Below are 288,358 nucleotides of genomic sequence, written 5' to 3'. Positions count from 1 at the left end.
TTTTTTTAATTTACATGTGTAGGGTCATGTACATGATGCTTCTTCTGGATATCAGTGTGTGAATAGGATTTGCTTACATTACATAGAAGTCACATGTGGATTGTAAAACTCATACTTTTGAAATTCGCTACTCCTAGATTTTCTTATGTTGATCCAACCCACTTGCACACATGCTTCCAACACTTGTACACTTTTATAACATCTAATATGCATCAAGATAATGAAAAAACACTCCTACAACTATTGACATCAATTCCAACAAAAGTTGACTCAACTATTGACATCAATGCCAACACCATGCCGCTAACGATAAGTTTAAGGTTAATTCTAATATTTAAAATCCATTCACTTTTCCTAGTTGATTAAAAATATAGAGTGTTATTGAGAATGACCAATGTCAAAATTTCTTCTTTAGTTTATAGTGACTCAATTTGTAAATGATTAAAATGATGAATATGTATATGGCTCAAATGAATCTGATCATTTTAAATTTACTTAGTTTTCTTTGTTTGTTGAGAACATAAAAACTCTTATTCAAAACTATAAGGGTAGAATACAGGTTAGAAAAGTATTCCCTTCTTTCTCTGTATTGAAAGGATAAAGGAATATCATAATTATAGTATGGAAGATTTAGCATTTGGGCTAGTCATTTCCTTCTCTTTTTTTAAGGAAATACTTAAGTAAATGGAATTAAGCCCTTATGTCTACAAATTTTAGAGCCCCTTAAAGGAGTGCCCCATCCTGTTAATAATGCTCTCCTGGGCTATAATGAATAGAGTCATATGATGGATAACTTCAAGAAATACATGAGGAATAAGTTGAACAGGAACAACATAACAATATTGAATGTTGAAAAAACATACACTCGAATCAACGCACATGCAATCTTCTATTTATATCTATATTCAATTTCTAATGCATAGACTCTAGTGTATATGCCAACTTACATTCTTTTTTCTATTATATTTCTTAAAAAATGATTATAAATGTATATACAAGTTTCTATTTCTATTCATTATAGATATATGCATAATTGTTGATTGTATTATCCATCTCAATTTTTAATGTATTGGTTTTGATGTAAATGTGAATTTCAATTTCTATTCAATTTCAATGTCAAATTATATTTATTGTCAATTTCTATTCTATTTCTATTTATATTCAATACCAATTTCTATTTTCAACATGTTGATTTTAGTGTAAATGTCAAGTTCTAGATGTGTTGATCTAGAAATGATGAAATAAGTACACTAAAATCAATGCTTTGATTTCAAAGTACATGTCAATTCAATTTCAATTACTAATTAACTTATGTCGACTTTGGCGGAAATGTCAATTTCTAAATTCAATGATCTAGAAATGATAAAAATGTACAGTAAAGTCAACGTGTTCATTTCCATGTATATCAATTTCAATTTTTTATGTCAATTTTTATTTCAAATAATATTTGAGCACCTCACATCTCTATGATTTGAATGGAAAGTAGCATCCACCCATGGTATCCACCCATGGTATTGTAACTTAAGAAAACATTGAATGTACTATAAATAATGGGCTTCACCTTGTAAAAGGACACATTAGTCTACCATGATGTAGTGTAAATGATTTCCCCATTTAATAAAGAATTATCCTTTTTTCTTATGTTGTTAAGTATTCATTGTGTATCTATGGTCAATGTATTTCTAAGAATAGTTTCATGGTAGCTTTGTATGTTATTTATCCTCCTCTCTTTGCATTTGTGCATCATGGATCTTATCCATGAATATATGGATTAATGGAATCAAACCAGGTTATGTCTCCATGATAATCAAGGTTTTATAAGGGTTTCCAAGGTGAATTTATGGGCTTCCTACAATAATGTTTTTTTCTAAACTATAGTTTTAAATTATCTTCACTGTGGCCCATTTTCCATCATCAAAATTTTCTTTCCAAACACGTGCTCGATCTCATGCATGAATGTAAGTTTTTCTTCCAATAAAATCTCCTCAAGATCCCATTCACACAACACTCTCAAGTGGGTTGAGACTTCATCTATGTACTCTTTTATCAATCTAGGCACCTACAATATGTCGTTATGAAATTGTGGATGTCACATGTTCCTGAGGTTTCAAACTAGGTCTGAGTGTAGGAAGAATATGATGTCCCTCACACAACCCCCATCCTGGAACCTTTGTATAATATCCCTTAGCTTATTCCTCATGATATCCTCATCATAAAAGTTTGATTCATTCGTCTAAAAAATTTCCCTTTACAACATCTTTACATTGTGCACCCACTCATCATAGGTGAGTGCACTCTACCATAACTTCCTATAGTAAGCAAACTTGGCCCATGCCTTGATGTTCATGTAGTGACTGAGTTCAAAGATAACTAGTGCCATGACTGCAAGGACTACCAAACAAAAATTTGAGATTGAAATTGGAGATGAGGATTTGGATGGAGATTGTGCAACCCATAATGGTGGATGGGTCAATGGCCCCTTCCAGCACTAGAAGACCTAAATGTGGCTTCTTCTTTAGAAGACCCACCAATCCCATCCATTTTCTCTTTTTAGGTTTCCCTTATCATAATTTTATCGCTAACTTCGTTATCATGATCCCCAAGGTGGAAGATGATGAGGCCTTTGTGACTAATTTCCCAGGTTTCCAATTTAATATTCACTTTTTAGATTTCAATGGGGTTTATTCCATGTTTATCGAGCCCATCATGTCTACTAATTCCATATTCACATTATTAATAATCATCAATCATTGATCATGAGAAATTGCAAAGAGAAAAAATGCAAATTCTTGTGCAATAGCCATAGGATTTAATGGGTTATTTATAATTATCTCCTCATATCTCCTGTTGATCTCCATGCAGGTTGCCTATGCTTAGAATTATGGATGTTCCTGTGAACTACATGAAGAAAATATAATCGAAGAGAATTAATTATTTACCAAGAAGAACAAAACAAAATAACCACAATAATCAAACATACACATAATGCACAAAGTATGTGCCTTGGGAAAACCCCATCTCCGAGGAAAAACACACCATAATGAAATCTCATTAACCTTGGCCAAAACCATTGCCAACCCGACAAAGTGATCCTACACCGCTCACCTCCATAACATGCATTTCCCAACATTTTCTAGGCTCCATTACATGCAATACCATGGATAGAAAACCATGGGTACACAATACCACATGCCCCAAAAATAGCCATGTTTAACCTTACCAACCTTGACTCTAAAACCAAGTCAATTTATCTAACATGCCCCCCTTAAACTTGACTTGGGGTTCCTTGACTAAATCCAGCCAACCTTGTCAAGTGAGTCAACCCAACCTTGCTTACTCTAATCCTTACCCCCTTAAAAGTTTTCCCTAGGGTATTTGTTAACCCAACATCCCCCCTATCACCTAGGTCTAAGCCAAACTTTACTAGTAATTAGCTAGGGGTATACATGCCATACCAGGTCTTGCAGCCATATGCCCATTTGCATTTACATTCAAAAATTTGACTCCATTATAATAGGTTTTTTTTTTAATTACTTTTGTTGCTATCCTAAGGCATCCTTTCTCCTTTCTACGTTGGAACCGCATGTTCTTCTCTCCTCCATTACACATTGCAGCTTTATATCGATATTTCATTAAACACTTTCCTTTCGATTTGCAATGATTAAATTCCCAAAACTCAATCTGATTTTCCAAAGAAAAACGTCAATGAAACATAACATCTATAGCGACATCAAAATGGATTTGATATTTTAGACCTCTTGTATTGGACATATTGTTCGGGGCATCCTGCAACCTCACACTTCTTTCCATGGCCACTAGTTTAAATATTGTTTCTATCATCGAATCCATAGTGGATGCGGTGCTCACAACCTCCACTCACCATGACTTTAATTGCACCCTCAATATGTGCACTTAGTGGTCATTGGAAACAATCCCTGCCTCATGTGCTACATTGTTTCGCATTCAATACTCTGTGGTCCACTCCTATAGTGCATGGTTCTAGACTTGGCAATGAGATAGAGTCAGGCTCTCATTCATTGTAAACACAGATCCCATCTGCGTCCTCTCATCTAACTGCAGCAATGATGCTCTTTGATACACCGCTAGCATTGTTGCAAACCCCACAACTTCTTAACTGCCACCGCAGATCTCTTTTGGCACGTTGACTTCTTCCAAGATATGATTTGATCCATTCTTCAATGCATATTCCAAATTCTTTGACGCTTTCACCCTATATAGGATACCAGAGTCCACTCATTACATTACAGTGGTATTAATCGTTGTTTTGTTACACACCATTCACATCATGTCGGATCTCACATTCAACCGCTAACCCGACCACTAACAACACTACACAAAGCTGTGCGACCACTTCTGGTGATCTACAAGCTTCACATTTTCTCTGCTCACGGCGTGTATTTGTGGCATTACTCCACTCTCACTGACTATAGACAACACGCATCTCTCCTCAATCGGATGAGATACAAAGGCACTCATTTGATCCAAGTGATTATTATGCCTCGAGATTTAATGCAGCCTCTCTTTTCAACTTCAAATTTGAATCTCATAGTTTTATGGATTTGCAACCATCCATTATCAGCGTCCTCTCTAGACTTAGATCTGATAGATCTTACAGACACATGGTTCTTCTGGCTCAACGCAATGACGATGCAGTCCTTCAAAGTTGGAATCATGGCCACCAACTTAAACATCATGGCTTCTACCCTAGAGCGCTTCCACACCCTAATTCATTGGTCCTCCACGAAATCTTTGATGGTCACACTACACTTTGCAGCGAGCTTCCATGTTTCGCATCAGTTGGGACTTCACCGCTTTGCTACTATGATGTAAAAGGGTCTAGTAAGTCCTTTCTTGATCCTAGATCTGCATCGATACAACATATCTTTCAAGCTTTATTCATTAGATTGTAAAATTTTGGCAACAAAAGCATCCCTCTGAAGCCAACTCTTGGCTCTGATAGCAAATGAAGAAAATTTAACCAAAGAACATTAATTATTTACAGAGAGGAACAAGATAAAATAACCATAGCAATAACACATACACATAATGCACAAAGTATTTTCTTGGGAAAACTCCAACTCCTGGAAAAACCCATCATAATGAAATTTCATTATCCTTGGCCAAAAACCTAGCCAAGTGAGCCTACATTGCTCACCTCCCTAACATGCATTACAATGAAGTCTTCCTAGGATTTTATAGGCTCCATTACATGCAATACCATGGACAAAAAACCATGGGTACAAAATACCACGTGCCCCAAAACTAACCATGTTTAACTTAATCAACCTTGACTCTAACCCCGAGTCAATTTACCTAACACTATGTTGCACCAAATATGGTTATTGTTCCTATAAAAACGATTACTGTAGAGATGGTTGAAAAGAAGGGCCTTGTTACAACATCAATAGTGGAAGAAACATTGGTAAGGGAATTGCATTAATCTAGTTTGTTTTATGAAATTCTAGAAGTGGAAGATAACGGGTGTGTTAGAAAGAGTTTCTACACATATGATGGCTTTATCAGTGCTACCAATGCTTATTCTAGGTTCAATACCACTAGATCATCTATTGATGACAAACAAGATCTCACTACTTTCTTCGCTCATGTCACCCATGAGACTGGCTATTTTTGCTATATCAAATTGATCAATGACCCAGAAGGAGATTATTGCAATGAAACAAATAATCAATATCCTTATGTTCAAGGCAAATGATATTATAGTAGGGGACCAATTCAATTATCCTAGAACAAAAAATATAGTCCAATGGGAGAAGACATCAGGGTCAATGGATTAAATGAACTAGAGAGAGTAGCAGAAGAGCCTGACATCTCCTTCAAGGTTGTAGTTTGGTACTAGATGAAACGAAGTGACTCCCATGAGGCCATCACTTCTAGAAATGGATTTGGAGCCACCATCTAGGCTATGAATGGTCCCCTCAAATGTAACTATGGTATACATGGAACCATTAAAAAAAGCAATCCCAACAAGGCCTCTACCTGAAGAAGGGTCTCAGTCTCTGCCAACAAGATTCACTACAAACTATAGAGATCACAAGAAGAAGAGTCTAAGAATAAACTGATTAAGACTAGGAAGCCATATGTACATGAATCTTAGCATTTTTATGCGATGAAGAGAGAAACATGGTGTGGTGGTCATTTTCTAAACACAAAAAATTAGAGGATTCAAAATAAAATAATAAAAATATATCAAAAGGACATACTATTTAGGTTAAGAATTCCTCAGATTCTAAAGTTCTGCAATCTCAAAGGGGAAATGGAAATTCTACTCAGGGGGTACATGGTGCTTGTGGGATGGCATACTTAGATGTTACTACCATTTCAAATTCATCTAAACCATTCTCCTTAGGCTAGCCAACAACATTTGGCATTCTTCAGGCATCATACTTCCTAATACATTATTTATTTGCATGTCAGATAGGGTATCTTGGAGCTTTATATTCTGACTTTCTAGCTATGCATTTAATAGTTGAGGTGCTTAGGGTTTTGGAGGCACTTGGTTTGGTTTATAATACAAATCACTTTCAGGGTTTTACACACTACAACATTACTTAGGATTCATCTCCTATGACGCAGGATTTGTTGAGCTATCAAATGTTTTCAAAATGGGATTCATTGGTGCTAAAATTACTATTATAATATGGTATATAGTTAAAAATTTTCCATTGGAAATATGCTTTTCTGGAAAAGCCATAAACGTCTCTGTGAACCTTCATTTCACATTTACAATTACACAAGTCTTCCTATATCTTTTATGTATGTTCAAATAAAATATTTTCTCATTCTTTGAAGGCATCATACTCTTAACATTAGATACATATGTGTATTATTCTATCATTCTTAGGGGTGCCCATGGTAACCACTCTATCTTTACTGACTATCTTGAAGCATACTTTTGGTTGTCAAAAACATATTTCCTGATTCCAAGATAATGTCATGGTGGGGATATTAAATCATAGTAATGGGGATCACAAATTTGAAATGTAAGTACTTGGAGGAAGCCTTACCACATCTAATTGGATAGTGATAATTTATAAAATATAAGCCACCATATTTCTACCATAACTTGGAAGAATGGAAAACCAAACTAAATTGAAGTCCATTTTTTAGGCCATACACTGTCAATATCATAGTTCACCCACAAGCATTACAAGGTTTCTTTATTCTCAGATCTTCATTCATCATCATTATTGGTCATCCATAAACCCATGCTTATGGGCCAACCACACAAACCCCTTGCCATCAAATTCCATTTTCTAGGCCATAAATTGTTAGTATCATAGTTGGCCCACAAACTTACAAGGTATTTTTATTTGTGGAACTTCATTTATCATGGTTATGGGTCACCCACAAACCCATGATTATTTGCTGGGCCATACATTTTAAGTTTCAGAGTTGGACTACAAGAATTACAAGATCACTCTATACTTGAACCTCCATTCATCATAGCTATGGGTCAACCACACAAATCCCTTCTCTTCATTGGCTCACATTCAACAAAGTGTTCTCAAGAGGGAACTTGACACAATGGGTACCATTCCTTCTGAAGTGGGGATGTTATGTAACCAACTCACAAAAAAGATAGATCAATGACTTAAAAGTTATCCTCTTTGAGGGGGAAAACTCCTTTACATTACATAAATGAACAATTCTTGGATGGTACAAATGACAAGACCTCCCATCTATATATAGGAGTCTAAGGGGACATGATATAATGAGAACCTACATAAAAATAATAATGTAAGGTTGCAACAATAACAATAGTGGGATTCTATGGAGCACACTAATAACAATATAGGGACTACATGGGCACAACAATAACAATAAGGGGGCTACACTAACAATAAAAATAAGGGGCTACACTAACAATAAAAATAAGGGGCTACACTAGTATTATAGCGACCTAACATGCCCCTCTTCTTCAAAAAATTGTTGTCCTCAATTCTTGAGTGGCTTTGGATGCTTCTGTATAAAATTCTCATCTTCCAATGTGGAATATTTACCTGGTAAGTTCTTCCACTTGATGAGATACTCTGAAATTGATCAATTTCGTAGCTATCGGGTTTTTGTTTACATGACTACTTTAGGTTCCAATACGATTTTTCCTTCCTCGTCAAATTCTGGCAATATTGTTTGAAATCGGATATCGTCACCTATAACCTGCTTTAAGCATGAAACATGGAAAACTTGGTGCACTTGGGAGAAGCTCCAATTTGTGTGCCATAGTACCAATATCTTGCAACATCTTGTAAGGACCATATTATTTTGGTGATAATTTATTATCCTTCTTAGCTTTCTTCAGGTACATTTGTTTATATGGTTATAGCTGTAAAAATACCCAACCACCTATATCAAAACCTCTTTCACTGTGATGTTGATCTACCTATTGTTTCATTCGATTCTGTGCCAAAGTGAGGTTATCCTTTAATATTTGGAAAACTTGTTGTTGATGTTCAATGTGATATTCCACATCTTGAACCTTATAATTTTCTCTTAAATATGATGTGATGGATAGTGGATGATATCCATAAAGTGCCAAAGATGGGGTCATTTTTGCTGCAATATGGAAGGAAGTTTTATACCACCATTTAGCTAGAGATAACCTCCTGGCCCATTGCGTTTTTTTATCATATATAAAGCAAATAAGATATCCTCCAAACATTTATTTACTGTCTCATTTTCCCCATTAGATTGAGGATGATAAGATGAGCTATGAGCTAATTGAGTACCGAGACAAGAAAATAATTTCGTCCAAAACTTTCCAGTGAAAATGGGATCTTTGTCACTTACAATAATATTTGGGTTTCCATGTAGCTTTTGAATTGTTTCCATAAATGAAATAGCAATTTTACTAGATTTGAATGGATGAGATAATCCACAAAAGTGTGCATATTTGCTAAGTCTATCAATTACCACCATGATGACACTCTTTCTTCCGGATTTGGGTAACCCTATGATAAAATCCATTGAGACCTCCTCCCAACATTGACTGGGAATGGCTAAAGGTTGTAACAAACATTGGCTATTAATTGACTCAACTTTATTTTGTTGCCAAACCAAACATTCTACTAGAAACTTTCAAATATTAGATTTAAGGCCATCCCAAAAAAATCCTTCTTGACCCTATGGTAAGTTTTTAAAAAGCTTTAGTGTTGTCCTAAGGGTGAGGTGTGCAATTAGACAATAAACTTTTGTTTGATTTGAGAATTATTACAAAGATATAAGTGATATTTGTACCATAATGAACCTGTTTTCCTGCTAAATGTATTAGATGTACTGGGATATTGCTACAACTTTTGAATGCATTTCCACACTTCTTCATCATTTTCTATTCATCCCTTACTTCAGTTATCCAATCTGGTTGGATAATATAAATGACACAAAGAAATTATTCCACATCCTCATCCTTTCTTGAGAGTGCATATGCAACAACATTTTTCTTCCCCTTTTTGTAGATGATTTCAAATTCATAACCCAACATCTTTGTGACCCATTTTTATTGCCCTTCTAAAGATAATTTTTGTTCCAAAAAGTATTGAAGACTATCATGATCTATTTTTACCTTGAAGTCTATTCCCATTCGGTAAGGTCACCATTGCTTTAGTGCATGTAGTATTTCCAACATTTCCTTCTCATAAATGGGTTTATGTAGATACTTTCCTTTGATGGGATGACTTTCAAAAACATTGGGTCTTCCTTCTTTCATTGAAAAAGCACCAATTCCATTTCCTGAGGCATCACATTCCATAATAAAGGTTTTTTTGAAGTCTGGCGTAGCTAAGACTGGTGCTTGGCACATTGCCTCTTTAAGATGTTCAAAGGCCTTAGTTTCTTCTAGAGTCCAAGAAAATTCATTTTTCTTCAGTAATGTTGTTAAAGGTGTTGCTATTCTCCCAAAATTCTAAACAAACTTGTGAAAATACCCTATCAGCCTAAGAAATCCTCGAAGATTCTTATGGTTGTGGGTATTGCATTCCTTAATAGATTTAATTTTGTTAGGGTCTACCTTAACACCCTCATGAGATACAATATGACCTAGATATTCCACCTCCTATACTCCAAAGAACCATTTGGAGGTCTTTGCATATTGTTTCTCCTCCAAAAATTTGAGCACCCTGTCAACATGTTGAGCATGATCCTTCCCAGACTTGTTGTAGATTAGTATATCATCAAAATATACTAAAAGAAATATTCTAAGGAAGGGTTTGAAATGGAATTAATCGAGCTTTCAAATGTGGAAGGCGCATTCGTAAGGCCAAAAGGCATGACCAAAAATTCATAATGACCCTCAGGAGTTCTAAATGTTGTTTTCAGAATGTCTTCAGTCTTCATTCTAATTTGACAATATCTCGAACAAAGATCAAACTTGGTGAAGTAAATTTCTCCATGTAATTCATCCAACAATTCATCAATGACAGGAATGAAAAATTTATCTTTACTAGTTATCTTGTTGAGCTCCTTGTAATCCATACACATGTGTCATGATCCATCCTTATTGTGCGCCAATACTACCAGAGCAGAGAAAGAACTTTCACTAGGTTGAATTATACCAGCCTCTAGCATTTCTGCAACCATACATTCAATTTCACTCTTTTGGGAATGGGGATATATGTAAGGCCTGATGTTCGGAGGAACACTTCCTGGAGTCAAATGAATAACATGATCATGATCACGAATAGGTGGGAGGCCCTTGGGTGTCTCAAATACCTTCGAATGATTTTCCAAGACTTTTTGTAGATATGGAGAAATATATGACTTCGATGTTTGAACCTCCAGTGAGCATAATTGTGCAACTAAACCCCATTGTTCTTTCTTTAGAATATTTTCCATGCCATTAGAGCTAATTATCTTTCCTGGTTTCCCTGTGATACCCCTTAATTCAGCTTCATTTTATTCCCAAAAACAAATCAAGAAAAGTTCTTGAAAATTAAATGTTATCATATTGTTGACGATGCTGGACCCGCCAACATTCATGGGATCTCCTCGATATGAATTCCCAATTAGATCTCACATTGTTTGGTGTAGGAGTCCCATTCGATATAAAGGCCCGATTACGGAGTCCTTAAATATTTTCCTTGGCTTTAGCTGTCAGCAAGAGAGAGGGATGTAATGGTATCTTTGAAAAGCAAGAAGGTGTGCCTCATGAGCGTTTAGTTGCAAATGTGTCAAGGTTCTTCTACTTCAGAGAGCAGATAAAAGTGAGCCTATAAGTGAGAGGTAATAGTACCACCCAATAAGAGACACACATGAACCAGACGGTTTCGTCTAACATCCAAAGGAATTGTCCACAACGGATGCGACGGTCATTACAACTAAACAAATGAAGAAATATTTCTCCAATTTCTTGCGAAATAGTCAACAATGATGGAAAAAAATTACAACCATAAAAAAACATTCTCAATGAGAAAAGTACTAAAATAAGCCAATTAGTTCAACTAATTGAGCACATGTGAAAGAAAACATGAAATACAAACATCCGCAGAATAGTATTACAAACATTTATAATCCATGCATGAAGACCGTGCTTGCCTTGAGGGCTTTTGTTATTAAGTAAAATTTCTGAGACACATGTTTATAATGTACATCACTAACTATAGTAGTGGAGCATTGGAGCCATTCCTTGCTCCTCAAAGGACTTGCTAATCTCTCTAATGGCTTGCTACAGGAGCCAAGGTGAAAAGTCCTTTGCTCATACAATGAGGGAGAATATATAACCATGGGTGCCTCTTTGAATACCCTCATGACTATTTCAGTTCCTATGACTTTTTAACTTATATAACTCTTTACATTCCATGTGTATCCTTTGGAATTCCACTTTAAAATAAATTTTGAATACAATATACATGATCCAAAAAAGTTATGTGGCATACGACCACTCATGACATGACATGACATGACACTGCTGACATGGACTACTTGATGATGTGGTAATGTCAAGTCACTACCGCTGCTAAGTGTTGTATGTATTCTTGAAGGTTCTTTCTCTTCACCTCTGAATAGCTTTGTGATGCATAATCTTCAATGATCTCTAGTCTAGGATAGTGGTCACAAACTAGTGTCCCTTTGCTTTCTCTTGGTTGATCAATGTGTAAGTTCAACTACAAGAGAATATTTGAGCATGCTTCCCTCCTTCTTCTCCTTCTCCATCATATTTCCATGACATGATAGGGTACATGTTCTTGCAATTCACTCATGACAAGGTGACATCAATCCAAAACCCCCTAGTCTAAGATGATGGATTTTGATTAATCAACTAAGCCTAAACCAAGTCACAGTCTGGGAGGAGGGACTTAGTGACTACACAATGTGTAGTTGCAGTATCCATGGGAAATGATTTAGCTCTAAGACTGTGCAATGCATATCCCAGGCAGGCCTAAGGGACAAGATTGCGCAGTTCCCAGGGCAAGTGGGGGTAGGCTGAGGGAATGGACACTTGGGAAGACAACTGCGCAATTTTGGGAGTCAAGGGAGGTTGGGCTACTAAGTATCTACACAATTCAATGACTCAGGGGGGGAGCTTGAGGCTTGAGGATGCGAAGTACGTAGTTTAAGATGACCTAGGGACATGACTGCGTAATTCTGGATGTCAAGGCTGGGACTTGGGATCAAAAACTACACACTACATCAGTCTTGGGAGATAGGAACTATGCATTTCATAGTGATAAGTAGCATGGCCACAACTAAAGGATTGAGACTATGCAGCGGGCAACTCAGGAGAGGCCAGTAGAGGATAGGTTGTTGGGGTGGGAAGTTTTTTTGAAAATGGCTAGGTGTGGAACCGGTGAGATTGGTGATGGACTTTGATTATGATCACACACATAGACTATTTTGATGACATGACATTATAGATCATCCAAACATATAAGCAAAGCATTTCCCTCCCTATGACAACTTTATGACAAGATACGACAAGTGTGACACTTAAGATATACTGAGGGACAACTGTGATGACACTTGTGAGACAGTTCTTAAGAATTTTGTGAATGAGTGCGAAATTTTTTTACATAATTAGAACAACTCATATACACAAATAAATACCTTTGAATCCATCATAATAGGCTTGTAAACATTGTGTGACAGCTGAACATTCCAAAAGACGGCAGTTAACCCAACATGCAAAAGGAAACAAAGTACTACAAGAAAGCTCATGAAATAAGCTCTAATGTTTGCGATAACAATGTATAAGATGAATGAAGGCTCCAAAATTGACTGTAAGCCAAAATTTTGGAGTGTGTTGCAGTAGCTACAACACTTGGTGACAGACTGGTTGAACTCCAACTTCTCAATCTGAGTTAACTTATTTTGTGTAGAGCCTTGGTTCTTCAAGGAGTATTGATTCATTGTGCATATTACTTTGGAATTCCCACTTACCCCATGCATAGACACGGTCCCCCTTATACCTTCTTGGTTAAGCACAACATAATCACAATGTTTCAAGTTGGGAAAGGTAGTTTAGCTCGTGAGCTTAATATTTTCAAAGTACAATTTTTCATCTCTAGTGTTTCTCTACTTCCAGTAGGCCTAGATAGTACACTAGCGGATTCACACAAGAACACAAACATTTCTTCACTACCAACGAGCCTAAACAGTACCCCAACGGAGTTGCTTACTTCATTTCTCTGTGCAGGAATGCTTTCTCTTATTTTGCCTCTATTTATTTACTTTAAAGAGAACTGTGCATCGAAACTTATATATTTTGGGGCAGAAGAGCGATCGCAAATTATTGAGAGAAGAAGAGGTTCTTCCTTTAGAGAATCATATAGATACCTTTGATTTAGGTTTCCTCATTTAGATTTGCCCCTTTCTCCTCTTATACTATTTGTATAAGCATGAAGACACCAAAACATGAAGATCTAGTGTAGGTATGAGGTTTTCAAAATAGAAATGGGTTCATGGTTGGAACAAAACTCTCCTTATGGAGGGATCATATTTTCCATTGGGACTTCATTGGACAAAACATATAACCAACATAAGGAAGATGGACAGAAGGCTAGCCAAATGTTTAAGATTCACAAGACTCTTTAGAGTTCTACCACACACATATTTAGAAGCCACAAAATGTACATGCACAAAAGTTATTCACATGACATAAAACCAAAACAAAACTCAAGCAAACAAAAAAAAACAAAAGAAAATACTATGTACACAGTGTAGGGCACAAGCCCAAATATTCATTGAAAATATTTTTTTAAGCCTTGGCCATTGATAGGGAGAGAGTCAATATTCTCGCCAAGTGATTGAAGGTGATAAGTGTGTTGGCCAATATTTTCATGAACTGTGAATGGCCCAATCCACTGGGACTAAAACTTAGTTTGTTTTCCTTTGTCCTCATGGGCTTTATCCCACTTTAAGACCAAGTCACCCAAACTGAAGTCATTCTCCCCTATAGACTTCTTGTTGAACTACCTCTTGATACAACTCCGGTGAAGTGATTTTTTTATTTTACTTTCAACCTTTCTTCCTGTAGCTTACGAAGGGTGTCCATCCTACATTGCACTAATAGAAATGACTTGCCTTATAATTCTTGTGAGAGTTGGAGAATAGGAAATTAGATGTTGGGTGGGAGTATGGCTTCTTTTTCGTACACTAGGAAGTAATGGGAGGTGTTCAGGGAAGGCTTTGGCATGACTTGGTCATCCCATAAGGAATTTACCAAAGAGGAGTGCTAGTTTTCCTGCTTAGAGAATATGGTCTTTTTGATAATGAGAATTAGGTTCTTATTCATGGATTCAACAAGACCATTCTTGTCTGGATAATAATTAGCTGAATGTTTCAATACAATGTCATTTCCAATGAAAAACTGTAAAGTCTTAGCGATGATAAGTATGTTGCATTGTCGAAAACAAGTGCAGTAGGAATGTCGAACCTTGAAATGATGTTCTGCTACAAAAAGCTAATGACTTCATGATCATTCACTTGTTTGATAGAAACTTCTTTTCTCCACCACATGAAGTAATATGTGGCAGTAAGGATGTAGCAGTTTTTCTTTGATGAAGTCGAGAAAATTTCTCTAATAATATCTAAGCCCCACTATTGAAAAGGTTCTTCGACTGCAATGGGCTGCAATGGGGCGGCTAATCGACACACCTCTGACAAACCAGACACTTTCAGGTGTGAACATGAGAATCTATGAATAATGTAGGCTAGCGAAAACTGACCCGCATGAACTTATGTGCTATTATTTTTCCTACAAAGTGTTGCCTGGGTGGTCCATCGTGGAGATCACGCAATATCTTTTCTGAATCATGTGCTTCCAAACACATGAGAACAAATCCTTTGTGGTGCTTCATGAACAAAACCCCATGCACCAACTGATAGGATAATGCTTTAAGTCTGAGTGTCCTCTTCTACTATGTGGAAAAATGGGAGGGCACGGTGCTGTGCCCAAGGTATTGGCACACATCAACGTACCAAGAGTTTGTTCTAGTAGTGGGGGAGGATCACTTGACATTGTACATCTCAATTTCTTGCTTCCATTCCGAAAGATTTTCTTCTTCTTCTTTTGTGTTCACTACTTTTGCCACTAGTGGACAAAGACCATGGTCCTTGATTATGTGAACTGGCTTGACTTCTAGATCATATTCTTGCAACCCGGTCATCCAGTTCACTCTCCTTTCACCCAACTCTTGTTGAACAAGAAATGATATGACTGTTGGGTGCAAGACAAATATAATGCAATGATTCTTAAATAGATAGGGCTGAAAGTGCTTTACCACATTTTATGTTGCATAAGCTTGTTTTTCCATGGAAGGGTAGTTAATTTTTGTTCCTTGCAGACTCGTGCTCTTGAAGGAGATAGGCCGCTCGTTTTTCAATTCATCCTTTTCGGTGAGTACTGGGGAGAGAGAAATGTTAGAAGAAAAAGTTTAGAGAAATAATATTTATTGAAGTCTTGGCTATATAATGTGGGTGCTTTTGCTATAGCCTGCTTAATATAGGAAAATGCATCCTTTTCCCTTTTATCCCATTTATAAATGACATCTTTCTCCATCTCATATATCAGTTTAACAATTTGGGTGCAGCCGGAGATAAACATGCGGAGGAAATTGATTTTCCCTAAGAAGGACTAGATAGTTTTTTTATTCATTGGGAAGGAAATCTATGTGATTGTTTTGACCCTGTCTTGGTCTACCTTTATCCCATTTTTGGTAATAATGTGGCCCAAGAGATTACACTCGTACGTTGTGAAGATACTTTTCTTTGGATTCAAGGATATCCCATACTTGCGACATCACTCGTAAATTTTCTTTAAGTGGCATATGTGGTCTGACCTTTGTTTGGAAAATACTATTACATTTCCAAGATAGATCACTAGGCTTCATCCAATCAGTCCGTAGAAAGGGATGTCCATATCATCTTGAAATGTTACACCAGTTTTGTTTAACCCAAACGGAATTGGCGTGAATATGAATATGCCCCACTTCGTGCATAAGGTAGTCTTAAGGCTGTCAGGCCCTACGACAAGAACCTGGTTGTATCTGGAATAGCTGTCTAATAAAGAAAACATTTATGAACCCAATACTATTTGCAATATTTTTTCCATGGACGACACGAGGTAGTTTTCCTTGTCCGAGGCATGATTGAGATTTCAGAAATCGACAAACAAGTGATTTCAGAAATTATGTCTCTACATTGCTCTCTATTTAAGCCTTTGCCATGGTCTGCCTCTTCATCTGGTCTTGATGATGAACCACACTTGTTGGTTCCAAACGTGTAGGCCAACAAATTCTCTTATGTAATTTCTACCGAAAGACTTTTCTTAAAACAAGTGGATTTCCAGACTTCTTCCTCACTAGGACCAAATTTTACACCCACGTGTAAAATTTCTTCTTCCTAAATAAGAGGCTTAAGTGTTGGATGTAATTTTCTCAATTTTTGTTGGAATGAATGGGTCCCTTCTTTTATTGGTATGATGTGCTAGATGATTCACGTGTCATATGTTTTAATCTCATCATATGTCCACACGAAAAAATCTTGGTATTGCTTGAATAATCGGATAAAGGCTTGTCACCCTTGTGGTGTAGAGAAAATACCAAGATTGACATACTTCGGATCCTTTTCTATTCCCATGTTAATCTGCTCGTGCGAGAGTGTGGAACTATGGGTCTTAGCATTAACATGCCCCCAAAAGCGATTCTGCAGGACACACATCCTATCCAATGATACCACACCCTTTGGGATGAGATTTCCTTTACTTGCACTAGTTGCATCTTGCAATGCCTTTTCATGCTCGTCCTCATCGATCGTTGCATCTTCGAACACATCAACGTTCGCCATGAAGAATAGTTTTAGCTGGTCATCATAAAAAATGTGTAAATTAGTGATATTATTAGGGGTGGATGGATTATAAAGAATTTCAATAGAAAAATCGACTCTGAATGGTGACAACCTAGCAGCGAAATTTTATAATGCATCTACAGTTGCGTTACGCATTCTTGGACCATAAATGATATTAAAAGCTTGGAAATGTGAAATAAAATGCCATGACTCTTTTTGATAGTTTCTAAGATGAGGTGACACATAATGCATGTTATCGCGTACCTATTGCACCACAATTTTTGAGTCACCTATTTCTTCCAGGATAGTAGCGTTGAGGTCAATGACTCTTTGTAAGCCCAAGATGAGTACTTCATATTGTGCAGTGTTGTTTGTGTACTCAAATTCCAAGCCGATAGAGATCAAATGATTTCTCTATAGTGAGTCTATTAAAATGTAACCAGCTCCAAAGCCCTCTTGCGTTTTGTAACCATTGAAGTACAAAGTGCACATACCATATGTACAGGGATTAGGAACTACACTAGTACTATTATTACTACTACTGGTTGTACAAAGGTCATTTTCATGAGTTGGACTAGGAAGGAGCTCCAACTATGTATATGATGGGACTAGGGATGCATTATGGAAATTTTGAGGTCTAAAATGGGCCTCCTAAGAAAAATGTACAAACAAAATAAACTTTGTAGGAACCTACAAGATTTAATATGATAATTTCAACCATGGGGGAATATGATTCACCATTTTTGGGGTAAAAAAGTAAAAAGATTAAAATATAATAAAATAATAATTTTTTTTTTTCAACTTATCTTCTTAATATTTTACTCAAATTTTGAGTGGGATTACTCATTGGATGAAAAATTAGTTCCTTATCCAAGGAGTACCCATGTTGCATACTTTCGATGGACCCTGCTACATGAAAAATGACAAATACATGAAAAAACATGATTGCAATGATGCTTTTCATGTATTTCTCATTTTTAGTGTAGCAGGGTCCATCAAAAGTATGCAGCATGGGTACTCCTTCAATGAGGAATCAAATTATGCATCCAATGAGTGCTTCTGCTAGAAATTTGACTAAACCCATAGGGAGATAAGTTGAAAATACAAGTTGCGAAAGTATTTTTTTCTTTTTCCCCTATAAAATTTGATGATGTAATCTAATATTATTTTATTATTTCCACTGTTATTTTATCATTTCCTTAGGAGGCCCATTTTATATTTCAAAATTCCCCTAATGGTTGGACAAGATAGCACCCAAGTTGAGTTTCAAGGAAGCAATTTCAGAAAATTAGTTCTGTGAAAGCCATTGGTTCATTTTGTCTGTTCAAGGGAGTGACAATGTGTTTCATGTATCTTTCTGAATCTACCTGAAGCTGATTATTTTTTCCCTTATATGGAATCCATAAATGTGACCATTCCATAGCAAAGTATCCTTATAGCTTTTTGGACCAGTCTTTGCTCAACAACACTCCATATGGTTCCAAAATGTCCACAAACGCTACGTTGATACATTGGTTGACTCGCACATCAGATGATAAGAGAATGATCACATATTTAAGTTCACCCATTGCATGGACATGATTTATGTCCAACTGAATAATCTGTGCATCTGTTTTATCCCATTTTGCGTTGATTTTCTTAGCAACAAATAATGGAATTACATTCACTGATGCACCAAAATCAACCAAGCAATTGTGTACATTGAAATTAAAGATTTAAAAAGTTAACATAAAAAGGGGCTAGACTGTAATTGCATCCATCGCTAAAGCATAAGTACAAATTTTAGAGAACCAGAAGACTTACTGGATCCCTAGTCTGGGGGTGTGTCTTGGTTTGTGGCTTCCGAAGTGTTGGTTTTGTCCTTATTGCTCATGGAAGCAATTTTCATTTAGATTGTTTTCCCAGACTTGATCTAAGTGTTTTGCGCTGCATTGACCGATGGATTGATTTTCCTCAACATATTTTCTTTAAATTTCTGCTGCAGAAACTTGACTATAGTGGCTTCTCAGGTTGTACTAGTTGGCCTACTTCCGGGTTGGACCATCACGTGAAGGTTGATTGTTGACAATACTCTTTTGGGCTGTGAGTATGCAATTGAACATGTTTATTTCATGCCCAACAATTGGATTTTCATTAGTTGCAATAACTACTTCATGTTCTTCTATAAGCTCAATCTGCTCCTCAGCCATGACCGCATCAATGAGATGCGTAATAAGCGTGCTCATGTCCTGATTCCATTATGGGCATGTTTTCTCTTAATGATATTCTTGATGATACAAAAAATATTGATTTGTACCCAAGTTCTCAATATTCAATACAACATTGGAGCTCTGCTCAGATGTAATAGCCCTGGTGAAAATTCCATGTAATAAAAGTTAATAAAGTCAAAACAAGACCATGGGTAAGGGACATGTATTCCAAGCTAAATGTTGGGAAAAGATATCCTATTGGGCATCATTGGATGTGTGTTTTTGGCTAAGGAAATTGGAAAAGGCAAAGGCATTAAAAGGAAAAAGGAATTTTTAGCAAAGTTATCTATAAAAATAAAGGAAAATAGGAGAAAAGGAAGGTAAAAGGTCACAGGTTGCATGTGAGGAGGAAATAGAAGGAAAATAATGGAAAATGAAGAAATTAGAGGCCTCATTAATAAAAAGTCTTCTGAGGATCAGTTGGAAAATTCTTAGTCAGTGTGAAGCTCTTAGACAATGGTTAATATCTTAGTTAGGGCAAGATCTTCGCTTGGGCTTAGTCAATATTAACCTTTTTTCAGTTTAAGAATGGAGCTCTCTCATTATTCTCTCTCTCTCTCTCTCTCATACTCTTTGTCACTTAGAGTTTTCTTGGAGCACTCTAGCTTTGGATCAAGGACAGAAAAGCAAAGAAAGGGAAAGGAAGGAAAGTAAGGATCAATTAAGGAAAAGCAGGATCAAGCAGCTTCAGCAGGAATACTTTCAAGTAACCTTTTTGCATGTGTGATTTCCTAGTTGGTTTGGATATGCATGGCTTTGCATGTTGGTGTATGGTTCTCTTGTTATTAGTGGCATGGTTTTTTCAGGTTATGACAGTGGTTTTCAGCCTAGGCTTGCATTTTTCTAGATGCCATGGTATGTTTGGATGTTAATCTTGGTTTTGAGATTTGGTTTGTCAGATGGATTTAAAAATCCATGGTAGAGGTGGTATCAAGTTTCATTCCAAAAGGCCTAGGAATCTCTTGATCGATTTTGGTGGGATACATGGTAAAGCCTTAGGGAGAAGTCTCTGTTTAGGGCCTAGTGATCTGGGTTTGGATTGTGGTAAAGCCTAAGAGATTGGTCTCAGTTTAGGGCCTAGTGATTCAGGATTTGATTGTGGTGAAGCGTGACAGAAAAGGAGATGGAAAATTCCTCAAGGATAGTGATGGATTCTGGATGGCATTCCAAGCTCAATTCAGTTATGATCAGAGCACTGGTTTTGGTTTGATCACGGCTTGATGAGGATGGATGTGGTTTAACCTATGGATCCCCTTGGTTGTTCTATGAGATCCCATATTCATGCTTGGAATATGGCACATGGGTGACTGGCTGAAAGAGAGATTTGGTTTATCCATGTCTACTGTCAAGTGATATGTGGAAGTCTCAAACCTGGTCGGATTTGTCTATGATTAGTAAAATATAAGTTCTCTTACTTTTTAATTTGTTTATATGTGGATTTAATGGCATTCATATCGCTGATATTTATATGGTTTTATGCTGGTTATAAGCATGGTTATATCACAAGTTCATGTCAAGGTTATTTCATATATTTATTTGTAATTGTTAAATGGATGGATGCAAGACTTAATTGATGTTATAAAAGTTTAATGGAGAAGGTGATGATCCTTCTAGTTATGTTTCATAAGTTCTTTCAGTAATTTATGCTTTTTCTTATATCTTATACCTGTAGGTTGCATTGATGCCAAGTGCTTAGTTGAATGTCAGTCCTAGTTGGGGATGCTCAAGCCTAGTCCTAAGGTTGATTTTTGATGTGTTTATATTGTCATCACATGTTTGATGGATTCTAAAGGTTATAACAAGTTTTGGGCAGATGTTGAGATTTTGGGTTAGCAAAGTGGCTCAAATTCCAGGGATGTTGGAACATGTCTGCTGAAAAGAGTCCAAGGACGCTGGCACATAGTCCTGTGAGAGAAAAATTTCCTTCTGGACATTGTCTTCACTATAGCATGAGAGAGACCAGGAGTTAAAAGACTTAAAACATCAGTGGGACTCAGGGACAGGATGTCTGAGTGGCTCACATGTCTCCTGAGGGTGTTGTTGTTGATGTTGGTGGGTTTGTCTGATATGTTCCATCGATTCCATTTTCTTAAGGTCACCAAGGAAGTTGAATCCCTTATGGTAACCTCTCTTGTCGCATGTTTACCCTGACTAGTCAATTTCTCGGGTAGATCTGGGAGGACAGGGTGTTACAAAGTGGTATCAGAGCATGGTTACACTCTCCTTGGGTGAACATGCTTGGTATTGCATGCATTTAAGTTGCATTTGTGTCTCTTACACTTGAATTCCATGTGCTTGTTGCATTGCACCATGTTGATCATGGTTGTATTGAGGTTATCATGAGAAGCTTGATGTCAATTTTTTGGAATGTATCATCAGGAGTATATGATTGTTTACATGATTATATGCAGCTTGATTACATCCTTGTATTATTAGGTTGCATTCTTGTATGTTTGATTACATGTATCAGTCTTGTAGGTTGGTTACAAGAATTGTTCACTCATGCTCGACTATAGGCGTTCATGTGTATGTGTAGTTGATTATGAATTGCTTATACATGTTGATGGTTGCATGTGGAAATGTGTACAATGGAGTAATGGTTGTTGTCATGCATGAGGTCATAGCATGTATTGTTGATATGGCCTTGAATTAATGATTGGACCCTAGCTTTAATGATGGGTATATGGTTTGGTACTCATGAGTTATATGTCTATATGCAGTTAATGCATGTATGGTCTTGGTTATAGTTATGCATTAGTAGTACGTCAAGCACGCCTTGTGAAGTCATGGTATGCAATTTAGGTCATCAGGGTGATATTTCTATGTTATGATGCTAATGTGTTGGCTGAGATAGAGCAGGAGATGTAGATCATCATAATGAGGTTGCAACATTGGACTTTGGGGTAAGAGCAGATCACCATACATGTATTGTATGTTTTTCATGTAGGTATGTAAGTTAAGGATTGTTATATGCATTAGGGTTATATACATTAGGTTTATGTACATGTCTTTTGATGTTATGGTTACATTCATGATAGATGTTAGTTGATTAGTGTAGTTATATGCAAATGTGTTAGATAGTCAAGAATGATAGTAACCTGTAGTTGTATGCATTACTATTGTTGTTTTAAATTAGATAACCTGATGATTATCATATATGTTGTTGATGAGAATGATAGGCTAACTATATGCTAGTAACTTGATGACTAGGGTTACTACATTAAGATATTGATGTTATATGTATCATGCTAAAATGGATTGACCTGTGAAGATGGTTAGGGTTACGAAATTAGGGTATGAGTTGACCTATTGTGTTGCATTGTGTGGTACTAATCTAGACCGATCATACATATGTGATTTCTATGCATAAATGATAATTGTTTATGAGTTAGGATGTGAACATGTTAGTTAGTGATTGTTATGGATAGCATGATCTTACTTGTGTTTGAGTTGATATGTTGTGAAGTTATATCATGCTAATATGGATTGATTGTGCAGACTAGATAGCCTCCCCTAAGATACAATAAGGTATGAGCTCTCATATGTTGCATATTTGGTGCTTGACGGTTTGATTATGTCGTCTAATTAATTTATTTAACATGGTATGTTTTCAAGTCGTTTGAATGTTTGATGAATTGCATAATATGAGTATGTGTTCAAGTGATTTTGTTTTAAGGTGATTGTACTAAAAGATATGTGTTGAGAGAGTTGATATGTACTTGAAAGTAGTTGAAAGTTGTAGCATTGTGCCTAATGACTATGAGTTGACTATGGGTTACGACATGATTGTTTGTAAAAGTTGATTTCAAATTGATAGATATGATTGTCTTGATATTTGGAACATGTGGTTGACATGTGTGAGAAGTTGTAGGAAACATGCTTGGTATTAGTGTGACAAGGTAATAGTTGATGTGTTTATATAACTAATAGGTGGGTGATGTGACAATACATAGTAAGCCTCGATTGCAACCAGGTAAAAAGGTAAAATGAAGGATTTGGACAAGAATTCCTTTAGCTAGGTTTGGAAAACCCAATTCCAAACCAATGAGTGATTCACATACATAAAGTATTCTTGACCTTAATATTGTCCGACATTATGTGGATATGTGCTAGATTCATGAACATGTACTTAACATATATACTAGCTAGTCTCTAGTTAGAAGTGGATTTGTTAAGGGAATTGGAGTCCCTTGATAGATGGAATGGACGTGTTAACCTACAAGGAATTATGCTTGGAACAACAAGATAAGGTATTTGGTATATTGTTATATTTATTTATGCACTGACAATTATGTTTTTATGGTGGTATGATGTAGGGGACTGCATGGCAAAGAAATTGCCATGAAATTTTGAAGAAGGCTCTGGTTGATATTTCCTTGGGAGCCATCGAGATTGAGTCATGATATCTATGGTTAGTCTTGTGCTTTTTGTATTTTGTGATTGTTTCCCTCGATTTGCGATTTTCTGTGTGTTTAGGGCATATCTATGTCACTTTGTTGTGGTGTTGTATCATTATTGGTTTTCAAGGTTTTCTTCTTGTTTGTTTCTTGTCTTGCCTTTTATGTTTTGAGTCTTGGGAATTGGTTTGGGGAAGAGGAAGAGTTGATGGAGCTCGAAGAAAGTTGTGTGGTACCCGATAGGTGATGTCAGAATCAAATGAAGCTCAGTGCATGAGTAAGCACAGTGGAAGGTAAGACTATGACAGCTAGTTGGACTGGTTGGGTCCATTGTGGTAAGTGGATGATGACAAGACATACATGAGAAAGGTAACCATAAAAGGTAAACTAAATGAATCAAAGGTATCAGATGTCTTGGCAATGTTGGGAATGATTTTGATCAATGTTGTGCATGTTGTGCACAAATAATGAATTCTTCTAACCTAGGCCTTATAAGATCTAGCAATTTTGTTGTGATCATGATTATGCTGATGTTTATATGTACACATGTATGTATATCATTGTCTGACAGGATGATGATTTTTTTATGCTAACTATTATATATGTATGTATGTATCTATCTATATCACTGTCTGATAGGGTTTTCAGGGATTGTTCTTGTGGAGGAATGATTTCTTATGCAGGTTAATGGCATGAAGCAATTCCTAGTTCATGAGGAATCAAGTAGGAAGAGTAGCTTGACAAATATACAAGGTCAGTATCATATGGTTATGAGTTGATATTATGTGATATTATTATGTCTATGTTATGGGCAGGTTATACCAAGGGATACAGTGGTGCAATGAAATATGTGTGGTCTACGACATGCTCGGACAAGCATGGATAAGACATTGGAAGAAAGGTTGCTTGGCAAAGACAATGTGGTTTTGGATGTGTGGTACTATTCTTGTGCACATGTTGCATAGGTGATGTTATGTTCATGTAGCATTATGTGGATATCGCATATGCAGTGTTGGGTATAGATGGTGCGACGTAGATGTTGGATATGCGGTGTTATGTATAGATGATGTTATGTACATGTTGGAATACATGTGGTGTTGTGTGCATATTGTACATGGGGTGCTATGTACATATGGTATTGTGTACACATTGCACAGTGGTGCAATGTACATGTGGCATTGTGTATACGTTGTGTAGGTGGTCTCGTGCAAATGTGATGTTGTGCACACATTGTGCAAGTGGTACTGTGTAAATCTGGTACATATGGTACTGGTGTAGATGCATTTACTGCATGGTGTTGTATGATGTGTGCAGTTGTATGTGTGTGATGCACACTATGTGTATGTTCACATTGTTGAGGAGAAGACACTGGATGTTTGTCTAGTGTGGCAACCAATCTGGAGTACGTACAAAATAAATACAAAGGTAGAAGGTAATGATTGATGAAAGCATAAGTATGAACATTTTATTTCAGTTTTATTATGCATGTGATTTATGATTTTCATGTATGATGGTTGCGTTTTGAGCTAACCTGATGTGATATGTTTATACATGATGATTTGATCAAAGATGCTAGTTCGACTTGTTGTGATAGGAAGTAAATAGGATCAGTGTACCTTATTGAAGAACTACCAATGAGGTATGATTTGAGGTTATTTCAATTTGTGTGCATCGAATGGAAATGGTGTGCTTGGAATATGAATGCATGAACATACTTGTTTGGGTGGTTGAAGTCAACTGCAATAATTGGTAGCAACAACAAAAGAAATTGGAACATTCAACAATATGTTGGTAGAGTACTTCAGGAGCAGGGCCATTGTGGGATATTGGTAACCAATAGTGTCCACTGATTACCATGAGCATGCTATGACTGGTATGATGGTTGAGGAAGGTATATGGCTTGGTTTTTTGATCTTTTGATGTGAGAAAGCCTTGCCAAGGTATGGATCGCTTGAGAAAGGGGATGTCAGGGAACTTGGAAGGTGAGTGACTGCACGGAAGGGGTGTGAACAAATTTCCCGACGAAGTGTGTAGCAGAGAAAGGAAGGTCGTAGATATATTTTTTTTGGCCATGAGCATTTCCAGATGGAATCATATGCACATATGGAGTGTTCTTGGAAATAATGAGCTGGTAGCTATTCGTTGAGGGGAAAAGTGGTAGAAGATTGTAGCGTTGGACATTAGATGCAAGTTTGACTATGACAGTAGATTCTAGACTTCTTGGGAAGGAGTTGAATCCTGGTATTACTTTGGTGGTGGAGGTGTGATCCTCTGGATTCCCTTGTTGATTGATACAGGCATCGTATCCTTTTATTTGCTTGTTTAGAAAATGTGCATATGTGTATATGGGGTTATTGTAAATACCAAAATGAGATGTGCTATAAAGCTCCAGTATGTGGTATGGTTATTATAATGTCATGTTGTCATGATATTTTTCTTTTGAGATGGTATTTCATTGTAAATACTGCAACGAGATAAGTTATAAAACTCCATGGGTAGTATGTTTTATTTTCAATGGCTTTTGCTAAGGTCTTGGTGTGGTTTAACGCTGAAGATAGTTGTTCCCCACGGGGGAGGGTTCTGTAATAGCCTAGGTGAAAATTCAATGTAATAAAATTTAATAAAAGAAAAACAATACCATGAGTAAGGGACATGTATTTCGAGCTAAATGTTGGGCAAAGATATCCTAGTGGGCATCACTAGATGTGTTTTTTTGGCTAAGCAAATTGGCAAAGTCAAAGGCAAAGGCAAAGGCATTAAAAGGAAAAGACATTTTTGGCACATTTATTTATGAAAATAAAGGAAAATAGGAGGAAGGAAAGGTGGTCACAGGTTGCATGAGAGAAGGAAATTGAAGGAAAGAAATGGAAATGAACCAATTAGATGCCTCACTAATAAGAAGGCTTCTGAGGATCAGTTGGCAAGCTCTTAGTCAGCGTGAAGCTCTTAGATAGTGTGAAGCTCTTAGTCAAGGCATGCTCTTGGCTCATGCTTGGTCAATATTAACCTTTTGTCAATTCAAATTTGGAGCTCTCTCATATTTTCTCTCTCTCTCTCTCTCATATTCTTGGTCACTTAGAGTTTTCTTGGAGCATTCTAGCTTTGAATCAAGGAAGGAAAAGAAAACAAAGGGAAAGGAACGAATGCAAGGATCAAGGAAGGAAAAGTAGGATCAAGTAGCTTTGGCAGGAATACTTGCAGGTAACATTTTGCTTGTGTGATTTCCTAGTTGGTTTGGACATGCATGACTTTGCATGTTGGTGCATGGCTCTCTTGTCATCGGTGGCATGGTTTTTATGGGTTATGCCAGTTGTTTTTAGCCTAGCCTCACATTTCTCCAGATGCCATGGTATGTTGGGATGTTTATCTCGGTTCTGGCTTTGGTTTGCTAGATGGATTTTAGAATCTGGGGCGGAGGTGCTCTCAAGTTTCATTCCCAAAGGCCTAGGAATCCCTTGACCTGTTTTGGCAAGATACATGCTAAATTTTGAGGAAGAAGACTAGGTTTAGAGCCTAGTGATCTAAGTTTGGATTGCGGTAAGTCCTGAGAGACTGGTATCGGTTTAGGGCCTAGTGATCTGGGATTGGATTGCGGTAAAGCATGAGAGACAAGGAAATGGAAAATTCCTCAACGATAGTGATGGATTCCGGATGGCATTCCAAGTTTGGTTTGATTGTGATCGGAGCACCAGTTTTGGTGTGATCACAGTTTGATGAGGGTGGAGGCGATTTAACCTTTGGATCCTCTTGGTTGTTCTTGGATTAGTTGTTCTATGACATCTCACATTCATGCTTGGAATATAGCCCAGGGGTGACTGACTGAAAGAGAGATTTTGTTTAGCAATGTCTATGGCCTGATGGTACATGGAAGTCCCAAACCTAGTCAGATTTGTCTATGATTAATAAAAGCTAAGTTCCCTTACTTTTTCCCTGATTTATATGTGGATTTAATGGTTGTCATATCTATGATATTTATATGGTTTTATGTTGGTTATAAGCATGTCTATATCACTGGTTCATGGTTATATTCTAATCTGTCGATATGGTCATCACGTCTTTGATGGATTTTGAAGGTTATACCAAGTTCTCAGTAGAGGCTGGGATTATGGGGTAGAAAATGGCTCAAATCTCAGGGATGCTGACACAGGTGTGTTGAAAAGAGTCCAGGGACACTGGAAGATAGGCCTATGAGAGAGACTTTGGCTTCTGAAAGACTTTAAAAACTAGTGGGACTCAGGGACAAGATGTCTAGGTGGTTGACATCTCTCCTCAAATTTTTGTTGCTGATCTGGATGGGTCTGTCTGATATGCTCCATCGATCCCATTTTCTTAACATCACCAAGGAATTTGAGTCCCTTATAGTGACCTCTCTCTTCACATGTTTACCCTGGATGGTCGGTTGCTTGGGTAGAGCAAGGAGGAGGGGGTGTTACATTAGAATTTGTCAGTTGTTTTTTTCTACTGCTAGAAGTTGTAGTCATTTTGAATAGGTTCAATCTAGGAAGCTTGCTTATCACATTGGTCTTGCTTAACCTTTGTTTGAGCTCTTCCATCTCATTTGACAAAGTCTTTACAAGATGGGTCAAGCTTTTAAGATTAGACAGTTCTTTCTCTTTGGCTTTGCTCATGGAGGTTTGTGAGCTTTTACCCATGTCTTTGGAGCCTTTTGTTGGTTCATCGTCTGAGATGACTCCAAATACATGCAATTATTTCTCAACAGTGATAAACTCTTCAAAATTTTCCATTAACGTTTGTTTCGCAGTTCGCTTCACAAACTTTACAATGTTTGTTGACAAGGAAAAAGTGTAGTAATCTATTGTGATGGAGTCATGAGGTTTCATGTTTTCTGGAAATTTATTCAAGATGTAGTAGAACCTATGATTGAAGTCTTTTAATTTCTCCTTTTTCTCCATCTTAACAGTACCCATCTCTTTTAATAACATGGTGGGGGTCTTTGTTGGGTCCCTACAATACTAGTGATTACCCCATTACTATTGTAGTTATACCCCTTATTTATATTGTTGTGCCCCTATTACACCCATGTTGTTATTTCTGTGCCCCATAGAATCCCTCTATTGTTATTTTTGTGGCTTTATATTATTATTGTTAGGTCGGCTGGATTATATTGTGACTCCTTAGACTCCTATATATAGAAAGGAGGTTTTGTCATTTGTATCATCCAAGAATTGTTCATTTATGTAATGTAAAGGAGGTTTCCCCCTCAAAGAGGCTGAATTCTAAGGCATTGATCTATCTTTTCTATCTTTTCTTGAGCTGGTTTCATAACATTTGGTATCAGAGCTTTGGATTCTAGGGTTTCGCTGCTCCAAACAGGTCATCGTGGAATTTTTGCTATAACCTTTTTCTATGACGTTTCAGAAGTCGCAAAAAAAACCCATTTGAGAAGAAATGTGCTGAACCATGGGTCTGAATTTCAGAGCTTTTCGTACGATATTTGCGGAGATATGATCTGAGGAAGTTGGTATTTTTGCAGACTCCCGAATTACATTCAAAACAGGTGACCTGGGGAAAATCGTCATAACTTTCTCTCTGGGGATTGGATTGAAATTTCGTAAGAAGGTATAGAGAGAGGACGGACTGTAGTTTCGTGTGTGCGTGTTTCAGATCCAAAGGTTGAAACAATGACTCATGGAATGTCATACAAGTTCGCTCTATTGAACTAGTCTAAAAGCAAGTCACTGTGGGAGATTTCACATAACTCTTCCTTGGAGAATCCAATTTGGGTCAGACTTGTGGCATTGGAAAGAGGACGCAGAAGGCTACTATAGGTCACAACTTTAGAACTAGATGATCCGAAATTACAGAGATACATCAGATTCAATATCAGGCTTCTATAAAGTGAAAAAAGGTGTGTAGTTTTTTTTAAATTTTTGTGTAAGCTTGGTTTAACGGAATTCAAAGGGCATAGTAAAGCATTATTATTATCAGTAACTAATGCCCCGAGGAAAGAAAATTCAAACAACTAGTAAGGAAACTGAAAGCTCTAGCATGACTCAAGAAGAAGAGGAAGAAATGCTACATGATATATCAAAATTACAAGAACAAGTGCAACAAATGTCACGCTCACAAAAGCTAATAGAAGCTAAGATAAATGGCGTGGAATCTAAGATAAATGGTGTGGAATCTAAGATAAAGGGCATGGAATCTAAGATGGATGATTCGAAGATAGATTTGAAGAGAGATATGGCAGATTTGAAGTCAGATTTGAAGACAGACATGGCAGATTTGAAGACAGATTTGAAGACAGGCATGGCAGATTTGAAGACAGATTTGACAAATTTTCTACAAGAAATACTTACTAATGGTGAAAAGGATGTAAAGGAAACTCGTGATGTGAACAAAAGTAATGTTAATCATGATTCCATAGGCTCTAATGTTGGATCGAAGAGCCACCATATTCCAAAAATCGATATGAGGAAGTTTGATGGCAAGGATCCCGCCACATGGATATTACAGATGGAGCAGTTCTTCGATCTCAATAATGTGCAAAACACACAAAAGGTATGTATGACAACTCTATATTTGGAACCAAATCAGTTTGTATGGTATCAATGGCTTTGCTCTCGTAAACAATTTATCACTTGGGCAATTTTTACGGAAGAATTAATAGCACATTATGAAGATACAAAAAGTAACACTTTTTTTAGCCAATTGATAAGTCTCAAACAAAATGGTTCAGTAATGGAGCACATTTAGGAGTTCCAAAAATTAAACATAAGGGTAAAAGATATTCCAGAAGAGCATAGGATTGATGTGTTCATAGGGTCTTTAAAGGATAATATCCAACATGATGTTCGCCTTTGGGAACCTGATTCATTAGAGAAGGCATTTAGGTTAGCAAGAAAAATGGAAAGCAAAATTATGGCAACCAGGAAGCATACCACTCACAACTATAAAGACGGAAGTGTTTTTGCCCTTAGTCTTCCACAACCTATAAGGTTGACACCACAACAATTGGAAGAAAAAAGAGAAAAAGGGCTTTGTTACAGTTGTGATAGCAAATACACTAAAGGTCATAAGTGTGCCGAGAAGAAATTATTCTACATAGATTGTGAAGAGGAAGAAGAAAAGGAGCAAGAAAGGTCAAAAAAAGAAGATATACTCCAGGAACAAAGCCTAGATGAAGAACAAATAAATCCGACCATATCTTGTAATGCATTGGTGGGAATTACCACTCCTCAAACCATCAAGATAGAAGGACAAATCAAGAAAAAAAAGGTAATAGTGTTGATTGATTCAGGAAGCACCCACAATTTTATTCATTGTAGGGTAGCAAAAGAATTGAATTGCTTCCTATATCCAGCACCAGAGTGTCAAGTGATGATTGCAAATGGAGGAACAATAAATTGCTCTGGAAGGTGCCATAATATCAAGCTATCCATGGGAGAATATGTATTGACTAGCCCAATGCTTTCCATTCCAATGGGAGGTGCTGATGTTGTACTAGGAGTCCAATGGCTACAATCCTTGGGTACAATAGCTTTTAATTTTCAAGAACTTTTCATCAAATTTTCTACGGAAGGAAAGGAAGTTGAATTAAGGGGTATTGCAGGGAAACCAGGAAAGATAATCAGCTCTAATGGTATGAAAAAGCTTCTAAAAAAGGAGCAAAGAGGTGTAATTGCACAATTATGTTCGCTAGATGTTTCCACATCGGAATCATCTATTTCTCCAGATCTCCAAAAAGTCCTGGACAATCATTCCAAGGTATTTGAGACTCCCAAAGGTCTCCCACCTATGCGTGATCATGATCATGCTATTCATCTGATTCCAAGAAGTGTTCCTCCAAACATCAGGCCGTACAGATATCCCTATGTCCAAAAAAGTGAAATTGAACGTATGGTTGCAGAAATGCTAGAGGCTGGTATAATTCAACCATGTCAAAGTTCTTTCTCTGCTCCAGTAGTATTGGTGCACAAGAAGGATGGATCATGGTGCATGTGTCCAGATTATAGGGAGCTCAACAAGCTCACTATTAAAGATAAGTTCCCCATTCCTGTCATTGATGAATTACTGGATGAATTGCATGGATCAATTTACTTCACCAAGTTGGATCTTCGTTCAAGATATCATCAAATCAGAATGAAGATTGAAGACATTCCGAAAACGGCATTTAGAACTCATGAGGGTCATTATGAATTTTTGGTCATGCCTTTTGGCCTTACCAATGCACCTTCAACATTTCAAGGTTTGATGAATTCAATTTTCAAACCATTCCTTAGAAAATTTGTGTTAGTATTTTTTGATGATATACTAATCTACAGCAAGTCTTGGAAGGATCATGTTGAACATGTTGACAAGGTGCTACAACTATTGGAGGAGAAACAATTATATGCAAAAAGATCCAAATGTTTCTTTGGAGTCCAGGAGGTGGAATATTTGGGTCATATTGTATCTCATGAAGGAGTTAAGGTAGACCCTAGCAAAATTAAAGCCATTAAGGAATGGAAAATCCCCACATCCATAAAGCATCTGCGAGGATTTCTTGGGTTGACAGGGTATTATCGCAAGTTTGTTAAGAATTATGGGAGAATAGCAGCACCTCTAACAACATTATTGAAGAAAGATGCATTTTCATGGACTCCGGAAGCAACAAAGGCCTTTGAACATCTTAAAGAGGCAATGTGCCAAGCACCAGTCTTAGCTACACCGGACTTCACAAAAACCTTTATTGTGGAATGTGATGCTTCAGGAAATGGAATTGGTGTTGTTTCAATGCAAGATGAAAGACCCATTGCTTTTGAAAGTCATCCAATCAAGGGAAAGTTTTTAAGCAAAGCTATTTATGAGAAGGAAATGTTGGCAATACTCCATGCACTTAAGAAATGGCGACCCTACCTAATGGGAAGACACTTCAAGGTAAAAACAGATCATGATAGCCTTAAATACTTTTTAGAACAAAGATTATCCTCTGAAGAGCAACAAAAGTGGGTCACAAAGATGTTGGGTTATGACTTTGAAATCATCTACAAAAAAGGGAAGCAAAATGTGGTGGCAGATGCACTCTCAAGAAAGGATGAGGATGTGGAAGCATTGTTGTGCGCCATTTCTATTATCCAACCAGATTGGATAAACGAAGCAAGGGAGGAATGGAAGAATGATGAAGAAGTGTGGGCACTTATTCGAAAGCTACAACAAGATTCCAGTACGTCTGATACATTTAGCTGGCAAAATGATTCATTATGGTACAAAGATCGCTTATACCTCTGTAAGAATTCCCAGCTAAAACAAAAGATTCTTATGGAATTGCACACTTCTCCCTTAGGAGGGCACTCAGGATTTTTAAAAACTTACCACAGGGTTAAGAAGGAATTTTTTTGGGATGGCCTTAAATCAGATATTCAAAAGTTTGTGGAGGAATGTTTGGTTTGCCAACAAAATAAAGTTGAAACAATTAAGACACCGGGTCTATTACAACCTTTATCCATTCCAAGCCAACGTTGGGAGGAGGTTTCAATGGATTTTATCACAGGTTTACCCAAGTCTGAGGGAAAGAGTGTCATCATGGTGGTAGTTGACAGACTTACCAAGTATGCACACTTTTGTGCATTATCACATCCATTTAAAGCCAGTACAGTTTCTACTGCATTTATGGAAACAATTCAAAAGCTACATGGAAACCCAAAGATTATTGTAAGTGACAGAGATCCCATTTTCACTGGAAATTTTTGGACAGAATTATTTTCTTGTCTTGGTACTCAGTTAGCTCATAGCTCATCTTATCATCCTCAATCTGATGGGAAAACTGAGATAGTAAACAAATGTTTGGAAGGATATCTTCGTTGCTTTGTATCTGATAAACAGACACAATGGGTCAAATGGTTGCCTCTGGCTGAATGGTGGTATAACACTTCCTTCCATACAGCAACAAAAATGACCCCATTTATGGCACTTTATGGGTATCAACCACCATCCATCACATCATATTTAAGAGAAAATTCTAAGGTTCAGGCAGTGGAACATCACATCGAACATCAACAACAAGTCCTCCAACTCTTAAAGGATAACCTCGTGTTGGCACAAAATAGAATGAAACAACAGGCAGATCAACATCGCAGTGAAAGAAGTTTTGATGTAGGTGATTGGGTATTCCTACGGCTACAACCATATAAGCAAATGTCCCTAAAGCAAGCTAAGAAGGATAATAAATTATCACCAAAGTATTATGGTCCGTACAAGGTGTTGCAAAAGATTGGTACTATGGCATACAAATTGGAGCTTCCTGCAGCTTCTCGATTGCACCCAGTTTTCCATGTTTCATTTTTAAAGAAGGTTATAGGTGACAAGCTCCCAGTTCAAACAATATTGCCAGAACTTGACGAGGAAGGAAAAATTATATTGGAACCGAAGCAGTCACAGAAACAAGAACTCGACAGCTACGAAATCAATCAATTTCAGAGTATCTTATCAAGTGGAAGAACTTATCCGCTGAAGATTCCACATGGGAGGATGAGAATTTTATGCAGAAGTATCTAGAACTACTCAAGCGTTGAGGACAACACTTTTTTGAAGGAGAGGGGCATGTTGGGTCCCTATAATACTATTGATTACCCCATTACTATTGTAGTTATACCCCTTATTTATATTGTTGTGCCCCTATTACCCCCATGTTGTTATTTATGTGCCCCATAGAATCCCTCTATTGTTATTTTTGTGGCTTTATGTTATTATTGTTAGGTCAGGTTGATTACATTGTGACTCCTTAGACTCCTATATATAGAAAGGAGGTTTTGTCATTTGTATCATCCAAGAATTGTTCATTTATGTAATGTAAAGGAGGTTTCCCCCTCGAAGATGCTGAATTCTAAGGCGTTGATCTATATTTTCTATCTTTTCTTGAGTTGGTTTCATAACAGTCTTATCATCAACAAAGTTTTCAAGGAAGATTTTCTTGAACCCCCTCCAATTGTGGATGGAATTTTGGGGAAGGTTGTGATTGTATATAGCTACTCTACCATCCAAGGTACATTAAAAAATTCTACATGCAACATTATCATGACATATCTAAAGTTTCTGTAGATGTAGGTAAAAGTTGTCTAAATGGTATGCAACCTTCAACTATTTTATCAGGATCATACTTCGTCAAGAGCTTCTTTGAATGCTTTGGAATCTTCTGTAAAACGTTGAAAGTGAAAGTTGGCCCTGAGTCATCCAATATAGATCTTGGTCCACCATTTCTTCTTCTTCTATCTCCTCCTCTTATTTTTCAAAGTATGATGGCTCTTCTTCCTCTTCCTCTTCTCCACCAAACCTGAAAAAATTTGTGTCTGAGCGTACATTGTTATCTTCATCACCACCATGAAAGAGTGGAGGATCTTTTGCGTTCTCCACAGAGTCTGATAATTCTTCAAGGGTGGCAAGGAAGAGTAGAAAGAACTATCCCTATGGGGATTTACCTTGTTCTTCTTCAGATAATATGGAAGATTGAGTACTCTTGCGATCAATCCAACAACTTTCACAAACTAATGGGTTATGGGATGGATGGCTCGAATATGATCATATGGGATTTCACAATTCCATTCAGGCTTGGGATGAGAAGAGTCACCAACTTCATAAATACGAGTAGGGGAGGTGCAATGAACTTTTTTGCCTTGACCATAGAATGACAGATTGGGTTCAATGGGGTTATCAGCCATAAAATACAGGTTACCCTCCTTCTAGCATGAGAAATGTTGACAGTGTTGGACTCGCCAACATTCAGGGGATCTCCCCAATATGAAGTCCTAATTATACTTCACACTTTTTCATGTACGAGTCCCATCAGGTTTAAATGCATGGTACCCAAATCCTTAAAGATTTGCCTTAGCTCTAGCTGTCAGCAAGAGAGAGGGATGTAATGGTATCTTTGGAAAGATAGAAGTTGTTCTTGGTGAGTGTTCAGTTGGAGTTGTGTCAAGGTTCTTCTACTGCAGAGAGGGGAAAAAAGTGAGCCTCTAAGTGGGAGGTAATATTACCACCCAAGAAGAGATATTCATGAACTAGAAGGTTCTGTCTAACATCCAATGGAATAGTACATAGTGAATGCGGTGGTCATTACAACCAAACAAATGAAGAAATATCTGTCTAATATCTCATGGAATAGCCCACAAGGACGGGACAACAATTACAACCATAACAACACATTCTCAATGAGATAAGTAATAAAATAACTAAAATAGTTCAACTATCTTAGCACATGTGAAAGAAAACATGAAATACAAACATCTGCAGAATAGTCTTACAAACATTCATAATCCATGGATGAAGAACATTATGGCCTTGAAGGTTTTTGGTATTAAGTAAAAGTTTCGAGACACATGTTTACAATGTACACCACTATCGCTAGTAGTGGAGCATTAGAGAAACTCGTTGCTCCACAAAGAACACTCTTATCTTTCTAATGCCTTTGGACTTCCACTTAATAATAAATTTTGAATATAATATACATGATCCACAATAGCGATGTGGCATATGACCACTCATCACATGACATGACATCACACTGATGACATGGACTGCTTGATGATGTGGAAATTTCAAGTCACCATTTCTGCTAAGTGTTGGATGTCTTCTTGAAGGTTCTTTCTCTTCACCTCTGCATGGCTTGGTGATGCAGAATCTTCAATGATCTGCGGTTTTCTATAGTGCTCACAAACTAGTGTTGCTTCACTTTCTCTTGGTCGATCAACTTGTAAGTTCAACTACAAGAGATTCTTTAAGAATTATTTCATCCTTCCTCTCCTTCCCCATCATATTTCCATGACATGATAGGGTACATGTTCTTGCAACTCACTCTTGACGAGACGGCATTAATCCGAAGAAGCCTTATTCTAATATGATGCATTCTGATCCAGCAACTGAGCCTGGAAAAGTTGGCAGGATGGAAGGAGGGACTTAGTTACTACAAAGTGTCCAGTTCCAGTAGCTAGGGGAAAATCTTGAGCTCTCAGATTGTGCAGTGTGTAGCCAAGGCAGGCATGAGGGAAAAGACTACGCATTTCCCATGGCCAGTGGGAATAGGTTAAGGGAATGGAAACTGGGGAAGAAAATGACACAGTTCTGATAGTCAAGGGAGGTTGGGCTACTGCGTAGTTGAACAATTCAAGGACTCAGGGGATGAGCTTGGGGCTTGAGGATGTGAAGTGTGCAGTTTAAGCCGGGCCGGGAACATGAATAGGAAATTCCAGATGTCAAGGTGGGGACTTGGGCTCAGATATTATGCATTGCAACAACCTTTGGAGATAGGAATTGTGCATTTCATAGTGCCAAGAAGTAAGGTCACAACTAGAGGACTAGTAATGCATAGTGCACAACTTAGGAGAGGCCTAAAGAGCTTAGGTTGAGTGGTCGAGAAGTTTTTTCGAGAATGGCTGTGTGGAATCGGTGAGATCGGTGATGGACATTGACTTTGATCACACATTTATAATATTTTGATGAAACAACAACTTAGATCATTCAAACATATGAACAAATAATTTCCCTCTGTGTGACAACTTTATGACAAGATACGACAAGTGCGACACTTAAGATATACTTAGGGACAACTGTGATGACACTTGTGTGATAATGCTTATAACTTTGTGAATAAGTGTGTTATATGTTTACATAGTTAGAAAAACTCATATACACAAATATAAACCTTTGAAACCATCACAATAGGCTTTTAAATATTACGCGACAAACGAACATGCCAAAAGATGACAATTAACCCAACATGCATAAGGGAATAAAACACGACAAGAAATCTCATGAGATAAGCTCTAATGTTTGATACAAGAATGTACAAGACCAAGGAAGGCTCCGAAATTGAGTGTAAGAAATTTTTTTGGAGGGTGTTGTAGTAGCTACAACCCATACCCAAAGATTTCAACCATTATACTCCTAGTACAACATCAGCACCACCCATTGCAATGGAAAGCATTGAACTATTCAATACATATTCCCCCATGGTTAGTTTGATATTATGGAACTTTCTAGAGAAATTTGTAGTTCCTCCATTTACAACCATCACTTCACACTCTGGTGCTAGATATAGGAAGAAATTCAATTCCTTGGTTATCTTACAATGAATAAAATTATGGGTACTACCTGAATCAATCAACATTATTACCTTTTTCTCCTTGATATGTCCTTCTATCTTGAGAGTTTGATGAGTGGTAATTCCTACCAATGCATTACAAGATATGGTTAGATTCATTTCTTCATTCTCTGGGGTTGTTCCCTGGTGTATATCATCTTCTTTTGATGTTTCTTGTTCCTTTTATTTCTCCTCTTCACAATCTATGTAAAATAATTTATTCTCATCACACTTTTGACCTTTAGTGTATTTTATATCACAACTATAACAAAGTCATTTTGCTCTTTTTCCTTCCAATTTTTGTGGTGTCAACATTGTAGGTTGTGGAAGGATAGGAGTGGAAAAACTTATAGATTTGTAGTTGTGAGTGGTAGAATTCCTTGTTGCCATAATTTTGCTTTCAACTTTTCTTTCCACCATGAATGCCTTCGCCAATGAATTAGGTTCGCAAAGGAGAACCTCATGTTGGAAATTATCGTTTAAACTCCCTATGAAGAAATCATTCCTATGCCCCTCCTGAATATCATTTATCCTTATATTCAATTTTTGGAAGTCATGAATGTGCTCTGGCGTTGAACCCTTTTGTTTGAGATTTATTAATTAGCTAAAGAAGGTGTTGCTCTTTGTATCCTCATAATGTGCTATCATGTATTCCATAAAAAATGACCAAGTGATAAGGGGTTTAAGATAATGTTGATGGTGCTAGACCTGACAACATGTCAAGGGGATCTCCTCGGTAAGAATTCCCAATTAGACCTCAGACCGTTTGGTGTAGGAGTCCCAGCAGTGGGTCATAAGGAAATGCCTTGACTGCGATGTCGCACAGATGCAAGTAAGATAACTCTGTCAATAGAAAGGGTGTGACCGCTACAGTGAGTCAAGGAAGGTGCATGAGAGGTTCTAACACAGGTGGGTTGAGATGAGGGTGAGGGTGAGTTCTAGGTTGAAAGGCATCAGTCCCAACTCGACTAGGAACACACAACACACAACACACAGGGCGTACACATCTTCCAGTGGAGCAGTGCACACAGATGCGACAACCACAACATACAAGGTAAGATAACACATACAACACTCACAGATCAGTCCAAATGAGTGCAATGGTTGTTACAACGAGCTTCATATGAAAGTTATGTTTGATGTCTGGTAGAGCAGTTGACACAAACAAGACTGAATTAACAACACATTTCCATCAATATATTATGCATTACAACAAATGAAATAGTTCATATGTAGAACATAGGTTAAAGAAACATGCATTACAGGTGTTAAAGATCAGTCTTACAATAGATACAATCTCACACATGTTGACTCTTATTATATAAATAATTGTAAGTTCCAATCATACAATACATCCATGTAAACCCGCTAGCCCCAACAGTGGAATGTTACAGCCACATCCGCCTGCTCCTCCAAAGAGATGGACTAGCCCCATGTAGTGGAGAAGCTAAGACGTGTGACAATACTGCCCAAGCTCTTTCCAAGATAGTCTTATCAAAAGCTTGGCTAACCAAAAGCTCTTAAAATGAGTTATGAGGGACTATTTATAGCAAAGGATGCACTGACCCTTGACATTCCCCTTTGTGACAGTTCAACTACCCTCATGACTCTTCACCTACTCTATGGCTATTACATCCAACTATTGACACTTAACTTACACTTGACATGACTCAACATTACAATGCACATGTACTCATGTGAGACAACATGGATTGAGCAAGCCATGCAAGACATCACTGACACTTGGTCTACTGTGGTGAGACCAACTCTTTGACATGCTTGTGATGGTGAAGGTGATGAGCTGATGCCAAGCTTGGTCATTTGTGATTGTGTGCATGCACCTCATGTTGACATCTTGTTGAGGCGAATTCTTGCCTTTGTTGCAACTGGTGCATTGGTTTGGCCCCTTCATCCAACCCGTATGCTAACATGCACATGGCCTTCTTGGGTGTGGCTGAACTAGCAACACACTGATGCATAGTGTCTGTGTTGATTTTCAAGTGTGTGTTGGTTGTCATGTGCATCAACTTTCCAAAGTACATGTTCAACTCTAGTTGGACTTGCTTCTTGCCCTTGCCTTGGTGAGTGTGTTGAATGTTTTAGATCGCATGTGTGCACACAATGACATGCATTCTGCTGAATGCCTTCCATGAAAGAACCAAAACCGCTCACCATGTCTACTCTGTGTTAGTTGCTCAGATAGATCTTTAACTTGTATGGGTGTAGTTTCATCAATGAGTGCATGTTGTGCTCGTTGTTGTTCCTATTCCTGTTGCAAGTCATTCGCTTGTCTGTGTAGCTTCACGTTCTTCCTTGAGTTGTTGCTTCAGCACATGCAACTCCTTCTTTGTTCCATTCTCTGTCTCAGTAGAATCTTCATGTCGCATCATCACCTCATAGCTTGGGTCTCCAATGTTGCTTTCATCATCAATGGATCTATTTGAGCTTGCAAATTTGTTCCACCTCTGTGTTTTCAACAACCCTCGTCTTGCACTCGTTGCATCTGGTATGCTGCCTTCAGCTGTTGTTCATGATGCTACTCGCTATGATGTTGTTGCTTTCATATCTTGATGCCCTTGTCTATTAACAACTTGATGTCTTCGTGAGCAGGCAAGCTCATAGACACTTGATCGACTGCATCCCCAAGTGTGCTCTGAATGGTGTCTTCGACTCTGATCTCCTGGAACCATTTTACCTGTGCTACTGAGAGGCATATGAAAACATGTGATACCTGCAAGCATGGCAACACTCATGGCAAGAAACCTGTCAGTCAAAAACCGAAATGAACTTAAACATTAGCTTGCAACATACCTTTTTGCTCATCATGAAGGTTGTGCAATTTCGACCGGGAGATTAGGAGACTGACTACCAAGACTGCTTAAGGCCAATTCTAGGATATCATGAGGTTGATTGGATGCTTGAACTGCACAATGCATAGTCTAGCCTGACTGCTAACTACTGTAATTGCACAATATGTAATTTCACTTGGCAATGACTACAGGCTCACTAACTGCATTGTGTAATTTTCTAGGCCAACAGTCACTGTCCCTCAGGATTGTGTAATGTAGGTCTGGGGAATAGCTGCTGGGAAGAAAAGTGCATTTATGGAGAGGAAGGTAGAACCTTCCCTCTTAGGATTACACAATGTTGTCTTGGTGGGGCTCTTGGTGAGACAGAGTCCAGGCCAGGGCTGGCCAAACGCGTCGATGGGAAATTGAATGCGAATGTGAATGTGAATGCATGCTGATACTAAGTGCAAGCATAAGTGAATGACCATTCATGCAAATGTTGAATAACAGATTCAGAAAATGGAATAACGTGCATGTGGGTGAGGCAAGTCGCAGAATCAGTGACCATTCATGAAAAACAATTTCATGCATGCCACAGCTGTGACATAGCAACGAAAATTGAAACAGTGCCAGGATAGGCCAATATACATGTAAATGATAGCAAGCATTCAAATAAATCAAGCAAACAGTACTCATACAAGAAAAAACACAAAAAGTGATAGAAATGCAACACAAGGCATGGGAAGCGGGCTTACCCAAAAGAGCTGACCTGAATGTGCCGACTACTCCTAGATGTGATGTGGGATGTCAGAGCTGTAAGGTTGATGTGAGGAATGAGCTCTGTGGCATTTGGTTGATGAGTTTTGATAACATCGAGGTTGTGACATGCATGCCACAAATCTAGGGAAAGCGACACTTAGTGGGAGGTTTATGAAATAATCCTTGCATGTAACCTCCAACTGCTAAAAATAGATCCTTGAAATAAGGGATGCCTTTGCATGCTGCCTCGGGAGAAGCAACCCATGCATGCAAATTTTTTTTTCTCGATCCTGGAGGGAACTAGTCAACTTAGTTGCACATGCAAGAGGTTGTTTGACTGCTTGAAGGAAATGTGCATTTCTGGCTGGGAGTTGGGCTGGCTGCCCAAGAGATTTGCACAATTTCTGGGTAGAGCTATTGACTGCAACCTAGATTTGCACAAATTCTGGGCTGAGTAGCCCCACTGGGGAAATTTAAACAAATTCTGCTCGGAGTGTTGGTTGGAAGAATTGCGCAATTATAGAGCCTAGCAGGCTGCCAGACAGAATTGTGCAATTTCTGGAGGGAAGGCTGGTTGCCCTCTAGAAATGCACAATTTTCTAAGGGAAGCTGCTCAGCTTGTAATTGGACCAAGTCCAGGTGAACAACCTGTCATGGAAATTCATCAAGCTATGATCGACAGGCTACCTTTGTGCATGAAAAACACTGAAGCTTGTGAACTTGATGAAAGGTTGGTAGGGAGGCTCCAAAAAAGGCTAAGGAAAAATTTTGGAGGGTGGTTGTAGCCGCTACAACACTTGGCGACACATTGGTAGAACTCCAACTCTCTGAATGGACATTGTTAATGAAAATCAAGTCTAACACCTCTAGAAGTATTATTCAGTTCTCAGCTCATCTTGGTTTCATGCTAGCTTGATTGTAAGATGTAGCATCTATGAAGCTCTTGGTCGATTGACACGCATTCCAAGCCAAGGAAACACAGTTGTTTCGATTGGGGTTGAGGGGTATATTGATGCATAAGAAACATAGTCATCAGAGTCTTAGTTTCATCTCTAGTGTTGCTCCACTGCCAGTAGACCTGGATAGTACCTCGATGGAGTCACATAGGAACACAAGCATGGCTTCATTGCCAGCGAGCTTGGTCAGTACCCCGACGGAGTTACTTGCATCACCTCTCTGTGCAGGAAGCCTTTCTCTTCTGTCTCCTTATTCACTTTTCATTTTAATTTTTTTTTACTTTTCATTTTTCAATTGTGCATGGAATTTATTCATTTAAGAGGCAGAAGAGGGATCCCGACTTATTGAGAGCAGAAGAGGTTGTTCTAGCAGAGAAGTAGTTTATGTATCTTTGACATCACTGCTAAGGTTTTCCCCCTCACCTTACTCTACTTGACTGAGTTGTAAGGGTTAACCCAAAAACAATCGACTAGAGAAGGTAGCACTAGTTAGTGTGCAAGCATTATGTCTTCACCAAGGTTCACTTCAAACAGTAGGTATTTTCCTTTGACGTATCATGGATTGAAAGTAACAAGTTCTTCATACAGAGGCAAGATGATAGATAACCAAGTAGAGATAGTTGTACAGGCCCTCTTGTACTTCACCTAGCTCGTTTCAAGAGTCATACATGGTTTCATGTAAAACTAACCTACGAACAAAACAACCAACTACAAACATCAAAGCAAAGAAAAAGCAGAAGCAAAAGTGAAAGAAAAGTAAGTAAGCAAACAAGAAAGCATAAAAATAGTTGAACAAAGCGAATAAGCAAACAAGCATACAAGAAAACTGATTGAAAGCAAACACTACTCCTACTCCTACACTAACGGTGAATGGACCTGGTCATGTGAAATGATATTTCCAATGCAGCCACCGGTGCATTGGTAGACCCATGTTGGTGAGGGCTTGGTCCGTGAGCAACCCATTTATGTGAACTAGTAAGAAAGAAAGATATAACAATGAAGACAACCACACTTCGTGTCTGACAGTGCCCACAGGACATAAGTGAGTACAAGTGCATGATGTGTAGTCTGTTGAATTATCATGGTGTTGTGTGATACTGTGTGCAACTTGGAAGCATAAGCACACTCTTGACTGAGACATGCAAGAAAACAAAAGAAACAAAGATAACTTGTGCTGGGCACATGTTCTTGCAATATAAGATTCCTCCAATGAATGAGCAATGGGATTGTGCAGTTCAAGTGGAGGAGATGTGATCTGTGTGTGAGATGGATCTTCAATGCATATAGATTAATGATGAGGAGCCTTGAGTGATTGAACAATTTCCTGACCGGAAGTGAGACTAACACCAAGAGAGCGAGGACCTGACATAACCATCATCTTGGGCTGAAGTGCCTCGAAAGTCTTAGGTGTTTCAACTTCATCATCAGGTAGATCATCATAAACCGATGGCTTCAAAAGATCAACTGTGATAGATTCATGATCGTGATAAAAAATGGAAACAAATGGATCATGATTGCCACGATCAAAAAAATCAATGATTTCTTCAACATCCACATGATCAAATAAATCAAATAGAGGGGTAGATGAAAAGTGAAAAAACTCTTCCTCTATGTTTCCAGAAAATATGGATGAAAGATCAAGTGGATTTTCAATGAATAGCTTATTGTATCCACCGTTGAATGATGGACTAACATCCAGTGAGTCCTGTGAGTGATCAACAATGGCTGCATCCGCGGATGAAGACATGCTTGCAAAATCATGGATGGCAGGTTCACCAAAGAGGTTAGGAAAGAATGGAGGGGGCTCGGACGGAAGGGAGTCATCCTTCACCGATTGTTGATGTTCAAGCTCCCACTCATACTCTTCATGAATGAAAATGCATGTTGGTTTTGCAACACCAACTCTGTCAATGGGTTGTTCCTCAATCACAACAAGTGAAGAGTCTGAAATGGATGAACACAAGACAACATCATCTAGAGGAACACCTGAGTGTGAAGATGAAGGTCATAGAAAAGAAATCATATGAGAAATCAAAGGACTCACAACCAAATCAACACGAAAATTGAGTGAAGTGATGTTGGGAGAATGTGAAAACTGAGTAGGTGTGTGAGCATGATCCTCAACGTCATTGGGCAGTGGTGGAGCTATTTAATGAGAGGGATGTGGACATTCAGTCGAGACAGTGACCACATCCACATGAGATTGCACAATTCCATCAATGAAATTTTTTTGGCAAGGCTTGATTTCAAACTTTCTCTTAGGACAAACAGATTTCTTAAGGAAATATTCAAACCAGTCCCAAATATAAGCAAATTTCATCTAGCTCCTTAGAGTTTGAAACTATAAGTCATGGAAGTGTTGCCAAAAATAAATAACTGATTCATGTGGATTCCTCTGTTTCCATAACAATTTTCGGTCATGAGTTTTTAGTCATGATGTTTTGGATCAAAATGATGGAACTTGTCTTCAACAAGATCACAGAAGTGCTCACATGAGTGCACAGTGTCAGCCGATTGACCAAGCAACCAATGAAATGGAGATTCACGAAGTGTGTATGCAAGCACCAAGCTACCCTATTCATGAGAAAAATCATCTTCCTCATGAAGCATGGAAAGAAAGACATGTAAGTACTCAGGCCATGCCACTTCGCCTTCACCATCATACGTGAAAGTGGACAAGAGATCGAAAAACTCCCCCGTGATGGAGAGATCTTTACGATTCGAAAAACAACATGAGGGAAGAAGAGTGCAAGACTCCATGAAAAATATGTAAAGGTTCAAAACTGGATGAGAGGACACAACTTGTCATTATGCCCTCCTTCTAGCACCATAAATGTTGATGGTGTTGGACCCACCAAAATGTCAAAGGGATCTCCCTAGTAAGAAGTCCCAATTAGACCTTAGACCATTTGGTGTAGGAGTCCCAGCAGTAGATCGTAAGGTAATGCCTTTATCCTGATGTCGCACAGAGGCATGTAAGATAACTCTGTTAGTAGCAAGGGTGTGACAGCTGCAGTGAGTCAAGGAAGGTGCACGAGAGGTTCTAACACAGGTGAGTTGAGATGAGGGTGAGGGTGAGTTCCAGGTTGAAAGGGATTAATCCCAACTTCACTAGGAACACACAACACATAGGACATACACATCTTCCAGCGGAGTAGTCCCCACAGATGTGGTCGTCACAACATACAAGGTAATATAACATGTACATCACTCACGGATCATTCTGAATGAGTGCAATGGTTGTTACATAGAGATTCATATGAAAGTTCTGTCTGATGTCCAATAGAGCAGTCGACATGGAAAAGACAACATTAACAACATATACAACACATTTCCATTAATAGATTATGCATTACAACAAATGAAACAGTTCAGATGTAGAACACAAGCTAAAGCAACATGCATTAGAGGTGTTAAAGATCAGTCTTACAACAGATACAATACATGTGTGAAAACATGTTGTTTCTTATTATATAAAGAAGTGTAAGTTCCAATCATACAATACATCCATGTAAACGTGCTCACCCCAACAGTGGAACGTTACAGCCACATCCGCCTTCTCCTCCAAAGAGATGGAATAGCTTTGTGTAGTGGAGAAGCCAAGGCATGTTAGACTATTGTCCAAGCTCTTTCCAAGATAGTCTTATTAGAAGCTTGGCTGACTAAAATCCCTTACAATGAGTTATGAGGGACGATTTATAACAAAGGGTGGGGTGACCTTTGACATTTTTCTTTGTGACAATTTGACTACCCTCATGAATCTTCACCTACTCTATGACTATTACATCCAACTATTGACACTTGACTTACACTTGACATGACTCAACATTACAATGCACATGTACTCATGTGAGACAAAATGGCTTGAGAAATCCATGCAGGACATCACTGACACTCACTCCAACGTGATGATACCAACTCTTTGACATGCTTGTGATGGTGAAGGTGATGAGCTGATGCCAAGCTTGGTCATTTGTGATCATGTGTAAGCACCTCATGGTGACATCTTGCTGAAGCGAACTCTTGCCTCCGTTACAACCGGTGCATTGGTTCGTCCCTTCATCCAATCTATCTGCTAACATGCGCATGGTCTTCTTGGGTGCAACTGAACCAGCAACACACTGATGCGTAGTGTTCGTGTTGATCTTCAAGTGTGTGTTGGTGGTCATGCACATCAAATTGCTGAAGTACATGTTCAACTTCACTTGGACTTTCTTCTTGTCTTCGCCTTGGTGAGTGTGCTGGATGGGTTGGATCACATGTGTGTGCACAATGACATGCATGCTACTGAATCCCTTGCATGCGATCAACAAATCTTCTCACCATGTCTGCGCAATGTTAGTTGTTGGGATGGATCTTTAACTTATATGGGTGCAATTTCATCCATGAGTGCATGTTGTGCCCGCTTCTGTTCCTATTGCTGTTGCTACTCATTTGCTTGTTTGTGTAACTTCATGTTCTTTCTTGATTTGCTTCTTCAGCACATGCAACTCCTTCTTTGTTCCATTCTCTATCTCCCTGTGATCTTCATGTCATGCCGTCACCTCATAGTCTGAGTCTCCAAAGTTTCTTTCATCATCAATGGATCTTCTTGAGCTTGAAACTTTGTTCTGCCTCCATATTGTCAATAACCCTCCTCTTGCATTCGTTGCATCCAGTATACTACCTTCAGCTAGTGTTCATGATGCTACTTGCTATTGTGTTATTGTTTTCATATCTTGATGCCCTTGTCTATGAACAACTTGATGTCTTCATGAGTAGGCAAGCTCATAGAAACTTGATCGACTGTATCCCCAAGTATGCTCTGAACGCTACCTTCGACTCTGCTCTCCTAGAACCATTGTACTTGTGCTATTGAGAGGAAAATGAAAACCTATGATACCTAGAGACATGGCAACACTCATGGAAAGCAATCTGTCAGTCGAAAATCAAAATGAATTTGATCATTGACTTGCAACATACCAATTTGACTGATCATGAAGGCTGCGCAATTTCATCCAAGAGGTCGGGAGACTGACTGCCAAAACCGCACAAGGCACAGTCTAGGCTGTCCTGAGGTTGACTAGTTGCTCGAACTGCGCAACGCACAGTCCAGCCTGACTACTGACTATTGGAATTTAGTAATGTGCAATTTCATTTGGCAATGACTGCAAGCTCAATGACTACAATGAGAAATTTTTTAGGCCAACAGTCACTGTCCCTCAAGATTGCACAAGGCAAGCCTTGGGAACAATTGTTGGGAAAAACTACACATTTTTTGAGAGGAAGGTAGATTCTTCCCTTTCAGGAATGTGTAATGTTGTCTTAGTGAGGTAGAGTCTGGGTCAGGGCTGGCTAGACTCACCGATGGGAAACTAAACGCGAATGTGAATGCAAATGCATGTTGTTACTGAGTGTAAGCATAAGTGAATTATCATGCACGCAAATGGTGAATGACAAATTTAGAAAATGGAACAACATGCATGTGGGTGAGGCAAGTTACCAAATCGACGATCGTTTGTGGAAAATAGTTTCATACATGCGACATGAATGAGATAGCAATGAAAACTAAAATGGTGCTAGGACAATCTAGTATACATGTAAAAGACAGTAAGTGTTCAAAGAAATCAAGAAAACAATACTCGTACAAGAGAAAACACAAAAAGCGACAGAAATGCAACCAAAGGCATGGGAAGTGGGCTTACCCCAAAACAACGGAGTTGAATGTTATGAATGTTCCTAGATGTGATGTGGGATGTCAGAGCTGCAAGGTTGATGTGAGGAATGAGCTCTGTGGCATCTGGTTAATGAGTTTTGATAACATCGAGGTTCTGATGCGCATGCCACAAATCTAGGGAAAGCGACACTTGGTGGGAGGTTTTTGAAATGATCCTTGCATGTAACCTCCAACTGCTAAAAATAGATCCCTGAAACAAGGGATGCCTTTGCATGCTGCCTTGGGAGAAGCAACCCATGCATGCAAGTCTATTTTTCTCGATCCCGGAGGGAACCGATCAACTCAGCTGCACATGCAAGAGGCTATTCAACTGCTTGAAGGAAATACCTATTTCTGGCTAGGGGCTGGGCTAACTGCCCAAGAGATTTGCACAATTTCTAGGCAGAGCGCCTGACTGCTGCCCAAATTTGTGAAAATTTTGGACTGAGTAGCCGTGCTTAGGAAATTTGAGCAATTTCTCCTGGGAGTGTTGGCTAGCAGAATTGGACAGTTCTGGAGCCCAACAGGCTGCCAGACATAATTACGCAATTTCTGGAGGGAAGGCTGGTTTCCCTCTAGAAATGTGCATTTTTCTAGGGGAAACTGCTCACCTTGCAACTGGACCAAGGCTGGGTGAATAGCCTGTGAAGGAAATGCATCAAGCTGTGATCGATAGGCTGCCTTTGTGTATGAAAAACACTGAAGCTTGTGAACTTGATGAAGTAAGGCAAGCTAAAGTGAAAGGTTGGTCGGGCTAAGGAAAAATTTTGGAGGGTGGTTATAGCCGCTACAACAGATAACAAAGTCATTTGTACCATACAAATTGATTTTATTCTAAATATATATATTAAATGTGTACCTTTTGTGTGTTCGACACATGATGTAGATCAAAGAATTGCTCCATCTGTAGTATCCATGTCACCAAATACTTGACATCAAAATTCCTCATATCGATCTTTGGAATGTGGTTAGTCTTCAACACACTATGTGAGTCTCTAAAATCCAAATTTGTGTTCCTTTCATCCTCATCATTGTTGGAAATAATACTGAGAGGGGGGGTGAATCAGTATTATTAAGTCAAATATTCCTTTTTCAAAATAAAATGCTATACGCTACTTCGATGAACCAAACCAGCATATATACGCAACTATGCAGAAGAAAACCCGCGTATATAATGCAAACTTTTAATTTACTTTATCTTTCTGATGTTGATTGTTAATCTATGATTCAGAAGCAAATAACCAGTAACCAGAAACAGTAAAACAGAGTAGAAAGACAATCGCACACAAGAACACAAGATATAAGGTGGAAACCCAATGTGGGTGAAAACCACCTGCTGCAAATCGTCTCTATCTTTTCTTTAATTAGAAACTTCTTTTTACAAATGTATTGGTGCAGTCCTTTATCAATACGCAGGCTGCAACCTACAGAGAGCTACAACCCTCTCTCATTTTCCAGCTTCTTCTGGAAGGGAGCTACAACCCCCTTAGTGTTGTGGAGAAAAATGCCTATGCAGGACGATCCTATCCACCTAAGGTGTGACAGTGCCTTAGCAACAAACAGAGACAGCTATTCTGGTTTCTTCCTTTATGAAATGCGAAAGAAGAGAGATCAATAGACTTACCGGTGTCTTCTGTTTGTCCCTCAATCCAGATCCTCTTCTCTTTGGGTGTTCACAGCTACTTGCCTCCTCTCTCGCCCAGCTTCAACAGATTCCTGCGAGATCACAAAAGAACAGCTACTTGCGACAAGAGAACAGCTACTTGCGACAAGAGAAGAACACAACACAAAGACAGATATTCATATTCATAAATGATTCAGGATTAGAAATAAATCAAATACACTAATGCAATCATACATCAAAGATACATCAGTATATAGGAGAGAACCAAGATAGCTTTATTGATAAATAACAAGGTTCAGGAAGAGATACAACCCAGAGGGCTCCAATCCAGCATCTCCTTCCCAGCAGAATGGAATTCCTATCTTCACCTCCCTTCAAAGCATTAAGCACCGAATGATTCCAGTCTCAAACCAACAACAATTCTTTGCAATAACAAAATTCCAGCCTCTGGATCTCATGGAGGAGAGATCCATATATAGATGTTTGGAGAGAGGATGAGTCAACTTAAGATCTGACTAGTGTCCTCTCCCTCTGTTAGTTCTTGAGTCCACTTGGAGGTTCTTGCTTCCACTTGGAGATTTGGAACCTCTTACTCATCACCAGTCGAATTCCCTGAGGCAAGTGTCATTTTGGAAGCTTCCTGGGTTTTGACACCTGGAGGAAAGAGCCTCCCACATGTCCAATCTCGCTCAGCGTAGGTAGCCAGTGTTGGAGTTGACATTCAGCGCAGGTAGCCAGTGTAGCCATTGACATTCAGCGCAGATGGTCAGTGGAGCAGTTGACATGATCCTGAATGGACTTGTTTTTGAGTAGTTTCAGGTGGAGAACTTCTGTGAATTGCTATGGTTTGTTAGCCTTGTTCCTCTAGGGGTAGGAACAACATGTTTAGGGACTTTGGATCGCTAAGATTATGGACATTTCATGCTCAATGTTGTAAGGCACAAAAATGTCTATAACAGTTGCCCCCTAAAGTATGAGGCCATTTATCGGGTGAAATGCTTTATCCAGGAGGGTCCGAAGTTCATCCAATTGCTGGGAGGAGACCTGTAATAAGATACAATACAATACATTATTTTTCATACTGCTTTCATGATCTAGCTAAGGCGGGCATTCCCATGCTCACCTTTATAAATTCATTTTCTGTACATAGAACAGACAATCGTCTGAAGGTACACTGATAATTTTGATGAAATTATCATCCTTTGAGTAGGATGATCATCTGCTGCAATGATGTACATGTCAAATGTCTTTATCTTTCCTGAATGTATATCGCAGCCCAGATGGATGAAACTAGATCCGGGGTCTTCAAACTCGTTCGATCTTCACTCTAAGTACAAGTCGATCCATGTGAGAATTGTTCTGAAGTCGAACATGGAAAGACATCGCTTGATTACCGGTCAATGATGTAAACCGTTAACAAGCGCGAGAGGAATCACCGATAATGATAATGACCCTCAAGGTACTGCAGTACAATTCACGTGGTGTGAATAAAGGACTTGGCGTCGAACACCACGCAAAATATTCTGGTCGAAGGTCATTGATGTATACCTGTCGCCGGAAGTGAGAAACTTGCCATTGAGGCATGCAAGCTTCAAAGTACTGAAGGGGTTGTTCCTAGATCAACTTCTTGGATAATGAGCTGATGTCGACAAGAAGCGATCCGTCAAAGGAGGGCCTTAATGAATCCCACATCAGTGACACGGAACGGAGCTAATGATTTTGATGGAGGTGAAAACGATCTGTGACATATGATTCAGGGTGGCGGTCATGAATGGATGAAGGATAATGTATGGCAGTGGATGGGACCCGGTTGACTCTTTCTGAACGACTTCTCTTGAACATATGGTGACACTGATGCGATGGATCGGTAGCATTACCCCAATTATGGATGGTATGGCGAGACCATGGTGATGTGACCGGTGAATGAAACAACCCAACCCGATTGTGGTACGGATGAAAAGTGTCATGTTCAAGAGCGACCTGCTACCATCAAAGTTTTCTTTAGTTTCTCCCAATTTTTCCCCAGTCATTGCTGACCAGTACCTCTTTATTTTTGTCAAGCTTGAGGAGGATAACATATGCTTGTTCTATAACCTGCCCTTCGGGCAAGCCCATCGCTATGTTTTAACGAGCCTAGCGATAGTGAAACTTGTTCTCGCCTAAAGACAAGTTTGTCGCTATTCAACGATTTTAACGAGTCTAACGACAAAGACGACTCGGTCCCTTTTCATTTTTAGAGAGTCTGAAAAGGTACGTAAAGTTAACTCCAAAATTCCTTTTTCGTCATCTAATCCCTTAAGTCCGAAAAAGTATAAAACAATACAGAAGGGATGAGTTTTCGATAGTTTTAACGAGCCGAACAAAACAAGCGCTCGATCTTTTTGTGCAATAATCCCTCAGGTCCAAAAAAATTAAAATCTAGAGGAGGGATAGCACTTCCGGTCGCTTTAACGAGCTGGAAGGCCAAAACTCGGCAATCTTTTCATATTTTACGAGTCAGTTGAAAAGAGCTTAAAGAAGACTCGTCTTTTGAGGAACGAGTGATAAACAGGGTTAGTAGCTGATTCCAGGTACAGGTTGGAATTTTCCAATCATGGCAGTGTCACAAGGATGGCTAGGTGAAATCACTCTTCGCAGCTGTTCCTCAAAATGGGTAAACAATCATATGGAGGTGAATGATCGGCCAAATGAAAAGTGGAGGTGACGGTGCAAACACGACCAAGGCTTTAATGGCTGATGAGGTTTACATTCACAGTGGTTATTTATCGGGTGGTGCTTATGTTTATTTTTTAACGAGCATGAAGTCCGCGTTAAAACTGCTCAAACTTATGTCTATTTTTTAACGAGCATGAACTATACGCTAAAACTGCTCGGATCTTGCGTTTATTTTTTAACGAGCATGAACTTTGTGCTAAAACTGCTCGATCTTATGTTTATTTTTTAACGAGCATGAACTATGCGCTAAAACTGCTCAATATACCAGTCATATGATAAGGGTGTCTCATCAAGATTCTATTTTTTAAGGAGCTTCATCTCACTAAGCTTTGCTCTGGATCCTTTCGTTATGCAAGTTCGGAAACGACTAATCCTACGAGTTTAAAGGGTTAGACCTACAGGTTTAAAGGGAGGACCTAAAAATTTAAAAAATAAATAGCCACCCCTTGCTTGCATTCCAAAAGGTTTGCATGCCCCCAGGCATAAAGTACGATTTCAAAGTTACCTCTACTTCTTTTCCGTCAAAACATTTGTTTTAACGAGAGAGGCTTACCTCTTTCAGGTTACCCAAAGATTGTCTCATTACTCTTTCAAACAAAACACTTCTTCGGCAATGTCTACCGAAATAGACAAAGGTGAGTGACGATGCCCGTCACCTCACATAACTTTGACAAAAGAATCTTATTCTAGAACAACCCCTCTTCCTAGATGGACGGGGTACGGACTAGTAATATTCTCCCGTGGAAACCTACCCTATACCCAAAGTTCTCTGCCGAAGCAGACCAGGACGCATGCCCCCTGGGTTCCAGTCATATCCTCCCGGATTACTCGCGCTCATCAGGAGGACGGACCGTGGGTTGAGACACTTCTTGCGTGAATAGACCATTTAGGGATGGTTCATGACTATTTGCGATGCGTGATCCGGGGAATGAAAGTTGGTCCACGAGCTTGACCATTTTTCCTTCATGCGGAAAACACATTACTCTAAAGAGTGATGAGACGATGGCTCCCATGCAATATATATAGTCTTGTCCAAGGAGTAGGTTATAATCCAAGGGTCCTTGAACGACCATCATGTTCATTTGAACGGTCTTCCCTTTCAATGTTATGGGTACATTGGGGAGGATCCCTAAAGGTCGACTGGTTCCTTTATCAAAGCCTGATAGATTTCTCATTTCAGGCAAAAGCGCTGGCAAACCAAGCGCTTTCCAAGCAATAGAGGAAAGGATACTCACAGATGCCCCCTCATCAATGATAGTGCCAGCCATTACCATTCTGTATATTTGGACGATAATTCTGAATGGTATGCTAGCTGGCAAGTGGGGTCTGCCTAGTTGGTTCCAGTCGAATGAGACAACTAGGTTGCTTGGCGGTGGGACCGAATATACGGCCGTATATCGCTCTGACGAACTTCCTTCCTGCGATAAAGGAATGGTGGCATTGCCCCCTTGTTCATCAGAGTCAGTGCTGATGAAGAGAATTTGGACGGTGTCATCTTTATTCTCCTCTGTGATGGTGTCATTCGAAGATAGAGCCTCTGAAGGCAAAACCGGGTCAACTGCCGTTTCAACCTTTAGACTTTCGTCAGGTATGGATTCAGACGGTTCATCTTCAATGACAGGTGCTTCGGCTGACCATCTGAGCGGGCCAGCCGGGTTCTCAACTAGCGAAGGACTTGGCAGGAGTCTTTGATATCCAGGAGGAAGTTGCGCTCGTAAAATCGGGCAATCTTCCAGAACTCTTTTTGCCTCGTCTAAGAAGGGACAATGGTGGATGGCGTGATCGCCTTCACACAGTTTGCAGGGAAATCTAGCTTTCCCTCTCTGTCCTGTGGCTTCACTTCCACTAGTTGACGGTGAGCAGTCAACATGGCTATCAGAGGTCGATGCTACCGAATTGTGCAAACGGGGAGACCAGTCCCTTAGTATCCGAGGGATACAGGGACAATCTCTGTGGAAGTGGTCTCCCTTGCATATGACGCATGGCGATTTAGGCCTTGCCAATGCTGTGTGTGGATTTTTGTCAGACGACACTTGCTTGCCCCCAGTCGCCTTTGGCTCCTTCTTCTTCTTCTCTTTCTTCTTCTTCTTCTCTTTCTTCTTCTTCTCCTTCTTCTCCTTAGGAACCCAGTTTTTTGTTTTCCCAGTTCCATCAAGCGAAGAGGAAGGAGGGGAGGAAGATGAAGTAGAAGGCTGGTGGGAAACTCTGGTCTGGTCTAACTGTTGACTTGACTGTTCAGGAATGGTGGTGTTCTAAATGACATTGGTTGAAAAGAGCCAGACTGGTAGGCCAATTGTCAGTCCTGGAAGTGACAATGTGGCCATGTGGGGCGCACCAACATCTCCCCAAGAGGAGAAGGGACTAGGATTTCCACCAAGGGGAATTCCTTGGTTGGTGTGCTCCATCTTTTCAACCTAAAGATCAACGCGGGAATAAAGGGTGATTGTTCCGTTTAAAATAAATTGTTAACGACGCTTTAGACACAACTTGCTTTTTCACTTTTAAAGAGTCGAGAAAAAGCTAAAGATGACTCTAGTCTCCTTCGATGTTTTAACGAGCCTGAAGTGACAAATGCTCGGATGGACTTTTTCTGTTATAGAGTCTGAAAAAGGCCAAAAGAAACTGCTCTGGAGTTCTAGGCAGAGGGTGTGCCAAGCTTTTCGCAAAACAACAGAATACTTTTTAGGGTACGGGCGGTCGATCTTCTTGAATGCTGTGTTCAGTGCATTGCGATCAGTAGGGCGGCCGACACAGCTTCCTAAGGATAAAGGATATATGCCTATAGGGGTCTCCCAATATATACGCGACGGTACGTGGGAGCACAACCCGTACTAGCGCTATCGTCCCTCAGGAGGAATCACCCACCTTCCATGAGATCGACAGTCACTAGGCTTAACGACGCCGGAACACGTCTCTAGCCTAGACCTCTATGTTGTGCGTTATGTTGCAAAGCGTTGTTAAGTTCATTCAATTTATTTTAGGTTGATCTTTTTAGAAGTTTGCCTTTCAAGGTTCACCACGAGATGTATGATACAAATTCCTAAATGCAGTCTAAAGATGATAAGCAAGCTTTATATCTTTTCAACTTTGAAAATCCTAGCTACTAAGGGAGAAGAAAGACACCATCTTTTCTCAAAGAGCAATCAGCACACTCTAATGCACTGTTCCTAAATCAGACATGCAAACTATCAAAATGCAAATGCACACTGCAGGTGTTTGTTTTCCACTTTCTTAGTATTGATGCCTACAAAGAAAGCTTTTTGTACAACTTTGAATTTTCTTTTAAATGACAGATACAAACAAGTTTACTTTTTCGAAATCAACAAGGGTAGAAGAGATTACAACACTTTGTGACTTTTGAAATGAGCACTTGTTTCGACACTTAAAAGAGACAAACTCAAACCAATAAGCAAAAGTAAATGTATAATCAACTATAAACAACCAATGAACTCTCTCCTAAGATTACAATCAACAGATCTGAATCAAGGGCTACAGGATGATTATTTCACTCATGCAAAGGAAAACTGTAAATGATGCCACAAACACATAAAAACACTCACAGTCTTTTTGTACAAAAAGAGGCGGAATTTAAGCTGAGAAAAGGAGTTATATGAGTGGTACCTATGCTGGTTACAGGCTGCAAAAAACAGAGATCAAAACAGGGCAACAGAGAGCAGAGAACCCCAGCTACACAAGGCAAGACTGGTTCAGCGCAACCTCAACACTGTGGTTTTGACATTCAGTGTAGGTAGCCTTCACGGGACCTGCGTTGAAATTCACAGCAGTTGTGCTGAACGAGAAACTCGCGTTTCTCACTAGGTTCTGGGTCACAGATTGCTCAATAATCAACGGTTTCAGGCCAAATCAGAAACACAAGCAAGGTATAATCAAAGGGATGCTTTGAGAGGGTACTAAGATCTATCACAAAGGATCATCAAATCATTTGTGAGTCCATTGTTCAGATCATAGACAAAATCCAGTGAAGGATCAAGGCATCAACTGTCTACTTTGCAACTGAGAATAGCAGAAGCAGTTCGATTGTTGCTGTTGAGTCTATGAGGTAAACAATAATAGAAACACAAATAAAATGACTAAAACAAATCTCCCCATTGGAGTCGCCAATTTGTTGCGGGGAAAAATGCCTATGCAGGACGATCCTATCCACCTAAGGTGTGACAGTGCCTTAGCAACAAACAGAGACAGCTATTCTAGTTTCTTCCTTTATGAAATGTGAAAGAAGAGAGATCAATAGACTTACCGGTGTCTTCCGTTTGTCCCTCAATCCAGATCCTCTTCTCTTTGGGTGTTCACAGCTACTTGCCTCCTCGCTCACCCAGCTTCAACAGATTCCTGTGAGATCACAAGAGAACAGCTACTTGCGACAAGAGAAGAACACAACACAAAGATATATATTCATATTCATAAATGATTCAGGATTAGAAATAAATCAAATACACTAATGCAATCATACATCAAAGATACATCAGTATATAGGAGAGAACCAAGATAGCTTTATTGATAAATAACAAGGTTCAGGAAGAGATACAACCCAGAGGGCTCCAATCCAGCATCTCCTTCCCAGCAGAATGGAATTCCTATCTTCACCTCCCTTCAAAGCATTAAGCACCCAATGATTCCAGTCTCAAACCAACAACAATTCTTTGCAATAACAAAATTCCAGCCTCTGGATCTCATGGAGGAGAGATCCATATATAGATGTTTGGAGAGAGGATGAGTCAGCTTGAGATCTGACTAGTGTCCTCTCCCTCTGTTAGTTCTTGAGTCCACTTGGAGGTTCTTGCTTCCACTTGGAGATTTGGAACCTCTTACTCATCACCAGTCGAATTCCCTGAGGCAAGTGTCATTTTGGAAGCTTCCTGGGTTTTGACACCTAGAGGAAAGAGCCTACCACATGTCCAATCTCGCTCAGCGCAGGTAGCCAGTGTTGGAGTTGACATTCAGCACAGGTAGCCAGTGTAGCCATTGACATTCAACGCAGATAGTCAGTGGAGCAGTTGACATGATCCTGAATTGACTTGTTTTTGAGCAGTTTCAGGTGGAGAACTTCTGTGAATTGCTGTGGTTTGTTAGCCTTGTTCCTCTAGGGGTAGGAACAACATGTTTAGGGACTTTGGATCCCTAAGATTATGGACATTTCATGCTCAATGCTATAAGGCACAAAAATGTCTATAACACTTAGCTCCTGCACTAGCCAAGATACTAGTACGTAGGCTTATACCTACAGAAGGCTGCAACCTTCTCTTTGCTTTCAGGGACCTCGTTTCATTAATTTTCAGACTGGATCCACAGATAGCATCAATCAAACATCAAAAATTTCTGCATCAGCCAAACTTCTTTTCACCAGTCAAAACTGAATCAAATAAATACTTCTCTGACCGTTGTACCCAGAACACAGTAACTATAATCAAACACCAATTCTGAACCCAGAATACTACAGTAATAAAACAGAAGCAGCTAAAACATAAATCAAGATATGTACGCTACTTCACTATTCAACAACTTGTGTGTATACGCTTCTGTACCACAACCAACCTGCGTATACGCTTCTTTCATTCACAGAAAAAGCGTGTATATGCACATGCATTTCACTGAACCTGTGTACAGATCTATAAAGGATAATTTATTCTTTTAAAACATTCAGTCATCAGTTAACCCGCATTATCAGATTTATAGATCAAGAGAGTGCCACATATAATAGATCAAAAGCATAAAGAGATACCAATGTTCAAGCCTTGAGATTTTGATCCATCAATAGTCCTTATACTTCTTGCGCTCAGGTTCCTCAGATCTAGATTTGCACCATAACCCAATCACCAGTATTCTAGAACTAGAACAATATCAGATATTCAATAAATCAGATGGTGTCTTGCCACATGATCTCCTTCCTCTTTTATAGTTTTAGGCCTTCCACAATACCGCAGTCCAAAACCATAAACAATGCCAAGGGCCCAATACCTGGGGTCAACACTTCTGACGAGATACTATGGTCAAAAACCATAGGTTCAAATTCCAAGGACTAATGACCACGCACCAAAAAAATAAGTTTCCCACCATGTACGTGCTTTTATGTGCGTGAAACTGCGTGTATACGCATACGCGACTTTTGAACGTCTAACCCACGTGTATACGCGTCTTGGGCAAGGTGAACCTGCGTATAGAAGATTTCCTTCATCCTGAGAGCCTGAACTAAGATCTGTCACCAAAGTGAGTTGCCATCAAGGACAACACATGTACGATAGCGCCACACCTGTGCCATAATGCCAACAATCTCCCCCTTTGGACTTAATGGCAACCCAAGATCCTCATTCTCCCCCTTTGTCATCGAGGGCAAAGGGTTGTGCTCCCCCTGAGTACATGCTGATATCTCTGCTCTACTGTGTTGAACATGTTCCCCCTGAGTACATGCTGATATCTCTGCTCTACTGTGTTGAACATGCTCCCCCTGACTGTAGGCAAGATCTGCAAAAGATGTTATGTAAAAAGAATTATGACTTACATATCATAAATGACCTTCCTATCACCAAAGGACTTGATACATACATCCATCACCCAACCAAGTGGGGATCATCAGAAATTTACATATGATAACCAATTACATTGCATCAATCATCCCAGGCATAGTGGGAAAACCAAAATAGGCCGTTACATGACCTTGATAAAGAGAAGATATACATGACATAGATATGAAATATCAATACTATGCAAATCACCAATAACTACTATTAGTAGCATCTAACAATAACAACAACCATGTTCTCCTTCTATTCTCCTTTCTGCAGCTGATCCACCTGAACCAAATAGCTTGAGTACTTGAACCAAGAGCTTCTAAGGTAATGCCAACAATGAATTATTAGAAGATTATCTGCTCCCCCTGAACCTGTGCCAGATCAACACTGACAGACCCATATCAGACTGTCTGCAACCAGAGTCTGTCCCTGCTGATTTCCTTCAGAAACTTCATATACGCGACTGCACCTGTATAAATCGGCATATGTACGCGGATTCCCCTCATCCAACTCGCGTACACCAATTTTTCTTTGAAACAGACAAGCTTCAACAACAGGATGAAGCATCAACTACTCCTAGCTTTTGTCTGAGGTATTCAAAAGTTTCCCTGGGCAGTGGTTTGCTGAGTATATCAGCAACTTGTTCCTTAGAAGGAACATACTCCAACTTGACCTTTTGCTGAAGCACTTGTTCCCGAAGAAAGTGATATTTGATAGGTATGTGCTTGGTCTTTGAATGCATGACAGGATTCTTTGAAATACTTATTGCACTCGTATTATCACATAAGATAGAGACAAGTGGAGTATAAGTGATTTGAAAATCCTACAAGGTTTGCATCATCCAAAGAAGTTGAGTGCAACCAGATGCAATAGCCACATATTCCGCTTCAGCTGTAGATAAAGCAATCGAACTCTGTTTCTTGCTGAACCAAGATACTAATCTGAAACCCATAAAGAATGCACCACCACTTGTGCTCTTCCTGTCATCCACGCTTCCGGCCCAATCTGCATCTATGTAAGCATGAAGTGTGAGATCTATTTCTCTAGGATACCATAAGCCATAGTTTTGAGTTCCTTGAAGGTACTTGAATATTCTCTTGACTGCCTGAAGATGAGTTTCCTTTGGATTTGCCTAAAATCTTCCAACTATTCCCACTATAAGCATGATGTCTGGTCGGGTACCTGTCAAATAAAGAAGACTTCCAATCATAGATCTATAGGTTGGTTGATGTACTGCTACTGATTCATCATTTGCACTGAGACTGCATCCTGTAACCCTAGGGGTACATACTGGTTTCAAATCTTCCATGCCATACTTCTTCAGAATCTGCTTGAGGTACTTGGTTTGAGACAAGAAGATACCGCCCTCATTTTGTTGGATTTGCAATCCAATAAAGTACGTCAGTTCTCCAAGCAAAGACATTTCGAATTCTTTCTGCATCACCAAGGCAAAGCTTTGACTCATAGCTTCTTAATTGTTGCCAAAGATAATATCATCTACATACACAACAAGTATTAACAATTTGTCATTTTCAATTTTTATATAAAGATTGCTATCTGCTGATCCTTTTGAAAAACCTTGTTGATGAAGGTATTTGTCCAAGCGGTAGTACCAAGCCCTTGGAGCCTGTTTAAGACCATAGAGAGCCTTTTTCAGTCTTCATACAAGATTTGGATCATTCCCAAGAATGAAACCATTTGTTTGTTCAATGTATACTTCTTCTTCTAAATCTCCATTCAGAAAGGCTGATTTTACGTCCATTTGAAATACTTTGAACTTCTGAAAGCTTGAGAGAGAAAGGAACATTCGGATTGCCTCAAGTCTTGAAACAGGAGCAAAAGTTTCTTCAAAGTCTATTCCCTCTTGTTGAGCATACCCTTTACAAACAAGTCTGGCCTTGTTTCTAATTACTTCCCCATTTTCATTCAACTTATTTTTGAACACCCATTTTGTCCCTATGACATTCTTATCTTTTGGTCTAGGGACCAACTCCCAAGTGTTTTTCTTTTCAACCTGCTCAAGTTCTTCATCCATAGCCTTGACCCAACATTCATCTTTGCATGCCTCTCTTACATTTTGTGGTTCAATGGAGGAGAGTAATGCCAAATAGCTTGAAGCTTCTGCAATTTTTCTTCTTGTTTGTATGCCTGCTTCTTTCTGCCCCAGAATCTGAGATTCTGGATGATTCTTCCGAACTTACCTGGATGGAGTCTTCTCTTCTATCGTTATATGTTCCTCTGATGCCTCTTGAGGTTCTTCTTCATCATTTGTCTGATTTGGAGAGTAGTCTTCATCCTCTTTGGTATTTTCATGATTTACTTGCCTAGGGATGTATCCTTTTTCATCAACCACTACATCAATGCTGTCAACAATTCTTCCAAGTCTTTTATTGTAACACTTATATGCTTTGCTATAGGAAGAATAACCAAGGAGAATGCCTTCATCTGCTCTAGGTTCACATTTTCCAAGCTATTCATCAGTATTGTTAATATAGCATTTGCTTCCAAAAATTTTGAAATGCTTTACCAAAGGAGTCTCACCATGCCAAAGCTCATGAGGAGTTTGAGTGCTGTTCACTCGGACATTTGTTTTGTTGAGAATAACAACCACAACATATGCAGCTTCACCCCAGAAGGTTGCGGGAGTTCCAGACTCATCAACGATAGCACGAGCCATTTGTTGGATTGTTCTGTTCATCCTTTCCGCCACTCCATTTTGCTGAGGAGTCCTAGCTATAGAGAATTCCCTTCTTATTCAATGTTCTTCACAAAAATCAAAAAATTCATTTGAGGTAAATTCCCCACCTCTGTCGGACCTGAGGCACTTAATTTTGTAATCTGATTCATTTTCAGCCAAGGCTTTGAAGGATTTGAATTTTTCGAATGCTTCGTCTTTGTGCTTCATAAGTCCTAACCAAACAAACTTGGAGAAGTCGTCAATGAATAATATAAGGTATTCTTCCCCTCGAGGTGACCTTGTCCTAAATGGACCACATACATCTATATGGACTAGCTCAAGAGGCCTGCTAGCTGATCCTTCCTTTTCGGGAAAGTTAGTTCTGGTTTGCTTACCAAACTGACATGATTTGCATATGGTGTTTTCTGGAATTTTGATACTTGGAAGACCACGAACTGCTTGGTATTTGCATGCTTTCCTTATTTGTGAAAAGCTTAGATGCCCCAACCTCCGGTGCCATAACCAGTGTTCATCATCCTTGCTCAAGTAGCATTGTTGTTGTCCTTCTTCAAGTATGTATAGATTATTTGGAGTTCTTCTACCTTCGATCATTGTTTTTCCCGTATCAAGATCACGAACACTACATCCATTTGATCGAAATACTACCTCGGTTCCTTGATCGCACATCTGACTAACACTCAGTAGATTATGCTTCAAGCCATCAACATACAAAACATTTCAAGCTTTGACCGTTTCTTTCAACTGAGCAGTGCCTTTTCCTTTTATGGCTGCAGGGGTATCGTTTCCAAAAGAAACCTTCTTTCCCTTTTCTAATGCAGTATATGATTCAAGTTTTTCTTTATCCCCTGTCATATGCTTCGAGCATCCGCTGTCGATATACCATAGATTTTCTTGTCCTTCTGCATAAAAGGCTATCCCACATCTTTCTGGTTGTGGTTCGTTCATCCTCCATGTTCTGGCACTTGAGGTTTGTTCCTTCTGAGTTGTCTTCCAAAACCTGCTCCTGCATTCAGAATCTTCATGACCAAAGTTATTACAAATAGAACATTCAACTTCATTTTCAAGGGCTGAAAAGTTGTTATAAGTCCTTTTCGTGATCCCAGTCATATTCTTTTATTTTTGAGCTTCTCTAGTCATGATTGTCTTATAGGCAACACATTGGGCTGCTTTGTGACCAAAGTTATGGCAAGAGAAGCATTGGCCATTGAAGAAACTCCTCCAATTATCAAATCTATCATCCAACCGATTGTAGTTTCTATTGACATCCATTCTTGAGGCAAATTGGGAAGATTTTACCTGAGGCTGATTGTATCTTCTATTTGTCCTTAAGGTAGTTTGTCCCCGATTTTCTTGATAGTCTTTGTTCATTCTTGAGGTAAACTGTCCCTAATATACCTGATGATTTCTATTACGCCTCTGGTCTCTCCTCCTTGCTGCATCAAGATAAATTTTGGATGTGGATGCTTGAGATGTTTCTTCATTATATCCCAGACCTGTCTTGATTAGTGGAGAATGTTGTACATTGATAATCTCATCCAGAGTTTCAGATCCTTTAACAAATTTAAGATTAATAGCTTTTGTTTTCTCAATCTCCTTTCTAAGACCAACAATTTCGCATTCCAATTTTTCAAGATGTTTTTCCCTTTCAGCCAGTTGACATTGCAGAGAATCAATAATCGCATTTTTCTCTTCTAAGCAAATTTTGAGATTAGATATCTCTTTATAAAAACCTTCTACATCTATAGCATCCATGTAGTCATCATCTTCAAAAGCCATTAAAAGTTTATACTTATTACCTCGTTCATCTTCGTCACTATTTGAAAGTCCATCACTATCTTCATGAGTGTAATAGCTTTTCTTATTTGCATTCTATTTCTTGTTCCATCTAACAGGTTCCTTCCCTTTGTCAATCTTATCCTTGTGAGGACATTTGGCAGCATAGTGACCGACTCTTCCACAAGCAAAGCATTTGAAAGGTAACTTACCTTAGAACCGTCCAGTACCCCGTTGAAGATTTCTGACAAAATTTGATTCTTCTTCTTCTTCTGACACGTGTCCTAACTCATAGACTCGCCTTAGCCTGAAGCCTTGAAGGCAGCTTCTCTCCTGTTTGATGGACCTCCTTTCGTCATTTCATAAGCAGTTAGAATTCCGTGCAGCTGTGACATTTTAAGGCTTTGTAGATTCTCTTTTTCTTCTATTGCAGAAACTTTAGATTCAAACCTAGGGGACAAAGATCTTAGAACCTTTTCAACCACAACAGCCTCTTTTATTTCTTCACCCAAATTTTTCATACAATTAACAATCTCATCTACACGAAGAAAATAGTTAGCCACACTTTCATCATTATACATCCTGAGATTTCCATACTGAATCCTGAGGGTTTGAAGTTTTGCTTGTTTTACCTGATCATCTCCTTCATAGCTCAGAACAATCTTGTCCCATATCTCTTTTGTGGATTTAAATTGCATTACCTTGACAAATTTTGATTGAGATAGGCATCCTAGTAGAGTATTGACCGCCTTTGCATTTGTTTCATATTTCTTCTTTTCAACCGGATCTGTAGGAGTTGCTGATGGAAAAGTATACCCTGTATCTATGATATCCCAGAATTTTGTACCAAGAGATTGAAGATAGGCAGTAACTCTTACCTTCCAATAAACGAAGTTTGTCCCATCAAAAATCGGTGGCCTGATTGATGCTTCCCTCTCATAGTTGCTCATGATGAATGATCTTCCTTCAAGCGATAAAGCTTATTTTGAAGGACCTGCTCTGATACCAATTGTTGGAAATAATACTAAGAGGGGGGGGTGAATCAGTATTATTAAGTAAAATATTCCTTTTTCAAAATAAAATGCTATACGCTACTTCGATGAATCAAACCCGCTTATATACGTAACTATGCAGAATAAAACCCGTGTATATAATGCAAACTTTTTATTTACTTTATCTTTCTGATGTTGATTGTTAATCTGTGATTTAGAAGCAAATAACCAGTAACCAGAAACAGTAAAACAAAGTAGAAAGATAATCGCACACAAGAACACAAGATATAAGGTGGAAACCCAATGTGGGTGAAAACCACCTGCTCCAAATCGTCTCTATCTTTTCTTTAATTAGAAACTTCTTTTTACAAATGTACTGGTGCAGTCCTTTATCAGTACGCAGGCTGCAACCTGCAGAGAGCTATAACCCTCTCTCATTTTCCATCTTCTTCTGGAAGGGAGCTACAACCCCCTTAGCTCTTGCACTAGCCAAGATACTAGTACACAGGCTTCTACCTATAGAAGGCTGCAACCTTCTCTTTGCTTTCAGGGACCTTGTTTCATTAATTTTTAGACTGGATCCATAGATAGCATCAGTCAAACATCAAGAATTTCTGCATCAGCCAAACTTCTTTTCACCAATCAAAACTGAATCAAATAAATACTTCTCTGACCGCTGTACCCAGAACACAGTAACTGTAATCAAACACCAATTCTGAACCCAGAATACTGCAACAATAAAACAAAAGCAGCTAAAACATAAATCAAGATATGTACGCTACTTCACTATTCAGCAACCTCCGTGTATACGCTTCTGTACCACAACCAACCTGCGTATACGATTCTTTCATTCACAGAAAAAGCGTGTATACGCACCTGCATTTCACTGAACCTGTGTACATATCTATAAAGGATAATTTATTCTTTTAAAACATTCAGTCATCAGTTAACCCAGATTATCAGATTTATAGATCAAGAGAGCGCCACATATAACAGATCAAAATCATACAGAGATACCAATCTTCAAGCCTTGAGATTTTGATCCATCAATAGTCCTTATCCTTCTTGCGCTCAGGTTGCTCAGATCTAGATCTGCACCATAACCCAATCACCAGTATTCCAGATATAGAATAATATCAGATATTCAATAAATCAGATGGTGTTTTGCCACATGATCTCCTTCCTCTTTTATAGTTTTAGGCCTTCCACAATACCACGGTCCAAAACCATAATAAACAATACCAAGGGCCAAATACCTGGGGTCAACACTTCTGACGAGATACCATGGTCCAAAACCATAAGTTCAAATTCCAAGGACTAACGACCACGGACCAAAAAAATAAGCTTCCCACCATGTACGCGCTTTTATGTGCGTGAAAGTGCGTGTATACGCATACGCGACTTTTGAACGTCTAACCCGCGTGTATACGTGTCTTCGGAAAGGTGAACCTGCGTATAGAAGATTTCCTTCATCCTGAGAGCCTGAATTGAGATCTGTCACCAAAGTGAGTTGCCATCAAGGACAACACCTGTACCATAGCGCCACACCTGTGCCATAATGCCAACAATCTGATTTTCATGGAGTACCTTGTCACCACTAAGAAGAATTTCTTGTAGCAATTTTGTCAAACCTTCCTTCAAACCTTCGAGTTCCCTTTCCAAATCCACTTTTAAACCCTCCTTCAAACATTCCATCTTGATATTAACCATCACTTCCATGTTGGATTTCAAACCATCCATCTTAGCTTCGAGTTCATTTTTGGTTACTCTTTGTGAGAGTGAAATTTGTTGCACTTGATCTCGCAATTTTGATATATCATGTTGCATTTTTTCCTCTTCTTCATGTGTCATAGAAGAGCTTTCTAGTTGCTTACTAGGTGTGTCCATTTTTTTGTTTCAAGGAATTTTGAAATCAAACAATGATATATATGCTACTTTATGCCCTTTGAATCACTTCAAGCTAGTTTTCCAAGCAAAAGTTATGCAAAATTTAAAAAATACACACATTTTTCTTGCTTTTTAGGAACTCGATATTGAAGCTATTGTATATCTGTAATTTTGGATCTCCAAGGTCTAAAATTTCATCGTATGGTATCCATCTGAGTCTTATTTCTAATCCCATAATTCAGAATGAGATTGGATTGTTCAAGAAAGAGTTATTATTTATCTCTCACAATGACCTGCTTATAGATTAGTTCAATAGAGTGAATTTGTACAAATTTCCATGTGTCACTCTTTCTTCCTTCAGCTATAAAAATGATACAGAAGAAACTAGAGTCCGTTAACTTTCATTCATGTTTTACAGAATTCAAATCCTATGCTCGGAGAGAATGTTATGACGATTTTCCCAAGATCATCTGTTTGAGATAGAATTATGGATCCTGCAAAAACCTTGAATTCCTCAGCCAATATATCTGAAAATATAGTAAACCAAGACCTGAACTCGGTATGTTACATTCACCAACATTTCCTCTCTATATGGTCCAAATTTCAATTTCTGAAGCCTTTCAAAAAAAATGTTATAGTGAAAATACCAAGATGACTTGTTTGAAGCAGAGAAACCCTAGAATCCAAAGCTCTGATACCAAATGTTATGTAACCAACTCACAAAAAATATAGATCAATGACTTAAAAATTATACTCTTCGTGGGAAAAAACTCCTTTGCATTACATAAATGAACAATTCTTAGATGATACAAACGACAAGACCTCCTTTTTGTATATAGGAGTCTGAGAGGTCACGATATAATCAGAGTCTACATAGCAATAATAATGTAAGGGAACAACAATAACAATAGTGGGCTTCTAAGGGGTACAATAATAACAATATGGGGACTACATGGGCACAACAATAAAAATAAGAGAGCTACATTAACAAAAAAAATAAGGGGCTAGATTAGTATTATAGGAAACTAGAGGGGAAGATTGATTCGAATAGAAAGTAAGATCCACCCATGGTTTTGTAATTAAAAAGGACACCGAAAATATTGTAAATAATATGCCTCACATTGTAAAAGGACAAACTGGTCCACCCAATACGTAGTATAAATGATTGTGCCATTTAATATAAAAATATGTTTTTTTTTATATAGTGTTAAGTGTTCACTATATGTATTTATGTTCAATATTTTTCTAAAAATAGTTTTAGAGAATATCTATATGTTCTTTCTCCTGCTCTATCTACTGGTTAATGGATCTTATCCCTTAAGATATAGATCACCCACATTGTAAGTAGATGGTATTATATAACTTAACGTTATATTTTTTCATCATTTAAGATGCATAACAATAGCTAGGTTGTTTTCCTATCCACGATGTGTATGAATATATCTATTTCTCTTTAAATATACTATGTAATTAATAGATTTAATTCCAAAAATAACATAATTTAGCGCCTTTGAAATTTGACGTTATATTTTTGAGTTTCCATAATAATATTTTATGGAAATTTTAATTCAGATTTTGTATTCGCAAGTGGTTGTATATTTATAATAATGTATTATTTAGAGTTTTCAATGTTAAATGTTATCTTGTTTTAGCTTATAGTTTATTTTTTTTAATATGGCATTATATTTTTAACATAAATACAACTATGTTTTAAATTTTTGGTGTTATTTTTTAGTTGAATTGTGTGAAGAGACTCTCTACAATTCAGTATGAGATAGATGTCTAGGTGTTAAATATTAGATATGTAGGTGTTACATGTGTTAGATGTTAGATGTGTAAGAGTTAAATATGGGAATATCTTTTAAATGCCTTACTATAGGTATGCATATGTTATAGTATGTAAACATTGTGACTTATCAAATTTCAAAAAAAAATAAAATGAAATGAAATAGTAAATTTACACGAGGTTTTTGGGCTCCAAGTTTTCAGAAGCCATGGTTTTTCCGATGGTATTCTTCTATATTAGTGAAATTACATAAAAATAAAACTTACATAAAATTATAACAAATAAAATTAATAATTAATAATTTTCATAAAATTGACATAAAACAGTAAAATTATGGATATAGATTTTTGACTCTAGGTTTTCACAACCTATGATTTTTCCCATGATATTCTTTTCTAATGATCAAATTACATTAATAAATAAATAGATAAATAAAAATAAAATAATAATTAGTAATTAGTAATTAAAATAAAATTGAGATAAAATAGTAAATTTACAGATGAAGTTTTTTGGGCTCCTGGATTTCACAAACCATGGTTTTTTCAGTTGTATTATTCTTTAATGTAACCTATTTAAAGGTATTCTTCACTAATGTGATACATTCATTGCAAAAAAAACTATTAGTTATGTCAAAATAAATCCTAAATTCCACAAAAAATATCATAACCCTAGGCAATTTTCATATCCAATTTGGAAAATCAAACCACTTACTAAAGACATACTACATAAAGACTTTATAGCTCGGAGGATGCATGTATTGCAGGTAAAAGTTGGGTAAAACATCCTTGCTCACTTTGCTACATAGCCTTCAAAGATTCGATTTTTCCTTGTTTTTTTTGTGATTCATTTTACTTTATATGTTTGAAATTTTACTCTTGGGTGTGAAGAGAAACAAAAGCACACAAAAAAAAATATGGTGTATGCAATCCTACATCTTGTTTATATTTTTTTGTCCATATTCAAATTTATCGGAGTTTCCCAATCTTAGTAGTGTAATTTTTTGTTTTAACCATCGCATGCAAATTCATTGGAATATGTCACTTAGGTGTTCATAACAACTTGGTTTAGATACAATTTTTATTGATTTTTATATAAGAGATTGAATGATAACATTAAAAATAAAATCAAACCAAAGATAGTTAATATCCTCTAGTCCTGCAAAGACATAGGTATATATAATAGAGGAGCTTATTAGGTTTTATGGTTTAACAACAATTCTTCAAGTAAAGTATCTTGACTAGCAATCTTGTATGTATCAAAGTGGCTTAGATCTATCTTAACTTCAGATCTATGAAATGTTAAGAGGGACAAAATCTCTTGAGGTGCAAACATTTTCTCAAATTTTTCACTCAAAAAAGGGGTTTAAAAAATGATACATTTGATCCCTCTCAATGCTTGATAGATTCAGAATTAAAATGGATCTAGGATAATAATATATAGTGTTATTTATTTTTTTACTTAACAATATTTACTTTTAATTTTTTTGATATTATATAGATAAAATTTGTTTTAATTTTATCAAAATTTCAATAGAATTTGTATTTTTTTCTCTTTATCATAATATAATCCAATCCACATAATTTGAATTATATATTTTATGTTTATTTAGGTTGTTTTCGATACAAAATTTGAGCAAATTTCAAAGGTATAGTTGCACAAAATAAAGGTAAAGTTGCACATAATTAAATACATAGCCATATGACCATTATTATATTGTAGGGAGCAAACTTATCTAGATTAAAATTCACATAAATTATACAAAGTGAATGATGCTCGTCACATTTAGATTTTTCTAGATAAATAGCTACTATAGATTAGCCTTTTTAATATGTAAACCACCTTCATATTTATTTCTTGACTTTAACAAATGGTAGTGCTTAAGTTATGGAATGATGATATATTTGGAATGTCCAAATTCTACTTATAACTCGAAAATTATGAAACAGTCATCTATTATTTCTTCATATAAAATATCATTTTTACATAATAGAAATGAATTTTAAAAATATTATTTACCATTCTTATAAATTATAGACTTTCTCTTGTATAATGACTATGACGATCTTAATTGATTTTTCATTCTCTCTATTAATGCTAATTGTGCTATTCTCCATTATTATTGCTGAATTCATTGCTACCTTTCAAGTCCATATTAGAAACCCCATGTAAAACAAGGGAAGCTGCGAGGTAGCAAGTCCCTGCATCAAGTTGAACTTTAGGTCTTTTCCAAATGCAGCACAGCCAAGAGAAGTTGCATCACATGCCTTAAACGTCTGCTGGAGTTGGTGTTGTTGGCGCTGTGACTATTAATGTGCTAATGTAATCTTCAAGCTCAAGGTTCAGGTTCCCATGAAGTCTGGTAAGCAGGGACTAATCCTAAGATGGTTGTGTGGGCATACTTCCAAAGCTAATGTAATCTTCAAGCTCAAGGTTCAGGTTCTCATGAAGTCTGGTAAGCAGGGACTAATCCTAAGATGGTTCTATGGTTTGATGATTTGATGAGACTAACTAAGCCAAGGTGTGTTGGCATACTTCCAAGGCTTCTGTCTCCTCAAGCTCAAGCTCTTCGTGAGTTTGTTTGTTTGATGGGCAGACTGAACAATGTACTCTGTTCAGATTCTCAGATGCATGATGAAATGTTTGTGTTGCCTCTCATTCTCAGAGTTCAGTGCCATTCTGTTTCTGGGTTGCCATACATATATACAGTAAAGTATAAACCATAGACTAAAAGGATATACTGCACAAGTATGAATTTGAAATCCACAGTCAATGAAAGCCAAAATGGAGTAATACCTACCTTGCAACTTCTCCAAATGCCCATTATTGCATGATCACACTGATGAAAGGAATGCACGAGACCATGGAAAATTTAAGAAGTACCCCTGTAGTCCATGCTTCAGGTAGGTAGGCATAAATGGTACACCAGAGAACTGATGACTATATTGGGGCAAAGAATTTGTGTTTACATAAAGCGTAATCGATGCTTAATGCTAGCATATTATCAATTCAAGACACCAGTAACATGAAAATTGCCTTGAAGCTTACATTTAACCTTGAAAATAAGCATTTCTCCCATTATTGCATGATCACACTGATGAAAAGAATGCACGAGACCATGGAAAATTTAAGAAGTACCCCTGTAGTCCATGCTTCAGGTGGGTAGGCATAAATGGTACACCAGAGAACTGATGACTATATTGGGGCAAAGAATTTGTGTTTACATAAAGCATAATCGATGCTTAATGCTAGCATATTATTAATTCAAGGCACCAGTAACATGAAAACTGCCTTGAAGCTTACATTTAACCTTGAAAATAAGCATTTCTTATGATAGAATGTAACATGTGAAGAATACAAGACAAGCACGAATGCTAACAATTAGGACATTAGACCGGCATCCCAGCAGAGATGATAGAACTCCTAAGATGGTTCTATGGTTTGATGATTTGATGAGACTAACTAAGCCAAGGTGTGTTGGCATACTTCTAAGGCTTCTATCTCCTCAAGCTCAAGCTCTTCGTGAGTTTGTTTGTTTGATGGACAGACTGAACAATGTACTCTGTTCAGATTCTCGGATGCATGATGAAATGTTTGTGTTGCCTCTCATTCTCAGAGTTCAGTGCCATTCTGTTTCTGGGTTGCCATACATATGTACAGTAAAGTATAAACCATAGACTAAAAGGATAGACTGCACAAGTATGAATTTGAAATCCACAGTCAATGAAAGCCAAAATGGAGTAATACCTACCTTGCAACTTCTCCAAATGCCCATTATTGCATGATCACACTGATGAAAGGAATGCACGAGACCATGGAAAATTTAAGAAGTACCCATGTAGTCCATGCTTCAGGTAGGTAGGCATAAATGGTACACCAGAGAACTGATGACTATATTGGGCCAAAGAATTTGTGTTTACATAAAGCGTAATCGATGCTTAATGCTAGCATATTATCAATTCAAGACACCAGTAACATGAAAACTGCCTTGAAGCTTACATTTAACCTTGAAAATAAGCATTTCTCCCATTATTGCATGATCACACTGATGAAAGGAATGCACGAGACCATGGAAAATTTAAGAAGTACCCCTGTAGTCCATGCTTCAGGTAGGTAGGCATAAATGGTACACCAGAGAACTAATGACTATATTGGGGCAAAGAATTTGTGTTTACATAAAGCGTAATCGATGCTTAATGCTAGCATATTATCAATTCAAGACACCAGTAACATGAAAACTGCCTTGAAGCTTACATTTAACCTTGAAAATAAGCATTTCTTATGACAGAATGTAACATGTGAAGAATGCAAGACAAGCACGAATGCTAACAATTAGGAATTTAGACCGGCATCCCAGCAGAGACGATAGAAATCCTAAGATGGTTCTATGGTTTGATGATTTGATAAGACTAACTAAGCCAAGGTGTGTTGGCATACTTCTAAGGCTTCTGTCTCCTCAAGCTCAAGCTCTTCGTGAGTTTGTTTGTTTGATGGGCAGACTGAACAATGTACTCTGTTCAGATTCTCGGATGCATGATGAAATATTTGTGTTGCCTCTCATTCTCAAAGTTTAGTGCCATTCTATTTCTGGGTTGCCATACATATATACAGTAAAGTATAAACCATAGACTAAAAGGATAGACTGCACAAGTATGAATTTGAAATCCACAGTCAATGAAAGCCAAAATGGAGTAATACCTACCTTGCAACTTCTCCAAATGCCCATTATTGCATGATCACACTGATGAAAGGAATGCACGAGACCATGGAAAATTTAAGAAGTACCCCTGTAGTCCATGCTTCAGGTAGGTAGGCATAAATGGTACACCAGAGAACTGATGACTATATTGGGGCAAAGAATTTGTGTTTACATAAAGCGTAATCGATGCTTAATGCTAGCATATTATCAATTCAAGACACCAGTAACATGAAAACTGCCTTGAAGCTTACATTTAACCTTGAAAATAAGCATTTCTTATGACAGACTGTAACATGTGAAGAATACAAGACAAGCACGAATGCTAACAATTAGGACATTAGACCGGCATCCCAGCAGAGATGATAGAAGCATAAAAAATGCGAGTTGCACCACCATGGCAGATCCAAATGCATATTTGAAGCATCCGTCGTAGACCTGTAACAGAGAAGGAAGCGGGGAATTAAGACAACGCGTAAAATAATGCAAAAATAGGTCTGAGATTCAGAATTTTGACTGTTGTAACTCAAATATACTCTATAATCATGCCAAGTACTTGTTGTAGATTCATATGCTCTTCGTTCGAGATGTTATTGTTTTTTTGGTTTCTTTTTTCTTTGTGTTTCGACTTTTACGATGTCAATAATTAGAAGAGCCATGAGAACAAGTGCTAAGAGAAACAATGCCGTGAGTTGAGTAAGTTGGCTTATGCTAATGGATTCCATGTTATGTGAAGCGAGGAGATGTATGTCAATATCTAGGTGCAGAAGGTGGTTTTGTTTTGTAAGCAAGAAATTAGGCATTGCTTTTGCCAATTTATAAAAGAGTTCAACGTGTTTGCAAGCTGGTTTTAAGTGTGAATGGAACAAGGTTTTTGATAATATTTTATTGTACAATCAAATAAGGAAAGGCGTGCTAGATTGCGAGAGTTGAATGCGGGGTAGATTCCTGACATGTGCAGAAGTAAGTACATATACGGATTGATTTGGAATGGAGCTGGAATACTTGAAGATCGGATTGGAGGGTATATAATCCAATATGAGGAGCATTTATTGGATCAGGCCAGTAGTTAATGATCGGCATAAAAGAAAAAACTTACGTTAAGTGAGCAATCGGTGCAATTAAGTGATCGAACTGACATGGGGGCAAATGGCATATGAAATGATGTATGTGACGGCAGAAGTAAATGCGAAATTAGGTGATGTATCTGACATCAGGGGCAGATCTCAAATGAAATCTTGGTGGTAGATTGGGTCCAAGCTATTCTAATAAACAATTGGCTAAAGAGGACAAGTAATGAGTGTATGAAAGACATGTTAAGCCAACAGGTGTAACTAAAGCCCTTTCTTATAAAGCACACTACGTAATACTAGATATATTCTATTTTATTGTGCCTCCATGTATAAGACTCTAATGCAGATGACTGGACTACTTACTTATGCAGGTAGCATGGTTTCTAATATACAGAAGGTCACCTTTGCAGCTACAATCATAGCTGCCCCATGTATTTTTGCAACTGCTCTCTGAGCAGTGGCAAGCTAAGAGACAGATTGATATGTGCTTCACATAAGCATCAGTAAGAGCACTAACATGTGCTATCACATTGGCTTGTATACAGAAGGTCAAGCCTATTTACTTCCCAAATGGACTCAGTTATCGAATAAACCTGTTCACGAGTTACCAAAGTTTCACCATCTGCTATTTTACCTACTGCCCACGGGTAGATATTAAACCTGTTCCCATAACAACCTGCTTTTACCGAAGAAGCTATGGGCTGCTCACGGGTATCTTTTAGACTCAGAAACATAAGCCTAAACGCAATGTTGGGTCATGATTTTCTTGTATAATTGCTGACACAAAGTGGAAAGGTTAGAGAACGAAGTGCAAGCAAAAAATCTGCCAGAAGATGGTATATCTATATATAAAAGCATGAGTACCTGAATGTTGTGGCCATTACAAATTGAGAACCGTGTGCAAAAATTTAAACAGCAGTTGTAGAGGCCTTCACTCCCCACTTACCCACAAAGTGCAAGAACAACAATCTAGAATAAGATACCCACAAAGTGCAAGAACAACAACGTGAACCGTGTGAAAAAATTTAAACAACAGTTGTAGAGGCCTTCACTCCCCACTTACCCACAAAGTGCAAGAACAACAACCTGCCAGAAGATCGTAGAAGTCAGTACGGTCGTTCATTTCGTTTCTGTGAGACATTAGAAAAATATGAATTACATTGCAGAAATTGGAACAGCAGTTGTAGAGGGCTTCAATCCCCACTTACCCACAAAGTGCAAAAACAACAATATAGCAGAAGATACCCACAAAGTTCAAGAACAACAATCTGGCAGAAGATGGTAGAAGTCATTACTGGTCGTTTTTTTCTGTGAGACATTAGAAAAATATGAATTACATTTGCAGAAATTCAAACAGCAGTTGTAGAGGGCGTCACTCCCTACTTACCCAAAAAGTGCAACAACAACAATCTGCCACAAGATACCCACAAAGTGGAAGAACAACAATCAGCCAGAAGATGGTAGAAGTCATTACGGATCGATCAGTTCTGTGAGACAATAGACAAATATCAATTACATTTGCAGATATTAAAACAACAGTTGTACAGTGTTTCACTCCCAATTACCAGCAGGTTATCCTGTTGATTCTTAGCTTGATGCAGCTACACTACTGGGCTCTGTACCTGCATATAGTGTAGTGGCTTGGCTAATTTCAATTTTGACACCAAAAAAGCAACTAAAACCAATATTTCAAAATTAGCAGGAGTACCTGAATGTTGTGGCCATTACAAATTGAGAACCGTGTGCAAAAATTTAAACAGCAGTTGTAGAGGGCTTCAATCCCCACTTACCCACAAAGTGCAAGAACAACAATCTAGCAGAAGATACCCACAAAGTTCAAGGACAACAATGTGGCAGAAGATGGTAGAAGTCATTACTGGTCGTTTTTTTCTGTGAGACATTAGAAAAATATGAGTTACATTTGCAGAAATTCAAACAGCAGTAGTAGAGGGCTTCACTCCCTACTTACCCAAAAAGTGCAACAACAACAATCTGCCACAAGATACCCTTAATAATCCCTTCATTCCAAATTCAGATCTTTCAGAAAACATATAGAAATATTTCTTCTTCTTCAATAAATGTCAAGGCTCAAGTACCAGTTTCGGTAACGTATATAGGGGGGTTGCTATATCGGTGTTTTGTATAGTTTATTATGTCCTTTAGTCCCGCTGGATAAGACCTGTAAGTGGAGACTCCTTCCTGCAAACATATGAACATAGTATCAATATGTTCTTTTATCAGGGTATCCTCATATCACACAATAAATTGAATTGAATTGAATTTCTATGATCGTTGAAATAATTCAATAAACTTTTATGAAGATAGGCTCACCACTGATCCAATGTAGACTCCGTCAACTTCATCTGAAACTCAGACAACAGGCAATGATAAATGTCAAAATAGTAAACAAGAAAGAGTGTAAGACTGTAGAACAGATCAATGAAATAGGGATCAAACACGAGCTCCTCCAAATAAACTTGAGCTGTTTCATTATAAAAACTACACAAATAAAAACTATGGCCTGCAATATTACATGATATATTAGCCTGAGAATCCAATACGAAATCCGTATGGGGAGGATTTGGTGGATGCGGATTGTTGACTGTGAAGTATGTTGAGTAGTAGTTATAACCAAGAAAGTCGAAGGAGCCTTTCAGTTCTCTCGCCTCTTGACTGGTAAACCGAGGCAAACGTGCGCCAACTAACTTTCTCATGGAGTCTGGGTACTTTCCAGAAGTCAATGGCTCCAATAACCTTTTTTGCAATAAAAAACAATTTCATTATTTTAATTAAAATCACTGAACTATCTAGATTAACGAAAATATAAATTAGTTCTAAGCGACAGTTGGCACTGTTCCAACTAATTTTCTCATGGATTCAGACTCGTTTTCTGAATCCAATGGATCGAAAGGAATTTTTGCAGTCAAAAGCAATGTCATTTTTTCCAGTAAAATTGATGAAACAGTTCACGTAACACCGTGAATTCAAAAGTGTTTTTACAACTAAAAACAATTGCATACCAATAATAGAAAGCTTAAGCGAGACAATAGACAAATATCAATTACATTTGCAGATATTCAAACAGCAGTTGTACAGTGTTTCACTCCCAATTACCAGCAGGTTATCCTGTTGACTCTTAGCTTGATGCAGCTACACTACTGGGCTCTGTACCTGCATATAGTGTAGTGGCTTGGCTAATTTCAATTTTGACACCAAAAAAGCAACTAAAACCAATATTTCAAAATTAGCAGGAGTACCTAAATGTTGTGGCCATTACAAATTGAGAACTGTGTGCAAAAATTTAAACAACAGTTGTAGAGGCCTTCACTCCCCACTTACCCACAAAGTGCAAGAACAACAATCTGGCATAAGATACCCACAAAGTGCAAGAACAACAACCTACCAGGAGATGGTAGAAGGCATTATGGTCATTCATTTCGTTTCTGTGAGACATTAGGAAAATATGAATTACATTGCAGAAATTCAAACAACAGTTGTAGAGGGCTTCAATCCCCACTTACCCACAAAGTGCAAAAACAACAATATAGCAAAAGATACCCACAAAGTTCAAGAACAACAATCTGGCAGAAGACTTACCCACAAAGTGCAAAAACAACAATATAGCAGAAGATACCCACAAAGTTCAAGAACAACAATCTGGCAGAAGATGGTAGAAGTCATTACTGGTCGTTTTTTTCTGTGAGACATTAGAAAAATATGAATTACATTTGCAGAAATTCAAACAGCAGTGGTAGAGGGCTTCACTCCCTACTTACCCAAAAAGTGCAACAACAACAATCTGCCACAAGATACCCACAAAGTGGAAGAACAACAATCAGCGAAAAGATGGTAGAAGTCATTATGGATCGATCGCTTCTGTCAGACATTAGACAAATATCAATTACATTTGCAGATTCTTAGCTTGATGCAGCTACACTACTGGGCTCTGTACCTGCATATAGTGTAGTGGCTTGGCTAATTTCAATTTTGACACCAAAAAAGCAACTAAAACCAATATTTCAAAATTAGCAGGAGTGAAAACATGAAGGAAAGAAGGTTGAACAAAATTATTACTGTCTAGAATACAAGTTCTAATTCAAATTGGATCAGTTTCAGTGAGATGGAGGGTTAAACTTTATAGGAATGGCAGACTTTCTTCTTTTTCCAAAAAGCTATAAGACTCACAGCAATGGTTGGGCCGGAACCCTACAGAAGACAGTGAGTTGGTAATTGATGGAAAGTTGTTCTAATTCCAATGAGGAAATTGTAGTTTGAAAGAAGCCAGTAAATAGTGTCATTTAAGACTTATGAAGATACTGCTTGTTTAAGCTTTGCTGCCTGTTGTAACAACTGCTTGAAAACCACTTAAATTCTTTCTATCTAAGCGGGGGGTGAAGGAGACATGCCATTAAATTGTTTAACCATTATTATAGGCAAGCAGAAGTTTTACCAACCTGTTGAAAGATCAGACTCAACATTTTCATTAACATGGGCCTCAACTTGTGGTATAAAACATAAGCCCAAAGAGGTAAAATCAAGTGTGTGCCCAAACTGTTGCCTGTGAAAGTGGTGCATATAAAGGTAGATCTATGCCTTAAACAGGTGTAAATGACTAAACACACTTACTGTAATAGGTATAGATATAAAGTACATAAGCTTAGCTGATTACATAGGTTAAGCTTAGTTAGCTTCATTACCTTGGATTCATAGAACCAGGCTACCAGTAACACGGACAAGATATAAGTGTTTTTCAGCTGTAAGAGAGCTTTGATGTTGCATTAAAACACTTTCGAAAAGGTAATGTGGCTATCTAAGCTATGAAAAGGGCCATTGGTTCATATGCTCTTGCTTCTCCTGCTTTTTTGTCGAATCAATTAATTAACTACTAAGTCATTCAAGCAAATGGTTTGTTTACATATCCCTTATGGTTTCAGCCACAAGAATCAAAACGAACAGATGCAAGTGTAACAAGGGTACTTTATTGGCAGAAGATGGTAGAAGTCATTACTGGTCGTTTTTTTCTGTGAGACATTAGAAAAATATGAGTTACATTTGCAGAAATTCAAACAGCAGTAGTAGAGGGCTTCACTCCCTACTTACCCAAAAAGTGCAACAACAACAATCTGCCACAAGATACCCTTAATAATCCCTTCATTCCAAATCCAGATCTTTCAGAAAACTATTGGTGTTTTGTATAGTTTATTATGTCCTTTAGTCCCGCTGGATAAGGCCTGTAAGTGGAGACTCCTTCCTGCAAACATATGAACATAGTATCAATATGTTCTTTTATCAGGGTATCCTCATATCACACAATAAATTGAATTGAATTGAATTTCTATCATCGTTGAAATAATTCAATAAACTTTTATGAAGATAGGCTCACCACTGATCCAATGTAGACTCCGTCAACTTCATCTGAAACTCAGACAACAGGCAATGATAAATGTCAAAATAGTAAACAAGAAAGAGTGTAAGACTGTAGAATAGATCAATGAAATAGGGATCAAACACGAGCTCCTCCAAATAAACTTGAGCTGTTTCATTATAAAAACTACACAAATAAAAACTATGGCCTGCAATATTACATGATATATTAGCCTGAGAATCCAATACGAAATCCGTATGGGGAGGATTTGGTGGATGCGGATTGTTGACTGTGAAGTATGTTGAGTAGTAGTTATAACCAAGAAAGTCGAAGGAGCCTTACAGTTCTCTCGCCTCTTGACTAGTAAACTGTGAATTCAAAAGTGTTTTTACAACTAAAAACAATTGCATACCAATAATAGAAAGCTTAAGCGAGACAATAGACAAATATCAATTACATTTGCAGATATTCAAACAGCAGCTGTACAGTGTTTCACTCCCAATTACCAGCAGGTTATCCTGTTGACTCTTAGCTTGATGCAGCTACACTATTGGGCTCTGTACCTGCATATAGTGTAGTGGCTTGGCTAATTTCAATTTTGACACCAAAAAAGCAACTAAAACCAATATTTCAAAATTAGCAGGAGTACCTGAATGTTGTGGCCATTACAAATTGAGAACCGTGTGCAAAAATTTAAACAGCAGTTGTAGAGGCCTTCACTCCCCACTTACCCACAAAGTGCAAGAACAACAATCTGGCATAAGATACCCAAAAAGTGCAAGAACAACAACTTGCCAAGAGATGGTAGAAGTCATTACGGTCGTTCATTTTGTTTCTGTGAGACATTAGAAAAATATGAATTACATTGCAGAAATTCCAATAGCAGTTGTAGAGGGCTTCAATCCCCACTTACCCACAAAGTGTAAAAACAACAATATAGCAGAAGATACCCATAAAGTTCAAGAACAACAATCTGGCAGAATACTTACCCACAAAGTGCAAAAACAACAATATAGCAGAAGATACCCACAAAGTTCAAGAACAACAATCTGGCAGAAGATGGTAGAAGTCATTACTGGTCATTTTTTTCTGTGAGACATTAGAAAAATATGAATTACATTTGCAGAAATTCAAACAGAAGTGGTAGAGGGCTTCACTACCTACTTACCCAAAAAGTGCAACAACAACAATCTGCCACAAGATACCCACAAAGTGGAAGAATAACAATCAGCGAAAAGATGGTAGAAGTCACTATGGATCGATCGCTTCTGTCAGACATTAGACAAATATCAATTACATTTGCAGATTCTTAGCTTGATGCAGCTACACTACTTGGCTCTGTACCTGCATATAGTGTAGTGGCTTGGCTAAGTTCAATTTTGACACCAAAAAAGCAACTAAAACCAATATTTCAAAATTAGCAGGAGTGAAAACATGAAGGAAAGAAGGTTGAACAAAATTATTACTGTCTAGAATACAAGTTCTAATTCAAATTGGATCAGTTTCAGTGAGATGGAGGGTTAAACTTTAGAGGAATGGCAAACTTTCTTCTTTTTCCAAAAAGCTATAAGACTCATAGCAATGGTTGGGCTGGAACCCTACAGAAGACAGTGAGTTGGTAATTGATGGAAAGTTGTTCTAATTCCAATGAGGAAATTGTAGTTTGAAAGAAGCCAGTAAATAGTGTCATTTAAGACTTATGAAGATACTGCTTGTTTAAGCTTTGCTGCCTATTGTAACAATTTCTTGAAAACCACTTAAATTCTTTCTATCTAAGCGGGGGGTGAAGGAGACATGCCATTAAATTGTTTAACCATTATTATAGGAAAGCAGAAGTTTTACCAACCTGTTGAAAGATCAGACTCAACATTTTCATTAACATGGGCCTCAACTTGTGGTGCAAAACATAAGCCCAAAGAGGTAAAATCAAGTGTGTGCCCAAACTGTTGCCTGTGAAAGTGGTGCATATAAAAATAGATCTGTGCCTTAAATAGGTGTAAATGACTAAACACACTTACTGTAATAGGTATAGATATAAAGTACATAAGCTTAGCTGATTACATAGGTTAAGCTTAGTTAGCTTCATTACCTTGGATTCATAGAACCAGGCTACCAGTAACACGGACAAGATATAAGTGTTTTTCAGCTGTAAGAGAGCTTTGATGTTGCATTAAAACACTTTCGAAAAGGTAATGTGGCTATCTAAGCTATGAAAAGGGCCATTGGTTCATATGCTCTTGCTTCTCCTGCTTTTTTGTCGAATCAATTAATTAACTACTAAGTCATTCAAGCAAATGGTTTGTTTACATATCCCTTATGGTTTCAGCCACATGAATCAAAACGAACAGATGCAAGTGTAACAAGGGTACTTTACCATGACCTTCACAGCATGATATCTCAACAATGCAACAATAAAGGGATTGCTACCATTCACCTCCTTTGTCTTTTGATAGTGCAAACAAAGTTGCTGCCAGTAAAACATCTTTACAAGATAGCCTAATTATTACAGGAACAAGAACATTAGTTGTAACCCTTAAATGTGCATCTGAAAGTGACTATAGTGACTATATACATCAACTGTGTCTATGAAGCCATCTAGGAGATGAGGCACTCCTAGCGTGTGCTTCTGATTCGAGAGAAATACACCATGAAAACTGAAAAAGTCAAATCCTACAGAGGATAAAATATGTCAATCTGTACGGACAATGACATCCGAACTATCCAACAGAAAGCTGCTGTGTACATGGAAATCTCATAAACTGTATGTAACGTCAGCAACGTCTTCTAGGTATTTTTCATACATTAGTCCTGTTAAGGATGGACAAAGTTCGAGCAACAAACTGTCTTTTAGAATGCACTTGTACTGAACATTTGCCTCTGTTTGGATAATGCAATTCAATTGTAAACTGCGTCGATATGTGGTTAGTTGTCTGCATGTGGAACAATTAAGTTGATCCATGAAAACTGTTCCAAATGTATCGGCGGGCAGAGAGCAATTGTTGCAGATTGTAACAAAGGGTTCTGCATGTATGTTTGCTATCGTCAACATTCCTTTAACCTGGTCCATGTTTCAGTACAGGTCTAGTGTTAGATATTGTAATAAAAATGCTAAGAGGACGTTAAATGAACGAGCATAATTTAGGAGAACAGGAAATAAAGATTTATAATATATATTTTGTGCACTATGAAAGAACCTTTGTTGTTGACGCAGGTAGTTTACTGAGGTCTGCAAGTACTCTGTTCAAAGTGACGGCTGTAATGAAGGTGGATCTGCAAGTGCGTAATGATCCATGTTCTTTGCCTCGGACAAGATTTCGAAACAACATCATTGGTGCTTCTTGTTTCGAAATTTGTTGTTGTATGGATTTGAAAATTGGTTGAAATGTACTGAAAAGATGAACCTGCGTTGCAAAATGTACTAGTGTTAAATGTAATTGCTTTTAAGTAAATGGTTACTTAAAATGTATAGATGATTTAAATGTTAAAAAGAATAAATGGTTGAATTTGTATATACCGTGGCTTTGTCTTTTTGAGATGGGCCGTCCTTGATAGTTAGGACATATTGACCAGCTATTTCTTTCGCAGCTGTTACAAGGCCGGCTACTGTGCCGGTTGCGAATGCAGCTGTCGTGCTGGTGAGCTGGTTAATAGTCGTCGTGGGTACAAATCTGTATTCCGTACAGATAGGTGGGATTGCTTCCAAGATGCTCTTCTCATGCAAAACAAGTATGCACGGACAGTCTCCATGGTCGTAAACTGTCTTGGGAGAGACCTTGAAATCTGTGATACAAATTGCCTGGCCGACTACAAGTTTAGCTTCAGTAGCAGCAATCAGGTTATGTGGCACATTTAGCGTGATTGTCATATTCCCTCTGCTATCCACTAGGTCAGCACGTAACAATTGAATTCCGTGGACTTGGTCGACCAGTGTTTTGTATATTACAAGAATCTGGCCGTGAAAGATTGTTCCCATTTTCAGGCCTTTCAACTCCTGTATTGTGATTGTTGTGCATAGTTGATGCTTAGCTGCTATTTCAGATGTACTTTCCTGTTTCTGCCTGTAGAACAATATTAAAGAATCTGAATTAACATTATGTTTGTACTACAAAACTTGTAAGAATAGATTTGAAGGTTATTTAGTTACTTTTTAGCAGTTTCTGAGACGTTACAAGTCTCTGAGAGAGAGCATGCCTCTGGAGCAGGTACTTCTTCGTGCTGTCTTTTCATATTAATTATCTGTTTATCAGTCTCTGAGACGTTGCAAGTCTCTGAGAGAGAGCAAGCCTCTGGAGGAGTTACTTCTTCGTGCTGTCTTTTCTTATTAGTTATCTGTACAACACGAGTACAAGCTATTAGGTCTACAAGCAAAATGTGTTCCATGTAATAATAAATCTGTACTCTATTAGGTCTACAAGCAAAATGTGTTCCATGTAATAATAAATCTGTGCATAACGTTATTCTATGTGTCGTTACATACCTAGATGAGTTCGCGCAGAGTGTTGCAAGGGAGCTACAAGAAATAGACTTTTAGTATGGCCATTGGAGATTGATATTGCTCGCATAACACAACATTTGTTTGAATATGAAGTTTGTTTGAATATGAAGTTTAGCAAATTGTAGAGAAACTTGTGTATCAATGCTACTTTGATTTTGCTACACGCTAAAATTGGTTTGTACTAAGGGTCGTTAGAGCTGTAGTAGCGCATAGAATATGCTGTGATCAGACCAATAAGCCCATGTTACATTTATTTCACACTGTTTCATAGGCAAAGTTGTCCAGATATGGTCTATTACTGTTTTTCGGTGCGGAGATAGTTTGCTTGTTATTTCATGTAATTTTTCCATTTCCATAAATTGTACAAAGAGTTTGCTACGAGCTGTTTTCAGTATATGTAGTTTGCAATTTTGCTTCCTTAATTATTTGCATTATCATGGATACTTGTTCAAATGGTGCTGCATAAATGTTCATTAAACAAATTGGTCGTTGAAAGTACATGTCAATTAGGGTAAGCTCTGTTTTGTTTTTGCAAAATGTCTTTGTTGCTCTAATAGGTATTTTTTTGTTTATGCAAGTAAGAATTCCATGTGTAGAATGTGCAGCAGCAAAATTGAATGATAAGAATTCTTTGACTACTGGTGGAGTGTACAAATGAGTTTCTTGAAAACATAGAATCATATTGTCCATTAAGTCATTGTGATGAATCACGTCACTAAGATGTGCACGTAGACTACGTGTGTTTAGGCTTGCAATCAATAAAACATCCTTGTTAACAGATTTCTTCTTTGCGAATTCTAGTTCCCATGCACCAATTGTTTCTATCCGTGCCATCTCATTGATTATTTTGTTTTTGACATGGAAGTTTTGTTGTGTCAATTTGTTAATTAAGTATAGTGAGTCAATAGTTCTAACACGTGATAATGCAGTGTAGACTAGACCATGTTTTGTGACACCAGTTGGGTCAAATGCAAGTTGATCCAATGTCAACCCTTGTGTTCGGTGTATTGTTCGGGCACAGGCTAATTGGATTGGAAATTGTTTTCGAATTGTAATTTGTAATTTGTTACGAGACATTGCTAGAGATTTTGCAATTCGAAAGATTGGTGTCCAATTTGGCAATATATTTATGTCGTATAGTTGTTTGAATTTGCTTCTTTGTTGTTTCCCAATTTCTGGGTCTGAAAATTCTATCCAGACAATGTCAGGCCTGTTGTTATTAGATGAATAGGATTTGAAAATCCCTTCAGCACCATTAACCAATCCATCGTTTGTATTGTAATTTCCTGCATATAGTTCAACTAACATGTTCTGTTTAACTGTAATTGTTGATGGCAATGGGATTGTTTTATCAAAAGCAAAATAACTCGACCCAGGAAGCTCGTAGTTGTCAATTGCAACGAGCATTATTTGTTCCCCCTTTGTTAGGGAAAGCATTTTCGCATTGTGAATATGGACATCTTTGTTGCGATAGAAAATGTATGGGAAAACTGGGCTTGAAGGTGGGATCCTATAGCAGTTATTGTTTACATAAGCAATATCTTCATCTGTTTGCATGTTTAATCTCATCCTATTTAGTACATCAATGAACAATGGGTCTTTTTGGCGCATGGCTGTGTGCAGTTGATAACATTTTATTTTCTCTGGCCAGAAGTCGTATGGAATTGTGTTTTTGTTGATTTTTGGGTTTTCAAAGATCAGAGAGTCTCTGACTGGGTTTGCCTGGTAAAGATCGCCAAAGAATATCGTGTCAACATTACCAAAGTATGAAGTTGGTGTGTGTAAGATTTGTCGTAGGCGCTTATCAATTTTATATAGTGTTGTTGCACCAACGAGCGATGCCTCATCTATGAGGAGTACACACAATTGTTGGAAATGCTTTGATAATGTGTCCAATTTTTCATTGTTTAGTGAGGGGCAATCTGCTTTGTTAAAGGGCAAATAGAATGCAGAATGCAATGTCACACCACCAGCATTAAAGGTAGCTTTGCCCGTGTATGCAGTGATTATTCCTATTAGTTGTGATGGGTTATAAGGCAATGCCACATTGTGTATGCGTACTAAGGATTGGAAGATTGCCTTGGTTGTGTGTGTCTTGCCTGTTCCTGCACCTCCTGTTAATAACAGGTAGATCAGCTCATCTGGTCTGTACAATTTCCTTGTTATAACATCAGTAACTATGCTTGCTTGTTCTGTGTTTAATTGTCGCATTAATTCATAGTACTCTACGTCTTCAAGTATACGTGGTTGTTTGACGATTTCATATGGCCTTGTAGATGGTAGAGCAAACTTCTTGCTATCTTGCAAATGTTCCAAGTCATTTTGGAAGTCGTAGTTTTCATATTTGTCATCTATCGATTTGTTAAATGTTATAGTTTCTGTTTCATTTGATTTCAAACTATCTATGTCAAATATTTCTTCAGTTTCTGTTTCTACTGTGTGCATTGCGTCATCTATGTCACCCCATGTAGTTGTTGTAGAAAATTTGAACTTCTGTTCATTTTTCTTGACTATTTCTTCGACCGCAAGATATGCAGCTTGCCAACTTGTGTGATGTTGCTTAATTGCAGTTTCACTTCCTCGATAGGGATAGTATAACATTAATTGCTCTCTACAGTGATTTTCAATGTCCTTGTATTTGTTATATCTAACAGATCGAATGACATATGGTCTACTTGATTTTCTGCGTTCTTGTCCTTTCTTTGTATAGCTAGATGCAAATTCTGCTAAGCATACATGTTCAATAGCGATAGGTCGGAGAGCATAGTAGTCAGTAATTGATGGGCACATTATGTCTTCTGAGTCATCTGCTTCCTTTTGCAGGTCTTTTTGTCTTTTAAGAACAAATGCACGATCATCGACAGGAGATGTGTTAATAAATACACACTTCCGTGAACTAGAGTTTAGTGGGAGTGATAACACAATATGCACTGCTTGTTGTGCAGACATTTGTTGCAAGTTGACCAAAGCTTTCCCTAAAGAACTAATGGTATTTAGGATATCAGATTTTGTTTTCACATGATTGTCGCGTATGTTTTTAAATGTTCTTGTGAGTGTTTTATCTTCTTTTGTCATATAGGAACTGCAATACATTGCAGCTGCATATGAGTCAAGTACAAATTGGGAATCAGTGTTTGCAATCCAAATTCCTGGAATATGTTTTGCGAAGTTGTTTGTCCAGGTGTCAACTGGTTTCCTTTGCAATAAGAGTGTTGTTCGATTTAGTGTACACTGGATAGCATGTATGTATTCATTGTGTACTAGTCCAAGGTTGGCTAAAAAGCTATCAAATGTATCATTTTCACTGTATCTTGTGTTGTTTATTGCTTCGAAGATTAGCTTTGCATGTGCTTTTGTTTTATCACTATCGAATTCAAGAGGCTCAAGTATTTTTGTTACTTTCATCGATGGTATTGGGAAATTAAATCTGCAATTAGAATTTTCACGCTTCCTACAACTTTTTGTGTGACAATGGTGTTGTAGAACTCTAAGTTCACTTGCAAGTAAGAGTGAATTAGTTGACAAGTAATTGTCAACGAATTGTTCGACTTCAATATTTGTATTTTGACCGTAGATTGGTGCAGATTTTATCCAAAGTAAGCCATGTTCATGTTCACTGCCCCGGTTTTGGAATTCAGTTACATAGAAGTGGTCAGTGAGCTCTCCATAATACTTGTGATCATGAGATATCAATTGATGTAATGCATCCCTCCTAGATCTATAGTAACGTACACAAGTAACAGGGTCGTTTCTTATTAATGAGCTAGGTTCATTTTCATCAAGTTCACCTGTATTTGGTCTTCTAGTGTTTTGTTTTATGTCTCTCAATGCATGCATTAAAGGATCCCAAAGATGCTCCGCACTACTAAAGGAAACAAAGAAAGTGGGCGGCCCTAGTTGTCGTATCATTGCATAGAGTTTGTTCCGTATTTTCTGGTGGTAGTCAGGTGAGGTACGAATTGTTTTTAGGTCCATGTACCCAATGTCAGAATTTAAAATACGATCTAGGTTTGGTTTTGACTTAACGTCTTTTGCAACTAGTTTTCTACCTTTCAACTGCCCTTTTCTAATTCTAATCCACATTGTATTCAACACTTGATTTATGATAATGCGAATTGCTTTATAGAACAGGTTTGTAGTATGATAAGCAAAATCGTGGTTTTTATGCAGCACTTCCCAGTGGCAAATCTTTTGATATGTAAAGTTTTTGGAGATGTCAGTTGAGCGTTTGTTGCCATAGAAAAGCGATGGGAAAATCATTTCTTCTGAGTACTTATCTTTGAAGATTCCTAATGGCATGTATCCGGCAGCAAGTGCAGTGCTAATTTGTTTATTTACAAGGTCATGGACAGTGTGTGCATCAATGAATCCATGGACCAATGTTTTTGTCGTTGGTTCATCGTTGTCTTGGTTATCGTGTTCGCTATCTTCAGTGTCACTTGAACTTTGATATGCCTCTTGGTTTTGTAGGAATGCCTCTTTCCAATTGTCATTTATGGTAGCGTTCTCGAGCTTGTAAAGCATCCTTTTGCATAATTGTTTTAATGCTTTCATCACTTTGTGAACTCGAATTCGACCAAATGCATAAGCACTTTTGAATCTTAAACTCTTTTTTAGAACAAGGGCAACCGTGTCAGTGTCTTTTATAGTTCGAGGCAATGTAGATTGAATTCTGGAAATGTTAGTGGGGACATTGATGACTCCTCCAGTTAAGCCTAGTTGCGACTTCTTATGTCGATGGCCCATTTCTTTTATTTGCAAGAAGGGCAATCTTAATGCAACTAGTCTTTCTTCTAGTTCAGTGAGTTCTGTGAGTGTTCTAGTGCCATTGTTTCTTCTTATCTGTTCAGGAACTACATATTTAGCAATTGTTTCATGTTCAATTGCTTTTTTGCAATGTTTACAAATGTAGCAATTTTCAACACCAGATTTAACATTCTCGAAACTAGTTGATAGTTTCCTAATCTTATTTTGTTTTGCTTGACATTCTTGTTTCACAAAGCAGATGTCTCTTTTGAAAAAAGTTGTTTCACATGATGAACAATTGAAAATAGGTGTGTCAGTTACTTGTCTTTGATATATTTGATCAAACTCTGATAATTCTGTTAATTTGTTCATTGATCTTGATTGAATCGATAGGTTGGATTTTCCTGATTTCTTTGATTGTGTTGAACGATCCTTTGATGTTGTTGCAAATCGATTGTAGTCCATGTTTTCTATGACTATTTCTTGTTTCATTGTTGTTGTGTTGAATGCAAGTCTTATTTTCTGCGTTTTCGATTTTGTCCGGATAATGCCTTTAAGCAAACGCAAAGATAAGCTTTTTGTCTCTTTGCCTAATGGACAAGGGATTACAATTTCTGTTTGTGCGTTGTTTCTAATATGTTTTTTCAAGTTTCTAAGTGATCGAAATCTCAGTGTCTCAGATTTTACTTGGTTCGTTGATTGCGCTGATAGATCCTTTGATCTTGTTGCAGATGGATTGTAGTCCATGTTTTCTATGACTATTTCTTGTTTCATTATTGTTGTGTTGAATGCAAGTCTTATTTTCTGTGTTTTCAATTTTTTCCGAATAATGCCTTTAAGCAAACGCAAAGATAGACTTTTTGACTGTTTGTCTAATGGACAAGAAGTTACAATTTCTGTTTGTCTGTTGCTTCTAATATGTTCTTTCAAGTTTCTAAGTGATCGAAATCTCAGTGTGTCACTAACATCTTTTGTGTGCGGTGTGTCACAAACATCTTCTGTGTTGTCTAGAACTACTTGTTGTTCCATTGTACTTCTGTTATATTGAATGCCTATGTTTTGCCTTTTCAAATTTTTCTGAGCAATGTCCTTAAGCACATGCAAAGATAAACTTCTCTTGTGCTTGTTTAAATGACAGCCACTAATAGCTTCTATGTTTTCTAGAACAACTTGTTGTTTCATTGTAACTTTGTTATACTCAATGCCTATTTTTTGTCTTTTCAGATTGTTTGGAGCAATGTCCTTAAGCACATGAGAAGATACACTTCTCTTGTGCTTGTTTAAGTGACAAGGTGGTTTTAATTTAGCTTCAATTGATTGACATTTTGTCTCAGGTTGTGGTTCAGTATTGTTCTTTGAGGTATCAGTTTGTTGTTGGAAGGTACAACCAATTGTAGGTTGCCTATGAACCAAAGGCTCGAAGTGCCCATTCAGAGGATCCTCGTCATGGAACAATATGTCACAAGTATTTGTTGTAACACTTGAATTGAAGTGCAAATACACTCTCATCTTTGTTTTGGACCAAACCCTAATTGGAATTTTCAACCAGTTTGACAGCCAATGGATGCAGAAAATATCTCCCCATAGACCTCTAGATGCTAGGGGTATATTGTTTGAGGCAGATCTAGCCATTTTGTCTAAATAGATTTCACGGTTGCTAATGTTATGCATTTCTTTAAGTGAGGCTTCATGCAGTTCATGTTCATAAGACAAAATTGCCTCACTATCTTGTTTTTTGAGACAGTCTCTAAAATATTCTATTGTTCCTTTCCTTAGCTCCACTGATGTGTATCGGAAATCTAGCAAAAGTTCTAAACTATCGAATAAACAGTCTCCAATTAGATATGAGAAATTGTCCACACGAAATAAGTGATGCTTTTGCAATACTAATTGCAACTTGTGTTTATCAGACATAGAAGACATGATGACGACTAAGTGTTCGATGCAATATTATGTTTACTGATGCAATGCAGTTACAACCAGAGAATCATAATAGCAAGTTGAACAATGAAAATGATTATAGAACACGAAGTGATTGTGTGCACCTTTGGGACTGCAAATGTCTACTAAGCTGCGCAGACTGCTTATGTCAGGTAGCATCCAATGCACAGTTTTGATACTGAAGTTCAAAATATGACTGCCAAGATAAAAAAGAACCCGCAGAACCTGTTGTACGTTAGGATCAGTCATTGTAAATCCATTGATGCAATGCAATTACAACCACAGAATCATAATAGCAAGTTGAACAATGAAAATGAATATAGAACACGAAGTGATTGTGTGCACCTTTGGGACTGCAAATGTCTACTAAGCTGCGCAGGCTGCTTATGTCGGGTAGCATCCAATGCACAGTTTTGATACTGAAGTTCAAAATATGACTGCCAAGATAAAAAAGAACCTGCAGACCCTGCTGTACGTTAGGATCAGTCACTGTAAATCCATTGATCAATCTATATCAACCCAATGACCAGTCGAAGAGAGCTTCAAATTAATAAGTGGAATCAAGAAATTAGATACTTGCTAGCTTCTGCAATCCAAATGCCCATTATTGGATAATCAAACTAATGAAAGGAATGCACTAGAGCATGGAAAATTTAAAAAGTATCCCTGTAGTCCATGCTTCATGGAGGTACGCATAAATCGTACACCACACAACTGATCACTATATTGGGGCAGAGAATTTGATCTGTGTACCATACTAAAAGATGACGGGTATAACAAGGAATTTCAATAGCAATGCAATCAAGGCAGTTTACATAAAGCATAATCGATGCTGAATGCTAGCATGTCATCAATTCAAGACACCAGTAACATGAAAACTGCCTTGAAGCTTACATTTGACCTTGAAAATAATCATTTCTTATGACAGACTGACAGACTGTAACATGTGAAGAATATAATACAAGCACGACACCTGACAGTTAAGTCTCATGACAGAGGCTGCAAAAGATACCCTCAAATATACACCTGTTGCAGTGGGGGGATTATTTATTTTAACTTACGGGAGTTGGCTTCTACGTGAAAGGTATTGGTTCAAGGGACCTGTGGAAAATATTAAGGTGTAAGGAATAAAATTGTTGTTTCTTCTTGTCTTGCATTTATTTTTTTGTAAAACGAAGCTGGCTAAAGCACTTGCTTCATTGTAATGCACGAAGCTGGCTGAAGCACTTGCTTCATTGTAATGCTACGATGATAAAATGTTTTTATATCGTAGAACGTATTGTAATTTATATTTATGAATTGACAAACATGTTGCCGACTACATTGGCATTGTATTGGGCAGTCTTGCATTCATCTTCCCTATATTTAATTATTGCTATCCAAATTAAAGATTTCCTACAAAAGATATTCTTGGATAAGAAACTTGGAACTTGAATTTGATTGAAAATTGAATATGATTGTCGAAGCTCTGGAAAAGATGAAAATTTTGATGGATTTTAAATATGTACTTTAATTCAAATGAAATTCAACACAATTATTAAGTAGGTGAAGATGAAAATCAATTACAGTTATTTATTCTTTTATGCATGGACGACAATACAATATTCTACTACCTTTAGATTTGTAGTTTACATTAGTTCACTGGTCTTAGAAATAAATATTCAGTCAATGTCATTTTATGATGCTAGTATTGTTGGCTGTTAAAATTATGTCCTTGGGCTATGTTATAGCTTCAATTTCCAAATAAGATCATGCCCCCCAACCCATAGCTTTGTATAGAAGTAAGTAGACTTTAGCTGAATTTTGTTCAAATATTCCTAGTGTTAGCCTATAAAAAGGCACTTGTGGGCCTTTGGAAGGAAGGTCATAACACTGTCCAGGGTTATTACAAGATGTAGTTACATCAGAGTATATTTATCTGAAGATTGGATCAGAGCCTGAACAAAGTCAGTAGAAGGAGCTTCTACAATTTATAAAATCTTACTCAGTTCTTCCTTAAAGGTAAATGGCTTGCTTGTAAAATTGGAACTGGCTGAAAACCCCAAATTGGGGAGGGTCCGTGGATCTTAGAAATGGATAATGTAGGTTGTTGAATGATCTAACTGGTTTCCTTAGATTCAGAGGCATTGTGCCTTTAGCAGATCGTTCAGCTGAAGGTCATGCAAACTTCTAGAACCAGGGTTGGATGTAGGCAAGAGAATTGGATCTTGAAGGACAATTGGCAAAGTAATGGGACTCATTGATGAGTTGGTTGTCTATTTGTTCTATAAAAATTAGGCTGTCTATTTTATCGTCTCAAAATCCTACAAGGTTTATACAATGTGCACCCAACATAAACGCCTACCAATAGTAGTTTCAGCAGCAGGGAAGGCACAACCAGGAGCACCAGTAGTGGAAAAGGCAGCAGAGACAAAGGCTATTATATTCTATTTCAGCAGCAGTGCAGGCGAAGACAGACAGTTAAGTCTCATGACAGAGCCTACAAAAGAACCAAGTTAGCAGCATTATAAAACTACATATGAAGGTCTAAAGTGTATGCCTCTCTTCTAGACCAATGCATTTATTCATTTTCAATAGGAGTGTTTTGTAAACTTCTCTTTTGGAGACCAGGATCAAAGTCATGAGTGCCTTGATTGCAAAACTTCAAGCAGATAATAGATTAAAAGATGAGTGCAGAGATGAGATTGCAAAAGAGCTGGATGGGAAAACACAGCAACTGGAGGACCTGAGAAGTAGTCTAGCACATGTGGATGCTTATTCATTGCATTTGACCTTGAAAATAAGCATTTATTTTGGTCAACAAAATAGCATGAAAACTATATGCTGTTTCCTTCTCTTGTAAATTGAATATGTTATGTTAGCAAACTTATATTCATTCACAGATTCCAAAATAATAGAATGCCAATCCATTTTCTTATTGTCGTATTCATACCTATCATACTAGCAAACAATATTCAGTTCTATAGATGACTAAATTGCTTATTTTTCCAGTGGAAATTGAAGGTTTTGTAGTAAACAATAAGGTTTTGTGGTAAACAATAGATAACTGCAGCCAAAATTCTATGACTAATCAGATCCATATTTATATATCGACATGTCAGTAATCACATGATCAGAGAGCGATACTGCTCTGTTTCAATATAATGAGTACCACGGTATTCCTTTAATTCATGATGCTAGTAAAGCAGAGTTATATAAGTAAGCTCCTTGTGAATATTATAGATACAATACAAGGTAGTTAGTTGTGGAAAGTAAATAGAACGTGAGTGAGTTAGCTCAGCTTCCCTTACTACCTCCCCTAGCTCGACATGGTGATTAAGAGTGATGAGGAAGGTAAACGGATGGCTATAAAGGCTTCATACATCTACTTACAGAAGGTCTCATACGTATAGAAGGCCATTGTCAGGAAAAAAACTAATGATACATATGTAGGAACATGAGGTTTCATCCACAAAGAGGTGACACTGGCCTCATACATTTGCTTATGGATCTGGGATATTACATATGGACATTGTCATCTCTTCTGCGGAAGAAACACAACATTCCCTTTACCTTTTCATGAAAAGGGATTCATACAAGTTTCAAGGACAGGCCCATTGGGTCTATAGTTGAGATTTTCCTATCATATTAAAAAACCCAGTCTAGGATCTGACTAGATAAAGTAGAACGAACTTATCAATAGTCTGCTTAACTATTGGAAACATATGGGGAAGGCAGTTTTTTTATCATGGCCAATTCAGATGATTAGTAAAAGAGTTTTAGACTTAAGCTTATTCAATCACATTAATAGTTAACAGCAAGAATATCAAAGAAGATAAACTAAGAAATCAATTACTTGCCCACATAAACTCAATTTTATGTGAATCTAAATAACTGCAAATGTGCAGGGCTGTAAGCATGGGTGCCCCCTCATTATTAGAAAAAAAAGCAAGAAAAACTAATGATATATGTAGGTACAGGAGGTTTCAAACACAGAGAAATGACACTCCCTCGTACATCTAGTTATTGATCTCAGGTATTATATAAGGTCATTCTCAGAAAAAAACTAATAATACATAAAAGCCTAATACATCTACTTACAGAAGGCCTCATACATATAGAAGGCCATTGTCAGGAAAAAAAACTAATGATACATATGTAGGAACATGAGGTTTCATCCACAAACAGGTGACATTGGCCTCATACATTTGCTTATGGATCTGAGATATTACATAAGGACATTGTCATCTCTTCTGCGGAAGAAACACAACATGCCCTTTACCTTTTCATGAAAAGGGATTCATACAAGTTTCAACGTCATGCCCTTTGGGTCTATAGTTGAGATTTTCCTATCATATTAAAAAACCCAGTCTAGGATCTGACTAGATAAAGTAGAACAAACTTATCAATAGTCTGCTTAACTATTGGAAACATATGGGGAAGGCAGTTTTTTTATCATGGCCAATTCAAATCACTAGTAAAAGAGTTTCAGACTTAAGCTTATTCAATCACATTAATAGTTAACAACAAGAATATCAAAGAAGATAAACTAACAAATCAATTACTTGCCCACATAAACTCAATTTTATGTGAATCTAAATAACCGCAAATGTGCAGGGCTGTAAGCATAATATGAAAAGATCAAGCAGCATAACTGTGAGTCATGGTGTACTATCATATAAGTAGTTTAGGAGCTGTAGCTCAATTCTTTTCAGACAAGAGGAAACTTAAGGTCAGGTTGGAAAAGAAAATACTACCAATATTGAAAACCGTCTCAATTTCCATTTTAGAATATGTTTATTCCTACCCTACTACAGCTTTTCATGGGTCTACCTCCATCCATCCTTGACCATTCGCCAAGAAGATAGGTGTTCTCGTGCCCGATATGCGACCTGACCATCCTCGAATATGCCTCCAGAGGACACAACTAGATGTGATACAATTATGAACAGATGTTTATTAAACGATATGATGACGTGTTTGAATAAGTGAAAAAGGAAGTAGGAGAACACGGGTATGGAGCAAACGGTGACAGTTCTTCTTGATCTTAATGGACTTGGGAGTAATCGAAATCATAGTAGTGTCAATATAAGGGTAAGGATTCACTTCAAGTGTGTTAGTAGATTGCATCACTTGAGGTTACTGCTTAATCATGATGTATAAGCTTGTTCTAATAAGATCATACATATCAAGGTTATACAATAGCGATATGTCAGTAATCACATGATCAGAGAACGAAAGGCACTTGTCAGCCTTTGGAAGGAAGGTCATAACACTGTCCAGGGTTATTACAAGATGTAGTTAAATCAGAGTATATTTATTTGAAGATTGGATCAGAACCTGAACAAAGTCAGTAGAAGGAGCTTCTACAATTTATAAAATCTTACTCAGTTCTTCCTTAAAGGTAAATGGCTTGCTTGTAAAATTGGAACTGGCCAAAAACCCCAAATTGGGGAGGGTCCGTGGATCTTAGAAATGGATAATGTAGGTTGTTGAATGATCTAATTGGTTTCCTTAGATTCAGAGGCATTGTGCCTTTAGCAGATGGTTCAGCTGAAGGCCATGCAAACTTCTAGAACCAGGGTTGGATGTAGGCAAGAGAATTGGATCTTGAAGGACAAGTGGCAAAGTAATGGGACTCATTGATGAGTTGTTTGTCTATTTGTTCTATAAAAATTAGGCTGTCTATATTATCGTCTCAAAATCATACAAGGTTCATACAATGTGCACCCAACATAAACGCCTACCAATAGTAGTTTCAGCAGCAGGGAAGGCACAACCAGGAGCACCAGTAGCCGAAAAGGCAGCAGAGACAAAGACTATTATATTCTTTTTCAGCAGCAGTGGAGGCAAAGACAGACAGTTAAGTCTCATGACAGAGGCTGCAAAAGAACCAAGTTAGCGGCATTATAAAACTACATATGAAGGTCTAAAGTGTATGCCTGTCTTCTAGACCAATGCATTTATTCATTTCCAATAGGAGGGTTTTGTAAACTTCTCTTTTGGAGACCAGGATCAAAGTCATGAGTGCCTTGATTGCAAAACTTCAAGCAGATAATAGATTAAAAGATGAGTGCAGAGATGAGATTGCAAAAGAGCTGGATGGGAAAACACAGCAACTGGAGGACCTGAGAAGTACTAATCAGTTCCATATTTATATATCGATATGTCAGTAATCACATGATCAGAGAGCGATACTGCTCTGTTTCAATATAATGAGTACCACGGTATTCCTTTAATTCATGATGCTAGTAAAGCAGAGTTATATAAGTAAGCTCCTTGTGAATATTATAGATACAATACAAGGTAGTTAGTTATGGAAAGTAAATAGATCGTGAGTGAGTTAGCTCAGCTTCCCTTACTACCTCCCCTAGCCCGACATGGTGATTAAGAGTGATGAGGAAGGTAAACGGATGGCTATAAAGGCCTCATACATCTACTTACAGAAGGCCTCATACATATAGAAGGCCATTGTCAGGGAAAAAAACTAATGATACATATGTAGGAACATGAGGTTTCATCCACAAAGAGGTGACACTGGCCTCATACATTTGCTTATGGATCTGAGATATTACATAAGGACATTGTCATCTCTTCTGTGGAAGAAACACAGCATGCCCTTTACCTTTTCATGAAAAGGGATTCATACAAGTTTCAAGGACAGGCCCATTGGGTCTATAGTTGAGATTTTCCTATCATATTAAAAAACCCAGTCTAGGATCTGACTAGATAAAGTAGAACGAACTTATCAATTCTATGTGAATCTAAATAACTGCAAATGTGCAGGGCTGTAAGCATGGGTGCCCCCTCATTATTAGAAAAAAAAGCAAGGAAAACTAATGATATATGTAGGTACAGGAGGTTTCAAACACAGAGAAATGACACTGCCTCGTACATCTAGTTATTGATCTCAGGTATTATATAAGGCTATTCTCAGAAAAAAACTAATAATACATAAAGGCCTCATACATCTACTTACAGAAGGCCTCATACATATAGAAGGCCATTGTCAGCAAAAAAAAACTAATGATACATATGTAGGAACATGAGGTTTCATCCACAAAGAGGTGACACTGGCCTCATACATTTGCTTATGAATCTGAGATATTACATAAGAACATTGTCATGTCTTCTGCGGAAGAAACACAACATGCCCTTTACCTTTTCATGAAAAGGGATTCATACAAGTTTCAATGACAGGCCCATTGGGTCTATAGTTGAGATTTTCCTATCATATTAAAAAACCCAGTCTAGGATCTAACTAGATAAAGTAGAATGAACTTATCAATAGTCTGCTTAACTATTGGAAACATATGGGGAAGGCAGTTTTTTTATCATGTCCAATTCAAATCATTAGTAAAAGAGTTTCAGACTTAAGCTTATTCAATCACATTAATAGTTAACAGCAAGAATATCAAAGAAGATAAACTAAGAAATCAATTACTTGCCGACATAAACTCAATTTTATGTGAATCTAAATAACTGCAAATGTGCAGGGCTGTAAGGTGTATAAGATGTAGGTGAGGCGAGGCTTGGCTACAGGGGAGGGATTTGCATAGGAGGAAGTTGTAGGAGCACAGGAGGAGGGTGCTGAGAGATAGGCTAAGGAGGATGGATAGGGCATAGAGCTTGAGCCAGAGATTCGCGATATTAAGGCTGAGCGTTCCACCCTCAAATTTTGATTGAGGTAGTTACAGCTATGATCAGGGATGAAAGTGTGTCTAAGGGACTAGCTGCGATGCAGATCACTTTTCTAAATTTGTCTGGGTTGTATTTTGATCTGTAATTTGATCTGTTACGTGAGCTTTTTTTAATCAACAAAATGTTAGAGAATTTTAAATGGGCATGCATTTTTTTGTACTTGTTGTTAGTGTCTCTTAGTGAATAATTATGATTACCGTATTTATTTTTTATTCTTTAAAACCATAACAACTCCATTTCTCTGCTCATGTCACAATTCTATGTTTGATTTTGAACTACCAAAGTTTCTTTTTATAACTTAAGAGGAGGTCTTATGGAATTGCCATGAATCCGTTTCTTTTTCTATGTTTGATTTTGAACTACCAAAGTTTCTTTTTATAACTTAAGAGGAGGTCACAGAAGGCCTCATACATATAGAAGGCCATTGTCAGGAAAAAAAACTAATGATACATATGTAGGAACATGAGGTTTCATCCACAAAGAGGTGACACTGGCCTCATACATTTGCTTATGGATCTGAGATATTACATAAGGACATTGTCATCTCTTCTTCGAAAGAAACACAGCATGCCCTTCACCTTTTCATGAAAAGGGATTCATACAAGTTTCAAGGACAGGCCCATTGGGTCTATAGTTGAGATTTTCCTATCATATTAAAAAACCCAGTCTAGGATCCCACTAGATAAAGTAGAACGAACTTATCAATAGTCTGCTTAACTATTGGAAACATATGGGGAAGGCAGTTTTTTTATCATGGCCAATTCAGATGATTAGTAAAAGAGTTTCAGACTTAAGCTTATTCAATCAGATTAATAGTTAACAGCAAGAATATCAAAGAAGATAAACTAAGAAATCAATTACTTGCCCACATAAACTCAATTCTATGTGAATCTAAATAACTGCAAATGTGCAGGGCTGTAAGCATGGGTGCCCCCTCATTATTAGAAAAAAAAGCAAGGAAAACTAATGATATATGTAGGTACAGGAGGTTTCAAACACAGAGAAATGACACTCCCTCGTACATCTAGTCTGCTTAACTATTGGAAACATATGGGGAAGGCAGTTTTTTTATCATGGCCAATTCAAATCATTAGTAAAAGAGTTTCAGACTTAAGCTTATTCAATCACATTAATAGTTAACAACAAGAATATCAAAGAACATAAACTAAGAAATCAATCACTTGCCCACATAAACTCAATTTTATGTGAATCTAAATAACTGCAAATGTGCAGGGCTGTAAGCATAATATGAAAAGATCAAGCAGCATAACCGTGAGTCATGGTGTACTATCATATAAGTAGTTTAGGAGCTGTAGCTCAATTCTTTTCAGACAAGAGGAAACTTAAGGTCAGGTTGGAAAAGAAAATACTACCAATATTGAAAACCGTCTCGATTTCCATTTTAGAATATGTTTATTCCTACCCTACTACAGCTTTTCACGGGTCTACCTCCATCCATCCTTGACCATTCACCAAGAAGATAGGTGTTCTCATGCCCAATATGCGACCTGACCATCCCCGAATATGCCTCCAGAGGACACAACTAGATGTGATACAATTATGAACAAATGTTTATTAAAGGATACGATGACGTGTATGAATAAGTGAAAAAGGAAGTAAGAGAACACAGGTATGAAGCAAACGGTGACAGTTATTCTTGATCTTAATGGACTTGGGAGATCCTCTAGATGTATACAACTCATATTACAACTGGGCTATACCTGTAACACTAATAAGAGGTTACTGTAAGCTCCTAGTCTATCCGAGTGAAATCTCCTGTAATTCAGAGCTTATGGAGAAATGCTAAAAGTAGATTAAAAGTTGCTAAACTTGATTAACGAAATTGAAAACAACAGAAAGAAGATATCCGAAATGGAAACGAGGAGGTATACAGAAATCCAGCAACATGAAATGAAGATATGTGAACTTGTTGGTAAGGTCCAAGACATAGAAGCTGAGTTGAAACTCATACCTGAAATAGATCAATGTAGTGGACCGCAAGCAAAATAAGAAGCGGAAGCAAGGTAACAACGAAATCATTTCTAACCTTATTATATAAGAACAAAAGTAACTTACACGTAGCGGCCGCTGCATGCATAATGTGGAATGGAATGAAATGTGTACACAATACACATACAAATGGCCTGGATTACATTAACCCCCATCAAATCAGCTTAGGTGATGGCCCAACAAATGGCCTGGATTACCTTAACCCCCATCAAATCAGCTTAGGTGATGGCCCAACAGATGTTGAAGATAACTTTAGTACACATAGGAGGGGTTCGGACACGTAAATCTAGAGGAACTGATTATAACGCTTTAGCATTAATATAAAAATTAAAAATTAGAATACTAAGCTTCATTAACTTGCCATATAACCTATTGGACTTAGGATCTTACCAGCCATTCCGCGCATCTGTCTCTACCTGCTGGCTGGCTAGAGCTGCTCAGGAACCTCCTTAGCATCGTTGTTCTCTTTTCACTGATGTGATTGTGATTATCTCCAGGCTCTGTCAATATGTCTGAGATGCTCAGAAAATGCAGCCGAGATCTGGAGTGCCTGCCCGACTACACTGATGTCCGGGAGTGGAAACGCTTCCAGGTTGAAGAAATGCATCAGTTTCATCATCCTCTGCTATTAGATAAAACCCTAGCAGCAGTAGAAGAAGAGTACGTTCCTAGCGACTAGCTTCAGACTCGGGGATTGATCTGATTTATCTGCTGGAGGTTGCAGACGATGAGCTCGGAATTCCCCTGAGCCCCGTTCTGGACTTGAAGGATGAAGTCTGCCAATCCCCCAGCAAAACATCCGAGTGTTTGCTCAACAACCCGGATCTTGAATCCTTTGGTGAAAATTGGCACTTTGAGGACAGTTGCAGAGGTCGAAGGATTTTCATGTACGAATTGCCCAAGAAATTCAACACAGATGTCTTCAAACTGTGCGAGTTTGGGCTTGCAAAATGGCTCAACATATGTCTGAGATGCTCAGAAAACGCAACCGAGATCTGGAGTGCCGCCTACGACAAGTCTAGAGGCCATGAAGGCCGAGAAACCCTAGCTTCAGGCTCGGGGATTGATCTGATTTATCTGCTGGAGGCTTCAGACGATGAGCTCGGAATTCCCCCCGAGGCCATGGACTTTGATCTACCAAATGAGTTGAATGCCTCTCAGACGAAATCATAAACCACTTTGCTCCTCGGTTGCGATTGTATATAAACCCCCCCTAACCCCCACCCCCTGGAAGCACTGTAGGGCCTTTCTTTTCCTTCTCTCTTCCAAGCAGCCTTGAGTGACATATAAGTTTGATAGTAAGGGATGGTTCTTTCATTGATATTAAGTTTATGAGGTTGCTCATACATCATCGTTGGTTTCACCGACGAACGTAGTGGGCGTTAGACAGTTCTTCGGTTGGTTCCACCAACTAACCAACAAACACGGGCTCCATCCCGGAATCGACCGTAAAATATAGATCCGCTGTACTCTGAATCGTGAATTAGAAAACACGGGTCCGAATCCCTTCGCCTGACAACCATTAGCGTCGAATGACCACAGTGACGGTTCACCCTAAGGCTGGCCCCCTCCGCTTTCATAAATAAGCAATATATAGGGTCCAGGGCGACCGATCCCTGAGCCCCATTCTGGCCTTGAAGGATGAAGTCTGCCAATCCCCCAACGAAACATCCTAGTGTTTGTTCAACAATAGATGCGACAGAGAGCTGGTTAGGGCTTCGCACTTAACTGGCTAGGGCCTCGCTCTTCACTGGCTAGGACCTGGCTCTTTTTTTTCTCTGAACCGAAGGTAAGCACTCTCAACTGATAAGGACCTAGCTTCTAGCCTTGTTCGTTTTGATGATCGTCATCGTGATCCAGTTCCCCTATAGATCCAGTTGGTTCAGTGAATGAAGCAGTTGCTTCTGTCGATCCAGCACCAAGTTCAGTGAATGAAGCAGTTGCTTCTGTCGATCCAGCACCAAGTTCAGTGAATGAAGCAGTTGGTTCTGTCGATCCAGCACCAAAGATGAGAAAACCAGAATCCAAGTTCCCAGCACCAAAGATGAGAAAACCAGAATCCAAGTTCCTAGCCGGAGTGGAAGCATAGCCCGTTGATCCCACAGAGACAAAGGTGGGTACAGAGGCAGAGTAGGCAAGAACATAGGCGGTGGTTCATGACACCTCCCGCCATGCATGGACACCTGCAGCACCTACTGCACAACACCCGTTAACATGCTCAAATAGCCTAACCTGCAAACCTTAGCCTACCCTGCAAACAATTGTGCCGATAATACAAATTAATGTTAACATTAACATGAGACCGTTGACGGTCAGTGATAATGAACAGGACCTAAAAAGCAATTTAGGCTATGCTCCAGCCTCTTCCGCCTCGGGAAGAGGCCAAATAAGATGGCAAAGCTTCAGCTCCAAATAAGACTTTGGTTATCTCGGCACATCCCGGCACAACACGTTTGAAAACTTTGTAATAATCACCGAATAACAGCGGACTAAAACTGGAAACTAATGCTAAAGCAAGGCTGTTCGATTACTATAGTCCCTACCCATTGTGAGATGGCAAGGACTAATAACACTAACTCCACAAAAGGAAGTAAATTTGAAAATAAATCTGACTATAATATTTAATACTTTGTTATATCAAGTAGATATAAATGCTAATTATAGCAACTTATCATAGCCATAAAAATATATTGCATGGACCCATGAAAGATAATGATATTTGGTTAGAGATGAATCCATAAAGGATATGCGGATGCTTTCACCTAATTATTTTACATTTTTTAAATTTAAAAGGATATAAATGGTATTACCATTTTATATGAATATCAAGTAACTGTATTTAATTGATATCATGAGTTGCATATTTATATTGGAGACCACTATAGGTATACAATATAATGTGATAATCTGAGTTATAATGTATTTTTATAAATCAAAATTTCAATATATAACCCATTGTATATATATAATTTGGAATGAAAGAACAAAAAATTTCGCAGTATCAGGTTTTGTCTCAAGAGAATTAAAGTTAGCTGAACCTGTGATTAATAACGAATAATAACAATATCAAAGAAATTAAATTTAATTCTAAACTAGTTAAAATAATTCTTGAATTAATATATAACTCATTATATAATATAAAAAAATTAAAGCTATTAATATTCATTTATATTTATAATTAAATTTTCTCAAATGAATAAATAATCATTTATATCAATTGACATTTATATTTTTTTTATCAAATTGTTTTTGATTAATAAAATTCATAATTCCAATACAACACAACAATATGTTCTCATTTTCATCAAATTGGTTTGTGTAGCAAAACTCGAAAATCCAATATAATGAAACATTACTAATAATGTATTCACTCCCACATACATTCTTAGTCATAAGTATTTTATTAAAATACTTATATGAGATAGCCATATTTAAGGCTAAGTCACATGGCTTGGGTTTGAATTCAGCTTCGACAATGATTAGGTTTGGTTGAAGTTCAAGTTTTTTAATAAGGTTCGGATGAGGTTTAATATTAACTTCGTCTCCACATATATATATAAAGTTTTTATTTAATATAGGATAAAATAGTAAGATATCAACATCAATAAACATTGAAAATGCTATTAAGAATATGAAAATTACAAAGATAGATTGCAAGCTTGAGTTGTGACATAAAGTTATGATTTTTTATCTATAAATATGGTCAATGGATATGAAATTCAACGAAATTCATCCAACCTTAATTTTATTTTAAGGTTTTCTAAAATTTAAATCTCAAGATTAAAGTTCCATTGGTAACATCAATTTAAGATATAATTTGTTTTCTTATTTTTAAATAGTATATACAATTAAAATAATTTTTAAATAATATGTACAAATAAAATAATATACAAATTTATAAGACAAACATTTCTTTTTGTTATAATTATTAAATAAAATTTAAAAAATAATATTAAATATCTATTTATAAACAATTTATATATATACAAAATTCAAATTCCTAGAGCTAAATAATCAATATAATTATTCACCATTTAATCGAATTCGTAATTTTGAGATATATTCGTCCATCTTGAATAGATTGTATATACATCTATTAATCTTGAAATAAGAAGAAAAATTACAATATATAAATCTTATAATTCCAAAATTTAAATTGTAATTTATGTAAACCTTCCATCACACTGAGCATGTATAGTGTTTATGATTCTTTTAATTAAAAAATAATAAAAGACATATGTAAAAAGATACATGTGTAACTCCAAATTGACATGGTAGAAATTACTCATCTACCCCATGATGGGACTAGCCCATAATTTATGTTTTAATACTAATAATAATAATACACCAACGCTTTAATCAACAAATGTGTGATTAGCAAATAATTTGGGATCAATACATAAGAAATTGATTATTTCGGATATTTGTTTGTTGGCATTTATGTCGGAATTTAATGGAGGTCTGCTGGTTGTACCCACCTTGGTTTCTTCCTTCTTGCTCTTTGATGTTACCAAAACCCTCATTTCTTTGTCATTTGGTCATTTCTTGTTTTCGCTCTGCAAAAATGCAATGAGGGTTTGTGCCTGCAATGACGGTTTGTATGCGACTCTATTAAGCTCGGTAATGGCACTTTGTTCGCTCTTGGTTGTGGATTCTTTTGCCTGGTTATTACTTTCCTCCATGGACGCTACTGTCTCTATTATTCTCTTGACTTTCTCTATGTAATTTACTGTGGTTGCATTCCCGGTTAATTTGTTGTTGACTTCCTGTGGTTTTCAAGTCGCGTTCACAATGGATCCCTATGCTCGGCTTTGACAGGTTATGGCAAGGTAAGTCTTCTCCTTCCTTGCTATAGCTATCTGCTTAGTTTTACTATGATGCTAAGGGTGGCCACTCCTTGTGAGCAGGGCTCCCTCTTGTGTCTGTGACCCAGTTTCGAGCTCGTTCTACCGGTGCTATCTATCCTTCAGGTAAATGAAGTTAACACCCTTTCCTTCACTATTTGTTATGGGTTCTCACACTTGTTTCTGGAACGCAATCACTAACTTTTCTCTGTTGTCTCTGTTGTAGGTTGGGGTTTGGCTCCAGGTTGAGTCGTGGCTCGGGTTCTATCTGTGAAACTGGTAGGGTCGTTCTCTGCTATAGATTTTTTTCGTTTATAGTCTTTCTTCTCCAAGTCCTTCGCTGGTTTAGTTTGCCAGTAGGTTAGAAGAATGAGAGGGTTGGCTCCTCTGTCTATTGTTTCGCGTCCAATGACCTTCGGCTACAACTTGTAATTATTTTTTTTCTTCGACAGTACTATAGTTATATAGGGTTTCAAACCCTAGCTTCATTGTTTGTTATTGTCTGAAGTGGTGGTCATTTCTAGCGTGTTGTTGCTAGTCTTACACTCTTGATAATTTATTTGTTTCTGTATGCCAACATTAAATTGTATATAATGGAAAAGAAAGTATTGGTTACATATGGGTTACCTCTGTCGTGAAGGAATTCTACAGGGTTTGCATTCTGTTTTCTCTCTTCTTTAGTGGTTACTTGTGCCGTGTATCTGGAACTTATATTGTTTGCTGGGATTAGGAACTTTGTTCTCTTGTTAATGCTATGCTCCTTATTCTCGTCGTTCGAAAATTAAGAACTCTGTCTCTGCCTGTTAGAAAAGGATTGCTAGGAAATAAAGGAACACATTTCTTTGTTTAATTGTCATACACAGTAATTAATAGGAAAAGAAATTGAAATGAAGGATTGCTTGCTACAGATGGACTCAGATACTCAGGGTTTTGATAATCATTTGCTGCTGTATTCTATTACTGTTCTCGTCAATCGAACTTTTCCAAAATGTATTACATTGGTTTTTGTATTATTTTGCGTACAGTTACCTAAACTGTTCACAATTATTCTTCAGTTGTTTTTTTTTTAGTTACATAATCGATAACTTATTTTGCGTCTTCTTGTGCTGTAAGATATAAAATTTACATATATTTTCTAAATGAAGAAAAAAACTATAAGATGAATTAGTAATTAAAATAAAAAAGAGACAGTGTCAGTAATGACCCTAAACTAACTATACTGTTCCTAGGTTTCCGCTAACTAATAACGAAATTAAAAGAAGACAAGTCCCTACACTCTATTTTAATCAATCAAACATAAAGAAAACCAAATGATGATAAATCTCTCCACCTTAGCTGAGACCAACACCCAATCATGGTGTCCTTAGCTAGATTCTCTTGCATCAGGGCTCCCAGGGTAAGAAAGATTCATGACTCCCGTCCATGAGTTTCTTGACTGAATAGACTGCCTGTTGTATCTGCCTGGCGTTAAGCCCTGAACTGTCCTCAATGGGACGGTTCTTCCACTTGATCGAATATTGTAGATATTCTTTCTGGCGAGTTCACCTGGCCACCTCAATCTCAAGGGTTGTGCGTAAGGCATTTGTCTCATCCAAGTCTCACTCCCCTCTTGTGTGTCCCGTGTAGGCCTTGCTGTATTGTCTTCCTCCGGACAGGCAGTATATGGAAACAGGTCTGCCACATTGAAGATGGGCGAGATGCCTATTCCGGGTGGCAGCTGTAATTCATAAGCATTTGCTAAAAAATTTCGCAGAATTTTACAAGGGCCAATCTTCTTGTATTTCAATTTGTTGTATGCACCTCTAGGAAAATGTTCCTTGTGCAAATGTGCGAGGACTTCATCCCCCACATTAAATTGTACCCCTCACCATTCCAAATCTATCTACTACTTATACTTTTGACTGCTGTCCTGCAACTTCATTTTCACTTTCTTGTGTAGATCATTCATTGCTTTGGCAAAGTCTTCTCGATCCACACTTCGTCTTTCCTGCTATCCTAGATCTCATAACTCATGCATTCCATGAGGATGCATGCCATATAAAATCTGAAAAGGATTGTAACCCGTGTTGCGATTAGGTGAGTCATTGTAAGCAAACTCCGCCTGGGCAAGTACACGATCCCACATTCGTGAATTCTCCCCAATCAAACTTCGTAGTAGGTTTACTAAGCTCCTGTTTACCACCTCTGTTTTCTCGTCGATCTGCGGGTGATATGCAAAGCTGAAACTTAACTGCGTATCCATCTTCTTCCACAAGGTGCACCAGGAGTGCCCTGTAAATTTCACATCCCTATCAGAAAGAATGGAATTAGGTACGTCGTGTAGCCTAATGATCTCTGTGAAAAGAAAGTGGGCCACGTGAGTGGCATCGCTGGTTTTTCTACAAGGGATGAAATGTGCCATCTTTGAAAACTGGCCTACTACTACCATCACCGAATCATAACCCCGCTGCGTCCTCGGTAGACCCAAGATGAAGTCCAAATTGACTGAGTCCCATTGTCTACTCGGAATGGGCAATGGTGTGTAGAGTCCCATATTCTGACTCTCTCCTTTTGCCAACTGACACACTTTACATCTGATCTCTGCACATCCCTTCGCATTCTTGGCCAATAATAAAAATTGTTGAGCTGCTCTAATGTTTTGTCTATGCCGAAATGCCTGGCTAGACCTCCACTGTGCTTCTCCTGAATGATATTCTCTATCATTGAACAATCGGGAATGCATAATTGTCCCCCTTTAAACAATAGCTTCTCCTGCAAGTTATAGTCCAACCATGGACTATTATTTCTCAGCGAAGGATTCTGACAGGCTTCATAGGCCTCTTTAAAATCCGTGTCGGTCTAATACAAGTCTTTCAAATGCTCAAATCCCAGCACTTGTATCGTACTCTCCTGCAAGAGCAAGGCTCTTCTACTCAACGCATCTACCACCTTATTGACCTACCCGCTAATGTGTTTCAACACAAAGGTGAAACTCTGCAAATATTCAACCCACTTAGCATGTTTGTGGTTCAGCTTATGTTGTTGCATCACGTATTGTAGTTCAGAATTATTTGAACATAAAACAAACTCATTCCCTAGCAGATAGTGTTTCCAATGCTTCAGTGCTTGGACGACAACATAGAATTCCTTGTCGTAGGATGAATACTTCTACCTTCTCTCGTTCAACTTCTCGTTGAAAAATGCAACAAGTTTGTCTTCTTGGTTAAGTACAACTCCAATGGCCGTACCGCTTGCATCACAGCAAACCTGAAAAAGCTTTTTAAAATCTCGTAATCTCAGGATCAGTCTTTTTGTGATCTTCTTCTTCAGTAGCTTAAAACTCCTCTCTACTCCCTTGGTCCACCGAAAAGGCTGACTTGCCTTTCTTATAGTGTCCAACATAGGTGCACAGATCTCACTGAAATTCCTTATAAATTTATGATAAAAACTCGCCAGCCCATGAAAACTACGTACCTCAAGTAGACTTTTTGGGGATGGCAAGTTAACAATTGCTGCAATCTTCTCTGGGTCCATCTCCAACTCATTTTCTGCAATCAGAAAACCTAAATAATCCAGTTCCTTTTGCAGAAAAAGTGCATTTTTTAGATTTATCAGTAGCTTATTCTACTGTAATTTTTCCAGCATACTTCGAACATCTCGAAAGTGTTCCTCCCTTGTCTTGCTAAAAATTAATATATCATCAAGATACACTATTATAAACTTTCCAGTCAACTCTTTCAGCATTTCGTTCATCAGCCGCATAAAGGTACTGGGTGCATTACTCAGTTCGAATGGCATTACCAGCCACTCATACAACCCTTCATTGGTCTTGAAGGTCGTCTTCCACTCATCCCCTTCCCTGATTCGAATCTGATGGTAACCACTCTTTAAATCAATCTTCGAGAAGTACGTTGCCCCTCTCAGGTATTCCATCATATCATCCATCCGTGGCAATCAAAATTTGTACCTGATGGTAATCTTGTTGATGGCCCTTGAATCTGTGCACATTCGCCATTCTCCTCCTTTCTTGGGAGCAAGAATTGTTGGAACTGCGCAGGGGCTCAAACTCTCCCTTATCAACCCTTTATCTAGCAATTCCTGCACCTATTTTCTGATTTCCTTGTTATCTTTGGGGCTCATCTGGTATGCTGCCTTATTTGGTATACTTGCTCCAGGTATAAAGTTAATATGGTGACTTATACTTCTCTTGGGAGGCAATTTAGCTGGTAAGTCGTCCACTACAATATCGCTGAATTCCTATAGCATTTTCTGAATTTTTGCAGGAAAATCTAACACCTCTGTGTGTAACAGAACCGTTATTTCCCTTCTTAAAACAGCATAGTTCACTTCATTATCTTCAATATGCTTCAAAAACTATTTTCCACCCATTAATAGCACTTTCATCTCGCTTGTTTCTGATGTCTCCTCCTCCTTGATGGGCACAAGTGTGTGCTTGATCCCATCTTTGACAAACTTGTAGCGATTTGTCTTCCCATCACACACTACTTTCCAGTCATACTGTCATGGCCTGTAGTATGTGACATATATCCATTGATATAATATCACAAATAACCCTGTCTTTATACCTGTCAATATGTAACTCAACTTCGCACTATTCGTCCACCAACAACTGATGGCCTTACTGTAGCCATGATACCTTGTAAGGAGTGGGGTGCCTCAACTGCTTCAAACCCAGCTTCTCTACCATCTCTGTCGCAACCAGATTATCTATGCTCCCACTGTCAATAATCAACTTGCAGCATTTTCTATGCGGATTACAAACTGTCTGGAATAATGCTTTTCTTTGAGTTTGTTCAGTTGTTTCTTTGGCTGCTTTCAACAATACTTTATTTAGCACTAAGGCTTCCCCTGTTTCGAGCACATTCTCTCCTTCTTGAGGTGGTGCCTCTGCTTCCTCTGGCTGTGCAACAAATGCTTCCCTTTGACCAGCTTGTTCCACTTCAGGACATTCAAAAGATTTGTGCCCCCACTTGTGGCACCTATAGCATTGATATTTAGCTCCTCTACCTTGGCCATCCCTCTTCCTCACTGATATGGCCTGCCACCTCTAGTGTTGTCTCCTTTTTCTGTTGCCCCAGAAGTTTTGGAATTGTTGCCCTCTTCACTATGCTGGCAGTTCATCCTCTGCCATAAGACTGTCCTCTTCCTTTGTCGGTTCCCCATCCTCTCCTAGAATTCTGTTTTTTGGTGATCTTCTCCTTTGCCTTCATGGCACTCTGGTAAGCTTTCTCTATATTTTTTGGGGAAAGAATGCTGATTTTATCCAATATTTCCAATCTCAGACCATTTACATACCTTGCTGTTTTTTCCAGGGTATCCTCTGTGTAACCAGCTCTTAAATTTACTTGGTATAATTCTTCAGTATACTCTCTCATTGTCATCCCTCTTTTCTTCAAATTCTACACTTACTGATGTAGTGCAATCTAGTAGTCTTTGGGCAGAAATCTGCCTTTCAACTTGGCCACCATTCTTGGCCTTTTCTTTATTGGAAACTTGTTCATTCTTCTTCTTTCTGCTTGGACACTGTCCCACCACAGGGCTGCATGTCCCTTCAGCTTTGTTGTAGTGAACTTAACTCTCTGATCTTCACTGACCTCTTCAAACTCAAAATATTTGTCCAATTCGCTAATCCAGTCCAATAGAACCTCTGTGGATAAGCTGCCATCATAATTTGGAATTTCTGGTTTAGGCTTGCTACTAGCCAATAGGACCAACCTCAACAATCTCATTTCCAACCCTTCTTCATCTGATCCATCTGTTGTAACTATGGCTTCTTCTTCACTATCATCTCCTACCTCTGGATCCATTCTCCTTCCTGCTTCAACTGCCTCCAAATGAGTAGTAAGGATCCTGATTTCCTCTCACAATCCTTCCTCCACTGCTCTCTGAACACCTCTTCCATGACCTCATCTTCCAACCTCCATTTCTCAGGAAAACTCTAAATCCTTCTCTGATACCACTATGATGGGACCAGCCTGTAACTTATGTTTTAATACTAATAATAATAATACACCAACGCTTTAATCAACAAATGTGTGATTAGCAAATAATTTGGGATCAATACATATGATTAGGATCTAAGCAAATGATTATTCCAAATATTTGTTCATTGGCATTTATGTCAGAATTTAATGGATGTCTATTGGTTGTACCCGCCTCGATTTCTGCCTTCCCACTCTTTGATGTTACCAAAACCCTCGTTTCTTTGTCATTTGGTCATTTCTTGTTTTCACTCTGCAAAAATGCAATGAGGGTTTGTGCTTGCAATGAGGGTTTGTATGCAACTGTATTAAGCTCGGTAATGGTGCTTTGTCCACTCCTAGTTGTGGATTCTTCTGCCTGGTTATTACTTTCCTCCGTGGATGCTACTATCTCTGTTATTCTCTTGACTTTCTCTGTGTAATTTACTGTGGTTGCATTCCTGGTTAATTTGCTGTTGACTTCCCGTGGTTTTCAGGTCGCGTTCACAATGGACCCCTGTGCTCGGCTTCGACAGATTCTGGCAAGGTAAGTCTTCTCCTTCCTTGCTATAGCTATCTGCTCAATTTTACTGTGATGCTAAGGGTGGCCGCTCCTTGTGAGCAGGGCTCCCTCTTGTGTCTGCGACCCAGTTTCGAGCTCGTTCTGTCAGTGCTATCTATCCTTCAGGTAAATGAAGTTAACACCCTTTCCTTCACTGTTTGTTACTGGTTCTCACACTTGTTTCTAGAACACAATCACTAACGTTTCTTGTTGTCTCTGTTGCAAGTTAGGGTTTGGCTCCAGGTTGAGTCATGGCTCAGGTTCTATCTGTGAAACCGGTAGGGTCGTTCTTTGCTATAGATTTTTTTCGTTTATAGTCTTTCTTCTCTGGGTCCTTTGGTGGTTTAGTCTGCCAACAGGTTAGAAGAATGAGAGGGTTGGCTCCTCTGTCTGTTGTTTCACGTCCAATGACCTTCCACTGTAACTTGTAATTATTTTTTTCCTTCAGCACTATTGTAGCTATACAGGGCTTCAAACCTTAGCTTTGTTGTTTGTTATTGTCTGAAGTGGTGGTCATTTCTAGCGTGCTGTTGCTGGTCTTATGCTCTTGACACTTTATTTCTTTATATATGCCAACATTAAATTGTATATAATGGAAAATAAAGTATTGGTTACATATGGGTTACCTCTGCCGTAAAGGAATTCTACATGGTTTGCATTCAGTTTGCTCTCTTCCTTAGTGGTTGCTTGTGCCATGTATCTAGAACTTATATTGTTTACTAGGATTAGTAACTTTGTTCTCCTATTAATGTTATGCTCCTTATTCCTGTTGTTCAAAAATTAAGAACTTTGTCTCTTCCTATTAGAAAACGATTGCTAGGAAATAAAGGAACACATTTCTTTGTTGAATTGTCATACATAGTAATTAACAGGAAAAGAAATTGAATGAAGGATTGATTGCTACAGATGGAATCAGATACTCAGGGTTTTGATAATCTTTTGCTGCTATATTCTATTACTGTTCTCGTCAATTGAACTTTTCCAAAATGTATTACATTGGTTTTTGTATTGTTTTGCCTATAGTTACCTGAATTGTTCACAATTATTCTTCAGTTTTTTTTTTTTTTTTTTTCACTTACATAATCGATAACTTATTTCAGGTCTTCTTGTGTTGTAAGATATACAATTTACATATATTTTCTAAATGAAGAAAACAACTGTAAGATGAATTAGTAATAAAAAAAACAGACAGTGTCGGTAATGACCCTAAACTAACTGTACTATTCCTAGGTTTCCCCTAACTAATAATGAAATTAAAAGAAAACAAGTCCCTACACTCTGTTTTGATCAATCAAACATAAAGAAAACCAAATGATGATAAATCTCTCCACCTTAGCTGAGACCAACACCTAGTCATGGTGCCCTTAGCTAGATGCTCCTGCATCACCTCATATTGGTGCTATAAAATATACAACTTAAATTGAGGTATGTGTATTGTATATATTTTTATCTTGAAAAATATCAAAACATATGTACAAATTTTATTTCAAAGTTTTTAAAATTTATAAATTTTTTATTGATGTTAATGTTTTTAAAGTTTTTAGTGTATTATTATTAATATTTAATATTTTGTTAGTGTAAATATTATAGTATTTTTTTAGTGAATATATATTATAAAATGATTAACATTATATATATAATAAATAATTGGATGATAATTAGATATATTTATAATAGGTTAGGAAATAATGTCAAATGTTTAAATTTAAAGTAAAATAGAATATGTGTTTTTTTAAATTTTAGGAATCTAATTAATAAAAAATAATTGTATACTAATTTTATGTCTAATTTATTCTTTTAAATTAAATTACTTTATTCGTTTAAATTAAATTAGGTATTTTTTTAAATTTTAGGAATCTAATTAATAAAAAAAAATTATATACTAATTTTATGTCTAATTTATTGACTTAAATTAAATTACTTTATTCGTTTAAATTAAATTACATTACATTATTGGTAAAAGAAAAATCATATTCATAATTTTTCATATAAAAAATGAGATTACTTAAAAAAAACATAATTTTAATAATAAAATTAATATTTAATATTATATATGTATATATATATGATTAGATGGAAATCAAAGTATAATATGTATATATGTAATTAGATGATTTTTTAAGTTTATTATATAAATCTTAGACATTGAGGTTATTTAGTGCAATAAATTAATGAGAACATTTAGACCAATATTTAGTGGTTTCGAATTGTCTATCAAATAATCATTTATAATTTCATCTAAGGTAAAAGGAGTTGGCATATGAAAATAAATATAAATTTAAAATAACTAAAATAATTTTTAGTAACAATATTTGTGATCATTCTTGTATGTATGGTGAATAAATATGATATGCCATGTAGAATATCAATAACTAAGGAATACCAATAGTTAGTGTAATGAATAGATGAACAATTAGTCACAAACTCTATGTATTTTTGTTTAATTATTAAATAATAATAATTCTTTGTAAATATATTCGAAGTTATTGTTCATGAAATAAAAAATAAGTTTGATTTCATCATTTTATTGATTTATCTTCTTAAAGAATTTAATTATCCATTGTTCCACTATCCTCCTCATCATTTGGTACGAAATACTTTGATAAAGGTCTCATCCACCCTTGAATTATAATCCTCCCGCCCGCACTTAAATTTAGCGTCTATATATTTTATCGTTAGCTTTTATTGTCTCATTTCTCCACTGGAATAGTTATTGTTTTGAGTTTCAATTTATTTTGCTCCCTTGTCCACCTAATCCTTTCACCTCAAGTCGCCTAGTATACTTTTGGCTCCCACACACACTCAAAGACTTTTGTTGTTACATAAGTTTTGCCACCAATTTTCTTGAGCATTCATAGCGAGGCCATGACTCTTCCTTTTAGGAATAAGAGTTTCTCTTCCATTTTATTCATTTATCCCTACACCACCATTATGATAGATGGTGTCACTATTAAAGGATATAATCCCACTTAACTACCAATGTGTTTGGTACTCCAACACAAAGCCACTACTAAGACCTTAGATACCAACCATGAATTCCCCCTACCTCGTGTTGGACCCACCTCTCCATTTGAACTGCGTCTTGGATTTGAACACACATTTATTTTGAACCTCAACTCTCCCAACCCCATGAAACTCTTAATGAGTTAGAATTATTCCCCCCTTACTCATGAACTTTTATTTACCCATAAGTGCTAGGTTAAAAATTCAATTTCCACCCTGATTCTTGATCATGGTAGTCAAAATAATATCATGTCCCATGATTTGGTTAGTAAATTTAGTGTCCCACCACCCATCCCTCCCTTTATTACCTCAATTGAACTAAAAATGAAAGACCTCATTGGTATACAATCATTGTGCTATTACCTTTTTTATTAGCTCTTTTTGTAATATTGTATTGGTATACAATCATTGTGCTATTACCTTTTTTATTAGCTCTTTTTGTAATATTGTTAAATGTGATGTGAAATACTTGGATTGCTTAGATTTACTATTGAAAATCCCTTAATAAATCAAATAAACACATTCTATAATTCACATCACAATACTTATAAACACTTTAAAACAATACTTATAAACACTTTAAAAATGATAGATTGTACTCTCTTACCACTTTTGTAGTTCACTTCCCATTCGTCTCTAACAAATCTATAATTCATCAAGTAAGTCTAAGGCAATTCCTTTTTGTTTATGTGGATAGTATATTAAACCCGATAGATTCATTTCCCACTTCATTCATTTTGAAACCATTACTCAAGGAGCATTTATACGTTTTAAAACATCTTGATGAGAATTTTTATTTTTTTTTTCCTATCCAACATTTCATTGATTTAATTCTTGGTATATGTTGAAGTAGATCACTAAATTAAATCATTTATTCCTCCTCTTAAATGTCTCGCCTTCCTTTATTATCTTTAGGAAAGAAGTACAAGAGTGACACCTTGTCACGACTTATTGTGCTCTCAATAAGATTGTTGTAAAAAATAACTGTTGCCAAATTATTTCATTTATATCCAACTTTGGGTAGAGGAGGGTTGTGTTGGCGCATGTGATCTTGGGCATGATTTTAATTATCTTCATGATGACATTTTTTTATTTCAGTCTGATACTCATGTATTCCAACTTATTTCTATATAATATTTGACGTTTCCCTATTTTGGTTCATAGCAAGTACAAAAGGATATTTTTCTATTAAATTAAATAAATTGGGTAACTCCATTAGTTGTATGATTACATCTGTCACTTTTATCTTTCCCAAGTAAGGTAGGAATACATTACAGAAGAGAAATAGAGTGGAAGAGCCAAGTTTGTGCTATGAACTTTTCATTTCATATATTTTGTTATTAAAAAATTGTTTCTTTATTGTAAAGCCAAATTTTCATGTAACAATATAAACATGTGCATGTGCTTTTTAAGGATGAGATATGAATCCGTCCTACCACATAGTTGTATTCATCTTGCTTGGAGGATCTCCTCATTGGTAAATTATAGACTTTTAATTCTCAAGAGTTCTTCTCCTAAGAGTACATGTCCTTTAACTTGGATCTCTTTATTAGTCGTCATATTGAATGAGGGTTAACAAGTATGATCTTCAACACACATATGGATGATATTCATGGGTGACGCTTCTATGTTTTCTTGATATGGTTCATTTTTTGTTGATCTTGATGATGCATGGATAGCTTTTATTAATGAATACTTTTTTTAGTTAAGGGTTATACTTGAAGCATAAATAAATGAAGGCTACATGTATTTAGACCCCGCAATATTTCATTGGTGGCCTCGCTTCATAATATTGATCCTTGCATGTTTATATTACTGAAATATGGCTCTTCTAGAAAAATTCCCTAAAATGGGATATGTAAGTTATGTATTAAGTGAAATGAAACCCACTGGTTAGCGATACGAAAGAGAGTCTGAACTAGGAGAGTCTGGCTCTACAGAACACTCTACATTATTCATGTAAATTACACAATATATAGTAATCACATATTTAGGGAAGTTAGAACCATAACCTAAAAAATAGAAACTAATTCCTATCCTGAGGTCTCATGAACCAACTTACTATTCTAAGATATTCTCCATTATCTCTAACACTCCCCCTTAATGGAGAAGGGGTTCACAAATATGCTTAACATCTCCCTAAACATTTCAAACTTGATTTTTCCAAGAGGCTTAGTGAAAATGTCTGCAACATTATCACATGTATTACGATATACCAAATGGATTTCTTTTTATTGCACTTTCTCCTTGACAAAGTGGAACTGTGTATCAATGTGTTTATTACTTTTGTAAAACACCGGATTATTAGCAGGTTTGATTGAACTCTGATTTTTGCACTTGATCGTTGTTGCCTCTTTATGTTATTCCCCAACATCCTAGAGAAGTCTCCATAACTAAACTGCCTCACATGTTGTTGCACACATAGCTTGATACTCTCCTTTTGCTGAAGACAAGAAAACTGTGTTCTATTTCTTACTGCTCCATATAATCACCCTGGATCCAATGCTGAATGCATATCCTGTTATGGATCTGCGATCATCTACATTTCCAGCCCAATTTGAATATGTAAATTCTATCAATCTAACATCAGAGGAATCAGTGTAAATAATACCATGATCTACATTAACTTGTAGATACCTCAAAACATTTTTTGCTTCATTCCAATGACTTTCAAGTGGCTTGGACATATATTGGCTTAGCACACTGACTACATAAGCCAAATTTGGTCTAGTAGTGGTCAGGTAGATTAGGCTCCCAACCAACTGTCTGTAAAGTGTCGCATCTGCCTCTTTAGAGCCATCCTCACTCTGCAGTTTGATGTTCTATTGTAATGGTACTGCTGCAAGCTTACACTGATCCATCCTAAATCTTTCTAATAGTCCTTTGACATACTTTCCCTGGGACAAAAATGTTTTTCCTGAATCTCTCCAGATCTCAAGACCCAAACAATATCTTAATTCACCAATGTGTTTCATTTCAAACACCTGTGACATCTGTTGCTTGATTTGTTTGATCAGATATGTAGCATCACTTGTAATATTCAAATCGTCTACATACAAAGAAATCAACACTATGCGCCCTTGCTCATCATGCATGGTATAAAGATTAGGGTCATTTTTCCTTCCATTGTAGCCAAATTGTAGAAAAAATGAACCAATATTTTCATACCAAGACCTAGGTGCTTGCTTTAGTCCATAAAGTTCTTTCTTTAACCTACAGACTAAATGTTCTTTCCCTTTCTGGACAAACCCTTCAGGTTGCTCTAAATAAACCTCTTCTCTCAATTCTCCATTTAAAAATGCAGACTTTACATCTAGTCGGTGAATCATCCAATGTTTCTTAGTAGCTAAAGCAATCAACATTTTGATGGTATTAAGTTTAGCTACAAGGGCAAAGGTTTCTTCATAATCAATGCCTTCTTTTTGTGAATACCCCTTTGCTTCCAATCTAGCTTTTAATTTGTCTATAGTTCCATCTGCATTAATCTTTGGTTTATACAACCATTTAGAACCTATGGTTTGTTTGCCTCTAGGAAGTTCAACCAGTTCCTAAGTGTTGTTTCTGATTATAGATTCATATTTCTCTTCCATCGTTGTTTTACATTCACTACATTCATTTTCTTCCTTATAACTAGAAGGTTCAACAATATTCATCACATTAGTTATAAAGGCATTTTCCATATATCTTGCAGGTAACTGCTCTTTCCTACCTGATCTCCTAAGTGGTGGGGTAGCCTCAAACCTTGTCTAATCATCATTCTCTGTTTCTTCCCACTGCTACTACTGCTAGTGCTGCTATTGTATCTGCTGCTGTTGTTCATCTTCTACCTTTGTCTACTGCTGATCCTGATTGCTTCTTGTTTCTTCACTTTCTTCTTCCACCAAGTACATAATTTCCCATTCCTTATTGTGCTTATCAGATTCTTCACGATTTTTCTCATGGAATATGACATCTCTACTAACAAAACTTTTGTGAGTAGAGGGATTAAATAATCTATAAGCTTTGTATTGTGAACAATACCCTATAAAGGTACATATGCTAGCTTTTGAATCTAGTTTTCTTTTGTCTTCCTTTGGAATATAGGCAAATTCTTTAGACCCAAATACTCTTAAATGTTTTACTATAGGCTTAAATCTGCATAGTGCTTCATAAGGAGTTTTAAAGTCAAGACTCTTTGTAGGACTCAGATTTTTCAGATAAACTACAATATTCAATGCTTTAGCCCAAAAACCATTCGACAGATTCTTACCTTTCAACATGCTTCTGGCGCATTCCACCAATGTTCTGTTCCTTCTTTCTGTTACTCCATTCTGCTGAGGAGTATGGGGTACCGTAAATTATTGTAATATTCCATGATATTTACAATACTTGATAAGCTTATCCTTCCTGTATTCTCCCCCTTGATCATAGCTGAGAATTTTTATCTGCTTCCCTATTTGATTTTCAATCATATTCTTGAACTACTTAAAGTATTCAAATGCGTGACTCTTCTTACTTAAAAAATATACCCAAGAAAACTTTGTGCAGTCATCAATAAACAGTAAAAAATATAGTGCACCTCCTAATGACTTTGTTTTCATGGGTCCACAAATATCTGTGTGCACTAATTCAAGTATATCTCTCTGTTTCTTCTCTATTCGAACAAGGAATTCTTCTCTATGCATCTTTACTAATGTACAGGCATCACCATCATTATGCACTTGTTTTAACATAGGAAGATCTCTTACCATTTCCCTTTTCTGAAGTAACAACAAATCACTGTAGTTGATATGACCAAATATTTGATGCCATAACTCTTCTGTAGTCAAACCCGTTGTTGTTAAAGCTCAAACTGGTGCTGGTCTTACATCCAATTTGTACAAACCTCCTGTACAAATTCCTGTAGCAATTGTCTTCATGCCATCTAGCAGATCTTTAATATAGAAATTAGATTTTAAAAATTCAACTTTAAGATCTTGATCTGTAATTATGGATACAGAAATCAAATTCTTTGTTATACCGGGCACATACATAACATTACAAATTTTTCTTACATTACCATTAGGTAAAATGACAGAAAATTTCCTGCATCCTTCGATCTGATGACTTCTATCATCACCTAGGTAGATTTGTGCTCCATCGTTGATTTCTTTAAAATCTTCAAACCATTGCTTGTTCCTTGTCATATGTGTTGATGCTCCCGAATCTACATACTAGATGTCTGCATCAACATTCTCCTCACGATCTGCTAGGAACAATCTAAAATTTTGTTCATGATTATCATTCGCAAAATGACCTGCATGTCTTTTCTGCTTCTGTTATTCTTCATGATATTTCTTCTTCCTCCACTATCTAGCCATATGACCCAATTTTCTGCAATAAAAACACTTAATTACATAATTGTTTCTATTCAGATTCATACCTTGGGTTGGATTTGGTCTTTTCTGTGAGCTCCCTCCTTTTTGTTGTTGTGGATTTCCTTTTCCTTTGTAGAAGTTATGTTTCACCATCAATGCAAAATCGACACTCTAGGGCTTTAGACTCGATCTTCTTTCTTCTTCTTGCACCAGTATTCCTGTCAGTTCTTCAAACTTTGGGATTTTCTCTCTTGATCTTATCCCAATGATGAACATTTGGTAGTCATTGGCCACACCATTCATGATCATTATTACAAGATCTGTATCTTCAACTATATGATCAATGTCTGCCAATTTGTTCTTTAGATCTTTGATCCTTGCTATGAAGGCAAAAATTGTTTCATTCTCCTCCATATTTAGGGATAAGATCTTTCTCTTCAGGAACAGAAGACGATTTGTATTCTTGATCTCATACAGATCCTTCAAAATTTCCCAAATTTCGCTTGTTGATTTACATTCTATGATATGTGGTATGATGTAGTCTTTCACTGACATCTTCAATAATGTCCTTACTTTACCCTCACGCTTCTCCCAATCTGGGACCGTTGCTAATCTAGCTGTTGGCTTCTGCTCATCCCCATTTGCAATTGTCCAAGCACTCTTCACTTCTAGTAGAGTCTGCATCTTGAATTTCCAATTCACATAATTGGAGCCATCGAGCTTGTTATTCTCATTCAATCATTCTTCAAACATCTCATTATTCATCTTGGCAATTAAAACAAATTTGACAGGTAAAAATAAATGTTAGATTTACCCTAGATATGTGTCAAAGATAGAGATCGTTGATCTCCAATGTTGTTTTAATTTCAATGGCCTCCTTCTGGTCTACTCTTGGCAGACCTCAGCCTCCACGCAGGCTTCTCTCCACCTCTATGCAACCTTCTCTTGGCAGCCACTACCAAAACATAGCCCCTCCTTTTTGTTATGTTGTTTGTTGTTTCCCTGACCTTGTAGCCTTCACTCGGCTTCTCTCACCACAGTCATTGCACTTATCCGCCATGGATTTGCAGAGATCTTTGCGCATGTACACTGGATATCTGCATCAATCAACAAAATGAAAATGCACAGAAGGGCTACAGTGTGATCTTCACAGTTTTCCCTCAAAGATACGTGACAATTTCACATTAGGCGCAACTGGCTGGTTCCTCACTCAGCGAATAAGTTTTCTCAACCCTGTCGCTCTGATACCATGATAAAAATGCAATGTTATTAAATGAAATGAAACCCATTGGTTAGCTCTACGAAAGAGAGTCTGAACCAGGAGAGTCTGGCTCTGCAGAATGCTCTACATTGTTCATGTACATTACACAATATATAGTAATCATAGATTTAGGGAAGTTAGAACCATAACCTAAAAAATAGAAACTAATTCCTATCCTGAGGTCTTGTGGACCAACTCACTATTCTAAGATATTCTCCATTATCTCTAACATATTCCTATAAAGATGCTTGGTTAAATGGGAAATGGATTTTTTGGAGTGCTCAACTTAATAAAAATATTATATAACTCCCAAAGGTTTTGGGTTATAAGACATATAGGTTGGTTTCATGAAAATAGATTAAAGAAGGCATATCCATTTAACCTTGAATAAGTTATAAAACAATTATTTGAATTGTTAGTTTGTTGCTTAAGCTAGAATTAATTACCATTCTAGATTTCATTGCAGATGAAGATGAACTTGCACAATGTAACTCTTAGGGTGGCATCCACATAACATATTATAATTTTTCTTGAGGAGGAATTTTTGATGTATTTTTAGTAATATAGGTACACTTTCCAAGAATTTTTTGTACCTAAAATAGTAAAGGAAGATACAATTAAGGTATAATTTCGGTATGGTTTGAATAATACTTACATCTGTCATGGTGATAGCATGATGAAGAAGGGAAATATATGAACTAAAGCTGCATTTTTCTCCCAAAAAATAAAATGGAACTAGCATAATGGGTTATTTCACACCCTATATTAATTATGAATACCTGAGGAAATAGTATAGCAAAGGATGATTTCATCCCAGGTATATAAGAACGTAAGTCCAAGATAAATGATTTTTTTAAGAAATCATATAAAATTAAGGTAAATTTGGGAAATTATTTGGAAGGAGGTATTGATACTAGATGGTGAGATGAAATATAGGTTAGAATGAAAGAACCAATGAAGTAATAAAAATAGTACTAGTTTTAAGATTTTATGTCCCTTAGAGTAGAATTTGTTATGATTCTTTATGAGTGATTATGAATATGAGAAGCAATGAAACACATTAGAAAAATGTGTTCTTATTGTTGATATTTTCATTCATTTCAATCATTCTCTAGAAGTGGCTGCAATAATTGTTTTGATGACCTACACAAACTCTTTCCATACACATTGTATGTGTTAATAAGTTGTATACCCTAGATCATATGGAACAATACAAGATATGATTTTCTCTCTAGAATTCTTTCTAGTGCTAGGAACATTGATGACGTGTGGCCTTTAGGCCAGGGATGTCCCAAAATCAACTCTATTGCAAGGATATTGTTCTTTACATATAATCAACAAGCAAATGGTTAGAAATAAAAACACACAAAAAAATGAAGAAAGCAACTATATCTAAGCAAGATCAGGAGTTGCAATGTTAGAACAAAGGAAACAACAAAATGGAGGTTTGGAAGTATTGAAACCTATTCCTAACGGATTGGGAAATTCGTGTAAATATTATAAGTAGTAAAATAAAGATACATTGGAAGATGAAGAGACATTAAAAGATGAATCACAATAATCTCCCTCTCCTTGTATATATTTATTAATTCTCTTAATGAAATTCATCAATTCATGGATTTACCAATGCTTGGCCTGACATGCTATCAGAGCATAGGTCCCAAATTAGCCTCTCTTTTTAGTGTAACTCCTACCATTCTCTGTTATATATTTTCCTTCTTATCATTTTATTAATTACTACTACACATTATCCCTTTGCCCCTAATTTATATGCATTTGGATAGAGCATTAGATTATCTTTGTGTTACACCTCTACACTAAATTGAACCAAATCTACTGCATATCACATAGTGTGTTGAAGGTTGTACCCCACGTTGTATTGTGCATTGGATTGTTGTGTTGGTTGCATCGAAAACTTTAGGGGCTAATATTTGCAAGTGGGCTAATTTTCCATTGTTCTTCCAAAAAACAAATTTGCGAATTGCCATTTTTTTCTAAAAATTATTCACACAAATTTTATAGGATTAAATTATTTTACCTTAAAAATTGCCAAAACTGTATGAAGACTATATATAAAACTATTATAGATTTTCATGTTTTTACAAAGATATCGATAAATTTTTTATAATTTGCAATTTGGGGTCTAGTAAGATTCGCCAAGGCTTCTAAACTTTAGGATGAATTTTCATTCTTAAAATGTTACTTGGTTACTGTGAATAGTTCATTTGCATGGAAGCTATGCAAATCATTATTGGTTGGTTGCTGTGAATGGTGCATTTGCATGGAAGATATGCAAATCATTATTGGTGATGAGTAACTTATACAAATATTATATTCTATGACCATGGTGTGATTTGGATGTTTGATGCATTTGGATGAACATTAAAACATTGGTGTTATCTTTAAGTTTGATGCATTTAGAGGAGCATTAAAACTTTGGCCATTGTTCGTCATCTGTTTTTCATTTCTTAACGCCATTGGTGGGAGCCTTGAAGACATGCTCATCAACCATATTACCATGCAATGCAATAGATGAAGCATATTTTCAAAACATTATTGAAATCTAACCATAACTTTTGACTAAATATGGTATGCGATGCAAGTGGTTTATGCTATAAGTTGAAGCTCTTATGGCACATTTTTATTCATAAAGTGCATATGATAATTCATATTCATAAAGTTTGTATGGTTATTAACGTTCATAAAGTACATTGGGTCATTCATATTCATAAAATGTGTATGGTTTGAATGGAGTGATAATATATTATATGGAATGGTATGAAAGTGAATATGGTATAATGGAATATAAATTCTGTTGGTTATTTCCATATGTGTGGTGGGAATAATATTATAGTGATGAGCCATTTATTGTATGTTGAATATATTGATACGGTTTTGGATTATATAAGCATTGAGTTGAGTATATATACCTTTGGATTACATGCACATTAACTTGGTTGAAAGTAAGGATGTTTTTTTTTAATTAAAAATAGATATTTCTTTTTTATGCATTCATTTATCTTTATAGTTGGAGTAGTTTTCGTTGGAAAAGAGAGCTACCATGAATGATCCAACAAGATAAATCATACCTTGATTTTTAATGAGTTGTGGAAAATAGTATGTGAAGGAGAAGGGAGCGATCCTCTTGAGAAGCTATTAGGCCCCTATACTACTAGTGTAACCCCTTATTGTTATTAGTACAACCCCCTTATTATTGTTGTACCCATGTAGTCCCCATATTGTTACTATTGTGCCCCATAGAAGCCCATTATTGTTATTATTGTGCCCTTACATTATTATTATTATGTCGGCTCTAATTATATTATGACTCCTTAGACTCCTATATATAGAAAGGAGGTCTTGTCATTTGTATCATCGAAGAATTACTCATTTGTGTAATGTAAAAGAGGTTTCCCCCTAAAAGTGGCTGAATTCTAAGGCATTGATCTCTCTTTTCTATCTTTTTGTGAGCTGGTTTCATAATATTTGGTATCAAAGCTTTGGATTCTAGGGTTTCGCTACTCCAAAGAGGTCATCGTGGCATTTTTGCTATGACTTTTTTCTGCGACGTTTCAGAAGCTAAAAAAAAAAAAAACCCTTTTGCGACGAAATTGCACTGAACCTTGGGTCCGAATTTTAGAGCTTTTCGCACTATATTTGTGGAGATATGATCTAAGTAAGTTGGTCTTTTTGCAAACTCCTGAATTACATTCCAAACAGGTGACCTGGGGAAAATTGTCATAACTTTCTCTCTGAGCATCGGATTGAAATTTCGTAAGAAGGTATAGAAAGAGGACGGACTGTAGTTTCTTGCATATATTTTTCAGAGCCAAAGGTCGAAACAGTGACTCATGGCACGTCGTACAATTTTCCTTACTGAAATAGTTTATAATCAGGTCGCTGTGGGAGATTTGGCATAAATCTTCCCTGGAGAATCCAATTTCAATTAGGCTGGTGGCATTAGAAAGGGGATGCAGAGGGCTACCGCAGGTCACGATTTCAGAACTAGAAGATCCGAAATTACAGAGTTATGGTCGTTTCAAGATCAAGCTCCTAAAATAAAGAAAAAGCGAGATGAGAAAGTTTGATGGCAAGGATCCGGTAAATTGGATACTACATATGGAGAAATATTTTGATCTACATGGTGTACCACTGTTACAAAAGGTATGTATTGCATCTTTATATTTAGAACCGGATCAATTTTTATGGTATAAAGGGCTTTGTTCTCGTAAACCACTTGTTACGTGGTCAATTTTCACGGAGGAAATGATAGTACATTAAGAGGATACAAAGAGAAACACCTTGTTTAACCAATTGATAAATCTCAAACAAAAATGTTCAATGGAGGAACACATTGAGGACTTTCAAAAATTGAATATAAGGGTAAATGATATTCCAGAGAAGCAAAGGATTGATGTCTTCATAGGTACTTTAAAGGATAACATTCAACATCAGCTTCGTCTTTGGGAACCTGATTCATTGGAGAAGGCATTCAAGTGGGCAAGAAAAATTAAAAGCGAAATTATGGAAACAAGGAATCCAACCACTCATGACTATAATTACGGAATTTTTTCTTCTCCTAGCCTTCCACAACCTACAAGGGTGACACCACAACAATTGGAAGAAAAAAGAAAAAAAGGGCTTTGTTACAATTGTGATAGCAAATGCACTAAAGGTCATAAGTGTGTTGAGAAGAAATTATTTTACATAGATTATGAAGAGGAGGAAGAAAATGATCGAGGAACATCAAAATAAGAGTATATACTCCAGGAACCAACCCCAGAGAAAGAAGAAATGAATCTGACCATATCTTGTAAAGCATTGGCAAGAATTACCACCCCTGGAACTCTCAATATAGAAGGACATATCAAGAAGAAAAATGTTCAAGAAGTGAAAGATCACATCAAGCATCAAGAAATGAATCTGACCATATCTTGTAAAGCATTGGAAGAAATTACCACTCCTCAAATCCTAAAGCTAGAACGACATATCAAGAAGAAAAAAGTTCAAGCAGTGAAATATCACATCAAGCATCAACAACAAGTTCTCCAACTTTTAAAGGATAATGCCACTTTGGTGCAAAATCGAATGAAACAACTAGTAGATCAACATCGCAGTGAAAAGTGTTTTGATGTAGGTGATTGGGTATTTTTACAGCTACATCTCAAGCAAGCTATTTATGAGAAGGAAATGTTGGCAATACTACATGCACTTAAGAAATGCCGACCTTACCCAATGGGAAGACACTTCAAGGTAAAAATGGATCATGATAGTCTTAAATAATTTTTACAGCAAATATTATCTATAGAAGAACAGAAAAATGGGTCACAAATATATTGGGTTATGAGTTTGACATCATCTATAGAAATGCACTCTTAAGAAAGGATGAGGATGTGGAAGCATTGTTTTGTGCTATTTCTGTTATCCAACTATATTGGATAAATGAAGCAAGGGATCAATGGAAGAAGTACGAAGAAGTGTGGCCACTCATTCAAAAGTTGCAGAAAAATACAAACAATATTGGCAAAACTTGAAGAGGAAGGAAAAATCATATTGGAACCTGGAGTAGTCACAGAAACAAGAGCCCGACAAGTATAAATCGATCAATTTTAGAGTATGTCATCAAGTGGAGGAACTTACCCACTGAAGGTTCCACATGGGAGGACAAGAATATTCTACAGAAGCATCAAGAACTACTCAAGTGTTGAGGACAACACTTTTTGAAGGAGAGGGGCATGTTAGGCCCCTATACTACTAGTGTAACACCTTATTGTTATTAGTACAACCCCCTTATTATATTGTTGTAGCCATGTAATCCCCATACTGTTACTAGTGTGCCCCATAAAAGCCCACTATTGTTATTATTGTGCCCTTACATCATTATTATTATGTCGGCTCTAATTATATTATGACTCCTTAGACTCCTATATATAGAAAGGAGGTCTGGTCATTTGTATCATCGAAAAATTGCTCATTTGTGTAATGTAAAGGAGGTTGCCCCCTCGAAGAGGCTAAATTCTATGGCATTGATCTCTCTTTTCTATCTTTTTGTGAGCTGGTTTATAACAGAAGCCCACTTCAGAAAAAGAGCTTGCTATATGGGAGAAAAAACAACAAGGATTATGCCTTGATTGTAGCATTAGTTAATGAATATGTGAGTCATCATATTACATGATTTATAGATCCTTATGGTGCTTTAAAGAAGCTGAAATAATTAAATGACTCACATTTTGAGCTTGAAGTAGTCCAACTAATGATCAACTTGTTCAATTTAGAATTGAAAGATGATGATCCCCTTTCCATAGCCTCTGAAATAATATCCATTATGCATGATATAGAAGCCACTAGTGTTAAAATGGATTTTCCTCTCAAAATGTTTTTCAAGGCATTTTGTCCTACTTATTCCCATTATCTTGAGTCATTACAAGTTAGTGGAAAACTTAAGGAGATTTCCTTCGACTCTCTTGTGGAGAAGTTTGCTGAAAGATAGAAGGCTTTTGGGAGGAAGAAGACAGTTGCTCAGTCTCCTAAAGAAGTTGTGTTCTTTTCAAAAAAAGATAAGAATCACACTTAGGGTTCTTCTAGAGGAAGACATGGTCGAAGGGGACGAGGAAGGAAGAGTAATAGAGGGAGGGGGGTCATACATTTCCAAGGAAAAAGAATTGATATTCATTATATATGGTGTAATATAAATGGACATGATTCCTCCACATGTGAGTTCTCACGGGGCAATATTAGAAAGGAAAGGGATGAATAGAAAGGAACATCATCAGATAAAGGGAAAGGTACATCACCTGAATCTACTGATTATGTTGTGGCACATTGTAACATTGCGGTAACTGAAGACTTATTTAATGATTCACTTACTTCATGGAAATATGCATGGTTTCTTGATTTAGGAGAAACTTGCCACATGAATTTTAGAAAATATTTCTTTGAAGAATTCACTAACAATGTTGATGGGGCATTCTACTTTGCAAACAAGTCAAAATTCGAGCCATCAAGGCTTGGTACCATCAGGCTCAAGCTTCCTCGTCTTCCTAACTTTCTTGTACATGATGTTCTCTAGGTCCTGAAGTCAAGGAGAAATTTTCTATCCTTGTTTCACATCCACTAGTAATGACACTCTATTCATATATTTGATAGCAAGGTTGAGGTCAAGTTCAAAGAAAAATTTAACTGCAAATTTTTATGGGATCACTCTACTTCCTTCATTGAACTTATAATAGAAACTCAAACTAGGCCATAGACTAGGCTCTTGTAGATGTAGGGAATCCTTTTCAAATGCCCCTGGGGAAGCTGCCCCCCCTGTAACTATTGTGTTTCCCTTTTCCCTTCATATTCCTCCTTCTCCTATTCTTATACCATTTTATGTTCTTCCCATAGCATGCTTTGTCTTTCCTATAGCATGCTTTGTTTTTCTTGTAGCTTCTCTTTTCCTTTTTGTTGGAGTGTGGTAGGTGCCTTGGGTTGTTTAGAGGAGGTTGATCTAGTGATAGGCCTCCTTACATATGCTATGGGAGTCTTTGATATGGCTGCAGGAGAGGTGGCCTCCTCAAATTTCCTTTCAGTGGGTTCTAGCTCCTATTTTCTTACTTGGGGATTCCTCAATTGTAATAGGGGTCTATGTGGGAGTTTGGGGCCTCGCCTTTTTAATCCTGGTGCTTTTCCTGATTTTGAAGTAGAGGGGAGTTTTCCTTTTCCTTTTCCTTTTAGGTTTTATTAGTGTGCTCAAGGTAGCTAAGGTGGAAGCTACCACTTTTTCAGTGAGCCCTGTAGATAAACTTGTTTTCTCTAGGGATACATATTCTTCTCTAGATGTCATGGTTTTCTCAAGGCTTGGTTTTTCTTGCTACTACTCCTCCTCTTCTTCATCTTTATCTTTCTCTACTTCTTCTTACCCTTGTTCTTCCTTTGTTTTGTTTGCCTTTGTGTCTTCTTCCTCTTCTTCCTCTGCCTCTTCTTTCCCTTCTCTTACTATAGCACTAGAGGCTGGGATCTCACCAAGTGTGAGGGTTTGAGTGTCAATGAAGGCTTCTTTGTCCATATCCCTAAATTTAGACAAGAGGAAAAGGATCTTTAGTTTATTCAAATCAACTTCCACTATCAGTTTGATGAGGCCATGGTGGCCTAGATGTTGGTTCTTTCCCTCTCTCACCTTTTGGCTCATGTCCTTGATGGACTGTAAGAGGAAATAAGGAACACTAATTCTTGGTCTAGGGGAAATTCTACATGAAACCTTAGTTCATGGAGAAATTTCAGATGGTAGTCATAGACTACACTCAATCACAGGAGATGAATTTGAGGATATGGTAGGTCATCTCATCCCGGGTATAGGGTAGGTTTTCCCTTCTGACTCCATTTTTATCTTCAATTGGTTTCTCATCAGCAGTTAAGAAGTTATTTTTGGAAATGCCACTACTTCTCTTATATTCTCTCCTCCATTGGATCCCTTGAGGAAGGCTTGTCACCTTGCTAATTAGCTCAAGAATGATGGAAATGGGTAATCCCCTTACCACAGTGGTGGCACTAACTCTTGTCTAAGATTTTAGGGCCATGGCAAATGAATATGTAATGTCATCATCATATCCTTTCAGTAGCTCAAAGAAACCTAACCACTGATGCCTTCTGAAAATGTCTAATACATGAGGGTGAAGGTGAATTCTTTTAGTGTCTGTAGACTCCCTTCTGTTGTACCCTCCTTCAATATTTTCCTCTTTTTTCAACTAAGTGTAGGATTCTTGCTTCCTATAATAGCTCTGATGTGTATTTCAATGGGAACTAAGGGTTGGAATCTCTAGATGATGACCATTATGTATATTCCCTCTAATCTATAAGCAAAAAAAATTATTTTAATCCATAATATGACTAATATTACTTGTAGAATTTAGGGTGCACCAACATGTAAATTATGGACAGATGAATGACAGGGTCCACTTACTTTTCACCACATGGCCTGCGATAAGGATAATTGGAGACCAAATTGACCCTTGGAATCATTCTGCCACCCTTGGAGGCTTCATGTAGCTTCTTGTATCTTCTTGTAGTTGCCTCCTATAGAAATGACAGAGTAGGGTCCAACTTTTTTCGATGGCTTCCCGGGCTTCTCCTTACCTTTACTATTTTTGAAATGAGTGTAGATGCAAAAGAATTTTAAAAGCCTCAGTACATTATATGCTACTTTTGTCCAAGGCTCAGAGTGTTTTGATGACTTGGTAGAGGTATGAGTTTTCATCATTTGGACCGCTGTCCCACTTGGAGTGATCATTCCCTCATCCCTCATAATCAACAACCACTCTCTATTATCTAATCTTGACTGATGTGACACTCCCACATTGCATGATGACTCAAAAATCACTTTTTGTTCACTAACATAGGGTGGCCAAGTTAACCAGCCGACTCCTAATAAAAAATACCTTACCTCGACATTCATACATTTTTCATTATTTCACACATAGGGAGGAGCTGAGAGGGTGTCATACCTGTGCCTACCTCATGTTTGATTGATGCATTCTGGAGTGTTGGACTTTTGTACTGCTACCCTGGGATTTGCGTTGCTATCTTTTTCTAATTCTACATATATTTTCTTTTCTCCTATGTGTTTGACTGTTGTTGTTGCCATGTGTCTAGGTCCTTTGTTGATATCCCACATTAGGGGAATTTTGAGGTATAAATGGGCTTCCTAAGGAAATTATAAAATAATAGTGGAAATAATAAAATAAGATTAGATTACATCATCAAATTTTAGAGGGAAAAAATAAAAAACTATTTTTTCAACTCATATTTTCAACTTATCTCCCTGATTCCTCATCCAAGGAGTACCCATGTTGCATACTTTAGATGGACCCTACTATACAAAAAAAGAGAAATAAATGAAAAATGCGACTGCAATAATTGTTTTTAATGTATTTCTCATTTTTTGTGTAGTATGTTCCATCAAAATTATGCAACCTGGGTACTCCTTGGATGAAGAATTAAATTTTGCATCCAACGAGCAGTCTGGCTCGAAAATTGAGTAAAACCTTAGGGAGATAGGTTGAAAATACGAGTTGAAAAAGTAGTTTTATTATTTTATTATTTTTTAATATTTTTACGTTTTTACTCCAAAAATGGTGAATCACTCCCCATGGTTGACATCATCATTTTGAATCCTATTGGTTCTTATAAAGTTTAATTTGGTCGTACATTTTTCTTAAGAGGCCCATTTTCGACCTCAAAATTCCCCTAATGAGGTGATGTTGTTGTTGCTATATTGTCCTTCTTGGAGTGGAAGAGTGCCTCATAAGATGGTATCATCCCCTCAATTTTATGGGAAGGAAAAAAACTAGGCTTCTTGCTTTTCTCTAATGGTTGCTACAAAAAAATCTTGTAGCAACCCTTTTCTTCTCTTCCAAGGTCTTTTAACTTTATGGGAGTGATGATAAAACTGTATAGGGCTTGGAGGATGATGCTAGAGCCTTGATTGAGTAGTGTAGGGTTGTGGAAATGGAGGGAATGTATTATGAGTTTTTCTCATAAATTTTCAAGATAAGACAAAGTTTAGGGTTAGTTTTGAAACATATTGACTTTTTTGTGGAGAGGGATGTATGGAGGATGGATGAGTGGTGGATAAATGTGGAAGGACCTCATTTAACCTTGGACAGGTCATGCTTGGTAATTTTCTCATTCCAAACCCTATCTTGTAGATTTTTGGGACATTCCTGTAGTGCTACACAATCTTCCGGTAGCATTTATAGTCTTCTTGTAGCAATGTAGAGAGGGTCTAAAATTGGATTTTTGAGCCATTAGGATGGTGGAGAGTAGTGAGGAAATCAATTGAATGGAGGATATGGAGTGGATGGAGGGAGAAGTGGGTGGAAACGTGATTATGTTGTCCCTGTAGCCCTGAAATTCACCACTGTCCTCAAAACCTGTAAAATGACAAAAAATACTAACAAACATGTTTTGGCTCCTTGCCATGAAATTTCCCTTTTCTTTTTCTCTATTTTTTTTTAAGGGACACATGGGCTACCTCAGGAGAGGTTTTCAACCTGTATGCCTGCCGTGAGTGGCTCAATGGAGGTTTTCACCTAAGGATCTGTATTTATTTTTATTTTTTTAACTCTTGGGCTACCTCAGGGAGGTTTTCAAACTAAGAGTTGGCCTCAAATGCCTCATAGAGGTTTTCATCCATGCATTTTATTTTTATTTTCTTTTTTTCATCTTTTTTTCACAAAAAAAACAATATCTATGAATTTCGTGACTTGGAAGTTATGACACTTCCAAACACATTCACCTTTTTGTTGATGGTGCTGATGAATTATTCCTTGGACATAGGCTTTCTCTATACCTTCAATCTGTATCCATTGACAAGCAAGTGAATATCTTCCTCATAAATAATCCTGATTTGAAAAACTCCATTGTCATGGCATTTCTTTATTAGGTATGAGCCTATCCATCTTTTCATCACTTTTCCTTTGAAGTCCTTGAACATAGGATAATATAGCCTTTACCAATCCCCTTCTTGAAATACTTTGTCCTTGATATTCCTATCATGCAAGACCTTCATCTACAATTGGATAACAACGGTGTGTAGGATGGCCTGCATTCTGAATTCATCAAATCCATTTAACTAGAGCAGCCTCTCCTGCTATGATTTGGTGACATATAAATCCAATTGGGTTGTCAATCTCAAAGTGTTGTACTCAAACTCAATAGAGAGCAATGCCTTCTTTCCCTAAACCAAATCATAATGGGTAAAACCAATAGTTGTTTTCCAAGTTCTGTTATAGGCCCAAGTGGCCTCCACTAATCTATCTACCTAATCATTTTTGTTGCTACTGAGAACCTTGGTGAGGATTCCCTCTAATTCCCTATTTGTGATCTCTACTTATCCATTGGCCTGAGGATGATAGGCAGTAGATTTTTTGTTCTTGATATGATGATGCCTTAACAAATTCTCGATTAGATGTGATGTGAATTTATCTCCTTCATCGATGACTATCTCTCTAGGGTACCCAAACTTGTAGAAAACATTCTCCCTTAAGAATTCAACCACTTTCTCCTATGTTTCTACCTTGACAGCTTTTGTCTCGGCCCACTTTGTCAAATAATCAGTGCACACAATGATGTACTTTTCTGCCCTAGTGGTGGATTAATTGGCCCAATGAATTCCATGCCCCAATTTTCAAATGGCTCCAAATCCACCTGAGGTTTTAAGGTAATTTTATCCTTGGGGGTAGGTTTCCCCATCCTTTGGCATTGATCACATCTACTGGTGTATCTTCTTGCATATTTGTGGAGAGTGGCACAATAGTAGCAAGCTTGTAGAGCCTTGAAAGTTTTCCTTTTGGTAGCAAAGTGACATCCATAAGTCTCATCATGATAGGCTAAGAGGATGTCAAATAATTCCTCTTCCCTGACATACCTCCTCAACATTTGATCTAGCCCTAGCTTGAAGAGATTTCCCCCAATCCAAGTGAAAGGGGCACTCTTCCTTACAATTATGCTCTTCTCTCTGGATGACAGATTTGGAGGCAATTTTGCAGAAAATAGGTAGTTGGATATGTCAGCAAACCATGGATAGAGAACTAAGATAAAATATAAGTTCTCATCTAGAATTTGATAATCAACCATCCCTTCATCCCCTACAGGCAAAGCAAGTCTAGACAAAAAAAACTGCAACTACATTTTCATTACCTTGCTTATAAATGATAGTTAAATCAAACTGCTATAACACTAGCAACTGTCAAATGATTCTAAAATTCACATCAGGATTGTTCATTAAGTACTTGATAGCTACATGGTCAATATGCACAAAACTTTGATATTCAGTGATGTAGTAGCTGAATTTGTTCAAAGAGTGTACAATGACTAGGAGTTCTTTCTCAGTTACAATGTAGTTCAATTCAACCTTAGACATATTTTTACTAATGAAGTAAACGGCATAAGGGAAATTATCATCTATTTGGGCTAATTATTCTCCTACAACTTTTTCGGATGCATCAACATGGATATGAAAAGGAACAACCCAATTTGGCTCTCTAGGTATGGGTGTAGTGGTTAATTTGTCTTTCAAGACCTCTAGGGCATCTTCACAGCTATCTAACTAGAAAAATTATGAATCTTTGGCCAGCAATACAAACAATGGTGAGGCTACTTTGCTGAAGCCTTTGATAAACCTCCTATAATATCCAGCTAAGCCCAAGAAGCTCCTAACATCCCTATGATTTGGAGTAGTGACCCTGTTTATGATGGAACTTTTGTTTGGGTCGACTTGTATTCCCTCCTGAGATATTGAATGGCCAAGGAAAGTCCCTGCATTCATAGAAAATCCACACTTATCAAGACTAAGTGAGGGGTTCATTTCAATGCAAATCCTTAGGAATTTCCCCATGTTATAGAGAGCCTCTAGGAAGTCACACCCATAGGGAGTGAAATCATCCATGTAGATCTCTACAGAGTCATGGACCAGCTCATCAAAGATGCATAGAATTGCCCTTTGAAAAGTGGCAAGGGAATTATATAATGTGGAACGAAGGAAACTATAAGAAATCGTACCCCAAGGACAAGTGAATGTAGTTTTGTCTTGGTCCTATGGGTTGATGTGGATATCATTGTAATCACTGAATCCCTCCAGGAAAGGGAAGAGCTTATGCCCTGCAAGACCATTTAAAACTTTATCAATGAAAGGTAAATGGAAATGGTATTTCTTAGTGGCTTTGTTTAGCTCTTTCAAATCCACACAAATCCTCCACTTCCCATTCTTCTTTGGGACCAAAACTAGAGGGGACACCCACTCATTATCTGAGATGGGGTATATGAAACTTGCATCCAACGACTTTTGTAGCTCTTACTTTACTATTTCCTTGATGGTTGGGTTCATTCTCCTCTGAGGTTGGAACATAGATTTTCATCCCTCCTTGATGCAGATGTGATGAGCCCACCCTGATGGATGCACCACTTTCATTTATTTATAGCTCCAAGCAAAGGAATCTAAGTGCTCTCTTAGCATGTTGCACAACTTCTCCTCTTGGTGGGCTAAGAGAGGGGCTAATATTCAACATTCTAGATGGACCAAATTATACCATTTTGACATGTGTAGGACTTGGGTGCACTAGGCATAACGCAGTCCAAGTATTACCCTCGGATTCCTTCACAAGCTCATTAAGAGGCATGTTGTTGTGGGGTTGGTTCTAGAGGATTTGGTTAATGAGGTCATCTTCATCAAGTTGGCCCCCTTCTATAATAGCTTCTAGGGTATAGATTGGATGGGATGTTGTATGATACACTTCATCTTCCTCCTCCTCTTCCAACCACAGGGGTAAATCATGCTCAATGGATGACTGAGCAGGAGGGTACAATACTAACTATTTGGACAAATGCCCATTCTTAATGGTCATGTTCCCATATCTGCAACTTATGTAAGCATCAACAATGGCTATCCATGGTCTTCCAAGGATCAGAGGATAACCATTGAATCTGGTATTGGGGAGTCGTTAGAGACCATTACATCCTTAGCAACTCCCTCAAGAGTCACTGTGGACCTATATGCAAGTTGCAACACTATGGTGGTATTTCTCAAGGATCCTTGGAGGTTTATATTGAGCATGGTTTCTTTACTCATCACACTTATGGTATCCCCATGATCAATCAAGGTGTGAGGGACAATTATGCCATCAATGTGCACATGTACCACAAGACTTGTAGGATCTAAATATTTTGGGAAAATCACTCTCCCTAGCATTAGATCGGATAATTAACCAATAAAATTGATGGTAGGGGTGTCTTTCTTTTTCCTCCGAGGATGTTTGAAGAATTTCTATTTTATAAGCTTAGTTTAGATGGTAACATCCTTGATAGCTTGGATGAGGGGAATTTTAACGCATAGGTTCTCCGATTTTCCAAGAAGTTCAGTCTCTTATGGGTGTGCTGGTTAGGATGGAATAATCTTTCAGGAAAAGGAGGTGGATTTACTTGAGGGTTACTCTCTTCATTTTCCTATTCAAGCATCTTAGGTGAAGATGGAGGTTGGTTATCTAGGAGCACTCTTCTAGACCTGAGGTTGATTTCTTGAATCTCCACAGCATAGGCAGGGTAAGATGTCTCTCCACAATAGATCTATTGTGTCTTCTTGTTATTCATTATCAGATTGGGTTGATCAGGCATCTAAGGTCGCTTGGTTGGATAAGGATGAGTGATTTGTGGTTGAGATGGAGGTGGAGGCAGTAAAGCAGGAGGTTGATTGGGTTGACGCCTCCACCCTTGTGATGGGTTATTCCATCGAGGATGTGGAGAAGCATATGGCTGAAATGTTTGATTGACAGGTTGGAGAGGATACAGAGGTGCATAGGGCCAAGGGGACGGTGTCGACCATGATGGATGAGTGGAAGAGTACCAAGGTTGAAAGGGTGCATTCTGGTAGGGATGGTAATAAGAGTAAGATGCACCTTACATGCCCTGCTAGTATGGCTGAGGGTCTTGAGGCCTCCTTTGCTTAATGAAATAGAGTTGTTCAACGCCAACTTCTACCCCTTGGTATACAACCTTCAATCCAAGCAAAGAAGTACACTTATCTGTTGCATGGTTTTCCTCACAGATTGAGGAAACCTCTATAATGTTTAATGGACATTCATTTTTGTGGTGCCTTCTAGTGCATTTAGGGAAAAATATAGCTAAGGCCCTCTATTCTTCCTCTTGTCTCCTATTGATCTACATGGTGTCCATTTGTAGAGAAAAGGTATGTAACATTTCACTTTTAAAGTCCTCCAATATGTTCCCAATTTCATTCTTGATGGATGTTGTGGAGGGAGAGGAACTTATGAAAGCTTGGCTAGCCCTAGAATGGTTTTTGAATATTCTTTTGATGTTTTTATAGGGTAGATGATAGGTGTCTCCCCAAGATATCATGTTGATGGTTTCCAGTATGTCCTCCCTCATTCCTCTGAGAATGACTAACTTGAGTGATTTAGGATCAAGTGTGCATCTGACCCTCCTATAATTAAGCTAGAAACTTTCCTCATAGTCTTTCAGGGGTTGATCAGGTCTAAGAGTCATTCTAAATATTTACTCTTTGGTGCATTTTGACCTACAACAGTCCCTGTACTTATTGTTAAATGATTTCTCCATTTGAGCCCAGGTAGTGATGCTATCCCTAAGTAGACCCATAAACCAGCGCAACACTGCATCCTTAAGGGTAGATGGGAACAACCTAAGGTTTTGGTCATCAGAGGTAAAGTCATTAGTTTTATAGGAAACAACAAACTCGAACATGAAAGTATCAGGGTCCTAAGAACTCAATCCATGGAAGAGAGGAAGGGAAGAAGGGCTTATATTCTTCATCCTAGCATCTCCATTAGTTTCTGTGACAGAAAAAACCTCCTCATTCCTATTTTTAGCCATGGTGTGGGTATGTGTAATGGATTCTTCTTATTCTTCCCTAATAGGTTCTCCAGAGATATTAGGTTGTCCACCTAAGGGGTCTTCTAACTCCCCTATAGTTAGAGAGGGAAGTTGACAGTCATCGAAGAAGAGTGAAGGTTGATTGTTTGATGGTGTGGGGATATTTGACAAGAAATTTCGTAGAGCGTCTTTACTCCTATGAGGCATGAAAGTTTTTTTTTTTCATTTTTATGTGATTTTTTCAAAATTGAATGAAAAACAAAAAGAAACACAGAAATAACATCTACCTAGACACCTCCCCAACAACGTCACCAAAAGTTGGTGACCCTTGGTATTGTACCAAGAGTATTCAACTTCCATAGGATCTTCAAATTTAATTATTAACCTGGGGTTTCATACAAACTTCAAGGTGATAGTGCTGTATACATAGTAGATGAATTCTACTCATGCCACCCTCAGCTAGGTCACTTGATCATTAGGGTTCTAAGGTCATTCCTCTATTGAACTTAAGGGAGATTAACTACTGAAAGCAGAATGTAAAAGCTAGCCCTAGTGCAAAGAAAGTAAATGATTTTCAACTCTAACTTGTAAATGTTGTAAACTTGTAAATTCTATGAAAGAACACAAGAATTATGCTAAGCTACAAAAAAAAAAAAAAAAAACTACTCTAATTTGCAATCAATCATCTAGTTATCGGGTTTTTTTGAAAGTAGAAGATCATTCTACCAATTCACAACTCAGGCATGCATGAATTATTTAACTAATTCACACTTGGAGATTCAGTAAGGTCCTGACTGCCAAAATCGGAATTAAAGAACTAATGTTATTCACTCTTGCATGAAAGAAAAAGGAATGAAGGGAATGGCCTAGGTGGTAGTTCTAGTCATGGAATGTAGGATGAGGGGTCAACCTACTCCTAAACTAAGTTATGCTATCATTTTAGGTCAAAACAGGCTCCTATAGGTGTGTTATAGGATGTTTCTACAGGGTCCTTGTAGTGCTACAGGAAGTCTTAAAATTCTAGAGGAAGTTTGACGAAATGGTTTGGAGGGTATGGGTGATGGGATGAAGTGATGGAAAGTTGAATGAAGGTTGTGGGGAATGTAGGGAAGGTAACCAACACCCCTAGGCAAGACCAACACTTCAGGAAGGCCAGATTTGGGCTAAGAGAGCTGCTCATGGTGACTAAAAATAGAGATCACGAACATGGGTTGGCATGCATTATAAGAGGGTGGAGAAGTCCTAGATGGAGTTGGTGAACAAATCCCATGCCTGAAGATCCAACAATATTGCAACATCACATGCACATGTTCCTCTTTTCATTTGAAATTTTTTAAAATTAAGGGTGGATAAGATGAATTCAAATTAGAAGCTATATAAAAAATGCTAAGAACTTTATCTATGTAATGAACTACCTTCTAAGATACATCAATCATATGTGAAGCAAGATACCAAATGTAAACCTTTCCAAGAAATCATAAACAAGAAATCACACGTTGTTTTTGGGCTATGATGGTGGGGTCCTCTAATCATGCTCCCATGAGAGAGATGAGATAGGGATCAAAGTCACAGAAAATTTTAGAGATTATAATCTACTTAACTGTAACAACTAATCAACATTCTAAGCTAAAAGAAATATAAATAAAATATACTAAACTGCAGCAACTAATGAACATTCTAGGCTAAAAGAAATATGAATAAACTTTACTGAACTGTAGCAAGAAATGAACATTCCAAGCTAGGAGAAATATAAGTACACAAGAGGGACCTAGGGTGCTAGGGTTGGGCCTAAACCCAAGAGCGTCAGCCCTCTAAACTAACTCAGTGATGGATCAAGCTAAGACTTCTCATTATCATTCCATAAATTTCAAATACATCATCAAATAATAGTCACAAATGTTTTAGCTCAATGGCCTCTTAGCTACAATAAAATTTTGAATCCTAATGAGTTCCTTAGCATGTTTATTTATAAAAAAGGGTAGACACCAACATCTCCCTAGAAAATAGGTATGTTTGTCTCCCTAAATCGAGAATAGGTGGATCTAGATCTCCCTTAAACTACACTGAATTGGCTACCAAGGATCTCAACTTGCTTGGCTGCTAATGACCTCGAGTTGATGAGAGATATAGTGGTGATCTTTTTTTGATTTGAGGAGTTAAGAAGGTGGAAAACCTCCTATATTCTGTCTTTTATGTTTACTCCAAGCTAATACAATTGAATTATCTCAAAATTGATCTAATTCCTATAGTTAACACACATTAGGCCACACGACATAGAAACATGTATTTTACTCCTTGCACTAAGAATAATATAACAAAATTTGTAGATAAATGTGAGAAAAGTACAATTTAATAATCTGGAGGATGGCATTGTGACGCTTATGATATACCTATTGATGAGCCTCATTAGGTACACCTCCATCCAGTATTTTATGCCATTCTAGATTTGGACATTTGAACTATGACAACCTTCATTTACTGAAGAAAAGTGGTGTTACTAGTTTTCCATCCATTCTTGGGAAACCTAAAAAATGTGAGGCTTGTATCTTAAGAAATCACAACAAACAAAATTTTCATGATTCTCATTCTAGAGCACATAGAAAGATTGAACTCATATGTTCTTATTTGTGTGGCACTATGTCTGTTCCTTCTGCAAATGGTAATAAATACATGATGAAATTTATTGATGACTACACCAGAATGTGTTGGGTATATCTATTGAAGAACAAATATGAAGCTTTTGAAATGTTCAAGAACATTCATGCATGGATTGAAAATGATACAAAATATCATATTGGCTTTATTCATACTCATAATGGAAAATAATATACTTCAAATGAATTTGAAAACTATTTTCGCCGGCATGGGATCAAATTTTGAACAGTCGTGCCTTATAATCCTCAATATAACCATGTAGCTAAGGTAATGAATAGGGAAATCTGAAATACGGTACGTTCGATGATGTTTTTCAAGATTGTTAAGTTGATATTTTGGGTTGATGCAGCTCTATGTGCTATATATATAAAGAATAGGCGTCCATATCTCGCTCTCAAAAACAAGACTACCTATGAAATGTGGTATGGCCACATTCCTTTGGTGAGGCATCTTAAGGTTTTTGGTTCCACTTGTTATGCCTTTATTCCTATGGAAAAAAGAAACAAACTTGGTGCAAGGATTCATAAATGTATCTTCTTGGGGTACTCAGATACCTCCAAGACATTCTCTCTCTATGATGAAGTAAATTAGAAGTTTATAATATCTACATATGTGATCTTTTTTAAATCTTTCAAGGCTGACAATGTTGTTGAGCAATAGCTTGATCACTTGGACATATTTGGGCATATAAAGTATTTTCAAGAATTTTATGGTGAAATTACACATATTTAAGGGGATAGCCCTATATTGGATCAATCTGTGGAATCTCATTTTGAAGCACTCTCTCTCCCTCATGAAGCTCCATCCACTAATTAAGAAGACACTTTGAGTGATGTGATTGAGAGAATTGGAAGGATAAATATTGATTCAACACCATATGAGTCAACGAAGCATCCTAAGACATATCAGAAAGGTCCTCCAAAATGGCTCACAAAGAGACTTTCAAGTGTTCGTCTTGATGAAGTTGGAAAGGCAGGGATAAAAATATCTACTAGACAGAATGGAGGTGATGTAGACAATTTTGATTCACCTATTGATATGGATGTTTCTTATGATTGTGAATTAAATTTGTCTACATATTTCGAAATAACTTAATTCAAATAATCTTCTTCTCATGGTGAATGGAAAGAAGCAATGTAGAAAGAATATGATGCTTTGATAAGGAATGGCACATGGAAGTTGGTTGATCCTCCATGGGGAACCAAATCAATAGGATGCAAGTGGGTCTTTACGAAAAAGTATAAAGTAGATGGATCACTTGACAAACATAAATCTAGGATCATGGAAAAAGGTTTTTCATAGAAGGAATGGATTTCTTATTAGGAGAATTCCCCCCCATAGTAAAATGGGCTACCATCAAGACTCTCTTTTCCCTGGCAGCTCAAACCGGTTGGAAAGTCCATCAAATGGATGTAAAAACTAAATTCTTGAATGGAGATATGAAAGATTTTTTTTTTATGTCCCAAACAGAAGGATTTGTTGTGAAGGGTCAGGAACAAAAAGTATGAAAGCTTTTCAAATCCTTGTATGGCCTCAAACAAGCACCATGAGCATGGTATGAGAAATTGACTGAACATATTTTGAAACTCAATTTCAAACACTATGATCTTTATGGTCCAAGTTTGTTTTTCAAGTAAGTTGGAAAAAAGTTGTATATCTTGTGTTGTATCTAGATGATCTCCTAATGACAACAAACAATGAGAATTACATTGCATCCATAAGGAAAGAGCTGAGGAAAGGTTTTGAAATGTCAGATTTGGGATATGTTCACTACTATCTTGATATTGAATTAACCTAACATTTGAAGTTTACTTTCCTCTCTCAAAAGAAGTACATTGGAGATTTGTTGAACAATTTTGACATGATTGATTGTAATCCTTTGACTACTCCAATGCAAAGAAAATTTTAAGGATGGAAGTTTATCTTAAAGTTTAGAAACCTTGGCGAATATTACTAATCCCTAATATGCAAATTGTAAATTTTTTGGTGATATTTTTGTAAAAATATAGATTTCCAATGATTTTATATTAGTCAATATAATATTTTGGTGTTTTTTAAGGTGAAATAATGGTGTACTATATAACTTGGGAGAATCATGTTAGAAAAAAATTGAGATTGGAAAATCATTTTTTTAAGCATGGAAAATTAGCTCACTCATGAATATTAACCCGTAAAATTTCCCCTCCTCTAATGGAAAAAAGTTTAAAGCTCAAATCCACTAAAGGAAAATAATTTGAGGATGCAACAAAGTACAAAAAACTCATAGGAAGCATGAACTACCTAACTACTACCAGACCAGACATTTCATTTGTTGTTGGAATCCTCTCCAAGTTTATGCAAAAGCCTTGTGAGGGTCATTTGTCTTCTACAAAAAGAGTTGTAAATTAATTCAAGGGAACTCAAAATTTCAGAATCAAGTGTTCATAGGTGGATGACGTCATCTTGATTGCATAATCTGGTTCAAATTTTGATGGAGATAAATAAAATGGAGTATCTACTTCAGGTTATGTTATGAGTCTTGGATTAGGAGTTGTCTCCTAGAGGTCACACAAATAGTCAATTCTAGCAGTTTCCACAACTGAGGCAAAATATGTGGTAGCAGATGAAGCAACAAAAGAAATTGTGTGTCTCAAGAAAATTCTGGAAGATTTGTAGGAGAAACAAGTGCATTCAACTCCTCTTTTGATTGAAAACACTTCTAAAATAAAGTTGGTCAAGAACCCAAAGTTCCATGATCGAACCAAGCACATCAATACAAAGTATCATCTAATTCGACATCATGTTGAGGACAAGATTATCCACCTTCAACATTGTTCCACAAATGAGAAAATTGTAGACATTTTCACCAAAGCACTTAGAAGAGAAAAAATTGAAAGAATCAGAATGATGCTTGGACTCACCAACATCTCTTCAAATTAAGGAGGGAAATGTTGACAAACAATCCTAAGGTATTGGGAAATTAGTGTAAATATTACAAATAGTAAAATAAAGAGAGATTGGAGGATGAAGATACATTGGAAGATGAATCCCAATAATCTCCCTCTCATTGTATATATTTACATATTATCTTAATGAAATTCATCAATTCATTGAGTTACAAGTGCTTGACCTAACACAAAGTAAGAAATATCTTTATTTATTGCTAAAAAGAGTTATAATATTATTCCAAACATATTAAAGGAAGTTTATAGGGTCATGGACCCTATGACTCTCCTAAAGGAAGGTTCATTTTCTCCCTCTCTTTGTAAGAATGATCTCTCCTCAAGAAGTACCTTGAGAGCTCTATAATGGTGAGTTCTAGGAACATAAACCAATGCCAATTATGAGACAATTTAATTGCATAACCTTTCTTTGAACTTCCTTCTCCTAATTCTCACAAATGTAGTGATATTTATAGGCCCAATCTCATATATTTCCTTCCCTTGGAAAATTGATGGGATTTGATCTTTGAGTGAGCTTGTAGGAGCCAAGTTGTTACAGGGAAAAGTGTCTATTTAGAACTGCTCTATCCCACTAAGGTGTGACAGCTACCTTAGAAACAAACAGAGAAAAGCTACTTTTGTATTTCCTTTATGAATTATAGATAGAGAGGAATAGAAAGAACCAACCTGTGTCTTGCGCTAATCCTTTGATTTGATCCCTCTCTTCTTTGATAGTCTCCAGCTACCTGCTCACTAGCACGCCCAGCTTCACAAAGTACCTGTAAGATCACAGAAGCATAGCACTATACAAAGACATGGATCTATATTCATAAACAACTTAGGATCAGATTTAAATTGACCATACAAATGTAACAAGCATCAATGATACAAAAGCATGGAGGAGAACTCAAATAGCTTTTATTGATAAACAAGAAAAGATCCAGGAGGAGTTACAACCAGTGGTTCCGACCCAGCATCAACGTCCTAGCAAAGAAGCCCCTCTTCACCTAAAACAAAGCATAGATCACCCAACAATCTGATGTTTGTCTCTAGAAACCAACAGCAATTCCTTACAATATGCAAAATTCTAGCCTCTGGATCTCTGGGATGAGGGATCCATATATAGATATCTGTAAGGAGGATGAGTCAGCTTGTGATTTGATTAGTGTCTTCTCTCTGTCAGTTCTTGCTTCCACTTGGAGACTGAGGGCCTCTTACTCATCCTTGGTCGAATTCAGTGAGGCAAGTGTCACAGGAGAAGATTCTGGAAGCTTCCATTGCCTCTCCACCTCGCGGAATGACACTGCCATTTGTCATTTCTCTCCCATCGCACCCCACAGAAGGGAGTTTTGAAATGCAACGCACCCTCACAGTGCATTTGGGTGAGATGAAACGCACCTAGCCAGTGGAGCAGCTACAATGATCCTATTTTGACTAATTTTGAGTATTTTTTCATGGAGAACTTCTAGGAGAAGCTGTAATCTGTTGACCTTGTTCCTTTAGGGGTTAGATCAACACTTTTAGGGACTTAGGAGCCCTTGGTTTATGGACATTTCATGCTTGGAGTTGTAGGACACAAAAATGTCTATAACAGTTGCCCCTTAAAGTATGAGGCCGTTAACCTTTTGGTGTCGGGTGAAATGCTTTATTATGAGGATCCGAAGTTCTTTCAATGCTGGGAGGAGACCTGTAATAAGATACAATACAATACATTATCTTCATAATGTTTTCATGATCTAGCTGAGGCGGGCATTCCCATGCTCAGCTTCATAAATTCATTTTCATGTACATAGGACAGACAATCGTCTGAGTGTAGACTGATGATTCTGATAGAGCCATCATCCTTTTGGTAGGATGATTATCTGTGCTGGAATGCTGTACATTTAATGTCTTTATTTCCCTGAATATATATCGCAGCCCGGATGGATGAAACTAGATCCGGGGTTTTCAATCTCGTCCAATCTTCACTCAAAGTACAAGTTGATCCATGTGAGAAATGTTCTAAAGTCGAACATGGAAAGACATCGCTTGATTACCAGTCAATGACGTAAACTGTTAACAAGTGCGAGAGGAATAACCGATAATGATAGTGACCCTCAAGGTACTGCAGTACAATTCACGTGGTGTGAATAAAGGACTTGGCGTCGAACACCACGCAAAATCTTTCGGTCGAAGGCCATTGATGTAAACCTGTCGCCGGAAGTGAGAAACTTGCCATTGAGGCATGCAAGCTTCAAAGTACTGAATGGGGTGTTACTAGATCAACTTCTTGGATAATGAGTTGATGTCGACAAGAAGTGATCCGTCACAGGAAAGCCTTAATGAATCCCACATCAATGACATAGAATGGAGCAAATGATTTTGATGGAGGTGAAAACAATCTGGTGATATAAGGTTCAGGGTGGCGATCATGAAAGAATGGAGTATAATGTATGGTAGTGGGTGAGACACAAGTGACTTCTCTGGATGACTTCTCTTGAACATATCGGCAACACTAATGTGATGGATTGGTAGCATTAACCCCAAATGTGGATGCATGGCGTGACCATGGTGATGTGACTGGTGAATGAAACAACCTAACCCGACTTGGACACGGAGTGGAAGTGTCATGTTCAAGAGTGACTTACTACTGACAAAATTTCTTTGAGTTTTCTTCCCAATTTTTCCCCAGTCATTGCTGACCAGTACCTCTTTATTTTTGACAAGCTTGAGGAGGATAACATATGCTTGTTCTATAATTTTCCCTTCAGGAAAATCCATCGCTATGTTTTGACGAGCCTAGCGATAGTGAAACTCGTTATCGTCTAAAGACAAGTTTGTCGCTATTAATCTTTTTAACGAGTTTAACGACAAAGATAACTCGGTCCTTTTCAATTTAAGAGAGTCTGAAAAGGAACGTAAAGGTAACTCCAAAATTCCTTTTTCGTCATCTAATCCCTTAAGTCCGAAAAAGTATAAAACAATACAGAAGGGATGAATTTTCGATAGTTTTAATGAGCCGAACAAAACAAGCGCTCGATCTTTTTGTGTAATAATCCCTCAGGTCCAAAAAGATTAAAATCTAGAGGAGGGATAGCACTTCCTATCCCTTTAACGAGCTGGAGAGGCCAATGGCTCGGCAATATTTTCATATTTTACGAGTCAGTTGAAAAGAGCTTAAAGGACACTCGTCTTTTGAGGAACGAGTGATAAAACGGGTAGCAGCTGATTCCAGGTAAGGTTTGGAATTTTCCAATCACGGCAGTGTCACAAGGATGGCTAGTGAAATCACTCTTCGCAGCTGTTCCTCAAAATGGGTAAACAATCAAATGGAGGTGAATGATCGGCCAATGAAAAGTGGAGGTGACGGTGCAAACACGACCAAGTCTTTAATGGCTGAAGTACTACTTTCACGATGGTTATTTACCGGGGAATAGTTCATTTTTTAATGAGCTTAAACGCAGGTGGAAACATTTGCTCATGTCTTATGTTTATTTTTTAACAAGCTTGAACTATGTTCTAAAACTGCTCGATTAATCCAGTCGTGTGATAAGAATGTCTCATATAAAAACGACAACTTTTAGAGTTTTGCCCCACATCCTTTCTTTATGCAAGTTAGGAAACGACCAATCCAAAAAACAGATAAATGATCGCTCTTTGCTTTCACTCCAAAAGGTTTGTATGCCCCCAGGTATAAAACAGAGTTTCAAGGTTACCCCTTCTTTATTCCGTTAAAACATTTGTTTTACCGAGAGAGGCCTACCTCTTACAGGTTACCAAAGATTGTTCTATTTACGGTGTAAACAAAACACTTCTTTGGCGATGTCTATCGAGATAAACAAAGGTGAGCGGCGGTGTTCGCCACCTCACATAACTTTGACAAGAGAATCTTGTTCTAGAGTAACCCCTCTTCCAATCACGAACGGGGGTATAGACTAGTCATATTCTCCCGCGGAAACCTACCCTATACCCGAAGTTTTCCTGCCGAAGCAGACCAGGGTGCATGCCCCCTGGGTTTCATTCATATCCCTCCGAATCACTCGCGCTCATCGGGAGGACGGACTGGAGATTGAGACATTTCTTGCGTGAAAAGACCATTCAGGGATGGTATATGACTATTTGCTCTATATGATCTGGGAAATGAAAGCTGGTCCACGAGCTTGACCACTCTTCCTTCGTGCGGAAAACACATTACTCTAAAGAGTGAGGAGACAATTGCTCCCATGTAATAAATATAGTCTCGTCCAAGGAGTATATTGTCATCCAGGGGTCCTTGAACTACCATGATGTTCATGTGAACGGTTTTCCTTCTCAATGTTATGGGCACATCGGGGAGGATCCCTAACGGTCGACTGGTTCCTTTATCAAAGCCTGTCAGATTTCTCATCTCAGGCAAAAGCGATGGCGAACCAAGCGCTTTCCAAGTAGTTGAGGAAAGGATACTCACAGAAGCCCCCTCATCTATGATGGTACCAGCCATAACCATTCTATATATTTGAACAATAATTCAGAATGGTACACTAGCTGGTAAACGGGGTCTGCCTAGTTGATTCCAGTCGAAGGAGACAACTAGGTTGCTTGGAGGTGGGACCGAATAGACAGTCGGGTACGACTCTGACGAACTTCCTTCTTGCGGTAAAGGAACGGGTAAATTGTCCCCATGTTCGTTGGAGTTTGTGCTTATGAAAAGAATTTGGACGGTGTCATCCTTGTTCTCTTCAGTGATTGTATCATCTGAAGATGGAACCTCTGAAGGCAAGACCGGGTCAACTGCCGCCTCAACCTTTTGATTTTCGTCTGGTATGGATTCAGATGGTTCATCTTCAATGACAGATGCTTCGGCCGACCACCTGAGTGGGTCAGCCGAATTTTCAACTAGTGACGGACTCGGCAAGAGTTTTTTATCTCCAGGAGGAAGTCGTAACGGTGAAACCGGACGATCATCCAAAACTCTTTTAGCTTCGTCTAAGAAGGGACAACGGTGAATGGCATGATCACCTTCGCACATTTTACAAGGAAATCTATATTTTCCTTTTTGTCTTGGGGCTTCACTTTCACTAGTTGACGGTGTGTTTTCAACATGATCATGAGAGGTTGACGACACTGGGTTGTGCAAACGAGGAGACCAGTCCCTTAATATCCGAGGGATGCAAGCACAATCTCTGTGAAAGTGGTCTCCTTTGCAAATGACACATGGCGATTTAGGCTTGGTCGGTGCAGTGTGTGGATTTTTGTCAGACGACACTCGTTTGCCCCCATTCACTTTTGGCTCCTTCTTCTTCTTCTCTTTCTTCTTGTTTTCCTTCTTCTCCTTAGGAACTTGACTTTTGGCTTTACCAGCCCCATCAGGCGAAGAGGAAGGAGGAGAGGAAGAATTAGAGGAAGTAGAAGGTTGGTGGGTAACTCTGGACTCGTCTAATTGCTGATTCGATTATTCAGGAATAGTGGTGTTCTGAATGATATAGGTTGAGAAGAGCCATACAGGAAAACCAATTGTTAGTCCTGGAAGCGACAATGTGGCCATATGGGGTGCACCAACATCTCCCCAAGAAGAGAAGGGATTAGGATTTCCTCCAAGGGGAATTCCTTGGTTGGTGGACTCCATTTTCTCAACCCAATATCAACGTAGGAAAGGGGTAATGAATATTCCGTTTAAAATAAATTTTTAGACGCTTTGACACAACTTGTTTTTTCAGTTTTTAAGAGTCGAGAAAAAACAAAAGATGACTCTAGTCGCCTTCGATTTTTAATGAGCCTGAAGTGACAAGTGCTCAGATGGACCTTTTCCGTTAAGGAGTCTGAAAAGGAATGAAAGGGACTACTCTGGAAGTCTAGATAGAGGGAGTACCAAACCAATCGCAAAACTGCAGAATACTTTTTACGGTACGGCAGACAATCTTCCCGAATGCTGTGTTCAGTGCATTGCGATCGATAGGGCGGCAGACACAGCTTCCTATGGATAAAGGATTTAAGCCTATAGGGGTCTCCCAAAATATACTCGACGGTACGTGGGAGCACAAGTCTGTACTGGCACTTATCGTCTCAAAGTGGAGGAATCGCCCAACCATTAGTGAGGACAACAGTTACCAGGCTTTACGATGCCGGAATACGTCTCTAGCCTAGACCTCTAAATGTTGTGCGTTAAGTTCCAAAGCGTTGTTAGATTCATTGAATTTATTTTAAGTTGATCTTGTTTATGAAGTTTTCCTTTCGGGTTCACCACGAGATGTAGATGTAATTCCTAAAATGCAATCTAAAGATGATAAACAAACTTTTATCTCTTTTGTGCAATGAAAATCCTAGCTACTAGGGAAAAGAAAGACAGAATCTTTTCACAAAGAGCAAAGAGCACACTGTAAATGCACTTTCCTAAATCAAGCCAAACAGACTGTCTATATGCAAATGCACATGCATGTATTTGTTTTCGACTTTCTTAGTATTGATGCTAAAAAGAAAGCTGATGTACAAATCTGAATTTATTTTCAAGCGACAAATATAAACAAGCTCTCTTTCGAAATCAAAAATAGAGATGATTACGACACCTTACGATTTTGAAATGAACACTCGTTCTTGACACTAGAAAATTACAAATTCAGACCAAAGGCAATAGTAACAGGATAATCGACCATCAACAGCAATCAAACTTTCTCCTATGATTGAAATCGACACTTGCGACAGATTCAAATCAAAGGACGACAGTACGACTATGCTACTTTTGCAAAGGAAAATTGTAAACGACTCAACAAACACACAAAAGCATCTAGAGTTCTTTTGTACAAAGGAGGCGGAATAACAACAATGAAAAGGGGTTTCAAATAGACATATACTGATCATAGGCAGCAAAATTCAGGGATAGAACTGGAAAGAATGAAGCACAGGAACCACAGCTGCACAGAGCTAGTCTGATCAGCGCACCTGTAACACAGAGAATCTGAAATACAGGGCAGGTGTTCCCTTCGGGAAGTGCGCTGAAATTCAGAATCTCTGAACAGTACCTGCGTTGGGCCAGAAACGAGACTCTGTCCGGGTTCTGGGTCACAGTTTGCAGTTCAGTCCTTGGTTTTTGGCCGAGTAAAAAGCAATCAGTAATGCAACAATCAGGGGTAGATCTAAGGAGGATCTAAGAGCTATCACAAGGGCAATCAGATAGTTTGTGAATCAGCTGTTTAAATCATAAACAGATCCAGTGAATGGATTGAAGCAGCAGTTATCTACTTTGCATTTGTTATGGCAAATGCAGTTCGAATGCTACTTATAAGTTTATGAAACAAACAACAAAGAATGATAAACAAAAAAACTAATTATTTCCCCAGCGGAGTCGCCATTTTGTTACAGGGAAAAGTGTCTATTTAGAACTGCTCTATCCCACTAAGGTGTGACAACTACCTTAGAAACAAACAAAGAAAAGATACTTTTTGTTTCCTTTATGAATTATAGATAGAGAGGAATAGAAAGAACCAACCTGTGTCTTGCGCTAATCCTTTGATTCGATCCCTCTCTTCTTTGATAATCTCCAGCTACCTGCTCACTAGCACGCCCAGCTTCACAAAGTACCTGTAAGATCACAGAAGCATAGCACTATACAGATACATGGATCTATATTCATAAACAACTTAGGATCATATTTAAATTGACCATACAAATGTAACAAGCATCAATGATACAAAAGCATGGAGGAGAACTCAAATAGCTTTTATTGATAAACAAGAAAAGATCCAGGAGGAGTTACAACCAGTGGTTCCGACCCAGCATCAACCTCCTAGCAAAGAAGCCCCTCTTCACCTAAAACAAAGCATAGATCACCCAACAATCTGATGTTTGTCTCTAGAAACCAACAGCAATTCCTTACAATATACAAAATTCCAGCCTCTGGATCTCTGGGATGAGGGATCCATATATAGATATTTGTAAGGAGGATGAGTCAGCTTGTGATTTTATTAGTGTCTTCTCTCTGTCAATTCTTGCTTCCACTTGGAGACTGAGGGCCTCTTACTCATCCTTGGTCGAATTCAGTGAGGCAAGTGTCACATGAGAAGATTCTGGAAGCTTCCATTGCCTCTCCACCTCGCGGAATGACACTACCATTTGTCATTTCTCGCCCATCACACCCCACAGAAGGGAGCTTTGAAATTCAACGCACCCTCACAGTGCATTTGGGTGAGATGCAATGCACCTAGCCAGTGTAGCAGTTGCAATGATCCTTTTTGACCAATTTTGAGTAGTTTTTCATGGAGAACTTCTGGGAGAAGCTGTAATCTGTTGACCTTGTTCCTTTAGGGGTTAGAACAACACTTTTAGGGACTTAGGAGCCCTTGGTTAATGGACATTTCATGCTTGGAGTTGTAGGGCACAAAATTGTCTATAACACAAGTGGAGTCCTTTAGAGGCTCCTTAACTCCAATTAAATGGTGTAGTGGCTTGATGTTCAGCTCCCTGAACTTATTCTTTCACCTAGTGGTTATCCATTTAAGTTGATTTGGCCCACAAACTACTAATATGTCACTTATATGGATCCGTGTGGCTTTCAAATAAAAAAACACGGTGATCCATGCAAAATTTCTTGGGTGACTCGGTACAGTTTAATGTTTTAAACATCAACGTTAGAAAATTTTAGTTTTTTCTTGATTTTTGGTGTTTTACAACAATCACTAATTCATTTTCACAATCCATTCTTTAGTGTTTATTTCCATATATGGTGTCTTTGGGTGCATGATGTTTTAATGATGACAGTTTCCCCTGGATGGGTGAGGTTACGAGCAAAGTTATAGCTGGAATACATCATTTTATTTTCTTCTTGACGATGATCCTTGCAACTTCTTGGGAGAGAGATCCTTATTGGAGAAAGAAGAGGGGGTCCTAAAGTTAATATAACGGAATCCACTATTGATGGAAAATATTTATAGTATACATAAAAGGCGAGCATGTCCCATGCTCATGACCATGACTTTGACATTGATGGTTACATTGGTACACAAGAAGAATATTGTTAAGAATGTTGAGAACATACTTGTTGATTCTGAAGTAGATGACTACTTTTCCCTTATGAGAACCTATGATATAACGAAGTACGAATCATGCACATGTCCCCATGTACCAGGCATGATTAGTGATGTTGATACTATTGGCGGTGGTTCCATCTTAGTAGATGGGTCTTCGGAAAAAATGGAGAAACTACAATTACTGCAGATTGTGCCACTTCTCCCATTGAAACAATGTTCCCATTTAATGATGGGGGTGTCAATAAATTCAATGGGAAATGAAGACTCACATTATTGCATCCAAGGTTCATATTGATGGGAATCAGGTCCTACGACTGAGACGTCAACTACTAAGTTCCACTTTATAGGATCAATATCATGAAGAAAGGCCACCAAAATGATAGTGGGCAATCTAGATACATGTGACTATTGATGGAGTAAATTTGTTGAATTCACTCTACCATATTCTCAAGCCTCACTATGGAAGATGAGATAATGGGACAAACCTACCCAATCCTTAATGCCCTGTGATGATACAAGTTAAATAGGATTTACAAGATTCCATTTTTCATTTTTTGATTTTTATGATGATGATGACGATGTAAAAGATGATATAAAATAAAGTAAGGAAAGTAGTATTTATAGGAATTATGTCTAAGATTTATAAAAGAAATGCAGAAATAAAGATAAATACATTAAAAATTTGTGTAAATATATCAAAATTCATACATAAGTAACAAAAAACTAATCAATGATTTCACAACTTTGAGGGTATTAAAATGGTTACAGAGCCTTGTTAATGTTGGTGTTGTACACCTAAGTCAACAAGGAGGAAGTGACCCAGACCAAGTCTCTTTATTAGCCCAAATCAATTGGAGTAGTCACCCGTGATGCATTTATAGGATCCATTGGCCTTGGATCTTTTCTTCTTATAAAGCAGTGAATCCAAGGAACACTAATCCTATTCTAACTAAAGCTATACTATACTAATATAAATTAATCCTACACTAAATTATGGTTAAAATAGAATTAAAGTTAATAGTCAATTTGAATCAAACAACTTAAATCTAATATGAGTATGTAAATAAAAGGCTAAATGTTTCACTGTCAAAATTAAGTAATATAATGCAATAACCTCTTCTACAAAATCAAGATATGATAAAAAATATACAAAATTATGTTACACAAAATAAAGTAGGCTAGAACATGATGTAACTAGCTCAGAAGAGAGATACTTTATCAAAAAAAATTGAGAATGGTTTTTATAAAATAGAATTAAATTATGTTCCTAAATGAAACTACAAATTAAATCAAAATTATTTCTCAATGTAAATAGTAACATAACAAGTAATTGCAAATATATAGATTCCTTATCTTGGGAGAAAAACACAATCAACTATGTTTACTTTCATATTTTACATTGAGAATAAATGCAAAGGCTAACTAATATAAAATTATAATTCTTCTTGGCCAAGGCACATGAAATGGAAAATTGTAAATGATCTCTTTTAAATTCATATACTTTAACAATTTCCTTTATGTAAATAATCAATAAAACATCTATCTAAAGTAATGATATGAATAAGACAATGATATACAACAACAAAAATACTATGAATTTGTAAATAAGAACTGGCATTTTTTGTTGTAACAACCCTCGTGAAAATTCCATGTAATAAAAGTTAATAAAGAAAAAATAATAGCTATGGCTAAGGGACACTTATTCCAAGTTGAATGTTGAGCAAAACATCCCAGTGTGGGTGTTCATTTGGTTTATTATAGCTAAGGAAATTGGTAAAGGAAATGGCAAATGATTTGGAAAGGCATTAGACATTAATTGGCATTTTATTTACGAAAATGAATGTGAAAGATCACAAGTTGCATGTGAGAAGGAAAACGAAGGAAAATAATGGAAAATTGAAGAAAATAAAGGCATCATTAATAAAAAGGCTTTTGAGGTTTAGTTTGTAACATTTTGTCAATTTAGTTTCAAAGCTTTCTCTCTATTCTCTCTCTCACACACTCTTAGACACTTAGAGTTTTCTTGGAGCACTTCATCTTTGGATCAAGGAAAGAAAAAAAGGAATGAGAAAAGCAAGGATCAGGTAAGGAAGAGCATAATCAAGTAGCTACAACAAAATTATTGGCAGGTATCAATTTACATGTATGATTTCCTTGCTAGGTTTGGCATGCATTGTTATGCATGTGTGTTATCCTTTTTTATTTTTATTTTAGAGCACTTAGATAATCCCTTGTTGGGTTTTGGAAATAACCTTAAGGTTTTTACTTGACCTCATCGAAAACCATTGTTATTACCAACTCCCTTTCATATCTTCTCATACCATTTGAATGGATAGCCGAAAAGCACATTCTCTAATGCTCTGTTTAAGTGTGGCCACTTTTCTAATTCAATATGGTTTCATGGTAAGTTCAGCAACAAAAAATCAAGAGAATTAACATACTATCGCAGTAGTGAACTTCAAGTCGAATGACGTGCAACAGTTTTCCAAATTTTAACTGTTTTCCATATACTTCTCAAATAATTCCTTTATAAGTCACTAACCATTCCCATTGCTGACTTGTTTTTGTATCTACTTCAGTCCATCTCAATGTGTAGCCACAACATATTCTCTATTATCATGCCTACCTAATTCTCTCTTGCTTTATGCTTTCCAACTTTTCATTTTAAACACCAAACAATAGAGATGGACCCTTGGTTTTAATACTTACCTAAATGAGATGGACCCTATGAGGTTGTATGTATGAAACCATAGTTACACAACACATACCCCAATGGAACCACAGTTCATACAACACCCCACATAAAGCACTACACATAGCAGACTCACACAATAAGAAGCATCAGTGAAAGCCAATCTAATCATTGACAGATAGTCTCGATTGCCAATCATTGTTGAAAGTCAATAGACAATCATTGGCATACTCGTTAGACTACTTCCATGCTTTTATTTTTTTAATCAATTTTTGTTGAGTTGTTAAGGTAAATTTGAAATAAAGGTCAAGTTATAGGTGGTTGGTGGTTTATTGGATTGTGTGAATAATCAATGTCTTCAACCATGTAGAGGTTTCTTCACCATGTAAACTATTACAATGGTCTGTTGCAATTGTTAATATAAATCGATGACATATACAAGAAATTATAATACAGATTATGTAACAACCCTGGTGAAAATTCCATGTAACAAAAGTTAATAAAGGAAAAATAATAACCACGGTGGATGGGACACTTATTCCAAGCTGAACGTTGGGAAAAACATCCTAGTGGGTGTTCATTTGGTTTATTATGGCTAAGGAAATTGGAAAAGGGAATGGATAAGCCTTTGGAAAGGCAAAATGGAATTTTTGGCACATTTATTTATCAAAATAATGGAAATTAGGAGAAAAGGAAGGTGAAAGGTCACAGGTATCATGTGAGGAGTAAATTGAAGGAAAATAATAGAAAATGAAGAAAATAGAGGCCTAATTGATAAAGGGGCTTCAGAGGATCAGTTTGTAACCTTTTTTCAGTCAGTTTGGAGCTCTCTCATTATTCTCTCTCTCACACACACTCTTGTGCACTTAGAGTTTTATTGGAGAATTTTGGCATTGGATCAAGAAAGGAAAAGAAGGTAAGAGGAAGAAGAGATCAAGTAAGGAAGAGCATGATCGAGAAGCTACAACATTATTCTTTGTAGTTATCTATTTGCATGTGTATTTTTCATGCTAGATTTGGCATGCATGGTATTTCATGTGGTTCTTTTGTTGTTATGGCATCGGTTTTTCTAGGCGTAACAGTGTTTTCTGCCTAGTCTTTCTATTTCCACATAGCCATGGTGTGATGGGGTTCTCATGTTTTGGTCGAGTTATATTTCCAGATGGATTCAAAGTTGAGTGAGGTGGCCCTCCAAATGATAGAGCACATGACCTAGTCATCCTTGAACCAGACTATGAATCATCGTAAATCGACTAACTTAGTAACCCCTGAGCGAGATTGTGGGTTGTGGTAAATCAAAAATTGTGTTGCCTCGGTGGGTCTAGGAATCCTTGCCAGTGAATGGTAGGATATACGGCAAAGCCAAGAGGTGGATTTCTCTCCGTTGGGCATAATAATCCTGCATTGAAATATGTGGTAAATCCTAGAGAGCGGGTCTCGGTTTAAGGCCTAACAATTTGGTGTGGATTGTGATAAAGCCTGAGAGACTAGGAGACATGAAAATTCCTCATGATGTAGGTGGAGAAATCAGTGGCATCAATGTTTGTTTAGCCTAGTGATCAGGTGGAGATCATGGTAAACCATGTTATTACATATTCATTGTGTTGGCCTAGTGATCTGGGATGGATTATGGTAATGCTTGGTTTCTATTGATGAGGGTGAGGTGGTTTAGCCTCGGGACATTCCGATCGGTTATTTTGGTTTGAGTCCCACATTCATGCTTGGAATATGGCACAAGGGTGAATGGTTGAAGAGATATTTGGCTCAAGCATTGGGTGGAACTTGGTGGTCTCATCCCAGGTTTTGGCTTTGGTCCATCAATATGAGTTCATTTCTCCTTGTACTTCTATGAGTATTATACTTGTTTATATGCAGATCATATGGTTGTGATTTCATTAGTATTTTTATTGCTATTATGCTGGTTATGTATGTGTTTTATCGTAGTTTCTATGTATGGCTCTCATCATATTTTTACTTGTAAATGAATGGACAATGTATCTATGAATTAATAGATGATGCGCAAATGATATGAGGGAATAATGGTTCTTAGAAATTCTCATATAAGTATGAGATTCCTATGCTTAAATATGTTGTTTGCACCTGTAGATTACATATTTGTGATATGTTTGATGAAATTCCTTTTATGGCTAGTAGGGGTTGAGTTAAGAGGTCGTTCAAGTGTTTACTTTTATATCATTGTTTCCCTGTTATTTTACTAATAAGAAGGTGTCATTCAATTTTGGGCAGTGACTTGGGCTTTGGGCCTAAAAATGTGGCTCAAATCCATGGGACGTTGGCACAACACAAAGAAAGTAGTCCCTAGGCGTTGGAATGCCTGTCATGAAAGTGTCCAAAGCCTCTTGGAGGTTGGCAAGTCTATAGCTTGAGAGTGTCCAGAGGTCCAGAGGTCTAACACTTCATTGTGACCTAGGGGCTAGCTACACGAGTAGTTGGAATGGTTCCTAGAAGTCACGTAGCTAATGTGGAAGGATTGTATGTTGTGTTTCCGCTGATTCCACTTCCTTAAGGTCACCTAGGAGGTTGAATCCAATCATAGTAGCCTCTCGTCACATGTTTACCCTGGTTGGCTGGTTACTTGAGTAGATGTGGGAGGAGGGTGTTACAGATTAGAATTTTCGCCACCAAGAGATGCAAACCCTATATTGTTGAGGAGGCAATGAGAAATACTAAAATAGTCTATAGCTAATGTGAGCGCAATTCAAAATGCTTATTTGCAATTTCAATGATGATTTTCATAGAGAAAACATTGGAGATATTTAACATCATCCACTGCATTGTACTAGAGTTTCCTGTCAAAGTCACAGATTTTACCCCAAAAATTATGAACAATTGGGAGCGGATGTGTGGCTCATTTTCACATCTAATATGTGATGATGTCTCAAACTTGTGAGGTTGTGATGCAAATTTAGATTTTGAAAGATAACAACCATATTGTTCATGAATTATTATTATTCTATTTAGTTTATCTCTTCTACTAGTATTTTGTCAAAATCTATCAAATATTTTCTATTGGAACTTGAAAGACTATCTTTGAATATTAAGAGACGATTTGTGCTGGAAATGTTATAAAATATGTCGATTTACCATAATGTAAGTGATTTTTCTCTATCTTCTAGCTTTGAGTTACAATTTGTTTACTAGTTTTTATCTTCAACAATTTTTTATATGTCACGATTCTTCTTGAATCTATGCCTTCTGACGTTTCCTTTGCAACATCTGTTGCAATTGCTAATAATAATCCTAATACATATAATTTAAAATAAGAAAACATGATAAGATATTAGATACACATTTTTGAAATCATTATCACTTGGGCAATGGGGATTGTATTACAAATGTCAATTTATCTATCCTTACCATGTTAACAACTTTTTAAAATTGAATAATATTTTTGTTTTATCAAAAGTTCTAGTTGTGAAAACATACTTGTGATAATGTATGAGTAAAATTATCATTAACTACAATTTTCTCTTTGTTGCTAACAATGCAATGGAGCGTAATTTCTTTGCTTTATAAGTACAAACTATCAAGTCTCTGTGTGATTGGTTGAAATACTAAGTTTTTCCGCTATGTGTATTTGATATTATTAATTAAACTTGGATATAGATTTATTGATTTTAAAAAAGGAGTTGTCTATAATGCGACTTTTTGAAGATTCCGGTGACGGAATCCGGGGGAAGAATTGAGGTCAAATCTTGATTTCTTGCAGTTAAAATGGTTTTTTAACTGCATATTTGGATTCAGCACCCTGAAAAACCCCTGGGAGGCTTTCATTGTGCAGAAACTAGCTATCAAACTTGAGATTCCAATAATTCCTGCCGGATTTCGACCGGAAAAATCCGCCGGAGAGGCTTTCAAAAAGTCGCGTTATAGACAACTGCTTTAAAAAATAAAAGTAGATATATTTTTATAAATTACATGAATTTATATTAGTTACGTCATAAGGTGTTTCTCTCTTAAAAGAATTCCCCTATCTACCACCATGTACTGTTTTACACGGTTGATCAACCATGTGCTGTTTTACACGGTTGATCTAAATTGTTAGACGATGAAATTCTTTTTCCCGTTGGATTATCATAGGCGGTGGCAGTGCTGTGTTGGAGGTTATGTTGCATTGGACGTTGGTTACAACGAACACTAAGTTCGAATTTTATTAGCTAGACGTTGGATTATCATAGGCGATGGGAATGCTGCGTTGGAGGTTACGCTGTATCGGAGGTTCGTTAGAGTAATGTTGGTTAAATCAAATAAGTTTGTTAGCTACACATTGGATTATCATAGTTGATAGGAATGTTGGACGTTACGCTGCATCGGAGGTTGATTACAGTAGTGTTAGTTACAGAAAACACTACGTTGGAAGTTCGTTAGCGATGCGTTCCTTACCGTAACGGCCTATGAGGCTCTAAATATTGAGAGACGCTAAAAAGGCGGTAAGAAATGTCGTATATGGCCTGATTAGGGTTCAGGAGTCTCCCCATCATAACAAAAAAGAGATGTCTTCTTGTTCCCATGGTTCTTATTTTTCCTTGCCCCTTCTTTTCTAAGGTCGGTGATGTAGGTGCTTCTACTACACCTGTCTTCTGGTCTGTTACCCATTTTTTTGGTGGGAATGCCTTTGTTCGAACATGTGGGTGGGTGCGTATTGAACCGAAAGAGAACAGTAGAGAGCGGATTGACCAGAAAGCGTACAGAAAGTGGACTCGGTAATGCATATTGCAAGCAGACTGTGCCTTCCTGGTGTACTGGGCAGGTATTGTTGGGCACTGAATCATCTGTCCTGTGCAGAGTCGACGGGCGGGTAGTTCCATAGTTTGTGCGAAAGATGCCTGAATTTTAATTGCATTATTATGCTGAAGTAAGAAGAAGAAATAGATTTTCCGCTCAATGCTCCAAGTCAATTGTGACGCCTGTTATCGGGGTTCTATCGAAGTTGATGACCAAATTTGGGCTCACGAGTTTGGGAATGCTGTATTGTTTCCCACGTCTTCATTTCCATATTGGGCCTCAGATCCATGCATTGAAGTCGGGTGTTAGGAGGAAATATGGGGCCCGATAATCTGTCTTTGACTCGACGCCCATTTGCTCCGCTAGTGTGGTATTCCTTTTTTATTTTCTGGTGGTCACATTGATTCCTCTGTTCGAAAACCCAACACTCTTAGTTGTAAACACCCAGTTTCAAATAGTTTCAGCGGAGTTGCGGACTTGCCATTTTGAAGAGATGATAAACACCCAGTTTCAATTAGTTTCAGCGGAGTTGCGGACTTGCCATTTTGAAGAGATGAGAAAGCGAGAATATTTTAACGCTGACTTGTCTTGTAGTAATAGTGTAATTTCAGCGATAATTATATATAAATGAGTGTTTTATATGGTTAAACATTTGGCGAATTCAATTTCAACGGTTCTTAATTTTAAAGATGTTATGCATGAACGCGCAAGGGAATTTATATTTTAAAGTAGGAAAATATACAATCGTTTTTAAAGATGGTATATACGAGGGCAACTACGATGCTATAGGGAAACTAGGATGAAAAAACAATCGGGAAACTAGGATGAAAAAACAATAACGGACACTATAAAATTGCATTACTCACTATTGTATGGACTTAGCAATAGCAATAACCCATATGGATTATTATGCATTTTTTTATCAAATATCAAAAAAATAAATAAAATAAAAAAATAGTTTTCCTTTAGGAAACGAGGTAGCTTACATGGTTCAAGGTGAAACCATGAAGGGAAAATCAATCGTCCTTGGAAACTCAAATGTTTAAGACATCTCTAATCTTGAGACTATGTAAATAACCAATAAAAAAAATTAACATTTATCTTATTTAAGATATTGGTTGTAAAGGTTAAACTGGAATTTTTATAATATTTTTAATCAATCAAAAAATTAACATTTACCTTATTTGAGATATGGGTTGTAAAGGTTAAACTAACATTTACTTTATTTGAGATTACCTTATTTGAGATAATGGTTGTAAAGGTTAAAATATCTATATTTTTTATATTTAGATTTAACTAGTTAAAAAGTCTCAATTGAATAATTGGTTGAGAAATGTTTTATTTAGATAATTAATTTTAAATTTGTAACTTTTATTTTTTCTTCAGTATTAATAACTTATATAAATTTATTATTATTATTATTAAATATTGGTTAACTAAAAAAACATATATAAAATTGTATAAATAAGAATTATATATACAATAAATATTTTTTTATACAATTTGATTTTTTTTTTCATTTATAATTTAATATTTCATTTATAAAAAAGAAATGATAAAATCATTGTAACATATTTTCAAATTTATGGAAATGTTCGTACACACTTATAGACATCAAAACATTTTCCTCATGGTCCATCTCACATTGCCAAATTTTTTAAAAATAATCATAAAAGATTATTCATTAATTTTAAATTTTTATTATTATTAAAAGAATTCATATATAAATTAATACATTAAAAGAAAATATACATGCAACAAGATTTTTTACAATGGAGATTCACCCTCATTTTTACCATGGATATTCTTAACCTATAAATAGGATTTGTTACAATGACACAATAACATGGCTTATCAATACCACATATGTCATAACTATTTTTAAAATAAATCTCAACCCTTTATCTCAACTACTACTAAAAATAGTGCAAAACTAGTGCAACCAGATAGGCATCAGTCCTTAGTAAGCATCAAAACACTTACATAATCATACTAAAAAAACATACATGCAACAAGTTTTTGTTACCATGGATATTCTTAACCTACAAATAGGCTTTGTTATTAATACTAAGGGGCAATATTATGGATTATCACCAACAAAACTTTGACCAATTGAACTAACCCTTATTATTATTCTTATTATGAAAAATATTTACTATGTAAGTTAAACACATATAAACATTTTTAAAAATCATGTAATTTTATCCAAAAAAAAAGTTAACTCATTTCATAGGACACTTGTTTATAAGATTTTTTTTTAATTAATTCATTTGGTTAAAAGGGCAAAAAAAGGAATAGATACTTTTAAAATAAACCTCATCCCTTGATTTGTGTATATTATTAAAAATATTATAGGTCAAATCTCTACAATTCAAATCATAATTATTGATAATTAAATTAAAATTTTGACAACCCTAATTCAAAATAGACATGCCTATGACATAAATATTATGTGGATATTCTATAAATGCTAAATAGCTTTAAATACCTACAATCTATCTATTACTTTTGATAGTTCAATTTAAATTCTAAAAATCATATATAATTTATGAAATGCATATTTATAATTCATTTGATTTTAATAATTTTTATTAAAAAAAGTTAAATTCTAATGTAAATGAAACAAGAGGATTATGGAATGCATATCTATAATTAGTTTGATTTTAATATTTTTTATTAAAAAAAGTTAAATTCTAATGTAATTGAAACAAGAGAAAACGATTAGATTGATATTAAATCTTATGAGTATCATAGCAATGTAAAGTACAACAAAATGTAAAATAAAAAATAAAAGAAATTGCTCTCCTCTAGATTTGGTAGCTAAACAACTTTGCAATATACTTTATATGTTATAAATATATTACTGAGTAGTGTACATAGTTTATCTTTCCAAACACATTGTTATTGGTTTGAATAACTATTTAAACTATTTCTCAATGCTTTAAGAAAAAAATTAATTTTGATTTATGATTGCCATAAAGTTCCCTTTAAAAAGAACTCCCTCCTCTCTCATTTTAGGTGTATATTTGTGTGTGCCCTTGATTGACTGCCTACTTCATCTCAAGGTACCTTTTATAGCTCGTTGAATTATTAGATTTCACATTCTTTTGATTACCCAGAATTCAACTCCTATCAATATTGATTTCAAGATTGGTGGACAGAAATTTGATGTAGTTGTTGGCGATATCACAATTTTAGCTAATCGAAGTAACTTTTCACGCTACCATTTAGAGAATAATTCTAGTGATAGTAGTTCGAAAATAATGGTTAGACCTTCCCCTTTTACAACATGCATGTAGATACCGAATCAGGTCTAGTGATGGTAGTTCCTCTCATGAAAGACGAAGAATAGTGATGGTACATGAAAGACGAAGAATAGTGATGGTAGTTCCTCTCAAGAGAGAAGAAGAAAATAATGCTTGGGCCTTCGGCCTTTTACAACATGCATGTAAATGCTCTAGTTATGGTAGTTCCTCTCAAGAGAGACAAAGCAAAGCAAATATTGCTTTGCCCTTCTTGCCTTTTACACCATGCAAGTAAATATTCTAAAAGGATTATGCATTATTTGAATATTTACTTTTGTGAACTAGGAAAAAGAAAAGAGCAATCGTATTCTTGCATATATAAGTAGTAGGATAAAGTGTTAGTAATTTTTTTTGTATTTAACAAGAAGACAAGAATTTTTTTTATATGATGAAAAACTTTGAAAAACCTTAAAATGTATGGAAAGATAACTTAGATACCGTAGTAGACTAATTTATAACCAGAAATAATGAGTATTTATCAGTTCAAAGAAAGTCGAGATTTTTTCTTAGTAACTATGGAAATTGTAGAATTGGGCCATTTCCTCCTCTCTAGGAGAAGAAGGGCTATTAAATTTCTAGGGTGTGATAAAGTTTAAGTATCGCTAAATGATAAACATGAATGAAGCTTGAAATATATTTCACCCACCTTCAATAAGAATGAATACATGATAAAGATCCCACACAAAAAGGGAAAGGCTATGATAAACATGAATGAAGCTTGAAATATATTTCACCCACCTTCAATAAGGATGCAACACATGATAAAGATCCCACACAAAAATGGAAAAGGCTATGATAGGTTTTCACACGAAAAATTTCAAAGGTGTGATAAAATGTAACTCTTTGAAGTTTAAAGTGTGAAAAATTTCATAAATGTAATAAAATGCAACTCTCTAAAGTTTAAAAGGTGTGATAAGATGTAAAAATTTCAAAGGTGTGATAAAATGTAACTCTCTAAAGTTTAAAGTGTGAAAAATTTCAAAAGTGTGATAAAATGTAACTCTTTGAAGTTTAAAAGATTCGACAAAAGGTGTTATCTATTACAAAAAATGATCTAGTTCTAAAACATAATGTTTTAACCAAATACAAAACCATAAAAAGTGGATGAACATATTCTCCTAAGGTATGTTGCATCGAAACAATTTTTAGATGGTGAGATATTGTATTGCTTTGAATTCATTATTGTGATATTTTGGAGGTGAGATATTGTATTTCTTTGAATTCATCATTCCTTCCTTGCAATATTACTTAGGTAGTAATTTTCTAACTTTTGTATCCATAGGTGAAATATATTATTTTTTGAAAGGGTAAAAAAATACCACTTGCACATGCATATCACATTGCTCTAATGTTTCTTTTTCATATCATGAGGGTGCATGAAATGTTTAATTTACATAGACCCATTTTGTTTTTAGCATGACCGATTTAACTTTAAATATGTTTATGACAAGTGAGATGGAAAGATGGACATTCTTCTCCTATCTTAGGAAAGTTGGAATCGCTAATGAGAAAAATCCATAATAATTGAATAATTTAGATTGCAGATCAGATGGAGGGTGAGATCTAGATACAAATCTCATATAAGTTAAGAACCTTATTGAAAAGTTGAATGACCCATGGCCATATTTTGCGCCCCGGTGGAAGAGGCATGTCAAGTTAAAATCGCTAATGAGAAAAATCCATAATAATTGAATAATTCAGACTGCAGATCAAATAGAGGGTGAGATCTAGATATAAACCTCATAAAAGTTAAGAACCTTATTGAAAAGTTGAACGACCCATGCCCATATTTTGCACCCAGGTGGAAGAGGCATGTCACTTTAAGAGTATTAACAAACTTAATGTGTGTAATGCTAATAAAAATATAAAATGGAAAATAAATAAGGCTTTCATGTCTTTTGTTTTTATCCCTCTCTCAGTGTTAAATCAATATGCAGTTAAGATGGATCTATGATATTAACAGGAAATTGTTCTCTGCTTGGGTTGTAACATGGATGGAAAATTAATATTCATCTTTTTGACTTATGCTTTATTCCAAATCAGCTAACCTTTTGAAAAAATATTGTGTCTTTACCCAGGAAGGATGTAGTTAATTTCTTGACCATGGCTGGCATCCCTTGGAAACTTACCACTAGGATATAATTCTTAGAGTAGAGACATACACAGAGGATAGTACCACCTTGTGCCAGATTGTACCTTTAAAAGGAAAATTGTTGTACATTTTTGTCTTCACAGAGTAATGGTGAACAGGACATTCAAAAACATATAGGCAAAATGATTTTAGCAAAATTTCCCAACAACAAGCATAATCGTGGCAATGAAATTCTTTAGCATTGAATATTAATGACACCAAGGTTGTTTACTTTTGTATCCTCCTTAGGTTGAAGATGTTTCGACTATATGTAGAACTTGAGCAGTGCATGATATTACAATCTGATCTTGAGAGAAAGGAATAGAGGAAATCAAGGGTTGTCTATGTCAAGTGCATTTTGAGAGAAGTCCAACTCAATGTGAATTAGGCATGTAGAATAATGTGAATAGTAAATAATGTGATTTTGTTATAATCTTTATGCTTCTTAATGTGAATGGTAAATCTTCGGTACTCTACCCTACTTCCAAAGTGTTCATTCTACATATCCACAATTGTTTAAACTAACATTCTCCTTATGATTGGATTTATTCCTCTGAGGAGGGTGGTATACATTCTTTTGGATCATGTTTTCTCCCTTAATTATAAGTGAATAAAATTATTAGATTTATAGGACAAGGTACCATTAATCATGTGAGCCAATGATCTTGGACGTCTTCTGATTGAATTCTTTAAAACTTATTGCCATTTGATCTTCCAAAATGTGTAGATAGTTTTGTTGGTTGGAACAATTCTACAAGTTATAATAATAGAGATTTTGTTCTGTAGAATGCTTTCCACCTTGCATTATTTTTGTGGATATGGGTAACCAATATGCTCTTCCAGTAAAGAATAAATTATTGTGTTTGGAGTCAGCGGGTTTACTATGGTAATGATCATAACATTTTGCAGTATTCTATTTGTTGGCCTATGGTTTAGTGGTTGAGACAGCGCATCACCATGTTAATGACCCAAAGTATACCTTAGAGATCAGAGCTCTGAATAATAAGTTGGTTGAATTTTATGAGATTTATATGCAATATTAATTCAATAATTAATAAAAAAAATAGTCTTACCCACCCTAAATCAAGTTCAGTTTATACAACTTTAGAATTTTATTTCTGCTACATATCTGTAGTTTATTTAGATCGTGATTGTTCCTCATACAACTTTAGAATTTTATTTCTTTTACATATCTACAGCTTATTTAGATCGTGATTATTCCTGTGATTGTTCCTCACTTTATGCCTTACCACATTTCCTTTGCAAAATTTGGTGCAAATGCTAGTATAAATCTATTTTAACCACATATTTAAGATGAGCTAGGAGTCAAATTTCTTCATGTAAATCTTTTTCAAAGAACAAAAATTATATCCTTCTCATCCCTTAATAGATCCCAATGAATTTGTAAAATTGAATATATATATATATATATATATATATATATATAGATAAACCAAAATCAATCAAAACCAAATTGTTCACATTAAAATAATTTTCGTGTATCAATATATTTTTAAATATATGTCAGCATTACTTCTTTCTACATAATAAAATATTTTATTGATCTTTCATATTAAAATACTTTATTATGACCCACATTGAATTTTTTATTATTATAAATATTTCAATGTAAGATATTAAATTTAGATTAAGAATTGAATGAATTACACATCTCCTCTTGTTATTCTTATTAAGAAGTACTTAATACTTTTAAATTTTAAATTATTTATTTTATTTGGACATTGAATTTTTATTATATACAAAATTAAAATATTTTCTTTCTATAAATTGATATATATGAAATTGATACATAACGTAATTAACATAGATTTTTGAAAAATACAATGTTTAAACATTTTATTCACACTTTTTGTTTTACTTCTAATTACTTTATGTGTTTTTAAATTTCATATTAAATTAAACTAATATAATTAGACTTCACTAAAATAATTAAAAAGATTATAAAATAAACTACTTCACTAAGTTTTATAATACTTATAATTATTAGTGAAATATGCAATTTCATATTTCGTGTAACCATAGTGAAATTAAGATATTTTATAGTATTTTTAATTAAAATTAATTAAACATTTGTTTTTCTATTTAAAACATAATTTTTTATTTTAAAAAAATATATATCAAATCAATATTAAACACATTGAACACATACTAAATCACATATTGCCATCATAATACGCTGTAAAATGCCTTTTAACCTATAAAATAAACCACTCAACACAAAATATCAGTTAAGAAACCAAAAAGCTATAAATTTAGTTACCTAGATACTTTGATGCATACCTTTCGATTTCATTGTTTGACAGTCTTCCCAGACTCATCATCAGTGAGTATGATATTCTCTTGAGACTCAAAAGTATTGATTATTGTAACCTTGGACTTCTTTTGAGTTGTTTAATTTAATTAATTTTATATATATCTAATAAATTTTATGTATATAGTATTGATGATTTTCACATTGGGTTTTTTGAGTTGATGTTGAATTTAATTATATATATTGAAAATAAATAAAAATTTAATGATATATGTAAAGTAAATAAGTTATCTATATATTTAATTTAATTTAACGAATAGATAAATTTAATAGTTTGATTTGTATTGATGATTGTCACCTTGCACTTCTTTTGAGTTATTGTTTCATTTAACTAATTTTATATATATAATAAATTTTATGTATATAATATTGATGATTTCATCTTGGGTTTTTTTTTAATTATGTTTAATTTGACTAGAAAGTGCACTAGATGTTGCAAAGGAAACGCCATAAGGTATAAATTGGGGATGAATCGTGACATATAAAAATCCATTATGCATGTGCATACTTTGTCATTACTTCATCTTTTTGGATCTGACAACCCAAATCATTGCATATTTTGGGAGCTCTAGAGGTGATATCAACCTCTTTCCCATTTGCAAACTACTACACCATTGGATATGCCTCCCTACATTAGTGGTTTGCTGATTGATAAGCCATAACATTCAAATGTTGAAGACAAAAACTTATTTCAAATATTTTTAAAATAAAATTTATTTTTCAATTTTGTAATTCCATGAACATACCAACCAACACTAATAAATTTATTCTATCTTTCATCATCTTAATGAAGAATCTAAAAAGTTCTCTAATAATATATAGAAATAAAGTCTCAAGTAAAGTAGGTTATTTAAAACATTTGAATTTTACAATGAACAATCAACCACTACACAGCTAATAAAATATTAGTAAAAATATATTCGATCTTTCATCCTCTCAGTAAACCTAAAAAGTTCTCTAATAGTATATATTAATAAAGTCTCAAAATAACCTAAAAAGTTCTCTAATAATATATAGAAATAAAGACTCAAATAAAGTAGGTTATTTAAGACATTTCTAATTCAATTATGTGTCCATCGCATACATTACAACCAAGTTTCTATTTCATTATTGTAGTGGAATAAAACTAACTTCCTTATGAGTGGTGCTTTTAAAAACCTATAAAGTAACTGGGTACAATACTATGTTTGTATATAACTATTAAATTTACGAGAATGAAAATGTTTCTACTTTATTGAGCACCTCGTGGATTATTTATCATCAATTCAAATAGATTTGTATTCAATACTTATCATATTATTAGGTGTGAGGAGACGTGCAAAGGAAATGCTGTAAGGAAATGACATAGGAACTAGTAATATAGAAGACGAGAGTACTTTATAAGGAGATGGGAGATAGGGGCATCCTACCTACCTAAGTAAATGTCTAAACCAAATGTGGTGTGATCCTTTGCAATGGTGTGGCCAATTAAGAGAGGTGGGGAATTGTACCAAACCTAACCATTTCACGTTCACCATTGTTCTCTCCACATGTGCTAATTTGGTAGATCAATAACATGGCAAGGAGTCCACCATGACATAATTTCTATTGGATTGTAGTGTAATGCCATTATGGGGAGTGCTCTTGTAAATATGTATACTAAATGTGGATACATAGAGAATGCACAAGTATTTCACATATTTATCATCAATTCAAATAGATTTGTATTCAATACTTATCATATTATTCGGTGTGAGGAGATGTGCAAAGGAAACACTGTAAGGAAATGACATAGGAACTAGTATTATAGAAGACGAGAGTACTTTATAAGGAGATGGGAGATAGGGGCATCCTACCTACCTAAGTAAATGTCTAAACCAAATGTGGTGTGATCCTTTGCAATGGTGTGGCCAATTAAGCGAGGCGGGGAATTGTACCAAACCTAACCATTTCACATTCACCATTGTTCTCTCCACATGTGCTAATTTGGTAGATCAATAACATGGCAAGGAGTCCACCATGACATAATTTCTAGTGGATTGCAGTGTAATGCCATTGTGGGGAGTGTTGTTGTAAATATGTATACTAAATGTGGATACATAGAGAATGCACAAGTATTTCACAAAGTTCCTGAACGAAATGTAGTATCTTGGAATGTTATGATATTAGGGTATGTAGAGGATGGGAACGTAGATGAGGCCATGAAATTTTATCGCCAAATTTCAATTTCTCCACTTATAAACCCAAACGTATAGCGAAACAAAAGCAAGAGTGTGAACAACCAATTTCTAAACAAAGGAGGATGCCTTGTGTTGCTTCTTACATTGGTGAATGCGATCCAATTTCTAAACAAAGGAGGATGCCCTGTGTTGCTTCTTGCATTGGTAGCCCTGTGTTGCTTCTTGCATTAGTGATGGTATTGTGTTGGTGATGGGAGGTGGGAGGTGATGGGAGATGACACATTGGTGATGGTGGATTATTATAAATACAATCTTATTTTTTTTTTTTTTACAAGAATGGTTATGGGATTTTATTAACTGGGTGGCTAACAGCCTCAAATTCGGTTACAAGAGGAAGAGAAAAGTTCTGCATGACTGTCCAACAGAAGGAAAGATTCTCCTACTCTTTTCAGCTTCCTTTTTTTACAATTGAAATAGTGAGCTTTGGCTGCTAATTTCCCAAGCTGAAAGATACAAACAAACTGCTGTAATAAAAGGCAATAAAACATGGCTCTTTAAGGGATTGGGTCCCAACAGATTTCCTTGTCTCTGAGAATTGTGCCGGTGTCTAAGAGAACAGCCTTGTTTGCCTCAATATCCGCTTCTTTGTTGTTGATTCTTAAGACATGAAAGTAATTCAACTTTAGGGACTTGGTCTTGCTTTTGATCCTTGCAATAATCCTTGCAAGTTGCAGATCAGCTGGTTTGGAATTGTTCACCACTGTACTTATGATAACCTGGGAGTCTCCAAAGACGTTTGCCTCCTCAAATCCTAGCTCTTTGAGGAGTTTGACACCTTGAAAGAGGGCCATCGCCTCAGCTTGTATACTTGAGGAATGGCCTAATCCCCAAGCAAATCTGTGTGGAGGAGAACCTTCTGGATTGATGATAAACCCTCCCGCGCCAGCAATTCCTGGGTTCCTTTTTGCTGCCCCATCGAAGAAGAGAGAGGGAAGAGGTTGGTTGGACAGCCAGTGCTGGAAGTCTTCTTCGTTTTTCCTGATTTTCCATTCTTTGATGGATGGAGGAGAGCTGCTCAATTTTTGGAATTTGAAGTTGAGGGGAGATCCTAAATCTTTGTCCTGCTGATTTAGATTTAGATCATCCCCTTTGTCTGCCAGCCACTCAGCTAGTTGGCTTTTCACTAAGTTGACAACTAATCTGTAGTCTTGTTCGTTGCTCTAGAAATTCTTCTATTTCTTTCCAGGCAAGCTTACCAACTGATAAATTTAGGAAGAGCACTCCACGTTGCTCTGATTGTTTTGTTTTTTGGGGGTGAACCTGGATATCTGGTCATCCAACCTGCAAACAGATCCAAAATCGAGGTGGGGAAATCGAACTTGTAGTTCCAGGCCTCAAGAAGCTCCTGCCAAATGGAGGTTGCATACTTGCACTTGATAATGAGATGGAGGGCGGTTTCTGAGTTTTCTTTGCACATCATGCATCTAGAGGGGCCATGGATGCCTCTTTTCTGGAGCCTGTCTTCTGTGAGGATTTTTTGATGGCAGAGGAGCCAACAGAAGTGATCAATTTTTGGAATTGAAGGGATTTTCCAAATACCAACCCAGGGGGCAGGATTGGGGGGCACATGGGGACATTCCAAACACTTGATATACCCCTGAGCTACTGTGTAGCCTACACGCATTGAGCCCCAACCTCTCACGTCCTGCCTGCGCCCGTGTGTGGGAGCCAACCCATGCAAATTCGAGTAGAGCGTGCCCAGATCAGAAGTCAGTGTGGGAGGAACAGGAAGCTGCTTCCAACTCACCCAGGCATCATCTTTCCAGGTTGACACGTCCCACAGAGTGTTAATATTATGCTCAGATGTCCAACGCATCAGTTCTGACGTGCCTCTCAGCTCAGCCAGCGGAGGTCTGCCTAGGATACTGTCCATCCACAATTGGATTCGTTTGCCATTGCCTGGGATCCAATATGCATAGTTTCTTATCAGTGGGCCTATTCTGTTAATGAATAAACTGAGAGGAGTTCTGAATTCATTTTTTGGCTGTTCCAGGCATCTGAGCCTCGTGCCTCTAAAATATTTTCTCCACAGAGCAACCTGAACCCAACCTGGATTAGGTGCTATGATTTTCCATATTATTTTGGCTCCCATGGCTAGATTTTGAGCTCTGAGGTCTTTGAAATTTAATCCTCCCTCATAAATAGGTTTGGTGACTATTTCCCAATTGACTAGGGAAATCCTCTTCTCGTTATGCTTGCCTCCTTTCCAGAAGAAGTGTCTGATTAGCTCCTCCATATTTTTGATGATTCCCACAGGTGCTAGGAGGACTGAGAATTTGAATAATGGAAAACTGCTCAGCACTGCTTTAATGAGCACTGATTTTCCGGCGATATTGAGCCAAGAAGCTCCCCAAGCTTGCATTTTGGTTTTGAATTTGTCTAGCTGTGGGTGCCAGTCCTTGCTCAGGGCCCTCCTGTGGAAAATTGGCAGCCCAAGATACTTAAATGAAGACCAGGAGACAGAGGCTGCAAATCCTAGGCATCTTGCTATTGCATTTGCTATTGAAACAGGGGTATTCCAACAGTAAATGTTACATTTGCCCTTGTTTAAAATGCTGCCTGAGACCTTACTGTAATCATCCAGAACTTCTTTAAATTGAATAGCTGAGCGAAGAGTAGCAGCCCCCAGCAGTATTGTATCATCCGCAAAGAGGGCATGACTGATATTTTTTTCCCCTCTTGCAATGCACAGGCCAACGATTTCATGATCTTGTTGCTTTTTATCTAAGTTGAAACTGAGGACAGAGGCCTGAAGGACGAATAGGAGGGGTGAGAGGGGACATCCCTGCCTCAGTCCTCTAGAGGCTTTGAAAAATTCTGCCGCCCTACCATTCACCAGGGTGGCTATCCAAGGTTCTGAGATGCAAGCTCTGACCCAATTGATGAAATTTTGTCCGAACCCCAGTTTATGAAGCACATCAAACAAAAATTCATGCCTAACACGATCAAATGCATTTGCAAGATCTAATTTAATAGCCATACCTTTTTCTTTTTGATGAAGGCTGGAGTGGATTGCCTCTTGAACCAGCACGAAGTTATCTACCAGCTATCTACCCTGGATGAATCCTCCTTGACTGTCGAGGATGATTTTGGGTAGAATTATTTTCAACCTGTTAGCTATCACTTTAGTTATGACTTTGTACCCAATATTGCATAAGGAAATTGGGCAGAATCTGCTGAAAGAGTTTGCTCCTTTCTCTTTGGGAATGAGGGCAAGAAAGGCTGAATTTGTACCTCCTCCAATCTTCTCACACTATTGGGACTTTTGAATCATTTTGAGGAGCTCCTTTTCAACGATCTGCCAACAAGTTTGAAGAAATCTGGTCGTGAAACCATCGGGTCCCGGGGCTTTGTTGGGATCCATTGTGAAAAGGGCCTACTTGACTTCCTTGTGTGTGATTTTGCTTTCAATAATCTGACTCATTTTGGTGGTGATGAGGTTAGGGACAACGTCTAACAGGCTGTCATTATACTCAGTTGATAGCTCCTCCTTGTACAGCTTCCCAAAGTGCTCAGAGGCTGCCTTTTTTATGCATGTAAAATCCTTCAAGACATTGTTTTCTTCTTTAATTTCCGTGATGGAGTTTCTCCCTTTCCTGGCTTGGGCTTGTTTATGGAAAAAGGAGGAGTTTCTATCGCCTGATTTAAGCCAGAGACTTCTGGACTTGAGCCTCCAATATTCCTCTTCTGCCAGGCAGGCCTTGTGGAAGCTTTGCTGGAGCCTGGCCTCCTTTTCCAACTCTTCTTTTGTAATTTTTGTTGCTTCAAGATGGAGGTGCTGATTTTCTAGCTCGATTTGGATTTTTTTCCTTTGCACAGCAGGGTTGGGCAGGGTCTTGGCCCAATTTTTTAACATGGCTTTGACTCTTCTGAGTTTTTCCTCCCACACGAAGAAGGCGGATCCCTTGACTGGGTCTTTCCAACAATCTCTGACCCTGTCCATAAAATCTGCCTCTTTAATCCATAAAGAACTGAACCTGAATGGAATAGGCCCCAGGTCTTTGGGGGTCAACAGTTCCAAGCTAATAGGCTTGTGATCTGATATGCTACTGTGAAGGATGCGCGATCTAGCCTCTAATCCAAGGAGCAGGAAAGAACTTTGCACCAGAAATCTGTCCAGTCTTGCGGCTATGTGTCCCGGACCAACCCTCTTGTTTGACCACGTGTACTTGCCACTAGTTGGCTTGATGTCTATCAGGTCGCAAACTTGCATGAGATCTTCCAGTGCTTCCCTTGCCGGATCCCTGACAATACTGCCTCCTCTTTTTTCTGACAAGATAAGGGTGAGGTTGAGGTCTCCGACTATGATTATGTTCTCCAAATTTTCTAGATCTGCCAAATTTTTTATGGCATCCCAACATAATTTTTTTTCACCTGCATTGTTAGGAGCATATACATTGACCAGACTAATAACTTCTTTAGATTCTAAATGTTGTAATTTTAACAAAATCCAATGAGTGTTTAGGGACTCAAAGATTAGAGAGAACTTATTTGGATTCCAGAGCGACCCAAGCCCTCCCGATGCTCCACGGGCAGAGGTTGCATGTGCTCTCTCATTCTTCCAGAATTTTCTGCTTGCTTGGAGGAAGGCTGAGTCCTCCAGTTTAGTCTCCTAGATGAGAAGGATATCCGAGGCTTTTAGTCTTATTCGACTATTCATTGCTTCTTCCTTACCTTTGGAGCCCATTCCCCTACAGTTCTAGGAGACTATCTTCATCATTTACTTTTTCTATGGAGAGCTCCTTTGGAGCTCTGGGTTTGAATCCTCTTCGTCTTCGGGGTTTTTGCTAGGAGTTTCTCTAGCGTTGGTTGGCTGCCCTGAAGCTTGTCTTTGTAAGTTTCTTGATTCCTTTTTTCCTTTGTTGACATTCGTCCTCTTGTAGATCTTCTGGGGGTAGACTGTGAATCCCCTATTTCCCCTTCTTCCTCCGATTCCTCGGACTCTTGGGTTTCCTCCTCTTCTTCTAACATCTTCCCTTTGGATCTCTCTAGTACGCTTATGGATTTAGGCGGTGAGACTTCTTTCGGGGTTTCTGTCTCTTGTGTGTTCATGATTTCAGATCCCAGGATCTCAAATTTATTCCCTTGGCTTTCCGTGAGTGGATGTTGTGCAGGGCCCATTTGGGGGGCTCTGGCATTAACATTTGCATTCTTCCTGAATGAAGGTTTGGGTCTTTTGGCCTGGTTCCATTCTTCCTTCCCTTTTTCCTCTACCCCTTTGGATAGGAAATCCCTCGCGAAGTGTTTGTAGACTTGACACTTCCGACATTTGAACGACAGCTGTTCATAGTCCAACTTCTGAACATGCATCCAAGGACCTACCCTTATTTTGATGGCTTTTGGTAATCCAACCTCCAGATCTACCTCCACGCAAATTCTGGCGCAATCGTACTGATCTTTGATGTTAGCCTTGTCTATGAATTTCCCAAGAGTGTTTCCGATATGTTTCAGGGATTCCCAATTCCAGCAGTGAACCGGTAGATTGGGGAGCCTTACCCACACCGGGACCGCAGAGGGCACATCCACCACTGGATCGAAATCTGGCATCCATTTATTTAAATACAGCCCTTGAGGGCCCATGAAGTAGGGGCCATTTCTGAAAATCAGATCCTTGTCTTCTTTTTCTGAGAATTCGAATAAGAAGTATCCCCTTCCGAGGAAGTAAGATGTAACCTTGTTTTTGATCAGTGGAGCCTAGTTTCTAGCAACCCAGTTCTCTGTTGATTTCGGGGAGGGCCAGAGACCTGTAAACTGACCAACCAGAGCGCAATCCGCCAGAGATAAAGCTACTTGAATCGGACCTTCAGGAGGAAGAGCGATCTCGGGGATGTCTTCTAGCCTTTTCACGAACTTGGCGGCTTCCACAGCTTTCTTCTTGGGCAGAGAGGCCAACAAGGATCTGAAAGCCTCAACAGCAGAAGACGGAGAAGGGGAGGAAAGCCCCTGGTGGGGATCCGGTTCCTCCATGGAGAGCAGCAGGACAAACTCTAGCCAGCCACAGCCAGAAGCTAGAGCCTTCGAACAAACCCTAGCCGACCGCAGTCAAAGGCAAGAGCCCTCGGCGGACCCACCCGCAGGGATCAGAGAAGCGCAGGAGTGGGCGCGCGCGCAGTCTTCTAGATCTGTCGCGTGCGGATCTCGCAGTTTTCAAGGCCGAGTGAGCGTACGTAGAGCTCAGACTCAATCAAATTTTTTAACCTGATTATTAAAAGATGATACAATCTTATTTTTTTAATACAAGGTCTTTTAAAATAAAATATATAATGAAAATAACTATTTTTAAAACAAAATTTATTTTTCAATTTTGTAATTCCATGAACATACCAACCAACACTAATAAATATATTCTATCTTTCATCATCTTAATGAAGAATCTAAAAAGTTCTCTAATAATATATAGAAATAAAGTCTCAAGTAAAGTAGGTTATTTAAAACATTTGAATTTTACAATGAACAATCAACCACTACACAACTAATAAAATATTAGTAAAAATATATTCGATCTAATAAAATATTAGTAAAAATATATTCGATCTTTCATCCTCTCAGTAAACCTAAAAGGTTCTCTAATAGTATATATTAATAAAGTCTCAAAATAACCTAAAAAGTTCTCTAATAATATATAGAAATAAAGTCTCAAATAAAGTAGGTTATTTAAGACATTTCTCCACTAATGCACATTTTTTTTAATTCAATTATGTGTCCATCACATACATTACAACCAAGTTTCTATTTCATTAGTGTAGTGGAATAAAACTAACTTCATTATGAGTGGTGCTTTTAAAAACCTATAAAGTAACTGGGTACAATACTATGTTTGTATATAATTATTAAATTTACGAGAATGAATATGTTTCTACTTTATTGAGCACCTCGTGGATTATTTATCATCAATTCAAATAGATTTGTATTCAATACTTATCATATTATTAGGTGTGAGGAGACGTGCAAAGGAAACGCTGTAAGGAAATGACATAGGAACTAGTATTATAGAAGACGAGAGTACTTTATAAGGAGATGGGAGATAGGGGCATCCTACCTACCTAAGTAAATGTCTAAACCAAATGTGGTGTGATCCTTTGCAATGGTGTGGCCAATTAAGTGAGGCGGGGAATTGTACCAAACCTAACCATTTCACGTTCACCATTGTTCTCTCCACATGTGCTAATTTGGTAGATCAATAACATGGCAAGGAGTCCACCATGACATAATTTCTAGTGGATTGCAGTGTAATGCCATTGTGTGGAGTGCTCTTGTAAATATGTATACTAAATGTGGATACATAGAGAATGCACAAGTATTTCACATATTTATCATCAATTCAAATAGATTTGTATTCAATACTTATCATATTATTAGGTGTGAGGAGACGTGCAAAGGAAACGCTGTAAGGAAATGCCATAGGAACTAGTATTACAGAAGACGAGAGTACTTTATAAGGAGATGGGAGATAAGGGCATCCTACCTACCTAAGTAAATGTCTAAACCAAATGTGGTGTGATCCTTTGCAATGGTGTGGCCAATTAAGCGAGGCGGGGAATTGTACAAAACCTAACCATTTCACATTCACCATTGTTCTCTCCACACGTGCTAATTTTGTAGATCAATAACATGGCAAGGAGTCCACCATGACATAATTTATAGTGGATTGTAGTGTAATGCCATTGTGGGGAGTGCTCTTGTAAATATGTATACTAAATGTGGATACATAGAGAATGCACAAGTATTTCACATATTTATCATCAATTCAAATAGATTTGTATTCAATACTTATCATATTATTAGGTGTGAGGAGACATGCAAAGAAAACGCTGTAAGGAAATGACATAGGAACTAGTATTATAGAAGACGAGAGTACTTTATAAGGATATGGGAGATAGGGGCATCCTACCTACCTAGGTAAATGTCTAAACCAAATGTGGTGTGATCCATTGCAATGGTGTGGCCAATTAAGCGAGGCGGGGAATTGTACCAAACCTAACCATTTCACATTCACCATTGTTCTCTCCACATGTGCTAATTTGGTAGATCAATAACATGGCAAGGAGTCCACCATGACATAATTTCTAGTGGATTGTAGTGTAATGCCATTGTGGGGAGTTCTCTTGTAAATATGTATACTAAATGTGGATACATAGAGAATGCACAAGTATTTCACAAAGTTCCTGAACGAAATGTAGTATCTTGGAATGTTACGATATTAGGGTATGTAGAGGATGGGAATGTAGATGAGGCCATGAAATTTTTTCTTCAAATGGTTTCATGGACTGCAATACTTGATGGATATGCGCATAAGGGGTATCTTGATAAGGCTATGGAAATATTTTTGCAGATGCCTAAAAAAATCCCACATTCATAGAATTCATTGATTTCAAGGTATGCTCAACATGGACATTTTAGAGAAGACCATAAGCTCTTTGATGAAATTCTTGAACGAAAGTTGATATCACAGAATTCAATGATTGCAGAATATACACATGGAATTCAATGATTGCAGAATATACACATGGGGAATTTTGATGAAGCTTTGAGGCTCTTACAATTTATGCAATTACGAGGAGTGAAGCCAAACCCCATCACCTATGAAGCAATGATAACTAGTAAAAACACGTTATAGGTTAGCTAAAGGTGATATCATGGAATTCAATGATTGCAGAATATAAACAAGGGGCATTTTGATGAAGCTCTGAGGCTCTTACCATCTATGCAATTATCAGGAGTGAAGCCAAACTCCATCACCTTCATGAGTATTTTATCAACTTGTTTACATTTTCCGCTTTCACAACATGGTGAAAAGGTTATGAATATATTATTAAGAATGGAATTACCAATATGCATCATAGTTTACCCAACAACATTTATTAGAAGACACCTATTCTGTACGCTAGGGTTTTTTAAGAAAATGAAGTGTGGTTCTTAGTATAATGCAATACCAACACTGCAAATAGCTTACCAGGTATCTTTCTTCAAGAGTGTTCAAGAGACACGTATCTTTCTTCAAGAGTGTTATCTTTCTTCAAGAGTGTTCAAGAGACACACAGGAGAGATTTGGTTGTCACTATAAAAATATCTTTCTATAACTTTAGGCAATGCTTTTACCATAAAAGATTTGATTATGATATCTTTCTTAAGAGTCTTCAAGAGACACACAACAGATATTTGGTTGTCACTATAAAATTATATTTCTATAACTTTAGGCAATGCTTTTACCATAAAAGATTTAATTATGTAAGTTTCCACATTGTGAGAGAGAATTGCAACATCTAGAAATGAAAATATTTTACACATCCTTGCAATCCTATTCTAGTGGATCAGAACAAAATTCATTCCAATGGATGAAAAGAAGCCACTCAAAAAACATATTTTGCTATTTGTAATGATATGAATTTGTAAATCCAAGGCCATTGCAACTCTCTAAATAATTATTTTCCATTTGTAAACATAAGAATTTATAAATCTAAGACATGATTGGAACTTTGAAAGTAAAAAACTATTTTGCAAACTAAATTATAAAATTAACAACTAATTAATAACTAATTAACTACCTAACTCATTCAATTAACAATAAAGTGCAAAATTCACGAGAAAAGAAAAACCTATGAAGCAATGATAACTAGTGTTTATAGGTTAGTTATTTTTATTTTATAGAAATCCATGAGGGATAGAAATCCACGAGGGAAAGTGAGTAACCGTAAATATACAAGGAGAATATAAATGAAATCTCCGTATAAAATTAAAAATTTAAAGCTATTATGCATGTGAGAGATAGTGGATGCATGTGCGTTAAAATATTTCATCGTTGCCTTTGTGTGAGCGTGACAATACATATCCCTAAGTCATATGACAAGATTTCAGCAACATCTTATCTCTTCCATGTAAAGTAAGCAAGAAACTTTTCAGCTTGAATGAACCCGCTCAATGATAATTGGTATGATCAACCGTAAGTCTTTTCCTAGTTTTCCATGGCTCATTTCAAACTCGGCCGTCGGAATAACTTCGACAGTCATTTTTTCCATATATTTGGTGATCTCAATTTCACAAGGGCCCTCTTGAACTAGCTATAATCTCACATGAGAGTCCTGTAAAGTGCATTTTTGTTTATCAGTCCCAGCACTTCCCCAGAAGTCCATGTGAAACCAGAAATACAGTGTCATCGGCGATATAATTTGAAAAAGAACCGACCATGGCAAAACACCATCTACCAAGCAGATGGAAATTGGAAAACTGTTTAAAAACAGCTTAGTGATGAAAATCCTGGTAGAAGACACTGAAACAAACATGATTATATATTGAAAGTATATGAAAAGTATATAAAACAGAAAAGCAATACCCATAACGGTAAGACGGTATCAGTAGAAGTGGAAGCGGTAGATGCTCCTCTGGGTTATAAACTTCTACTGGGATGGAGTTGGGTAAACGAGATGAAGGTCGCCATGTATTCAGTCTTTCCAGTGCTCAAGTTCCCTCATCAAGGAAAAGCAGTCCATCAAGAACTACTCTCTGCTGAAGCTATTCAACCTGTATTTGAATTCACAAATAATACAAAGGTCAAAATGACACCCTACCAAGCAAAGAAACAACATACGAATATTAAATATATAGTAGTCTGAAAATGATTAATTTTTTTGTTTCATCTCGATCTTTATCAATGTCAGATGGTGGCATATCCGCTAATCCCTTTGAAATCTTGAAGCCTGGAGTACCGAAATTCGGTGTTGCTGTTGCTGTGTCATTTACTGTAGTGTAGTCGAGCACAGAGTCGATTCCAGCACCTCGAATTGCTGTAACGAATTGAGCAAAGAAACAACATACGAATATAAAATATATAGTAGTCTGAAAATGATTAATTTTTTTGTTTCATCTCGATCTTTATCAATGTCAGACGGTGGCATATCCATTAATCCCTCTGAAATCTTGAAGCCTGGAGTACTGAAATTCGGTGTTGCAGTTGTTGTGTCGTTTACTGTAATGTAGTCGAGCGCAGAGTCGATTCCAGCACCTCGAATTGCTGTAACTGCCCCGCCTCAGCCAAAACTGGAAAAATAATGAAGAACCAGGCTTATAGCCATATTTAAATGGCAGCAAGGTGAAGATGGTCCGTTAGTAAAGGGACAGGTATCATAGTTCCAAACCGCATCGTAATCGTCGGAGGCGGTTAGTGCCTGATTCTTGCCGGAGTTTCCATGGCTTGTGATGATCCAACGACGTAAAGGTTTTTAATCGTCTAACATAAAGATCGATGGCTCACAACCGGACACGATGACACTTGAGGGAATTGATCTCAGAGGGAAACGCCTTAAGGCATAATTATATATATGTAAAACAAATAAAAAATTAATGATATATGTAAAGTAAATCAATTATCTATATGTTTAGTTTAATTTAATTTAATGAATAGATAAATTTAATAGTTTGATTTGAAAATGGAAGGTTTTCATTTGAAGACATTGTTAACCAGTATATGGTTTCGCCCATTCATCTAGCAATGTTTATGAATAGTTGCACTAAATTCCAGAGTGACCATACTAATCCCAAATCTACTCAATAACATGCCACGGATCTACCAGTTATCTTGGTATTTAAAAAAAGACAACTTTAAACAAACAAGCAAACAAACCAGCAAAAGACAACTTACTAACTTACGGGTTTTCATTGTGATCAGGATTCCAAACGACGGGCGAAGAGGAAGTTTCTCCGCGTGGGTTCACGGGTGTATCCGTACGCAGACAAGTGATCTGTTGCTACTACGTGTTTTTTCAAACCTTATAATTATATGAACACCTTACAATTTTAAAAGTTAAAACTGATCGTTCACTTCATTGAAATGTGCAGTTTGCAACGATGCATCAGGTTTCATGGGGGTGCACGTGCAAAAATGAATGTTTAAGTAAGGGGCAGCATGCACAAGAGTTTTGCTATGAATTTTATATTGCTGATATTATTAATAATAACAAGGCATGTCCGCGATTACCCATTTTTGGAACCAAGCTTATTCTACGTCTTCATCCCGATTATAGGCTTTCAAAATGATCTCGCCATTAAATAGATTTAATTAAGATTTCGCTGGTGCAGGGTTGCACGAGGGACAAGGCGCTGAAACTGTTAATTTTATCTATTGGTATTAATTCACAAAATGGTTGGGATAATCTAATCACTTTTCTCTCTAAGTGTTACAATTCAGTTTCATTTAGTCCAGTTTAAATTGAGTTTTATTATTGATGTTTTCGATGTAATTTTATTTAACTTATTCGTAATATGGAGAAAAGCAGTAGCTCTGCTCCATTTTTTGTTCTCTTCAATTTTTTATATGGTATCAAGCTTAGCTTGCTTAAAAATCCTTAAAAATAACAGAAAAGAAGATAAATTAATTTGCATAAGACTCCCTTAGAGAGCAACAATGCTAGTGAAGTGAGAGAAACAAAGAGAATTAGATTCTCCAACATGTTTTCCATATACAAATCAATACTGGGTGGCACTTTTTCACCTAAAATTACTATAACCAATATTTATATTTTGTCGTAGCTAATTTAGTATTAAAATGATAAGAAATTATGTAAATTAAAAAATTGAGACTCAATCATCCTGAAATAGTTTTTTCCACATACATAAGTTGCATAATCTAAATTTAATATAGTTGTAAATTTAAATTGTAAAAAATATTTCTAAATTGAATGAATAGCATTCACAATATCTTTAGATATTCAATTAGAATAAGGATTCCCAGCCGTACAACAAAAATCAGAATAAGGGAAAATTTTAAGGATGGAAATTGATATTAAAGTTTAGAAACCTTGGTGAATCTTACAAGTCCCTAATATGTATACTATAAAATATTTACTGATATATTTTTAAAGATATCCAAATTTCTAATGAATTTATATAAACTTTATAAAATTTTGGCAATTTTTAGGATAACATAATTTTATACTATAAAATTTAGGCAAATCACTCGTAGAAAACTGTGAAAATTGGCATTTTTTTTTTTTTGGAAAAACTATGGAAAATTAGCTCACCTGCGAATATTAACCCCTCAAATTTTCATTAAAATTCAGAATAAAAATGTCGAGCCATATACCAACAAATTTTAATAATTATTTTAAAAACTCACCTTAAACACAGCTGATTAAATGTGAATTTAATGCCACCCATTACGTTTTTTATAACAACTATTTTGAGATAAACAACTTGTTTTATTGCAAGATTCAGTTGTGAAAAATAAATCTATGTTAGATTTCTATTTAAAATAGATGTATACTGGTTTTCAATTCAAGGTGATCAGGATTCCATCCTAGGAGTGAAGCATATCATTCCACAAAGATGGGGGGAGAGAAAGTTTCGCTGCGTGGGTTCACGGGTGCGTCCGTACGAAGACAAGTTTCTGTGGGGATTGCCTGTTTTTTCATACGTTATAATTATATGAACACCTTACCAATTTAAAATTGATCGTTCACTTCATCGAAACATGCAGTTGCGCATGCAAAATGATTGTTTATGTAAGGGGCAGCGTGGAGAACAGTTTTGTTTTGAATCATTTTATATTGCCCATATGATTAATAACAAGGGAGCCATTGCCGTAGCAGTAGTCCATGCGGGGGTCTGTCACAATAACACAATACAAATGCTTTCTGCAACATGCCTACACACTCAATATAATTATCATATGTCCAATTATTAACCTTATTCATCAAAATTAGATTACCAACAATACTTCCTATGTAGAAATTCTAGTAATTCATGCTCATAAGTTCACTCTATTACTGAGCATATTAAGAGATCATAGAACTATTTGGTTTGAACCAAGTGCCCATCACTTATTCTGTAGCTTGTGCCAGAAAAAGGTTTTCGTAGATCAATGCAGTTATGTCCAAAAGGAGTCTTGAATAAAGAAAACAAAGTGCCTAACATGCACATGTACTCACTGCAGCATACACGCTCAATATAATCACCATATGTGCAAAAATACTCTGCCACTATTATCAAGAGTTACTATTATTAATAATGTTTGCAATGCAAAACGTATCCCAGATCAGCGAAAAATGTGCCAGAAAAAGGTTTTTGTAGATCAATGTAGTTATGTCCAAAAGGGGTCTTAAATAAAGAAAACAAAGTGCCTTAGAAATATTGTTTCAGGTGTACGCTTAGAAAAAATGTCCTTTATAGTACTTTATAAGAAGAAAGAACCTTCAAAATCAAATTGAATTAGACCACATAACTGGAAATTAAGCCAACATGATGGCGTTGCAAACCTCCACTGAGGTACCATGCTTTCTCCTTGACAGATGGAGCCTAGCTTTCTGACTGGGCAAGCAGCTCCACTTATATCTTGAATGCATGGAGAACAACTGACCTCTGACGAAGACCCATTCTGTTTCGCTAAACTAAACCGAACAACAAAGCTTCAACCTGCCTTCGTCGAACAAACTTGCTACCTTCCCTGAAAGATCTTGCTGCCTGCATGGCGTTGCAAATTCAATGTGTAATTTGTTACAAAAATTCAGATTAGGGCTTGAAAATAAAAAAATTTAGTCCAACTCACATTAGGGCTCAAATTTCCTTAGGGAACCATGAATAGGGTGCTTTAGGAAAACCAAACAGACTCAAATAAATATGCGTCGAAAGTGACCGAAATCAATCCATGAAAATGCTGCATAATATGTATTAGATATGCCTCAGAAAGAACTTAAAAAATGAAACTTCCTCATAAGTTCTCCCACAGAAATATTAATATTGCCACGAAACTAGAATGCCATAGATACTTGGATTAGGCTCAAAATCACAACAGAGACAAGCCGTAAAATATGTCCAATTATTAACCTTATTCATCAAAATTAGATTACCAACAATACTTCCTATGTAGAAATTCTAGTAATTCATGCTCATAAGTTCACTCTATTACTAAGCATATTAAGAGATCATAGAACTGTTTGGTTTGAACCAAGTGCCCATCACTTATTCTGTAGCTTGTGCCAGAAAAAGGGTTTCGTAGATCAATGTATTTATGTCCAAAAGGAGTCTTGAATAAATAAAACAAAGTGCCTAACATGCACCTATAGTCACTGCAGCATACACACTCAATATAATCACCATATGTGCAACAATACTCTGCCACTATTATCAACAATGTTTGCAATGCAAACATACCATATCAAGAGTTACTATTATTAATAATGTTTGCAATGCAAACATACCATATCAAGATTGTCCTTATAAACCTTGTTCGTCAAAATAAGATTACCAACAATACTTCCTATGTAGAAATTCTAGTAATTCATGCTCATAAGTTCACTCTATTAGTGAGCATATTAAGAGATCATAGAACTGTTTGCTTTAGATTTATCAAAGAAGAAACTTGAACCAAGTCTCAAACGTATGCCAGATCAGCCAAAAATGTGCCAGAAAAAGGTTTTCGTAGATCAATGTAGTTATGTCCAAAAGGGGTCTTAAATAAAGAAAACAAAGTGCCTTAGAAATATTGTTTCAGGTGTACCCTTAGAAAAAATGTCCTTTATAGTACTTTCCAAGAAGAAAGAACCTTCAAAATCAAATTGAATTAGAACACATAACTGGAAATTAAGCCAACATGATGGCGTTGCAAACCTCCACTGTTTTGCTAAACTAAACTGAACAACAAAGCTTCAACCTGCCTTCATCGAACAAACTTGCTACCTTCCCTGAAAGATCTTGCTGCCTGCATGGCGTTGCAAATTCAATGTGTAATTCGTTACAAAAATTCAGATTAGGGCTTGAAAATAAAAAAATTTAGTCCAACTCACATTAGGGCTCAAATTTCCTTAGGGAACCATGAATAGGGTGCTTTAGGACAACCAAACAGACTCAAATAAATATGCGTCAAAAGTGACCGAAATCAATCCATGAAAATGTTGCATAATATGTATTAGATATGCCTCAGAAACAACTTAAAAAATGAAACTGCCTCATAAATTCTCCCATAGAAATATTAATATTGCCATGAAACTAGAATGCCATAGATACTTGGATTAGGCTCAAAATCACAACAGAGACAAGCCGTAAAATAATGCAAAAATAGGCCTGAGATTCAGAATTTTGACAATCTCTCCTCAAAAATGTGAGCTGTAACTCAAATATACTCCATAATCATTGCACAAAACCATACCCAGAAGAAGGAAAAGAATTGAACCCAAAAGCCACTTATTTCTATTCCCTGGCATGGATGCTGTAGAGGCAGAAGCAGTAGATGGATAGTCTAATAGCCAAGTACTTGTTGTAGATTCGTATGCTCCTCTAGATAGTCTAATAGCCGAGTACTTGCCGTAGATTCCTATGCTCCTCGTTCGAGATGTTATTGTTAGTGGTTGTTTCTTGGTTTCTTTTTTCTTTGTGCTTCTACTTTTAGGATGTCCATAATCAGAAGAGTCATGAGAACAAGTGCTAAGAGAAACAATGCTGCCAGTTGAGTAAGTTGGCTTATGCTAATGGATTCCATGTTATGTGAAGCAGAGAGATGTATGTCAATATGTAGGTGCAGAAGGAAGTTATGTTTTGCAGGCGAGAAATTAGGCATTGCTTTTGCCAATTTATAAAAGAGTTCAACGTGTTTGCAAGCTGGTTTTAAGTGTGAATGGAACTGAGTTTTTGGGAATATTTTACTGCAAGCAAGAGGTAATCATTTGAAAAGATTGAAAGACAGTGGGTAATGGATGTTTGTATAGGCTTGTTCAACCTCGTGGAACGAGTGTTTTTGGAACCTATGCGCTAAAAGAGATGCAACCGAAAAGTCCTGTACAACCAAATAGGGAAACCCGTGCAAGATCGCAACACTTCAATGCGGGATAAATTTCTGACAGGTGCAGAAATAAATACATATACGGACTGATTTGAAATGGAGTTGAAATACTTCAAGATCAGATCAGAGAGGATATAATCCAATATGAAGAGCATTTATTGGAGCAAACCGGTGTTTAATGATCGCCATAAAACAAAAAACTTACCATTTCAATGTTGCAAGATGCATAATGTTTACCACTGACAATCTATAAAGAGAAAGAGAGGAAGTAATGAGGATATATATATATATATAAACAAAGTCTAATGCTACAGTGCATGCAGTACTAATTACTGTAAAGTACTGTAGTGACAATGGATAAAGACAAGTGTTACAGGCTATGAAACTCCACAAATATTTTTGACAAAAATTATAAAGATACATACCCATAGTTCCATAGTTCCACTCTGCATAAGCATAGGGTGCTATTCGAAGATGAGCATAAAGGCCTGTTTCTTGTACTGTCTTCAAAAACCTCACCAGGTCAAATTTTTGTTCTGAATTATACTGCAAATAAATTGTATGCTACAATAAGTTCATCAACAATTCAGAGTTCAATTTGAAGTCATACAGACATTTCAAGATTGTTAAAATATTTTAAATGCTTATTACCTGACGTTGCTCTGGTATCTTATGTGCTAAGAGAGATGCGATCGAGAAGTCCTGTACTTCCAGTTTTTTTGCGTCTAGTCTTTTCAATTTGATTTCTGGTATGGCATGCAACTAAACAGGGAAACCCCTGCAAGATTGCAACACTTCAATGAGAGATAAATTTTTGACAAGGGCAGGAATAAATACATATACTGTCCGATTTGAAATGGAACTGAAATACTTCACCTAGAGCTGTCAAATCGATGATGATGTGTGGAATTTGATATGCAATTGGTGCAGTTAAGTGAGCAATCGGTGCAATTAAGTGATCTATCTGACATCGGAGGCAAATGGCATATAAAATGATGTATGTGACAGCAAAAGCAAATCGGAAATTAAGTGATGTATCTGACATCAGAGGCAAATCTCAAATAAAATCTTGGTGTTAGATTGCAAGTGAGGTTTTGGCAGTTGAGTGCGATAGGCTCCAACTTCTCGTTGCACAGAAGAAAGGATATGACAGTCAGCGATATGACAATCTATAAAGGGAAAGAGAGGAAGTAATGAGAATATATATAAAGTTTAATACTACAGTGCATGCAGTACTAATTACTATAAAGTAAAGTATTGTAGTGACAATAGATAAAGACAAGGGTTATAGGTTGTGAAAGTCCAGAAATATTCTTGACAAAAATTATAAAGATACATACCCATAACTCCACTCTGCACAAGCATAGGGTTCTATTCGAAGATGAGGATAAAGGGCTGCCACTTCTACTGTCTTCAAAAACCTCAGCAAGTCAAATTTTCCTTCAAAATTATACTGCAATTAAATTGTGTGCCACAATAAATTCATCAACAATTCAGAGTTTAATTTGGAGTCATACATACATTTCAAGATTGTTAAAATATTTTAAAAGCTTATTACCTGACGTTGCTCTGGGAGCTTATGTGCTAAGAGAGATGCAATCGAGAAGTCCTGTACTTCCAGTTTTTTTGTATCTAGTCTTTTCAATATGACTCCTGGTATGGTGTGCAACCAAACAGGGAAACTGTTGCAAGATCGCAATACTTCAACGAGAGATAAATTTTTGACAAATGCAGAAATAAATACACATACTGTCCGATTTGAAACGGAGCTTGAAGTGCAGAAATAAATACACATACTGTCCGATTTGAAATGGAACTGAAATGATAAAGACAAGGGTTATAGGCTGTGAAAGTCCAGAAATATTCTTGACAAAAATTATAAAGATACATACCCATAACCCCACTCTGCAGAAGCATAGGGTTCTATTCAAAGATGAGGATAAAGGGCTGCCACTTCTACTGTCTTCAAAAATCTCAGCAAATCAAATTTTCCTTCAAAATTATACTGCGATTAAATTGTGTGCCACAATAAATTCATCAACAATTTAGAGTTTAATTTGGAGTCATACATACATTTCAAGATTGTTAAAATATTTTAAAATCTTATTACCTGACGTTGCTCTGGGAGCTTATGTGCTAAGAGAGATGCAATCGAGAAGTCCTGTACTTCCAGTTTTTTTGTATCTAGTCTTTTCAATATGACTCCTAGTATGATGTGTAACCAAATAGGGAAACTGTTGCAAGATCACAATACTTCAACAAGAGATAAACTTTTGACAAATGCAGAAATAAATACACATACTGTCCGATTTGAAACGGAGCTTGAAGTGCAGAAATAAATACACATACTGTCCGATTTGAAATGGAACTGAAATACTTCAAGTTCAGATCGGAGAGGCCTAATTTCCACCTGCATAATAACCAAACGTTAGTAACTTGTAATGTTGCGCTGTCATAAACAACTTATACTGTCACTACTGCCAACAAATTGTTGCAATTTCATTGCTTCTGTTTCTATCAAATAGTCAATAATCAATATGATATGAACTATCACAAGTAAAAGTCCCAAAACTGAGATCAATAAACAACAGTTTTTCTCTGCCACAACAACACAATACAACAGTGTTTCTGTTTGCTTTAGATTTAGAAAAGAAGAAACTTGAACCAAGTCTCGAACGTATGCCAGATAACCCAAAAATGTGCCACAAAAGGACTCTCCGATTTGAAATGGAACTGAAATACTTCAAGTTCAGATATGGAATTGATGTACGGGACAATATCCATCATATATTTGAAGAATATTTAAATACGTGAGGCATCTGCACAGTCACCTTGTTAGGAAAGAGTTTAGACAAAAGCTTCATTGCCTGTGGAGTGTCTTTGTTTTGTTCATGTAACCTCCCAATGTTATCCTGCATGTTTCCTACCTATTATTGCATCCTTTATTTCCAGAGATTTGGCATTGGTCAAGAACCGGACTACTAGTTACGAATCAAGGGTGAACATTAAGGTATGGTTACATCATATTAGAGATAGTTTGAGACATCTAGAGGTCTGAATTGTGTCAAATTGTTGGATAAATATTAATCATGGACTCGCCATTAATATATTATTTTTCTGGCCCAAAAAGGATGTTGATGTTGAAATGTTATGGATAACATTTTAACATAAAAGATTGTACATATTTGATGGGCCTCTCTAAAGAGGCAATAGAGTAAAATTTGGTGCAGATTGTAACAAACAATGTTTCAACTAGGAAGATGAATTGTTCCCATATAATTTTTAAACTCCTTGTCCATTGTGTCAACGTCTTAGTGAATTTTACTGAGAGGTAAAGGTGAATGCAATTTGTTTCTGTCATCTTTGAATGATGATGATGAATGCTGGCCTGAACATAAATGGGATACTATTACCACTGGAAATGTGCCCTTCAGACCACTCTGAGAAGTGAGTGCAAGAAACACACAAAAAATGACATGTTAATTCATTGGGTTGCATTATGAAGAAGAGGAGTAAAATAGGGAAAGATTCATAAATATGAAACTCAGCCCTTACTCAATATGAACAGAGTGTAAATGTGTAATTGCAATTGTGAGGGAAAGGAATTATTGTTTGGCCATCCAACTAGATTTTAATATCTGAATCAGTTACATTGTTGATGCAAATGCAGATCTGACAGTTCTCTGTTCTATGAACCATGATTGGTCATGAAGATCAAGGGACTGACAAATTGCCTCATTTTCTTGAACAACACTAAGATATTGAAAGAGAGGAAGTAATGAGAATATATATAAAGTCTAATAATAGAGTGCATGCAGTACTAATTACTGTAGTGACAATAGATAAAGACAAAGTTTACAGGCCATGAAACTTGACAAATATTTTTGATAAGTTACCCCACTTTGTTAGGGCTTACAAAATAATGAATTAAACCTGACTGCCTTCAATACAGATATCATCAACAATTCAGAGTTCAGTTCGAAGTCAAACATACATTTCAGATATCATCAACAATTCAGAGTTCAGTTCGAAGTCAAACATACATTTCAAGATTGTTAAAATATTTTAAATGGTTATTACCTGATGTTGCTCTGGCTCATGCCCATTGCAAGAGACATATGTCTGAATAACATCTATTGCCCCATCTTTAGACTTGGCAATAAGATTGGACCACATCTGTTTAATAACATGCAAAAAATTTAAGCAAATTGTACAGTTAACAATAAACAGAAACATAGGTAAAATAATACCAAATGCAATACAAACCTCTGCGGTGCTTTGAGGGCAATGTACGGAGCCAAAAATTAATAACGTACATTGTCCATTGATTAGCAAAGCTCTCTCATCATAGCTAGTTATCAGTAGATTTTGTATAGCACTATGCCATAATTCCATCTTCAAACAGCATAAATTCATTTTAAAGTTCATATAGTTTGGTGGTAAACTATACTGTAAAGTAAAGTACTGTAGTGACAATAGATAAAGACAAAGTTTACAGGCCATGAAACTTGACAAATATTTTTGATAAGTTACCCCACTTTGTTAGGGCTTACAAAATAATGAATTAAACCTGACTGCCTTCAATACAGATATCATCAACAATTCAGAGTTCAGTTCGAAGTCAAACATATATTTCAAGATTGTTAAAATATTTTAAATGGTTATTACCTGATGTTGCTCTGGCTCATGCCCATTGCAAGAGACATATGTCTGAATAACATCTATTGCCCCGTCTTTAGACTTGGCAATAAGATTGGACCACATCTGTTTAATAACATGCAAAAAATTTAAGCAAATTGTATAGTTAACAATAAATAGAAACATAGGTAAAATAATACCAAATGCAATACAAACCTTTGCGGTGCCTCGAGGGCAATGTACGGAGCCAGAAATTAATAACGTACGCTGTCCATTGATTAGCAAAGCTCTCTCATCATAGCTAGTTATCAGTAGATTTTGTATAGCACTATGCCATAATTCCATCTTCAAACAACATAAATTCATTTTAAAGTTCATATAGTTTGGTGGTATCTATAAAGTTTACCTGGTATGCTAACATATTGCTTCTGAGTAGTTTGCAGTACTTAATTTAATAGAGGAAAGTGCCATAGTACAACAAATTAAATAAATTATTAATACTTAATAGATCTATACAGAAAAATAAATTATTAATACTTAATAGATCTATCCTAGGTTTGGATTATTTAGCTTTAGCTATTAAAGCAGATATTAATACTTGATGTAGTTAGCTAGCTATTAAAACAACTATTAATACTTGATATATTTAGCTACTAAACCAGCTATTGATACTTGGGACATCTATGCATCTTGATTTTGTAGTATTTAGCTTTTTAAAATGTACAACATAATTTTGGTTTGGGATAACTTAGGTTAATACAGTGCAAAAGTACAACAACCTCATTATGACTAAAATTTGAAGCGACAACAGAAATTTAAAATCTTCTCTTCTCGATTTGAAGTAGCAATGAAATTTAAAATATTGAAAGTACATTTTCTTGGTAAATGAGTGGAAATTGCAAGTTAAATAGTTCTATTACAGTAAGACCATAATATGAAGAAACATATTCATATCACTTTTGCATTTGCTGTGTACGTGAAGGCTGCCATGTTCCTGGATTTTGTAATCTGTATAACAAATAGTTAGTTATAATAAAATGATAACATTGTGAATTGAAGAGAGGACATATTTGAGACAAAAGATGTTAAGGCATATGTTGATGTACCTTCCATTTGTTAGCCGACATGTAATAGTTCACTATCTTCATTGAGTGTGAACTTGCTGTGAATTTTGAAGTCACGTAACATGTATACAGTGGTAGCTTTCCATTCCAAATATGCCTCATATGACATTGGTTTTAAATCAGGAAGTAAGTCATGTAATAAGGGCTGCCTGATAATGCAATGGACAAAGTTATTTGTAATGGATTCTATTACAACATTTATACAATGCTTGTAGATGAAAGGGCAATTATCATTGCATTGTGAACAGTAGATTGTCCCATTGGTTATCAGTATGGATGAATTGATTGGAGAGTTACAAATAGCACAAACAGGTTCGAAAGGAGTTGAATATGGATTTGCTGCCATCAAAATACCTTCGACCTGTTTATAAAATATTCAAATGTTAATCTACATTATTACATGGGAAATACAAAGCTAGTAAAAAGACCATTATTGTTATACTTACAACATAGGTAGATGTAGTTAGTTTTCTGAGATTGTTTACTGCATCTGTGTTAAGTTCAGTCATGAACATTGAATTTGATGCTCTGAATATTGTTTCTTTTGTGTTTACCTTTTTTGTTAAAATTTTGAAAAGGATGAGGGGGAAGTCTCCTTTTTGCAGTTGTTTTTCTATTGAAAGGAAAAATTTCTCATACGTGTCAAACAATTGCAACTGCAAGAGACATATTGTTATCTATTGAAAAATAGATAAAAGTAATATGCAAATACATTGTTCGTATGTGTTGAAAAATTGCAAGTGCAAGAGACAAATTACAATAACTATATATTGAAGTGATGCATGTTATCTATTGGAAATTAGGAATAAGTAACATGCAAATACATACAATTTCATTGTCATTTTCAAAATCTCCATCTTTGATATGGAGTATGTAATGCAATCCAACCCGTTTGGCAAGTGTAACGGTTGCAGTGATTGTGCCAATTGGGTACATTTCTTTTTTGTTTGCAAATTTCCTAATGGTTGTATTGGGAATGAAGCAATATTCTTTGCAAACTTCAGGTACAGTTTCTATGATACTTGATTCATTAAGTAAAATTATTTTGTCACAGTCACCGCGATCATAAACAGTTTTAGGCAATATCCTGAAATTTGTAATTGAGATGCTGTTGCCTTGCAAAATTTTCTGTTCATGTCGCTCCACTAAATGTGCAGGTACAGTTAACGTTATAGTCATCATTCCTTGAGAATTTGTCAAATCAGCTCGTAATATTTGATGTGATTTGTTTGCTTTATCAAGGAATGCGCTATAGACAACCATTATGTCTCCAACAAAAAGCTGCCCAATTCTACGACTATTGAGATCTTCAATTGATACTTTAATTGGCAGTATCTGTTTTTGCCTATAAAAATTGCTTAGTTAGATACTGCTATAAACATTTCTACAATGCTATGTTTCTCCTAAAAACTGAAGAAGTATAAATAGATTACAATGTTGTGTTTCATATGCATACCTTTTTGATGTATCATTTTGTACATTTGTTGAATCAAGTTTTGTTGTGATTGTTTCACTTGGACTAAAAAAAGTAAATGCACATTTCAATATGATGTGGATATTATCACATGTATTTTGTGATAAGCAATCAATAAAAAAATTATGATATCTAACCTGTACATGTCTTCTTGCTGCATTGTGTGGGGGGACTTACTACTAGTGCTTTCTCCACTCGTCCAACATTTTCTAATTTATATACATTTAAATATACATATGTAAAAATAGAATGCATATATAATAAACATTAATATTCTAAATAGAAAATAGCATATTTGTATAGTTTTCATAGACATACCTTTTCAAAACAAGCAGTTGGCTTGCCTTTTCTATTTGAGTTATGCCCTCTATTTCTTCAATTGTTTCTTTTCCTTTTTCAAGATTTATGCCATGTTATAGAACAGTAGCATATAGAAGTAAAAAGTGAACAAGAACATAAAAACCATAGAATCATACATATGTAAAAATAGAATGCATATATAGTAAACATTAATATTCTAAATACAAATTAGCATATTTGTATAGTTGTCATAGACATACCTTTGCAAAACAAGCGGTTGGCTTGCCCTTTCTAATTGGGTTATGCACTCTATTTCTTCAATTGTTTCTTTTCCTTTTTCAAGATTTATGCTATGTTATAGAATAGTAAGATATATTTAGTGCAAATTAAAAGAACATATAAAAGTAAAAAGTGAACAAGAACATAAAATCCATAGGAAAGGAAAGGCAAGAAGAATATACTTTGTTTGTTTATGTTCCATGTTGTTGTTCTTTTTTCTTGGTCGTTTTGTTCAATTGAAAAGGGTTTTACTGGTACAATCTGCATTCATAAATAGATGAGGTCATATCTGTAAATTTATGATAGGATGCTTGTGTTGCTTAATTGAAAAGGGTTTCATTGGCATAATTTGCATTGATGAATATATGAGGTCATATATGTAAATGTACAATAGAATGCATAATATGTATGGTGTTATTATTTGGTTTAGTACAAAAAGAATATGCTAATATGCTTTAGTAAAATAGAAGTGGTAAAAACAATGAGGTATTGCAAAAATATCAAAATTTGCAATTTTGTAAAGTGTTTCATGTGTATATCATAGCTGAAGGACAAGAGATATTGTATCATGATCAGACCAATATGTATCTAATATGAAAATTCTATATTTTATATTAGCTAGATTTGCCCAAACATGGTCAATGAATGATTTATGCATGCTATTAGTTTTGTCAATAAGGAAATGAAGATTGTAGTTTTCCATGTAGCTTTCTAGCTGCTTTGTTTTTTGATTGCAATGCACCATATCAATATTGAAGTCCCCCAATATAATTATGATATTGTTTAGATCTAAGTGGCATAAAGCTTTTGCAATGACATTCAAAATATTGTTTACATTTGCATGTGGCGATGCATATATATTGAGCACTGCAATTTGTAATCCGTGAACTTTTATTTTTGCGAGCAATGCCTCTACAAGTTGCTCTTCAAAATGGGTATGTTCAAGGATAATGATATTTTTCTTTATCAATATCATTACTCCATGCTTAATGCAACTTGAGATGCAATTGAAATTTCTAAAATACTCATTTTGCATACACAATGACATATGTGTTTATTGTAAGCATAAGATATCAGATTGCATTGCGTCATAATCATGGCATAAGTTAGTAAGATGTGCATGAAAATTACGAGTGTTCAATCAAAGAATAAAGATGGATCGCAATGATTATATTGATGAAGAGTCATATTCTAATAGACATTTTGCAGTGGTTTGAAAATGTTGCATTTCACAATTTACTTTTTGCTTAACCTTAAAATTATTGCCTTTAAGAGCATTAAGCAAATACAATGATTCTATGTTTTTGACACGTGATAGTTCTGTGTATACTAGGCCATGCACATGTACTCCAGTAGGGTCGAATGCAAGCGTATCCAAGGTTAAGCCTTGTGATCTATGTGTTGTGCATGCACATGCAAGTTGAATTGGAAATTGTTTCTGTATTTTCAACTGAGCCATCTTTGATGTGATAGGCATTGCTTTTGATATTCGCAGTATTGGTGTCCAATTATGTGCTATGTCTGAAGTATACAAATGAGCTAGTTTTCTAGATTGTTGATGACCAATATTAGGGTCATGGAACTTAATCCATAGAACATCGACCTTATCTGTATGGGTATATGATTTAACTATTCCATCTACACCATTTACTAGCCCATCTGGTGCATCATAATTGCAAGCATACATTTCAATTAACATGTTCAACTTTATCAGAAGTTGCGAAGGCAAAATAGATGTATGTTGATGTGTTGGGAAATTGTCGTTATTCTCCTCATTTTCATCAATTGCATTAATTAAAATTTCATTGCCAGGCATGAGCATTAACATTTTCTTGTTATGCATTGCAACATCTTTGTTTTTGTAAAATAAATAGGGAAATGTTGGATCATTTGGTACAGGGCGCATGCAACTTGTATTCATATATGTTATATCATCAGATGTTTGAAAATTTGTTCGCATTCTATTTAAAACTGATATGAATCTCTCATTTGTTTGTCGCATAGTCATATGAAATTGGAAGCACTTGACATTATCCTTCCAGAAATCATGTGTTATTGTTTGATTGTTGATTCTTGGTTGTTCAAAAATAAGAGAGTCTTGAATAGGTTGTGCTTGATAGAAATCACCACAAAATATGATGTCAATGTTTCCAAAGTATTTGGTTTGGACATGTTTTATGTTTCTGAATCTATTGTCAATAGAATATAAGAACTGACTACAAATCATCGAGACCTCATCTATGAAAGCTAGCTGCAATTCTTGATATAGCTTTGATAAGTTGTCCAATACTTCTATGCTAAGTGGAAACAATTGAGACTTGTTAAAAGGCATTAGCAATGCAGAATGGATTTTTGTTCCACCTACATTATATGCAACTTTTCCTGTATATGCTAATATTAGACCTTTTGGTTTCACAGGATTAGTTGTGTTTTGTGAATCATAAATTCGTATAAGCATTTGGAAAATTGCTTTTGCTGTGAGTGTTTTACCTACGCCTGCTCCACCTATAATAAAAAGGTAAATTGCTTCCTTGGGGTTTTTTTTTTTTTAATTGCAATGTCTTTTATAATTGCTTGTTTCTCTTTGTTCAACATTCTTCTAAGTTTGTAATACTCATTGTTCTCCATTAAAAATGGATGAGCAGTTATTTGAAATCCAAGATTGATTTTTTTCTTCATTTCAAACTGTTTTGGAAATTGCAAGTCCGATTGCAAATCATATTCCTCATAATGGGAACTGTTCTCTTGGTTTCACATATTCATTTGGTTAGTATTCAAAGAACTAATTTGCTCATTTTTTGCAGTCTCTAAATCACCCCATGTTGGATTGATGTTATATGTAAATTTAGCTTCATTGGCTTGAACTGTTTTTTCATGTAATGTATATGCAGAGAGCCATGTAGGCAATTCTTGTTTCAATGTATTTTCACAATTTTCAAATGGCATATATAATAATAATTTCTCTCTACAAAAGTTTTCAATATCATTGTATTTGTTATATTTGACAAATCGTATAACATTTGGTTTTTTCCTTTTAGATATGTGTGTGCCATCTTTCTTGTAATTTGATACAAATTCTGCAAGGCAGATTTTGCTAATGGAACTTGGGCATCCAATGTAGTAGTCAATAATGGAATGGCACATGACATCCTCTGAATCATTAGGTTCTTGTTTCAAAAGAATAGGTGGTTTAAGCATAAATGTGCGTTCATCAACTAGAGATGTGTTTATGAATATACATTCCCTTGAACTACAACTCAATGGCAATGAAAGTGCTATATGCACTGCTTGTTGAGCTGACATTTGTTGGAGATTGAGTAATGTATTTCTAAGTTTATGAATCATTTGCATAGCATCAATTTCTTTTTTCTCATGCTCTTTGCGTATTCTTCTAAATGCATTTGTCATAGACTTGTCAATTTTGGTCATATATGAACTACAATATGATGCTGTGGCATATGCATTTAGCACAAATTGTGCATCTGTTTTTTCATTCCATAGAGTAGGCATAGCCTTTGCAAAACTATTATTCCAAATGTGAGAAGGTTTTCGTTTCAGGAAAATTGTTGGTTGCTTTATTGTATGTTGTAATAGTTGTATGTACTCACTTTCTATTAGTCCTATTTCTAGGAGGAAATTGTCATGGGTTATTGAATCATTGTAGTTTGTTTGCTCCAAGAATGCCAAAAGTGATATTGATTTCTCTACAATTTTTTTATTTTGTGCATTGGTTGGCTCAATGATCATTGTTGATTTCATTGGTGGCATGGGGAAATTGTATCTACAGTTTGAATTTTTTCGCTTCTTACAGCTTCTTGTATGGTGATGTTTATGCAATTTAGCAACATCTGGCTCCAAATGATTTGTATCACAAGTTATGTAATTGTCAAGAAACTTCTCAATTTTTGAATTGCTTTGTTTTCCATATATTGGAGCATTCTCTATCCATAACAGTCCATGTTCATGTTCAGTTCCTCTATTTTGAAATTCTGTTACGAAATAGTAATCAGATATTTTTCCAAAGAATGTAGTATCTTGACATATCATTCGCTTTACAGCATTAATTCTATGTCTATAGTACTGGCTACATGTGACTGGATATTTTCTTATAAGGTAGTCAATGTCATCATCTTCTAATATATCAATAGCATTTTTACTTGCTTTATTTCTAAACAATGTGACCAGTGTATCTACTAATGGTTTCCATCGATGTTCTGCACTTGTAAATGTCACAAAGCCAATTGTCGTATCATTGCAAATATTTTTTTCTTAATTTGTTCCAAATGATCAGAAGATATGCGGATGTTTCTGAAATCTATGTATCCAATATCAGATTTCAATAACTTTTCCAAATTTTCTCGATACTTGACATCTTTTGCTAATATTTTTCTCCCTTTTAGTTGTCCTTTTCTTATTTGTACCCATATGCAAGAAAGCACTTTATCAATGATTATTCGCATTGTCTTGAAAAACAAATTTGTTGTATGATATGAGAATTCACCACTTTCTTGTAACAATTCCCATTGTACAATTTTTTGGTAGCTAAACCTATTTATGATGTCATCATCACGCGCATCGCCATAGAATAATGCTGGAAAGTTCATTTCTTCTGCATATTTGTCCTTGAAAATCCCCAGCGGTCATTGTCCTTCAGCAGGTGCTAGTTCGATAATCTTGTCTTGCAAATCGTAGATGCGTTGTGACTCTATTAATCCATTCACCAATGTTTCAGTAGGTGCTTCGTTATTTGCATCACTATTTGTATCACTTTCATTGTCGCTGCTTGAATTTTGTACGATGTATTCATTATTCTCTTGTAAAACATGGGCCCAATTCTCATTTATACAAATGTTCTCAGCTTTATAAAGACTTCTAGAACATAGTTCATTCAATGCTTTCATGACAATAATTGGACGTACTTTACTTGTTTGGTATGAATTTTTGTATTGCAACTGTCTTTTTAATGCAACTGCAATTGTCATTGTATCACTTAGATATTGCGGCAATGCGTTTTGCACAACGTCCATATGAACTGGTACATTGATAATTGATCCTGTTAAGCCAATTTGTGATCGCCTATATCCCCATTGTCTGATTTGTGTAAATGCAATTCTCAGTGACACAAGTATTTCTTCTAGATTTGAATGTGTATTTATAGTTGGCAATGGAATGTTACATCTTATTTGTTCAGGTGTTGCAAATTGTGGAAGCTTTCCATTCTAGAGTGCTTTTTTGCAGGCAGCACATATGTTTTCATTGCTGAAGGTCCTATTGTTCAATGTCAAATTCATATGCTTTTCTTCCAACTCTATAGTGAAGAATCTGATATTTTTTGCAAAATGCAATCTGGTACAAACTGCACATGTATTCCTAGGCATGTCTTTGACTTTTTTCATATAAATACATCTGGCCATCTTAGATGTCATTAAATAGATTGGTGTGGATTTGCTTTCTTTTTATGGTTAGAAATGTTGGAGTATGTAGGGTTTATGGTGCCAATTATTTCTAATGACAGTGTATGCATGGATGTATAGAGGGCCATTTTGGCCCCTCTTATGGACAATATTATAATGAACACTTGTTCATTTTTTCTCATGTTCACTATTGGAGCCATTTCCTGTGGCCTTGTGTTTTTGTCTGCAGGGGATGAATGTTGACCATTTCCTGCGTATTGCTATTTTAGTGGCTCTAAATATTTTTTCTTTTACACTTTTGGTCTATGCTCTCAGTAACAAATGACCAATTTAATTGAAAATTTGAGTTGAATTTTCATCAAGGAGGTAGTCCATTCAGGCTTTTACACTTGTTGTGTTTTGTTAGGTCTGTTAGTTTTAATTTTTTCTAGTAGATTTGGGTTTTTAGATGCTATGTATATTTTCTGTGGTAATTTTGCATTCAAATATTTTGATTTCTTTTACTGGTACTTCTAGTATTGGTTAATTTTTTCAATGATTTTACTATATTGTAAATAATGAAGTTGATTGACTTGTTTCAGATTTTTTCTCAACAAAAATCAGGGTATTTTTTTGTGTGTACTATTTGAAAAGATGCAAGATTTTTCCAAAGGGAAAAACTGTAATTTTCATTCATTTGTAATGGTTCAAAGTTACTTTCTGTAGAAATATTTCTGTTGATCTCTGGCCATCTTAGATGCCATTAAATAGATTGGTGTGGATCTGCTTTCTTTTTATGGTTAGAAATGTTGGGGTATGTAGGGTTTATGGTGCCAATTATTTCCAATGACAATGTATGCATGGATGTATAGAGGGCCATTTTGGCCCCTCTTATGGACAATATTATAATGAACACTTGTTCATTTTTTCTCATGTTCACTATTGGATCCATTACCTGTGGCCCTGCGTTTTTGTCTGCAGGGGATGAATGTTGACCATTTCCTACGTATTGCTATTTCAGTGGCTCTGAATCTTTGTTCTTTTACACTTTTGGTCTATGCTCTCAATAACAAATGACCAATTTAATTGAAAATTTGAGTTGAATTTTCATCAAGGAGGTAGCCCATTCAGGCTTTTACACATGTTGTGTTTTGTTAGGTCTCTTAGTTTTAATTTTTTCTAGTAGATTTGGGTTTTTAGATGCTATGTATATTTTTTGTGGTAAATTTGCATTCAAATATTTTGATTTCTTTTATTGGTACTTCTGGTATTGGTTAATTTTTTCAGTGATTTTACTATATTGTAAATAATGAAGTTGATTGACTTGTTTCAGATTTCTTTCTCAACAAAAATCAGGGTTTTTTTGTGTGTACTATTTGGAAAGATGCAAGATTTTTCCAAAGGAAAAAACTGTAATTTTCATTCATTTGTAATGGTTCAAAGTTACTTTCTGTAGACACATTTCTGTTGTGTTTTCTTGATGTTTATGATTATCAGTTCAATGATCTTTTTGCATAGCTTCCAGAGAGGATTTTTATACAATGTTCAGCCAAAAAAGACAAGGAGTGAATAAACTCCTTTCATAATGTTGTGTGCAACTAGATAGCATATGGAGAGTTCAAAATGTATAGTAGAAAATGAAAGGGCTGCAAGTAGTCAATTATATTCCTTCCCGTGCAAGAAAATCCCTAAAATGTTATATGTTTTAATTATAGGTATTATGTGCATTATCTGTTGTTTCATCATGAAGTATTGCTATAAACTCATGAAATGTAAGCTAAAAATGTTGTCAATGTTTCACTTGTGTAAACCATTTGGTGTGTAGATGCATAACAGAAAATCCCATTTGCATTCTCAAGTAAGATTTCTACATTACAATAGACTATAGATGTTCCTTCTAAAATGGATTTTAGTTACAATTTCGCACACAATATGAAATAAAACAACCTAGGTTGTAAGCGAAAATGTTTCTGTGACAAGAAAAAGATACAATCCATCCAAAATCGACATCATAATGTGGTTACAACCAAAAACATATGACACCCCTATTCTTTATGGCCCTGAGAATCTTGAGTGCCAAAACTCCCCGAGTTACCTTCTTGAGTGAGGTAGGTTGGCCTACCTAAAAAGGGTTGATTAGGAAATGGTTGATTGCTGTCATATGATTGAGTCCAATTTGCAGCTTCCAACCATGGAGGTATTGAGTACCTATACCTCACATTTGCACTACTAACCCCTACATTAAGTGGAGGTGTGTAATGAGCATACATAGAATTGACACCTCCTCTGGTAGGAATAAGGCAAGTGGGTAAACCATTATTTTGATAGTGAGGCACTTGAATGTTTATGAGATCTTGGAATAATGGTGTATTATTAGTAATGGAGTCCAATGAGTTTGAAATAATCATGGTTTCATCAGCTATGCCTGCATCATTGTCAACCATATTGATCATCCCTTGTTCCTTTCAAAGCATTTGTTTTGTCTTTCTTGATTCCTTTTCCTGTCTTGCCATTTATTTTTGTTGATCCTTAACTTGCCTAGCTTTATCTCTTTCAAGCCTTTCATCTGCTCGACGTTGCACTACAACAATCCTTGTCGCCTTCTTCTCCTTGACCAGATCCTTCTTTTTCTGTTTTAATTCAAGTGCATTTCAAATTTATTTTTTTCAAACTCAACTAACAGGTTTATATAGTCCTCTGAGGTGAGTAACTGTGAGCTTCGGCCCAAATGAAGACTACCCGATGTACTTTGATTTTTTTCATTAATACTCTCTCTACTATTAGCTTTAGGAACCATCCAAGTATCTTCTCCACCCCTCCCACCTGCATGTCATTGCTTGGTACTTCCATTTTAGTATCTGATGGAACTGATTGAAGTATATCATTATCTTCATTTGATGCCTCATTATGTGCTTCATCTTCTTCCATTGATCCGTTGTCCACAAAAAATGAACAATTTCACTATTCAATTCTATTGGTTATGAGGGCACGTTCATGCTTTGTTCATTGGTTGTTGAGACACTATGTGCATTCATATTAATCATTTCTTCTGCTAGCCATGTAGTGGGGTTACTTGGCTTGGCAATGTCAATTGGTCATTGTCAACTGCATGTTCAACAATGTCATTAACAATATAAACATCATGAGTTTCATCTCCTTGAGTTGGTGGAATGATCTCCATGTTACTACGAATTTGTTCATGGTTATACTGTGTTTCACATACAGTTTCATCATATTCATCATATAAGTGTCCTTGAGAGAGAGAAATCATATTACTAGCTACAGCCGTGACATCTTGGTCATCTACTTCTTGCACTTCAACACATGTTTGGGCATTCCCTTCTTCTTGAACGTCCACATCAAACACCTGGCTACAACCAATATCATGCATAAGAGCATCATAATTCAGTGGCCAGATTCTTGTCCTCCTAAAGCCACCCTTGATATTTGATGGTGCCAGAGCCCTTTTAAAAGATTTACTTGCAAGCTCTACTAGCTCAAACCTTTTCACCTCAACCCCTAGATTCTTTGCCATCCATGCAACACGCTCCAACCTGAAATAGTTCTTGAAAGGGCCAAACACAATAACATCAAGGGGGTGCAGTTTGTGAGTGGTATGAGCGGGCAATCTCAATAGGTCAATGCCTAAATTATTTGCTTCCTCAATTGTTTGTACAGCCATGTGGCTCCCATGGACATCTAATATCAACAGGTGTCTTTTATTAGGTGAGACGCCACCTAGTACAGATGGAGCAAAGTGAAAAGACCAACTTAAAAACAGTTCTTTACTCATCCATGCATGGGGATGTGCAGCCATGCATGCACCTGTTCATAGTTTTGTATGTTTTTCAGTTGAATTTTACCTTTGAATAGATAGAATCTTGGGATTTAAGTACTAATTGCATTTACAAAACATAAAATAGTTATCCAATCCCTACCCTTAGGCAAAATATTTGGCACATTTCAGCGCCCTCTCTTGGAAATTACCCGCATGCCACAATTTCTCCTTGCCTGTAAACCTGTTTCATCATAGTTACATATATGGTCTGCTCCATAAGAATGTTTATCGTAAGCACTAGAAAGTGTGTCATAGAACTTCTGCACAACTGCAAGGCGCAAATTTAATGCTCTGTCTCTGTGAAGGCCCTCAACAGTATGCAATACAAGTTCTGGGTGCCTTTTTTTAAACCCAAACCACCATGATTTACTAGGAAACCCATCTTTGAATGGGTTTGGTCTCCCTTGACAGATTTGAGAAACTATGGATTTGAGTTGTATCAACTCTAGCCCATGTCCCAATTGGGCCATCTCTTTACACCACTCAACCACCTCAGCCTCCTCCTCCTCAGTCATAACTATAAGGGGCCCTCTACGTTTTGTATGAGTCAGTCCATTTATCCAATAGTGTATTGATGAGGGAGGAATACCATGTTTTTTTGCAGATGCCCAAACTGAGTATCCATTAAACTCTATGTCGTTAATTGAAACTAACATTTATTCTTTCTTCCATTCTCTTATAGCACTGATACTTTTAGTTGACATTGTCCCTTGCATTTTTATTGATGGTGGTCCTGTGGCTGATGCTATGATAACATCAACTTCAGTCGCATGGTCATCCTCAACAACTTTCCTTGGGGCATTGTTGACATTGACATCACCTGTCCTGTCCTCATCAGATAATGTGCATCGCAGCTACGCACCCCTTGTCACTCTCCTACCACTTCTCCTAGTACGAGAAACATAACTACCTATTGCCATAGATGCAACAGCCTGTAAAATTATTGCATTCCTTTAGATAAGAATATTTGTAAATTATGCTTTCGTGCAAGGCAAAAATACTTTTGCTTTATTACAGGAAATTATCAACATGTATGTTAGTATCCTTGAAAAATCAAATATACAAAATCATTTTGTTGTATGTCTTCAAACTTATCAGTGATTGTTGTTTTGATAACTTGTATTTACACTTAAAATACCATGATTGTATTGGTTGGTTTTGTTATGCATTTCCCAATAATGCCTCTTGTTCGGTTTGACTACTTAAAATATTGTTTTGTTGTTTTGATAACTTGTCTTTACAGTTAAGATACCATGAGAAGATCTGGTAGTTACTATTGTTTGAATTAATTTGTTTAGACTCTTGTTTGTTATCGCAATTGAATTCATTCACGGTCCCTATTGTCTCACCAAGTGGACTTGCATAATGCCTTCTAGGTCAGTTCTAGGTCTGTTCTTCGGTAATGAGTGTGAAGTTAGATATAAATATAGGTTGATGTTTGGTAGAGGGTGCATGCATGTGTCACCTTCAGTGAACTAGAGTGTTACTTTTGTAGGTCTTCAGATCAGCCTCCCATTCAGTTAAACATCTAGTTAAGTTCTAAGTTCAATTCAGTTCTAGTTCCTCCCACTACAACCTATCCCTCTTAACATTCATTATCTAATTTTTTTTCTGTAAGGATGCACTTCTCCAGAAATGGATCTCTGGCTATCAAGGAGTTATCATTGGCCAAACCAAGCATGGTATTTAATTCAACCAAGGCTCCAACTTGAGACCTCCTCAAGCTCTCTTGATCACAACTTGGCACCACAACAAATTTTTTCCTCATGTCACTTACAGTTGAAGTTTCTAATCATGTAAACATTCATTTCAACTACAACTCTTATTTTTATCTTGTCTACATACATAAGAGAGGCCATGCATTTTTCTTAAATTGGGAAAGCATATTATCAATTTGTAAAGTTTTGAGTAATTATTGGCCTCATATATCAAATTAGATAAAGTGAATATGAGTAATGAGGGCGCAGTTGGATAGAAATATAGGTTGTTGTTTGGTAGAGGGTGCATGCATGTATCACCTTTAGTGAACTAGAAAGTGTTTCTTTTGTAGGTCTTCAAATCAGCCTCCCATTCAGTTAAACATCTAGTTAATTTCTAAGTTGAACTCAGTTCTAGTTCCTCCCACTAGTTCTAGTTCTAGCTCATCAAAACTCGCATCATAAGATCCTTGTTGAATAACATGTAAAATATGGACATGTATTCAACCCATTCAATCTAGTTGATAAATTTTCATTACATGGCTAACTAGCCTTAGTTCTTGTTGCCATTTCTTCTTTTCAATTTTGATCATCCTTTTCTTGTTCAAGAACACATTTAGACTTTAGCATAATAGGAAAGAAAGCTACCTATAGCAGGTGGTTCTGGGGTATAGAAAGTGATTGGTCAACGAGTTTACTAATTATCAACTTTTTTGGTTCTATGTTTGCTTTTATTCAATTATTCAAAAATCTTCCTCGCCACAAGTAGCTTTTGCCACATTTGGAATAGTTTGAGGCTAGTTGTGCCTTCTTTGTGGTCCTTCATTCTGATAGGTTTCCCCTTGTGTACAATAACCTTCCAATAGGGCCCTTCCATTGCTTCTTGTTCATTTGTTTATGTTATTTTCTTCCTTTTACATTGTTTTGTTTGCTTTCTAATGATATTTCAAGAATTATCTAAACCCCCATTTCCTTTTCTTCTTTCAAATTTTTATTCACTTTATTTTGCAGGTCTTGTTTATGCTACCATTAGTCTTGATGATATTTATTGGTGGCCTCATACAAGGTTTTCGATTCCAACACCCAAAGTTGTATTGCAATAGTTGACCAGTAATTAAGCATCTCATCTGAAGCTTCTGATCTATTTTACAGGCAACACAAGGACAATAAATCTATGCTCATCTTCCAATTGGGCCATAGTTTTTGTTTCTTATAATAAAATTTCACTAAGATTTTGTTAAAAATGATTCTCACAAAGAAATTGCCTTGTGAAATTATGGGTAAACAAATTTCAATTGAGTTGATCATCATGTTTCTACATATTTTTTCATGTTGTCTTATGATAAGTTGCTATTTTAGCCTTCATGTCACTAGAGAAATGTCCAAGCAACCAAACTTCTGTTGCAATACCTAAGGTGCTACCATTAAAAGTTGGGGGCTTTTCAAGTTATGGTGATTTTCAACTTCCTCTCTATATGTAAATGAGGTGAACCACATGCTCATCTTTTCTTAATGGATCTTGCATGTACATTTTTGTGCTTACATTGACTCCAAGAAGGATGATAGCTCTTAGTCCAATCTTCACATTGATGTCCGTAAATATTTTTCTGGCATACTTAGATTTTGCTGCATTTTGTTTGAATCCCTATGATCATTATTTGTCAGACTCTCATTTTGTCTTAATCCCTTCAATATGTTATGTTACCTATGTAGTTATTCAGGGTTTCTTTCTCCAAATCCCCATTTAACATGTTCCTCTTTTTTCACTCAACTTTTTATTGTTGCATGTTGCTTCTGTAATTTAAACACGAGATTCTTGATGTGCTCAAGGCATCAAGCAACACCCTGTTTCTCTTCATCTACTGACTAGAGTTGTTCCCTTTATTAATGGGTCTCATCTACTAGTTCTTTGTTCTTATCTACCAACTTTAAACTATTAATATAGTCCCATTAACTTTCTATAGTGTTAGTCTTTAATATTTATCTATCCTTTAACATAAGCATTATGGACATAGGAGAGAACTCAAAATAATCTAGTTTGGTGTGTTAATTCATAAATCATATAAAAAATGCTAACTTTCAAATGTTAATTTCATAGAGATGCATGGCATTTCTAACTTCATTTATGCTATGTACTCTGATATTTGGAGTGGTATCCTATAAACGCATTTTTTTTACATTTAGTAGAGATAGAAATGTATTTGAAACTTTGTCTTTAGGTTTGTTTGTTCATTGTGGATAAGATATCTAAATTGTTCAGATATGAATGAGAAGCCTTTACCTGGGTAATGGGTCCAAACATCTCAACGACATTAAAGGCTTTCTTTGTCCAAATCCCCATTCAACATGTTCCTCTCTTTTCACTCAACTTTTTATTGTTGCATGTTGCTTCTGTATTTAAACATGAGATTCTTGATGTGCTAAAGGCACCAAGCGACACCCTGTTTCTCTTCATGTACTGACTAGAGTTGTTTTCTTCATTAATTTGTCTCATGTACTAGTTCTTTTTAATTTACCAACTTGATACTATTAATATCGTCCCATTAGCTTTCTATAGTGTTAGTCTTTATCCATCCCTTAAAATAAGCATTATGGACCTAAGAGATAATACCCTAGGCTGTGTGTTGATTTTCATGAAACTGAAACTGTAAGAACTGAAATTGTAAGAACTATGAGAAATGAAAATAGAATTGTAAGAAAAATGTGTTGTAATTGATATAACTAACCTGGATATACTAGCAACTGTTCTGTGAGTTTGAAAGCATAACATGCAACTTCAAAAGTGTTTGAACTTCTTTTATAGTTTTTGGCACTTGAATTTAATTGGTGGTAAGGATGGACATGGATTGCAACAGCTTCATTTTGAATGTGTGATCTGGATTTAATTTGATGTGATCCAATGGTTGGGAATTTTTTATTTGTTGATCCATGTCCTTTGATTTGTTTTAATGAGAAATAGAATGGGTTGGGTGTCATTTATTGAAGTTATTGGGTTGGGTGTCATTTATTGAACAAAGTGGGTTTAAATGTTATTGGGTTGAATGTCATTTATTGAACATAGGGGGTTTAAATGTTGAACAACACAACAGTTATGGCTCACATACATTCACTTTTATTATGTCCAGGTATGGATATTTATTTGGGATGCAAAGCTTCAGTTTTGATGAGTGGGGGTTGAAGTGACTGCTACTTTGTACTTCTAAAATAGCCCATTTTGGATGCATTTATGGTTTTATCTGTTTTGTAGTTGGGTCAATATGGTTTGCACTCTTAAGTATTAAGACACTATTTATGGACAGTTGTGGGCCCAATGAATGTTTTGGGAAATTTTGGACATAAACTAATACTTATTTGCACTTAATGTTATTTATCTTTGTTTAAATATTGGTTTCAAAAGTCTCAATTTGTGGTGGTTTGGTGGGACCAGTACTATATGAATTACCGGTCCCTGCACAACATTAGTCATCTCTCCCCTATTACTGGTCCCTACACAACATTAGACATCTCTCCCCTAACAGTGAGATCATTTATGAGAAGTTAGTGGGGTGAAAAAAAAAAGTCATTTATGAAGAGTTAGTGGGGTGAAAAAAAAGAGTTTTTACATATTTTACAATCTGAAGTTGATTTTTCTATTTACTTGATATTTAAAGTAAAATAAAAATGTTTTAATAAAATTTAGTAATATGATTTAAAAATATACATTTACTTTGAAATATACACTAAATGCAAAGGAAAGTAGAAATTGAAATATGAAAAGTTTAAAATATTTAAATGTAATATTTTTTTTACATGGTACTAAGATGGAGCAACTATTATTAGGATGAAGCATTTTATTTATGGTGAATAAATGCAAACTAGATGATTACTTAAAATTGTTTCTTCACAACAAGCGTATGGAAATGGAAATTTGGTCAAATGGGAGAATGTGAATCAGATGACTATTCAAAATTGTGTATCTTTACACCAAGCGTATGGAAATGGGAATTTGGAAAAATAGAAGTTTATATAAGTGCATGAAAAAAAAAACAAAATTAGAAGAAAAAGAGTTAAAATTGGAAAATAAGAAATCAGAAAGAGAGCGATATCTAATTATAGAGAGTCAAGTTATGCAACTTTTAAACTCTAAATATTTATATAACAAATTGTTAATTATTTGAAATCTTTATTAATATACCCCATTCTATGATTCTTCTTTTAAATACAAATTTTGGTGATGAGTAGTGTGCATTCTTTTTTTAAATTCTAAATATTTAGATAACAAATTGTTCATTATTTGAAATCTGTATTAATATACCACATTTTATGATTTTTCTTTTAAGTACAAATTTTGCTGATGAGTCAGCATGCATTCATGGGTAGCAGCAGCTAATGGTGACTATTCAATTATTAGTTTATGATAAGATTTCCTACTGTGAAAAGAAAAAGAAAACTTCACATAAAGTAATGTGGATTTGATGGATTTGGAATTAGTAGATGTTTAATTTAAATTTAAAGAGGGATAGTTTATATAATATTTTACATTTTATAAATTTAGATCGATTTACCAAGTTAACAACATACATTTTGTTAAGATTCTATACAAACATTCTAATGATCATTTATTTATTTATTTTGTCCCTTTAAAAATTCTAAAATGTGCATGAAAAAAACCTAAATTTTACCCTAAACAAAAAAATCTATTACGCCAATATTGATTTGTTGAAGATGGACTTCCATAATGTCAAATTTGAAAAAAACACCATTATGGTGACTTTAATCAACAAATTTTACTCAACTTTGAAACTACTAAATAATGAGAAAATGCATACTAGATTGCTTAACCCGTGCAGATTTAGAAAATGTTATAGAGTTCTTACACCAGAATTTTTCTCATTGGAAAAGTTTTTCTACCGGGAATGTTATGGAGCTCTTAGTCCAAACCCTCCATGTGAGGAAACAAAGTCTTTGTAACCATAAGTAAGTGTCCCTTCTAAAAAATAATAATTGTAATAATTAAAGCCAGCCAAAGAATGCGAATGACCGGGGACGATGCCGAAGGAGGGGTTAGTTACCCCTTACTCTCTTTCCAGGGTTACGAGCGTAGGATCAGACCTAGTAGTTCAACGGTGGATCATTCAACATGTGTATCTGCCAGACTGGTTCTGAATTCAAGAGAAGCGGGTGACAGCTTGACATCGGAGAGAATTCTCAACACACTCCAATTATCACATTATGACCATAATCGTAGTTGGAGCAAGGCTAGTGGAACCATATTGTAAATAAAATATCAATGCCCCATAGTGACACATACAAAGTTAAGTCTCGGAACAGTACTGTTGTTTAATACTAAAAAAGACTTGTAGGGACGGGACCAATGCAAACATATATGACTAAGGTATAAAGAACAATGAACCCAATCACTTTAAAATAATAATATTCATGAAATGTAAAAGTAACCAGTGGCTGAATGTAAAATTGTAACATTGGTTCTTCACAATTAATGGGTGATACTGTTGTGCATGTAATAATAATAGTTTTAGTGGGAAAAAGAAAAAATTGTTAAGGGATGTTACGGGTCGAAGAGGTGATGCTAATGGAATTTACTACGGCTTTCTTACTGTCATTTTATTGGTGTGTATATTTTATTATTATTATTATATATTTGTAGAGTTGTTTTTAGTAAGATTTTTTAGAAGTTTATTTGTTTAGTTTTTTTGGTTTAATTTTTCTAAAATCAACTAAGAATCTGTTGAAAGTACTAACTTGATGGTAACCCCTGCACAATCGAAGTGCTCTATGAGATTTTGAGGGTGTTGAATCTATATATACAGTCAAAAAACCAGTTTAAATAACACAAATCAAGATTTTATCTCAATTTTTCCATTAGATTCAAACATCTGAAAGTCCAAAAATTTACACTAAAAACAACTCTCATATCTATTCATCAAAAGATTTTAAGACACTCCTCATAATCATCACTGTGCATTTGATGCGTCTTCATTGTCCTTAAATACAATCCATGACAGATAGTTACACAATAATATTCATTAGATTATTAAATGTCATCGCTGCTTCGGTATATTCTTGACTCCCTAGTCATATAATATATTCATGTCAACCAATATTTCCCGGGCTAGTCACTATTTAATGCCTCAAAGACAGTACCAGGTACCTGATGCCATGCCAAGCATTCTACGAAATAGGAAATCCAGCTTTCCCTTTTCTGGTTTTGGCGACTCCACCTGGGCAACCAATAAATCCTATGCTATTGGGCCATTAATGCATAGGATTTATTGGTTGCCAGTACTTTATGGCTACCATGATCATGCATGTTGCTTTATGAGCATTCGTTTTCCGATCGCCCCATATTACCAAGCAGGCGAAAGCCAGAGGGACCCAGAGCATGTCTTTTCACCATATCTAGTACATAGTCTCATTAAGTACTTGACTGGTGATCTTTTTCGATCCAACAAACCGGGTATTAAGTACATGATTTGAATTTTAAATTTCCCTGCCATATATTTAAATTTGAATTTGCCCATCTGCCTGCTCCCTCCGTGTTATTTTGATTTCTTCCTGATTAAACCCTAAATCTCAGTGCTGGAGGAGCCGTGAGGGCACCATGGCAGAAGAAGCCTAGAGGACACCAAGTGGTTCAACATATTGTCGAAAGAGGTCGGCGTCCCTCTGGTGGCATTTTCGCTCAATGGCAGTAACAGGCACGATGAGTATGAGATTTTTGACCACCTCAGAAGGTTCGGGTGGATCGTGCCCGCATACACCATGGCTCCCGACTCGCAGCACGTCACCCTTCTGTGCATGGTGGTTCACGAATATTTCAACGAGAGTCTCGCAGAATGACTGGTTTGTGACATAGAGGTGTTGCAGGAACTTGACGCGCTTCCTCCAAAACTAGTGAAAGAAGTGACGACCTCTTTGGCAGAAAGCCACCCTAAATTCAAAGATGACAAAGACATTGGCGTCGCAAACTTTAAGTCATCAGATCTGTTTCATGAGATCCTGTACTCTCATGGAAGGTATTTGTTGCACATAAACCTAATCGTATTTGCTGAAAATCCTACCCAGATTATTATCTTTCATTTAATTCGTAGGTGCCAGTGTGAGGTTTTTCGAAATCTAAATTTTGTAAGCTTTGGGGTGTACACAATCCTTATCGAATTAAAATGGTATCATGGACATCTGTAGATAATTTTTAATCTTTTTGACAATTTTATGGCCTTCCTCCTTTATTCATAAAATAATGCATAGAGTTGAGGGAATGCATGTGCCACACAATACACAAATACAAATTGATAGATGTATATAAAAATATTTTTGTATAAATTTATCAATTGAAAAATACAATAACCTTTCACTTTGGTGTGATTCCACCTTGACAAATCACTATGACATTTGAAATAGTTTTGGTTTGATTCGATTCAATGCATGAAGCCCTATAATCTATAATTTCCATAGTTTCAAACTTTGGACTTCAAAGTCTCTACACATTTGGAAGGGCGTTGGATAAATATTCCAACAAGTTTGCGCTTCTAAAACGAGTATTGTCTCCCATTGAATATGACTTTGTAACTTGGTGAAATTCCTTCGTAGAAAATTTACATTTCCCGGATTTGTTTAAGCTATCATAGCTTTTTTAAAATTTCTATTTTTAAAGTTAAAATTTGATATATAAACAATTTTATACATACGAATTTAAATAGGTCAAATGATTCAGAATCTTTTCCTTATATGGAAAAGAGATAAAATAAATAATTGCACACTCTTTCAAACATTTTTTTCAATGTATGATTTGATAATGACTTTAAACTTATAATTATTATTATTATTATTAATATTTATTCAATTTCTCATATAAATTTAAATTAATTTATTTATTGTTAAATAAATATACAATTTTATAATATACTAATTTATATTTTTCAACAACATCATACAAATTGTTATTATTATAATTTAATTATTATATTAAAAAAATTACGTTACTAAAATTATTAAAATTATATTATTGTTAATTTAATTATTATATATTAAAAAAATTACATTATTGTCAATTTATTATTATATATTAAAAGAATTACATTATTTTCAATTTAATTATTATATATAAAAATAATTTTTATAATTATTATTGAAACTATTTATAAATATTAATTATAATTTAATATTATTTTTTATTTTATATATATAAAGATGGAAGTTGAACAAATAGAATTTTGAGAAGACCTATAAGAGGGTTTAAAAATTTCGGCCTAGCAAGAGGAAGTCAAAACATACCTACCACCTCCTCAACAATAGTGGACTCTATCATATCGCTCACATTCTCCTACTTTAATTTCATGTTTTCTCTCCACATACACATATCACATGCATGGGCCATCCTCCTATTGTCTGGTTGATATGACGACACCCACAACCCCCTTGCTTTGATGCCCTCCTCAACCCTTACGAATATCTAAGCTTACCACATCTCGACCCCACCATAACTTGGTAAACCTCCATTGAGCTACCCGCTATCTCTCCTTGTGCTATTTATTTTCCCTCAGACCTAATTGCCCTCCCGTATTTTACATTAGTCACTGACTATAACCTCCCCCTCCATGTACTCACTTTTTGTGCAAACATTTCACGTGTGAAATGTTGCGGGGGTGTATCTCATTCCATTGAAGGGTCATCTCACTAGTTGACAAGGAAGGAACGAGCTAAGTAAAAAAAGGAATATGTAAAATGCAACATAGATTTAGTGTTGGGTGACGGATTTATGTTGAACGACATCTCAAAAATGGAGGAGATCACTTTGGTTGGTCATTTTGCAAGTAAGAGAATGGTGATGGTTGGTATGAGAAATTGGACGTTGAAGAATATTTCCCCTATACTTGGTTATTCACCACACTTTTTAATTTTGGCCAAGGGTTGTATGGGGTGGCTTTTGGATTCAAAGGATGATGACAAGAAGATCCTTCAACGTCGATGGCATTGGCCCTCATAGGCCCTATTTCTGAAAAGATGGTTGGCCAACTTTGATGCTCGCTTGGATCCTCAATGGACAAATGCCAAAATTCCTGGTTAGATCACAAACCAAATGATTCTATATATGTTGAGGTATATGGCTAGAAAGAAATGGCACCATCTTTGAAGACCAAGGCTAGTCATCCATCACAATGGATTTTAACACTCTAGCACTACAAGACTCCTTGCCTCGGAAATTGAATGCCCAACATAATTGATTTCAGCCTGATATAATCATTTTGAAGGATAAGTCGTGCGCTTATTTTGATGGTGTTTCCCAATAGATTCCCTCCATTGGCAAAATATGTGGTCATTTATATCTCTTAGACTCACACTATTCCTCCTCCTATCGTATTAGTTTGGATACAAACAATTTTGCTTAGTTATTTTCTTTAAAAATTCTCCTACAATTAAGTGAACATTTGTGTATTTCTGACATCAATATATATGGGGTTTCTATGGCAAGTCCAAATTGAGAAATCACACCCTTCTCTGACGGTAAATTTTCACAAAATCAATTTAATATCATAAAATCTGTGAGGGTAAATTTTCACAATCAATTTCTCAATTTATTATAGCATATTCTGTGAGAACAAAACCAAATTAACATCAAACTAGAAAAACAGCAATGAAATGTTTATGCATAGTATAAATCGTACCGGCCAGTAAACTTCAAATTAAAGATCCAGAAAAAGAAACTTGCAACAAAGAAGGAAACAGTAAATTAGGTAGAAAAACAAATTTCAAGGGGAAAAAACAAATTAGTTATCCTTTAGGATAACAGAAAATAAGAATAAATATGTTATTGTGCTGTTATGAATTTTCATTTGTTCTCTATTAAATTGGCAGTATGTTAAGAAATTCACTTCCATAAGATACCGACGCCTTAGAATATCCAAGTAAGCATCAATGTTGACCTATAGTCTAAAAGAGACGTCCCCAATCCTCTGAAAACCTCTGAAACTCTTTTCAAAGCCTTGCTAATTACATGTATAATCCAGATACACATATAGTTAATTATAAAAACAAAACCTATATTTTAATGACTTTGAAATCCAATCGTGATTTCCATCACTGCAAAATATACCGTTCAATTTTCATCAACATTTCTTAATCAACTCGTTCTCCTACGTACATCAAAATCAATACAATAGATTATATTAAACTACATGCAGCAAGGGAATGATTTATGTCACCTCGGGATAATGTCGATTTAATGCACTCACATTGATTTTCTCTGGTCATGCGATGATGATGCATTCGAACCAAATCAATATATGAAAATGAAAAAAAAAAACGAAAAACAAAATTGGGTGCACCGCAAAAATACAGAAACGTAACCATAGTTGTACGAACCAGAACAAAAAAGAAGCATGAAGAAAAGAAATGATGCACCCAAGCCAGAACGTGAAAATAACAAAAGAAAAAGCATGAAAATAACAGAATGGAATCAAACAAAAAGAAATGATGCACCCAAAGCAGGAACGTGAAATGAAAGAAGAAAATGAATGCGAACATGAAAATGAAAAGAAGAAAATGAATGCGAGATCGGTGCCAATGGTAAACTAATCAATCGAAGCCTGCTTTTAAATTCATCTAGCTGAATGACCGTTGAACCATAGGAGAGGTTTCTTTTTGCTTTCTTGTAAATTGAAATGGATGGTTGCTTTTTGCTTTCGTGAAAATTGAAATGGATGGTTGCTTTTTGCTTTCTTGGAAATTGAAATGGAGCGGTTCGTTTTAAGATGCCTCTCACAGTGTTAGGTGCGCTTCACTCGAATGCTGTGCTGGTTTTGTTTTATTCACAGCGACATAACCGTTTTCCTCCGCATAATCATCATCGTATTTTGAATGAATGATCAGTATCATCATTGCCAATACGTGCTTACCCTGTTTGAATTTAATTATAATGATATTAGGAGGAATCAAAATTGAATTTGTGTAGTGTTTTATTTTTATGAATTTAAGTTTGGAAAAGTGATTTTAATTTCAACGAACCATATTATTTTCAAAATATTTATAAATATGGTATAATTTTGAAAAGGTTTTGTTTTTAATAATTTATTATATTTAAGTTCGAAAAAGATTATTAGATTTTAAATTTTTTGAGGTTGAAACATCATTATAATTTCTATATTAAATTAAGGCGAATGTGAATGGATGTTTTTGGAATAAAATTATTTGTATTTTCATTTACTTTTATTTATGTTTTAATGTACTATACTTTTTATAATATTAAATAGTTTATTTTCACAAAATTTTATTATTAGGTTGGTTTATCCACCATTTTAGGTTTTATTTAACTAAAGTTTTCTATGAAGCTTTGAAACTTTATCTTTCTAAATTTTCTTTGAATCCACTCTCTTTGTAATCTTATTTTATTTGTTGCTTCCATTTTTTCCTTTGCAAAAAACCAAAACAACCAGCGATGGTTTATGTGTAAATTATAATGGGGTAAAAAACTTACTAATGTGGTTAGTTGTAAATATGTTATTTTATGATAGTTTTCAAGAGCAAAGAATAGACATCAAGTGAACTTAAGGAAATGAGGCCGTATTTCTTTCTTTATGTTTTTATGTTTTATCTCTCTAACTATTTATAACCTCTTAGTTCAGAATGTTTTTTTTGCACTTGATAGGGTTATAATGTTGGGGTTGAATATATGTTTATCATTTGAGCTCATTGGATGTTGGTCATTCAAACACTCACTATATAATTCATACCACCATCATTATTGTAACACATACTTAATGGTAACTACATCTAATTAAGAACTTGAATGCAAATCTCTTAACAACCTATGTATATTTTACACATTTGCAAGCTGGTTATAAAGATAATTCACCATTTTGTGTTGTCTAAAATATAGGCGTGTTAATGATTTTATTTTCCATAAAGTAATTTGTTAACCTTGCCAAAATTTTCCAATTTGTATGGTTTTAATTCTGTTTGGATATGAACCTACACATGATGAACCTTTTAAACATCACAAAACCTAAAATTAGGATTACAAAACTGAGAACTATGATTTTGTTCATTCATTTTCTAAGTCATTAAACCCTCATGTAACATACCCAATCCCTTATAATTGCTACATAAAAAGAATTTTTACCAATACAACTGTCTTAGGACCATATATAAGAATTTTTCCCTTGATGAATGTATTAATTATTGTGTAACTAACAACTTTCGTTTATTTATTCCATGATAAAATCAACTAAGGTAATATAACTACTGAGTTATTACACCAGCGTGACATGTACATATATCCATGGGGTTTTTCTTTATTAATGGTTATGTCCTATGTTGATCGAATATATATATATATATATATATATATATATATATATATATATATATATATATTGTGTGTGTGTGTGTGTGTGCCAGGAAATTTTTGTAAGTGCCACTATAATTACTTACCATCACCTTTAATTACCTATACATATATATTTAACTAGTAACCATTCTAGGCACATATTGACATCAATATTCTTGGGTTACCATACACATTGATATGTAATATATGTTTAATGTTATGATGACATATTGTGAACATTGTATGAAGGATTCTAACTCCATACCATAATAAATTGTTGTTGTGTCGAACCTTTAGTAGTTATAATGTAATGTTATGGCTTAAATTATAACCCTCTTTCGATTTTAAAATTAAAATTATCGAATAAATGCCAGTTGTATGCTGGGACAGGTGTGCCCACCCACATCGTTGGATTGCACCACCTAATCAGATGGTGGGCAGGTTACTTAGGATAGCTAGGGAAACTTCCCAACCTCTCCTCGACTTCGGTGCTCATTCTATTCGATTCTTCGTCGAAGGGTTTTGTCTACAACCTCCAGGATAGGGTTCTATCCTTCATGGCCTTTCTTGTTGTCTGCTACTATTTATCAGCTGGTAATCTCCAAAAGTTCTTATTGGTGGTATTAATCTTCTTCGCTTCCATCACCGTCTCTGCGAGACTTTCGAATGGAGTTACCATGGTCTCAGTTTTCGACGTGTCTTCATGTCAACAAGTAACTATAGACTATTATATTGTTTATGTTTCCATACTTGCTAGTTCTCGACAACCAAGCTTAGAATGGATTTGCATTGTTGCGGGTGTACACCTGAGTATTCCTTTTTCAATGAAATGGCTAGCAGACTCAGGCAAGCCAAGACAAGATTTTGCCTAAAATTTTATTTTAGATAATTTAAGGAGTTCTTATTCATTTGTTTCTTACAATTTCCCTTTTGATTTAATAGGTAATCTAGTTTTTGCTTGGTTGACAGCTTCCTTCGTTTCAATTCCGAGAGTTTGCCATACTCACTGCAACAGATGCAGGGAAGAGAATATCCTTGTTATATGTTTTTTTACTTCTTTGTTAGATTATATGAGTACCTTGGTTAACAATAACCTCATGAAATATGTAGGAGTCATCATTAAGCTCGGTTGGATATCGATTATAACATATTAGAGTCATCTTCTCAATGCCTTCCACTTATCAGGTACCCTCATGCACTGGATTTTATTAGTTGCTACAAATTCCAATCCTTTTTTGTTTTTGTCTTGCTAAGCTACAATTTTGTTATGCTACTCCCCTCTCTAGATGCAGAGTCTCAAAAAAGAGTTGGGGGTTTCTTCCACACTTCAAGCAGTTAATGGGCCCTTATCTCTACAGTTAAGGTCACATTACAATTGCTATCTCATTCTTTAGGTTATAATTCTTTTTTTTCTTCTCACTGCTATAGGTACTTTTAAAATCTCGGTACAGGGTTTAACATTGTACTCTACATCATATTCAGTGTAGCCAATTTCTTGCTCGTCTTACAATAAATTGCTTGTTATTCAGGTGCACCAAATTACCCTGAGTGACCTAGGTATTCTTTCATATTGATCTGCTCGAATTTATGGAATTTTAATTTTGTATTAAACGCGGAGACCCTAATGTTTTATTTATAATTTAGTCAAAATTATGAGCTTGGATTGTTTCATTTCCATCATGCATGATTATTTTTTATTTTGCAGACATTGAGTTTTATGCAGAATTGAGAATCCTTCATATTCCCTATAGCAGTTTACATTATATTTATAATTATTTAAAAAATAGTGCATCTACTAGGAAAGTCTCAAACTAGGAATTCATGTAACCTTTCTTCTAAAATGTGTAGACCTACCCTTTTCTTTGACCATGTTAATTTCATTATATTTCTTAAATCCAATTACCATAGTTAGAGATATTATCTACTACAATCTCTTTGAATGTGCCTCAAATATATTCACCCTCCCAGTGAAACAACTACCAATTGTCTCTCATCTTCATCCAAAATGGGATTAAATTCCTCAAAAATGATTTGATATTATTATCCGAATGCCCCCTCCCCCCTCCCATTACCAATAACCCTTTCTCATTTTCATCCAAAATGAGATCAAATTCCTCAACAATGATTCAATATTCTTATCAAAGTTCCTCCAATGAGACTTTCAAAGAGTCCCAACATGCCCTTTTTTCCCTATTATAGTATGGAGATTAGAATTTAGTTATTTGGACCATATAATCTATTCCCTCAACAACAAAACCCATAATCATCTAGTGATTCGCTTTAATCACATGTCCTTTCCGAAACATTGTAAGCTCCCCTGCAAGACCTTCGAATATTTTGACATTATTTTCTAGAAAAAGCATTGGATTCTTTAACCATAACTTGTACAATTTCATTGCCACTTAGATATAGATCAATTGGAAATAGGGTGCACTATTAAGGAACTCCTTACCACCTCATTGGTTCAAACCTCAATAAATCTTATGTCATTCTTATCGAGTAGCATGGGTACACCTAATGGTTATAACATTGGTTATTAGAATTAACCCCATTTCATGCAAGTACCATTTTGAACTAATTTTCGATTCCGCCTATCCCAAAAAATAATGCACAATTTGGTTATGAGGAAGATATTGTGTTTTTTTCATCATTTATTAATAATTTTGCAGTTCCATTTTTTTATTACAGCCTAAACCCAGGATTTCATGATAGAATTTCCAAACTTGAATTTTTTTGGGATCCTCATCATAAGCTCATAAAATTTGTAGATTTATTTCCCATTGCATTTTCACTATTTTTCTCTTGTTTTCTAGTCTACTTAATGAATTTTCACTCTTGATTCACTCTACAACCCTATACCTTGAATAAAACATCCATGTCCCTCTTGATCATTAGAAATTTGAGTTGGCCCATATTTATGGGGTCCCTTAGAGACTTTTCTAAGAGATCCTTCAATTGTGTTTATGAGGGATTATTATGAACCATCCTTGCAACCATCAAGGTTCTCATCAGTGTTCAACCTTATTGAATATTTTTCTTGCTATAATTTATTTGTCCCATGAGTTTGGACTTGGTTCTATACATATATTAGAGTGCCTTACATTAGCATTTCTCCTTCTTCCATTTTGAGAAGGGGTTGGAGGTTCTGTTTTTGTTGTGTACACCCTTAAGCTTTTCTAAACCAAAAATAGTGAATCTATTAGTAGTGCCATGATTTGATAAGTTTCCCATTTTCCTTTTTTGTTACTACCAATTTTTCTTTTACCACCATTTTTCTTGAGAGTGAAGATCTTATTTTTCACTATCTCTTCACCTAGGAGAGTTTCTCAAACATCAAGAAGTAGTCCTAGGTAAAATTTCCATTCATATGAAAAAAATTGCACTGAAACAATAATTGTTCGTAGTCCATTTGTTTAGGTGAATCTAGACATAAATTGGAGTTTGAACACATCGAGGAGGCCCTTATACAAGTTAATTACTATATATAAGCTATCAAATGCATATTTTTCACCTTATTGAATGTTGTGTATGTATCTACCTAAATATTTACTCATCATCTCGAAAGTTTTCAAGTTTGGTAGATTGAGAAGTGAGAAGGGATGCTAGACCCACATAGAGGTACTAATTGGAACCTCCCATTTTGGGTTGAAACCTAACGGTCGAAAATTCAAATAAATGTCACAAAAGCTTCAAATCAAGGGTCTATTTTAAAAAACAAAATCATTTTCTTAGAACTAGAAGTGAAATGCATAATAGAATTTTTGATAGAAATAAAAGAAGGCATTAGCATTCAAATTGTGCGTCCAACTCTTATTGATCCAATCCTCTAAATTTCTAGTATTGGGTAATATCCTTGTAAATCACACAACCAATGCATGGTACAAATAATGAAAATCCCTCCTCTTCAAGTTATTAGAGCGGATTATAAAATTGTGCATTTCTTCCATTCAATTGACAAAGCTTCTCTTAAAGTTTGTTAGGTCATTTTTAGATTTCTCAATGACTACAATGGTCATTTTTTTAAAATATATTAAGTTAGCCTCAAAGAACTAATTTAACCAAGAATTAGAACCACAAGAAAGCATGGGCAAAGCCAAAATTCATTTTGATTAGAAAAAAACAAGAAAAACTCACCACTTACACTATACTTTTATTTCTACTCGGTGTGATTTAATACAAATAAACTTTACTATCAAAGAAATTAGTTTCCATCTAATTCTATTTAGTTAAGAAATAATGGTAAAACTAATTTCAATAAGTGAAACAATTATAAATCCATCATTTGTGCACTTCACCATTAGAGTATTTAGGAATTTTGATAAGTAGTACACACATTTCTTACAAGCTAGAAATCATTATTCAAGGCTTAATTCAAATTCCATTTCCATAGAAATGGGGTGATAAGCTTTCCAACACTTTATCAACATAATCTTTCAAATTTTATTATAATATGATCACATTTCATAGAGATGAAAAAAATACATTTCATCATTTTATTTTCCTTTTATTTTGTATTTAACTTCATCAAATATCTAAAAACTTTGTATCCAATTGTCCAATATCTTGTGAAATCAATTTTCACTAACTTTATAAGTCCCTTATTTGATTATTTTCATTTTTTTTTGTTCAATGATGGTTGGTAATTTCTAATGAAATGTCTTTTTCCACTATGACATTTTTAACAACTATTTTTCTTAACTAGAAATTCAGTGGAGCTATTACCAAGACATGTGAAAACACTACATCCCACACTATGGAGACACTTACCCCTTGAGTTGCATCACAATGATTTTAAATTTAAAGGAAAGTGAGTTTCGGATGTTAAGGAACTTTCCCACAATTTTTGCATGCATCCTCTTTACCACTAGTACTTGCACTTTCTATAATCTCTTTAAAGAATAATGGGTTTAGGGAGTGCTTAAATTTTGCTAAACTAGATACAAATATTCTACTTCTCACTAATATTCATCATGGAATACAGATGCATTTTGATTCACCATCACATTTAATTTATTTGTAAATATTTAATTATTCACATCCACACAACATGCTCCATAGAACAAGCATACATATTGTTGAAAAGCTCCAACAAATCCAATTTTTGACATTGAAACTAAAGCCACGAAGTATTAAAAAAATCTAAATTAAAAAATAAGCGAATAAATTGTTCATAAAATATTCGATGTTATGTATTAATTATGTGGTTTTCTTTGCAACAATGTGCTCTTTGACATCTCTATATTGCTTGCACTAGCATTCCATTTAATTATTATTATTTTTTAATTGGGAGAATTTTAATGTATTGTAGAATTAGTTTCAATAGAAATAATAGGATTTGTTTGAGCTTTCCAACAATGTTTACTTTCTCATAAGTCACCCTCTCTCCTAATCCTTAGGAACTATTATGTGGACATATGCCAACAATAAACATGATGACAAATAATGTTTGTGGCTTGGAATACTTTCTAAGTATAAAATCTATTCTCTAATGTTTTATCCCACAATAGTTGTAAATTTTGGTTTAGGGTAGCATATACATCCCAACTTACCATGATCATTATGCCAATGTAGGTGCCAACAATGCTACCAACACTCCTACTAAGATATTAATTTGTTGTAAGATGAATTTGTATTGTTTTCTTGAACCCCCTAATCTTCACTCTAGGGTGGAGATGTCATGTGGATAGTGTGGATATTAAAAAATTCTCTCCCCTCTCCAACTATATTATAAACATTATTTTAGTTCTAAAGTAGTTTTCAAGCATTGTAATCAATTTTTCACAAAATCCTCTCTAACAATCTTATTTCATTTTGTTAATGAGTAGAAGGGAAAATGGAAATAAGATACAAAAGGCCAAATTAATGTAAAATAAATAGATATCAAGAAAGCATTGTGCAAAACATAAAATATTTAACTATCATGTGACTAACAAGTGAAAAACATAATGAAGGAGTTTTAGAGATATAGGTTGAACAGAAAAAGTGGTTGAAAATGGACTATTTTATTTCATGCACAAAACATTAAAATAAAGTACAAACAATATCAACATCATACAAGAAAAGAGTGTCAAAAGAAGACAATAAAAGTCATTTTTAAGATGCATATTCCAAAATAAACCCAATATATCAAAAAGAATGAGTTACATATGAAGAAGCCAAGTTCAATACATTACAACTCTAATACAATGCTAATATAAGCTATCATTTTAAAGAGTCCACCAGGAAATAAAGTATAAAATATTTGCTTCAATGTTCAATCTTTCTAAATTATAAGGTTGTGAAAAGCATTTGCACACACACACACACACACACACAGATATATATATATATATATATATATATATATATATATATATATATATATATATATATATATATATATATATATAGATATATATATATATATATATATATATACATATACATATACATATACATATACATATACATATACATATACATATACATATATCGATCGAGAGAGAGAGAGAGATCATGTATGGAAGGAAGAATGAGAATATGTCAAAGGCCAAATTGACATAAAGTAAATAGATAAAAGGATAACATTTTGTAAACATAAAATGTTTAATTCTCATGTGACTAACAAGTGAATAATAGAAAGTTGAAATTGTAAGAGAAATATGTCAAAATGGAAAAGTTGTTGAAAATGGTGTTTTATTTTATGTGCAAAACATGAAAATAAGGTACAAGAATGTTAAGAACATATAAGAAAAGAGAAAGACAAAAGAAGAAAAAAACATTCATTTTTAAATTGCATATATGTCAAAAGAAACACAACATATAAAAAAGAATGACAAATTAAATATAAATGCCTCAAGGTAAATTCATTACAACATTAATACATTGATAAGGCCTCCATATCTTGTGAATGTGAGACTTAAAAAGGTTGTGGGATTAATGGTGAAAAAAATATTCTCTTTGTATGTCATAAGTTCAAATAAAAAAATGGAGCGGGCATGTACTTTTTAATACACTAAGAAATCAAATCAACGTGCAAAGGGGGGGTCCCTTGTTAGAAATATAAGTTTCTCGTACATCAATTTGGTGTCTCAATAGGTCAATCACCTTAAATAGTTCTAACGAGGTCCACAAGGCTTACACCTAAACTTCTTTTCTCCTCAATCTTTAATGGATCTCAATTAAAATGGCTATATGATAGTAATAAGAGTGTCTTATTAAAAAACATATATAAAACATTTTACTATATATATATATAATTTTAGTAATTTTATACATAACGAATTGCTTCCCCATTTATATCTTATAGTTTTGCATTTATTCATATTTATATTCCTTTTTATTTTTAGGGTGCTTTCCTATCGGTTTACTGATCTCATTGTACTTTTATTTTGTTGCGGATTTGCAAGGTAGACTACCTTATTTCTGAATTTTATCCTTCTACTTCATCATTAATTTTCTCAATAATGTCTACTTATTTTCACCATCTCTTCCACATCATTAAATCCCATGGCACTAACTATGTATAAAGGGCTATGCTCTCAATCAAGGATTTTGGTATATTGTCAACCAAGACACATCAAATTGATTTTTTCTAGGTAATGTTCTTGTATGTAATTCTATGTAATTATATAGACATGATAAAATGTCATCCTTGAGAGATGCTACAACCACATATTTGCTTGGGTTTAAAGAAAAAATTCTTCTTACCATAGGTGAAAAGAAACAAAGGGTACTAAAACCCACATCAGTGATGTGATTATAGGACCTCTAAGGATATCCACATTGAGATGTAACCCTATTAATTTTTAAACTCTTTCTACATTAATTTTGGCAAGGAGTTTTGCATTTTTACAAGGAAAAACTTCTTGTTTTCTTAGTTTTATTCTTCTACTTCCTCTCTCTAGTTTTATTAAGAATTTGTACTTAGTTTGACAATCTCTTTCACATTAGGCATTCTCATGGTACCATCAATATTTAAATGGTTTACACTTAATCAAGAATTTTTATATATTCTTAGTGAAGAAACGTTAAATTGATTTTCCATGAGAAACATTTTTCCTAGGTACTTCCACACAAATATGTACACATAATACAATGCCATCCTCAAAGGAGGCTACAACCTCAAAGGTAACAGTTCTTCTTTACATAGGTCAAAAGAGACAGGGTACTGCAACCTGTGCTAGTGCTTTATTCCAAACTTTCTCCAAAGCTACCACAAACAAGAAAAAATTAAATAGAAACAATCATCTCTAAAATAAAAGAGCTACAACTAAAATTATTTTCCACTCCTCCCTATCAAAGTGTAAAAATTTCATTGTCAAGCTTGATTAGACTCCATGGATTTTCCAACTAAGGGCTAACAAATCAAGTACTCTATATAATTAGATTTACCAAGTCTAAAACCAAGTCCAGTATTTTACCCAATTCATGGCTTCTATATTTATCATGATTTTTTGGATTTGTGTACCAATAGAGTTTTAAAAGGCTAGAAACAACACTACAATGCCTAAAGGGAAAATTCCATTTAATTCTCTATATTGGGCTCACTCGAGCCAAAGCTCCCCCAAGCAAGGGCATGCCTAATTTTTAATGATCAAAATGTTCATTGTCAAGGATGATCACCTGTGACCTAATAACAAACCATGTGCTTATGAGTCCTTCCTATGTAGGTGGGTGACAAAAATATTTTCCCAAAGAAGTTTTCCATTTTTGTCTAAATTTTAGTGATTTAAGAGTTTACTGTCCAAGTTATCCAAACTCCATGGACATTTCAACTCAGGCTTAACAAAAGGAGTACCCTATATAATTAGCACTACTAAGTCCCAAACCAACTCCAACATTTCACCCAATTATTGATGTCTATGTTTGTGAGAATTTCTAGATATATGTATCAAGAGTTTTTAAGAGAGTAAAAAAATTGTAATGACTAAAGGGGAAATCCCCTTTAAGCCTCTCTATGGGAGTCACCGGAGCCAGAGCTTCCCCAAGCAAGGGTATGTCTAGCTTTTAGTCATCAAAATGTTCATTGTCAAGTCTAATCAAACTCCATGGATCTATTAGCCTAGGCCTAATAACAAATTATGTGCTTCTCAATCCTTCCTATTTAGGTGGGTGACAATAACCATCTCCCAACCAAAATTTCCATAATTTTTAATGACCTAAGAGTTCATTACCTCGATGGATTTTCTAACAAACCAATTACTCTACAGATTTAGCTTTACTAAGTCCCAAACCAAGCCCAACATTTTACCCAATTCACGGCTTCTATGGTTATCATGCTTTTAGGATGTCTGTCCCAATACAATTTTAAAAAATTAAAAGAAAAAAATCTAATGACTAAAGGGAAAATCCCTTTAAGGCCTCTCTATGGGAGTCGGGGAGCTAGAACTTGGGAAGCAGGGGCATGAATGAGTATGATATCTTCGACATAGGGGAATGTAGTTAAAGCTAAAATTTGGTGCCAAATCCATTATGTCTCCATTCACACAAGGTACTTCACTTTATCTAATATATAACTAACAATGAAGAAGCACACTAATTTGGTTGTTAATTTGGATGGGGACCTAGAAATCCCCAAGCAAGGGCATGAACCATTATGATCTCTCCCACATACGGGAATGTAATAAGTATGTTGAAAGCCAAATTTTAGTTCCAATTCAATTATCTCCCCATTCACACAAGGTACTTCATTTGAACTAATATATAACTAACAATGAAAAAAAACACTAATTTGGTTAGTAATTTATAGGGTTACAATAAGAAGGTATTGAAGGATGATTATTTTCCCATATAAGTAAAAATCACATCATGCACAAGTAATCTAAAGACTATTTTTTCAAACTTGTTTGGAATGGTGCATAGTACGAGCTCAATAACGTAATATAACATAAAAATCTACACTCATTAGAAGATGGCCTATATTCAATATATAGAGGATGGAAAATTTTGTTTCCAAAATATATTTCTATTAAGAAGGATGTCTAGATAAATACTAACTTCATCAAATCCATAATGACTTCATTTTTAATCACTACTTTTACATCAAATAAATGGGCAACTATAACCTCTCAACATTGTTACAACAATAATATACAAACTATGTGTCTGTGGGCCTGAATAAATTGGTGGGTGTCAACCTTGTTTTCCTATCCATCAATTGATAACTAGAGTGATTTTTCTCTACAAATAAAATAACTATCTAGAAAAATTAATGGCAAAATTAAGCACAATAATTTGAATTGAATTGAGTGGAACTTGAAAAAGTATTCATGTTTTCACAAAAGAGTGTGGCTCCTAAAGCAAAATATAAAATTGTATCAAAAGCTTAGAAGAGAACAATCATAGAATTGAATGAGAAGCTTAGAAGAAACCAATCAATATATAGACAATGATATAGATATAATATATAAGCTAAGAAGGAAACAAATTCTTCATAAAACTATTCAAACTAAAAGCTTTTGAAAAGTTTCTTATTTTAAAACAAAACAAAAAAAAATATAAAATATATTAACCTTATTTATATTTAATATGTTTAAAAATTGTTTATGATATAAAATAAAATTTATTTATTATCATAAAAAATATAATTAATTTAAAATGGCATAAAATATTTTATAAATTTTAATTATTCATATTCCAAAATTTATCTATAACTTTAATTATAATATTACTTAAATATCATTAATTATATTTTACATTAGGCAATCCTAAATAACAACTTATTTAGTGTTACACAATCAAGAAACTAAATTTTAAATCAAAACAAATTTTTATTTTTTTTTTAAATTCTAATTAAGAAATTTATGCTTAGCGAAAACTATATGACCCATAGAACTATTAAAAATGGAAATGACAGAACATCTCTAAATGTGGAACTCTTCTACAAAATTTAAAGCTAAGGAGCGGAAACTCAACTCTATCAGATTCAAAAATTCATTCTCTATATCTTCATTTTTATGGTTTTCTATCTCTATTTCGAAACCTAAATGAAGAGGCAACAATATTAACTTCAATATTGTTGTTTTCTTACTTCAGTTTTTAGATTCAAATAAATAACTTAGAATGTGGTGATCTCTTATTTGTTTTCTTCTTTATTTATGTGGTGGTCTTTATGATGTATATTTTTCTTAGTTTCAATTTTTGCCTCATACATTTTAATAATTTGATTTTACCAATATAAAATTATTTTAAGTTTTATATTTTGTATATTTTTATAATAAAATAATTATAAACCATGTTTTATATTTAAAATAATTATACATTTCTACCTCACATTACAGTTTAGAAATCACATATTAATATAATCATATGCAAACTAACAATGCTTTAATTTCGACAGGATAGTAGACGATGAAGCCCATTTCCACTAGTCGGTGTAAAATTATTTCTAAACCTGCCTTGGAAACTCCATTACCTTCTACAAGAGGCCAAGTCACATCAATTCTAAAACTGTCTTGGAAACTCCATCACCTTCTACAGGAGGCCAAAATTGCCTGGAAACTCCATTACCTTCTCTGAGAGGCCAATTCACATTAGAGGAAAGTTTGTAGAAATTTCAGAATGAGAACTGTGTAATAGATAAGATAACTGTGGAAATCAGATCTTTTATCAGAGAAAATGTTAATCAAACCCGGTTCCAAAATGGCGGTCTCATCACATAATGAGAGAAAACCGCTAAAGCCAAACAATACATCAAAAACCTTCAACTAGATTTGGTTGTTGCAGCAGGAAAACAATTTGCCTCTGGATCGACACAAAGCCGTTCTTTCTTCCATACGTCAGTGTCAGGTACAATGAAAGGTACCCTATCCATGGTTCAACTTGTCGATTCCGAAGAGGTAAACTGTAGGTTAGAGACACCAGTTTTTACAGATATACCTACAAACCCTACCCTGCTCCCATTCTACAAAGATTCAAAGGCACTCCAACATGAGTAGTGAATGGAGGCCGTGTTAGCTGAAACTTTGACCAAAACCCTTCCGCCTTTCCTCTCTGCATAATGGTTTACACGCCTCCAAATTTATTAGAATCTGATATTCTGAATCGACTGGTATGTGGCGTTCAAGCTAAACTGAAGGAGGTAGGACCTTTCGACCTGCATGCCCATTTTTCTTTGCCGGGCAGAACTTGATATATCTCGCGGCATAAACCAGTTATCGCTTATGCCATTAAATTCAGTTGAATACGCGTATTATCATCTCACAATATGCAATTACCGCCGCGAGTTAACCGCCTTGGATATGCGGTTATCATCAATAGGTATGCCATTATCACTATGTACGCGAATTATCAGCTGATTCAACAAAATATTCCACTGGTTATCACCAGTCGTTACGCGAGTTATCGTGTGAAAAGTGAATTATCACCGGTGGATTCGCCAGTAATCGTTCGATACGCGAAGTATAACCGCAGAATATTCGCATCACTAAGCTGATATGCCACTAATCCCACAAGATAGGCGCGTTATTCAGTGATACACCAGTTATCCCCACCAGATAGGCGCGTTATTCAGTGATACGCGGTTATCAGTGTATGATATGCGGATCATTACACTGATATCCGACTTGTTTTTACCGTTTATGCGAGTATTTCAGCCGGATATATTAGTATTCGCGGCGGAATATGCAGATTAATTCTCGTTATGCGAGCTCTCACAGGAGTTACGCGAATTATCATCGTGTGGTACGCGACTTATAATCTGATACGCGAATTATCATCGGATATGCGAGTTATCAGCCGATCTGCGACTTATCATCATCGAATATGCGAATTATCAGTGTTTAAGCGGGTTATCACAGCAAGATCTGCAGTCATTACGCTGATAGGCAAGTTATCTCTGTTGTTTATGCGAGTGATCGGATCTAAGACTAATCACCTGTAGCGAGCTACCCCGCTGGATATGCGGATGCGAAGTCTTAGCCATTTATGCGACTGATCCGCTCCCCTGGTATTGTATGTACCGATTCGCTTGGTCGCGTCCCTAGTTTGCCAGGTAGGTACGAGAGGATTTTCTTCATTCAGAATTGGTCCGTTCGGATTTTCTTCATGGTTGAAGTCATATAGGAGTTGAGTGGCCCTCATTCTTTCTCTTCCTGAGCGAGAGGTCGAATCTTCCAATAAGAAAAGTTCACGGTCGATTGGACGAAGCCGCTACGGCGTGCAGAAAGAGATCAATCCCACTTTCATTATTTCCCACTTTTTTGGTGCATTTGTTGCCCCGGGGCGAGAGACCTCCAATTCCTCACCCAAAGCCTTGGACATTTACCTCGTTACTCCATGGCTCCCGGCAACCCTTATCTGTATTGAAGATTCACGAAACATAACATACGTGGCTGTTTGGGCCCACTGAGATTATGTACTAGATACGGTGAAAAGACATGCTCGGGAGTTGGGTGGGTCTATTGCAGAGTCCTCTAGGTCCCTCTGGCTTTGGCTCAGAAATATGGGGCGATTGGAAAACGAATGCTCATGAAGCAACATGCAGGCTCATGGTAGCCGAAAGGCACTGACAACCAATAAATCCTATGCATTAATGGAATAGGATTTATTGGTTGCCCTCCACCTGCGGGATGTACCTATGCATGCATGGGTCCATTTCATATGGAGGATGTACCTATGCATGCATGGGTCCATTTCATATTCTTGGATGGGGGAGAATGATGAGAGGGCATGATTAATGACATGGGATGGTTTGGTTTAGTTTCAAATTCAAAGTTTGAATGTTACCCATCACCGTCTCCCACCTCCTATTTCCTTAAAATACCTTTGTTAGCCATAGAGAATGCCTGAAGAACCATGCGGCCAGCATCAGGGGCGACGTAAACGATTCATGCCCAACATTGACAAAAGCAATTTGGAATCCCTCAAGTGTGCTCCCAATGACTGCCACCGTAATTTCCACAGGGGAGCACCAGCAACGGAGGAGTTGACCCCTCGGTGATTCCTGCTATTACTGCTGCTACGGTAGCAACCGCAATGGCTCCTCTAAGAGGCCCGCTGGCGGGATTCACCTCCCGGTGCCTCCTCCCCATGTGCTGCTGGCGTTGCCCTCCAGTCCATCCGATATCCTGCGCTCCCATCTGCGGATGATCATGGCGATCCGTGACGTTGGCCGTGAGGACCACAATCACATGATGAGCGGTGTTAGTGTTCATGCCATGTACATGGTTGGTCACTCAAACCTAGATGAAGTAAAATGCTGAGGCACATCAAGATATACTGCAACTATTCTACCCATGGTCGGAGTAACTTCTACGACGGGAGTTGTGAATCATATGTGTGGATACACAGTCCCACTCATTCTGTTAAATACTTAATGTCACCCATGGCATCCAAACAACAATACATCAGCGTTAATGACCTTAGAGAGTGCGTGGAGATGAATATTTGCGTGGATGGCGACAATGGAAGTTTCTCTGTAGTCAAGATATCAAAAAAAAATGAGATTGGTCGTCTGGAGAAAGGACAGGTGGATTTCTACCTTATGTACAAAGATGCAGAATTACAGACTAAATGTTCAAGGAATTCCTCAACAATTTGGGCGACCATGAGAGGTTTATGAAGGATTTGAACCGTACCATCAAACTGAACCATCTCGATGATTTCCGTAATATTGTCCACCGTGAGGCAACAGATATGGTTGCCCAAATTTAATTTCGTTTGTTATCAGCAAGAAAACATGGAGATGTGAGGATGGAACGCATAACTGGTGCGTTATGGAAACTGTAAAACCAATAGTTATAGAAGGGACTGGAGAAAAGAGACATGAAGGAGTAGATAAGATTGAGTGAACTAGCTGATCTATATATGCAGTGCAACATGATTTCTAAACACTACTTTGTTTGTTTAAAGTACTTCCATTTGTTTTCCCGAGCTCGCAGTTGCTTTAGAGATCATGGCACATTAGCATTTGCAACTTTATCCCTGTTGTTCATTTTGCAGATCTGATATGTCATGTGCATACCTTCAGTTTTCCAGAAGGGAATAATAAATCTTTAGTTTTCCAAGATGCAAAAATAAATCACACAATGGCACAACGTATCGTTGTTAGGATTTTAGTAGCAAATGTTACTCATTGTTTGGACAAGACTGTAGAACATACTGGGGTTTTCTCGATCTATCTTAGAAAATTATCAGTTTTTTTTTTAAAAAGAGGTTAAGTTACGAATTCTTTTTATAGGAGGTTAAGTAATAGGTTTATGGTGTTAATTTCACAGCATCAATTAATTGTTAACCGAAAGAGCACACAAGTTAGTATATTTGGAAACCTCTGGTCATTGTGTAGCCATATAATAAGCCCGATCGACACTAGCAAGAGTTGAGTTTGTTTCCTAGGCCATTGTCTCCGGAGAAATCGATTCCCAGTTATGTAAATAAGTCATGGTTGTTTAATTTCCATTTTGAGTTTAATGCTGGATAACTAGTATTAAAAAAAAAATCTATTTAAATTTATAAAAGTTGTTTTGAATCTAAAATATATACTTTTGCAAATATAATTAATTTTTTAAACTGTTACTCTATCTAAAATTATCAAAATTTCCATAATTTTTACAATCAACGCCAAAAAAAAATAAAAAAATTTATTAATATAAAATTTAATATATATTTTTAAAGAAACAAATTTACAATAATAAACTTATTACAATTGTAAACCTATTCATTATCTTGAAAATTATCATTTTTTAATGGATGCTAAGTAAATTTTTATTTTATTTTATTTTATTTTTTTAAGCTGATATGTTTTAATGTTAAGTTTTACTCAAATAAAAATCAGAAAGAAAAAAGCCTCACTGGGGTAGGCGAGTTGGTAATCACAATGCGGTGAAGTTCGTTAGAAAAGTGGGCTCTGTATTGAAGGTCACGAGTTCAAATCCCTCGGACTAACCCTGGAGCTGTATAGAGGGGTGGGCACATCTCCCATTGGTTACATGGAGTTAGAATTTACCCCATCTAACGCGAGGTAGCAGTTAGAATTGACCCCATGTAACCCTCGGACTAACCCTGGAGCTGTATAGAGGGGTGGGCACAGCTCCCATTGGTCACATGGGGTTAGAATTTACCCCATGTAACGCGAGGTAGCAGTTAGAATTGACCCCACGTAATGCGAGTCGTGAGGGTGCCCCTGTTACATGGGGTTAGAATTTACCCCATGTAACACGAGGTAGCAGTTAGAATTGACCCCATGTAATGTTACATGGGGTTAGAATTTACCCCATGTAACACGAGGTAGCAGTTAGAATTGACCCCATGTAATGCGAGTCGCGAGGGTGCCCCTGTTGCCGATTCCACTGTAATAATAATAATAATAAAAATGAGAAAGAAAAAAAAAGGTATTTGTAAAATTTGAAATGGAAATTGTTTCCATATTTTTTTAAATCGTTTCTATCCTCTTAGAGTTTGAATTTACAAATGGTACCTACAAATACTCCATGGGTACACTTGTAGATCTTCTTACTTCATACTCCACTCTTTGTATTTACTAGTTGCTATGCTTTCTTGCATTTATCAAGGTAAGCATTTATGAATATTAGCTTCATGTCCTCTTCATGCCTAATTAATGTGAAGACACAAAGGCACTATGGATGAAAGTTGATTCAATATTGTTATGATTCTTTATTATCAGAAATTCAATTCTAAATTAGATCTCCATCCTCTTGGGGTTGGTACTTAAAAATGGTACCAACAAATCCTCCATGGCTCCATTTGCAGATCTTCTTACTTCATACTCCACTTGCTTGTATTTACTAGTTGTTCTACTTTCTTGCATTTATGGATATTACCTTCATGTTTTCTTCATGCCTAATTAATATGAAGACACAGAGACACTACCCATAAAAACGATTCAATGCAATTATGATTCCTTATTATCATAAATTCAATTCTAAATAATAAATAATACTCATTAATTTTTTTTAACAAAAAATAATGTGATTTATGTGTTCGTTTATAGTAGTGTCACACATCGTAATGAACATATGAATAATTATGAGGGCTTTAATTCTTATAGAAATTATAGCAAAAGATTCTTGAAATTTATATTTGTGTTTATGGAGATTGTTTTATTGAAGGTTTTAAATAGTTCTTAATGTTTTGCTTCTATTGGAGATTGTAATGTTATTCATAAAATAATATTGTATTTTGGATCCTTAAAAAAACTCATTGCAATTCCTTTAATGATTGGGTTATTTACCTTGTATAAAAGAAAAAAAATTCAATGTATTTGAAGAGTAGTGTCAATGATATGAAAGAATAAATGTTCTTATTAAATTCCCTCCATATGATTCATATGTAAAGTGTAAACAAATATTCCTATTAAATTTTATGCCTATGACTTTTATATAGATTGTAATATTGATGAATTAATACTATCAATTCAATTGTACTTTTTGTCACTAAATCTTGCACCATGCAGCAAGAAGAAAGGAAATCTCTCTAGAGATAGCCTTTGGGTTGATTGTAGACTAGTTCCTTTATTGATGAATCAATACTATCAATTCAATTGTACTTGTTGTCACTAAATCTTGCACCATGTAGCAAGAGGCAAGGAAATCTCCCTAGAGATAGCCTTTGGGTTGATTGTAGACAAGTTCCTGTGACATCTTAACTAGAGGAGTGCTTGTAAGTTTATATGTGAGGGGGTTGCAGCACTCCAATTGTCATGTAAAAAGTAATAGGAAGGGGCTTGGTTCATTCCTCCAAAGGTATCAGTTATGTATTTTAGGTATTTCCTCACACACACGGTTCCCAGAAGTATCACATAGAATAATGGAGGATGATTACTTCAAAGGGGATTACAAATTAATAGGCTTTGTTAAGTAAATGAGAGAGGATTAGGAGAAAGAATAACACATCATATAGAGCCCAAGACATCCTGGATTCTATGTTGAAAACATAGAGCCACAAGCAATGGGAAATTCTACGCTTGTTTGAGTTACAAGCAGAATTAACGAACTGGAGAGAAGATGGGTGCTATGATTCTTATAGAGCAGTTTAAAGATATACTTCAGTCCTTCATACAAGAATTATGCAATAAAAAATCACTACACATGGATTTGTATGGAAGCATGAAATCATTTCTAGCAACTATTGTAGCACACATGCAGAGAAGAATATGAACATAATGGAATAACAGAAGGAAAAGAATACTCTCATGCTAAGAAGGACGAATCACCACCATTTATGTGATATTCTAAAGATCTAGCTATGTAAATTAATACAATCTAAGATAACAATCGTTCACTTATAGAGTTATGAGCCAAAATACGGTATCACAGAGTTCAACCCTCGAGGAGATAAATTTCAGAACCCTTGTTATAGATTACTTCCCTATATTTATAATAAAATGGGGAGATCTTGAGTTACAATCAAAATATCTCATAGTACAGAGCCCCAACTACCATACTAGACTAGCTGTGTTAGTCTATGTAAGGCTCTGCTACCTAAAGATTACAATAAGGATCCCATCCCCTCTTCAAAATAGAAAACAATAAAAAGTGAAAATAAACAGGAGGAAGAATGGAGGAAGGGGTCCTTTTTCATCCCTGTGAAAGCTTCAGATAAGGCCCTCTCTATGTCATAGTGTTCTTCCCATGTTGTTTGGGATGTTCGTTTCCCTTCTCCCTTGAATGCTTGAAGGAGTTACTCTGTCGAGAAGTGATGGAGTGTTTCTCGGCAGTGTTGCATTGTGTAGAGGAGCGAGACTCTATGCCGACGCATGGAGTCTCTGTACAGGCCTCCCATACTAACATTTATGCACTTCCCCCTTGCTTCATTCAATACTGAGGCTGCCAACCCATACATCCTTTAAAATTGTTGTACAACACTATTAGAGAACCACAACCGCAGGTCTTTAATGTTTAAAACAAATGAACGGGCAGGCACCTTTGATTTTCTCTTAGGCCCCTTTTATTACAACCTACCTCTGTAGTTTTTCGCATGTGATTAGGAGCTGGAAACAAGGGCCCATGTATTTTTGCGCTAAAGCTCTCAGTGGCTATGCTGGGGGGTCATTTTCTTTATATCGATTTCTCTCACATATCGGCGCTTCAACTTTGTTTTACCCTACGCTTATGATTTTTCCTTAGTGCAGGCCTACAATCCAGACGTGAGGTCCCTATAGACCTTGCCATAATCTTGAATCGCACCTGGGGGGAGTGCTCGCATATCGCAATCGTCTGCTGGAGAAGAAGGCCCCTTACCCATTTCTTTGGAGTGGGTCGATAGTCTGGACCCAAGGTCCTTATAGACCCTCCCATAATACTTTATTGCGTTTGGGAGGGAAGTGTCGCATATCCCAATCGCTTAGCACCAATGTCTTAAGCCTTTACCCCTTAACTATTGCGATCACCAATTTGCGAGGTGAGGTTGTCACTGCCACGTGTCACCCTGTGAGTGGTGATGTGTGGCACCCAGAAATGGTCCCATGTCACCCTTGAAAATACTAAAACCGGGTGACACAAGTCCTCCGTGTAATATCCCTCCCCTTAATAATAAATAATAAAAATAATAAATAATACAAAATAAATAATAATAATATAAATAATAAATAATAAATCATAAATCATAAATGTTAAATAATAAATGATATTTACAAATATACAAGAAAATAAATAAAAATAATAAAAAACAAAAATATACTAAAGCTCTAAATATGAATAAATAGAAATAAAACAAAGAAAACAATAAAAAAATCAGTAAAGCTAACAAAAAGAAGAAAATAAAATAAGAAAGCTAAAAATCAAAAGAAAAGTAAAAAAATAAAACAAGAAAGCTAAAAGTCAAAGTTGCATGTAGACACATGGAGTGTGTGCATGTGGTTCCCATCCAATGTTTGTTCTATTTAATAGATGGTGAGGAAGATGAGAGGCATTACTTGAATTTTGAAAGAAAATTTATTCATCACCAATATTAGTTCTGCAGATTCATGATTTTTTTAAATCTGTTTAAGCAATTCTATCTTGAGATTCTTATGGCTATTAAATAATTACTAAGGAAATTTAAGAAATCAAATCATCAAAGAAATATTCCACACCATAATAAGAAGAGACATCGCCACCTGACCCAGCACAGGTTCGGATGACTGGGAAGGTTATCCCTCCCCAAAACACAAAATAAAATCCTTTTATTAATAAGATGGCCCACCTGCAAGCGCACCTGCGAAGGAAACACCATATCAAAACCCTTAAATTACAATATATTTAATCATAATGATTTCCTGGATAAGACATAAAATTGCCGCCATGTGTACGAAAACTGGTTGTATATCGCTTTCGTTCTTCTAGCCAAGGGTATGCCTCCATCATGGCAGCCAGCTAGGAATGGATACAAATATTATACCCAAATAGGTTATAAACCTGTATTTGAATACAAAAGTATACATCCAACATAGAATCTACGATCATGATCTAATTGTCTTAAGGTTTGCCAATGAAATCTTTCGAATGTAAAGGTTGACATGCATGTTGAATATTGACATACATATCAACAAGCTTCAGAGTCATATTCAAACGACATTCTGGATAGTGAGAAGGCAACACTGATTTTCTCAAAAATATGCAAATAAAACCATAGACAATAGGTACAGTTTCCGCTTAGAGTCCCCATGATGGGAGGTAAGGACTAAAATGCCGTCAATCAGGGGACTCAATGCAGCAAGAACAACACCTAGCGTATTCGAGTGTATTCGGGATTCGCTCGGTTTCCCATCTGCAAGCAATCGCATTTCTCCTAATTTCATGATCTGTCGTAGCTGGTTAGCATATTCATAATCATAATTAACAGTTGTCAACATACAATGTTGTTAAACAATTGCTAAAAGAGTTTTAAAACACTCTATAAATGGTTCTTATAACTAGGAAGACGTTTCTAGTAGATTTCATAAACTTGGCATAAATTTATATAATAACCATTTGTCATTCGTAATTAATTATATTAAAATATTAAAAATTCATTTATATTCAAATTTTATTTTTGTTGGAATAAAAAGGGATATTTAAAAAAATATATGTATATGGGTCTTATCACGGGTGTTATACCACCAATAGTATGGAGCAATGGTCGTCGTATGACCTGTTACACACCATTACAAGGTGATATAATTAGATTTTTTATATATAAATAAAAAAAACTACCTTCTTATGTTGATTCCTGTGATAATAAACAATGAAACCTTCATACGCATTACGATTATCCAAGGTGTTGGGTTCCATCTTTGTCAGATAAAACATCATCACTTTAAAATTTTGCTGATTTTTATAGTGTGTAGATCTTTATGAAGTGGCAAAACAAAATTATCTCTGTACGGTAAATTGGAATTAAATCAACTGGAAAATAGGTTAAATGATCTGCCATATACCATTTAATTAATCATGCATGAAACGTCTCATGGATTTTCTTTCTTGATTGTTTAATTGCTGCATTACCCTCTTATCATCCATTGCTTGTTAGCATATTGGGCTGAGGTATTGTGCTTTATCATAGACGTCAAACATTAAATGGTCTGTTGTGATGTAGAGGTATGCACATTTGTATTTTGAATTAGTTTCCTCAGTCTATATAGATCCGTTGCTTTTATTTCCACATAATTTTTTAGCGAAAAAAAAACAGTCTTTTCATTTTCACTCTGCTCAGTTGGTCTATCGCTAAAATTAGTTTTGTAAGCAATGTCTAATTTAAGTGGTGAAGCTGAAGTATTAGCATGTCAATTTGAATATTTTGGTTTGAAGATCTCTGCTTTTCTCCGAAAAAGAAGTGTTCCCATTTGAATATTGCAGTTTCAGATCCCTTAATAATAAAAATTTAGTTTCCGAACTTCATGTCTTTATCTACCATACAGTGTTAAGATATGGTTTCTCTGTCACTAGATTGTAACTGCAGTCAAGCATGCGTCATTAAATTGCAGCCTCGTTGGACGGCGATTGTTCGCCTTGTTGGACGGCGATTGTTCTTCCGCTTTCAGATTTGTACACAAAAAAAAAATAAAAAAAATCTCAGGATTCCATTAACATTACATAATTTAGGCAAAACTATGATGAATTATTTTTTGTGGGTTAATTTCAAGGTTTTACTTGAATTTTAATAATTTATTCATTACGATTTTTCATCCGAACGAATACAAAAAAAAAAAAAAATGATCTCTTTTATTATATTCTAGCTATATACGGAAAGTTTGTGTGCTTAGCATTTCAATCCATTCAAATGCAACATGAAATGATGAGTTATTTAATAGACCGCAGAAAGCATCCGAAATATTTATGCACGAGATGAAGATTCAAAATTTTTGCATTTAAAACTGTAAGTTGTGGTAATTTGTAAGAATTTCGTACCAAAAATGGATTTGAATACAGAAGCTTGGTTAAAAAGGGGCACAAGAACTTTTTAAGTTACGTTCAAACAAAAAAAAACCTGTAAAAGTTCGAGGGAAAATTTATTAGATATTCTTTCAATTAATTTTGAAAAAATTAATTATTTTTATTTTTATGTGAAAGAAAACAAGAAGAATGGTTAGATGCCTGCAAAACAAAGTTCTCCCTTCCAGCAACGATTTCGAACGGGCTAAAGAAGCATGTTTATATGAACCGGTTGCATGATATCAATTATATATAATATTATATGGTAATTTTGGATGACCTTTGTCCGGGAAGAAAGGTGGACTGTCGGCATAGATCACAGCGCTGTTTTATTTGCATATTTTTGAGAAAATCAGTGTTGCCTTCTCACTATCCAGAATGTCGTTTGGATATGAATCTGAAGCTTGTTGATATGTATGTCAATATTCAACATGCATGTCAACCTTTACATTCGAAAGATTTCATTGGCAAACCTTAAGACAATTAGATCATGATCGTAGATTCTATGTTGGATGTATACTTTTGTATTCAAATACAGGTTTATAACCTATTTGGGTATAATATCTATATCCATTCCTAGCTGGCTGCCATGATGGAGGCATACCCTTGGCTAGAAGAACGAAAGCGATTTACAACCAGTTTTCGTACACATGCCGACAATTTTATGTCTTATCCAGGAAATCATTATGATTAAATATATTGTAATTTAAGGGTTTTGATATGGTGTTGCCTTCGCAGGTGTGCTTGCAGGTGGGCCATCTTATTAATAAAAGGATTTTATTTTGTGTTTTGGGGAGGGATAACCTTCCCAGTCATCTGATCCTGTGCTGGGTCAGGTGGCGATGTCTCTTCTTATTATGGTGTGGAATATTTCTTTGATGATTTGATTTCTTAAATTTCCTTAGTAATTATTTAATAGCCATAAGAATCTCAAGATACAATTGCTTAAATAGATATAAAAAAATCATGAATCTGCAGAATTAATATTGGTGATGAATAAATTTTCTTTCAAAATTCAAGTACCTTCTTAGCACAATAATGCCACCAATTTTCTTAAGCTTTAGTCATTCGAATTTGGATTATACATTGAGACAATTCTCTAAGATTTATTCTCACATCATTATGACCTTCTAACTCATGTTTTCCATGGTTTTATACTACAAAATTGTGATTGTTGGTAATTTATGGTTTAAGTATTGTGATTATTGATCATTTATGATAAAGACATATCTTATTAAACTCATAACTCTGATAATAAGGACAAATTGTTAACCTTATTAGACTTTGATAATAATTATTATTGAGTATATTGGTTCTTATTTTATGATGAATCTTGAATTACAGTAGTGTTTTTATTTCTCTTACAAGGTCTCTCGATCAACCTTCTTTTCTTTTATAGTTCATCAAATTCAAAATGTGATATTAAATTATAGAAGTAAGACCTGATATTAAACTAAGCGTAAGTTAAAGTTAGTGCACTCATTAGTTCCTCATTGGTGTTCTCATACATCATTATATACAACTGATTATTTGGTATGGATACCCGTCCTTTCCTTTGGGGTTCTCTGCTCTCATTACCTGGTAAAACCACTATCTCATTTTCTTGAGTGTTTGTGCTTGCATAGCTCTCTCCATCACAACCATATAACAAAGAAAAAATCTAAATGAGTCACATAATTAAAGATATAGTTTTATTATGACTCATTGATTGATAATCTACCCATAATTGACGATGTATAATTCTCTGAATGATTGCACTATTGAAATGGTATTCTGGCATGTTTTTTTGTAACAAATCTTAATGCTAGTGTAGCTACTCACCACCGGTTCATTTTAAAACATAGTTTACATAGCACTTGAAGTATTTGGATAATTGAAGTTGAAATTTGTCACCAATTAAAGTTCTCTAAAATAGTGAAATCTGTTCCAATTCACAATGGATAAACTCTGATATCTTTTTACCTTTAGAGGATCATTGTTCACTAGCATTTGTTCATTCTTTTTGTTCAATCTGATCTAAAAAACACAGAGATAACATTCCTTGAATGTTGATCATACTATTCACTAATTATTTGGGTTGGATTGTTGTTCTCATTGTACTTTAGAAATAGCAATTGCTTGGCATTTCTCTGGTCTATTATTGCAATCGCACAACTCTCTCAATATGATCTTCTAATAAGTTTAATTTTGCACTGCCATTACCATTCAGATTACATGTATCTGCTCATTTACTACTATATTCTTAATGGCAAATCGTACATACTTGGATTTCAGTTTAGATGTATAATGTTACATGAGGTTTCGTGATTCAATTTTAATTGCATATAGTGGATAAATATGTCTAAAGAGAAATGCAAAGGAGACTTGCTAATGATAGTTCATGTGATTATGGTCGACTTGGATCAGATGTTTAAGGTGGTAGAGAAGAAGTATCACAAAAGAGGTAAGAAATCAGTAAGAAGAAACAACTTATTTTAGAACACAATGGAAGATTTTGGTATAATCATGACTTGGTAGCTATCTTAATGAATTTATTTGTTAGGTATTAACCAAGATGGAAATAATAACAACATTTCCAAGGGATATCAGTGCTATAGGAGAAGAGGAGAAGAAACCACAATGATTGGAGGTGAGAAATTCAAGTCAATTTAATGAAGTGAAGAAACTTCCATTTTGAAGCTAGTAGACATGGAATAGTAGGAAATCAAGACAGGGAGAAAAAGAAAAATATATCTATGAATATCGGGTAGGAGGAAATGAAGGGATGTTCTATCAAGAAGAAAGTGCTTTTAAAGGTAGGGATGAGTAGAGCTAGAAACATGATTGGTAATGGTCATAATGATGATCTACATATTTTAAAAATGTGAAGGTGAAGTTGCATGATGACCAAATGATAATAAACGAGGAAGATATAGGAAGGAATATTGCTAGAAATTTTATACAAATACCTTGAGAAGGATTGTGTACATAGTGACAAAAGAAGTGAAAGTCAATTAATAGAGATTGTACTTGACTCATTATTTCATGAGTAGGGCTTCCCATAGCGTTAAAAGAGGTTGTTTCTACATAACACCTCACATTTAAGTTTCTCATGGACAATGATGGTAGTAGTGTTTCCAGATGTTTCAAAATTTAAAATAATGATACTATTTAATAAGAAAGAGTCTTTTGCCCAACTTGAGCAAACTGAATTTATGATAAAGCAATCAAGTGGTATTGAGATACGAACTTTACGAACTCAACGAGATAAGAAAATATTTTATGGATGAAGTGCTAATTGTTAAATAAGTCAACATGGGTCAACAAATCCTCATGCAAGAAAATTTGTAAAGTTAAATCATGATGAAATAGTATTTATATGCAATTGCATATAGTGGGATTGGAATCAGTAAGCCAAAGGGTAAATGGATGTAAAATCAAGGGATTTTAATTCTGAGATAGATGATTTAAATAATGATGGTATCACTAGTAATATCTTAAACAATGAAATTCACCAGAATTTCCTTGGGGAAGGAAGAATATATGACAAGAGATTAAGACTCAAGATGATGATGCTCATGATTATGATCAACTACCTAGTAGAAAGAAGTCGAAATGATTGACAACTTGATGAAAACATATTGACGATATCATGATAGGAAGATAATGGTGTATATATGGTTCTTATAGTGATAATGTATCCATATGATAATAGCGATATGCATAGGTATTATGATATTATGTCAAGGAATATTGACATATTCATTTACCACGTGATGATAGGTATTTAATGTTCAATACTCATGATGGATATGGTATGCATAACGTGGCATAGGAATTATGACGCTATAATATGAGGATTATTGACATGTGGTTCATTTATGTGAAGTCATGACATGTCTTAGATATAATTATGTTGATGGTATAACTGAAGCATATGATAGTTCTATACAAATCTATGACATGCATGAGCATGCAATTCCTTATTATTCATAATATTGTGATTAACAAAGATGAACGTTCTCATGATGACATGCAAGACTTGGCATGTGGATTATTTCCTATGATACTATGATGGTATGGTTAATGCATTGGATGCATGTTGAGATGTGATGATTCACAGGACTCCACAAATGGGCCGAGAGGGCCGGTTTATTTGATGATCTCGTGTGAGCCCATACGCACGAGGGAGAATAAGTAACACCATATGGGTTGGGGACAAAACTCAATCAACACTACATATGCCAGTGGTTCCTTTGTCTTGTGTATAGCTCTTGATGGATAGCTCTTGAAGAGCTATAGGACCATCTTGAGGAGGCCAAGTGCCTGATGTTCTAGGCTAGGTGCCTGTTATTGGATTGGGATGCCGAAGTCTGGAAGGGATGTAAAGGACTTCGATGCCTGGGGCTGTGCGCCTTAGTAGTTGTGGAGGGAGTGGGCCAGCCTTGCAAGATGCCCGGGGTCATTGAGTACCGGACCGGATGCCTGCCTTGGGGCAGATGAGGTTTGAGTCAGGCGCGAGCCTTGGGGCCAGCCTTGGACTAGGATACAGACTGGGTCAGGCTTAGCCTGATGCCAAAAGTGGGAAAAAGGACAGAGATTCCTTGAGATTTCCCGGGGTGTTGGGGACTTTCGATGCCTGCTGGTTATACTAGTTCAGCAGAGGGTGTTGGCAACATGAAGTAAATAAAATAATAAAAATAATACATAATTCAACATAACTTCGGGACAAAGTTCCTTAAAGTGGGAGAGTATGTAATATCCCTCCCCTTAATAATAAATAATAAATAATAAATAATAAATAATAAATAATAAATAATAAATAATAAAAATAATAAATAATACAAAATAAATAATAATAATATAAATAATAAATAATAAATCATAAATGTTAAATAATAAATGATATTTAAAAATATACAAGAAAATAAATAAAAATAATAAAAAATAAAAATAGTAATAACTATACTAAAGCTCTAAATATGAATAAATATAAATAAAACAAAGAAAACAATAAAAAAATCAGTTATTTATTATGGGTTCACTTATGTATTATTTTGGTTAGACTTAGTGGGGGTATTTATCCCCTGGAATTTCTCATTTCGATTGTGTAGCATTGATGACCATTGAATGCTTAAGTTCACAATACTTTGTTGGCCATTAGATAGTCCCAATCATGAACTGTGAAATATTTGTACATATAAGCTTTGGAACCCTGCCTGCAATGTTCTTACTTCTGTGTACAAAGTAGTTGATGACATTTGAATTCACTTATATTAACATTGTACCTAACTAATGCACTCTTGTTTTACTTTGTTGAGTGACTTCCATATTTAGGAAGGATTAATATGTCATATTTCTATAATTACTTCTCGAAATGATTTGTGAAGTTTACTGTAGAAAATTTATATGTAGGTGGAAACTGTATACATGTCCTGGATATTAATTTTAATCTTTGTTTTTCTTTTGCACACTCATATTGTACATAAATATTTAGGAGAGAGATCATAATGTTTTTTCTTTTTTCATTGAGCCTTATACTCAAACCTTTGAATTACCATGTGTTCCAAACTTAAACATGAATGAAACAACTTATAGATACAATCATAAACACAGAGATGTACCAGAAAAACACTTCATTTCATTAATAGAAAAATATTGAAGTGTGCTTACAAACAGAATGGAAATAAGATAGCTTGGGCGATGGTAGCTTATCTCTCAGAAGAGATGTGGGAGCTACATGCCTCTGAACTATGTTACAATGAGGCTCAAGGGCCTATTTACTATTGGAAAACATGAAAAAACCCTAAACAACCAAAACCCTAACCCCAGGAGATGCAACACCAAGATTTTGTGGGCCCCATTGGGGTTAGTTGGGCAGTGAACTTCTCGGGGTCATAACTTGGTCATATTATCTCCCTTTGACGTGTACAATACCTTGTTGGAAAGGTCTATCTGAGTACTACAGGTTTCTCTATATACCCCTACCTATAGGTATAGGCCTGCTGTGGACCCCAAAAAAATGTTGTTTATGGGGTCAAAACTATTCCAGAAGTTCAGGATCTGAAAAACTACTAAAAATAGTAAATGCTAAAATGAACAAGGAAATTGATGAAACTGACTAGGGGGTCTAGGTGGAATAGGCAGGTGTTCACCAATATCCACCTGGATCATTCCTCTCGCCTTAGGAATAAATGGTCCCCATTACATGTAGAGCCTCCATGAGGTGAGGAAATTTATGTTCAACCTGGTCCCTGGTGAACCACTTGCCTTGATGAAGGAGTTGGCCTACTTTGACAACTCGATATAGTTGTATCCTTTGTTGGTGAGTGTTCTTGATCTACGTGTCCATGATTTGATCACTTTTGGCCTATTCCATGTAGTTTAGGTCGAGCTCTGTTGGTGTGAGTTGTTATGCAATGTCAGATGTGTCCAACAATGGTGGAAAGTATGGCCAAAGGCGATCTACATTGAACACTGGGTGTAGACCAAGAAACGGTGGGATGCTGAACTTGAAGGCATTGTTACCGATGGCCTTGGTGATGGTGTATGACCCATATCAGAGCAAGAGAAGCTTGCAGTGGGGTCCAACAAGGCGCTCCTTCTGCAAATGTAGCCAAACATTGTCGCCTACCTAGAACTTGTGGGACACTCGATGTTGATCATGGTGTTACTTGTACTTAGCATCGAATCGATCCAATATATCATGGAACTGTTGGCAGATGTGTTGAATGTGCTCAATGAAGTTGTTAGCCATTTCAAATTTGGATTGAACGTGATTCGAATCTACCCAAGGGGATGCAAATGGTATGGCCACATCAATGGGGCATATGTTGGAAATAATACTGAGAGGGGGGGGGTGAATCAGTATTATCACATCAATAAAACTTTTACATTTCCATATTCAGATTCATATATGCTACTTCCACAACTTCTTATGATTCAGTTAGTTGATCCTTAATGAGTGCATTAGAACATTATCAACCATATTAACAGTAAACAGGTGCAGTAAAATAGAGCAGATCATCACACATAAGCCACACACATGAACACCATGATATAAGGTGGAAACCCAATGTGGGAGAAAACCACCTGCTACAATATGTCTCTATCTTCTTTTAATAAGAAACTCCTTTTACAATGATTTTGTACTGGTGCAGTCCTTTACCAGTACACAGGCTACAACTTGCAGAGAGCTACTACTCTCTCTCTTGTTTTCCAGTCTCTCCTGGAAGGGAGCTACAACCCCCTACTTCTTTTCTTTCAAGGACCACTTTTCATTAATTTTCAAACTGGATCCAAGAACATCAAAAACCCATCAACTACACTTGCATCATCAATCAGTGCTTTCACCAAAGCCAACCTGTATACAGATCTGCAAATATTTCCTTATAACTTTGCAGTATACCCAGATCATAACATGTGTACAATAAAACATGCATCAATAATTCATTCTTTCAAATATTTAGTTAACCCAGATCATTAGATTTAAAGATCAAGTGTGTGCCACATATCACAGATCAAAATCATATAGAGATACCACTATTCCAGCCTTAAGATTTTGACCCATCAATAGAACTTATCCTTCTTCTTACGCTCAGGTTCCTTCTTCATTCAGATCTAGATCTGCACCATAACCCAATCACAATATTCTAGATCTAGCACTTTATCAGATATTCAATAATTCAGAAGATGCTTTGCCAAATGATCTCCTTCCTCTTTTATAGCCTTAGTCCTTTCTCAATACCACGGTCCAAAACCATAGGATAAAAAAACTGTTGGACTAATACCATGAACCAACCATGAAAGTGCGTGAGATCAACACTTTTGGATGCAATACCACGGGCCAAAACCATAGGATCAAAAACTGTCGGACTAATACCATGAACCAACCATGAAAGTGCATGAGATCAACACTTCTGACGAGGTACCATGGTCCAAAACCATAGGTTCAAATACCAAGGACTAACTACCATGGACCAAAGGTAAGTTCTCCAACATATACACGCTTTTCCTTGCATGAACAACCCAATACTTGGGATCAACACTTCTGACGAGGTACCATGGTCCAAAACCATAGGTTCAAATACCAAGGACTAACTACCATGGACCAAAGGTAAGTTCTCCAACATATACGTGCCTTTTCCTTGCATGAACAACCCAATACTTGGGATCAACACTTCTGACGAGGTACCATGGTCCAAAACCATAGGTTCAAATACCAAGGACTAACTACCATGGACCAAAGGTAAGTTCTCCAACATATACGCGCTTTTCCTTGCATGAAAGTGCATGAACTTTTTCTCTACATGAAATAAACTTTTCTCTGCATAAAAGTGCGTGAACTTTTCTCTACATGAAATAAACTTTTCTCTGCATAAAAGTGCGTGAACTTTTCTCTACATGAAATAAACTTTTCTCTGCATAAAAGTGCGTGAACTTTTCTCTACATGAAATAAACTTTTCTCTGCATATAAGTGCGTGAACTTTTCTCTACATGAAGGAAACTTTTATCTTCATGAAAGAAACTTTTATCTTCATGAAAGTGCGTGAACTTTGCTGCACTATAATTTATCATCTGAGATGAGTGGGTTGCCATCAAGTACAACATATGTATCATAATGCCAACAATCTCCCCCTTTGGACTTGATGGCAACAACAACCAATCACTCTCCCCCTTTGACATCAAGGACAAAGGGTGAACCAAGATATTCTCTTTCCTAGAAAGGTATTCCGCTGTTCATACTCCCCCTGAGTACCTGTTGAAATCTCTGAATGAGCTCCCCCTTTGTATATGCCAACGTGTACCAATCTGTTCATGCTACATGCTGAAAGCTCTACTCTTTCTGAATTGTGTTGTTCATGCTCCCCCTGACTGTAGGAACGATCTGCAAAAGATGTTCTCCAAGAACATGACTCTATACATCATACGTGACCTTCCTAGCACCAAATACTCATACATACATCCATCTCCCAACCAAGTGGGGATATGCCAGAAAATGACAACCAAGTACATTACATCATTCATCCCAGGCATAGTGGGGAAACCAACATAGGCTGTTACATGACCTTGATATGACTGAAATATTTCATCAAATGACTACAATAGATAGAGACACACTATTACATCATGAGTCTTGATATGACCTTTACATCAAATGATATACATGACATTTATAACAGAGACCAAACACCTAAATAAGATCATGATAAACATCAGCAACGACACTGAATGATCTGCTTCATAGCATCTGTCACCAGCAACTTGTATTAGTGCATGAATCATCAAGGTATGTCCGTATCAACTCATCCTTTTGAACATAATTTTGTATATACAGAATCATTCTATCATATGTGAGAAACACCATAGCCATCCAGATCTGCATGGACCAAGTATCATCAATTGGGAATATCAATCAACATATGTACGAAACAACCTATCATCATAAAGGTAAGAACTCATCATCATCAAGTCTCCAACAATGCAACTTTGAATAATCATCCATGTATCCAGCCAACAATCCTTATCCATATATGTGCCAAGAACAATAGGAATCCTGCATCATAACTGTAATATATGATCTTTATGCATATGACGACAACAGCATATGAGTGACTCATCATCAAGTAAAGAAGATGTGAATTCAAGTTAAGTACTTCTCATTATCCTTATGAAGATCACCATGTAAGCACCATTAGAGGATCAACCACAAATCTGATCTAAATAACAACTATGTAACCCCAAGAATCATCTAAACAACTCATAATCATATCATAGCAAGATGAATCATTTATCCACATAAGCATCATCACCAAGGACTATTAACCATAATGCCAACAATGCATTAAAAGCATATGCTCCCCCTAAACCTGTGCCATCTTGTTTACTGTCAGATCTGATCATTCATATCATCATCATTATCAAGTTAGAAACAAAACACTTTTAACCATCAAGTCATTTCCACACATCATCAGCAAATTGTAACCATTATCAAACAGCGTAAATAATAAACCGAACCATGACTGATCCTTTCCATGAACCTGTCCCTACTGCCTTTCCTCAAACAATCATATACGCGACTATGCCATAACCAACTCGCGTATATACGTGACTTCTCTTTAAGAAACTTGTGTATGAGATTTAGGACACTGAAGTTTTACACTTCCAGCTCCCTCTAATTCTGTTATGTCTGTATGTTGTGCTGTGCCACCTCTTTCTGACTGTACTTCTTTCTTCTTCCACATCTTCAAGTGTGATGATGATGTTTTCTCCTTTTGGTATGGTGCCCATACTTTGTTCCTGCATTCCTTAGCTATATGTCCAAGCTTGTTACATGCATAACATCTTACATGTTTCATATTCCTCCTGTAGCAATCAGCAGCGTTGTGACCAAACAAATTGCAGGAAAAACAATATCCATTGAAGTACCTGGAATGTGATGATATTTCGGTGTGATGATCTTGAACCATCCTTCTTCTGCATCTAGCTACAACATGTCCAAGATTATGACATTCATAACATTAAATATTATTCATCTGCGTAAATGGCCGACCATAGTTAGGAGTAAGATATTTTCTTTGAGGAGTCTCTTTCCTTGATTGTTGATGGGGTTGACCTTTCATCTCCTTGTTGATCATTTTAGATTTCTCTTTAGAGTTCCTTGCCTCACCTTGTGAACTAGATTCACCTTCAACAGATTCATGAAAACCAAGACCAGTCTTGATAGGAGGAGACCTTTGACTACTAAGAATATCATCCAAGGCTACAGTACTATCTTGAAAACATAAGAGCTTATCCTTTTCTTCTAATTTACTTTTCAAGATATTTACCTCAACCTGAAGTTGTTCTTCTTTTTCTAGATATTGCTTCTTCATGTCTTCTTCAGCTTTCCTTTCTTCTTCCAATTGATGCTTTAGCTTGAGAATCTCCTTTTCTTGTTCTTCATTCAGATCCTGTTGCATTTGACGAATTCTGAAGGCACATTCTAGCTAAGATTTTAAGCCGATAACTTCGTTTCCCTGTTTTTCAATATCTTGGACTAGATCTTTATTCTGCTTCTTTGATTCTTCAAGATCTTCCTTTAGAGAGCGGATCGTGGCTTCAAGACTTTCATAGTAACTGGATCTATCTCTGAGTTTCTTGATGGTTGTGTTCTTTTCATTGACTTCATTTCTTAGAGATGTTGCTTCAACCTGTAACTTTTGATATTTCTCCTTGAATAACTCTCGTTGAGCCTTTTGTCTAGTAACAGCTTCTTTGAGGGCACCACTCTTTATGTTCAGAAGTCTTTCTTGTTCACTAATTTTGTTTGTCAGCCTGTTAAATTATGCTTCTATTTGATATCCTTCTTCCTCACCCATAAGAGCACATTCAGTTGTTTTGTTATCACTTCCATCTTTTCCAAATGGATAGATAGCTGGAACATCAGAGGATAGCAAATTCATACCTGATAGTTCATCTTCATTCTGAAATGATTCCGAATCTGAAGAGCTTCTTATACCTAATCCCCAATCGATTCTCCCACTGTCATAGTTCTTCTGAGATGTCTTCTTCTTCTTATGAGCTTTCTTCTTAAGCTTCTTTCCCATTGTTCCACGGATCTCCTTCAAGCGATCAAGCTTCTACAAAAGGACCTGCTCCGATACCAATTGTTGGAAATAATACTGAGAGGGGGGGGGGTGAATCAGTATTATCACATCAATAAAACTTTTACATTTCCATATTCAGATTCATATATGCTACTTCCACAACTTCTTATGATTCAGTTAGTTGATCCTAGTGCATTAGAACATGATCAACCATATTAACAGTATACAGGTGCAGTAAAATAGAGCAGATCATCACACATAAGCCACACACATGAACACCATGATATAAGGTGGAAACCCAATGTGGGAGAAAACCAGCTGCTGCAATATGTCTCTATCTTCTTTTAATAAGAAACTCCTTTTACAATGATTTTGTACTGGTGCAGTCCTTTACCAGTACGCAGGCTACAACCTGCAGAGAGCTACAACTCTCTCTCTCATTTTCCAGTCTCTCCTGGAAGGGAGCTACAACCCCTTACTTCTTTTCTTTCAAGGACCACTTTTCATTAATTTTCAGACTGGATCCAAGAACATCAAAAACCCATCAACTACACTTGCATCATCAATCAGTGCTTTAACCAAAGCCAACCTGTATACAGATCTGCAAATATTTCCTTATAACTTTGCAGTATACCCAGATCATAACATGTGTACAGATCTGCAAATATACAGATCTGCAAATATTTCCTTATAACTTTGCAGTATACCCAGATCATAACATGTGTACAATAAAACATGCATCAATAATTCATTCTTTCAAATATTTAGTTAACCCAGATCATTAGATTTATAGATCAAGTGTGTGCCACATATCACAGATCAAAATCATATAGAGATACCACTATTCCAGCCTTAAGATTTTGACCCATCAATAGAACTTATCCTTCTTACGCTCAGGTTCCTTCTTCATTCAGATCCAGATCTGCACCATAACCCAATCACAATATTCCAGATCTAGCACTTTATCAGATATTCAATAATTTAGAAGATGCTTTGCCAAATGATCTCCTTCTTCTTTTATAGCCTTAGTCCTTTCTCAATACCACAGTCCAAAACCATAGGATCAAAAAACTGTTGGACTAATACCATGAACCAACCATGAAAGTGCGTGAGATCAACACTTTTGGATGCAATACCACGGGCCAAAACCATAGGATCAAAAACTGTCAGACTAATACCATGAACCAACCATGAAAGTGCGTGAGATCAACACTTCTGACGAGGTACCATGGTCCAAAACCATAGGTTCAAATACCAAGGACTAACTACCATGGACCAAAGGTAAGTTCTCCAACATATACGCACTTTTCCTTGCATGAACAACCCAATACTTGGGATCAACACTTCTGACGAGGTACCATGGTCCAAAACCATAGGTTCAAATACCAAGGAATAACTACCATGGACCAAAGGTAAGTTCTCCAACATATATGCGCCTTTTCCTTGCATGAACAACCCAATACTTGGGATCAACACTTCTGACGAGGTACCATGGTCCAAAACCATATGTTGAAATACCAAGGACTAACTACCATGGACCAAAGGTAAGTTCTCCAACATATACGCGCTTTTCCTTGCATGAAAGTGCGTGAACTTTTTCTCTACATGAAATAAACTTTTCTCTGCATAAAAGTGCATGAACTTTTCTCTACATGAAATAAACTTTTCTCTGCATAAAAGTGCGTGAACTTTTGTCTACATGAAATAAACTTTTCTCTGTGTAAAAGTGCGTGAACTTTTCTCTACATGAAATAAACTTTTCTCTGCATATAAGTGTGTGAACTTTTCTCTACATGAAGGAAACTTTTATCTTCATGAAAGAAACTTTTATCTTCATGAAAGTGCATGAACTTTGCTGCACTATAATTTATCATCTAAGATGAGTGGGTTGCCATCAAGTACAACATATGTATCATAATGCCAACAACATAATGGTTGAAATCCCAACCCTTCCTGAAATGGGTTGTGGCCTATTAATTTGTGGAGAGCTCTATTGTAGCTGTGTTGGACATAGGAGAGGATTTCATCCCATGGGCATGTTGCTTCGAGTTGTACATGCGTAGAATGTGTATGATCATCATGTTCACAACCTCTGTTTGACCAACAGTTTGGAGACGGAAAGCCATGGACTTAGTAAGTTTTGTATCCAGCATCAACCAGAGACTTGACCAAAATGCATTCAGGAATCTACTATCCTGATCTGAGACAACAGATTGTGGGATCTCAAACTATGCCCATACTCACTTGAAGAAGTGTTTAGCAGTGGCTTTTGCTATGATACTCTTCTTGTAGGCCACCATGATGGCCACCTTATAGAATCTATCGACGACCACGAAAATGCAATCGTTGTTGTACTTAGTAGAAGGAAGGCCCAACATGTAATCCATGGAGACATATTTCTAAGGATGGCTAGGAGTAGGTAGACGAGTATATAGGCCTTGCTTCTAGATGGTTGGTTTGGTAATGACACATGCAATGTAGGATCTAATGTGATTCCCAACATCGTGACGAAGTTTCAACCAATAAAAATACTTCTGCAATACTAACATTGTTTTCTCTACTGTGAAATGTCTAGTGATACGACTATAGTGTGCCTCCCAAATCATCTTGGCACGCACACTTGAAGGAACATAGATGTGTCCCAGGTGGAATAACAATGCATCTTGAAGGTGAAAATTTGGAACTTGCTTTCCTTCTAGGAGTGTCTGGTATATGCTGTCAAATTTTGGATCGCTCTTGTGAAGATGTGGCCACCCTAATGTCTCATACCCACAGGGGTCGAGTAAAGTGATCACGACCATGACTGGTGGTCGTCTGAGGAAATTAGTGACATTATTCATTCTCCCCTTCTTATACTTAATGTTTAAATGGACTTGTTAGCCCTGAGTTGCGCTACAACTATTTTAACGGAAATGACCCCTGTTTTAGCTCCGATGGCCCACGTCTCCTCCTGCCTTGCTTTGGGAATAAGACGGACTTCAAAATTATACACCCGCACTCATAAAATTGGCGGTTCCACTCTCGGTTAATCTCCTTTCCGTTGTGCACTCTCTCATGTATTCTTCCTCAGATCGATCTCCATTGTCCATTACATTCGCCAATCCATTGGCTATCGCACATCCCCATCGGTGTGTCGCAATGATTAACAATTAGATCTTAACCGTTGATCTAAACTTGATCTGATGGTTGTCGCTTAGCCGATCAGATCAACTGCATGATGATCCTCAACCGTCGATCTTCCTCCATCATATCTGATAGTTCATGACAATTTCGGGTGAGCAACAAGAGAGAGGGATACCTACCCAAAAAAGCAGTTTCCTCTCTCTCCTCCACTGCTACGTGGCACGTGATGGATGAAATAGGGTGGGATCTGACCTTTACTGCTTATCGCCCACCCAAAATAGACCATTTCCACCTAGGAAAACCACTCCCGGGCATTATCCTTCAAGCACCTCCTCCACCCGATAGCCGTTCAATCTGCTCATCTGAGATTTGATAGCTCAGACTTATTCCGCTCCTGCCACGACTTCCAGCCTCCGGTGATTAATCTCCTCTGTCCATTCCTCCCGATCCAATGGCCCTCATTCACGATCATCTTAGTTCATCCTCCGTCGCCTGACTGACATCTCGACCGTCAATTCACACCATCCAACAACCCAAATTCCCCCACACCCCACTTCCCATCAGTCACCCAGGGAGGAAATTATTGGCTCTATCAGTGTTTTGACAGTCGGACAGTTGAACCGAAATAACAGAATGCATGGCCGGAAGGGGAAAAAAGCCACAACATGATGCAGTTGAACCAACAAAAGTGATCATGGAGCATCGTTGGCACGAGCGAGCCACCTGATAGCATGACGAATTTACCAGAATTTGGTTACTATGTTTGTTAGAAGAAGAGACCTCTGAGCTCATGTTTGTCTAGTTATGGCATCAAGTAGTTGAGAAGACAGAGTGGATAGATTAAGACACCTCGAGCCTCAGAGAGTTCAAGAGCATTTAAAAAGACTATAAATGGTTGAAAGTTCAAAGTATTAAAGGTTCAACTTTTGGAGACCGTGGATACTCTATTTCTCCCAACCTCTCATCTTCATTCCAGTAATACAAGCTTCTTTTGTCGTTACATGTTCAATCGCCATCTTCTCCTCTATTCTAAGCTTGCACTTGAATAGGTTACTCATGTTTTCTTCAATGTCGAATGCTAGATAACTGTCATCTTATCTTTGCATTAATAAATTAGATTTGTAAGCTTCATTTACTTTCTGTAGCTAGCCATTCATATGTGTTTATGTATGTATCTACTGGTATAGTCAAGGTTCTCCATCTATTCATTGAATCTATAAACTATTGAGCATTAGTAATCGAAAGCCTTGTCAAGTTTAGGGTGTTCATGCATGTTTTGAGTGAAAACAAAGTTGAAACAATCATCTGACTTGATCCAAACCCTAATCCATTCCAATAGTTCAGAGAATGATATTCAAGATTTATATGTTACGAGGCATCTCCAAGCTACAACCTAAGAGAGTTTCCTGGAGTTCTAACATAATTGGCGCCACTGTCAGGGGGAGGAGATTGAAGCTCAGCTTCCCTGGGAGATGACACAAATCCAGCTTTGATGATAGAAAAAGTCTGGACACTATTTGGGTTGTAGTCATCTATCTGGCGACTCTACTAGAGAACAAACCTCTTGGTGACTCCACTCCATAGTTCTGGCTCAATTTGTGAGGCATACTTGAGGAAATCCTCAGAAGCCACCAACTGACCCAGTACCTGACCCTGAAAATATCATCAAAGAAAGAAAGGCATTGCATAAAGGAGCATCGGGTTCAGATAGCTCTAAACAATATTCTATATCTCTTCAAGAAAATCTTGTAATATAACAAATACATGTTGAGAGTATAGCATCTAATACTAGTAGTAAAGAAAAAATCTCAGAGATTAATAGAGCTCCTTATTCTTTAGGTTCTCCTTCCATTCTAAGCCCGAAGGAAGCCTCTCCTCCTATCCATCATACTCCTTTAGTCCTATCAGTCACTCCTCAACCCTCTGTCATTCAGACTTCCAGTACCCTTATAGCCACCACAGCTATGGCAGGTCCACAAGCACCTACCAAAATGGAAACAATCATGGCTGCTAGGTATGGACCTCTAGTACTACCCACTCCTTTGAATGCCATGCCTATTGGAGAATATTAGAAGTATAGGCCTAAGTTCACTGGGACTGAAGGTGTTACAGCTGAGGAACATATTGAATCATTTTATAGCTATGCTGATAACCTGGACATTAGTGAAGATGATGTATGGATGAGAGTCTTTGTCCAAAGTCTAGATGGAGAGACTATAAAATGTTTCAGAGAACTGATCCCATGGTCTATAGCAGATATTGAGGCTTTAGATGATGTATTCCTAAAGCATTGGGGGGATAATAAGGATCTACTTTACTACCACACCGAGTTTGGGAACTTAAAGAGGAAAAATGGTGAGTTGTTGTTTGATTTTAAAAAGAGGTTTAACTGCATGTACAACAAGATACCAGCTGAAGTAAAACCCACCACTACCTCTGCTTAACTCACCTATGCCAGTGCCTTTGATTCTGACTTCTGTCTACTGTTGAGGGAGAGACGATGTGCTACCTTGGCTGATATGCAGGATGCAACATTGGAAGTAGAATCAAACATCATGGCTGTAGAGAAGCTCAAGGGGAATGTTGATAGAAGGAGATAGAGGGGCGAACCTTCATCATCTGCAGATCCCAATATAGATAAAATTACCAAGATGATAGAGTCATTAGCCTCTAAAATATCTAAATTAAAGGTTGAGTAGCACCCTGGGAAAGGAAGAGTTCCTAATACCTTTGCTCCTAGAAATCCAAATCCATATAGAAGAGCTAATGAGTAGTTGCAGATTTTTCAAAGAGGAAAAGATGCCAATGAATACCAAAGGGTGAAGACCCCTTTCGAGCATGTAGTCATGGAAGAAGAGAAGTTTGAAGAAGATGATGAGATCCATTGTCTGGAAGACAAAGGCAGTGCTTCCTTTTTTACCTCAGCTGCCTATGAAAAGTCATTATTCAATGACTAGATCAGCCAAGAGTGGGATGGTGGAGCTGTTATGCAAACTGATGATCAACAAAAACATGATCTGAGGTCGAAGATGAATAATGCCAAGGAAACTCCTGTTCAGAGAGCTTTCATCCCTGCAATACAACAAGCTAATAAGCATAAACAACCAACAGCTGATCCCATCATCCTCAAAGCTCCAGCTCACGAGGTAAGAGGCCTTGACAAGTCTCCTTCTCCTTTCAGCTTTGAATCAGAAATTTAGAAGCTAAGAATCCCAATACCTCTGATTGAAATAGTGAATAATGAGTCTTTCAAGAGATCTATCCTCGAGGCCCTTGAGCCTAAAGCCATCCAAGCCTCCACTTACTATGTAAATCTGCAAGATGACAAACGAGTTGTTGTTCTCAGCCCAATGATTGAAAATTGTGATGACAACTCCCCATCATTCTATGTCTCTTTGACTATTCATGACATAATCCTTAACAATTGCCTTCTGGACATAGGAGCCAGCCAGAATCTAATGCCCAAGGGTGTCATGGATGAGTTGTGTCTTGACATTACCAAGTCTTATCATGACCTATTTTCTTTTGACTCTAGAAAAGTTAAATGTTTGGGATTAATCAAAGACCTAGCCATCACCTTGTCTTAGCTGCCCATGAAAAGCATGATGATGGATATTGTGGTAGCATATGTACCCCCAAGTTTGGCATGTTGCTCTCCAGAGGTTGGATCAAGAGATTAGGTGGAACATTACAAAATGATTTGTCCTATGCTACTGTCCCTGTTTTTGGAGGTGAGAGTAGGAGATTATAAAGAGAAGCTTAGTTGGCTTATATCATTAGTGATGAAAGGAATCCCACTAATCATCCCATCTATGCTGTTGACACTGATTTTGGAGCCTGTATTCTTCAGATTGAAGAATCCCAGTTGGCCTCCATGCAGCTTAAGAAATCGGTTTACTAGATCACAGAGGATGAAGGCCCACAAATTTGGGACATGTTCTTTGATGGAGCTTGCTCTAAGGAAGCTGTAGGGGCAGGTGTAGTCCTTGTGTCCCCCACACAAGAATTCATTCATTTATCTTTCAAGTTAACTTTTCAAGTCACAAATAACATACTAGAGTATGAAGCCTTGATATTGGGCATCAAAGGTCTGAAGGTGTTTGGAGATGCAGACCTTATCATTCAGCAGGTCAACAAAACTTTCCACGCAAAGCATGCAAGGCTGAAAGCATATAGAGATGAGGTATGGAATCTCAAGGGTTCTTTTAATAGTTTCAGCATTTCTTACATCCCTAGAATGAAGAACCAGCTTACTGATTCCCTTGCTGTGTTTGCTAGCACATTTATTCCTCCTTTGCCTCCTAAATTGACTTATGAAGTTCAGGTGAAATATATACCATCTCTGCCTGACAATGTCAAATAATGGAAAGTTTTGGATGATGATGACGAAATTAATAGGTTTTTACAAGTCATTGATGAATTTTCTGAAATGCACATTGACCAAGAAAATGAAAGCAGGAGAATACAACCAGTCCAAGCTAAAGGACAAGATTGATCTGGATAGCATTGTTTAGCTACCTAGTAACCATATACCCAAAGGATTGGTGCCCCTAGAGAAGTTGTTTGATCATAATGATGTACCTTATAATCCTGCCAAAAAAGAAAATGAGTCTGCAGTTTATAAACGTAATGTAGGGAGTCCAACCCATCCAAAGTACATAAATCTATCCACTAGCTTGTCTTTTGCCCAAAGTTTCAAGTATTGTACCTTGATGAAACAATTTGCTGATATTTTTTCTTGGGAGTACAGTGATCTTAAGACCTATGACACCAACATCATTCAGCATAAAATTCCGTTGGAGAAGAACACCATCCCTTTTAAGCAGAAATTAAGACCTCTCAGCCCTCTCTTATTGCCTTTGATTGCAAAGGAAATCGAGAAGCTATTGTATGCCAAGATCATAGTTCCCCTAAGGTATTCAAAGTGGATAGCTAACCTTGTGGTAGTAAGAAAGCAAAATGGAGAAATCAGGCTTTGTGTTGACTTCAAGAATCTGAAAAAATTCTCTTAAAAAGACAACTACCCCCTACCTAAGATGGAACACTTACTGCAAAAAGTTTGAGGGGCTAGAGTCATGTATTTCTTAGATGGATTTTCAGGTTACAATCAGATTGATGTACATCCAGAAGATCAGGAAAAGACTGCCTTCACTACTCCTTTGGGCACTTTCATGTACTCCAAGATGCCTTTTGGACTGATGAATGTTAGGGCTACTTTTCAAAGGGCCATGGACATAGCCTTTGTGGGAGAGAAGGACAAGTTTTTCCTTATTTACCTTGATGACATAACAGTGTTTTCCAATAGTCACAAGGACCATTTCCAGCATTTGAAGAGGGTGTTTCTAAAATGCTGACGGTTTGGAATTTCTATGAACCCAAAGAAGTCACAATTTTCTCTAGAAGAAGGCAAACTTCCGAGACATATTGTTTCTGCTGAAGTTGTGAAGTTTGATCCAACAAGAGTTCAAGGAATTCAGACATTGTCCATCCCAAGGTAAAAAAGGGACATTCAATCTTTCCTGGGAAATATTAACTTTTTCAGGAGGTTTATTCCAAACTTTGCAGAGCTAGTGAAACACATCACTTCCATGTTGAAGAAAGGATCATAAATAAAATGGATAGATGGTGCAAGAAGATCTTTTGAAGCCATCAAACAAGCTACATGGAATCTCCCACTCTAGTCAGTCTAGATTATACTAGGGAGTTTTATATCTTCTCTTTTGCCTCTTATGATACACTTGCAGTAGTTCTATTGCAGAAAAATGATGAAGGTGTAGAGAACCCTGTGGCCTTCTTCAAAAAAACTCTGAGCGACGCTAAACTAAGGTATGACCTTATTGAAAAACAAGCTTATGCTCTCATAAAATCTTTAAATCTATTTAGAATTTATATTCAGCATTCCAAAGTGGTTGCGTATGTACCTTCAGCCTCAGTAAAAGATGTCCTAACTTAGCTAGATATTGATGGAAAGAGAGCTAAATGGATTGCAAAATTCATAGAGTTCAACATAGAGGGGAAGCCCACCAAGCTTGTCAAAGCCCAGGGCTTGGCTAAGCTTATGGCTAAGGAAAATTGCAGTTTGTTAGACATCAATTGCATGGGTTCACATTCAGGTGGTGAGCGGAAAGAGGAAGTAGCAGAAGAGCAAGAGCAGAAATAGTCTTTGGCAGAAAATCTAGCCACATGTGAATGGTATTCCAGTGTAGTTCATTTTTTACAGAAGCTCAAAGTCCCTCCACGGTTTAGCTCAAGTCAAGCCCAGGCCATTAAGCTTAGATCAACCAAATTCTACATTAATAAAAACCTGCTTTATTGGAAATACCCATCAGGGATCCTCTTGAGATGTTTAGACAAAGGACAACCTGTGGAAGTCACGCGCCAGTTCCATTCTAGCATTTGTGCAGGGAATCATTATTGGAAAACCACAGCCCACAAGATCCTGAGAGCTGGGTATTATTGGCCTACTCTATTTTTTGATGTGTTTTCTTTTTTGAAGTCTTGTGACAAATGTCAGAGGTTTTCAGGAAGACAACAGCTAAAATTTCTGCCCCTGAAGCTAGTACACGCCAATGGTCCCTTCCAGAAGTGGGGCTTGGACTTCATAGGAGAGATCAATCCACATTCCAGTGGCCATCACAAATGGATCTTGGTAGCCATTGATTATTTCACCAAACGAATTGAGGCTATACCCACTAAAATGCTAATCATCAGTTTATCATAAAGTTCTTGAATGAGAATATTTTCACTAGATTTGGTTGCCCAACCAAACTAGTCACTGATAATGCAACAGCTTTCAGGGGAGAAGAATTGGTGGACAATTGTGAATCCATGGGCATTCAATTGGTGCATTCTACCTCATATTATCCTCAAGGCAATGGCATGGCAGAATCATCTAACAAGAGTCTTGTAAGGATAATCAAAAAACTGTTGGAGGACAACAAGAAGAACTGGGATTCCAGGTTGAAGTTTGCATTGTGCGCTAACAGAGTTACCAACAAGAAGTCCATAGGAAATTCTCCATTTAAGCTAGTTTATGGCGCTGATGTTGTTCTTCCTATCCAGATGATTCTCCCGGCGGCCAAATTCTTGCAAGAAGAATAGGATGAAGATAACTACATGGCGAGGAGAATGAGTAACTTGGTTGAATTATAGCAGATCAAAGAACAACTAGTTGAGAAGTCAAGAATTCATTAGAAGAAGATCAAAGAAACCTTTGATAGAAAGGAAAAAATGGACAATTTTCAGGTTGGTGACTAGGTTCTCAAATGGGATGCATTGAAGGAAAATAAGGGCAACTATGCTAAATTTGATGCCTTATGGACCGGACCGCTTATCATTGATCAATTTCAGATGAACAATAATTTCATTCTGCACAATTTGGAAGGGGAAGGTGTTTTTGATGGCCCAGTCAATAGGCGGTTTTTGAAACTTTACTTCCTATAAGGCTTTAAGGCCTTAAAATTGTAATAGGTTTTTTCAGTTTTTTTCTATGCAAACAAAATCCATGCCAATGGAACACTAGGAGATAAGTTTGTTTTGGTTGTTACTGAAAAGGCAGTAGTCTGCAGTTCTTGAAACCTCACAGGGAGGCTTTCATCCCTAGAAGGAGCCAGTGTTAGCCTTGAGGTGTGCTACGGCTATTTTAATGAAAATGACCCTTGTTTTGGATCCGATGGCCCACGTCTCCTCTTGCACTACTTTGGCCATAAGCTGGACTTCAAAATTATACACCCACGCTCATAAAATCAGCGGGTCCGCTCTCGGTTCATCTCCTTTCCATTGTGCACTCTCTCATCTATTCTTCCTCGGATCGATCTCCGCCATCCATTACATTCACCGATCCAATGGCTATCGCGCATCCCCATCAGTGTATCGCAACGATTAACGATCAAATCTTGACCGTTGATTTGAATTCGATCCGACAATTGTCGCTTAGCTGATCAAATCAACTGCACGATGATCCTCAACTATTGATCTTCCTCCATCATATCTGACGATTCATGACGATTTCAGGTGAGAAACAAGTGAGAGGGATACCCGCCCAAAAAAGTGGTTTCCTCTCTCTCCTCCATTGCTACGTGGTGTGTGATGGATAGAATCAAGAGGGCTTTGACCTTTACTACTTACCGCCCGATGACTGCTTGAAATAAACCATTTCTACCTAAGAAAACAGCTCCCAGGTGTTATCCTTTGAGCACCTCCTCTGCCCGATATCCATTCGACCTGCTCATCTGAGATCCGACGACTCCGACTTATTCAGATCCTGCCACAACTTCCAGCCTCTAACGATTGATCTCCTTCATCCATTCCTCCCGATCCAACGACACTCATTCACGATCATCTCAGTTCATCCTCTACGGCCTGACCGACATCCCAATCGTCGATCCACACCATCCAATGGCCCAAATGCCCCCACGCCCCACTTCCCATCAGTCACCCGAGGAGGAAATTGTTGGCTCTGTCAGTGTTTTGACAATTGGACAGTTGAACCGAAATAACAGAACGCATGGCCAGAAGGGGAAAAAAGCCACAGCACGATGCAGCTGAACCAACAAAAGTGATCATGGAGCATCATTGGCACAAGCGAGATACCTGACAGCATGGAAAATTTACCAGAATTTGGTTACTATTTTTGTTAGAAGAAGAAACCTCTAAGCTCATGTTTGTTTAGTTATGGCATCAAGTAGTTAAGAAGATAGAGTGGATAGATTAAGACACCTCGAGCCTCAAATAGTTCAAGAGCATTGTAAAAAGCCTATAAATGGCTGAAAGTTCGAAGTATTAAAGGTTCAACTTTTGGAGACCATGTATACTCTATTTCTCCAAGCGTCTCATCTTCATTCCAGTAATACAAGCTTCTTTTGATGTTACATGTTCAAACACCATCTTCTCCCCTATTCTAAGATTGCACTTGAATAGGTTATTCATGTTTTCTTCTGTGTCGAATGCCAGATAACTTTCATCTTATCTCTGTGTTGATAAATTAGATTTGTAAGCTTCATTCACTTTTTGTAGCTAGCCATTCATATGTGTTTATGTATGTATCTGCTGGTACAGTCAGGATTCTCCATCTATTCATTGAATCTATAAACTATTGAGCATTAGTGGTTGAAATCCTTGTCAAGCTAAGGATGCTCATGCATGTATTGAGTGAAAACAGAGTTGAAACAATCATCTGACTTGATCCAAACCCCAACCCATTCTAATAGTTCAGAGAACGATATTGAAGATTTATATGTTACCAAGCATCTCCGAGCTACAACCTAGGAGAGTTTCTTGGAGTGTTAACAGGACCTATTGCAAATATGTGGACAATTTTTTTATGGAAATCATTATGCAACTTCCCTTGTGGCTGTATGAACTATAGAGGTCGGTGGTCTATGTGGATGATCATTTCCTTCCCTAGAATGTAATGCTTCCATTGACGGCAGGCCTGCACAATGGAATATATTTCTTTTTTGTAAGTGGGGTACTTTTGGACTGTGTCTGAAAGTGTCTCACTATGGTAAGCCACTGGATGCCCATGCTGAGTAAGAACTGAACCAATAGCATAGTTGGAGGCATCTGTCTCAATCTCAAATGGTTGTTGCAGGTCTGGTAATGTGATCACTGGTGCAAAACGAAGGTGATTCTTTAACTTAGAGAACACTTGTTGTTGGGTTTCCGACCAAAAGAAATTTTCTTTCACTCTGCCCTTCTTGACTTGACTTAAAGGCTAAGTGATATGAGATAACCCCAACACGAACCTACAATACAAATTGGCAAGACCCAAAAAGCTACAAAGCTCTGATAGAGTGGTTGGGGTTGGACAATCCCAAATGACTTGTATCTTGGATGGGTCCACATGTACACCTTGTTCATCAATGATGTAACCTAGATATTGAACCTGGGTCAAGCCAAAGGTGCATGTCTCTAAGTTAGCACACAAATTGTGTTAGCACAGGGTTTTAAGGACCTGTCGAATATGGTGGAGGTTCTCTTCCCAACTTTGGCTGAAGGTCAAGACGTCATCTAAATACACCACCATGAATGCATTGGTGAAGGGTTGCAAGTTTTCATCGATGAGTCTCATGAAGGTTTCAGGGATGTTCGTCAATCTGAATGGCATGACCAACCATTCGAAAAGCCCTTCATTGGATTTGAAGGCAGTCTTCCACACATCAGAGGGGTTGATAGGAACCTGGTGATAAGTTGACTTCAACTCAATCTTGCTAAAATATTTGGGCCCCTTGATATGCTCCAGAAGGTCATCAATCCATGGTATTGGGTACCTATTCTAGACAATGATCTTGTTCAATTCCTGATAATCAATACAGATCATGTAGGTCCCATCCTTCTTCTCTACCAATACAATCAGGCTCCCACAAGGTGATGAGATTGGCCTGATGTGCCCTTTCTACAATAGTTCCTGAATCTCCCTCTTGATCTCATCATTCACCATAATAGAGTGTCGATATATCGGTCAATTGGGCAATGGCTCACTCGGGGTTAGGTCGATGGAGTTCTTGACCTGCCAGTGCAGAGGTACCCGTGTGGGTGAGGCAAAAATATCCTTGTACTCCTCCACGACCTTGTCTATCTATTGTTCTTGTGCATAGGAGCCCTGCATGGAAGCCGTGGCCACAAACTTCTTCTTGACCTGGGGGTGAATCATAATCAAAACAAATTTCCTGGTCTAAGAAATGATCTTATTTCATTGCTTTGCAGTGATCAAAAATACGATGGTAGGCGGGGCTACGTCTAGTATCTTGTACAACTTATTAGCCAAAGTAATAATCATAGAGCGAGGTCTAGACTCATATACAATATGATGCTTCCATAAGTATGGTCATCCTAACAATACATCACAAACTTCAAGAGGAGAATTGTCAGAGGGTACCTCATCTGTGAAGGGCTTGATGCTGTAGGAAAGGCGACACTGCTAGTTGACGCGAAGATCTCATCCTTGGTGAAGCCACCCGATGGTGTATGGATGTGGTTGTGTTGTAGTATTTAGACCCATCCACTTCACGAACTCTGCTGAAATGAGGTTCTTTTGGTTCTCGCTGTCGACAATGAATTGCAGCGGAGAACCCTTCACCCACATTTGTGAGTGGAAGAGGCGTTCCCCCTCCTCTTGATATTCAAGCTTAATCCTCTGGATCTTGGTGGTGGCCACGGTAGCACTAGGCTCCAAATCAATGATCTGCTTCCCTTTTTCAGTTCCCTTATTGAGTTCTTATTTAGAGTCGGAACCTACGTCTGATTCAAAAGCCTTTGCTCAACCACTAGTGACTACTTGCCCTAACACTCACTTGTATTGTGATCAGAGCTCTTATGGAACTCACACCATTTTCTCATGTCCTTCCTCATATTTGGGGTGTTGTTATTTGCGTGTGGCTTCAACAAGTTGTCCTGGGTAGCCCAGCCTTGGTTTGGTCCTTTGTTCTATGGTTTGGGGGTGCCTTTTCCTTGCTTTGGATTCGTAGATCCAAAGTCCCGCTTCTTTTGTTTAAACTTCTGCTCAATCTTGACAATGCATTGATATGTCATGTTTAGCAAGGAAATGTCGAGGAACTCCATCTCGTCCTGGATGTACTTATGTAGACATCCGCGGTACTTGAGCACCAAATGTCGCTCAATATCCTTGATACCCAAATTCATGCGAAGGGTATGGAAATTATTTGTGAACTCTGGAACATCTTGGTCCCTTCCCTGCCGTAGTGTGGTCCACTTTATGTATTTGTCTTCATAGCTCCCGACAGGGTAATATTATTCCTTCATGGCATCTCGAAAAGAATTCCAAGTGGGTGCGGCTAAAAACAACAATGGTTCACTCTCGTCCTTTTGTACATAGTACGTTTCCCACCAATCCTTGACATGTGGGGCAATTCTAAGAAGTGCAAAAGTAATCTTTTCCTAATTGGAAAATTCATGAACTAAAAATATCCTTCCAATAGATTTAACCATTTATCTATGGCATCTGAATCTATCATGCCTTCAAGTATGGGAATATCGAAGTTAACTTGTACCTTAAAAGGAGTGGCGCCTCCAGAGTGGCTACTGGATGAAGATGCATCGCCTATGGGTAGCCATCGAAGGATCTGAGAAAATTTATCCATCGTTGGGTCCCTCTGTCTCTCGAGGGCTTCCTCGAGCAACATTTTGAAAGGATTTTCTGCCCTCTCGTCTTTGTTTTCTTCCTCCATGAGAGGTCGTCGAGTTTTGTGACGCTGGTCTTTGAATGGTTCAACCAGATCAAGCCCTAACTCCTTATATCTTGACCTCGTTGGGGACATGCAAAAAAAATAGAGAAAGAGAAGACTGCTTGGATACCACTGATCCAAACTCAAACAAGAATGCAACAACTTACAGATATAATCATAAACACAGAGATGTAGCAAAAAAACACTTCATCTCATTAATAGAAAAATATTGAACTATGCTTACAAATAGAATGGAAATAAGATAACTCGGGCGATGGTAGCTTATCTCTCAGAAGAGACGTGGTGGCTACATGCCTCTGAACTATGTTACAATGAGGCTTAAGGGCCTATTTATTATTGAAAAACATGCGAAAACTCTAAACAACCAAAACCCTAACCCTAGGAGATGTAACACCAAGAGTTTGTGGGCCCCATTGGGGTTAATTGGGCAACCAACTTCTCGTGGTCATAATTTGGTCATATTATCTCCGTTTGGCGCATACGATACCTTGTTGGAAATTTCTCTTTGAGTACTACATGTTTCGTCGCATGCCCCTACCTATGGCTATGGGCCTGCCGTAGACTCCAAAAAATACCATTTAGGGGGTCAAAACTGCTCCGGAAGTTCAAGACCCGAAAAACTGCTAAAAATAGTAAACGCTGAAATGAAAAAGGAAACATATGAAGCTAACTGGGGGGTCTAGGTTGAATAGGCAGGTGGCCACCAATATCCACTTGGATCACTGTGATAGTGATGTTTATCTCCTGGGTTCCAAGTTTCTACATCAAATTCTCTCCAAGTGAATTGAGTAGAGATTGCAGCAACCATGGATTCACACAGTAGCCTCACTATAATGTTCTCCTATGCCCTACTAACTCTACTTACATATTTTCTTTACATAACTAAACATACATGATATATATATGCTTTCATTCCTTTTCAAGTTTTCTACATAGTCACACAAGCATGGAAGTCACTTTTTCATATATGTAGAAGCCATGTTTTGTATGTGCAAAAGTCATATTTTGTATACGTGTGACTATGTGTTTCACTATACAGAAGATGATTTCTACATATATGAAATATGAATTCCACATATGTGTGACTATGTGTTCCCTTATGATGCCCAAGTGAGTGTGTGGTGTTTGAGTGCAGATGCAAATGCAAGAATAAGAATGAGTTTGTTTTTAATCACATATAAAACAAAGAATAAAAAATGGTTAATTTTAATCCTGTGAATGCATTTCTACATATGTGTGACTTTTGTATATGCACACTTCCATATTTATGTGCATAAAATGTACGAAATATGACTTCTTTATATGTGCAACTTCCATATATGTGTGCATATATGGAAGATGACTTTTGCATATGTGCAACACATATATGGAATCCATCTTCCATATATATGTGCATATATATGGAATATGGCTTCGACATATGTGCATATATGTGGAAGACCGCTTCAATACATATGTACGTATAACCATCTTCCATATATGTGCAACACATAGCCACACATATGTGTAAGTAATTTTTTGTATATGCAACTTTCATATATGTCTGTTGCGTATATAAAGAAGCAATATTACGTATATGGAAATATATGTGCATATATATGGAAGCCATCTTCTATATATGCACATGTACGAAAGCACATATATGCACATATACAAAAGATGTCTTTTGTATATATGTTGTAGATATACGGAAGCCATCTTCTGAATATGCACATATATCCGAAAGCCATCTTCTGTATATGAAAATATATACAAAAGATTACTTCTATATATGCACATATATACAAAATTTATGCTTATATGTGCATATATATGGAATATGGCTTCCATATATGCACAACACACATATACAGAAGGAAGATGGCTTCCATATATGCACAACACACATATACAGAAGGAAGATGGCTTCCATATATGCAGAACACACATATATATAGAATATGGTTTTCATATATGTGTGTTGGGCATATACCAAATCCATCTTCAATTTCAAAATTTTAGTTGGTTATATTTTTTTATATTTATAAAAGAAAAAGCATTTTATTTTAAAAAAAAATTATAATTAATAAATTTTTTATTTGGTTCAAATTATGAATTTAATAGTTTTTGTAAATATAAATTGCATGGACAAAATAAAATAGTCCAAATTTTAACATTTTTTTTCACGATGGAAAAAATTATCATAACTGAGTTATCAAATCCTTCCTTAGTTGTTATTCATCACTGTGATTCAAGGAAAGCCACCCTACCTAGAGTTATCCAGGTGCAAGCTTCCACTCCTCTAGATACCTTTGGGTCTTGGGTCATTAGCCAAGCACAAATAGTTTTAGACATACTCTAATTTTTAAAACTTGTTTTTATGTAAGTTATAATACTAGCATAACCACATTAGTAAATATAGTCAAAAAATGACAATAAATGTTAATGGTATAGATCTAATATTAATCATAATATTGATATTGATATTGATAAATATATACTAATAAAAATAATAAAAAATAACTATTATAATACAAATATTATTTTTATTATTAATTAATAAATATTCATAATAATTTATAAATTCATTTAATAATAATTATAATAATAAGAAGCTAATTAATTAATTAATAATAGTAATTAACCATTATTTTATTTAATAATAATTACTCAATTAATTATTATGAATTTATATAAAAATATAAATATTTTTTTTAATAATTTAGATTAATTATGGTTAAAAATAATAATAATAACACTAACTAATAATATTAATATTAATAGATTTATAATCAAATTAAATTAAATATATAATAATTAAATACTAGATAATTATTTAATATTAAATATTATTTAGATAATTATTATTTAATAAAAATAATAATTTAATATTAAATAATAATTATTTTTTTATTAATTAACTAATAAAAAAATAAAAAGAAGAAGAATATCGTTCATTAATACCGATGCTGTTTATTGGACCTCAAGAAAAGAAAAAGAAACTAATTGTGATTGTTCAAAATCTTGCTTCTATGATCAAATATAAAGAAAAGAAACTCCAAAATCACTATAATTAAGCTCGCTTAATAAGTAATTAATTAATAATAATAATTAATTAATTCATTTTTATTTAATAATAATTACTTAATTAATTATTATTATTTTATATAAAAAATATAAATATTTTTTTAATAATTCATAATATTTATTTTAATAATAACAGTAATCCTAACTAATAATATTAAAAAAATTATAAATTAATTAAATAATTATATAAGAATCATATAATTATTTAATAAAAATAATTATTTAATATTAAATGATAATTATTATTTTTATTAATTATTTAATAAAAATAATTAAATAATATTAAATATTACTAAATAATTTAATATTAAATTATTAGATAATTAATTTTATTAACTATTAAATAATATTTAATATTGAATAATTTAAATAACATTAACACTTGTCTTTATATAAATTATAATATTAAAATCTTTATAAAATTATAAATAGATTAGATTTTAAATTTTATTTATAATATTTTCTTATTAACAATAATATTATATTTTAAACCACTAAAAATAAATTGAAAATTTATATAATATTAACATAATATATAAAATTAAACCCGTAAACAAATAAAATTAAACATTAATACCAATCAAATAAGGTGGATTTATAATTTTCACCTTCATACTAGCATAAGAACCTTGTTTAATAATCACTTGAATTTTGAACCACAATCCAATGTGTGACGCAGAAGATTACACGAGGCCACCACCAAATAATATATATTTGGCATCCCTATTCGTTTGCATTACAGCTCTCCCGGTGAGGTAAGTGAAAGGTATATTGGATATCCAAACCCTGGACAAGGAAGCTCTGTTAGAGATTTGGGATAGAAGTTGTTTCTAGTGTGATTTTTTGGAGTTTCTAGTGCCAGAATTTAACAGAAAATTTTTTGGTGAAATATTGATTTGTCTTATTTAAATTAATTTTTTTTATTGTATATATGGATTCAGCACTCTGAAAAATCTCTCTAGGGAGTTTCTATTGTGCAAGTTTACCCATCAAACTTGTGATTTCAATGAATTCTTGCCAGATTTAAAGGAATTAGACCAGAAAAAATCACGAAAAAAAACTTCCAAAAAATCACACTAAAAAAAATTCCTTCGAAATAAAACAATGGAAAACGAAGAGGTCCTCCATTGTTCGAACTAAACATGGAAGGTTGAATAGTAAAACCCTTTCTCCTAAAATGTTCCTTTCATCTTTAAATCCCAAACATCATATCTAGAGCTGGCCACGATGTTCCTCTCTCCGACATTTATATATTTATTAAAGAACATATAGATATAATTATAAAATAATTTTATATATTTATCTATAATTTAATATTAAAGAGATTATAATATATGGTATTAAATTAAATAAAATAATAAAAATTAATTTAAATTTTATTTAAGAAATCAATTCAGATCTATTTTAATTCTAGATTTACCAAACACTCAAAGAGATCAAATCTCTTTTCATTTTAAAAGAGTTTTGTATCTCAAGAAATTTGATCCCTCTTGGCGCTTCGTAGATAAGGAGTTAAGATGGTGCTATTTTGGTTTAATTATTAATTATAATTATTTATAATTATAAATATAATACAATTATTAATTTTAGGTTTTTAATTTCATTATTTTTTTATTATTATAAAAAAGTAAATTAATAAAAAGTGGGTTGGGTGAGAGGAAATCTTGGATAAATTATAATATTATAGTATTATATGTTACTCAATATTTATTATCACCCGTGCCCAATAAAAAGTGGCTACAAGTGGGGGAAATACTAATTAAAATATGATATTATTAAATTTTACTCAATATTTCCCCTCACCCCTACTAATTTTATATTTGAGTTTGTTTATTTTTAAACTTCAACTATTAAGAAAATTTACAATAAAAAGTGGACTAGTTGAGAGGAAAGATTGGGTAAAATGTAATATTATAATATTATATTTTACCCAATATAACTTAGTAAAAAGTGGATGGAGATAGGAAAATATTAGATAAAATGTGATAATTACATTTTATCTAATACTTCCACTTCCTCTGCCCCTCACTTGAACTCACTTTCATAGTTAAGCTTATTTATTTCTAGACTTACCATCCTAGATTCATAAGAGCTCTATAAAATCCTTATTGCACATAAATTAAGAGAATGTATTACATATATTATATTAAGGTGATTTTCACACAAGCCATTAGAATGAAGAAGCAACTATTGTTTTGTATGTTGTGTGGTCTTGCTTAACCCTACTCTTCTTGAAAACGCCTTCCTAAATCATCAAATAGCCTGTAGGAGTGTGATTAGTAAGTTAGTTCATTTCTAGCAGAGCACATGTATATGCAACCCTCAATTCTTTATTTCCTCACCACAATCACATGGGAAATGCGCGAGATGCATCCAAATTTTTTCCATCTATTAATAACATCAAACAATGTACAAACTCCTCGCATTCTCATGGATAAAGTAGGGATACACGATAACATAAATCCATTCTTAGAAATTATATTGTAGTATCTTCCCATATTGCTGGTCTTGCCAGTGAATCAACTCTATAAGATTGTAAGGTAGATTTTATTAAAAACATCTGAATCATCTTGAATGAAAACCCAACAATACAACAAATAAACCTTTTAAAACTGGTGGCTAGATTGTATTAAAAACATCTAAATCACCTTGAATGAAACCCCAACAATATAACAATGTGAACTTTGGTTTTGAACTACTCATGTGATGCTCCCAATGAAGGGAAGGAAAACCATTCCAAGGATGTTTGATGTATTCCCTCATCTTAGACCTCTTGCTAATATATAAAATCGAATCTCTTGGTCCTGGTCCACTACTTAGGACCCTACATATCCTAAATTAATGACTCCAGCTAAGAACCTTGAGGTTTTAACCCTAAACCCTATGATCTACAACATAATTAATGTCGTTAGGGAAGGTGTAACACTATAAGAAGTAGGTTTCTAAGGTCGGGTGAGGGATCCTAACCAACAAATGAATGTATAAATTTGAATATTTTACGCATGTATACACATTATGTATTCGTCCATTCAACGATAGAAAAAAATCATACCGAAAAACATAGGGCCGCCTAATAGATCCATATAAATGCCTAGCGTGAACATATCCATAAAAATGTTTTACCTGTACATACTACATGGATTCAGCGCCATCACTTTCGATGGCTAATTATATATCTAAATATAACATCAAACAAAGATGGATCTAGGCTAGTTTAATTTCCCCCCTAAATAGGTTATATTTGAGATGAATACCATAGGTCAATACCATGGATTATTAATACCATGGGTCAATATTGTAATAATTAACGTGTAGATTTGAAATTGCTAATGAAATTTATTAAATCACAAGACTCAAAGCTACTATATTGATCTATGGATGTTAATTTACAATCTAGAACACAAATCATAGACAAGAAAAATGAAACATCACACATGCACAAATATTTATCTACGGGAAAGTAACTGCTCAAAATCCATTCCTATATGTATTTCAGTAATCAAATAATAGAGATGAATACATATTTTTGCTCAATCCTGAGCACAAACTGCAAGTGTATAGTCTATCTCTCTTCATGACTGGTTGACTCTGGCCAACACTTAGTCAATTTTCAAGCCCTCCAAGCTCCTATTTCCTTGTGTTGTTCCTTGACGAATAAGGCAACTATTAATTAGGAAACTCCCTCATCTGGATTATGTAATTATTCTAGGATCTTCCTTTGACTGCATGCACCACCTGTACGAATGGGAATAGTCTACAATTGATAGTACACTTCCTTGGAATCTCCATCTCATCTCGGTAACATGAATTCTCTGTATGCATGAAATAATTTAGGCTGATTGATCAGTTATCTGGATGATCACTAAGTATGGTTGAAGTTACACTTCCCCAACTTGACCTTCCACTAGTTCCTCCAATAGTTAGAACTAGTTTAACTAATAATAACTCAATTTAATTGAATTAAATTGCTACAACCAAGATTAACTCAACACGCACTCCTAAAATTTAGGAATAAAATCACATAGATGAACTTCATGCCCCTAACTCAAATTAATTGAGCTAGACTCCTAATTTTTACTAATCAACTCAAACAAGCTGAACTTCAACTCATTAACTCAAATTTAATTTTCTTAACCGAGTGACAAGAGCCATGTCACCTCAGTTAACTCCTCCAAGTTTGTATATTGATTTGAAATTTTGATTTTCCTTAATTTAAGGCAAAAATAAAAATTGAGACTTTCTTGTTGATCTCACTCTCAACAAGAAAGGGATTATAAACCACACTTATCATGCACATGTGGAATTTACTACATGCAACACCTCTCATTATTGTTGTTGCTACTGCAACATCTACAATCGAGAGGAATCCAAAAAAAAAATGTATCAACTATTTCTGCAACTGTCTACTAGGAAAATTGTGTTGCTACTAACTCTTTTATTGAGCCTCTTGTTCCTTTGTCAATACTCCTTTGCACTCATCAGTATCTAACTGACACTAATCCTCCTTCTACTGAGCATTGCAGGCCCTTATAGCAAGGTAATGATCCATGAGGAGAATGGTTAAATGGACCCTACCCAAATTTCTGCAACTCTTGTACTAAGGATTTTCAATGCTCCACCTCACTCCTGCAGGTATAGCTGCATATGCTCCCTTTGCCTACTTGGCTCAAACTGTCCTCTGACTAGAGGTATTTTCTTTAGTGGATGCCTCCACACTTCCTCTTTTCTGCCTCTTCATAGATGGCTGCTCCACAACTTCTTGAGGCTTCTTTTGAGGTTGCATGTTGAGAGGTCTAACATGCTCCCTTTCAACCACCATATCTCTAGTCTCTGCCTTGATCCTCAGGGCTTTGCATGCGTCTTCTACCTCAAGTGCATACATGTTCTTGACTTGAACCTTGATCGACTTCACTTGTATCATGGCTATGTGTCTTAGGAATGCTTTCCCTTTGTTAAAGATCACATTGTAACCATGGTCTTCGAAAACTGCAAATGAGATGATATTCTTCTTTAGTCCTTGAATGAACATGAAATCCTTGAGCTTGAGGGGGGAGCCTAACTCCCTTTGAAAGTTGATTGTACCAATCTTGGTCGCATTGTAACTAACATTATCTCCAAACTCAATGTTCGTGTGGAGATATTTCTCCTCCAAGTCACTAAAAATTTCTATATTCCCCATCATATGGAATGAGGCACCTGAGTCAACATACCACACACTCCCCATCATTTTTCTAGCCATGCATGCAATAAGGGTAAAATCAAGCTTGAACTATGAAGCCAAAGCTTCAGTTGTTGCTGCTACTGCAGACTCCTTCGTTCTTACCTTCTTGTGTGGACACTTCATGGCACAGTGCCCGAATTCATGACAATTGAAACACTTGATTTTAGAGAAGTCTTTCTTCTCACCCTCTTGGATGGAATTAGCCTCAACTTGGGACTTCTTCCGATTGGTATTCATTCCTTTGCTTACTAATGCAAAGTCCTCTTCCTCTTCTTTGGATGAGGTCCCATCTCTAGTATTTCGCCTTATTTACTTCAGCACCAAGTCAAACCATAATCACTCCCAATTTGGTAGTTTCTCCCTCCCATTCACTGAATCTTGGTAGCTGAGTCAACTCTTGGGAAGGACTAGAAGGGCTAGGATTACCAAATCCTTCTGCAACAGTAACACCAACTTGACCAAGTTCATCACAACATTGTGTGAACCTGCTCAGATATTGCAGAATAGTCTCATTCTTCTGCATCTTGATAATTCGAAGCTTATCCTTGAGCGCCAACTTCCTATGGTCACTACTATTCTAGAAACAATATGTCAAATATTACCACATTGATTACGAAGTCTCTTTCCCATGGATATTTGAGACATTGTGGTCTTGTACTCCCTCCAATATGATTCTCCCTGCCTTGGCTACACACTTCTTCCATTCTTCTAGATCCTAAGGATCAAGTGTTGCTGGTTTCGGGATGTCATTATTGATGAATTCCTTAAAACCATTATATTATAAAACTTCCTCCATGCGGTCATTCCAAGCAATATAAATTCAACTTCCCTTAAGGGAATATTCAAGTCTTAGTCCATAGAAATCCATCTTTCTAGCTTTGAAGAATTGATCCTACAAATCTGATCCTCCCACAACAACAACTTCAAAATATGTACTCTACCGTGAATCCTTCTCTAATACCATGTAGAAATTAATGTGTAGATTAAAAAAAACTCATGAAATTTACTAAATCAAAAGACTCAAAGCTACTTTACTGATCTATGAAAGTTAATTCACAATATAGAACACAAATCATAGACATGCAAAGAGAAACATCACACATGCACAAATATTTATATAGGGGAAAGAAACTTCTCAAAACCTCTTCATATTTGTATTGCATTAATAAAAAAATAGAGATTAATATATATGCTTTCTTAAGTCATAGTACAACCTACAAGTGTATAGTCTATCGCTCTGCCTGATTGACTGACTGTGGCCAACAATTAGTCAATTTTGAAGCCCTCCAAACTCTTATTTCCTTGTGTTGTTCCTTGAGGAATTAAGCCCCTATTAATTAGGACATTCCCTCTTCTGAATTGTCCAATTCTTCTAGGCTCTTCCTTTGACTGCATGGACCACTTGTACACATGGGAATAGTCTACAATTGATAGTACGCTACTTTGGAATCTCCATCTCAATTGAGTAACTCAAATTCTTTGCATGCATTAGCTAATTTAGGTTAATTAATCAGTTATCTCGATGATCACTGAGTGTGGTTGAAGTTCCACTTCCACAACTTGACCTTCCACTAGTTCCTCTAATAGTTGGAACTAGTTTAACTTACAATAACTCAATCTAACTGAATTAAATTGCTACAAATGACTAGTTTAACTTACAATAACTCAATCTAACTGAATTAAATTGTTACAACTGAAATTAACTGGATCTAGGATCCTAGAATTTACGAAAAACGGCACACAACTAAACTTCATGCACTTAACTCTAATTAATTGAGCTAGACTCGTATTTTTAAGAACTCAAATTGAGTGTTCTTAACTAAGTGACGAGCCATGTTACCTCAGGTAACTCCTCCAAGTTTGTCTGCTAATGTGGAATTTTAAATTTCTTCAATTTGATTAAGGCAAAAATCAAAATTGAGACTTTTCAAATTTCCTCAATTTCATTAAGGAAAAAATCAAAATTGAGACTTTCTTGTTGCGTTTTTAACAAACAACATGGTTCATTTTTATTTTTTTATTATTTAATTTTTATAAGGCTTTTAAAATGTTTGCATTACATAAATTACATTAAGTTACATATCTCTAGCATATTTTAATTTTAATTTTATTTTTATGGAGTCAAAATGTTTACATTACATTAAGTTGTATTACTCATCTCTAACACACTAGACCAAAAAACACTTTTGTGCCCAATTAAAAATGAATAATAATTTTTTTTTTTGTGAAGGTGGCTTGAATTACTGCTTAACCGAGATACATGAGTTTGTCCCTGCTACTAAAGGCCTTCTTGTTGGGAAACTGACCCAATAGCATTGTTTTATTGTCTTAATATTAAACACGTCTCTCTTTAATTTGTCTTCAAAAATTACATCAAGGCATGATTACTACTACTAGATTTATGACTACGTGGATAGATAGTCTTCTATGAGGAGTCTTTTACATCACAGCAAAACTGATACATAGATAGGAAATTCTAGAAAATTGCACAGCGAGGGAACATGAATCAAACTTGAAATTGACCAGGAACCTATGTGACTATCGAGTTGTGCCCCGCGCATTGGAGAGCAGTTGAAGCTCGTTTTGAATGCCCTGCGAACCTGCCATCAAGTCAGCTCACTGCGTTTTTCCATGCCCATGATACCTGCTCTTGACAAAAAAAAAAAAAAAAAATCCTAGGAGAGACCATGTTTTGAACACACTACCAGGAGCCGTATGCAGTTGGCTTCAAGCCGTTAGCTAGGAGGACATCCCTCTTGAGATACATATTGCGTGTTCGCTGCCAATTGCGAAACACCATGTGACATATCCCTTGCCGAAATCGAAATTGATGGTTAACCATGATAAATAGCGCAACCGAAGGAAATAGCCAATTCCTTAAGTTAATTGTCCGGAAGTCACTATTCCATTGAAGTTGCTTGCTAGTCAAAATCGAAATGACAAACTTGTAGCGTGCTTGGTACCTCACGTTTATTACAGCAACTCCTGACGAAGGAGAGGAACCCCATGAGATATGAGCAGAGATGTCTACCTCCCACCATTGCGCATATCATAAGATTCCAAAAGTTGGATCCAATTCTGAACACGACTGAAGGGCGACTAAAATTGTCATGGCAGCCCATATGGCCCTCTCCCTTGCTGATGCACGGATGAGAACGTGTCCTGCACTTTTGTAGAGGGATTTCGACGAACCTTAACGGTGGATGAATATCTGAAGGAACCTTAGAACGGGAACTTAAACTGATTTCCCTCACTGTCGACATTGTATCTGCAGCAAAGACCATTATCATCATCATCCTGCACCTGACATATTGATCAGGCTTTGAGAGGTGACTTCGCTTGAGGCCGACCAGTGATCAAATTTGAACACATTGGTCAAATTTGAACACATCAGAGCCCTTCAAAGGGCCTCTGGCACGTCACAGAAGTAGGGAGAAAATTTTACTAGTCAAAAAAAAAAATTAAAATTTGAATTTTGCTATTTTAAAAAGAAATTGGAATAATATTATAAAATTTTTTAAGAAGGGTTGTTAAGTTGTCAACCCATCTATTTTTTTTTTTTTAATTTCATTTTTTCAGTCCAGACTTTGATAATTTCAATTTCCAACTTTCAGTGCACTTTGCGTCTATCACAAATTACAATGGTTATACTTGTAAATTTCCTTTCTCAACTGATGTTAAATATCATTTCAAAAACTTGCTCTCATTTTCAAAAACTTGCTCTCATTTCGAAAACCACAGTTTCCTTTTGAATTGCATTTTCTAATTTGTGCATAAAGCTTTCCATCATAACTTCAAATGAAGTAAAGCTAGATTCAAACAGAATAAAGCTTTCCATGCTAGCTTTTTCAAAAAGTCGGTGACAACCCAGATTTGTGATATTAACCACTTAGGGCCAGCCAGTGCAGAACGAAGAGGAAAACATTTCGGAAACAAAGGTATTTCAGTGAAACACATTAGCTTGTTCCTCTGTTGAATGGATGGATGAATTAGCTCGTTCCTCTGTTGAATGGATGGATAAGGTAAGAGAGATCTGAACTTTCTTCATATTAATATGAACAGCAATTGGAATCTCTAATTTTTCTGGTTTCTGTTTCAGTAATTCATTTGTTATTTGTAGGTGTTTCTAGATTAACATTTCTTTGTCGATTTGTTTTTAATTTCTTAATTCCAGCGTCGAGGGCAGAGCATTGGGTGCAAAGCGCCTAGTGAATAGTAAGAATACTACTATAATTTCTTGATTCCAGCGTCCAGGGTAGAGCATTGGGTGCAAAGCGCCTAGTGAATAGTAAGAATACTACTACAGAGTCATATTTTTAAGGTACTGTATAGTGTGGTGTTTATCGATTTGATTTCTTTGTGAACAATAATTCATCTAATTATTTTCAAAATTGGTAAGGTGATTTGTTTGTTCATTTCTTGTTTTCAGTGACTTTGGTGAGTGTGTAGCGTGGAGAGTTTCTTGTACAAAGGTTCCGGTGAGCACTGTTTCTCTGAAGCAATATCGTTCTAAGGTACCTTCCCAACTTCTCTAGACTTTTCTCTAGACTTCCACTCCTATTCTTCATGATTCCGCTCCCGTTGGTGTAGTGTGTTCAATGAGCAATTATCTCACCAGAGAGTTGCATTTTTTTCAAATTCTATCATTATTATTTTTATCTATTACTGATAAGAACCATTAAGGCTTAATAGCTTTCTGTTTGATAATGGTAAAAATCACGGCGGCTTAATAGCTTTTCATTTATAAGTCTATGTGCTAAGTCTATGTGCTAAGCAATAGCAAGGTGTGGTTATACTATGTTTTAGAGTTTTTAATCGAGATTTGGTAAAACAATTTTTGTTGGATTATGTTATTTCAATGATCCATGTTGTTATATCATGTTTTGGAATTTTTAATTAGAATTTAGCAAAATCATTTTTATTAGATTATATTTTTTATTTATTAATATATAAATAAATTATATATATATATATATATATATATATTAGATTCAATGAAAAATCAAACCATGATTCTAATAAATTTCTGCCAAACAAATTTGATAGAAAATATCATAAAAACCTTGACAACATAGAATAGTTACACTAGTGCTTCACAATCAATAGTTGTAAGTGTGAGATGTTACCACAGATTTGATTTTGACGATTTTACTTGTATGGAATTGGAAGAACTGAGGTATTGAATTAAACATTGTGCTAAATACTGATATAGTGAAGTTATAAAGGAAACTTTGGTATGCACAGGAGAAGCAATCTATCATAAACATGTTACGAGCCAGAATGAAAGTTTGCCATACAACATTGCTGGAATTGGAGGTACTGTATTGAACAGTGTACCACATACATAAACAAATATATATATATATGTGTGTGTGTGTGTGTGTGTGTGTGTGGAGGTACTGAATTGAATAGTGTACCATATATATATATATATATATATATATATATATATACACGGTGTGTTCAGTGGAAAGATTCTAACATTAAGTAAAACTGTTAATCTTGCAAAGTCTCAAAGAAAAAATCCATAAACAATACACATTAACCTCACAAAGTCTCAAACAACATATAAGAAATGACATGCTAAGCATTGGAGAATTATTACATTCGAACTTGGAACTGCTATATAAAAGAAAAGTTCAATATATCAAAAATTGAAGCCTTTCAAACATTGGCAATCGAAGATTTATAGAAGATCAAAAAGCATGCCTTGGGTTTAGATTAATTACCATATGCAACAATTATATATTCTATCGTAAATGCAGATCAGTAGGTCTTCAAGCTATTCTTGTTGGAAGGGAAGTCTAGTGAGAGGAAACACCATTTCCTACTCCAAATAGATTAGTACAAGTTCCTTCTCTAGGTGAATTAGTACAAAGACCAGGAAGTAATGATACAGCAAGATAAATGTCAAACCACAAAAGCAAAGGCAGCAAGACATTACAAAATATGCATGATAGAAAGTAGTTGTGGTAAGGGAATTCCTGGCCCCCAAGAGTGGAATTGTAAGTTGTTGAAATGAAACAGATAAAGAAGGGCAGAACTGTCGTTTGCATGAAGTCCAGACAACAGAGAATGCAACAAACATGTTAAAAAGGGGCCATTCTTGATGTTGTAAGGCAAGGGAGAAGAGTTTCTTTTATCAAAGAAAAAAAAATGCTCTGATGTGGTAAGCATGTTTTTCTTAACTTTGTGAGTATTATCATAAAGTTTAGTTTAGTTGGGTAACATTTAAGGAATAACTCTTTGGCTAAGGTGCTGAGTGTGGGTGAAGGTATTTATTCCACCAAAGATACTCAGTTAATCCCAAAAACTATTGGAAACCTGTTTATCTGAGCAAAATGGCCCAGTTACTCCCAGAAACTTGAAGAAATCTGGCTATCTGAGCAAAATGGCCCACAGATGGCAAACATGTCCTATTGGGGAAGTTGAATTGATGTAAAATATAACCATTCCTTAGAGCAACAAGGAGCTCCATCTCCTTAGATACTTTATTCAAATGCCACATCTATTTTACTCATAGTTCGAAAACTACCAGAAGAACTCTTTTAGTCCAATGTAGCATGTTTGTAATTACAAATCCCATTAACCATATTTTGTTCATGCATCGAAAGAATTTCCTTTTACTATTTGGATAACATTGTATTTCTTACACATAAGCTCTTCACTATTCATATCAATTTAATATAGCAATTTCCCATACCACATCAAATGATTCTTGGCACAATGGAATTACACATAAGTTCTTCACTATTTGTATCAATTTAATATAGCAATTTCCCATACCACATCAAATGATTCTTGGCACAGTGGAATTTGTAGCAATTTCCCATACCACATCAAATGATTCTTGGCACAGTGGAATTTGCACTGTGAAATCATCTTATTGAGGCTCTTCTGCCCCATGTTTTCTTCAACTGCATGTTGAGATGTAAAGTTTTTCTTTCATCTCAAACTAATTCTTTTTTGGATGTTATTACACCAATGTCTACTTAATATAACAGTAATTCAAGGAAAAAGACATAAAACATAACATTTGGCGAACATAAATGTTATGAACACAGTTGGCCTGTCACTTGTTAGTTACAATGCTTATGAATTGTATGATGAATACTAGACTTGGAAGGGGTTATTGTTCTTGATAAACTGAGGAATATCTTGTAGCTTGCAACATTGTAAAGACATCGGCAACCAATAATATGTTGTCTTCGAACTCATAACATTAGTTCCAAACTATTACTGATTCATCATGTGTTAAAAAAAGAAATTTGAAGATAATTTACTGTTGTCAATTGAATTGCTTCTTTTTTTATGCTTTTCATTATGGAAGGGCGACCTGAATGTGTGCCCTTCTAAATAAAATTAAGACCTGCCCTTCAAATTTGATCACTGAGGCCGACGTGAGACTCCATGTAACTACAACACAGATAAATGATGTGCGATGAGTGGTGACCTCATGGAGGGTTCGACAACGTGTAGCCATGCGAGCTATGCACCCTACATGGGAAAAAATGAATAATTTCATTAAATTAAAATAAAATATCATATCATATTTTAAAATATTATATTTAAAATCTAGAGTTTAAAACGGTTACCACTAAATTAATTATTTAATTTTATTTTTATTTTTTAATTCTATGTAAATTGACTAAGTCAAATTGTTAGATAGGATATCACAAGACATTACAACATATCTACCATATTAGCTTGGGCATCCCCTCTTGTCTCAATAACTAGATATATTAAATTTTTTGTTTTAAATTTTATTTGATAATGATATTACTATATGTTGTCTTTGATTAAGGAGCTTTTGGAAAATATATTCTTTTTAATTTTATTGTATAGGATTGAAATAGGAAATATATGATGCATGAATGAAAATGAGAAAATAGATTTTTTAAAAATCATTATAATAAAATAATTTAATAAGAGATTACATGTAGAGTCAATGCAATCGGATTGTAATGTCCCAAACCATGTATAAGAGGTAGCATAATCTTGTCCAATCATTTTAGTAATTGATATGCATTGTAAAGACTCAAATTGAGGTGTCATTGAAAACGACATGACAAAGAGGACACTAGAAAAACATGACTAAGGCTACATGATGAGTCCATACATTATGGAAGACTTGGTGAGAGCCTCACAATGATTCATGAGATGGATTAGATGGTGCACCAATCCATATTTTGGGAAGACTAAGGGTCTCTTGCCTAGTATAGACTAATGAGTGATGAGGTGATGTCTAGTAGTATTTGACAAGGGACATTGTAACCTAGAAATGTGATGGATTGTGTGTGTTAGCCATGGAAAGGAAATATTTTCTATAAGTGCATTGAAAGTGTGTGAATGGTAGGTGAACCAAAAGCATGATATTCATGGACTATCATGTGGTGACCTAAGATGAATAACAACATCATATCATGTTTGGTTGTCAGTTGTTTAGGTATTGTTGGCTCAAGGGAGGTGATAATAGTTTTCCTCTACTTGGATGAAAATGACATAATACTTCCTATAGCAAAATGAACATTGATATTCCTTACATTTTAATGTGCCTAGCCTGGGTTTGAATAGGACATGTTTGTTAGGCATTTTCTAGGTTATATAAGTAGTTGATGGTCATGCATAACTAGAAATGTTATATCATTGCCACGTGAAAACTAGGATTCTTGAATGATATGGGATGCTGAAGAGGAATGATAATTCTAATGTTGCGAAAAATGGGTTTAAAGCCATATTTCAATGTGGAAATTGTGAAAGTGTTTATTCATTATTAACTACCCTTTCATTAAAGGATCTGATGGGGCTATTTCAACAAGGACTTTGAAAATTCAAGTATGGAAAACTATAAGGACCTGATTTGAGGTTCCATTCACATTGGGATGACTAACGGCACACCAAGAAAACATTACTAAATGTGTGTAATGATTCCGTACAATTTGTTAGCCTTGGTGGTTGTTGGTGCACTAAGATGTCTTTTTACAGGTAATCTTAATTCCTACATTAATTGTCAACCCGAGTCAAGTCTTTTTATTTCAAGAGTGTCTGCACTATATATGTAGTGAATTCAGAGGTTAACTAATAACAAATCATTGCAATTGCCAATGACTTCAAACTCAATCCAAACAACTCTGAAAGAAGTAATTCTGAAAAAAAATTCATATGCACTCTGTAATTCTACTTAACCTATCATGGAAGCAAATATATCTAAATACAACTTGTAAATAATCACACTTGGCAATCTTAACTAGAATTGAAGCTAACTCATTCACTCATGCAAAAGAACTGTAAAAATTAACAACAATGGTAATTGAACAGAAAATCCTAAATAAACAACAAATCCTAATTAAGCAACAATTCCAAATTGAATGACAAATCTCAATTGAGCAACAATTCCAAACTTAACAGTCTGGATTGAACAACAATTATGAATTGAACAACAATTTCAGATTGAACAACATTTTTGAATTGAACAACAAAAGACACATGAATATCAAACGTTATTTGAATAGAAAATGGTTGTAGAAGCATAAAGCAATTATTTCTATCTTTGAAATCAATGGTAATGTTACTTGAAAGGAACAACGATCTGAGCTAGAATTATCATAACCAATTCAATAAAAAGTATTACTTGCATATAACAGATGGATCAATCTAAATCTCAAATGAACAAAAAAAGAAAACTAAATCGAAAATCCTTAAAATAATAAAAAGTAATATTAACTTAACATTAACAAGCAATCAAGAATGAAATAGAAAAGATTATGACACAAGTGAAGCAGTATATCTTCTCTTGACTGGGCCCAAAGTAACCAAAAGTCTCCGCTAAGAGATACTCAGAATATAAGTATGAATTAAATGCATCCTTTCTTCATTAATATAAGTAACCAAGTTACAACATTCAAAATAACAGTATTATATGTCAAAAAGAATAATTACAAACTGTGAAAATATGAACTTTGTGCTGTTTTTCCTTTCAGCCTTATATATTACATTTAGAAAGTAAATAGATAAAAACAAATCCTCAGGATCAGGGGATCCTGAGTATTTCGCTATACTTGATCTGATTCTGTCATAAAATAGTCATTGGTTTGTCTAGTATTCTGTTATCATGCCTTCCCTTTAACATTGTCGCTTTCCATTGTGAGATGTTGTCATTCTGTCGATTGGGTAGCCATCGCTCAATTCGTGACTTCTGCACATAAAGATAGTAAAAATAAGTTTTTCTAGCTTACATTCATCTAATTTGTTACTCATTACTTTTACTCAACTTTAGCTATTATTTCCTCTACCTTTATTCATAAACAAAGATAATCATGTGAGGATGAGTGCTAAATAAAGTGATTACCAAGGAGAAAACATACCTTTTTCTTGACCCAACAGTGACCAACTCATAGTGATTCATGAGGTGGCTAGAATGGTCTACTAGTACATAATCTAGGACCAAGGATGTCTTACCTAGTAGGGGAAGATAACCATCGAGGTGTTTCTTAATAGGCTTCAGTAGAGTATGGTGTTACTTGGAAATGTGATGGATTGTGTGTGTTCAAGGAAATAATGTTGTTATGTTCATTGAAGGTGTGTGAAGATATTGTGAACCATAGGTGTGATCTTCATGGACTATCATGTATTGGAATAAGATGGATGACAACATGGTCTCATGTTGGGTAGTTAATTGTTTGAAAGTATACTTGGATCATGTGAGTTTTTATCACTCAGAAATTACCCTAGTTGTAGAGGGAAATGACTTAGGTAACTTTTAAACCACTTTAGGATTGAAAACTAACCCTTCAATCTAAAGAGGGATCTCTCTATGATTCTTCTACTCAAGGTCATTACAATAGGATGTCACTAAAATGGCCAGTGGCCAAATTTAGTATGTAAGAAAGATAGATTTGGTTGGGGATCAAGGAAAAGACCATTGGGCATGGAGTCTCATTAGAAACTGACTTAAGACCTTCATAACTTGGTGAAAAAGAGTAATTTCCTTCATAGGCCTACAATCAACAATTGCTAGACATCACTTCATTCATAACACAGAAAAATGAATAGGAGTACATTCAAAGTTAAAAACAAAGCAACAATATGAGTAATTATGTATAAACTCATCACTTGAAAGGTGAATATATGAATATGAGATATAGTGTAGAAATCATAGTGTATATTTGCAACTGCTCATGAAAGTTTAATCAAAATCACTGTACACAAACCTACTCTACTTCTCTTCAGAATTCAATTCACAATTTAGATCATCAATCACAAACATGCAATGAGAAATAACACACATGCACACAGTATTTTTCCAAGGGAAACGAATTTGATAAAAGCCCCTTCTCCTTCTTGCATTAATCTTATGAATAGAGATGTATTACAATTTCTTTCCTCAACTAATCACATTCTACAAATGAATAACCTATCTATTTCCTCACTAAGAAGCTCTGACCCAAACTTAGTCAATTTTTGTCTTTGCTTGAGCCCCTATTTCCTCACAAAAAAATTAGTAAATTAGGTCCCCATTATTTAGGAATTTCCTCCAAAAGGCTTGTGCAATTCCCAAGGTTGACCATGTGACTACATGCAACACCTATACAGTCAAGACTAGTCTACAACTAATGTTACACTCCCTTGGAATCTCCACCATAGTTGGGGAACTCGAATTCTGTAAATGCACTAGCTATTTTGAGTTGATTGATGAGTTAACTAGATGATCAATGAGTTAGATTGAAGTCTCACAACACAAATATCTTTCTACTAGTTCCTCCAATAGTTAGAACTAGTTTCACTGAAAACAACTGGAAATAATTGAATTTGATTGCTAAAGATTAGCAATCACACATGCTTAACTAAACTCCAACTCCTCTAACTTAAATTTACTAAATAAATTGAGTGACAAAAGCCATGTCACACAAGTTAATTTCATCCAAGTTTTCTGCTGGTGTATAAATTCAAATTTTCTCAATTTGACTAAGGAAAAATGAAATTGAGACTTTCTTGCTGCATTTTCCAACACTCCCTCTTAGTAGGAAAGGGATTATCAACCACCCCTATCCTGCAACTGTGGAACTCCAACATCCCTCTTGAAAAATCCTTTGTCAAAATTTCATCTTGTTCCTCTGTCAGAATTTATTGTAGCAACATTATCCGCCTTTGCACACAGTCCCATAAATGGTGATAACATATACCTATATGCTTGGACTAATCACGAAATATAGGATTCTTAGAGAGCTTGATGCAACTTTGATTATTGCAATAAATCACATTTTTATCCATCACCGACAAAATAATCACACGAGTATCTTTCTCATCCAAATCGCCTCACATGTTCCTTGACTTGAAGCTATGTATTCTACTTCTACTGAGATGAGCGCCATAGATCTTTTCTTTCAGTAGTACCGGGAAACAACCACAGACCCAACATTGAAAATTACACCTGATGTACTCTTTTGTTTAGATGGACTCCCTACCCAATCTACATCTATGAAGCAACACATCTTAACCCCCTCTATCTGTCTGTACCATAGACCAAACTGGATAGTGCCTCTCAAGTACTGTAAAACATGCTTAGCTTCCTTCCAAAATAATTTAGTTGGCCTAACCATATCTTGGCTTAGCTGGTTTACTGCATAGAACATATCTAGTCATGTGTTCACAAGATACATTAGTTAACCCACTAGATACTGATAAATAGTAGCATCAAATTATTCACCTAAAGTGACATCACCCTTCCTCTAGTTGGTGGCTAGAGGTGTCTCCATGGGTTAACAACTCTCCATGTAGAATATCTATAGTATCTCATTTCCATGCTTACCTTGAGACACAAACAATTGCCTATCACCTTGCCATATTTTCAACCTGAGGAAGTAGTGCATGAGGCCCATGTCCTGCATTTGAAATTCCCTTGCAAGGTCCTCCTTGCAAGATCTAATAAACTACTCATCCCTAGTTAAAAACAAATCATCAACATATAAGACAATACTAATAAATTTACCTTCTACCAATATGTGATATAGGTTTACATCTACTTCACTTTTGGTGAAGCTCAAACCGGTGAGATAACTGGCAATCCTAGTGTACCAAGCATGAGGTTCTTGTTTGAGACCATACAACACTCGCTTGAGTTTGCACACATGAGACTCTTGATTGAATGTATCAAAACCTTATGGTTGCTTGATTTACACCTCCTCCTCAATAAATCCATTGATAAATGTTGTTTTTACATCCATCTGGTGGATCTTCCACCCCATCTGGGCAGTTAATGCAAGAATGGATCTAATGGATGAGTACCTTTCTATAGGAGAAAAGGTATCCTCATAGGCAACTGCATCAACTTGAGAGAATCATTTGGCCACAAATATGGCCTTATACTTCTTTATACTTTCATCTACTGTAAGATTTACCTTGAAGATCCATATCAAACCCAGAACTGATTTATCCGTTGGTCTTGG

The sequence above is a fragment of the Pinus tabuliformis genome, chromosome 2_1 (genome assembly GCF_031772625.1).
Source record: "Pinus tabuliformis cultivar Carrire ecotype Pingquan chromosome 2_1, CPIR1, whole genome shotgun sequence".
Classification (NCBI taxonomy): domain Eukaryota; kingdom Viridiplantae; phylum Streptophyta; class Pinopsida; order Pinales; family Pinaceae; genus Pinus; species Pinus tabuliformis.
The sequence above is the reverse complement of the archived record's forward strand: the minus strand, read 5'-3'. Positions refer to the sequence as shown.